The following is a 288358-nucleotide window of genomic DNA, read 5'->3' as shown; positions in this document are numbered from 1 at the left end:
CTTAAGCTGTAATGAAGTAGACACCATGATCCTCATGTGACGTCCAATGACGCAGGAGGTTGTAAAGCTAGACACTGGATTCGAGTCTTTTTGGCTCCAGTCCATGCTCTGAACTGCCAAACTGGCTCCTTAGTTTGAACTCAATGCAAATTGTTTTGAAGTCAAATAAAATTAAATTGTTTGGGTTTATTTTAAATTATACTAAATGAAAAGAAATACCACTTAAAAGGAGAGCTGAACGGTTTTGTTGTAATGTGAATTCGTCACTTGAATACATTGCTGTAAGTTGTATTAGCAAACTGCAAGATTTAGAAACTCCGCGGAACAATTGCTGCTACTCGACTGAGCCCAAGGTGCCCTCTCTGTGTTGTTGTTTCTTCTCTGGAGGCTGAAGTTCCTGAATTCAGTGCCAGATTCAATTTTTTACACATCTGGTTCTTTAAAAAAGCAGCCCAGAGACTTCTCTGGTCGTCCAGATTTTAAGACTCGGTGCTCCCGAAGCAAGGGGCCAGGGTTCAGTCCCTGGTCAGGGAGCTGGATCCTGCATGCCGCAGCTAAAGATCTCAGGTTCCATAACCAGGACCCAGTCAGCCAAATATATATATATATATAATTTTTTTTAAGTAGCCCAAATAAAAAGATTCTGAGCCATTTACAGTCCACCTCTTTTGCATATCCTGTGAAACCTTACCCCACATCTGTAGTCATTGGTAAAATAGAGCCTGTGGTTATAAGGCCCCAGGCCGCTACAGTTGGGTCTGTGAGACTACCACCATGCTGCTGAGCCATGTCACTGAGACACATCAGCCACCTGGCCTCTCTCTGCACTGGGAGTTCCCTGGCCCTCCTTCCCTTCTGGGTGGTGGCCCCTGACGCTGGAGCCTTTGCACAGACTCCTTCTGTGAAGGGCTTCCCCACACACATCCCTGTCCCAAGCACGATCCAGTAAAGGTATGCAGGGGTGTGCTCCTGCTTCTTGCAGTCACATTTCCCTTGATTTTCCCCAAATCCCTCAAATCCTGACAGATACAGAGTAAACGGGACAATGAGTTCAGGACTAGAAAGAAGAGATCGTGCATTCTACTCTTATTTCTCCTTTGTTATTTCAAGCTCCTTACTGTCACTAGTGTGTCCTCTGTTCCGGTTTCTTTAAGTCCGAGCACCTACATGTCCATTGATCTGCCAACGGCGGATCGCAACAGCATTACCTGCTGTTGTTCATTGTTCAGTCCCTAAGTTGTGACTAACTCTTCGCGACCCCTTTGTGGACGGTAGCCCCCCAGGCTCCTCCACCTACTAGCCTTGCCCTAAGTGTTACTTGCAAAAGCATGGATCTGATGTGTTGGTGCATGTTTCCAATGTTCATCATGAACTCAAAACTGTTTGTCTGTAAGCCCACATGTGAACTAAAATAATCTTCATACCACACTTTGGGAAGCACTGACCAAGTTCTAACTCTTTGGAGTGACTCACATGGCCCTTCAAGGCTTTCTCACTCTCACTATTCCCCTGACACATTTGAGCTCGAACTTGCCAGGCCATCTCTTGGCTCTGCCTGTGTCTGTGTTGTGTTCTGTGAAGTATCCTTCCCCTTTGTCTGTCTGGGATGAGACTGAGCTGGTCTGCGACCCCAAGGAAAAGCCTTCGCCACTTCCCACCTTCTCAGTGGATTCTCTTCCCACCAACCCTCCTCTGTCAGAGTCCTCTGTCCACCCCTAGGCCTCCGCCGTGAATTTTACCTTTAACCAACTGACCTATTGTTTGTTTGCCTATTTTTCTCTTTCTCATCCTGAAACTTCTAGGAAGTAAGGGACTTAGAGGTTCTTGTATTCCTGGTGTCTACACTGAGGAGACACTTATCAGTGAAAAAGAGAGCAAGCATGATGAAAATAACTGCCATTTCTGTTTTCCTTTTCCTTTTCCTTTGTTGACCTGCAGTTTGTCTGTGGACGTAGAGACAGCAAGAGAGGGAAGGTGTGGGGGAGGAAAAGGGTCCTCTTGGGGCTCTTTTCATGATGCTAAGTCCTTGAAACAGTATAGGCTTCCATTTTAAGACAGAGAAATGAGAGTTCCCATTTACTTCCCCAGTCTCCCAAGGTCCCACTGAAATAGCAGGAATCAATTTTTTTTAAGGAATGAAAACATAACGGAGAAAGCAACAAGGGAAGTCACCTTAGGAGAGGAAGTTTGAGGAAATCCTGAGTGAGGAGACAGCAGGATAGGAAGCTTAAAGAAAAGAGAGCAGAGAAAAACACAGCCCAAAGCAAACCTTCCCAAGACTACACCAGCCCATGACCCACCTCCCCCACAAATAAAAGAGTGGGAGGGAGCTGCAGCTAAGCCAGGGTGGCTAACTGAGGAACTGTGTTTATTTCAGGGCAGCTGAGACAGGGAGATGTTGCCCCTCGCCCTGCGCCTTCTCCTTCCAGAGCATCCTGCTTTGGCTAAAACAGGGGCCTCTAAAGATAGTTATTTGCCTGTTGGGGCTCCTGGAATGGGAGGGGCCTCAAAAAAGGCAAAGCAGTTTGAAATAACTCTGGACCCACAGGAGGGATAATAGGAGGGACAAAAGGGCAATGTGGCTTTGTCCTAAATAGACGTCCAGTCACGTCCCTCCCCGTGGCCAATTCACAGCTGTCTTTATTTTGGCATCTGGGGTTGAGATGAGGCAGCCTGCCTCCTTACCGATACAAACATACAAACCCAAGGAAAAACTGCCAGGAAACACAGCCTGTGCATGTCCCTAGGGCCCTGGTCAGGCCAGAAGCTGAGATGATGTGAACCTGAGGGGTGGGTAGTGTGTGAAGACCCTCCTTCACGAGGCTCTCTGTTCCTCTACAGCTTGCTGAGCACGCCAAGAATGCAAGTCCCTGACCACTCTTTTTATTTTTTTAATTTTTGATTGCACTGGGTCCTCGTTGCTGCTCTCAAACTTTCTCTAGTTGCAGTGAGTGGGGAGCTGCTCTTCACTGTGATGCCCAGGGCTTCTCTTGTTGCAAAGCACAGGCTCTAGGTACAGACCCAGTAGTTGTGGCATGTGGGCTTAGTTGCCCATGGCATGTGGGATCTTCCCAGACCAGGGATCAAACCCACGTCTCCTGCACTGGCAGGCAGATTCCTTACCACTGAGCCAACTAGGAAGTCCCCTGCCCACTCTTTAGGGTTGTATTTTCAGCAGGCAGTCTTGAGGGATGAGATCGTGTCTGTTGCAGGGATAAAAGAAGTCTTGCTTACTGGTTGCTATAAAACAGAAGGCTCCCCAAACTCAGTGTTCCTCTCCTGTGACACGACACTTTGTGGGTGCAGATGTTTGTTGAGGCCCCTCTGCATTGCTCTGTGCAAACTGGGGCCACAAACATACTACTCTGGACACTGCTTTTGTGGTGAGTTTTTAAAAGTCTTTCATTTTGACCCAAGGGTTTCATGTCTCCAATGGCATGCAAGCAATGGCAAGCTAACTTGTTACCTTGCAAGTGGAGTAAAATCTCTAACCCTTTACAGTTCTTTTTTTTTTTAATTAAAGTATAGTTGATTTACTATGTTGTATTAGTTGCAGGTGTACAACCTAGTGATTCAGTATTTTTATAGGTTAGACTCTGTTTAAAGTTATTATAAAATTTTGGTTACATTCTCTGTGCTGTACATATATATCCTTGTACCTCATTTATGGACGCATATTAGTTTCTACCTCTTGATGCTCTGCTCCTATGTTGCCCCTCCCCCAACCCTCTCCCCACTGGTAACCACTAGTTTCTTCTCTGCATCTATGAGTTGGTTGTGTTTTGTTAAATTTATTCATTTGTTTTATTTTTTAGATTCCAAATATAAGTGAAAACATATAGTATTTCCCTTTCTCTGACTCAATTCGCTAAGCTTAATACCCTCTAGGTTCATCCATGTTGTTACAAATGGCAAAATTTTCATTCTTTTTTCTGGCTATGTGTGTATGCATATATCAAGTGACCAAGTGTTAGTCGCTCAGTCATGACTCTTTGTGATCCCATGGACTATAGCCCACCAGGCATATATCACATCTTCTTTATCCATTTATCTCTTGATGGACACTTAGATTACTTCCCTATCTTGTCTATTGTAAATAATGCTGCTATGAACATTGTTTTTTGTGCGTTTTTTAAATTAGTGTTTTCATTTTCTTTTGATATATACCCAGCAGTGGAATTGCTAGATTGTATGGTAGTTCTATTTTCAATTTTTTGTGAATCCTCCATACAGTTTTCCATAGTGGCTGTACCAACTTGCATTTCCACCAACACTGAATTAGGGTTTCCTTCTCTTTACATACTCACCAACATTTATTATTTGTGGTCTTTTTGATGGTAGGCATTCTGACAGGCATGAGGCAGTATCTATATCTCACTGTGATTTTGTTTTGTATTTCCCTGATGATTAGCCTGAGGTAAGGGGCTGCGGCCGAGAGGAGCTACCCCACGTCCAAGGAGCAGTGGCTATGTGGGCGCAGGAGGGCCAAGAGGAGCTACTCCACGTTCAAGGTAAGGAGCAGCACTTGCACTTTGCTGGAGTAGCCGTGAACAGATACCCCACTTCTAAGGTAAGAGAAACCCAAGTAAGATGGTAGGTGTTGTGAGAGGGCATCAGAGGGCAGATACACTGAAACCATAATCACAGAAAACTAGCCAATCTGATCACACAGACCACAGCCTTGTCTAACTCAAGGAAACTAAGCCATGCTGTGTGGGGCCACCCAAGATGGACGGGTCATGGTGGAGAGGTCTGACAGAATGTGGTCACTGGAGAAGGGAATGGCAAACCACTTCAGTATTCTTGCCTTGAGAACCCCATGAACAGTATGAAAAGGCAAAATGATAGGATACTGAAAGAGGAACTCCTCAGGTCAGTAGGTGCCCAATATGCTACTGGAGATCAGTGGAGAAATAACTCCAGAAAGAATGAAGGGATGGAGCCAAAGCAAAAACAAGTTGTGGATGTGACTGGTGATAGAAGCAAGGTCTGATGCTGTAAAGAGCAATATTGCATAGGAACCTGGAATGTTAGGTCCATGAATCAAGGCAAATTGGAAGTGGTCAAACAAGAGATGGCAAGAGTGAACGTCAACATTCTAGGAATCAGCGGACTAAAATGGACTGGAATGGGTGAATTTAACTCAGGTGACCATTATATCTACTACTGTGGGCAGGAATCCCTTAGAAGAAATGGAGTAGCCATCATGGTCAACAAAAGAGTCCAAAATGCAGTACTTGGATGCAATCTCAAAAATGACAGAATGATCTCTGTTCGTTTCCAAGGCAAATCATTCAATATCATGGTGATCCAAGCCTATGCCCCAACCAGTAACACTGAAGAAGCTATGAAGACCTATAAGACCTTCTAGAACTAACACCCCAAAAAGATGTCCTTTTCATTATAGGGGACTGGAATGCAAAAGTAGGAAGCCAAGAAACACCTGGGGTAACAGGCAAATTTGGCCATGGAATGCAGAATGAAGCAGGGCAAAGGCTAATAGAATTTTGCCAAGAGCAAAATGGCTGTCTGAGGAGGCCTTACAAATAGCTGTGAAAAGAAGAGAAGCGAAAAGCAAAGGAGAAAAGGAAAGATATAAGCATCTGAATGCAGAGTTCCAAAGAACAGCAAGAAGAGATAAGAAAGCCTTCCTCAGTGATCAATGCAAAGAAATATAGGAAAACAACAGAAGGGGAAAGACTAGAGATCTCTTCAAGAAAATTAGAGATACCAAGGGAACATTTCATGCAAAGATGGGCTCGATAAAGGACAGAAATAGTATGGACCTAACAGAAGCAGAAGATGTTAAAAAGAGGTGGCAAGAATACACAGAAGAACTGTACAAAAAAGATCTTCATGACCCAGATAATCACAATGGTGTGATCACTCACCTAGAACCAGACATCCTGGAATGTGAAGTCAAGTGGGCCTTAGAAAGCATCATTATGAACAAAGCTAGTGGAGGTGATGGAATTCCAGTTGAGCTATTTCAAATCCTGAAAGATGACACTGAGAAAGTGCTGCACTCAATATGTCAGCAAATTTGGAAAACTCAGCAGTGGCCACAGGACTGGAAAGGGTCAGTTTTCATTCCAATCCCAAAGAAAGGCAATGCCAAAGAATGCTCAAACTACCGCACAATTGCACTCATCTCACACGCTAGTAAAATAATGCTCAAACTTCTCCAAGCCAGGCTTCACCAATACATGAACCATGAACTTCCTGATGTTCAAGCTGGTTTTAGAAAAGGCAGAGGAACCAGAGATCTAATTGCCAACATCTGATGGATCATAGAAAAAGCAAGAGAGTTCCAGAAAAACATCTATTTCTGCTTTATTGACTATGCCAAAGCCTTTGACTGTGTGGATCACAATCAACTGTGGAAAATTCTGAAAGAGATGGGAATACCAGACCACCTGACCTGCCTCTTGAGAAACCTGTATGCAGGTCAGGAAGCAACAGTTAGAACTGGACATGGACCAACAGACTGGTTCCAAATAGGAAAAGGAGTACGTCAAGGCTGTATATTGATACCCTGCTTATTTAACTCCTATACAGAATACATCATAAGAAATGCTGGGCTGGAAAAAGCACAAACTGGAATCAAGATTGCCAGGAGAAATATCAGTCACCTCAGATATGCAGATGACACCACCATTATGGCAGAAAGTGAAGAGGAACTAAAAAGCCTCTTGCTGAAAGTGAAAGAGGAGAGTGAAAAAGTTGGCTTAAAGCTCAACTTTCAGAAAACGAAGATCATGGCATCTGGTCCCATCACTTCATGGGAAACAGATGGGAAAACAGTGGAAATAGTGTCAGACTTTATTTTGGGGGGCTCCAAAATCACTGCAGATGGTGACTGCAGCCATGAAATTAAAAGATGCTTACTCCATGAAAGGAAAGTTATGACCAATCTGGACAGCATATTAAAAAGCAGAGACATTACTTCGCCAACAAAGGTCCATCTAGTCAAGGCTATTGTTTTTCCAGTGGTCATGTATGGATGTGAGAGTTGAACTATGAAGAAAGCTGAACACTGAAGAACTGATGCTTTTGAACTGTGGTATTGGAGAAGACTCTTGAGAGTCCCTTGGACTGCAAGGAGATCCAACCAGTCCATTCTAAAGGAGATCAGTCCTGGGTGTTGATTGGAAGGACTGATGCTGAAGCTGAAACTCCAATACTTTGGCCACCTCATGTGAAGAGTTGACTCATTGGTAAAGACCCTGACGCTGGGAGGGATTGGGGGCGGGAGGAGAAGGGGACGACAGAGAATGAGATGGCTGGATGGCATCACCAACTCAATGCACATGAGTTTGGGTGAACTCTGGGAGTTGGTGATAGACAGGGAGGCGTGGCATGCTGCGATTCATGGGGTCATAAAGAGTCGGACACGACTGAGGGACTGAACTGAACTGATGCTTAGTGATTTTTAGCACCTTTTCATGTGCTTGTTGGCTATCTGGTTACTATCTTTGGAAAAATGTATGTCAGGTGTTCTGCCCATTTTTTAATTGGGTTGTTTGTTTTTTCGATGCTGAGTTGTATGAGCTATTATATATATTTTGGATATTAACCCCTTGTTGGTGATATTATTTGCAACTATCTTCTCCCATTCAGTAGATTTTCTTTTCATTTCATTGATAGTTCTATTGCTGTTCAAAAGTTTTATATTTAATTAGGTTCCATATGTTTATTTTTGCTTTCGTTTCCTTCGCCTGAGGAGAAAGATCCAAACAGATATTCTAAGACTTGTGGCAAAGGGTATAATGACTATGTTTTCTTCTAGGAGTTTTATGGCTTCCAGGCTTACTTTTAGGTCTTTAATCCATTTTTAGTTATTTTTTGTATATGGTGTGAGAAAATGTTCTAATTTCATTCTTTTACATGTGGCTGTTCCCTTCACAGTTGTTGGCATGAAGCTATCATTTGTAGGTGACATGTACAGAAAAAGCCCCAAAAATCCCACAAACAAATGATTAGAATAAATAAGAGAATTGAATAAGGTTGCAGGATACATGATCAATTACAGAAAAATCTATTTTACTTCTATATACTAGAAAAAAAAGCCAGAACATAAAAATTTTAGAAATACCATATCAAATGAAATATAAAATAGCACAAAGCCCATTAAAAACCAAGGAACATAACTGACAAAATATGCTGAAAGTACAAAAACACTGCTGAGGGAGATTAAAGATAATGTTTTTAATGGAATGTTAATATTGTATCCACAGATTATCAAGATATCCATTCTACCTAAAATACCTATAAATTCAATTCAATTCCAAGCAAAATTCTAGCAAGTTATTTGTAAAAATTGACAAGGTGATTTTAAATTTTATATAGAAATGCAGAGAACCTATAATAGTCAGGGAACTCTTGAAAGGAAACAAAGAAGGAAGACTTTAATCACCAAATGTTGATACTTATAAATTTATAGTGATTAAGAATGTGGAAAGGATGAACAATTAATCAAATATAAACAAAGAATGCATTTGAGATCCAGACAGAGGTGATTTATTGACTATAACTCAGTTAAGGGAAAGGACAGATTTTTCAACAAATGATAATGCTGGGTTGAGATGATACCACTCAAATGGCAGAAAGTGAAGAGGAACTAAAGAGCCTCTTGATGAGAGTGAAAGAGGAAAGTGAAAAAGCTGGCTTAAAACTCAACATTTAGAAACTAAGATCATGGCATCCAGTCATATCACTTCATGGCAAATCAGTTCAGTTCAGTCACTCAGTCGTGTCTGACTCTTTGTAGCCCCTTGGTCTGCAGCACGCCAGGCTTTCCTGTTCATCACCAACTCCTGGAGCTTGCTCAAACTCTTGTCCATCGAGTTGATGATGCCATCCAACTATTTCATCCTCTGTCATCCCCTTCTCCTCCTGTCTTCAGTCTTTCCCAGCATCAGGGTCTTTTTCAATGAGTCAGTTCTTCACATCAGGTTGCCAAATACTATCAGCCCTTCTGATGAATATTCAGGACTGATTTCCTTTAGGATCGACTGGTTGGATCTTCTTGCAGTCCAAGGGACTCTCAAGAGTCTTCTCCAACACCACAGTTCAAAAGCATAAATTCTTTGGTGCTCAGCTTTCTTTATGGTTGAACTCTCATATCCATACATGACTACTGGAAAAACCATAGCTTTGACTATACAGACCTTTCTCAGCAAAGTACCATCTCTGCTTTTAATATGCTGTCTAGGTTGGTCATAGTTTTTCTTTCAAGGAGCAAGCGTCTTTTAATTTCATGGCTGCAATCACCATCTGCAGTGATTTTGGAGCCCCCAAAAATAAAGTCTCTCACTGTTTGCATTGTTTCCCTGTCTATTTCCCATAAAGTGATGGGACCAGATGCCATGATCTTTGGTTTTTGAATGCTGAGTTTTAAGCCAACTTTTTCACTCTCCTCTTTTACCTTCATCAAGAGGCTCTTTAGTTTCTCTTTGCTTTCTGCCTTAAGGGTCGTGTCATCTGCATATCTGAAGTTATTGATATTTCTCCCAGCAATCTTGATTCCAGCTTGTGCTTCATGCAGACCAGTGTTTCTCATGATGTACTCTGTATATAAGTTAAATAAGCACAGTGACAATATACAGCCTTGACATACTCCTTTCCCAATACTGAACCAGTACATTGTTCCACGCACAGTTCACACTGTTGCTTCTTGACCTGCATACAGATTTCTCCGAAGGCAGATCAGGTGGTCTGGTATTCCTATCTCTTTAAGAATTTTTCAGAGTTGTTGGGATACACACAGTCAAAGACTTTAGCATAGTCAATAAAACAGAAGTAGATGTTTTTCTGGAATTCTCTTGCTTTTTCTATGATCCAATAGATGTTGGCAATTTAATCTCTGGTTCCTCTCCCTTTTCTAAATTCACCCTGAACATCTGGAAGTTCTTGGTTCATGTACTGTTGAAGCCTAGCTTAGAGAATCTTGAGCATTACTTTGCTCACGTGTGAGATGAGTCCAATTGTGTGGTGTTTTGAACACTCTTTGGCATTGCCTTTCTTTGAGATTGGAATGAAACTGACCTTTTCCAGTCCTGTGACCACTGTTGAGTTTTCCAAATTTGCTGGCATATTGAGTGCAGCACTTTCAAAGCATCATCTCTCAGGATTTGAAATAGCTCAACTGGAATTCCATCCCCTCCACTAGCTTTGCTCATATTGAAACTTCCTAAAGCCCACTTGACTTCGCACTCTAGGATGTCTAGCTCTAGGTTAGTGATCACACCATCATGGTTATCTGGGTCACTAATAGTATAGTATTTGTATAGTTCTTTGTATTCTTATATTCTTGCCACCTCTTCTTATTATTTTCTGGTTCTGTTAGGTCCATACCATTTCTGTCCTTTATTGTGCCTATCTTTGCATGAAATATTCCCTTGGTATCTCTAATCTTCCTGAAGAGATCTCTAGTCTTTCCCATTCTATTGTTTTCCTCTATTTCTTTGCACTGATCACTGAGGATGGCATTATCTCTCCTTGCTGTTCTTTGGAACTCTGCATTCAAATGGGTATAGCTTTCCTTTACTCCTTTGCTTACTGACTGAGGGGGAAACTGGGTCTTGTTCTGATGGGCAGAGCCATGCTCAGTAAATCTTTAATCCAATTTTAATTATTGATATATATGTTCCTATTGCCATTTTCTTAATTGTTTGAGGTTGATTTTGTAGATCTTTTTTCTTCTCTTGTATTTCTTGACTATATAAGTCCATTTAACATTTGTTGTAAAGCTGGTTTGGTGGTACTGAGTTCTCTTTTGCTTGTCTGAAAAGCTTTTTGTTTCTCCATCAATTCTGAATGAGATCCTTGCTGGGTACAGTAATCTTGGTTGCATATTTTTCCCTTTCAGTACTTTAAATATACCCCACCATTCCCTTCTGGCCTGGAGAGTTTCTGCTGAAAGATCAGCTGTTAAGCATATGGGATTTCCCTTGTATGTTACTTGTTGCTTCTCTCTTGCTGCTTTTAATATTCTTTCTTTGTGTTTAGTCTTTGTCAGTTTGATTAGCATGTGTCTTGCCATGTTTCTGCTTGCTTTTATCCTAAATGGGACTCCTTGTGCCTCTTGGACTTGATTGGCTATTTCTTTTCCATGTTGGGGAAATTTTCAACTATAATCTCTTTAAAAATTTTCTCATACCCTTGCTTTTTCTCTTCTTCTTCTGGGACCCCTATAATTCAAATGTTGGTGCATTTGATATTGTCCCAGATGTCTCTGAAACTATCCTCAGTTATTTTCCTTTTTTATACTTTATACTGCTCTTTAGAAGTTATTTCTATCATTTTATCTTCCAGCTCACTAATTTGTTCTTCTGCTTCAGGTATTCTGCTATTGATTCCTTGTATTTTTAATTTCAGTAATTGTGTTGTTTGTATGTTTTTTCTTTAATTCTTCTAGGTCTTTGTTAATTGATTCTTGCTTTTTCTCCATTTTGTTTTCAAGGTTTTTGATCATCATTACTATCATCATTCTGAGTTCTTTTTCAGGTAGTTTGCCTATTTCCTCTTCATTTATTTGGACTTCTATGTTTCTAGTTTGTTCCTTCATTTGTGCAGTATTTCTCTGTTTTTTTGTTTTGTTTTGTTTTAACTTACTGTGTTTGAGGTTTCCTATTTCTGGGCTTCAGGGTTGAATTCTTTCTTCCTTTTGGTTTCTGCCCTCCTAACGTTGGTCCAGTGGTTTGTGTAAGCTTCATATAGGGAGAGATTTGTGCTGAGTTTTTGTTTGTCTTTCCTCTGATGGGCAAGGCTGAGTGAGATGGTAATCCTGTCAGCTGGTGATTGGGTTTGTATTCTTTTGTTTGTTGTTTAGATGAGGCATCCTGCACAGAGTGATACTGGTGATTAGGTGATGCCGGTCTTGTATTCAAGTGGTTTCCTTTGTGTGAGTTCTCGCTATTTGATACTCTGTAGGGTTAGTTCTCTCATAGTGTAGGGTCTTGGAGTCAGTGCTCCCACTCCAAAGGGTCAGGGCTGCTCAGGAGTGAAGATTCCACAAGTAGTTTGTTATGGCATTAAGTGAGATTAAAACAAATATCTTAAAATGAAAAACCGAAGATGAACTCCAGACAAATGGCAGTTACAAAATCAGGCAAATAATAATTAAAATAATGGAATATACACATATACATATAGACCCATGAGCAAAGTCAAACAGTCCAACAAAAATACAGTAGATTGACCCAACGAACAAAGGAAATTAAAAATTATATTGACCAGTTAAGAACAAAACTCACTTAAGCACAAACTGGAAAACAAAACTAAAGCAAGTGCCAGGTAGGGAATAAAGCAATGAAAACAAAAGTAACAAATATGTTGAGAGGAAAGGAAAGGAAAAAAAGAAAGAAAGAATAGATATGCAAAGTTAAATAGAGGTAGATGAAGGTTTATATATATTAAAGACTAACTGTAAGGGGAAAAGGACAGTAGGAAAGGGAAACAAAGAAATAAATATAGAAAACATGTAATAGGTTTAAAAAATTAAAGTTATAAAAAAGGGGAGAAGAATGAAAAAAGGAAAGGAAAAAAAAAAAAAAAGGGAAACTCCACAGAACTGCAAAAGCCTGACGTAGACGCAGAGGTTTATAACAACAGTAAAAAGTGTGACTGAATATACACATATACATATATACCCATAAGCAAAATCAAAAGAGTCCAACAAAAATAAGGTACAGTAGATTGATCTATAGAACAAAGGAAACCAAAATTTTATCTACCAGAACAAAGCTATCAACTTCTATGCAGAGTACATCATGAGAAATGCTGGACTGGAAGAAGCACAAGCTGGAATCAAGATTGCCGGGACAAATATCAATAACCTCAGATATGCAGATGACACCACCCTTACGGCAGAAAGTGAAGAGGAGCTAAAAAGCCTCTTGATGAAAGTGAAAGAGGAGAGTGAAAAATTTGGCTTAAAGCTCAACATTCAGAAAATGAAGATCATGGCATCTGGTCCCATCACTTCATGGGAAATAGATGGGGAAACAGTGGAAAAACTGTCAGACTTTATTTCGGGGGGCTCCAAAGTCACTGCAGATGGTGACTGCAGCCATGAAATTAAAAGACGCTTACTCCTTGGAAGGAAAGTTATGAGCAACCTAGATAGTATATTCAAAAGCAGAGACATTACTTTGCCGACTAAGGTCCACCTAGTCAAGGCTATGGTTTTTCCTGTGGTCATGTATGGATGTGAGAGTTGGACTGTGAAGAAGGCTGAGCACCAAAGAATTGATGCGTTTGAACTGTGGTGTTGGAGAAGACTCTTGAGAGTCCCTTGGACTGCAAGGAGATCCAACCAGTCCATTCTGAAGGAGATCAGCCCTGGGATTTCTTCGGAAGGAATGATGCTAAAGCTGAAACTGCAGTACTTTGGCCACCTCATGCGAAGAGTTGACTCATTGGAAAAGACTCTGATGCTGGGAGAGATTGAGGGCAGGAGGAGAAGGGGACGACCAAGGATGAGATGGCTGGATGGCATCACAGACTCGATGGATGTGAGTCTGAGTGAACTCCAGGAGATGGTGATGGACAGGGAGGCCTGGCGTGCTGTGACTCATGGGGTCACAAAGAGTCAGACATGACTGAGCGACTGAACGGAACTGAGAACAAAACTAAATACAACACAAACTGGAACACAAACTAGAGCAAGGTGCCAACTTGGGAATAAGGCAATGAAAACAAAACTAACAAATATGTTGAGAGGAAAGGAAAGAAAGAAAAGAAAGAAAGAATAGATATGCAAAGTTAAATAGAGATAGATAAGGAAGATTTATATGCATTAAAGATTAATTGGAAGGGGAAAAGAACCATAGGAAAAGCAAAGGAATCAATGTAGAAAAAAAATAATAGGTTTAAAAAACTAAACATTGAAATTTAAAAAATAGAAGAAAAAAAAAAAAAGAGAGAGAGAGAGAGAAAAGAAGGAGGAAAAAAGGAAAACTCCACAGAACTGGACAGGGAGGCCCGGCATGCTGTAGTCCACAGAGTCACAAACAGTTTGAGGTGACTGAGCGACTGAACTGAACTGAATTGAACTGACTGATGTGAATAATTACTTTAAATGTAAATGGATTAAATGCTCCAACCAAAGGACCCAGACTGGCTGAATGGATACAAAAACAAGACTGATATATATATGCTGTCTATAAGAAACCCAACCCACTTCAGACCTAAAGACACATATAGACTGAAAGTGAGAGGGTGGAAAAATATATTCCATGCAAATGGGAAGCAAAAGAAAGTAGGAGTAGCATCCTCATATCAGACAAAATAGAAGTTAAAGAATATTACAAGAGATAAGGAAGGACACTACATAATGATCAAGGGATCAATGCAAGAGGAAGAAATAACTATTGTAAATATTTATGCATGCAACATAGTTCAGTTCAGTTCAGTTCAGTTGTTCATTCGTGTCCAACTCTTTGCGACCCCATGGACTGCAGCAGGCCAGGTCTCTCTGTCCATAACCAACTCTTGGACTTTACTCAAAATCATGTTCATTGAGTTGGTGATGCCATCCAACCATCTCATTCTCTGTGTCCCCTTCTCCCACCTTCAATCTTTCGCAGAATCAGGGTCTTTTCCAATGAGTCAGTTCTTAGCATCAGGTGGCCAAAGTATTGGAGTTTCAGCTTCAGCATCAGCCCTTCCAAGGAATATTCAGGACTGATTTCCTTTAGGATGGACTGGCTGGATCTCCTTGCAGTCCAAGGGACTCTCAAGAGTCTTCTCCAACACCACAGTTCAAACGCATCAATTTTTCAGCGCTCAGCTTTCTTCACAGTCCAACTCTCACATCCATACATGACCACTGGAAAAACCATAGCCTTGACTAGATGGACCTTTGTTGGCAAAGTAATGTCTCTGCTTTTTAATATGCTGTCTAGGTTGGTCATAACTTTTCTTCCAAGGAATAAGCGTCTTTTAATTTCATGGCTGCAGTCACCATCTGCAGTGATTTTGGAACCCCTGAAAATAAAGTCTGCCACTGTTACCACTGTTTCTCCATCTATTTCCCATGAAGTGATGGGACTGGATGCCATGATCTTCGTTTTCTGAATGTTGAGTTTTAAGCCAACTTTTCACTTTCCTCTTTCACTTTCAGCAAGAGGCTCTTTAGTTCTTTTCATTTTCTGCCACAAGGGTGATGTCATCTGCATATCTGAGGTGATTGATATTTCTCCCGGCAATCTTGATTCCAGTTTGTGCTTCTTCCAGCCTAGTGTTTCTCATGATGTACTCTGCATAGAAGTTAAATAAGCAGGGTGACAATATACAGCCTTGACGTACTCCTTTTCCTTTTTGGAACCAATCTGTTGTTCCATGTCCAGTTCTAACTGTTGCTTCCTGACCTGCATACGGATTACTCAGGAGGCAGGTCAGGTGGTCTGGTATTCCCATCTCTTTAAGAATTGTCCACAGTTTATTGTGATCCACACAGTCAAAGGTTTTGGCGTAGTCAATAAAGCAGAAATAGATGTTTTTCTGGCACTCTCTTGCTTTTTTGATGATCCAGTGGATGTTGGCAATTAGATCTCTGGTTCCTCTGCCTTTTCTAAAACCAGCTTGAACATCTTGAATTTCATGGTTCATGTATTGCTGAAGCTTGGAGAATTTTGAGCATTACTTTACTAGCGTGTGAGATGAGTGCAATTGTGCGGTAGTTTGAGCATTCTTTGGCATTGCCTTTCTTTGGGACTGGAATGAAAACTGACCTTTTCCAGTCCTGTGGCCACTGCTGAGTTTTCCAAATTTGCTGACATAATGAGTGCAACACTTTCACAGCATCATCAGGTAGGATTTGAAATAGCTCAGCTGGAATTCTACCACCTCCACTAGCTTTGTTCAGATGCTTCTTCAGGCCCACTTGACTTCACATTCTAGGATGTCTGTCTCTAGGTGAGTGATGACACCATCGTGATTATCTGGGTCATGAAGATCTTTTTTGTACAGTTCTTCTGTGTATTCTTGCCACCTCTTCTTAATATCTTCTGTTTCTGTTAGGTCCATACCATTTCTGTCCTTTATTGAGCCCATCTTTGCATAAAATGTTCCCTAGGTATCTCTAAGTTTCAATTTCTATCTCTCCTATATTGGGTGCACCCAACACAGGAGCACCTCAATACGTAAGACAAACACTAACAGACATAAAAGGAAAAGTTGACACTAACACAACAATAGTAGGAGACTTTAACACCAACTCACACCAATGGACAGATCATCAAAACAGATCATTAATAAGGAAACACAAGTCTTAAATGATACATTAGATGAGATGGATCTCATTGATTTCGTGAGGACATTCCATCCAAAAGGAGAAGAATGCACCTTCTTCTCAAGTGCTTCTTCTTCTTCTCAATTCCTCAGGATAGACCACATCTTGGGTCACAAATCAAGCCTCAGTAAACTTAAGAAAATTGAAATCATATCAAACATCTTTTCTGACCACAACACCATGAGACAAGATATCAATTACAAGAAAAAAAACTGTAAGAAACACAAACACATGAAGATTAAACCATATGTTTCTAAATAACCAACAGGTTACTGATGTTAATAGCAATACAATTCTACCTCAGGAAATAAGAAAGCATCAAACAACCTAACTTTACACCAAAGCAACTGGAAAAATAAGAACAGAAAAACCCTAAAAGTAGTAGAAGGAAAGAAATCATAAAGATCCAAGCAGAAATAACTGAAAAAGAAATGAAACAAACAATAGTAAAAATTAATAAAACTAAAAGCTTGTTCAAAATTGACAAGCCTTTAGCCAGACTCATCAAGAAAAAAAGAGAGAAGAATCAAATCAACAAAATTAGAAATGAAAAAGGAGAGGTTACAAAAGGCAATGCAGAAATACAAACATTTATAGGAGACTATTATGAACAAGTATATGTCAATAAAATGGATAACCTGGAAGAAATGGACAGATTCTTAGAAAAGTTCAATCTTCCAAGACTGAACTAGGAAGAAATAGAAATTATGAACAACCCAATTACAAGCACTGAAATTGAAGCTGTGATCAAAAATCTCCCAAAAAAACAAAAGCCCAGGACCAGATGGCTTCACAGGAGAATTCTATAAAACATTTAGAGAAGAACTAATGCCTATCCTTCTAAAACTCTTTCAAAAAATTGCAGAGGAAGAAATACTCCAAACTCATTCTACAAGGCCACGATCACCCTGATAACAAAACCAAACAAAGACAACATGAAAAAAGAAAACTACAGGCCAATATCACTGATGAACATAGATGCAAAGATTCTCAAAAAAATTTTAGCAAACAGAATTCAGCAAGACCTCAAAAAGCTCATACACCCTGATCAAGTTGGGTTTATTCCAGGAATGCAAGGATTCTTCAATATATACAAATCAATCAATATGATACATCATATTAACAAAATGAAAGATAAAAACCATATGATAATCTCAATAGATGCAGGAAAAAACCTTTGACAAATTTCAGCACCCTTTTATGATTATAACTCTTCCAAAAATGCACATAGAAGGAACCTACCTCAACATAGTAAAGGCCATATATGATAAGTCTACAGCAAACATTATTCTCAATGATGAAAAACTGAACACATTCCCCCAAGATCAGGAAAAAGACAAGGGTGTCCACTTTCATAACTTGAAAGTGTCCGCTTTCCACTTGAATAACTGTTATCCAAAATAGTTCTGGAAGTTCTAGCTACATCGATCAGAGAAGAAAAATAAAAGGAATCCAGATTGGAAAAGAAGTAAAGCTCTCACTGTTTGCAGATGACATGATACTGCACATAGAAAACCCTAAAGATAGTATTAGAAAGTTACTAGAACTAGTCAGTGAATTTTGCAAAGTTGCAGGATACAAAATCAATACACAGAAATCACTTGCATTTCTATATACTAACGGTGAAAAATCTGAAAAAAAATTAAGGAATCAGTCCCATTCACCATTGCAACAAAAAGAATAAAATATCTAGGAATAAACTTACCAAAGGAGATGAAAAAACTGTACACAGAAAATTATAACACACTAATGAAAGAAATCAAAGATGACATATACGGATGGAGAGATATTCCATGTTACTGGGTAGTAAGAATTAATATTGTAAAAATAACTGTACTACCAAACACAATCTACAGATTCAATGTGATCCCTGTCAAATTACCAATGGCGTTTTTCACCGAACTAGAACAAGCAATCTCACAATTCATATGGAAACACAAATGACCCTGAATAGCTAAAGCAGTCTTGAGGAAGAAGAAGGAGCTGGAGGAATCAAGCTTCCTGACTTCAGATTATACTACGAAGCTACAGTCATGAAGACAGTATGATACTGGCACAAACGCAGAAATATAGACCAATGGAACATGATAGAAAGCCCAGAAATAAATCCATGCACCTATGGGTACCTTATTTTTGACAAAGAAGGCAAGAATATACAATGGGGCAAAGACAGCCTCTTTGATAAGTGGTGCTAGGAAAACTGGACAACTACATGTAAAAGAATGAAATTAGAACACTTCGTACCATACACAGTCTTCCCTCGTGGCTCAGACGGTAAAAGCATCTGTCTGCAATGCAGGAGACCCGGGTTCTATCCCTGGGTTGGGAAGATCCCCTGGAGAAGGCAATGGCAGCCCACTCCAGTATTCTCCCCTGGAAAATCCCATGGATTGCAGAGCCTGGAAGGGTACTGTCCATGGGGTCACAAAGAGTCGGACACAACTGAGTGACTTCACTACCATACACAAAGATAACTCAAAATGGATTAAAGACCTAAATGTAAGACCAGAAACTATAAAACTCTTAGAGGAATACATAGGCAGAATGCTCAATGACATAAATCAAAGCAAGATCCTCTATGACCCACCTCCTAGAGTAATGGAAATAAAAGCAAAAGTAAACAAGTGGGACCTGATTAAACTTAAAAGCTTTTGCACAGCAAAGAAAACTATAAGCAAGGTGGAAAGACAGCCCTCAGAATGGGAGAAAATAATAGCAAATGAAACAACTGACAAAGGATTAATTTCCAAAATATACAAGCAGCTCATACAACTCAATACCAGAAAAGCAAAAAACCCAAACAAAAAGTGGGAAAAAGACGTAAGTAAACATTTCTCTAAAGAAGACATACAGTTGGCTAACAAATACATGAAAAGATGCTCAACATCACTCATTATTAGTGAAATGCAAATTAAAACTTCAATGAGATATCACCTCACACCGGTCAGAATGGCCCTCATAAAAAAATCTACAAACAAATGCTGGAGAGGGTGTGAAGGAAAGGGAATGCTCTTGCATTGTTGGTGGGAATGTAAATTGATACAGCCAATATGAAAGACAGTATGGAGATTCCTTAAAAAACTAGCAATAAAACTACCATATGACCCAGCAATTATACTCCTAGGCATATACCCCGAGGAAACCAAAATTGAAAGAGACACATGTATCCCATTGTTCATTGCAGCACTATTGACAATAGCTAAAACATGGAAGCAACCTAGATGTCCATTTACAGATGAATGGATAAAGAGGTTGTGGTATATAATCAAAATGGAATATTACTCAGCCGTAGGAATGAATGCATTTGAGTCAGTTCTACTGAGGTGGGTGAACCTAGAACCTATTATACAGAGTGAAGTGAGTCAGAAAGAGAAAGATTAATATCATATTCTAATGCATGTATAAGGAATCTATATAAATGGTACTGAAGAATTTATGTACAGGGTAGCAATGGAGAAACAGACACAGGGAATAGACTTATGGACATGGGGAAAGGGGAGGAGAGAGTGAAATGTATGGAAAAAGTAACGTGGAGACTTACATTACCATATGTAAAATAGACAGCCAACAGGAATTTGCTATATGGGTCAGGAAACTCAAACAGGAGCTCTGTATCAACCTAGAGGGCTGGGATGGAAGGGAGATGGGAGGGAGGTTCAAAAGGGAGGACATATATGTATATATATGGCTGATTCATGTTGAGGTTTGACAGAAAACAACAAAATTCTGTAGAGCAATTATCCTTCATTTTAAAAATGAATTAAAAAAGAAGTATATATACACTTAAAAGGGGGAAAAAAAGAATTTTGGCCTCTACTTCAAGGTGAATCTTAAACCCAAGTGTGAAAGTTGACACAAGAGAATATTTTTATGACCTGAGGGATAATGATTTTTTATAAGGAGAAAAAAGATTGATAGATTGAACTCCTGTTATATACCCAAGAGATTTGAGTTCTTATGTCCACAAGAAGACACTCAAGAATGGTCATAGTAGAATTATTCATAGTAAAAACTGGAAACCACCCAAAAGTCCATCAACAATATAACAGATAAATTGTGGTGTAGTCATATAGTAGAATACTACACAGCAGTAAAAAGTAAACCGTGAATGAATCTCACATACTCTATGCTGAATGAAAGAAGTGTGAATGGAAAGAGTTTATACTATAGGATTCTATTTACTGAACATTCAAACACTTGCAGAGCTCATCTGTGCTGATGAAGGAGAAAAATGGTTATCTCAGAGGGAATACTAACTGAAAAGGAGTAAGAGGGAGCCTCATAGGAGCTGAAATGTTCTGTAGCTTGATTCAGGTAACAGCAGTGGTTGTGGACATACATAACAATTTCTTTAGAAATTGTGGACTTTGGATTTATATGCAAATTACTGAATACAAGTTATAAGTAAATTGAATGGAGAAAAAGAATTAATATATTAAGTATTTATCTAAAGATATAATGCTACTTTTTTTAAAGTTACTAAAAGAAAATGAAGAAAAAGAGCCACTCTCACGATTGACTTGGGAAAGGAGAATTTTACTTTTGATTTTATGCAGTTCTGTGAATCTTGAGAAATATCAATAACCTCAGATATGCAGATGACACCACCCTTATGGCAGAAAGTGAAGAGGAACTAAAAAGCCTCTTGATGAAAGTGAAAGAGGAGAGTGAAAAATTTGGCTTAAAGCTCAACATTCAGAAAACAAAGATCATGGCATCCGGTCCCATCACTTCATGGGAAATAGATGGGGAAACAGTAGAAACAGTGTCAGACTTTATTTTGGGGGCTCCAAAATCACTGCAGATGGTGACTGCAGCCATGAAATTAAAGGACGCTTACTTTTTGGAAGAAAAGTTATGAGCAACCTAGATAGCATATTGAAAAGCAGAGACATTACTTTGCCAACAAAGGTCCATCTAGTCAAGGCTGTGGTTTTTCCAGTGGTCATGTATGGATGTGAGAGTTGGACTGTGAAGGAGGCTGAGCGCCGAAGAATTGATGGTTTTGAACTGTGGTGTTGGAGAAGACTCTTGAGAGTCCCTTGGACTGCAAGGAGATCCAACCAGTCCATTCTAAAGGAGATCAGCCCTGGGTGTTCTTTGGAAGGAATGATGCTAAAGCTGAAACTCCAGTACTTTTGGCCACCTCATGCGAAGAGTTGACTCACTGGAAAAGACTCTGATGCTGGGAGCGATTGGGGGCAGGAGGAAGAGGGGACAACAGAGGATGAGATGGCTGGATGGCATCACTGACTCGATGGACCTGAGTTTGAGTGAATTCCAGGAGATGGTGATGGACAGGGAGGCCTGATGTGCTGCAATTCATGGGGTCACAAAGAGTCAGACATGACTGAGCAAATGAACTGAACTGAACTGAACTGATGAAACTTGAATTTTGCTTGTTTGTTCAATTGTGACTTTTTATGGTACAGAAATTTCTTTGATTTTATAAAGTAGACTTTTTATTTTATTATATAAGTATTTTATATTGTTATATTTATGTTACACTTTTATTACCTTGCATATTATGTTATACTTTAAAAGTATCTCTCTCTAGATGGGTGAAGTTAGGATAATGTTTTTCTTTTTCTCCTTTTCTATATTGTATGGCTTTATGTATAACTTTTAAAAATCAGAGGGAAAAAAAACTTCCTGAAAAGGAAAAAAGGGAAAAAACATTTGGAGAAATGTAGCCTAATTTTCCACATTAAAAACTTGATTATTGTTGTTATCCTTATTTATCTACTCTGTCAGGTTTCTGTAGGACTATTAGAATAGGAACTATTTTGATTTCATTTGATTGTTTTGTCACACAAGCACACAAAAACAATTTGGAAAATCTTCTCAGTGAGTTTCTTTAGTGTGGCTCAAGAGCAAATCCACATGATCACCTGAAATTCTCCTTAAAAATGCACAGTCCTGAGCCACACCTCCGGAGAAGGCAATGTCAAGCCATTCCAGTACTCTTGCCTAGAAAATCCCATGGATGGAGGAACCTGATAGGCTGCAGTCCATGGAGTCGCTACGAGTCGGACGCGACTGAGCGACTTCACTTTTACTTTTCACTTTCACGCAATGGAGAAGGAAATGGCAACCCACTCCAGTGTTCTTGCCTGGAGAATCCCAGGGATGGCAGAGCCTGGTGGGCTGCCCATCTATGGGGTCGCACAGAATCAGATACGACTGAAGTGACTTAGCAGCAGCAGCAGCAGAGCCATACCTCAGGACTCCCTGATGAACATTTGAGAAATATGGTTTTGCGGTCTTTCTGCATGAAAACTCTGACCAGGGACAGGCTTAGCTGACTCAGAGACCATTCAGGTGGGGTGCATGTGAGAGGGAGAGTTTAAGATTGTTTGGCCTGGGATCAACTAGAAATGCCTTCTGCTTAAATATCACTCATATTCAATCTTTAAAAAGAACACTGAGTTGGCCAAACCAAGTCCATTTACAGGCCACAGGCCAACTATCTGTGTTAGAGGGCCGGGCTGTAGTTCTAGATAGTGAACCCATTTATAATTCTAATTCTTGCTTATCCAAGCATATCAACTATTCTTGTCATACAGATTATCCTATTTCCTAGATTTGTCTTTACTAGGTATTAATTAAATGCCTCTTAATAATTTGATAAAAAATTGAAATGTGGTAAGGAAAAATGAAACAGATAAAGAGGTAATGGAAGGGGAAAGACAGTCGAGGAAAAAGATAATTTGCTTTAAAAAAGGAGAAGTGTCAGTACTGATGGAAACCAAATTGGCGGTGGATTCTGAGGATTTTCTTGTCTCTTCTAAGGAGAAGTGTGCAGTAGATTTTGTTTTTATACAGAAATCCAGAGACGACTGTTGTAAAAACTGAAAATAGTAAGCAGCTAGAAGGGCCCAGATGTTTGTTTAGGCTTCTCTGGTCTCCCCAGAGCCCAGTTCATATTTCAGCGTGAGAGCACGACGCGTCCTTGGCCTGTGGCCACTGTTTGCATCACACCGAGGCGAGCCTGGATCAGAGTTTGGCCTTACAAGCATTTTTGTTAACTTATAATTCATTTAGAGACATTTAATTGAACCAGGGTGATTCAAACGTTTTGAACCAGCAGCATTTAAGATGGATAACTCATCATCTCTGCAGTTTTCTGATGCATCTAAATGTCTATGGGAGTTCAAACATCTGTTCTAGTAGATTTCCACCCTCCATGTCAGCTTATTGATGGAATTAGCTAAATTTAAGTAAAAATCATTTGGCAATCAATACATGAGTTCTCTCATGTGGTAACTTTAAACTACAATCTCTAACTTGAATTGTAATCATACTTTCCAGTCCCTAATGGGACATTTAAGATATATGTGGTATAACATGGCAAAGTTCTTCATTGAAATGAAAAAAACATATTTTGGATTCAGTGTATTTAAAAACATAATTTGCTCTGATTATGATTCCAACTAATTATTTTTATTGTTCAGTTGCTAAGTTGTGTCTGACTCTTTGTGACCACATGGACTGTAGCCCACCAGGATCCTCTGTCCATGGGATTTCCCAGGCAAGAATCCTGCAGTGGGTTGACATTTCCTTCTCCAGGTGATCTTCCAGACCCAGGGATCAAACCCATGTCTTATTAATTACGTATGCTGCTGCTGCTCCTACTAAGTCACTTTAGTCGTGTCCGACTCTGTGTGACCCCATAGACAGCAGCCCACCAGGCTCCGCCGTCCCTGGGATTCTCCAGGCAAGAACACTGGAGTGGCTTCCCATTCCCTTCTCCAATGCATGAAAGTGAAAAGTGAAAGGGAAGCCGCTCAGTTGTGTCTGACTCTTCGTGACCCCATGGACCGCAGCCTACCAGGCTCCTCTGTCCATGGGATTTTCCTAACACTATACCAACAATCATGTGATGTATCTTTATATTATAACATAGTATATATATTTAATGTGCCAACATTTTGTTCTTGTGTTTTGAGGCAGTGATCTAAACCTTATAGACTTAGGACTTACCTGACAGTCCAGTGGTTAGGACTCTGTGTTTCCAGGGGAGAAGGTCCATGTTCCATCCCTGATTGGGGAGCTAAGATACCACATGCTGCGAGGTACAGCCAAATAAAAAGAAAAAAAAAATTAAACGTTATAGACTTAAAATCTAATCAAGAAAAATTAAAGGGGATTTTGATTTCAGATTCCCTTCCCTTTTGATTCCAAAGCCACTCAGACAACTCTCCACTCTTGCCAAAGCCTGGTAGAGCACCAAATACATCTGAGTTCTGGGGCAAAAGTTACAGGATCAGAACATCACTGTGTACATGGTTAGGGCTCAAAAGCTAGAAGAGGCTGTTTCTGTGATGGACGAGGAACAAAGACAACAGATTCCCATTGGGCTTGGGTTGAGGAGGTACCAGCTGCTTTGAGTAGATGCCTCTCTTCTAACATTGGCTGATAAAACTCAGTTCTTCACCCTCTGAGGGATTTTATATTTACCTAATGGTATGAATCAGCCAAAAAGACCACTAACCTTTTAAGAGGATACTATCACTTGAAGGCAGCACACCTACCAAATAATCAAAGCACTTGGTACCCAAGGAGGAAGACTTAATTGAAGGGTTTTAGATGCTTTACATGTTTTACATGAAGTGTTACAGAGGAGAGGGGCATTGGGATAGAAATGTCTGTGTGCTACCCCCTCCCTTAATAGCTACCCCGCAGGCCTTAAACAGATGATCATCATCCATTCAGAGTTAACTAGGACTTCTCTGGTGGCTCAGATGGTAAAGAATCTTTCTGCAATACAGGAGACTCGGGTTCGAGCCCTGGGTCAGGAAGATCCCCTGGAGAAGGGATTGTCTACACACTCCAATTTTCTTACTTGGAGAATTCCATAGAGAGAGAAGCCTGGCAGGCTACAGCCCATGGGGTCGCAGAGAGTTGGACACAACTGAGAGACTATCATTTTTTTTTACATTTTTCAGCGGTATCACACAATTCAACGCTTTTCCTATTCTTTGTACTTTTTTTATTTCTTCCTGTCAAGATTATCAAGTTAAAGCCCAGAGTAATGGCAAAAAAGAAAAAGAAATCAAAGATAACTCAAGATAAAGGCAAACTGGTAATAAATATCAAGCATTTATCCTGCCTTTCCTATACAGGCTTACCTCCATGTATTAGTTTGCTGTGACTGCCACAATAAAGTACGGGTGGCTTAAATACCAGAAACTTCTCTCAGTTCTGGAGGCCAAACGTGTGAAATTAACTTGTCCCATCTTGAGGCTTCTCTCCTGGTCTTGCAGATGGACACATCCTTCTGTGTCCTCACACGGCCTTTCTTCTCTGTGCACATCCCTAATGTGTCTCTGTGTGTCCACCAGTCAGATTGGATTAGAACCCACCTTAATGGTGTTCTTTTAACTTTTTTTTTAAGTTTTTTTTTTAATTGGAGTATAATTGCTTTACAATGTTGTGTTAGTTTCTGCTGTACAACAGTGTGAATCAACTGTGTTCAGTCAGTCGTGTCCAACTCTTTGTGACCCTTTGGACTGTAGCCCATCTGTCTCCTCTGTCCATGGGATTTTTTAGGAGTGGGTTGCCATTTCCTCCTCCAGGGATCTTCCCGACCAAGGGATCAAACCTGTGTCTGCTGTGTCTTCTGCCTTGCAGGCAGATTCTTTACCTGCTGAGCCATGTGTAGACACATGCCCCTCTCTTGAGCCTCCCTTCCACCCACCCCTTTGGGTCATCACCAGGCTCAGAGCTGAGCGCCCTGTGCTGTACAGCAGCTTCCCACTGGCTCTCTATTTTGCACATGGCAGTGTGTATATGTCCGTGGTACTCTCTCAGTTTGTCCCACCCTCTCCTTCCCCCATTGCATCCGCAAGTCCATGCTCTATGTCTGCACCTCTCTGCCTGCCCTGCAAACTAAGGACCCTATTTCCATACAGTCATATTCTGAGGTGCTGGGGGTTAGGACTTCAGCATATGGATTTTGGGGGAAACAATTCAGTCCACAACACTTAAGGCAGCCAAACAGTTGTTGATGGGAAGTATTTCTTTATAGGGAAATTTGAATTAATAAACAAAGAAGGAATGATATAATTAAATATAACCTTTTCATAGTCAGTGACTGATAATATCACATGATGGAAGAAGACCAGACATTATATATCTAACGATGGAATGTTTTTGTCAAAAAAAAATCGAACATGAGTGTGAAGCCTCTAACTACCATTTTACAGATACCAGATCATACAGCAATCTCACCTCTGGGTATATAAATACATGCAAAAGAATTGAAAACAGGATCTTGAAGACATAGTCACACAACCATGTTCATTATAGCATTACTTGCAATAGCCAAAAGATGGAGGCAATTTAAATGTCTATCAGGAGATGAATGGATAAAGGAAATGTGGAATATCCATATAATGGAATATTATACAACCTTAAAAAGGAAGGAAATTGCGGGAGCCAGCGTGAGGAACTCCGCCCATGGCAAAGGTCATGAGGAAGGAGGCTTGGCAAAGGCGTGATCTAGCCTCAGGAAATCCCCTGTTCCCAAGCATCTAACCCCAAAACCAGAGTCTGTTTTATGCTCTCCTCCATAACCGTTTTTCTTGGAGAAGGAGTAAATGTGCAGCTCCAAGGCAATAAAAATTCTTGGGTGTGACAAGAGTGTTTCAGCTTACAGACTCCTCTGAAGGTTATCTAGCCCACCTGTATAGGTTCGTCCAGCCACATGTGATTGTTTACAGCCTCCAAATCTGAGAGGCACGAGATGTTTTAGACTTACTAAAGGCAAATTCTTTTGGGGAGTTAGAAATTATTAGTATAGTGGGTTGGTTAGGAATTATATTGGTGAAGGGTTTTTCATTTGTTGTGTCAATAATTGCTGCTAATTCCCTGCTCTGGGTGGGACAAGGATATCTCAGGTCAAACTTCTCTGCTGACAGACTAGCTTGTGTGACAGGATTATCTATACTGCCACTACCACATGATTGTTTACTACCTCTTAACCATAAATAGCACAGAGAGTTTTGGAGTATTTTGAGAGTCTTAATTAGCATAGGGCTTTTTCTTCTTGTTGAGTCAATGATTGCCTCTAGGCCTCCATATCCTTAGGCACCTGGGAATATATTAATCAATGTATTTGGAATATAGTAAAGGAAATATAGTAGTTTTTGATGTTAGCAATACTAGACTTTTTGAGTTAATGGATTTTCTCTTTTGTAATAGATCACTGTACTTTGTTATAAATCACTGTGTCCTTGTTATGTAAAAATGTAACTTTATCACTATCTTAAGACTAAATAGATCTTAAGGGGAGCATTGGTGAAAGGATTTTCATTTGTTGGGCTGATGTTTGCTGCTAAATCTCCATGTTCCCTACCCTTATAATGAATATAACTAACATATAGGAGAAATAAGTATTAACCTTTAAGCATATAGGAGAAATAAGTATTAACCTTTAAGACTAATCATGTTAACCTTGGGTTAAATAAATTCCTTTCTTGATTGTAACTTACTACACCCTCACCCTATAGGAATGTAACTTTATTTGGAGGGTGGTGCCTGGTTTAAGAAAAAACACCCTTGAAAAAATAAGTTTTTGGTTATCAGAAAGAAAGGATCATAAAATGTCAGCAGGTCTCACTCATGGCCAGAAGATGATGTAATATCCCTAAGACCTTTTTTTTATACATTTATGTGAAGCACCTGATTTTGATAAAGGTCAGGACTGCTGACCCCTGCATGACTCTGTATTCATCCCTATGTGTAACAAAAGGTATATAAGCAAACCCAAAAATAAAGAAATCGGATCAGTTTCCAGAAAGACTGATTCCCCCATGTTGCTTCTTTCTTGCTCCCGTTTTTCTGGCTGAATTCCCATCTGGAGCATGGATGCTATTCCACGTAATCCAAGTTATTCAGCCTCTTTTTCTCCACTAATCTTCCTACTGCACTATCCATTTCTAATCTCTCTATATCTGTGATTAAATATGTATTTTTCCAAAGACGCCGACTCCGTCCCCCCACCTTCGAATCACCCTGGATCCACTGGGGCTGGACCCCGGCAGGAAATCCTGTCACAGGCTACAAAAGGGATGAATCTTGAGGACATTATGCTAAATGAAATAAACCGATCACAGAAGGACGAATTCTACATGTTCCTACTTACATGAGGAATCTAAAGTAGTCAAATTCTCCATAGGTGAGTGGATAAAGAAGTTGTGGTACATATATACAATGGAATATCTCTCAGCCATAAAAAGGAATGCATTTCAGTCAGTTTTAGTGAGTTGAAGAAACCTAGAGATATTATATAGAGTAAAGTAAATCAGAAAGAGAAAATCAAACATCATATATTAACACATATATATAGAATCTAGAAAAATGGTACTGAGGAAAATAATTCCAGGGCAGGAATAGGGACACAAATGTGGAGAATGGACCTGTGGACCCAGCAGGGGAAGGCGAGGGTGGAACGAATTGATAGAGTCACACAGACATATATGCAGTATCATGTGTGAAAGAGATAGCTAGTGGAAAGTTCCTGTGTAGCACAGAGAGCTCAGCTTGGTGCTTGGTGACAGCCTAGAGGGATGGGATCGGGGAGGGTGGAAGGGAGGCTCAAGAGGGAGGGGATATATGTAGAGCTGTGGCTTATTCATGTTGTACAGCAAAAACCAGCACAACATTATAATTCAGTTATCCTCCAATTGAAAATAAATTTTAAAAACTAGTCAAAGTCTTAGAAACAGAAAGTAGAATGTTGATTTCCAGGGCCTTTGGGGAGGAGGAAAGGGGAATTGTTCAATGGATATAGACTTTCAGTTTTGCAAGCTGAAAAAGTTCTAGAAGAGTATTGTGCAAGTGTATACATACGGTTAACATTTGGAGTGTACACTTGGAAGTGATTAAGATGTATTTTTGACCACAATTTTAAAAAATCACCTCAAAGTTACATAAAAATTGATTTTATTTACATGGAAAGTTATGTAAGAAATGATTTTATTTTACTTAACATCCTCAGTCGCCAAAGCTGTAGTAACAGAGAGAGGAAGTAGTTGCCAGAGGTTTGGGGGAGGAAGCTGGGCATGAAAAGCAGTGACCAGGAATGATGGAAGCCTCCTGTCACCTGAGTGTGGGGGTGGTTACATGAATCTCAACATGTGTTAAAATTCGTTTCCACTGTGCACCATACCTCGAAATCAGTCTTTCTAAATGTTAATATTTTAATAAAACTTGAGTACAAAACACACAATTTGGGTCGTATGATTTTATGACCGGCATATAAGCCTTAATAGCTCTGTTTCATGTTGGCATTTAGGTGAGCAAATTATAGTAAAGAGTCGTGTGTGCGTGTGTGAGTGGTCAGTTGTGTCCAACTCTTTTTCACCCCCATAAACTGTAGCCCTCCAGGCTCTTCTGACCATGGGATTCTCCAGGCAAAAAATACTAAAGTGGGTTGCCATTACCTCCTCCAACGGGTGTTCCCCACCCAGGAATCAAACCTGCATCTCCTGCATTGGCAGGCAGATTCTTTACCACTGACCCACCAGAAAGCAGAGTCATTTTATAAGAACTCTATATAATAATGACCATTTTAGCTTCTGTACCATATTATAGATTGCTTTCTGTGGCCTCTTTCAACATTGTTCTTCCTTTACTGTGTTTTTTTTTTCTTTTAATAACTTGACTTGAAATTGTTTCCCATACAAAACTATCATTTTATATTTTTCCTGTTTAATTGGAGGGTGGTACATTTATCATTCGATCCATCTACCTCTTCTGGTGTTTTTCCTCATATCATGTTTAACACCTCCCAGCTTGGAGTCCCTTAAACATGTGATTAAGGGTTCTTTTAAATCAATCTTCTAGATTATTTACGAAGATGTTAAACAAAGCTGAGTTTGACCTTAAACCCTACCAAGTCTGCTAATCTAAACCAAGATCGTTCACTCACTTGCTGCTTCATTTTAAAGTATTCCTTGTTTACAGTCTTATCTCAGATCCATTTCGTGGTATCAGTAACCAAGGGAATTCATTTCCATTTCTCTAATGCATATGCTACCAAATGCTTACCCAAAAGTCCAGATGTTTTACATCTCTTTGTCTATTCATTTGATAATTGTATGAAAAATGTGATCTCATAGTCCTCTTAGTGGCCACCTACAAGGAAGCAAGGAGCAATGTGAATCCCTTAGAATCAGTTTGCTCCTAAGAGTCGGATAATAACTCAGTAAGTAAACAGAAGAAATGAGTGCCTTCTACAGAAAAGCAGATCTTCCTCAGCCTGGAGTAACAACATAGAAAAAGAGAGAGAGAGAGCAGAAGGAAGGAAGAAAGGAAGGAAGGAAGGAAAGAGAACAGTGAAGCAGAGAAGCTTCTTATTATGAAAGATAACAATACTTGAGTCCACAGACACAGTTAGAATTAAGCAAAACCCGTGATGAAAAGAAATAGACAATACAATGTGATGTCTGGATGCAGACACAAAGAAACAACAGAAAAGTACAATCAAAGCTCCATTCTAATAAGAAATGCGGCTGTTTAAGACGCTGAGCAAGATTCATGATACGATGAAAGACAATAATTGAAAAGAAAAAGCGTCTGGACTCTTTCAATTGAGACAGAAATAATAGGTCCCTGATAAAATAAGGAGAGCTCAAAAAAGAAGAGCTAAACACGAAGATCCCTTGGACTAGGAAATGGCAACCCATTCCAGTATTCTTGCCTGGGAAATCCCATGGACAGAGGAGCCTGGAGGGCTACAGTTCATGGGGTTGCAAGAGTCGGACTCGACTGAGTGACTGAGCATGCATGCATGTATGAACAAGTGAGCAGATGCTTAAAAAGCAAAATTTAAATCTTAATATTTGTAGGGTGTCCTAGAAACAGGTCTGACACAAGGTGACTAGGCATAATATCATCAAAAATATCTTCCATCTGTAAAAAAAAAAAAACAAAAAACATGAAATAACATTAAGTCACATTTCTAGATGTGAGATTCTAGTGACTCAGTTTATGGGAGGAAAATGGTAAATTTGATCACTAATGGTGGTAAGAAACAGTATGTCTTGTTAAGGTAGTTATAAACTAAAAAAAAGCTTCACTGCTCTGATTAAGTCATTCCTCTACCTAAAGTCTTTACATAACATTGCCTGGGTGACCTTCAAGGCCCTTTGCAATGGGCTGGGCCCCTCTAGCACCTCCTCATCTATTCACATATCTAATAACTACCTTCTCTGTGTCTCATTACTACCTCACTACCATTCTTTCAGGAAAGATAATGATATGAAGTACCCAGTACCTGACACATAATAAGGGCTTCACAAGTGATGACTTCCTTATTTTCCAATTCTCGTTCCAAAGAGCCTTATATTCTCCACAACACCAGATTATGAGAACATGCTGTGCTCATAACAGCTCTATGTCTGTTTTCATTAACACTCTCTGAAATATCTTCAGAGATTGTTTTTAATTTAGCAAGATGCAATTAATCATAGAGGACCAGATTTAATGTCTGTCTTTTTATCCTGCCAGGCAGAAATGATCACTATCTCTTAGTACCCAACCTTTTTGGCATCAGGGACTGGTTTCATGGAAAACAATTTCTCCATGAATGAGGAGAATGGATGGTTTCAAAATGATTTAAGCACATTGCATTTATTGTGTACTTTATTTATATTATTACATAAGTTCCACCTTTGATCAGACATTAGATCCTGGAGGTTGGGAACCCCTGTCTTAGCTGAGCCCATAGAACTCTGTTACTATTGCCCGAATTTCATCTATTTCATTGTTTTCTCTCCCCCTGACTGCAAACTCCCTGTCCCAAAGAAGACAGCAACTGTATATCCAGAGTGTAACAAAAGTTGATCATTTATTCCATCACTAAACTCTGATTGAGCACCTATTATGCTACTAAGTGGATACAAATTTAAGAAGAATAGTCATTGCATTCAGAGAACTCCAGTCTATTTTGGAAGAGAGGTACCTAAAGAAATACTATTGATAATGACTTTCGAATGGGATTTCAGGGGATTTGTGATTTCTTCTTAATGCTTTTCTGGATTGCCTGCAGGTTTATAACAAACATTTTGTTTATAAAAAATCAATATGATATTTTTCACTTGGAAAAAAAATTGATGATAGAATTCTGTAAGGCATAATGGGGGCATCACAGAAAAAAACAAAGGAAAGCCAGCTCAGAAGATGCTTCCTAGGAGGTGTCAGCAGTGGGCTCCATCCATTAGAAGCACTAACGTGTGAGACAGTGGATCTTAAGCCCAACCCTATTGCCCCACGCAGTCGTGCACTAAGAAGGCTAACCTGTGCTCACAGAATTATCTTCTGGCTTGTCAGGACTTTGGTTTCTTAATTCATATCTCCTTTTTAAAAAAATTTTTATTGGAGTATAGTGGAGTTAAAAGACGCTTACTCCTTGGAAGAAAAGTTATGACCAACCTAGATAGTATATTCAAAAGCAGAGACATTACTTTGCCAACTAAGGTCCTTCTAGTCAAGGCTATGGTTTTTCCAGTGGTCATGTATGGATGTGAGAGTTGGACTGTGAAGAAGGCTGAGCGCCAAAGAATTGATGCTTTTGAACTGTGGTGTTGGAGAAGACTCTTGAGGGTCCCTTGGACTGCAAGGAGATCCAACCAGTCCATTCTGAAGGAGATCATCCCTGGGATGTCTTTGGAAGGAATGATGCTAAAGCTGAAGCTCCAATACTTTGGCCACCTCATGCGAAGAGTTGACTCATTGGAAAAGACTCTGATGCTGGGAGCAATTGAGGGCAGGAGGAGAAGGGGACGACAGAGGATGAGATGGCTGGATGGCATCACGGACTTGATGGACGTGAGTCTGAGTGAACTCCAGGAGTTGGTGATGGACAGGGAGGCCTGGCGTGCTGCAACTCATGGGGTCGCAAAGAGTCGGACACGACTGAGCGACTGAACTGAACTGAACTGAACTGATAATGGAGTTACAACATTGAATTAGTTTCTGCTATACAGTAAAGTGAATCAGTTACACATATACCCCCTCTTTTTTAGATTGTTTTCCCATATAGGTCATTACAGAGTATTGAGTAGAGTTCCCTATGCTATACAGCAGGTCCTTATTAGTTATCTATTTTATCTATAGTTGTGTGTATGTATCAGTCCCAATCTCCCAAATTATCCCCTTCTTTCCGTCTCGTAACCATAAGTTTGTGTTCTACATCTGTGACTCTATTTCTGTCTTGTAAATAAGTTCATTTGTATCATTTTTAGATTCCATATATAAGCAATATCATATGATATTTGTCTTTCTCTGTCTAACTTCACTTCCTATGATAAGCTCCAGGCCCATTTTCTGTCCATAATCGTCAAGCCCAAATTATGTGCTTTAAAACTCCACATCTTGGGGACTTCCCTGGTAGTCCAGTAGTTAAGAATCTTCCTTGAAATGCAGATAAATTGGGTTCAATCCCTTGTCAGGGGAACTAAGATCTCACATGCCTCAGAACAGCTAAGTCTATGCATTGCAACTACTGAAGCCCACACAGTCTGGAGCCTGCATGCCACAGCTAAGACCCAACACAGCCAAATAAATATTTTTAAAAAATAAAAATAACCCAGATCACATACCAAAAAAAAAAAAAAAAAAAAAAAGTACTTCCAGACTGACTTTATCACACATATCTGACTTTATCACACAATTCCAAGAGGACTTTCAGATTATCCTGTATCTAATATTCTCTCACTCATTAATTTAAAACTACTTAGCATAGGGACTTCCCTGGTGGTCCGGTGGCTAGGACTCCACACTTCAATGTAAGGGGCTCAGGTTCGTTCCTTGATCAGGGAACTAGATCCCACATGCCACAAGCAAAGATACCGTGTTCCACAACTAAAACCTGGCACAGCCAAAATAAAATAAAAATCCTGAGTATGCCACCTAGGAGGTGTACTGTTCTGTGATCAACAATGGCTCATTAATTTCAAATATTATCCATATTTGAATATAGATAACTTGTATTGGATAACTTGCATTTTTATATTTCAGACGCAGTTCCTCAATGTCTTTTTTCTATGATTTGCCCCAAGACTTTACCCCTACACATACTTGCCAGTCCTCTTAGGCCCTTGTCATTTCCTATCTGTGATGGGAAGATTTTCTGTTATTGATGACTTTGGTTCTAGGGATTAAAGGTGAATAAGGCAGAGTTCTTGTCTTTGGAGGACTTGCATTTGAGTCAACAGGGTCCTGAATAGAAGAATTGCTTCAGGTCTCCATATTACAGTATGATAGTTTCTTACAGTACATAATGGCAAAATTCTCTAGGCACCAAAATTAGAATCAGACATAATCACGTTTTAGACTTGCCTAGACAAACCATCATTGGAGAGAGCAATTTACTGTTTCTCAAGGAAAATACTTAGTAATGCCTTCTAAGTTCTCCTAACCATTGTGATGGCAGAGTCACTACAATGGGTTCAGATTGAAAGAACATTGATGGGAAGGGATTAGGTAAGTGGGTTCTGGTCCTTGCTGCTGAACACAAACTAATTGTAGGAATCTGGACAAGTTATTTAACATTGTGGGTGCCTTATTTATAAAATACCAGGGTTGCTCCTGCACTGTTTGTGGAAATATAAATTAGTACAGCCACTATGGAAAACTGTGTGGGTTCCTTAAAAAACAAAAGATAGAGCTACCATATGACCCAGAATCCCACTCCTGAGCATATATATCCAGAAAAGGTGAAAACTCTAATTCAAAAAGATGCATGCACCTCGATGTTCATAGCAGCACTATTTACAACAGCCAGGACACGAAAGCAGCCTAAATGTTCATCAACAGGTGAATGGATAAAGAAGATGTGGTATGTGTGTACAATGGAATTTTACTCAGTCATAAAAAAGAATGAAATTGGATCATTTGTAGAGACACGGATGAACCTAGAGAGAGTCATACAGAGTGAGGTGAGTCAGAAAGGGAAAAACAATATTGTATATTAATGTGTATACATGGAATCTAGAAAAGTGGTATAGATGATCTTGTTTGCAAAGCATAAATAGAGACACAAATGTAGAGGACAAATGTAAAGACACCACGGAGGGAAAAGGGAGGGAGTAGCAATTGGGAGATGGGGATTGACACATATACAGTATTGATACTATGCATAAAATAGATAACGAATGAGAACATAGTGTATAGCATAGGAAAGTCTTCTCAATGCACGGTGGTGACCTGAATGGGAAGGAAGTCCAAAAGGGAGGGGGATATATGTATATGTATGCCTGATTCATTTTGCTGTATGGGTAGAAACTAACACAACATTGTAAATCAGCTATACTCCAATAAAAATTAATTTAAAAAATAGTGTAAGCTCTTGCTTATGCCTATAACATCTGGAAAGGTGTGAAGGTACTATTCCTTATCAGAGAAAAACCATGTTTTTACATAATCAGTTCACAGATACACAAAGGCCAAATTAAATCACAAAACAGACAAGTTTGCTTTTTGTATCAAGTCCCCTCTCAGTACTTAGAGGCCACATCAAAGAGGTGTTTGGTAATCTCTTCTATCTTCGTTCCCTCAGTGTTTTTATCCCTTACTCGCACTCTTTCCTCCACCCCAATCCCAGTTAATTAACCACTTTGGTTTTCCTCTCAATAAAGCTGACTAGGCAGCATGAGTTTTGGGAGGGGACTGTAGGTCCTTCCGAGAAGAGAAATCCTCCACCAGACCAACTCCTTTTCCTTCTCTTGCTGATATTGATCACTTTAACTGTTTCTTTTTCCACTTAAAAAAAGATCCCTCCCAGGATGGAGGGTGGGGAATGAAAAGAGGGATGCTAGGAGGAGAAAAGCTTGTCTGCCACCCAATCTTAATGGAAATTAATGGAGACTAGTATCTTTAACAGAGAAGGCAATGGCACCCCACTCCAGTACTCTTGCCTGGAAAATCCCATGGATGGAGGAGCCTGGTGGGCTGCAGTCCATGGGGTCACTAAGAGTCAGACACGACTGAGCGACTTCACTTTCACTTTTCACTTTCATGCATTGGAGAAGGAAATGGCAACCCACTCCAGTATTCTTGCCTGGAGAATCCCAGGGAGGGGGGAGCCTGGCGGGCTGCCATCTATGGGTTCGCACAGAGTTGGACGTGACTGAAGCGACTTAGCAGCAGTAGCAGCGGTATCTTTAAAGGGTTTTCTTGGTGGCTCAGACAGTAAAGAATCAGCTTGCAATGCAGGAGACCCGGGTTTGATTCCTGGGTCGAGAAGGTCCCTTGGAGAAGGGAATGGCAACTCACTCTAGTATTCTTGCTTGGGAAATCCTATTGGCAGAGGAGCCTGGTGGACTATAGTCCATGGGGTCACAGAATTGGACATGACTAACCCACACATACAATTTCTAAAGGTCTTCCCAGGTGGTGCAGTGGTTAAGAATCCATCTGTCAATGCAGGAGATGCAGGAGACACAGGTTTGGTCCCTGGGGTGGGAAGAGCCCCTGGAGAAGGAAATGGCAACCCACTCCAGTATTCTTGCCTGCAAAACTCCATGAGCAAAGGAACCTAGTGGGCTGCAGTCCATAGGGTCGCAAAGAGATGGACACAACTGAGCACAAACCCAGAATCTGTAAAGCCTGGGATTGCTGTTGCTGGCACTCTTGATAAATTAGCCTGCTCTCTCTAGTGCATGTGTGATTTCCACTCAAACTGACTCAGTCTCAAACAGGAAAGAAAGAATAGATTACATCATGTTACATTTTGAAAGATACAAGCACAATTGCAAGTGAATTTGAAATCTTTTGAGTTTAAAGTCTATGGTTATTGTATTCTGGTATCAAGTTAAGTCAAAGTGAATACCTTTGTCTTCATTTGATGGGAGTTGTTTCAGTAGTGATTTTGGGTTTAGTAGAAGTTGATACTTAAACCAGGAGTTTATATTTTAAAATGTAAAAATTCACACAAAGCTAAATAGGAAAAGTATACTCCTAAGGTTCCTAATGTTTTCAAAATCTATCATGGATAAGAAACAAATGTCATGATATATGTTTTAGTTTAAAAAAAACATTTAGAGAAAAGGGACATAAGCCATCCATTGCGGTAAAGGTAAATTTTCTTTAATAAAAGAGCTGTGAACTCAAACTATACTGTGAGGCCAAAGTCATTTTTACTGAAATACATCTCATGTAGTTATAGATACTACAATAATACACCAAGCAATTCAGTTCAGTTCAGTTGCTCAGTTGTGTCCGACTCTTTGTGATCCCATGGACTGCAGCATGCCAGGCTTCCTTGTCCATCACCAACTCCTGGAGCCTACTCAAACTCATGTCCATTGCATCAGTGATGACATCCAGCCATCTCATCCTCTGTCATCCCCTTCTCCTCCTGCCTTCAAGCTTTCCCAGCATCAGGGTCTTTTCCAACGAGTCAGTTCTTCACATCAGGTGGCCAAAGTATTGGAGTTTCAGCTTCGACATCAGTCCTTCCAATGAATATTCAGGACTGATTTCCTTTAGGATGGACTGGTTGGATCTCCTTGCAGTCCAAGGGATTCTCAAGCGTCTTCTCCAACACCACAGTTCAAAAGCATCAATTCTTTGGTGCTCAGCTTTCTTTATAGTCCAACTCTCACAACCATACATGACTACTGGAAAAACCATAGCTTTGACCAGATGGACCTTTGTTGGCAAAGTAATGTCTCTGCTTTTTAATATGCTGGTTAGGTTGGTCATAGCTTTTCTTCCGGGAGCAAGCATCTTTTAATTTCACTGCAGTCACCATCTGCAGTGATTTTGGAGCCTCCCAAAATAAAGTCTCTCGTTGTTTTTCCATCTATTCACCATGAAATGATGGGACCAGATGCCATGATCTTAATTTTCTGAATGTTGAGTTTTAAGCCAACTTTTTCACTCTCCTTTTTCACTTTCATCAAGAGGCTCTTTAGTTCTTCTTGATTTTCTTCCATAAGGATGGTGTCACTGCATAATTGAGGTATTGATATTTCTCCTGGCAATCTTGATTCCAGCTTGTGATTCATCCAGCCTGGCATTTCACATGATATACTCTGCATATAAGTTAAATAAACAGGGTGACAATATACAGCCTTGATGTACTCCTTTCCCAATTTGGAACCAGTCTGTTGTTCCATGTTCAGTTCTAACTATTGCTTCTTGACCTGCACAAAGATTTCTCAGGAGACAGTTCAGGTGGTCTGGTATTCCCATCTCTTTCAGAATTTTCCACAGTTTGTTGTGATCGACACAGTCAAAGGCTTTGATGTAGTCAATAAAGCAAAGGTAGATGTTTTTTTGGAACTCTCTTGCTTTTTCAATGATCCAGCAGATGCTGGCAATTTGATCATGTGTACTAATTAGACTTAGTATGATTTCATAGTTTGCTATCATTATATAGTTCACTATATTTCATTAGTAACACTTTGGGCCACAAATCCAATCAAGATTTCTTACTATTAGTCCATAAAATTCCAAATCCAAAGTATCTTTATTTCTACCACTTATTCCACCCCATCATCCCTCACTCAAGACTATTGGCCTAGTCTCCTAATCGGTCTCCTCCTCCCTTCCATCCTGGTCCCTCTCCCATCTGTTCTCCACATTACAGACAGAAGGTGTATTTGCAGATGCACACAGGTGAAAAGAAAGACATACTCTTTATCGTGACCTACCAGACCCTTATGATCTGGCCCTTACCTGCTTCTGGGCTCTGGTCCTGCACAAGTGACTACTCATGCTGTGTCTTTCAGAACCTCATACTGGCCTCCCACCACGGAGACCTGCACATGTGTCCAGAACCATCTTTCCAGAATCCTCTCCCCTCCCCTCTTTACTTCATTAACTGCAAGCACCTTTCAGGTCTCAACTCAAGGGTCACCTCCTCTAAGAACCCTGCCCTGACCTCCTTCCCCAACTAAATCCCTCTGGCTCTTCTTTTTTTTTTTTTAATTTGGCTGCACTGGGTGTTAGTTGGGGCACATGGACCTTTGATGTTCATTGCTGCATATGGGGTCTTTTAGTTGTGACATGTGGGATCTAGTTCTCTGACCAGGGATTAAATCTGGGCCCACTGCCCTGGGAGCGTGGAGTCTTAGCTACTGGACCACCATTGAAGTCCCTGACTAGATCTCTCTTAACCTCCTTCTCTTAACCTCCTCTTAACTTTCCTTCTTAAGGCCTGTGATCAGCCCCATGTAACTCTCCTTCCTAGCTCTTATCACAGTCACACTGCTTTATTGGTTTAGAGATTAATTGATTAATGTCTCTCTCTTCTACTTTAAAAAAAAAAAAGTGAAAGTGTTAGTTGCTCAGTGGTGTCTGACTCTTTGTGCCCCCATGGACTGTAGTTCATCAGGCTCCTCTGTCCATGGGTTTCTCCACGTAAGAATACTAGAGTGGGTAACCATTCCCTTCTCCAGGGGATCTTCCCGACTCAGGGATCAAACCCAGGTCTCCTCCATTGTAGACAGATTCTTTATTGTCTGAGACACCAGAGAAGCCCCTCTTCTACTTGTCTGGCAGTTAAATGAGGAGAGAAATCAAGTCTTTTTGCTCACTCCAGGCCTAGAAGCATAGCTCACATGTATTAGCACTCAGTAAGTCTGTTGTACGAACAGCATGAAAATAGCCCCAAATATCAATAAATATAGGTATGTTTATATTATATGAATTGAAAAGTATAGATACAAAGTTACTATTATGCATGAATCCAACTATTTTGACAATGAGGAAAAAAATAGCAAAACTTAATTAGGCTTTTGTTTGTTTGTTTACTGGGAAGTCATAAATCATTTAAAGGGTTGTTTTAACTAAAATGGTTAGTTTTTCATGCCATCCATGAATATGAAATGGTCAGACTATGTATGTCAATCTCAAATGACTAATGACATTCTTTTTACCCTCCAAAGTTAAAAAATTTATTGGTTCATGATTTTGAAATATTAAAGTGATTTTCAATTCTGGCTTTGATGGAGTTTTACAGCTTTTTAAAAAATAAACTACTACCAAAAAGTTAAAATGGAAAGTGTTACTGATGGTTACCGTAGTAGGCAAGATAGCAACAATTTAAGAAAACTGGGAGTATTGTGCTCTATTTTCAGGTGGTTTCTCATAATTTATGTTTTACTTCAATAAATATTATAGTTTGGGAATTTTTCCTTGCCTGGACTTCATGCAGCTTTAAATGTGTTTAAAAATTTGGGTAGTTAACTTTTATGGTCAGAAACATTTGATTCTAAATTTATAATCCTTTGGTGCTTTTAGTGAAGTAGACATGTGTGAACAGTCTGGAAGAAAAAATTCCATTACCACGTTGAACAGAAACGGAATTAACTCCTTAATTTTCTGTGCAATCTTTTTTTTTTTTTTTTTTTCCCTGAGCAGTCTTTGTGGGGAATTTCCTCTAATAGCTTGACTTTTCAAATAGAAAAAATTTACCTGGATCAAATGTTAGCAGTTAGATACTTTGGTGATGTAGCAAAGTACTCTTGAAAAAAAAATCATGCTAGTGATTTAAGAGCACTTCCTGTTTTTTGTTCAGGGGGATCCATATCATCTGAAAATAGTGCCTGGCACAGCATGGGCATTTAATATTTGTTGAGTAATAAAACGTATATGTAAGTCTAATTTTAAAAGCTTGATTAATCTGTAACATAATAAATCTTTCACTTTGGGAAATTAGTTCTTAATTCAGCTAATCTTAATAGCTTTGCAATAAGTAGACCTTCAGGCTCTTATGCTTTGGAGAAAATGGAAGCATATTTCATTTGTAAAGAAGGGAAATTCTTTTCAGTGAGTTTTTAATGTCTAAAAGAGGCTGTGGGCCAGAATGAAATGTTCAGTTGCTTGTGGTTTAATTAATATTCAGTTTATTCAAACCTGTAGATTCAACTTATAGAAATTGTTGTTTTACTTATAAATCTAACACTTGTATGTTAAAATACAGAATGATAATTTTAACTTTTCCTTTAGATGATCTCATAAACTTAACACTTTAATTTCTCCTAGTCTTTTATTTATGTTTAAACATCAAAGGTGCGAAGAATGACAAGGTACAAACTGACGCCTGCCACTAGCTTAAGTAGTAAAATATCACAGATAACTTTTGAAGTTCCTAAACGTCTTCTGAAATGTATTTTCTATCCCCATACACCACCACTATCCTGAATTACAGACTATAAATGTTTACTATCTATAATACAGTATGTTGTTTGCATGCTTAAAGCTCTATGAACAGTATATCACAGGTTGGGCTCTCTAGAAGCAGACAGTGGAAGTGAGTGGCTTGTGGCTTGTCTGTGACTTGTCTTTTCATTCTTTTTTTAAAATGTAGACTTGTTTGCTAGATAGAAGGTTTTTTTTAACCCTTTTATATGGTCAAATTTGTCAGTCTTTTTCTTCACAGTTTGTATTTTTTGGATCTTATTTTCAAAATTTCTTTCTATCTCAAGGTTATAAATATATTCCTCTACATGTTGAAGCTTTCTTGCTACCCTTTATATCCTTAACTCCTGTGATGGTTAATTTTATGTGTTAACTTGGCAGGATCACAGGTACCCAGATAGTTGGTCAAACACTGTTTTGGATGTTTTTGTGAGGATATTTTTGATGAGATTAATATTTAAATTGGTGAACTTGAGTAAAGCAGATTGCCTTCTCTAATATGGGTGAGCCTCAACCAATCAGTTGAAGGCTTGGGTAGAACAAAAAAGCTGGCCCTTTCCTGAGTAAGAGAGAATTCTCCAGCTTACTGCCTTTATATCTCATCTGCAACAAAAGCTCTACCTGCCTTATGGCCTTTGAACTGGGACATCAGCTTTCCCTGGGGCTCCCATAACATTAGCCCACCCTGAAGATTTGGGGCTTACTAGTCTCTGTAATTGTTTGAGCCTATTCCTTATAATCTATTTATCTATCTATCTACCCATCTATCTGTCCATCCATCCATCCATCCAGCTATCTTACCATCCATCCATCCATACAGCTGTCTAGTCATCTAACCATCCATCCATCTATCTATCTAACCATCAGTCCATCCATCCAGCTATCCACTATCTAATCTGTTTGTCTTTTTACCTATCTACCCATCTATATCTTCTGTTGATTCTGTTTCTCTGGAGAATTATGAGAAACATAATCCCCCTTCAACCCAAGTAATTTTTGTGTGTGTATAGTAATTTTTGTGTATGTATAGTAATTGTTGTGTATGTATAGTAATTGTTATGTATGTGTAGGAGGTACAGATTCAATATTACACTTTATAAACAGAAAACCAAATGTTCCATCATCATTCATTTTTATTATAATTTCATTGCACTTTATTGATTTGGAGAGGATTAACATATTTATATGACTACATTTTTCTATTCTTAATTTTATTTAGGCTATAAAGTTCTTATACATCTGTTTTTAATATTTATTCATAAGGACTTTTATTTTCATTCCAAGGTTCCCTTTGTTGCTACTGTATAGAAATGGCATTGATTTTTTTTTAAATAATTGATTTGCTTTTTCTATATCTACTGAGATAAAATTTAAAATTTTCCTTTAGTGTGGTAGAATGCATTAATTGATTTTTCTAATGTCAAAGTGGTTTTGCATTTCTAAAATTATCCCATGTTGGTCATTGTATGTATTACTTATCTTTTGCTCTATAACAAGTCATCCCAAAATATAGCAGCTTATTTATTATCTCATAGTGTTTCTATGGGTTGGGAATCCAAGAATGGCTGAGCTGGATGATTCTAGCTCAGAATCTCTTCTAAGATATCAGTCAAGGTGTTGGCTGAGGTTACAGACATTTGGAGGCTTGACTGGACTGAAGGATCCACTTCCAAGCTCACTCACAATGCCCTGGGCAGGCTTAGCTCCTTCCCAAGAGAGATGCTCATGACACAGCTGCTGGCTTCACACAAAGTGAATGATCTGTGAGGGAGATCAATAGTTAGAAGCTGTCACACCTTTAATAGCCATATCTCAGGAGTGACACTCTATCACACTTAAACTGTACTCTGTTGGTAACATCCACCAACCTTGATATAGTGGGAACTACCTGGAGGTGGGGATCATAGGGGATCTGCAGGTTGGCAGTCATGGTGTTTTATCCTCTCTATGTATCCCTGGATTTCATTTTGCTAATATTTTACTTCTATATCTATATTCTTGAGTGAAATTGGACTATAATTTTTCTTTCTCACTACCAAGTTTATACTAGCCTTGTAAAGTGAGATTAGTAGTGTTCTGTCTTTTCCTATTCTCTGAAGGAGTTTGTTTATATTATCAGAATAAAATGTTCAGAATATCAGAATTATTTACTTCTTCACTGTTAGAATTCGATGGGGAGCCATTGAGTCCCCTTATTTTCCTTGATTCAGTTTCCTCAACTGCATTGAAGGATCATTTGGGTTTTAAAACCGCTCAATTTGTCTATTTCTTCTTGAGACAGTTTATGTAAATTGTACTTTAATAAAATTTGTTCATTTAATCAACATTTTCAAGTTCATCAGCATAACGTTTTTCATAATGGCTTTTTATTCTGTATTCAGTATTCCTAGCTTTTATACTAATGTCCTCATTTTCTGATATTGGTTATTAGTGCTGTCATTTTTTTTATTGGCCTCATCAGATGTTTGTTAAATTTATTAGGTGTTTTTTTTTTTAATCAGTCTTTGGCTTTGTTGAGCCTCTGTGTTGCATGTTTTTGTTTATTTTGTTGGCTCCTGTTCTTATTTCTATAATGTCCTTTCTTCTACTTTCTTTGGGTTTATTTTGCTTTTCTTTTTCTATTTTCTTGAATTTTATTCAAGCTTACTAATTTTTAGCTTTTTGCTAATATGACATCTTAGACCATAATTTTTCTAAGTATTGCTTTAGCTAAATCTCTTAAGTTTTGATATGTACTATTTTAATTATTTCTCAGTTCATACTATTTTTTTAATTCAACTATGATTTCTTCATTGATCCATGAGTAACTTGGATATGTATTTAATTAATTTCTAAACACAAAAAAATTTTCTTGATGTATCTTTTGGTGTTGTTGATTTCTAACTCATTGTATTATGTTAGGGAAAAAAGTACTTGTGTTATTATTTCAATCTAAAGCATTTGTTTAGGTCATATAAACACAACACAAGAGAACAACACAAGAGAAGACTACACCAGAACATCACCAGATGGTCAATACCGAAATCAGATTGATTATATTCTTTGCAGCCACAAATGGAGAAGCTCTATACAGTCAGCAAAAACAAGACCAGGAGCTGACTGTGGCTCAGATGATGAATTCCTTATTGCCAAATTCAGACTTGAATTGAACAAAGTAGGGAAGACCACTAGACCATTCAGGTATGACATAAATCAAATCCTTTACAATTATACAGTGGAAGTGACAAATAGATTCAGGGGATTAGATCTGATAGAGTGCCTGAAGACTGTGGATGGGGGTTCATGACAGTATACAGGAGGCAGTTATCAAGACCATCCCCAAGAAAAAGAAATGCAAAAAGGCAAAATGGTTGTCTGAGAAGGGCTTACAAGTAGCTGAGACAAGAAAAGAAGTGAAAGGGAAAGGAGAAAAGGAAAGATATACCCATTTGAATGCAGCATTTCAAAGAATGCAAGGAGAGATAAGAAAGCCTTCCTCAGTGATCAATGCAAAAAAATAGAGGACAACAATAAAATAGGAAAGACTAGAGATCTCTTCAAGAAAATCAGAGATACCAAGGAAACATTTTCTGCAAAGATGGGCACAATAAAGGACACAAATGGTATGGACCTAACAGAAGCAGAAGATATTAAGAAGAGGTGGCAAGAATACACAGAACTATACCAAAAAGATCTTCATGACCCAGATAACTGTGATGTTGTGATCACTCACCTAGAGCCAGACATCCTGGAATGCAAAGTCAAGTGGGCCTTAGAAATGCAAAGTCAAGTGGGTGGTGGAATTCCAGTTGAGCTATTTCAAGTCCTAAAAGCTGATGCTGTTAAAATGCTGCACTCAATATACCAGCAAATTTGGAAAACTCAGCAGTGGCCACAGGACTGGAAAAGGTCAGTTTTCATTCCAATCCCAAAGAAAGGTAATGCCAAAGATTGTTCAAACTACCACACAATTGCACTCATCTCACATGCTAGCAAAGTAATGCTCAAAATTCTCCAAGTCAGGCTTCAATAGTACATGAACGATGAACTTCCAGATGTTCAAGCTGGAGCTAGAAAAGGCAGAGGAACCAGAGATCTAATTGACAACATCTGCTGGATCATCAAAAAAGCAAGAGAGTGCCAGAAAAACATCTACTTCTGCTTTATTGACTACACCAAAGCCTTTAACTGTGTGGATTGGAACAAACTGTGGAAAATTCCTAAGGAGATAGGAATACCAGACCACCTGACCTGCCTCCTGAGAAATCTGTATGCAGGTCAAGAAGCAACAATTAGAACTGGACATGGAACAACAGATTGGTTCCAAAAAAGGAAAGGAGTATGTCAAGGTTGTATATTGTCACCCTGTTTATCTAATTTATATGCAGAGTACATCATGTGAAATCCCAGGCTGGATGAAGCACGAGCTGGAATCAAGATTGCCAGGAGAAATATCAATAACCCCAAATACAAAGATGACATCACCCTTATGGTAGAAAGCAAAGAGGAACTAAAGAGTCTCTTGATAAAAGTGAAAGAAGAGAGTGAAAAAGTTGGCTTAAAACTCAAATTCAGAAAACTAAGATCATGGCATCTGGTCCCATCACTTCATGGCGAGTAGATGGGGAAACAAAGGAAACAGTCAGAGACTTCATTTTGGGGGACTCCAAAATCACTGCAGATGGTGATTGCAGCCGTGAAATTAAAAGACACTTGCTCCTTGGAAGAAAATTTATGACCAACCTAAACAGCATATTAAAAAGTAGAGACATTGCTTTGCCAGCAAAGGTCCATCTACTTAAAGCTATGATTTTTCCAGTAGTCTTGTAGTGATGTGAGAGTTGGATTATAAAGAAAGCTGAGCACCAAAGAATTGATGCTTTTGAACTGTGGTGTTGGAGAAGACTCTTGAGAATCCCTTGGACTGCAAGGAGATCCAACCAGGCCATCCTAAAGGAAATCAGTCCTGAATATTCATTGGAAGGACTGATGCTGAAGCTGAAACTCCAATACTTTGGCCTCCTAATGCGAAGAACTGACTCATTGGAAAAGACGCAGATTCTGGGAAAGACTGAAGGCAGGGGGAGAAGGGGACTACAGAGGATGAGATGGTTGGATGGCATCACTGACTCGATGGACACGAGTTTGAGTAAACTTCAGGAGTTGGTGATAGACAGGGAAGCCTGGTGTGCTTCAGTCCACAGGGTCACAAAGAGTCAGACATGACGGGCAACTGAACTGAACTGACTGAGGTTGCTTTAATATTGAGTATATGGTCAATTTTTTATAAATATTTTCAATGTGCTCATTATATGCAGTGTTCAATACATGCTTATTAGGTCAAACTTAGTAATTATAATGTTTAAATCTTATATATTTTAAAGAATTATTTTTCTATTTCTCTATCAATTACTGAGTGGTTATATTAAAGTACCATATTATGAATGTGGATTTGTCTACTTCTCTTAATAATTGTATCAGTTTTTAAGGCTAAATGGTTAAGTACACAGAAACTTAACGCTGATGAATCCTACCAGTTGAAATGAACCTTTCATAATTATAAGTTACCTCTGTTTATCCTTAATAATGCACTTTGTCTTAAAGGCTACTTAGTTTAAAAGCAATGTGGCTTTTAATCTAGGCCTTCTAGTTTTCCATTTATAGTGTGGTGGATTCTCCTGGATTCTCTTCTTTCCTTATGTCTTCTTTCTATAGTAAGCTTCAACTTCAGCTTATTTCACTGTTCTTTAGTAAAAATTTGTTCATCTCTTTCTCCTTTTCTTCAAGTAAAATTGAATCCCATAGGCCTAGTTGCTGCTCTAAGTAACGAATAAAATTCCAGAGTTGGCTCTTAAAAATGCAAGTCTTCATAATTACCAAAATGAGCCCAGGAAACATTTAGAAGAGGTGCTTTCTCCCTTGCAGCTACAAAAAAGTGACCATCCTTGTGTCATAAAACATATTCAGACAATCTGATCTGATGTGGTGTTGGGACTTGTATGAATATTTATAAATATATCAACTTGTTCTCTTCTTTATTATTAATATTATAAATTTATCCTTGGAAGGATAATACAAACAAAGACTCTGGAAATCATTGCTGTGTTCTCAATCTCCAAAGTGCTCTATAATTCTGATAAATTGTCTTACTTAATAGCCTGATGCTCTCTAGATGTCATGTTGGACATTTCCATATTTCTATACAGTATATGGCACCCCACTCCAGTACTCTTGCCTGGAAAATCCCATGGACGGAGGAGCCTGGTAGGCTGCAGTCCATGGGGTCGCCAAGAGTCGGACACGACTGAGCGACTTCACTTTCACTTTTCACTTTCACGCATTGGAGAAGGAAATGGCAGCCCACTCCAGTGTTCTTGCTTGGAGAATCCCAGGGACAGGGGAGCCTGGGCTGCTGTCTGTGGGGTCGCACAGAGTCGGACAAAACTGAAGTGACTTAGCAGTAGCAGTAGCATACAGTATGAATACTTATAAGATTGTTCTGTCAAACCAGTAGAAGATTACTAGCATTTTTTTCCTTCTCTCACCTATGTGATAAAAAGAGTAAATGCCCATAACTCCACTAGATTTCTTATTTAACAAAGAGATCGATCATCTTGCTCATTTACATTAACCAGCCTAATAGCAGGGCTTCAGTGTTTTTGTATTCTGTGTACTGCCTTTTTCTTGCCTGGATTAGAAGTTCCCAGACCTGAGTTTGCTAGACTTTTGTCTTTGTATTTGCATCTATGGTTGTGTTTTAAGAACTGCACCAGAGTTTATTTCACCTAATCAGGTGTATTTCTATCTACTCTCATGGGGGCAGGGGCATTGAGGGAGGAAGGAAGCCTACATCCTAATTATGCCTCTAATTTGTACCAAGTCTTTAGACTGTCAGAAACTGTTAGCTCTGATGGAGCATTCTGTTGTCCTCTCTTTATCCACCAGCCACATCCTAAGCTTTCTTCTGACCAAAAGGAATGAGCAATGCAGGGTTTCTTCCAATTCAAGCTAAGACACTATTTGTGTATACAGCAGAAGAGAATGGTTTCACATGGGACTTTCAACCTACCATCTATATTTCCACTAGTTTTTAGTTTTTTCAATCAAAAAATGTTTATGGAAGTATAGATGATTTACTGTTGATTCAGGTATACATCAAAGTGATTCAGTTATACATATATTTATTCTTGTATATATACATATTCTTTTTCAGATTCTTTTTCATTACAGGTTATTACCTTCTTCTTGCTGTTTACTTTTCCTTTCTTACTCTTGCATCTGCAAAATCTGCCTAAGGGTTCCTACAACTTCTGTCTCAGAATAATGCTTCTCAAATAACATGGAGGAAATTTTTGCCTCCCTCTAGTTTTTTTTTAATATAAATTTATTTATTTTAATTGGAGGTTAATTACTTTACAATATTGTATTGGTTTTGCCATACATCAACGTGAATCCGCCACAGGTATACACGTGTTTGTGTGTATGTATGCCATTAGTCTGTCTTATAATTTGTTAAGATTTTAATGTGAGGGAGAGGGAGATTCTGTAGTCCTTCCATTTTTTCACTTGAAACGAATACATACGTGTATGTATTCATGTATGTATATGCATGTATATATGTGTGTATGTGTGTATTTATTCATATACATACATATTCGTGTATATGTATGTATATATTCATACACATATGAATATATATGTGTGTAATTTGATTTTAATAAACTCTATATAAGTCAGAGTTTTCCAAAGAAACAGACCAATTGGATATAAAAGGAGATTTATTATGAGAAATTGGCTTACACACTTATAGAGGCTGTGAAGTCCCCTCACCTGATATCCCCCAATCCAGTCAAACTGACACATGACATTTACTATCACAAATTCTAGAAAAAAATGCGGTCCAAAAAAAGAATACAGAACTTTTTCCAGATGGCAGTTTGCCAATTATTTACCAAAAGTTTTTGACTGAATAATTTTACAATAGGAATTTATTCAAAAGTTATATTTGCACAGGTTTACAATGGCATAGAAGTAGGGTACTTTGCTGCAGTATTGTTTCTAACTGCAAAGATTTTTAAAAATATAAGTATGCATGAAGGCCTTCCCTGGTGGCTCAGTAGTAAAGAATCTGCTTGCCAAGGCAGGAGACACAGGTTCGATCCCTGGGGCTGAAAGATCCCACATGCCACGATGCAACTAAGCCTTTGTGCCCCAACTCTTCAGCCTGTCCTCTAGAGCCCAGGAGCCACAACTACTGAAGCTTGAGCGCCCTAGAGCCTATGCTCTATAACAGGAAAAGCCATCACTCCCAAACAAAACAAAAACAAAAAAGCACAAGGGAATTGGGACGTTTATTACCTTGATTGTGGTGCTGGTATCACATGAGTTTGCATAGGTCCAGACTCTTCAAATTGTACACATTAAGTATGTGCAGTTTTTGATATATAAATTATACCTCAATAGAACTGTTTTTTTTTTTTAAAAAAAAACTAGAATATTAACTATATGATCTTTTCTTCCAGATAAGTAATCCAAAATTTTCTAACATTTTACTTTACTATTTCTAAAGGTCAGAGGCAGAATTATGTATATATTAAAGACAATTATGGGGCTTCCTTGGTGGCTCAGTGGCAAAGAATCCACCTGCTAGTGCAGGAGATACATGTTCAGTCCCTGGGTTGAGAAGATCCCACATGCCATGGAACAACTAAGCTGCGAGCCACAACAACTTCTGAGCCTGTGCTGTAGATCATGGAGCTGAAACTGACAACTCCACAACAGATTGGATCCAAATCAGGGAAGAATACATCAAGGCTGTATATTGTCACCTTGCTTATTTAATTTATACACAGAGTACATCATGAGAAATGCTGAGCTGGATGAAGCACAAGCTGGAGTCAAGATTGCCAGGAGAAATATCAATAAACTCAGATATGCAGATGATACCACCCTTATGACAGAAAGCAAAGAAGAACTAAAGAGCCTTTTTAAAAGAAATTATTTATTTTTTATTGAAGAATAATTGCTTTATAGAATTTTGCTATTTTCTGTCAAACCTCAACATGAATCACCCATAGGTATACATATATCCCCTCCCTTTTGAAACTAACTCCCCTCTCCCTCCCCATCCCACCCCTCTTAGTTGATACTGAGCCTCTGTTTGAGTTTCCTGAGCCATACAGCAAGTTCCTGTTGGTGATCTATTTTACATATGGTAATGTAAGTTTCCATGTTACTCTTTCCATGCATCTCACCCTCTCCTCTCCTCTCCCCATGTCCGTAAGTCTATTCTCTATGTCCGTTTCTCCATTGCTGCCCTGTAAATAAATTCTTCTAGATTCTGTATATGTGTGTTAGAATATGGTATTTATCTTCCTCTTTCTGACTCACTTCACTCTGTAATAGGTTCTAGGTTCATCCACTTCATTAGAATTGACTCAAATACATTCCTTTTCATGACTGAGCAATATTCCATTGTGTATATATACCACAACTTCTTTATCCATTCACCTCTTGATGGACATCTAGGTTACTTCCATGTTCTAGCTATTGTAAATAGTACTGCAATAAACAATGGGATACATGTGTCTCTTTCAATTTTGGGTATATGCCTAGAAGTGTGTTTGCTGGGTCATATGATGGTTTTATTCCTAGCTTTTTAAGGAATCTCCATACTGTCTTCCATAGTGGCTGTATCAATTTACATCATTTACCAACAGTACAAGAGCATTCCCTTTTCTCCACACCCTCTCCAGCATTTATTGTTTGTAGACTTTTTGGTGAGGGCCATTCTGACCTGTGTGAGGTGATATCTCATTGTAGTTTTGATATGCATTTCTCTAATAATGAGCGATGTTGAGCATCTTTTCATGTGTTTGTTAGCCATGTTAGCCATCTGTATGTCTTCTTTGGAGAAATTCTATTTAGGTCTTTTTTTCCACTTTTTCTTTGGGGTGTTTGTTTTTGTGGTATTGAGTTGTATGACTGCTTGTACATTTTGAAAATTAATCCTTTCTCAGTTGTTTCATTTGTTGTTTTCTCCCATTCTGAGTGTGGTCTTTTCACCTTGCTTATAGTTTCCTTTGCTGTGCAAAAGCTTTTAGGTTTAATCAGGTCCCACTTGTTTTCTTTTGCTTTTATTTCCATTACTCTAGGAGGTGGGTCATAGAGGATCTTGCTTTGATTTATGTCATCGAGTGTTCTGCCTATGTTTTCCTCTAAGAGTTTTATAGTTTCTGGTCTTACATTTAGGTCTTTAATCCATTTTGAGTTTACCTTTGTGTATGGTGTTAGAAAGTATTCTAATTTCATTCTTTTATATGTAGCTGTCCAGTATTCCCCCGCACCACTTATTGAAGAGGCTGCCTTGTCCCATTGTATATTCTTGCCTTCTTTGTAAAAAACAAGGTAACCGTAGGTGCATGGGTTTATTTCTGGGCTTTCTATCTTGTGCCATTGGTCTATATTTCTGCTTTTGTGCCAGTACCATACTGTCTTGATGACTGTAGCTTTGTGGTATAATCTGTAGTCAGGAAGCTTGATTCCTCCAGCTCCATTCTTCTTTCTCAAGACTGCTTTGACTATTCGGGGTCTTTTATGATTCCATATGAATTGTGAAATTTCTTGTTCTAGTTCTGTGAAAAAATGCCATTGGTAATTTGATAGGGATCACATTGAATCTGTAGATTGCGTTTGGTAGTATAGTCATTTTCACAATATTGATTCTTCCTTCTTAGGAACAAGGAATATCTCTCCATCTGTTTATGTCATCTTTGATTTCTTTCATTAGTGTCTTATAATCTTCTGTGTACAGTTCTTTCATCTCCTTTGGTAAGTTTATTCCTAGATATTTTATTCTTTTTGTTGCAATGGTGAATGGGACTGATTCCTTAATTTTTTTTCAGATTTTTCACTTTTAGTATATAGAAATGCAAGTGATTTCTGTGTATTGATTTTGGATCCTGCAACTTTGAAAAATTCATTGATTAGCTCTAGTAACTTTCTGATACTATCTTTAGGGTTTTCTATGTGCAGTATCATGTCATCTGCAAACAGTGAGAGCTTTACTTCTTTTCCAATCTGGATTCCTTTTATTTTTCTTCTCATATTTCTGTTACTAGGACTTCCAGAACTATGTTGAATAACAGTGGCAAAAGTGCACACCCTTGTCTTGTTCCTGATTTTAAGGGGAATGCGTTCAGTTTTTCACCCTTGAGAATAATGTTTGCTGTAAGCTTATCATATATGGGCTTTACTATGTTGAGGTAGGTTCCTTCTATGCCCATAGAAGAGTTTTAATGTTAAATAGGTGCTGAATTTTGTCAAAGGCCTTTTCTGCATCTATTGAGATTATCATATGGTTTTTATCTTTCAATTTGTTAATATGGTGTATCACATTGATGATTTGTGTATATTGAAGAATCCTTGCATCCCTGGAATAAATCCAATTTAATCATGGTGTATGAGCTTTTTGATGTGTTGCTGAATTCTGTTTGCTAAAATGTTGTTAAGGATCTTTGCATCTATGTTCATCAGTGATACTGGCTTATAGTTTTCTTTGTGTGTGTTGTCTTTTTCTGGTTTGGGTATCAGGGTGATGGTGGCCTTGTAGAATAAATTTGGAAGTGTTCCTTCCTCTGCAGTTTTTTGAAAGAGTTTTAGAAGGGTAGGCATCAGCTCTTCTCTAAATGTTTCATAGAATTCTCCTGTGAAGCTATCTGGTCCTGGGCTTTTGTTTTTTGGGGAGATTTTTGATCACAGCTTCAATTTCAGTGCTTGTAATTGGGTTGTTCATAATTTCTATTTCTTCCTAGTTCAGTCTTGGAAGATTGAACTTTTCTAAGAATATGTCCATTTTTTCCAGGTTATCTATTTTATTGCCATATAGTTGTTCATAATAGTCTTTTATAATCCTTTGTGTTTCTGCATTGCCTTTTGTAACCTCTCCTTTTTCATTTCTAATTTTGTTGATTTGATTCTTCTCTCTTTTTCTTATGAGTCTGGCTAAGGGTTTGTCAGTTTTATCTTCTCAAAGAACCAGCTTTTGGTTTTATTAATTATTACTACTGTTTCTTTATTTTCTTTTTCATTTATTTCTGCTTGGATCTTTGTGATTTCTTGCCTTCTACTAATTTTGGGATTCTTTATTGTTCTTCTTCTTTTTCCAGTTGCTTTAGGGGTAAAGTTGGGTTGTTTATTCGATGTTTTTCTTATTTCTTGAGGTAGGATTGTATTGCTGTAAACTTCCCTCTTAGAACAGTTTTTGCTGCATCCCATAGGTTTTGAGTTGTCGTGTTTTCATTGTCATTTGTGTATAGAAATTTTTTGATTTCTTGAGTTTGATTTCTTTAGTAACCTGTTGGTTATTTAGAAATGTGGTGTTTAATCTCCATGTGTTTGTGTTTCTTACAGTATTTTTCTTGTAATTGATATCTAGTCTCATAGCACTGTGGTCAGAGAAGATGCTTGATACAGTTTCAATTTTCTTAAATTTACCGAGGCTTGACTTGTGACCCCAAGATGTGGTCTATGCTGAAGAATGTTCCATGTGCACTTGAGAAGGTGTATTCTTCTCTTTTTGGATGGAATGTCCTGAAGATATCAATGAGATCCATTTCATCTAATATATCATTTAAGACTTGTGTTTCCTTATGAATTTTCTGTTTTGATGGTGTGTCCATTGGTGTGAGTGGGGTGTTAAAGTCTCCTACTATTATTGTGTTACTTTCAATTTCCCCCTTTATGTCTGTTAGTGTTTGTCTTATGCATTGAGGTGCTCCTATGTTGGGTGCATAGATATTTACAATTGTTATGTCTTCCTCTTGGATTGATCCCTTGATCATTGTGTAGTGTCCTTCCTTATCTCTTGTAATATTCTTTTTTTTAAAAAAATTATATATTTTATTGTTTAATGACAATGAAGATAGGATAAAAGAAAGCTGCCACAAATTTACAAGCGTGAATTCTGTGTGGAATTTGGGTTTAATGATGGTAGCACTGAAGTACAAGGGAAGTTTGGAATTTTCTGGTGGTGTCTAAAGGAAAAGGAAAATTAAATTCTCATCATCATAGGGCAGTGTTGTAAAAACTAATAAAATAAAATACAACAAAAAACATGAACAGGTTAACTTTTCCTCTCTTGCTCATATTTACTAAAGTCAGAATACATATTTGGTCACCATATACATACTAATTTTTTTAATATTTTCATTTTTATTGCGACCCTGAGTTTACTTCCCTGCCCCACAACCTCTTTTTTAAAAATTATTATTTTTTTAATTTTACTTTATTTCACTTTATAATATTGTATTGGTTTTGCCATACATCAACATGAATCTACCACAGGTGTACATGAGTTGCCAATCCTGAACCCCCCTCCCACCTCCCTCCCCATACCATCTCTCTGGGTCATCCCAGTGCACCAGCCCCAAGCATCCTGTATCCTGCATTGAACCTGACTGGCACTTCATTTCTTACATGATAGTATACATGTTTCAATGCCATTCTCCCAAATCATCCCACCCTCTCCCTCTCTCACAGAGTCCAAAAGTCTGTTCTATACATATGTGTCTCTTTTGCTGTCTTGCATACAGGGTTATCGTTACCATCCTTCTAAATTCCATATATATGTGTTAGTATGCTGTATTGGTGTTTTTCTTTCTGTCTTACTTCACTCTGTATAATCAGCTCCAGTTTCATCTACCTCATTAGAACAGATTCAAAGGTATTCTTTTTAATGGCTGAGTAATACTCCATTGTGTATATGTACCACAGCTTTCTTAGCCATTCATCTGCTGATGGACATCTAGGTTGCTTCCATGTCCTGGCTATTATAAACAGTGCTGCAATGAACACTGGGATACACGTGTCTCTTTCAATTCTAGTTTCCTCGGTGTGTATGCCCAGCAGTGGGATGGCTGGGTCATAAGGCAGTTCTATTTCCAGGTTTTTAAGGAATCTCCACACTGTTCTCCATAGTGGCTGTACTAGTTTGCATTCCACCAACAGTGTAAGAGGGTTCCCTTATCTCCACACCCTCTCCAGCACTTATTGCTTGTAGACTTTTGGATCGCAGCCATTCTGACTGGGGTGAAATGGTACCTCATCGTGGTCTTGATTTGCACTTTTCTGATAATGAGTGATGTTGAGCATCTTTTCATGTGTTTGTTAGCCATCTGTATTTCTTCTTTGGAGAAATGTCTATTTAGTTCTTTGGCGATTTTTTGATTGGGTCGTTTATTTTTCTGGAATTAAGCTGCAGGAGTTGCTTGTATATTTTTAAGAGTAGTTGTTTGTCAGTTGCTTCATTTGCTATTATTCTCTCCCATTCTGAAGGCTGTCTTTTCACCTTGCTTATAGTTTCCTTTGTTGTGCAGAAGCTTTTAATTTTAATTAGATCCCATTTGTTTATTTTTGCTTTTATTTCTAATATTCTGGGAGGTGGGTCATAGAGGATCCTGCTGTGATTTATGTTGGAGAGTGTTTGCCTATGTTCTCCTCTAGGAGTTTTATAGTTTCTGGTCTAACGTTTAGATCTTTAATCCACTTTGAGTTTATTTTTGTGTATGATGTTAGAAAGTGTTCTAGTTTCATTCTTTTACAAGTGGTTGACCAGTTTTCCCAGCACCACTTGTTAAAGAGATTGTCTTTAATCCATTGTATATTCTTGCTTCCTTTGTTGAAGTTAAGGTGTCCATAAGTGTGTGGATTTATCTCTGGGCTTTCTATTTTGTTCCATTGATCTATATTTCTGTCTTTGTGCCAGTACCATACTGTGTTGATGACTGTGGCTTTGTAGTATAGCCTGAAGTCAGGCAGGTTGATTCCTCCAGTTCCATTCTTCTTTCTCAAGATTGCTTTGGCTATTTGAGGTTTTTGTATTTCCATACAAACTGTGAAATTATTTGTTCTAGCTCTGTGAAAAATACTGCTGCTAGCTTGATAGGGATTGCATTGAATCTGTAGATTGCTTTGGGTAGTATACTCATTTTCACTATATTGATTCTTCCAATCCATGAACATGGTATATTTCTCCATCTGTTAGTGTCCTCTTTGATTTCTTTCACTAGTGTTTTATAATTTTCTATATATAGGTCTTTAGTTTTTTTAAGTAATATATTCCTAAGTATTTTATTCTTTTCGTTGCAATGGTGAATGTAATTGTTTCCTTAATTTCTTCTTCTACTTTCTCATTATTCGTGTATAGGAATGCAAGGGATTTCTGTGTGTTGATTTTATATCCTGCAACTTTACTATATTCATTGATTAGCTTTAGTAATTTTCTGGTGGAGTCTTTAGGGTTTTCTGTGTAGAGGATCATGTCATCTGCAAACAGTGAGAGTTTTACTTTTTCTTTTGAAATTTGGATTCCTTTTATTTCTTTTTCTGCTCTGATTGCTGTGGCCAAAACTTCCAGAACTATGTTGAATAGTAGCGGTGAAAGTGGGCACCCTTGTCTTGTTCCTGTCTTTAGGGGGAATGCTTTCAATTTTTCATCATTGAGGATAATGTTTGCTGTGGGTTTGTCATATATAGCTTTTATTATGTTGAGGTATGTTCCTTCTATTCCTGCTTTCTGGAGAGTTTTTATCATAAATGGATGTTGAATATTGTCAAAGGCTTTCTGTAATATTCTTTAATTTAAGGTCTATTTTGTCTGATATAAGGATTGCTACTCCAGATTTCTTTTGCTTCCCATTTGCATGGAATATATTTTTCCATCCTCTCACTTTCAGTCTATATGTGTCTTGAGGTCTGAAGTGTGTTTCTTGTAGACAGCATATATATGGGTCTTGTTTTGTATCCATTCAGCCAGTCTGTGTCTTTTGGTTGGAGCATTTAATCCATTTACATTTAAAGTAATTATTAATATCTATATTCCTATTGCTATTTTCTAATTGTTTGGAGTTGATTTTGTAGATCTTTTCTGACTATATAAGTCCATTGTAGGTGCCCAGTATATTACTGGAGATAAGTGGAGAAATAACTCCAGGAAGAATGAAGGGATGAAGCCAAAGCAAAAACAATACCCAGTTGTGGTTGTGACTGGTGATAGAAGCAAGGTCCAATGCTATAAAGAGCAATATTGCATAGGAATCTGGAATGTCAGGTCCATGAATCAAGGCAAATTGGAAGTGGTCAAACAGGAGATGGCAAGAGTGAACATCGACATTCTAGAAATCAGTGAACTAAAATGGACTGGAATGGGTGAATTTAACTCAGATGACCATTATATCTACTACTGTGGGCAGGAATCCCTTAGAAGAAATGGAGTAGCCATCATGGTCAACAAAAGAGTCCAAAATGCAGTACTTGGATGCAATCTCAAAAACGACAGAATGATCTCCATTCATTTCCAAGGCAAACCATTCAATATCATGGTAATCCAAGCCTATGCCTCAAGTAGTAACACCGAAGAAGCTGAAGTTGAATGGTTCTATGAAGACCTACAAGATCTTTTAGAAGTGACACCCAAAAAAGATGTCCTTTTCATTATAGAGGACTGGAATGCAAAAGTAGGAAGTCAAGAAACACCTGGAGTAACAGGGAAATTTGGCCTTGGGATATGAAATGAAGCACAGCAAAGACTAATAGAGTTTTGCCAAGAGAATGCACTGGTCATAGCAAACACTCTCTTCAAACAACACAAGAGAAGACTCTACACATGGACATCACCAAATGGTCAACACCAAAATTAGATTGATTGTATTCTTTGCAGCCAAAGATGGAGAAGCTCTATACAGTCAGCAAAAACAAGACCAGGAGCTGACTGTGGCTCAGATCATGAACTCCTTATTGCCAAATTCAGACTTAAATTGAAGAAAGTAGGGAAAACCACTAGACCATTCAGGTATGACCTAAATCAAATCCTTTATGATTATACAGTGGAAGTGAGAAATAGATTTAAGGGACTAGACCTGATAGACAGAGTGCCTGATAAACTATGGACAGAGGTTCATGACATTGTACAGGAGACAGGGATCAAGACCATCCCCATGGAAAAGAAATGCAAAAAAGAAAAATGGCTGTCTGAGGAGGCCTTACAAATAGCTGTGAAAAGAAGAGAAGCGAAAAGCAAAGGAGAAAGGCAAAGATATAAGCATCTGAATGCAGAGTTCCAAAGAATAGCAAGGAGAGATAAGAAAGCCTTCCTCAAAGAACAGAATGGGAAAGACTAGAGATCTCTTCAAGAAAATTAGAGATACCAAGGGAACATTTCATGCAAATATGGGCTTAGTAAAGGACAGAAATGGTATGGACCTAACAGAAGCAGAGATATTAAGAAGAGGTGGCAAGAATACACAGGAGAATTGTACAAAAAAGAGCTTCATGACCCAGATAATCACAATGGTGTGATCACTCCCCTAGACCCAGACATCCTGGAATGTGAAGTCAAGTGGGCCTTAGAAAGCATCACTACGGACAAAGCTAGTGGAGGTGATGGAATTCCAGTTGAGCTGTTTCAAATCCTGAGACATGATGCTGTGAAAGTGCTGCACTCAATATGCCAGCAAATTTGGAAAACTCAGCAGTGGCCACAGGACTGGAAAAGGTCAGTTTTCATCCAATCCCAAAGAAAGGCAATGCCAAAGAATGCTCAAACTACCGCACAACTGCACTCATCTCACATGCTGCTGCTGCTGCTGCTGCTAAGTCTCTTCAGTCGTGTCCGACTCTGTGCGACCCCATAGATGGTAGCCCACTAGGCTCCCCCATCCCTGAGATTCTCCAGGCAAGAATACTGGAGTGAGTTGTCATTTCCTTCTCCAATGTATGAAAGTGAAAAGTGAAAGTGAAGTTGCTCAGTAGTGCCGAACTCTTAGTGACCCCATGGACTGCAGCCTACCAGGTGCCTCCGTCCATGGGATTTTCCAGGCAAGAGTACTGGAGTGGGTTGCCATTGCCTTCTCCTCTAACATGCTAGTAATGTTCAAAATTCTCCAAGCCAGGCTTCAACAATACATGAACCGTGAACTTCCAGATGTTCAAGCTGGTTTTAGAAAAGGCAGAGGAACCAGAGATCTAATTGCCAACATCTGCTGGGTTATCAAAAAAGCAAGAGAGTTCCAGAAAAACTTCTAGTTCTGCTTTATTGACTATGCCAAAGCCTTTGACTGTGTGGATCACAATCAACTGTGAAGAATTCTGAAAGAGATGGGAATACCAGACCACCTGACCTGCCCCTTGAGAAACCTATATGCAGGTCAGGAAGCAACAGTTAGAACGGGACATGGAACAACAGACTGGTTCCAAATAGGAAAAGGAGTACGTCAAGGCTGTATATTGTCACCCTGCTTATTTAACTTATATGCAGAGTACATCATGAGAAACGCTGAGCTGGAAGAAACACAAGCTGGAATCAAGATTGCTGGGAAAAATATCAATCACCTCAGATATGCAGATGACACCACCCTTATGGCAGAAACCGAAGAGGAACTAAAAAGCCTCCTGATGAAAGTAAAAGAGGAGAGTGAAAATTTGGCTTAAAGCTCAACATTCAGAAAATGAAGATCATGGCATCTGATCCCATCACTCTATGGGAAATAGATGGGGAAACAGTGGAAACAGTGTCAGACTTTATTTTTGGGGGCTCCCAAACCACTGCAGATGGTGATTGCAGCCATGAAATTAAAAGACGCTTACTCCTTGGAAGGAAAGTTATGATCAACCTAGATAGCATATTCAAAAGCAGAGACATTATTTTGCCAACAAAGGTTTGTCTAGTCAAGGCTATGGTTTTTCCAGGGGTCATGTATGGATGTGAGAGTTGGACTGTGAAGAAAGCTGAGCACCAAAGAATTGATGCTTTTGAACTGTGGTGTTGAAGAAGATGCTTGCGATTCCCTTGGACTGCAAGGAGGTCCAACCAGTCCATCCTAAAGGAGATCAGTCCTGGGTGTTCATTGGAAAGACTGATGCTAAAGCTGAAACTCCAATACTTTGGCCACCTCAAGTGAAGAGTTGACTCATTGGTAAAAACCCCTGATGCTGGGAGGGATTAGGGGCAGGAGAAGGGGACGACAGAGGATGAGATGGCTGGATGGCATCACTGACTCGATGGACGTGAGTTTGAGTGAACTCTGGGATTTGGTGATGGACAGGAGGCCTAGTGTGCTGCAATTCATGGGGTCGCAAAGAGTCAGACACGACTGAGCGATGAACCTAAACTGAACATTTGTTGTAAAGCTGGTTTGGTTGTACTGAATTCTCTTAAGTTTTGCTTGTCTGAAAAGCCTTTTGTTTCTCCATCAATTCTGAATGAGATCCTTGCTGGATACAGTAATCTTGGTTACATATTTTTCGCTTTCAGTACTTTAAATATATCCTGCCATTCCCTTCTGGCCTGGAGAGTTTCTGCTGCAAGATCAGCTGTTAAGTGTATTGGGTTTCCCTTGTATGTTACTTGTTGCTTCTCCCTTGCTGCTTTTAATATTCTTTCTTTGTGTTTTGTCTTTGTTAGTTTGAATAGTTGTGTCTTGGCGTGTTTTTGCTTGGGTTTATCCTATATAGGACTCTTTGTGCCTCTTGGACTTGATTGGCTATTACTTTTTTATGTTTGGGAAATTTTCAACTATAATCTCTTCAAAAATTTTTCTCATACCCTTTCTTTTTCTCTTCTTCTTCTAGGACCTGTATGATTCGAATGTTGGTGCATTTGATATGGTCCCAGAGGACTCTGAGACTGTCCTCAGCTCTTTTCATTCTTTTTACTTTATTTTGCTTTTCAGAAGTTATTTCCACCATTGTATCTTCCAGCTCACTGATTCATTCTTCTGCTTCAGATATGCTACTATTGATTCCTTCTAGAGTATTTTTAATTTTAATAATTGTGTTGTCTCTCTATGCTTATTCTTTAATTCTTCAAGATCTTTGTTAATTGATTCTTGCATTTTCTCCATTTTGTTTTCAAGGTTTTTGATCATCTTTATTATCATTATTCTGAATTCTTTTTCAGGTAATTTGCCTATTTCCTCTTCATTTATTTGGACTTCTGTTTCTAGTTTGTTCTTTCATTTGTGCAGTATTTCTCTGCCTTTTTTTTCTTTTTTTTTTTTTTAAGTTATCGTGTTTGAGGTCTCCTTTTCCCAGGCTTCAAGGAAAGATGAATTCTTTTCTTTTTTTTTTTGAATTCTTTTCTTGAAGAAGGTTAAATTCTTTCTTCTTTTTGGTTTCTGCCCTCCTAAGGTTGTTCCAGTGATTTGTGTGAGGTTTGTATAGGGTGAGATTTGTGCTGAGTTTTGGTTTGTTTGTTTTTCCCCTGATGGGCAAGACTGAGTGAGGTGGTACTCCTGCCTGCTGATGATTGGATTTGTATTTTTATTTTGTTTGTTGTTTAGATAAGGCCTCCTGCACAGGGTGCTACTCGTGATTAGGTGATGCCGGTCTTGTATTCAAGTGGTTTCCTTTGTGCGAGTTCTCACTATTTGATACTCCGTAGGGTTAGATCTCTGATAGTCTTGGAGTCAGTGCTCCCACTCCAAAGGCTCAGGGTTTGATCTCTGGTCAGGAATGAAGATTGCACAAGTAGTTTGCTATGGCATTAAGGGAGAGTAAAATAAACATCCGATAATTAGAAACCAAAGATGAACCCCAGACAAATGGCAGTTACAAAACCAGGCAAATAACAATTAAAATAATGGAATATACACATATACATATAGATCCATGAGCAAAGTGAAAACAGTCCAACAAAAATAAAGTACAGTAGATTGATCTGGTGAACAAAGAAAATAAAAAATTATATTTACCAGTTAAGAACAAAAACTCACTTAAGCACAAACTAGAAAACAAAACTAAAATACAGTGCCAAGAGGGTAATAAAGCAATGAAAACAAAACTAACAAATATGTTGAGAGGAAAGGAAAGAAAGAATAGATATGCAAAGTTAAATAGAGGTAGATGAGGATTTATATACATTAAAGAGTAACTGCAAGGGGAAAAGAACAGTAAGAAATACAAATGAAGGAATAAATGTCGAAAAAATAATGATATGTTTAAAAAACTAAAATTAAAAAAAGAGAAAAGAAAAAAAAAAAAGAGGAAAACTTCACAGAACTGCAAAAGCCCAATGTTAGAGGCAGAGGTTTATGACAACAACAAAAAATGTGTCTGAGGAAAAAGAAAAAAAAAAGCTCAAAAGCTTGATTGGGTTTCTTAGTGCCAATAAAATTGACAACTACAACAGAGGGGGAAAGAAAGGGGGAAAAAAATCCAAAAGAATCTACAGAACAAGTCAAAAAATTAGATAATAAATGTTTTTCTTGAGTCACTGCTGTCAGAGTCCTTTCCCTCGTTGGGAATCACAGTCCACCTTCCCTCCCTAGGATGTCCTCCAACACTGTGCTGATCTCTGGATCTGCTGTGGAGGCTGCTCACATTCTAATCTGGTCCTACTCCTGTGTGTTCTTGCCTCCAATGTCTACAGCTATCAGAGCTAGTGCGTTTTCTTTTGTGTGAGCTCTCAGTGGCCTTTTATATATTCCATAGACACAGAGTCTGCTTAGTTGATCTTGTGTATTTAAATCTTCTGGATTTAATTGTATGACTTGTACAGCTGGTGGGGAGGTTTTGAGTCTTCTTCCTTAGCCACACTGCCCCTGGGTTTCAACTGTGGTTTTATTTCCACCTCTACATGTGGGTTGTCCACTGGGGTTTAAGCTCCTGAGGCTGCCCTAGAGGGCTTGGGTTTGCCCCTGTGAGGGCCAGGTGTGGAAGTGGTGCAACTGCTTGGGTCACAGGGGTTCTGGCAGCACCAGGTACTCAGGGGGGTTGGTGTCTAGGGTAGTAGGAAATATAGTGCTCTAGAAGGGTATGGCAACCAGTATTGGCCAATACGCTCCAGTATTCTTGCCTGGAAAATCCCCTTTTTGACAGAGAAGCCTGGCAGGCCACAGTCTACAGGTTCGCAAAGAGCTGGACAGGTCCAAAAGGACCCTGCATGCATAGATGCAAGATTTTTTTTTTTTTTTTTTTTGCCTGTAGCAGCTCTGCCCCAGTGAGAGTTGAGCATGAAGGTGGTGTAGCTACTTGGCTTGTGGGGACCCTGGCAGCGCCAAGTGTGCAAGGACACAGACTGCCTCCGCAGCAGGAATTGTGGCCCTTTTTTCAAGCATCTTGTAGCTGATGATCAGGCCTCTTTGGCGAGTCTTTCTCCGTAGCTCTACCTGTTCAAGCACTTAGAGGGATCCCTTGCCTGGGATCCTTCTCTGTTCTTCGGTGGGTCAGTCACTTAAAGGGGCACTCTGGGTTGGGCGGGGTGGGGGGGGGGGGGTCCTACTCTGTACTTCTACTCATCAGTCACTGAAAGGAGCACCCTGTGTGGGGTTCTACTCTGTAGTTCAGTGCGTCAGGTGTTTGGTGGGCCAGCCTCTCTGTTGTTCAGCTGCTGATGCTGGTGTATGGAGAGACAGAGGCGATGGTGATGGTTTCACCCCTTATGCATGACTCAGCAGTATTGCCTTGCTTCCATGGCTGCCTGGCTTTCCTCCACAGGCATTTCCCACCACGATCTCCTCCCTCCATCCCCTTGATCCGTCTCTTCTCAGTCAACAGCAGCCCTCACCCTGGGATTGCTCCACAATCCCTAAACTCCAGCTCCCAGCCGCTGCCCCTTCCAGGAGACTCGTGTTCCTGCCCTGCATTTGTATGACTGCGGCAAGGCCTGTCTGATTCTCATTCCGTTTAGGCTGCCACAGATCAGCTGTTTCACTCTCAGCCTTAAATGTTTCTCCTCTGACTCAGACAATTGCCCTGCTTTGGGGATCGGACCCCTGCTTCAGTTCCCCTACCCGTGGAGGGCAGGTCCAGTCCTACTCACACTCCTGATTTTCCCCCTAGTTCCTTCATCCTACTGAGTTTTGTGTGGTTCTATATATTCTTTTCCACTTATCAGATACTCCTGTCCACTCTCAGCTGGTATTCTGCATGCACCTCTTTGTCTGAAGGTGTATTCCTGATGTATCCGTGGAGAGAGATGTACTCCATGTCCACCTACTTCTCCGCCATCTTTTTCTCTCCTAAAGAGCCTCTTGATGAAAGTGAAAGAGGAGAGTGAAAAAGTTGGCTTAAAACTCAACATTCAGAAAACTAAGATCATGGCATCCGGTCCTATCACTTCATGCAAATAGACGGGGAAACAATGGAAGCAGTCAGAGACTTTACTTTTGGGGCTCTAAAATCACTGCAGATGGTGACTGCAGCCAAGAAATTAAAAAATGCTTGTTCCTTGGAAGAAAAGCTATGACCAATCTAGACAGCATATTAAAAAGCAGAGACATTACTTTGCCAGCAAAGGTCTGTCTAGTCAAAGCTATGGTTTTTCCAATAGTCATGCATGTATGGATGTGAGAGTTGGACCATAAAGCAAGCTGAGCACCAAAGAACTGAGCTTTTGAACTGTGGTGTTGGAGAAGACTCTTGAGAGATTCTTGGACTTCGAGGAGATCCAGCCAGTCCATCCTAATGGAAATCAGTCCTGAATATTCATTAGAAGGACTGATGCTGAACCTGAAACTCCAATACTTTGGCCACCTGACTTGAAGAGCAGACTCATTGGAAAAGAGCCTGGTGCTGGGAAAGATTGAAGACAGGAGGAGAAGGGGACAACAGAGGATGAGATGGTTGGATGGCATCACGGACTCAATGGACATGAGTTTGAGTAAGCTCCAGGAGTTGGTGATGGACAGGGAAGCCTGGCATGCTGCAATCCATGGGGTCGCAAAGAGCAGGACATGACTGAGCAATTGAACTAACTGACTGACATGCCACAACTACATAAGCCCGAGTGCCCTAGAGCCTGGGCTCCACGACAAGGGAAGCCTATGCAGCAAGGAAGACCCTGCACAGCCAAAAAATAAGCAAAATTATATCTATATGTAAAAGAATATCTTTTATTTCTTGTTTGTTATTGGGAGTAAAGCTCAATAAAACCTTCTGTGAACTATTGTTATCTATTGTCATTCTAGAACCAAACTCTGTGGTCTGGTCCAGCCCAGTTTGTCAGGTCTTAGTTAAGGCATGAGGGAATTTTAGCTGAGGCATGTGGGATCTAGTCCCCTGACCAGGGCCCGAACATGGGCCCCCTGCATTGGGAGCACAGAGTCTTATGCACTGGACCACCAGGGAAGTCCCTGATCAAGCCCATTCGTCCATTTAGAAATTAGAAACTACACACAGTATGAAGTTACATCATGACTTCAATCCTAAAAGCAGGCAGATCTGAGCTGAACTCTGACCTTACCACATGGGTCATGACCTTACCACATGACCTTACCCTGTTTGGGTAATCTATAAGAATGACTTAATTTTTCTGAAACTTTATAAAGTTCTTCTTTATAAAGTTGGGACAATAATGTTTACCTCATGATATGGTTGTAAAATTAATTATATTTGTGTAGACTGGTAGGCCCTTAAGTACTCAATATTTCATTAGTTACTTTCTCAACTTGTAATTAATTTGTAGAGCACAGTATAATCTTAGAATTTATATATATTATATAAATTGTATCTCTAGTTATGTGTGTGTATGTGTGTGTGTGTGTGTGTGTGTATAAATTGAAAGTATTTTCCATTCTTGAACCTGAATAGTGGTAAAGTTTAGATCACTGCTACCACTTCTTCTACTTTATTATTAATTCTGTCTCTTTTTTTTCACAAATTGTTATTTTAATGTTTATTGCTTTATTTTTAAAGGCTAATAAAAGAGAGAGAATATAAAGAACATTTATTTTTATTTTCTAGTAGAAGATTACCTTGGCCACAAATTTTAAAACTAAAGAGTTCTGAGTTTTATTTATTTTCACATTTTCCAAAAATACTTTTTCTATTGTGACGTGAAACAAACAAAATAATCCACCCAGAATTATCTCTTCCTGTAATCAGGTAAATAGAATGGTGCTCTGACTGACATACAAAAACAGACTAGAATATTAATAGGACTATTCTTCAAATCAGGGTCTTCAGAAGCTGACTGAGGTCAGTTTCCCTGGGAAACAGACTCTGAGATGAAGGTTTGTGTGTAGTAATTGTTGGTGAGTCTTACGGGGCTGAACACCTGTGGGGAAGGAGGAGGAAACAGGATTGACTGAGGGAGAAGCTGATGTGTGGAGGGGTCTCACAGACAGCTCTGGTGCTAGGAAGGCCCTTCATGAGGTAGTGGAGTGGGTCATGGTGGGTCAGGTGGCTCCATGTTGTCCAGTCCTCAGCTGTGAGCTGTCAGGAAGGAAGGTTGGGTGGTTCTTTTTGGCTGAGGGCGGTTCCCAGGGAGGATTTAGCTGAGAGCTGGGGAGTGAGGTGGTGTGAGGGGTTCCTGAGTTACTCTCTGCAGCCTTCACTACATGCTTAAGTGAAAATATATTCAGACTTTCTTCAAATCATATTTTAGATGTGTAATGCAAACTAATGTCTCCTGAGTCATAGCAACAACCAAGTTCAGGGCAGGGTACCTTTCAAAATCATCTAGGAGGGGAAAAAAAGGAAAATACTAGAATAAAATCCTCATTTGTTTGGAAACAGCCTTTTGTGAACAACATCATTGGTTTTGTTTTAAGATTTTTTTTTTTTTAATGTGGACCATTCTTAAAGTCTTTATTGAATTGGTTACAGTATTGCTTAGGTTTAATGTTTTGGTTTTCTGACCACAAGGCACATGGAATCTCAGCTTCCTGACCAGGGATCGAACCCACACTCCCTGTACTGGAAGGCGAAGTCTTAACCACTGGACCACCAGGGAAGTCCCAACATAATTGTTTAAGATACCAAATATCTTTAAAAACAACAACCACAAGCCAGAAGACTGTTTCTGAATATACAGGACCCTCTTAGTGGCCTGTTTTTCTTACTGCATCTCCTGAGTATTCAGTACTAGGGTTACATCACTCCCCACCTCTAATGCCCCAGAGGAGAAGCACAGATTTGATGTATGTGACTACAAGTCCTGGGGCTATTCATGCAGACTCTCTGACAGTAAGAAGGCATGAGACTTTCAGTGACAGCTGGGGTATTTCAGAGTCCATGAGAGATGACCTTGGGCTAAACTCTAGTGCAGGAATTGATCACTCTCTTGAATCCACACTGAAAAAGAAAAGCAGTAGATGAGGGTAGGAGACAATTGGGAAAGAAGAGAGGGAGAGCTCTTTACAACGAAAAAGTACAGAGAACTGTGACAAAGACTAATCCCTTCCTCCAATATTTGTTTGCCCCCTTTCCCCCTACAGAAGTAGGACTGCTGAATTTCAAGTCAGCAAATGACCACCCAGAAGAAAGATGTGATACTTCACCCCTTCTTGCCATTGGTTTTGCAGTAATGGGGTTAGTTTTTAATGAGAAGTGAGTGAAAATATTTTGTACAATTTATAGAATAGGGATCGAACCCAGGTCTCCCACATTGCAGGCAGATTCTTTACCAGCTGAGCCACAAGGGAAGCCCAAGAATACTGGAGTGGGTAGCCTATCCCTTCTCCAGGGGATCTCCCAGACCCAGGAATCAAACCAGGGTCTCCTGCATTATAGGCGGATTCTTTACCAACTGAGCTATCAGGGAAGCTCTTACAATTTATAGAAAGTGTCCTTAAATATGGGTTTCCCCAGTGGCTCAGTGGTAAATCTGCCCGCGATGCAGGAGACACAGGAGACGCAGGTTCTAACCCTGGGTGGGGAAGATCCCCCGGAGAAGGGCATGGCAACCTACTCCAGTATTCTTGCCTGGAAACTTCCAGGCACATAGGAGCCTGGAGGGCTACAGTCCATGAGGTCTCAAAGAGCTGGACATGACTGAGCACAACTAATACACACAAACATTTATTCTAAATTAATACAAGAAAAGTACTCAAGGGACTTCCCTGGTGGTCCAATAAGATTCCACATTCCCAGTGCAGGGGGCCCAGATTTGATCCCTGGTCAGAGAACTAGATCCCACATGCTGCAGCTGAGAGTTCACATGCCACAACTAAAGATCCTGCATGCCACAACTAAGACCCATCACAACCAGATAAATAAATTCTTTTTTAAAAAGTTCAGTTCAGTTGCTCAGTCATGTCCAACTCTTTGTAACCCCGTGAACCTCAGTATGCCAGGCCTCCCTGTCCATCACCAACTCCCGGAGTCCCCCGAAACCCATGTCCATTGTGTCGGTGATGCCATCCAACCATCTCATCCTCTGTCGTCCCCTTCTCCTCCTGCCCTCAATCTTTCCCAGCATCAGGGTCTTTTCCAATGAGTCAGCTCTCCACATCAGGTGGTCAAAGTATTGGAGTTTCAGCTTCAACATCAGTCCTTCCAATGAACACCCAGGACTGATCTCCCATAGAATGGACTGGTTGGATCTCCTTGCAGTCCAACGGACTCTCAAGAGTCTTCTCCAACACCACAGTTCAAAAGCATCAATTCTTCGGCATTCAGCTTTCTTTATAGTCCAACTCTCACATCCATACATGACTACTGGAAAAACGATAGCCTTGACTAGACGGACCTTTGCTGGCGAAGTAATGTCTCTGCTTTTTAATATGCTGTCTAGGTTGGTCATAACTTTTCTTCCAAGGAACAAGCGTCTTTTAATTTCATGGCTGCAGTCACCATCTGCAGTGATTTTGGAGCCCAGAAAAATAAAGTCAGCCACTGTTTCCACTGTTTCCCCATCTATTTGCCACGAAGTGATGGGACCAGATGCCATGATCTTAGTTTTCTGAATGTTAAGCTTTAAGCCAACTTTTTTACTCTCCTCTTTCACTTTCATCAAGAGGCCCTTTAGTTCTTCTTCACTTTCTGCAATAAGCGTGGTGTCATCTACATATCTGAGGTTATTGATATTTCTCCCGGCAATCTTGATTCCAGCTTTTTAAAAAGAAAAATACTCAAAAAAGTCCTCATTTTCAGAATCTTTTAGAGCAGCAAAAGTTTAGTAAATACACTTTTAATATTTAAACTCAAAGATTCATAGATAATAAAATAATTTGCTGAACAAATTTGAAACTACCCTGTGCCAAATGCTGTTCTAAACATTGCTGATACCACTGTGAACAGGACACACAAAGTCTGCTTTTGTGACCTTACATTGTAGTGATGAGAGGCATTCAGTCAACAAATAAACATGAAACATGGCAGGAGGTGGTAGTGTGACCCCCAAGTAGGATAAGAGAGTTAAGGAGTGGCAGGAAATGCTTTCCTAGCAAGATTATATATGAGCACAGACCTGAAAGAAGTAGTAAAATCAAAAACATTTGGTTATCTGGGAAAAGAACATTCCGGAAAGAAATACCAATGAATATTAAGTGGGAGCAAGGTTAACATGTTTGTCGAATAGTGAGGCTCTGTGATTGAAGCTGAGGAAGCAAGATGAATATAAGAGATCTAAGGGTTTCTATGGTAAGAACTGAGGGTTTTTTCTTGAGTGGAGTGATTAGAAACTTTTGAGGGACTTCTCTGGTAGTCCAGTGGTTAAGAATCCAGTCTTTGAATGCAGGGGACATAGGTTTGATCCCCGTTGGGGAAACTAAGATCCTACATGCCATGGGGCAACTAAGCCCGAGTGTCTTGCAGTGAAAGATCCTGCATGCCACAACTAAGACCTGACACAGCCAAATATATGAGCAGGAGAAATGAAGTGATCTGAGTTATATTTTCAAAGCATCCCTGTGGAAAACAGACAGGTCAGGTGGGAGCAGAAAGACCAGGTGAAAGTTGATGGTGGCATAGATCAGGGAGAAGTGGTCAGATTCTGGATATGTTTTGAGGGCAGAGAGGGCATGATTTCCTGCTGAACTGAATGTGTGGGGTGAGAGAATAAGGACTGAGGACTGACTCTAAAATTTAGCCTAATAGGTGCTGTCTTGATAAAAATCCTGCTTACAAATTCCAGTGTGGAGGCAGAGACTGGGGGAAAGGGAAGGCTTTATGGGAAAAAGGAAAGGCACTTTTCAAGACGTTCATTCTAGTGGTAACTAGATTCACTATGACCTTGCACGTGCTAAACTTACATCTTATTTTCTTTCACCTTCATCTTATTTTCACAGATACCCTGTGGAATGTCTATTACCATCTCCGTTTCACAGATGAGGTCATGGTTGTAAGTGGGCTGCATAACTTGTCCAAGGTCACACAACTAGTGAGTGGCACAGTCACTGTTTAAACCCTGACTCCAAACGTGGGTTCCAAACCACTCTGTTACACAGACTTCAGTGTCTCTACTCTTTCATCCTTTTAGAGTAGGACTAACAGATTAATCTCCACAGGCCAAATCTGGCCCTCTGCCTGTTTTTGTACAGCTCATAAGCTAAGACTTTTTTTTTAATCAAAAGAAAAATATTTCATGACTGTTGAAAATTATATGAAATTCGAAGTTCATTATCAATAGATAAAGTTTTATTGGAACAGAGTCATGTCCATTTGTTTACCTAATGCCTATGGCTATTTTTAGGCTCCACTATGGGGCAACCCAAGACGGGCGGGTCATGGTGGAGAGGCCTGACAGAATGTGGTCCACTGGAGAAGGGAATGGTAAGCCACTTCAGTATTCTTGCCTTGAGAACCCCATGAACAGTATGAAAAGGCAAAATGATAGGATACCAAAATCCGGGAGATGGTGATGGACAGGGAGGCCTGGCGTGCTGCGATTCATGGGGTCACAAACAGTCGGACACGACTGAGCGACTGAACTGAACTGAACTGAACTGACAAAGCTGAATAGTTGCAGTAGAGACCATTTGACTCACAAAGCCTAAAATATTTACAGTCTGGCCACATACAGAAGACGTTTGCCAACCTCTGGTTTAGAGAATGATTTCTGTCCTAACTTTTATGAAATGCCTTTCTTGTGAAACATTTCTATTAAGTTAATTTCTCTAGTGTCAAGAAGGTACCCCTCTGTGGAAGTTTGTTCAGTAAAAAATTAATTACTCATGTCATTTTAAATTGAAAATGCAATACACAGTGAGTGAACCCAGAGTCAAAATAATGGTAATAGCCTTGATGGTTCACTCTCTCTCTCCTTGCTCTCTCTCTCTCTTTCTCTTGCTGTCTCTTTCTCTCCTCTCTTCCTCAAATATGGGCTAAATACCACTCAAATAACCTGTACACTTTGGGCTTCTCAGATGGCACTAGTGGTAAAGAACCCACCTGCCAGTGCAGGAGATGTAAGAGAGAAAAGTTCGATCCCTGGGTTAGGATAATCCTCTGGAGGAGGGCTTGGCAACCCACTCTAGTATTCTTGCCTGAAGAATCTCCATGGACAGAGAAGCCTGGCAGGCTACAGTCCAAAGGGTCAGAAAGAGTCGGACACAACTGAAGTGATTTAGCACAGCACAGCACAACTTGTACATTTCAGGACATTGATAACTCCTGCTATTTTGAAATTATTAAAGAATTTATCTTTATGGTCTCTTTTTGAAAATTTTAAGTTTCCAAATTTCTAGCTTTGGAACTATATAACACACTGAGATATGGACCCAGTCAAGTTGCCTTCTACTGAATGCCAAGGGTGAATAATCCTGATAACATCGATTAAGGGACAGTAGTCTACAGATGAACAGTTACTTTATTTCCACCAGAAAAGAATTATGTGAGGTCTACAAATATGGTTCTCCCAGCAAAAAGCTTTGTAATGATCTAGTGTACAGGGAAATAATACAGAAAACAAGATAAGAGCTATATACAGAAGGAGAGTGTTCAATCTGTGCCAAGAACAGAAAGGCTCTCTTAGTCACAGTTTTTATCTGTGAATCTAGAAGCAGCTGGTGTTGTGAAGCCCAGTGTGTTTGTGTATTGCTACGATTTTTCTGGCTTTCTCTTTCAATAAAAATCTATTTTATCTGAATTGAGCTGAAACAGCTTTTCATCCGTGCCATTTTTGACCCAGAGAGAGGTGATAAATCCCACCCTTAGAGTAGACGTGAGAAGAGGCTCATCTGAATTGCACTCGAATGTGGATGGTAATGTTACAGACTCCTCAGAGAGCAAAAACACGGCCTTTTCGGTCGTGCCCCATTGCCTCTGGTCACGCTCAACTGTATGTTACATATAAGCCATAATGTAGACATTATGTGTATCTACTGCTTTTCCATAATGTTTTCTTTGGGACCAAACTTTTATTGAAAGATAATTGGACCAGTCTTGGTGTGAGGGAAAGGTGGGGGTTGCATACTGTATGATTCCATTTATAGGTGTTTAGTTGCTAAGTCATGTCCAGTTCTTTTGCAATCGCATGAACTGTAGCCCGCCAGGCTCCTCTGTCCATGGGATTTCCCAGGCAAGAGGACTGGAATGGGTTGCCATTTCCTTCTCCAGGGGAATCTTCCTGACCCAGGGATCGAAACCCACATCTCCTACATTGGCAGGCAGATTCCTTACCACTGAGCCAACAAGGAAGCTCCATTTATATGGCATTCTCTTTCTTGACAGCTTTTATTGATATATAATTCACATGCCATACAATTCACTCATGTAAAGCATACAATTCACTGGTTTCTAGTATACACAGAGTTGCACAGCCACTACCGCAGTCACACTTAGAACATTTTCATTAACTCCCCCCTAAAAACACTGCACCTTTCAGCCATCACCATCCTTTCCCTCCCAGCCCACCCAGCCCTAGACAATCACTTAATCTACTTTCTGTCTCCATAGATATGTCCATTCTGGACATTTCCTAAATGGAATCATCCAGAATATGATCCTTTGTGGTTGGCATGTTTTCAAGGTACATCCACGTTGTGATGTCAATACTCTGATTTCTTTTTATTGCTGAATAATATTTCATTGTATGATATAGCCTGTGATACTTTTTAAATGACAAAAATTATAGACCCAAAGAATAGATTAGTGGTTACCAGGTGTTAGGAGTGGTGATTGTGGGGGCAGGGGATGCTATGACTGGCTATAAGAGGATAGCATGAGGGACCCTTGTGGTAGAACTGTTAGTTATCTTGACTGTGGTGGTAGTTACACAAATCTACAGATAAAATTTTATAGAATTAAATACACACATGAGTACATAGAAATAGTAAAATCTGAATAAGATCAGTAAATTGTAGCAGTATCATTTTCCTCCATGGGATATTGTTTGCTAGTTATGCAAGATGTTATCTTGGGGAGAAACTGGATGAAAAGTATATAGGATCATTGCATTATTCTCTATGACTGCATGTGACTTCACAATGATCTCAAGATAAAAATTGAAAAATAATAAAAATAGAAATATGCCTTCCAAGAATGCAGAGTAAGGACCTCTGAAAATTCATTCCTCTATAAAAGGAAAAAGATCGCTAGCAAAATTGGTCAAAATCAACTTTTTCAGAGCTCTAGGAATTAACCAAATGCTTGTACCAATTTGAGGAGTGCTTATTCAAGAAAAACACTCAATCATGGTAAAAGACTTTGAGTTTTGTGGCGCTTTAACCTACTCTCTTCTCATCCTCCTCTCCCCAGCTCCAGGGTAGCCTTGAAAGCAAACAAACCTGCAGTCATGGTGAAACGCAATAGCAGCCACTGGAAGGGATAAAATGTTGGAGTTTCCCCAATGCTCCATTGCCAAACAGCTGTCATTATGTGACCTGTCGGGCAGTTCCCTGGAAATTCCCACTCACAAGCCTTCTTGTTTTGATGCAGCTGATATTAAGAGATGCTCATCTTTACTCCCTGCTCGTCTTTCCCTAAATTCTCCACCGCCCCCCGCCCCCAGCATAATCTGATGGAGAAACAGATCTATTAGGCATCCTGATAATGGCCACAACTCAGGCCGTTTTTATTTCAGTCTGATTCCAGCATCTTGTTCTTGTTCGGTGGGCAGGCAATTGATCCCCTTGAGCATTCTGTGGCTCCCCATGGCAGCCACATATCCTGACGCAAGAAGCTGAGACTGCCACAGACTCTAGAAGAGTGGTTGGGTTGTGGCACATGAATTCAATATAAACACTGGGTTCAATTAACTGCCCACCCATTTATTCAACATACCTTTGTTGTACACACTCCCCGTACACATTGCTTTGTACAAGGTGATGGAGATATGAAGGGGAACATGATGGATGGGGGATCCTGGCCCTTATAGATCTTTCCTCTGGAATGGAAAGTTCTCTGCCCCTGGGGTCACTACTTCACTTCTAGAGTGGAGCTGGTTGTCACTCTCAAACCTCATGTTCCTGAGACCAGAAGGATGGGAGAGTCCTCCTTGCCCCTCAGATGCCATCTCCAGGCTTTATCTCTTCCATCTTCCTCCAACGGTCATATCATCAAACGTCTTGCTGTCCAGATCATTGCGCCTTAGTCACCGATGACTTTAATACCTGCCTCATTCTCTGTTCTTTCATCTCTACTCCTGTTTTTACTTTTTGACAGCTTATTCTACAGGCTCATGGATAATGCATCCGAGACAGGATGAGCCTCTAATTTCCTGTGTGCTTTCCATAAATTTCTCCCCTCTCTTGCCCTCTCTAGAACTTGAAGGCTGTTTTTCTTTCTCGAAGCATACAGTGAAGAAGAAGCAGACTCCAAGGAGCATCTACTGCACATGTGAGACAGAAAGATCCAGACATGTTGTTGAGTATGCTAGGGCTCCAGGAAGAGGAAAGAGAAGCTATGCGGATGGTTCACAAGGAAGAGGAAAGTCTAGGAGGAGCAGAGTTCTTGAAATGGGGAGAGAAAGACCCTTAGTTGAAAGAAAAAGGAAGTGAAGTGGACAGGACTTGGTACTGAGCCATGCTTACATGGGAAGGAAGCTCCCACCCACCAGGGCATCCTGCTGTTCCCAGGCTTATATTGTATCCTGGAGCAGAAGGTGGGGAACTTGTTCATCTTGTATGGGAACAGAGCCACAGAGGGAAAACTCATACCTACTGACCAAGATGGAACCAAAGAGGATCAGATTAGACTTTCCTAAGCCCTGTGCAGGTTTGCCAGGTGGCACTAGTAGTAAAGAACCCGCCTGCCAATACAGGAGATGTAAGAGATGTGGGTTCGATCCCTGAGCCAGGAAGATCCCCTGGAGGTGGGCATGGCAGCCTACTCCAGTATTCCTGCCTCGAGAATCCCATTGAGCTGAGCCTGGAGGGCTACGGTCCATAGGGTCACACAGAGTTGCACATGACTGAAGTAACTTAGCATGCACACTCCAGTACTCTTGCCTGGAAAATCCCATGGACAGAGGAGCCTGGTGGGCTGCAGTCCATGGGGTCGTGAAGAGTTGGACACGACTGAGCGACTTCACTTTCACTTTTCACTTTCATGCATTGGAGCAGTAGATGGCAACCCACTCCAGTGTTCTTGCCTGGAGAATCCCAGGGACAGGGGAGCCTGGTGGGGTCTATGGGGTCGCACAGAGTCGGACACGACTGAAGCGACTTAGCAGCAGCAGCAGCAGCACACAAGCCCTGCACAGCCCTGACACACCCCTCTGCCACATGTTTGTATCATGGCCTTAGTTCCTTGACCTCTCACCACCAATGATCACTTCCTCAGCCTACTTCAGATGCCCACTATCATGATGACAGCCTCATCATCAGCCAAGACCAAACCTGATCCGCACCCTAACATTCTCTTCCTAGCCATCATCACACACACCTTGAAATCCCCATGAACTTCCTGGTCTCTTCCTCCCTCTGTTCTCTAGGAAAGCCCCAGCCTAATTGAAACCAACCCTCAGCCTGATCTGTGCCCATCCCTGAGCAGCGAAGGAGTGCTGTAGAGAAACATACAGCCTTGCTAAATGAAGAGTCTCACTGCAAATCATAAATCACAAAAGGATACCCTGCACTAACCAGGATGTTATATTACATCCCTGGTGTATCTGCTTTCCCAGCTCCAAAATGGCTGTTTTCTACCCTCTTTCCCATCAAATTCCCTGTGCATGCCCCTCCCCCACCTCACTTCCTCACGCAAGCATTCTCTCAGCCTTCCTTCACCGAAGTGACTGTCTTCTCGGCACACACCTCACCCCACCAAGCTCCCTGCTAACTCCTCTTGAGCCCCAGATGCCACCCCCTTTCTTGTTTTCAGCAGCCAGGCTCCCACCATTCCCCCAACTCTTCTAAACTTTTCCTGCCAGCATCCAAACATGCTGTAATCTGTCCTATGAAAAATAAAATCAAAACACCTCAAATGACCCCAGAATACTTTTCAAATTCCCCTCCTGTTTCCTCTGCTCCCCTTCAAAGCAAAATACTTTGAAGGCAGTGGTTATAATCACAGCATTTCCACAACCTCTCCTCAACACACTCCATGCAGTTCCCAACCACAGCATCCCACCAAGACCGCTCTTGTCATGACCCCGCATGGCCTCCACGTTGCCAACTCCAGCATCGTGTCTATGTCTTCATCTTACTTGCCCAGCATTGGATCCAGCGAACCACTGCAGCTTCCCTCCGCCCCTCGGAAGTCTAAAAAGATAATGTCGGAGCTTCTACTTCCATCATTTTCTCTTCTCCAAACAAAGTAAGGAAGAAATTAAGCTTTACTATTAGGTAGTACCCATTTTTGTATTGGAGCCCCCACATGGTTGCGATACCCGACAATTAAGTGCTGTATGTGTATGCTATATCAGACATACACATATGCTGCACAGGCAATGCTAGGGGATGCTCCATAACCAGAGAGGTTTCTGTAGGCTGTCATTTATTTGTGCACAGCTGATGAGTTTATAGATTACATTATCTTCTTTTAAACTGTGTTTTATTGTGGTAAAATATACATTGACCATTTCAACCATTTTATTTATTTATTTAAATGTTTATTGGAGTATAGTTGCTTTACAATGATCTGTTACTTTCTGCTGTACAGGAAAGTGAATCAGCTATACATGTACATATACCCTCTTTTCTGGATTTCTTTCTCTTTTGGGTCACCACAGAGCACTGAGTGCTTGAGTACATAGCACAGGAAACTTGACTGAGCTCCTGATACAGCAGGTGCTCATTAGTTCTCTATTTTACACATAGTGGTGCATATGTTGCTCTTAAAACCCACCATGTAGAGGCATTAAGTGCATTCATATTATCACCACCATCTATCTTCAGAACTTTTAAATCTTCCCCAACTATACCCAGTAATTGAACTTGTCCTTCTTTCCCCTCAGCCCCTGGAAACCATCATTCTAATTTCTATATCTCTCTTTATTTGACTACTCTAGATACCTCATAAGCAGAATCATACATTATATGTACTTTTGTGACTGACTTCACTTCACTTCATAATGGTTCACTGTAATCCATATAATCCAATGGATAAGCATAATGAATAAGATTTACCCATATTGTAGTATTTATCAGAATTTCTGTCCCTTTTCAGGCTGAATGATATTCCATTTAATTATATGTATATAGTACATTTTGGTTATCCCTTCATCTATCAATGAATATTTGCTTTTTTCTAGCTTTTGGCTATTATGAATAGTCCTGCAGTGGACATGGTGCACAATACCTGTTGAATCCCCAGTTTCCGTTCTTTTGGGTATGTACCCAGACCTGGAATTTCTGGATCATGTGGTTTTTCTATCTTGAATTTTTTGAAGATGTACCATACTGTTTTCCACAGGAGCTGCACCATTTTACTGTCCTATTAGCAATGCACAAGGATCCCAGTGTCTTCACATTCTCACGGTTATTTTGTTTTGTTGTTTTGGTAATAGCCATTGTAATTGGTATGAAGGGGTATCTCACTGAGCTTTTCATTTGCATTTTCTGAATTACTAACAATATTGAGCATCTTTTCATATACTCATTGGCCATTTTTGTATCTTTTTGGAGAAATGTCTATTCAAATCTTTTGCTCATTTTTGGAGGTCATTTGGGGTTTTGTTTTGTTGTTGTTAAGCTGTATGAGTTCTTTATATATTCAGGTTATTAATCCTTTATCAGATGTATGATTTGCAAATATTTTCTCCCAAAATGTGGATTGTCTTTTCATCCTGTTAATAGCATCTTTGATACACAAAAGTTTTAAAAATTTGATAAAGTCTAATTTAACTATTTCCCCCTTTTTGGCTGTATTTTTGGAGTCATAGCTAAAAAATCACTGTCAAATCCAATGTCATGAAGATTTTCCCCCAAGTTTTCTTCTAGAAGTTTTATGGTTTCAGGTAATACTTTTAGTTCTTTAATCCATTTTGAAATAATATTTTATGTGTTGTAAGGTAAGGGTCCAACTTCCTTCTTTTAAATTGGTGGTTGTTCAACTGTTGTGATTTGGCTGTACTCATGAGAGAAAGTGAGCTTAGGGTTCTTCTACCCTGCCATCTTGTCTCCTGAATTTTCCAACTTCTTTCTTTTGCACCTGGATATCCAATTTTTGTAGTCCTGTTTTTGAAAAGACTGTCTTTTGCTATTGACATTCTTGTCAAAAATCATTTGACCATATATGTAAAGGATCATCTGTGGTCTCGTCTAGTCTATTAACCTGTATGTCTGTCTTTATGCCAGTATCACACTGTTGAAATTACTGTAACTTTGTAGTAAGTTTGAAATCAGGAAATATGACACCTCCAGCTTTGTTCTTTTTCAAGATTGTTTTGGCTAGTCAGAGTCCCTTGAAATTCCATATAAATTTTAGAATAGATTTTTTTTCTCTGTCTATAAACAGCAAGGTCCTAATGTATGCTGGAGTGGGTAGCTGTTTCCTTCTTCAGGGGATCTTCCTAACCCAGGGATCAAACCCATGTCTCCCGCATTGCAGGCAAATTCTTTACCAGCTGAGCCACCAGGGAAGCCCAGGAATACTGGATTGGGTAGCCTATCCCTTCCCCAGTGGATCTTCTTGACCCAGGAATCAAACCAGGGTCTCCTGCATTGCAGGTGGATTCTTTACCAACTGAGCTATCAGGGAAGTCATTGGGATTTTGATAGGGATTGCATTGAATCTGTAGATCAATCCTATACTTTAGGTAGTATTGATATCTTAACAATATTGTCTTTCAATTCATGAAAACAGGATGTCTTTCCATTTATTAGTGCATTCTTTCATTTCTTTCAGCAATGTTTTGTTGTTTTCAGTGTACAAGTCTTTCACCTGTATGGTTAAGTTTAATAGTAAATATTTTATCTTTTTTGATGCTATTAAAAGTGCAATTGTTTTTTAAATTTCCTTTTCAGATTGTTCAGTGTATAGAAACACAATTGATTTTTGTGTGATGATTTAAAATCCCATGACTCTTCTGACTTCATCTCTTTGTTCTAACAGATTTTCATTGTTTTATTCTTTGTGGATTCTCAGGTTTTCACTTATTTTTGAGTCTTTCTCTTCTCTCTTGCTCTCTTAGTCTTCTACATACAAATACTCACCAATTCATTTCAGTTTGTTTTGATTTCAAAATGTTTCTAATATTTGACATTTTCTTTAGTATCATTAAAATCCAGTGTGCTTGAATGAATATTTGTATCCACAACATCTAGGGCCATGTGTGAAGAAATTATTTTCTAAAATAATCCTCTTATCTCTCTTTCCCACTCATACTTCTAGGAGTTCCATGTAACAGTAGAGGCTCTAGCCTTCTTTCCTATCATCTCAGAGGCAGCACTGAAGCTTTGGGTTCAGGATAACTTAAGGTGGAAGCAGATATGCTGCTCACTAACTGTGTGACCATAGGCATGTAATGTAGACCCTCCTTGGAAACTGATGTTGATAATAATAATAATCTCAGAGGGTTGCTGGGAGGTATCTTAACCCATTTGGGCTGGTGTAACTAAATACTGCAGGCTGAGCAGCTTCTAAGCAACAAGAATGTATTGCTCATAGTTCTGGAGGCTGGGAAATCCAAGATTAAGGTGCCAGCGTGGTCACATTTTGGTGAGAACACTCCTGGTTCATAGCTGTGTCTTTCTGTGTCTTCACGTGGTAGAAGGGACTAAAGACCTCTTTTATAAGAGTACTAACCCATTCATAAGAACTCCACCCTCCCAAAGGCCCCTCCTTCTAACACTGTCTCATTGGTCCCCAACCTTTTTGGCACAAGGGACTGGTTTGTCAAAGACAGTTTTTCCATGGACCAGGGTGGGAGGAATGGTTTCAGGATAACGCAAGCAAATTAAATTTATTGTGCACATTATTGTTACAACATTGTCATATATAATGAAATAATTATATTACCATAATGCAGAATCTGACAGGAGTCTGAGCTCAGGCTGTAATGTGAATGATGGGGAGTGGCTGTAAACACAGATGAAGCTTTGCTTGCTTGCCTACCACTCACCTTCTGCTGCGTGGCTCAGTTCCTAACAGGCTATGGACCTAGGTACCAGTCTGTGGCCCAGTGGTTGGGGACCCGTGCACTATCGCATTGGGCATTATTATTCCAGCAAGTGAATTTCTGGAGAGCAACACAAACATTCAGACCATAGCAGAAGGCTTAAAAAGGATGATGAACGTAAAGCGCTTAGTGAAACACTCCCCTTTCACCTTCTCTCGTTCTCTAAAGCCACAGATAGGATCGATCTCCTGAATCCTCTTGTCTTTATTACTCCTTTGGCTCTTACCATTTATTACCTTTTACTGTTTATTATCTTTTTATGTGTATCTGTGTTATCTTCCTCACAAAATTTATAAATTCTCTAGAGGCTGAGAGTTTGTCTTTTTTCTTTTTCCCTTCTCCTGTGTTTGTGCCATGTTGCAATACAATGCCTTATACATGGTAAACGCTTAGTCAATATTTGCCTTTTAATTGTTTGACATAATGGAATCCTTTATTGCTTGGTTTCCATTTTATTTCACGGAGTTCCTCCCTCCACACTTTGATTTGTAAAAAGCTGACAACATTTAAAAATAGCAAACAAAAAAGTAATGAAGACATCACTATATCCTGGAAGACTGCGTATGTATCAACCAATATCTCTATCAAAAGTGGGAAAAACAAAGGTAGACTAGGGTTACCAGATAATATACCCAGTTAAATTTGAGTGTGAGATAAAAAAGAAATAATTTTTGTTAGTATAAGTATGTCCCATGTAATATTAGTTGTTTATCTGATATTAAAATTTAATTAGATGTCTTACATTTTTGTTTACTAAATATGACGACCCTACCATGAAGGCTTTAAGTTCTTTTTAAAAAAATTGTGAATAAGCATTATTCTATGTTGAAATGAGAATATTCCCATGTGCTTAAAAGAAATGTTTGGTTTAAAAAAAAAAAGTGTTTTATTTCAAAAGAATACAGCTTGAGACATCATTATGAAACAAACTTTAACTACAGCTGTGACCTTATGTGGACAAGATACGTGATGAAAAACTTAATGAAGAGTAACATTAACTGAAATATCAACACCCATTGCTTTTGAATATAAATGAAAACAGTGATGTTTCCATAAAATGCAACCCTATACTAAATAATGAATAGGTTGGGCTTCAAAATCTTTTATAGTGAGTGTATAAAATGATCATATTTGCATATCTAAGCCTTCTTGGAAATACTATTGCTCTACACGTTAAGACTTAGAACTTACAGGACAAATCTGGAGGAAAATTAGAATTATCAGTGGCATGAACAATGGACTGGTTCCAAATTGGGAAAGGAGTGTGTCAAGGTTGTATATTGTCATCTGCTCATTTAACTTATATGCAGAGTACATAAATGTGAAATGCTGGGCTGGATGAAGCACAAGCTGGAATCAAGATTGCTGGGAGAAATATCAATAACCTCAGATATGCAGATGACACCACCCTTATGGCAGAAAGCAAAGAGGAACTGAAGAGCCTCTTGATGAAAATAGAAGAGTGAAAAAGCTGGCTTAAAGCTCAACATTCAAAAAATGAAGATCATGGCATCCAGTCCCATCACTTCATGGCAAATAGATGGGGAAACAATGGAAACAGTGACAGACTTTGTTTTCTTGGGCTCCAAAATCACTGCAGATGGTGACTGCAGCCGTGAAATTAAGACACTTGCTCCTTGGAAGAAAAGCTATGACCAACCTAGACAGCATATTAAAAAGCAGAGACATTGTTTTGCCAACAAACGGCCATCTAGTCAAAGCTATGGTTTTTCCAATAGTCACGTATGGATGTGAGAGTTGGACTGTAAAGAAAGCTGAGTGCCGAAGAATTGATGCTTTTGAACTGTGGTGTTGGAGAAGACTCTTGAGAGTCCCTTGGACTGCAAAGAGATCCAACCAGTCCATCCTAAAGGAAATCAGTTCTGAATATTCACTAAAAGGACTGATGCTGAAGCTGAAGGTCCTAATACTTTGTTCACCTGGTGCGAAGAGCCAACTCATTGGAAAACACCATGATGCTGGGAAAAATTGAGGCAAGAGGAGAAGGGGACAACAGAGGATGAGATGGTTGAATGGCATCACTGACTTGATGGACATGAGTTTGAACAAGCTCCAGGAGTTGGTAGTGGACAGGAAAGCCTGGAGTGCTGCAGTCCATGGAGTTGCAAAGGGTCAGACACAACTGAGTGACTGAACTGAACTGTCCTATCACTACTTAGGTGAACATAAATATAAATTGTACCTGTCAGCTGTATTTATTCAAGATGTCAGTGAGAATTTTTGTAACATCGAAGAACTTTTGGACCTAGTCTTCATTTTGGTGCCACAGTAGAGTTTAATTTGTTTTTAAAAGTCATTACTCGTTTATTATATACTGATCAAAATGACTAAGAATACCTACAGTGTCCCTGGTGAGTCAGTGTTGCTTTAGACTTGTGACCCAACCAAATAGTTGCAACCAGTGTAGGTCAGTTCATCACATCCTCCCGCATGAACTGCTAGGTTCTACAAGGGGAAACATAAAGCTTGTCATGCATGTCGTAGCTTGCCTCAAGAGCTGGCTATTCTCCTACCGTCTGAACTTAGGCATTTCCCCAGTTTACTTGATTGTTTTGTTTTAGGAATCTGATCCATAATACAGTAGGTTATTATCCTCAAAGAAGGAAAGGAGTTTTCTTTTTCAATTCAACCATATTTAATGAAAACTTAATATGGAATGAGCTAGACAGACAAAATCAGGCTCTCATAAAGCTTGCATTCTAGTGACTGAAGTCACACAAAAGAAACAAATAATGAATGAACAAGGAAGATAAATAACTAAGAGATTTCCCTGGAGGTCCAGTGGTTAAGACTTCACCTCCCAATGCATGGGGTGCAGGTTTGATCCCTGATTGGGGAAGTAAGATCTCACATGCCCTGGGGCCAAAAACCCAAAACATCAAACATAAGCAATACTGTAATAAATTCAATTGAGACTTTAAAAAATGGTCCACAAAAAAAGATCCTTAAAAAATGAAGATAACTGAGATTGGTAAATGCTAGGCAGAGGGTTGAATGCGGGGGCGGGGGGTGATGTAAAAGAGAGCAACAGGGTGCCCTTTTAGGTTAGGGGATCAAGATAAGCCTACCTGAGGCAGTAGCAGCCATACAAAGATCTAGAAGAGTTCTAGAGCAAAGGGAGGGTGAAGGTCCTAAAACAGGATGAGCCTGGTATGCTCTGAAGGAAGATCAGTGTGATGAGAGAGAGGATGGTATAAGGCGAGGCTGCAGTTAGACAGAGGCCAGATTATGGAGGACTTTAAAAAAATGAGAATTTATTCTAAGTGTGATGGGAAGTCATGGGATTTTCCAATCAAAAAATAAATAAACATACAATATCATCATTCAAATAAAGGTAGTGTTTTAACAATGAGGAAAAGTTAAATACCTTGAAAGAAAATTAAGCAATGGATAAAATACTTTTAAAAATTAGCCTTAAAACCAAAGCATTGATTAAACCAAGATTTTCTCTGAAAAAATGAAGAATATTATCACCATCTATCTTTATTGAGAGAAATACTGTTAAAAATGATGTGTAAGTTTCAAAATGTGGCTGAACATTATGTGATAAATTAAAGGGTAGATTTTAATTTCAATTTGTATGAATGCTTAGTCTGAATGGATGTCATAAGTGAGAAAGATTCTTCACAAAGTGTAAGTAAAATGTAAAGTGTTAGTCGCTCAGTCATGTCTGACTCTTTGTGACCCCATGGACTGTAGCCCACTAGGCTCCCCTGTCCATTGAATTCTCCAGGCAAGAATACTGGAGTGGGTTGCCATTCCCTTCTTTAGGATATCTTCCTGACCCAGGAATCTAACCCAGTCTCCTGCATTATAGGTAAATTCATTTACTGGCTGAGCCAAGAGAGAGAGATCCAGATGCAAGAAGTGTATGGTTGGGTCTGATATAAGTCATGGGCTCTTTTTGCATTCCCATTAAGCAATTGTGCAAAGGTTTTTGCTAAAAATTTAGCTTAGTAATTCTCAATCCTCCCCGATGTCAAATAATTGTTCTTGGAAATGAACTGAAAATGAAAGGGTTTTTATATTTTTAACAAGTGGATTTTAAAATCCACTGAAAATCTACATTTGGAAGATTTAAAACCAGTTCTCAAGCATCCAGATAGGAGTACTTTTATTAGTGACACATAGCATTTTGGGAAGAAGAAAAAATATCATATTTGTATAACAATGGGAGTATTTCCAAAAGCCCATTTCCCTACTTTCTCTGTAGTATGAGCTTCTTTCTCAGTCATTGTTCAAATACTGTCTTTACCTTACGTAAAGATTCTGTGTGGTTGAAAGGTTTTTAGAAAATTGCAGGCAGCGTGCTACTGACAATAGTTTGCCATTACAAAAGGAGATGAGAAAATTTGGCCCAAGTCAAGGTGCCTTCAGGGAGCACCTGTGGGAGGCTGGTTGAAGCTGCAAGGTTAGTTTACACACAAGGACTTGACAAGATGCACCAAGCTTCCTAACACAGGCTGTCATACATCAGAGTGAAAAATTGAGCCTTCAAGAGCGGTCAGTGGCTGGGCCACAGCTTGAAGACACACAAGAAAGAAGGAGTCCATCAATTTACATTAAAACAAATAAAAGCAAATTGACAACAGAAAATATATTGCTTTATCTCTACATTTCCCTTTATCACTAATATGAAAGGGGTGGTCATAGGATGTTCCTTTAGTGTGTGCCTCTAAATAAACCCTGAGTGCTGACCTTTTGCAATTTCTTTTTCTCCTCAAGTTTGTGGTCAGTATTTATTTTAATATGATTTTGTCTGGACAAAAATATTCTGTAGGTGACCAAATGGTGGTATCTGGTCTAATTCTGCATCCCCTGGAGACAGCCCTGGTGCCGGGATGCTGACAAGTGGAGATGGTGACCCGGCTCCGGGGAGCAGTGGAAGGAAAGAACAGTAGCAGATCTTACCAGATCACTGTGGCGTCCATTCTACCTCGGGCCTGATTTGAAATAATGGCATTGTTACCACCAATTGATTCAGGGAAATGTGGTCTCAGCAGGTACTTAGAAGCAGGAAGAGGAGATAGAAAATAAGCCAACTGGAATAAAATGTGGTGGTTTGCCCACACCACAGATACCTCGATTTAAAAACTCTCAGTTTCACTTCTGTTACCAGGACTTTTATCAACGTACAAGTGAGAAATAATCAAATACGCTGAAATTTCAGAATATAGGATTTGCACGTGTTAGACCAAAATTTTTATCTCGTACCAAAAGTTTACTATACCGATACTTCGGTTTATTGTCTATAGGTTATTTGTGAGTCTGGTACTCTCCCAGCAAATTTAGGGATATCAAGGTCTCAGATGAGATAACTGATGAATTGATGTGCTTATCAGTTATTTATATAATTTTAACATTATAAAATTAACAAATGGCAAAGCATTAATCAAGTCAACGAACCTGATTTTAGAAGGAGGTTAAGACCTGAGTTGATCAGTTAATCACATTGAGTTAACAAAAAAGTGGAGCCAAAATACATGCTTAGGAAACCATTTGTCAAAAAATACCATAAGCCAAAGCCATTGAAAGGCCAGCATGCTGTTGCCGCTGCTAAGTCGCTTCAGTTGTGTCCAACTCTTTGTGATCCCATGGAGTGTAGCCCACTAGGCTCCTTTATCCAGGGGATTCTCCAGGCAAGAACACTGGAATGGGTTGCCATGCCCTCCTTCAGGGGATCTTCCCCACCCAGGGATTGAACACTTATCTCCTGCAGCTCCTGTATTGTATGTGGATTCTTTACTTCTGAGCCACCAGGGAAATGTGTGTGTGCACTGTCATCAGAGGAACACAGACAAAGGCTAAATTAGTATTTCAAAAGTTCAAATTATTCTTTTCCTCCTCTTGTGCAAGGGCTTCCCAGGTGGTGCTAGTCTATGGCGCTGCAAAGAGACAGACATGACTGAAGCAACTTAGCATGAACACTTATGCAAACACATGAAAGAGAAAAGGGAGGTGGAAAAATTTTTAAGTGTCTAAAAATGATAGTAAATGAAAGGGCATTTGGTTAATGGTAATGTATAATTTTTTCTTTCATAAACATGATTCTTCCTTAACCTTAAATGTTTAGGTTAGTATGAATATCTCTAAATTTGCAGTTGTTGAAATTTTAACAACAAAAACTGTGTTCATGCAAGGTAACTCCTTTTGAATGTCAAAAATAATCTTTGCCTGTAAGCATGTTCTTTGCCCCCTGGTGGTGAAATTCTTAGTGTTTAAATTTTTTTTTTTTTTTTTTTTTTTTTTTAAGTTAAAAGACTCATTATGGAGCCTTGGCACTAAAAATCCTTCTATGGTTTACAAAAAATAAGAGATTATATATTGAGGTGGAGAAAGATGAAGCTAGGCCAAAGGTCTGGTTAAAAAAAAGTGTTTTTTAATTGCTCCTATCTTACCATTTGGAACTAAGCTTCTCTTAATCTGTCTCTTTTTGCTTCCTTGTTGATTGCTAATTCAGTATATTTTAAAACACCACCTCCTTTTAATAAATTTAATAGTAAGCATTTATAAGGCTTGGAATTTCTAAGTATACTTTAATGCCTTCACTGTGTGGCATGTTGACCGAGGTGATCAGCAACTTTGTACTGTTTCCACTGTGTTTCAGTTTGGCATCACAAACAATATTAGGGCTCAACGGCAGAGTGCCAAAGCCGGGCTGTTCAGCCTAGAAGAATAGATGATGAAGAGGCCTGTTAAAATTTTCTTTTGCAGACTAATTGGTGCTTTTGTATATGAGGAAAATACAACAATTGCTGTGCTGGGGCTGAATTGAGGTGTCAGTAAGAGAGAATATCCTTCTTGGTTGGTTAGAGGAAAAAGGAGATAAACTCATTTTCAAATTAGAAAGTGATTCATGTGAGTTGATGGACACCTTTGAAAAATGAACGATAATCTTGGAATTGTGTCAGATGTTAGAAGAAAGAAATTTTTACATACAGTCTACTGAGGCACGTTCAAGTCTATGTAAAGGAAAAAACATCATTATCTGAAAAGACAGAGCTGTTTCAGGGAAAGACAATCACCAGTGAATCTTTAGTGACTTCATCAGTGAATGTGAGTGTTTTCCCTTCCTTTTGCGCATTTGGGTCACATGCTTCTAATTAGGTATCTATTGTATGTCCGTAAGCCGAATTTAGTAGGAAAATCACAAATAATACATTTTATGGAGTTGAATCAGAAAAAGGAAACTGGCTTTGAGGACTAGTCATTATTTTGTAAAGGTGGTCTTGTTTCTCACCATCTGGGGCAGATAAGTGATTGCATACACTTCCGGTGAAGTGGGCCTTCGCAGCCTAAGTTTAATAACAAATGACTAAAGACAAAATTTTGGAGAAGGCAATGGCACCCCACTCCAGTACTCTTGCCTGGAAAATCCCATGGACCGAGGAGCCTGGTGGGCTGCAGTCCTTGTGGTCGCTAAGGGTTGGACACGACTGAGCAACTTCACTTTCACTTTTCACTTTCATGCATTGGAGAAGGAAATGGCAACCCACTCCAGTGTTCTTGCCTGGAGAATCCCAGGAATGGGGGAGCCTGGTGGGCTGCCGTCTATGGGGTCGCACAGAGTCGGACACGACTGACGTGACTTAGCAGCAGACAAAATTTAAACATTTAAGAATAGATAAGCTTTATTTATTGGAGAAGGCAATGGCACCCCACTCCAGTACTCTTGCCTGGAAAATCCCATGGACGGAGGAGCCTGGTAGGCTACAGTCCATGGGGTCGCTAAGTCGGACATGACTGAGCAACTTCATTTTCACTTTTCACTTTCATGCATTGGAGAAGGAAATGGCACCCCACTCCAGTGTTCTTGCCTGGAGAATCCCAGGGACAGGGGAGCCTGGTGGGCTGCCGTCTATGGGGTCGCACAGAGTCGGACACGACTGAAGCGACTTAGCAGACTTAGCAGAAGCTTTATTTATGGAGCCCTTAATACAAGGTAGGTGGAAGTGAAAGTGAAAATCACTCAGTCATGTCCCACTCTTTGCGACCCCATGGACAATACAGTCCATGGAATTCTCCAGGCCAGAATACTGGAGTGGGTAGCCTTTCCCTTCTCCAGGGAATCTTGCCAACCCAGGGATCAAACCCAGGTCTCCCGCATTGCAGGCAGATTCTTTACCAGCTGGGCCACAAGGGAAGCCCAGAGACTTTCCATAATCATAAAGGTAATTTTTAAATAGCAATTTTTAAATGCACGCATGCTCGGTTGTGTCCAGTTCTTTGGGACGCTATGGACTATAGCCCACCAGGCTTCTCTGTCCATGGGATTCTCCAGGCAAGAATACTGGAATGTGTTGTCATGTCCTTCTCCAAGGGATCTTCCTGACCCAGGGATCGAACCCGTGTCTCCTGCAGCTCCCGCGTTCCAAGTGGATTCTTTACCACTGAGTCACCAGGGAAACCCAGCAATTACTATATACCAGGCTCTAATTATCCCCCTTAACTCTTACAACAATTTTGGTAGTATTTTATGGTTTTGGTAGTATCCTTTGTTTTTTAGTTGATTTATTTATTTCTGACTGTGCTGGGTCTTCATTGCTGTGGGGGCTTTTCTCTAGCTGCAGTGCGCTGGCTTCTCATTGCAGCGACTTCTTTTGTTGCAGAACATGGGCCCTAGGGGCCCAGCAGTTGCGGCTCCCAGGCTCTAAAGTGCAGATTCAGTGGTTGTGACACACAGGCTTAGTTGCCCCAAGGCATGTGGGATCTTCCTGGATCAAGGATTGAATTTGTGTCACTGAGCCACCAGGGAACCCTGATGTTGGTAGTACTATTATTCTAATTTTTCAGAGGAGGAAACTGAAACACAGAGGTCACCCGGTTTGTAAGTAGTAGAGTCAGAATCCAAACTGAATCAATTTTGGCTCTGAAATCTGTATTCATATGCACAATGAGATTATTTGAGTAAACAGTACATTATCCAGAAAAGTAAAATCCATAGTGTCAATATAATAGAAATATGTTTATTATTTATAACATGAAGAAACATCTGTATTTATTTATGAGGACCTTCAAAAGATTAAAATTCAGTACTGGAATAAAAAGGGATTATTTTCAAGGAGGTTCTTCCCCAAAATACTATTTTTCTAACCTTTGTCAATTCAGTGTAAGACTGTGAATGCTGTTTGGGTAAATAAATTACTGAGTGAAAATAATGTTCCATTAGAGAACAATGATATCTTAAAACTTTAAGTGCATGTATTTGAGAAATAGCCAATAGGTGGGCAAAAGAGAAAATTTCAAAATTTAATGACAGCCAGGCATTTCAAAATCATAGGATTTAGAAATGGTTATTTTAAGTGAGATTTGGATTTTTGCTGTTATAAGTATTATATTCAAGTTTGTTTGATGTAGTTAAATTGGATCTTGCCCCAAAGTGAGGGATAGACCACCTCTTTAAGCCCCACTGGTCTATGAAATTACCAATGATGTTTCCTGTTGCCACCTGGTAAGGTGTGGTCATTTTGATGTTCAAGTTCATGTATCATAAGATCAAAACTTTTTTGATCACCCTCTGTGTGGATAACCATCCAACACTCTAGGTGCTTCCTGCTTCCCCATTCCCATGTGTGTGTTAGTCACTCAGTCATGTCTGACTCTGCCATCCCATGGACTGTAGCCTGCCAGGCTCCTCTGTCCATGGGATTCTGCAGGCAAGAATACTGGACTGGGTTGCCATTCATTACCAGTGGTATTGAATATATTCTTCGAAAGCTTCTTGGCCACACACTATCATGATCACACATTGAACCTTGAAAATACCAGAACCTACAAACTGATAAAATTAAAAAAAAAATCTTCATATAAGGGTTGATATAAGTCCAGCTGACTCGCAAAAGTGTCATGTTGAAAATAATTAGGTGTCCTTATTCAAACTTACTCTTTGGTTTACTTTTTGTTTACTCTTTGGTTATTTATGTAACCCGTAATGTTGAACATTTGGCTCACTAATTTTCTGCCTTCCTTCTTTAAGACATTTAAGGCTAAAAATGGTCTTTGAAGTTATTGCCTTCAGTACATCCCACAACTTTTCTATAGTTTCACTATGATATACTTAGGCATGATTTTTTGTTTGTTTGTTTATTTGCTTTGCATTTATCCTACTTGGGGTTTGCTAAGTTTATTGTATCTTTCTTTTTCTTTTTTAAACAGCCTTATTGAGATATAATTGGCAAACCACACAATTCATCCATTTAAAGTATACAAGTCAAAGTTTTTTAGTATATTCTCAAGGATATGCAACCACCACCACAATCTAATTTTAGGATATTAACATACCCCTAAAAAATTCCATATTCATCAGTAGACAATCCCCAAGCTTCTCCACTTCTAGTCGTCAGTAACCAATAACCTACATTCTGCCTTCGTGGTAGTAGTTTAGTGGCTAAGTTGTGTCTGACTCTTTGCCAATCCATGGACTGTAGCCTGCCAGGCTCCTCTGTCCATGGGATTTCCCAGGCAAGAATACTGGAGTGGGTTGCTATTCCCTTCTCCAAAGGATCTTCCCTGACCCAGGAATCGAACCTGGGTCTACTGCATTGCAGGCAGATTCTTTACCAACTGAGCTACAAGGGAAGCTTGAAAGTTTGCCTATTCTGAATATTTCATATAAATGGAATCTTACATGGTCTTCTATGTTTGGTGTCTTTCACTTGGCATAATATTTTCAAGGCTCGTCCATGTTGCAGCGTGTATCAGTATTTTCTTTGTTTAGTTGCCAAATAATATTCCATTGTATGGATGTACCCCATTTGTTTATTCATTCATCAGTTGAATGGACATTAAGTTTGTTTGCAACTTTTTGGTATGAATAATGCTGCTATGATCATTTGTATACAAGTTTTATGCTTTTATTTTTTCTGTGTGTATATACCTAGGAGTGGAATTGCTGGGTCATATAATAACTGTATATTTAGTTTTTGAGATACTGCCAAACTGTTTTCCCAAGGGGCTGCATCATTTTGCATTTTCACCAGCAATATATGAGGGTTCCAATTTGTATGTCTTCACTAACTTCTTTTTTGTCTCTCTTTTTAATTATTGCCATCATCATGGCTATAAAGTGGTATCTCTTTGTAGTTTTGATTTACGTTTTCCTGATGGCTAATGATGTTGCGCATCTTTTGTGTACTTACTCGCTTTTTGTATATCGTCTTTGGAGAAATCCATTGCCCATTTAAAAAAATATTGAGTAGAAAGAATTCTTTGCATTTTCTAGATGTAAGTCCCTTATCAGGTATATGATTTGCAAATATTTCTACCATTATCTTGGATGTCATTTCATTTTCTTGATGGTGTTGTTTGTGACACAAAAGTTTTAAATATCTATGTAGTTCAAATTATGTTTTCCTCCATCATGTGCTTTTGCTGTCATATCTAAGGGACCACTGGCTAACCCAAAGTCACTAAGATTTACCCTTATTTTTTAAAAAAAGAGTTTTATAATTTTAGCTTTTATCTTTGGGTCTATGATCTATTTTGAGTTAATTTCTTTTTTATGTTTGGTTTCATGTCTTTCATTGGTTTTGCAAAATTCTTGTCCATTGTTTGTATAATTATTTCTTCTGTTTCATTCTCTCTCTCCTCTTTTTCTAGGACCCTAGTTATATGTGTTTTGATTTCTTCACTATGTCCCACATGTCTTTTAAGCTCTGTTCTCTTTCTGTCCTTTTTTCTCTCTGTGCCTCAGTTTGGGTATTTTTTCTTGACCTGTCCTCAAATTCATTAATCCTCTGTTCTGCTGTGTCCAATACGCTATTAGACCCACCAAGTTTTTTTTATTTCAGATAGTATACTTTGAGATTTTCCTTTTTATGAATTCAGTTTATCTGTTAAAATTCTGCATCTTCAAATCCATTCTGTACACTTTTTCTTTTATTTTATAACCTATCTATCTATTTTATAATAGAAATTTTAAAGTCCTTATCTGGACTCCAGTAGCTGGCTTACTGTAGGTCTTCTATTATCTACTTTTTTCTCTTCATATTGGTCAAATTTCTCTATTTGTCTCAAATCTCATAATTTTTTAGTCATATACCAGACTTTTATATTTAAAAAATAGGCAATAAAGATGATGATATTTGCCCCTACAGATGAAAATAGACAAATGGAGGGAGGATCAGGGATTGAACTGGGTTGGGATTGGGTTAGAGTTTTGGTAAGACTCACTCAACTTCTGGTTTCTCTGTTTCTTAGGTGTGATTCCTCCGGGATTTTGATAAGACAGCCTGCAAGGTTTCTATCTCCTCAGCCCAGCAGTTTTAGTTCTGCTTTTCAGAAGTTTTAAACTTAGATCTTTATCCTCCTACTCATACAACTTCAGAACTTTTGCAGATGTCTTGAGGGGGAAGACTACTTGTGTATATGAAGCAGGCTCCCCTTTTTAGGCAGAGTTCATTTTGCATGCACTGGTAGAATGTGGGGAAATTTCACGCCTCCTACCCTTCAGTCCTTTGGGCTTCTGCACTACCCCAGGACTCAGCAAATGTTCTGTGGGAAAGCTGGCTGGAAGTCTGAGGCTCCTCTCTAAGTCTCCAATCCATTACACAACTCACATGACCGTTAAATATTTCACTGGCTTCTCTCTTCCTGTGTACACTGCCTCCACCTAGACGAAGCTTCATCAGTCAATGCCCAGGATCATTAAATGTCACCAGATAAGAAAGCAGCTGTCCATTGGGAGCTCACTTAGTTCTGGCATCAGCAAATGATTCATTCAGTTGCATTGTCCTTTAGGGCAGGGGTTCCCAAGCCACAGGAACAAGGCCGCACAACAGGAGGTAGGTGGGTGAAACTGAAACCATTGCCACCGCCCCCTCCCCCACTCCCGGCCCCTGTCTGGAAAAACTGTCTTCCACAAAACTGGTCCCTGGTGCCAAAAAGTTTGGGAATTGCTGCTCTAGAGGACAAGACAGAACATGTGAATGTGCCAAACTAGAAGTCTAAATGTGAATATCACTGTGGTCTCTGCAGAGACCTAGACCAGAACCACAGCATTTCAGAGTGGACCAGTGCTCTTGGAACTGAGTAGGAAGAAGCTGGAAGCTTCTGGAAGAGCAAAACGTCATGGCAGTGAGAAACAGTAACAGTGTTGTACTGAACAGACTTCAGTTCTACTTCAGCTTGGCCTTGGAAAGAGAACCATTCCTTTTAGCGGGAGGAAGTCCTTGGGGTTCTTGGACAACATAAGAATAGAGCTCAGGAGGGAAATATCAGATTGCTAAAATATCAGTGGCAATATGGCACCAGTTTCAAATGTTATATTGCACTTAGTTTAATGGTCAAATTAGGAGAAAAGATGAATGTCGGGATATTACGTAAAAGTAGTGCTAAGATTATTGCTCTCATTTTTTCATTTTACTCATTGAATAAACAGTAAGATAACTTTAGAGACTTGGTAAAGTTGCCTTTCACGTTAAGAAAACTGATCTATCAAAAATCAAACTAAAAAACTGTACGGGGAGAAATGAAGGTGGGGAGGCATTCACAGGATTCAGTTCAACTAATTGAATGCTGCTGCTGCTAAGTCACTTCAGTCGTGTCCGACTCTGTGCGACCCCAGAGACGGCAGCCCACCAGGCTCCCATCTCTGGGATTCTCCAGGCAAGAACACTGGAGTGGGATGCCATTTCCTTCTCCAAGGCCTGAAAGTGAAAAGTGAAAGTGAAGTTGCTTAGTCGTGTCTGACTCTTCGCGACCCCATTGACTGCAGGCTCCACCGTCCATGGGATTTTCCAGGCAAGAGTACTACTAGAGTGGGGTGCCATTGCCTTCTCCTAATTGAATGCTAGCATATGTTATGTATTGTGCTCAGTACTGGGGAGAAACAGAAAAGGTGATATCCCTTGCTATGGACTGAATGTTTGTGTCCTACCCGAATTCCTATGTTGATGTCCTAACTCCCTATGTGATGGTATTTGAGGTGCAATCTTTGGGAGGTAATTAGGTTTAGCTGAGGTCATGATGGTGGAGCCCAAGCTGTGGGGTTCAGTTCAGTTCAGTCACTCAGTCATGTCCGACTCTTTGTGACCCCATGGACTGCAGCACGTCAGACCTCCCTGACCATCACCAACTCCTGAAGCTTGCTCAAACTCATGTCCATCGAGTCAGTGATGCCATCCAACCATCTCATCCTCTGTCATCCCCTTCTCCTCCTGCCTTCAGTCTTTCCCAGAATCAGGGTCTTTTCTGATGAGTCGTTTCTTTGCATCAGGTGGCCAAAGTATTGGAATTTCAGCTTCAACATAAGTCCTTCTAATGAATATTCAGGACTGATTTCCTTTAGGATGGATTGGTTGGATCTCCTTGCAGTCCAAGGGACTCTCAAGAGTCTTCTCCAACACCACAGTCCAAAAGCATCAATTCTTCAGCGCTCAGGTTTCTTTATAGTCCAACTCTCACACATGACTACTGGAAAAACCATAGCTTTGACTAGACAGACCTTTGTTGGCAAAGTAATGTTTCTGCTTTCTAACAGGCTGTCTAGTTTGGTCATAGCTTTTCTTTCAACGAGCAAGCGACTTTTAATTTCATGGCTGCAGTCACCATCTGCAGTGATTCTGGAGCCCAAGAAAATAAATCTCTCACTGTTTCCATTGTTTCCCCATCTATTTGTCATGAAGTGATGGGACTGGATGCCATGATCTTCGTTTTTTGAATGTTGAGGTTTAAGCCAACTTTTTCACTCTCTTCTTTCACTTTCATCAAGAGGCTCTTTAGTTCTTTGCTTTCTGCATAAGAGGAAACACTAGATCTCTGTCCCCCTCCCCCACACTGCCACCATGTGAAGGTATAAGAAAGAAGTCCTCTGAAACCTGGAAGAGGGTTCTCACCAGAACTTGACCATGCTGACATCCAGTTTGTGGTATATTGAGCAGCCTTTGAAGAGGGTTTGAGCAGCCCTTGAGTACTAAGATACCCCTGTTCTTGTATCTTTGAAAGTTAAGCCTCACAATGAATTTAAAATAGGATTAATTCAAGCATTATATTGTATTATTTTTAAGCATTCATAACTATTTAAAAATATTTTTTAAACTCTACAGTAATAAAAGGATTTGAGTAAGATTTACCTCCTGGATACTGTTCTTCTAATCTCTGTCAAACACAACACTTTTTACTATGAAAGTTTTATTATTATCCTATTGAGCTTAATTCAACTGGTGGGATCCAAAATGAGAAAAAGGAGATCAAACTCTCAAAACTGCTAAAGCATCCTGAGTTATACAAGGATTTATTTGTTCCCTTCTACTTCCTCAGCAAGAGTAGGGAGTCAGGGAGGAGAAATGTGAGAAAGCTAAGAAGAAAATAAGCTTCACACAAAAGAAAGCAATAGTGGTGAGGGGATAAAAAGAATAGGAAATGAGACATTGGTGGGAAAGAGAGACGGTTTTTAGCTTAAATGTCTTTAATAATAGACGTCAACTGGGAAAAGAGCACCAATTGTAAATGGGCTAACGTCGATCAGCTTCACTTACCCTTAAGATTTTGAATGTCATGTTTATTACTTTCTACCTGCTTGTCTATTTTGTAGTAGTATGCCTGTAAATATTATTTCATTATTAGAAGTATACTTTTTGTCTTGGTTCAAATTTTATCTCTTCTTCACCTCTCTTAAAAGGAAACTTTAGACTCCTCACTAGATTTGCCCGTTTCAAGCCCTGGGTTCAATTCCTCCTGTATTTTGGGGGATGGAATAATGAAATGTATGAAACAGAGGCTGTAATCAAAAATTCAGTTTTCAAATATGCTTTTAGTTTTCAATATCTGGGGGAGGATAAGAAGGTAGCTGTTTCACGGATGCGTGGGACGTTCCAGATAGATGCGCGATGTCTGTAACTGTTCACGTCCCTTAATCTGTGCCAATAGCCGTATGGCTCCGCGGAGAGCAGCGGTTTGCTGAGGCCCAGGTCTGGGGCTCCGGCTACCCTACTTCCGGCCCCGCCTCCTCTCCCGCGGTTGCTAGGAGACGTGATGTCACCGGAAGCGAGGCCTGGGATAGGCTGAGGCGAGGGGAAGCCTCTCCCCCTTTCGCCGAGCTACCTAAACGCCCGGCGCTGGCTCGCCAGCTGTTTGTAGGCCTGGGTAAAGGGTGAGGGTCCGTGGAGGGTAGGGCCGCCCGCGGCTCCGTCCGCGCTCTCACTGGACGAAGCGTCCGCCGTCTTCCGCCGCCCCTGCCTTCTGTCCAGGACCGGGCGCTGGGCGGGAGACTCCGGGGCGGCTGCCCGTGCTTCTGACTGACAAGCAGTGTTCCCACTGTCTGCTCTGCCCGCCACGTCCCCGGGTCTCGGCCGACGGCTCTGCGCGGCGGCTGACCTCTCCGAGCCCGGCGCGATGACAGCGCCCTGCTCCCGGCTGGCCCGGCTTCCTCCGCGCCGCCGGCCGGGACTCGTGCCGTTCCCACCGCCGCGGCCGCCGCTGCCGCTGCTGCTGCTGCTGCTGCTGCTGGCGGCCGCGGGGCCGGCGCACGGCTGGGAGAGCGGAGACCTGGAGTTATTTGACTTGGTGGAGGAGGTGCAGCTCAACTTCTACCAGTTCCTCGGGGTGCAGCAGGTAAGTGGGGCCGCCCGCTCGCTCGAAGGCTGCATCTCTTGGGCAGAAACGTGCAGGTCGGGGCGGAAAGGAGGGGGTGGGGCGGGCTCTGACCAGGTTTTCTCCGAGGGAGCCGGGCTCGCGGGGCAAAACTTGGTCGTCCTGGGCTCGGCTGCCGTCCTCTGTCCGATTGACCACGGTCTTCTAACCTGCCTCAGAGGGAACGGCCTGCCTTCCCCAGTCCCTCACCGCCCGGGTTCCCTTCTCAAGTTCCGGTCTCCGTGACAGGCTGGACGGTGCCACCAGCCTGGGGTGAGGATCCCTTCTCTTTCCTCTGCCATTCTCGGGGAGATCCTTGCACCCTGCTGTGGTGCAGGAAGGAGGAGTGGTGGGGGTAGATCTTTGACTCTTAAACCCCTTCTCTTCCTGCCTCTCTGGTTGTGGAAAGGTAGTCGTGTCTCCCTGTAAATTTTCACCTTCCCAGTTACCCTTATCCTTTTAAGAGCCTCCTTTCCTGTCTTTCCGGAAAGGTAGGAATGCCTTTTAGTTGGCGTCTGGGTTGCAGAAGTTTTTCTCGCACTGTACTTTGTAATGTGTGTAGCCTGTTGGATTAGGCATTCGTAGCCCCGTTTAGAAATCTGCAGGAGCTTGAAGCCTCTACCGTGTTGTTCTGGAAGTCGGAGAAGGAGCCATCAAGTGCTGGGGCAGTAGAGACACTTGGGGTGCTCCAGGAAGAGGAGCTCAGCCAGTAGCACAGGATCGTTTTCTTTTTCTTTTCGTTTCCTTTCCTTCTTCAGCTCGACTTGAACTTGTCCTTTTTTTTTTTTTTTTCTGATTGCTTTCACTCTGGGAGTGCTGAATGACTCTTACTGAGAGGATGCCATTTCACTGGTTTAACGATTATGCAGTGAAAGAATTTGAGACCTTCTGATTGAGCCCTTCATAAAAATGCTTTGAATAGTAAGGGGGCAAAAAGGTTTTAATGTTTACCCACAACTGTTATTCAGGGCACGCTTGTCGTGACCAGAGGTGAAATGTACATTTCGCCCCAACAGGTTATCATAAATGTGTGTGAACTGTTGAGCTTAACACCAAATGGAAATTTACTTTTCAATTAAATATAAATGAATATAAAAATGCTGTTGCTGCGGCACCATGACTTTAACGAGTTTCAATTTTGTAAGAGTTATGAAGTAATTTAAACATTGCACACTTAAAATTCTTACATGCAAACAATTTCGTGTTGTCTGTATTCATTATTTTAATCTGGGCCACTTACTGCTAGTTAGAGACAAAGTGTACCTTATTTCAAAGTAAATAGTGATGCAATATGTGTAAGAATCATTAGTGAAATATAACTCTGAAGACTCTTAAGAACGCCTTTAATACTGAGAATATTTTTTATTAGAATTTACCTAAATTGATTAAATTCTGTAGGTAGAGTCTCACGCTTAACCTATCCAAAGATTTTGAAAGATATTTTCTAGTTACTCAAGGAAACCTTTTAAGAGCCCCTTTAAGAGGATATAGAAACTTAGTAGCAGTGGTTTGAATTTTAGATATGTGATCTAGCTTGCATGTGAAGTCTCTCATAGAATTTTCATTTATAAATTCATGCAGTTAAATTTGCAGTTAATTAGGTAATGTGGACAACCAGAGCATTTAACTATATGGGCGAAGATGGGAAAATAAGCATAGATAATTGAGAAGATTCCATGTGGAGGTAGAAGTTGAGTAGAAGGATCCAGAAAATTGTTTTCATCTGTGTTTCTCTACCCAGTTGTTTTGAAATTGAAAAGAATGCAGAAGAAACTTTATTTTAACTAAGCAAAGACCCTGATTGAAACAGGTTCTTTACGTTGACTCCTAATTTTCTTGGAAGACTTTCAGGAGACCAAATATTTGGTAGAGACAAATGCAGCCTGTCTTAGGTCTATAATGTGTAATTTTCAGGCCAGAGACAGCCAATCTCTTTTGCCTCGCCAGACATGAGGAACCAGAGCTAAGTAGGTAGGTTACTCAGAAGTGGTGACCAGGCTCTATCCATTTAATCAGTTTGGTCGTCATTCATTCAACAGAGAGTTAGTTCATGTCTACTAAATTTTAAGCACTGGGAATTGGCCAGTATATAAAATAAAACCCCTGAACTCAAACAAAACTCACATTTTGGTAAGGGGAAACAGTAAACAACCAAACAAGTAAATATAAATGTCAGATGCTCAGAAAAGGCCTCAGAAGGAAGTAAGGGAATGAGCCATGTGGATAAATGCATTCAAGGAAGGCAACCAATTAAATGCAGAGCTCTTGGAGCTTGCTTAGTATTTGAGGAATGACTTGTCAGCCAGTGTGGCTGGAGCAGGGTATATGGTGAGGACAGCAGTAGGTGAGATTAGAGTCATGGCTGGTCAGGGGACAAACTCCTAGGGCTTCGAACATCATTATAAGGACTTTGGCTATTATAAGTAACTTGGGGATGGAGTGGGGGATTGAACAGAAGAGGTACATGATTTAACTTAAATTTCAAGGTGATCACTTCATTGAGTTGGAGATTATATGTATGTTGTTAATTATTGGATAATTGTGTAAAATATAGACTGTACCTATGTGGTGCAAAGTGGTCAGATTCTGGATATAATTCAAACATAGAGTTGACAGGATTTTGCTGATTGTTTGCATGTAAAATGGGGGGGAGTACTGATAAGTTGAAGATAATTGGAAAGCTTTTTCTAAACCTCAGGAAGTCAATAAATATTTTGTCTAATTGCACTTGTCGCTTTTGGAGATGGAGAATCTGGGAATAGAAGTAGGTATGGTTTTGGGGAAAAATCAGTAATTGAGTTTTGGTCATGCTAAATTTGAGGCGTCTAATAAACTTTCAGGTTGAGGTGGTGTGTAGGCAGTTGGGTATCCAAGTCTGGAGTTGTAAGAAGGATTTGGCCTGTAGTTAATAAATTAAGGAGTCCCTGGCACTTTGTAGGTAAGTTAAAGTCACAAAACCAGGTAAGTTCACCAGGGATGTGTGTGCTAAGTTGCTTCAGTTTGTGTCCGACACTGTGCAACCCAATGGACTGTAGCCTGCCAGGTTCCTCTGTCCATGGGATTCTCCAGGCAAGAATATTGGTGCAGGTTGCCATTTCCTTCTCCAGGGGATCTTCCTGACCCAGGGATCGTCTCCTGCATTGCCAGGCAGGTTCTTTGCCACTAGTGTCACCAGGGGAGTGAAGGTAAAAAAAGAGAAAAGAGGGATCTGGGAGCTGGACCATGAGGGGAACCAGCAAAGGAAATGGAGACGGAACAGCCAGTGAAGTCGGAGGCAAACCAAGAAAAGATCGTCTTTTTTCATTCAGTTGGAGAAAGTATTTTAAAGAGAAGAAAGCGATCAGCTGGGTTAAATGCTGATGGTAGTTCAAATAAGATGACCTCTAGATGTTGAACTGAACAGCGTGGAGGTCATTAGCTACCTCTGCTAAAGCTGTTTCAGTGGTGTGATGAGATCAGTAGATTAGTTGATTGGGGTAAGGAGAGAAGAACAGGGCCGAGTTGGAGACAACTGATAGAAAAATCTTTTTGCAATCTCCATACCCTGAACTAAACGCCAGGGATGATTAGAGGCTGAATGTGGTGTTCATTTTATCCTCTTTTCCACCAGCTCTGAAGTAACTTGCTCAATCACTCCCTAAAATCTATAATTGGAATAATCAGTGCCTTTTAAGAACTTGAACCAAACCATTTACTCACTTATGACCTTGTGAAGTTAGTTGCCTCATTTTTAGGACAAACGGTATTTTCTTTATTTACTTCATAGCAGACACTTAAATATTTACTGAAAGAAAAATATAAACATGGTAACTAAAACTAAACAGTAATTCACTGAATAAGTAATTGCTTGACAGTTTTTATATAATGGGTTATATTTATTAATATATGACCTTTTATTGCTCTCATAAAGCAAAGGAATTCCTTTCAATGTATTCCTAGGTTTCAAGTTGGTTCTAAAAGATTTCACAGGGATTCCAGAAGTTTTTAGTGGAGGGATGTTTGCAGGTGACATGCCAGAGGCTCACTGTATTTTAGAATGACTTTAATTGTCCACAAGGCTTTTGTATTTGGATATTGCATCTTTTTAGAGGATACAGGGTAGAAGATTAGAGGAATGTAGAGGGGAAAAGTGTTTATATCTTTCATTAGTAACTAAAATTCTAGATCCCCAAACGATATTTATATCTCCTCTAATAGCTCCTACTCCTTGGACACCTGTATTTCTTGTGGGGTCAATGGGAATTCTGCATTTTTTTTTTCATTGTCTTTGGGACCATGACTTTCTTTATACTTTGTACAGGGTTCTAGCCAACAATAAGTACTCCATAGTCATTAAAAAAATCTTTGAATAGAAATTTCAACAGGCTATGTTATCTTAAATTTTGCAGTGTTTACTTTCTGATGAAATCAGAGTACTTGGTACCAATCATTACAGATTTCTATTCATAGAACTAGAAAATGTGTCTCTTTCTCTTATAAATTTTTAAGTAACTGCATCCTTACATTTAGATGAACACTGAAACCTGATTAAAAGAGGAAAACTATTAAGTGACATATGTTTACAGAATGTTGGACTTTAGGTTTTTAATCAGAATTAATCTTTTAAGCTCTTCCAGTCTGTATTTCAGATACACAGATGTGTAAATGCACAAAGTAGCAGCCTGTATTAGGGAGGGACAGTTACATTGTACTTATCCTATATATGTATCTTCAAGGGGAGCATCTTCCTTAAAGAAACACTGTTGATTTCTTGACCCATCTCTTACATCTTTCCATGGATGAGTGAGTTACCTTGTTGGAGGGTGATGGCCTTTCCTCAGATTGGGGTGTGTCAGTCACTCAGTTGTGTCCAGCTCTTTGTGACCCCAATGGACTGTACCCACCAGGCTCCTCTGTCTGTGGAATTCTCCAGGCAAGAATACTGGAGTGGCTAGCCATTCTCTTCTCCAGGGGATCTTCCTGACCCAGAGATTGAACCCGGGTCTCCTGCATTGCAGGCAGATTCTTTATGGTCTGAACCACTAGGGAAGCCCTTTGATTAGGGAGAGCTAACTAATTACAAAGCTGTTAAGTAATGAGGCTCATTCTCTTCTCTGCCCTAGACCAGTAAGAGAGTTATTATCTGGGCCAGACTTTCTCTTGAGTGTACTGTCTCAATGCCTAGGATGGAGATGGAAGGGCAAAAATTGCTAGCAAGCCTCTTTGGCTCTCATACACAATCTCAATTCACCAAAAGCTTTTCATCAGTAAAGGTGCTGTTTGATCTCTATTTGCCTGACCTGTGTGTTCAGTTTTTTGGGTGGGGGAAAAAGTGCAGAGTCATTAAAAGGGACTTCTCAAACCCCGGCACAGTGCTTTTTAGAAATAAAGAGGAAGATTTCTTTCATAAATGAGTGGTGAACCCATACTATATCAGTTCTCTCCAGTGATTCTTGTGTTAGATTCCACTGAGCTTGTGGTGTTAGTTGAATATAGTTCAGTCTGTTTCTAGTGAGTCTGTTCCCTTAGAAATCTGTCATGTAATAATCACTCCCTGATTTTCATTGTAGAGTCCAAAATTATTAATTTGGAGAAAGAGATAATACAAAATCTGGAATGGTAGATAAACTTCTAGTCATTTATATTTCTGATGTAAAGCATATCATGTATAGAGTTAGAGCTGAATAAATATTTGTTTAGTTGTATACATATTTGCCTCAGATTGGACTATTGTGAAATTGGTTTTTCTTATGTACACACTGTTTAGTGGAAATTGCCTGGACATACTTTATGGGGAAAAAGCAAGTTCGTTGGGAAACTCTTGCCACATAGTCTAGAGCTGATTGAACAGAAATCCTCTTTTAGTTGTTTCTTTTTTCTTTTTATGCTGTTCTTTTCTTTTAAAAAAAAAAGATGTATTATTTTTTAAATCATTTTTGACTGCACTCGGGCTTTGCTGCTGCTCATGGCTTTCTCTAGTTCCTGCAGGCGGGGGCTGCTCTGCGTTGTGCACAGGCTTCCTGTTGCGGAGCATGGGCTCTAGGCACATGGCTTCAGTAATTGTGGCTCATGGATTCTGGAGCACGGGCTCAGTAGCTGTGTTGCATGGGCTTAATTGCTCTGAGGCATGTGGGATCTTTTCATTCCAGTCCCCAAAAAGAGCAATGCCAAAGAATGTTTAAACTACTGTGCAGTTGCCCTCACTTCACATGCTAGGAAAGTAATGCTCAAAATCCTTCAAGCCAGGCTTCAACAGTATGTGGACCAAGAAATTCCAGATGTACAAGCTGGATTTAGAAAAGGCAGAGGAACCAGAGATCAAATTGCCAACATCTATCGGATCACACGGAGAAGGCAATGGCACCCCACTCCAGTACTCTTGCCTGGAAAATCCTATGAACGAAGAAGCCTGGTAGGCTGCAGTTCATGGGGTCGCTAAGAGTCGGATACAACTGAGCGACTTCCCTTTCACTTTTCACTTTCATGCATTGGAGAAGGAAATGGCAACCCACTCCAGTGTTCTTGCCTGGAGAATCCCAGGGACGGGGAAGCCTGGTGGGCTGCCGTCTATGGGGTCGCACAGAGTCGGACACAACTGAAGCGACTTAGCAGCAGCAGCAGTAGCTCAGATGGTAAAGAATCTGCCTGCAATGCAGAAGACCTAGGTTTGATCCCTGGGTAGGGGAGATCTCCTGGAAAAGGAAATGGCAACCCACTCCAGTGTTCTTGCCTGGAGAATCCCAGAGACGGGGGAGCCTGGTGGGCTGCCGTCTATGGGATCGCACTGACTCACTGGAAAAGACCCTGATGCTGGGAAATATTGAAGACAGGAAGAGAAGGGGCAGCAGAGGACGAGATGGTTGGATGGCATTACCAACTCAGTGGACTTAGTTTGAGCAAACTCTGGGAGATGGTGAAGGACAGGGAAGCTTGGCGTGGTGCAGTTCAGGGGGTTGCAAAGAGTCGGACATGACTGAGGGACTGAACAACCACCACATGTCGGATCTTCCCAGGCCAGGGATTGAACCGTGTCCCTTACGCTGGCAGGAGGATTATTAAGCACTAGACCACCAAGGAAGTTCTTTCACCTCACCTTTACACTAATTACGAGAACAATCCTAGAATAGTTTGTCTTTTATTTAGCCACATCACTCAGCATGTGGGATCTTAGTTCCCTGAGCAGGAGTGGAACCCAGGTCTCCTGCCCTAGGAAGCTCAAAATCTTAACCACTGGACTACCAGGGAAGTCCCAGTTTGTCTTTTATTATTCATAGACACACCCTAAGCTGAACGGGGAAATTGGAATTGTCCTTTATTGCAATTATTCATAGAGATAGATTCTAAAATCTTTTCATAAAAGTCACCACCTTACCCAGTGATTGGTGTGATGTGAATTGTAACATCGTATGTTTTATTAATTGTTGGGAATGATACACAGGGGGCTTCCCAGGGGGCTTCCCAGGGGGCTTCCCAGGGGCTTCCCTGGTAGCTCAGAGGATAAAGCATCTGCCTGCAATGCAGGAGACCCGGGTTCGATCCCTGGGTTGGGAGGATCCCCTGAAGAAGGAAATGGCAACCCACTCCAGTATTCTTGCCTGGAGAACCTCATGGACAGAGGAGCCTGGCGGGCTACAGTCCATGGGGTCGCAAAGAGTCGGACACGACTTAGTGACTTCACTTCTTTCTTTTCACTTTATTGCTATTATTCATAGAGATAGATTCTAAAATCTTTTCATAAAAGTCACCACCTTACCCAGTGATTGGTGTGATGTGAATTGCAACATCGTATGTTTTATTCATTGTTGGGAATGATACACAGGATGGGATAGAGGTGAGGGTAGATACTTGGCTTGACTGCGGAGAGGAGAACTTCTGTGGCAGTTGTAAGTAACACCAGGTGATAAAACGCCTAGTCTCAGCTCTATGTTTTCTATCAATGAACTACATGCTCTGCAGACTGCTACTATATGGTCTTGGGAATCTTTTTCTAAGTCAGGCCTTACTGGGTCTATTTGAACAATGATGACATTAATTAATTTCACCCAGAATTAAAAACAACTCCAAAGCTTTTCTTGTATAGAGGTGTGCAGAGATGGAAGTAAAGGAGTTGAAGTGGAAAGAGACTTCCAATTGGGTGAAGCGAGACCCCATACCCTTTTATAATGAATCCATAGTCCTTTCTTTATTTTCATCAAAACACCGCCTTCTGAAAGATGGGTCCTACACTAATGGATGTAAAATATGATTATGTTTTAAGTAACATCATAGTATGCCATTTTAAGAGCTAAATTTTTTTAAACTTATATTTACTGAAATTTTTGTGTAATCGTGTCTCTAGGGTTTAATTAGAAATTTAATCTAAAATTTGTGTCTCATTCTCCTTAATACTACATTAAATAAGGTTAGGACTCATTCACTTAACATTTCTGATTACCAGCATCCAGCAACTGGAATCTCATATGTAATCAGACATGTTGCAAAAGCAAGGGCATGCTGTAGTCAACATTTCTGTTTAGAGAGAATATATGCACAAAACAATGTGCTTCATTAACAGGCAGACTCCTGTTTTAGTGCCAGTGAGGCAGTGGGCATAAAGTTATGTGCAGCTACACAGTCAGCTAATAGAATTTCAGTTAAATAGTAAAAGAGTCTAAGATCAAGAATTAAATGAAGGACATGGCATGGTATAAGCAGCAGTATTAAAATGGAAAAGAACTAGTACTGAATAATGCCGCTGAGGGCAAACACTAGAATTCTAAAAGGGTGTAATTTTTAAATTTTAGTTAAAAAAATTCTGGAATACATGCAACTCCTGGTTATAGAAAGCACAAGAATTTTCTACCTGAGACCCCACTGTGACGTGTAGTGAGCAGCTGTCAAAAGGAGTTAAAACCAGAAAAATTTTTCTTGTCGTTTATTGGGACCATCTAAACAGACCATAGAAAAATCCTAGGGTTTATATACATGCCTGTTAAGGAGGGTAGATACTTTATATTTCTAGCCAATACTGAAGGACTTCATACCATTAAAATGGATCAGGTTAAGAACACTATCCCTTGACCAGTTACAAAGAAGCCTCTGACTTTTTGGGAATGAAAAAAGAAAAGCTTATTAGCAGTTATTTTCAGCTCCCAACTTTTAGTTAAGAGATACAAGATTAGTCTTTAGGTTCTTCTCTGACATGAAGTAGTGTTTTGTGTTAATACTGGTGATTAAATTTGATTTAAGGAAGTGACTATATGTATGTATAATGTAGGGTGACTGGAAATTGTTGCTCGTACTTAAGTATGTCATACTGTTCAGATGATTGTCACGCTGGGTAGTTCTACAGTAGTTCCACAGAGTTAGTGTGACTTTTTGTAGTTTTTGTGGAAAGCTTCACAGGCTTTCAACAGTGCTGCCACTTCCCAAAACATTGTTGAAACTTATTTTGAATTGCTTTCAAAGCCTGTAACATATTTGGCAGTGTCTTCATTAACAGTGCATCTTTAAGATGAATTTGATTTTTGCCTATGGCTAATAGTTATTTGGAGCCAAACTTGGTGACTAAGTTGGGTTAACAAGCTGGGGTAAGTACCCTTTGGATTGATAAAGAGATCTGAAAATAAATTTCCAGTAAGGCTCATAAACTGTTTTGAGGACTGTTGTCAAAGAAGAATTCCAGGGAAGTTTGGAGGGGTATCAACATGAAGTATTGGGTTGACTAAAAAGTTCTCTTGGGTTTTTCTATATGATCTTAAAACCCAAATGAACTTTTTGCCCAACCCAATAAATATGTAGCCTTACAAAGTAGCAGAATGTATTCCAGTAAATGGCTTTTGGAGTACTTATTACTTGGCAGGTAGCAAATTTTTAAAAGAATTTTTACCTATTGGAGAAAAATACATAAATAAAAATTAATTTAATTTTAGAGGTGGGAAAATATTGAGCTTAAACTATTCTAATTATCTGCCTGCTTTTAATATTTAAAATAAGGGTCATAAAAGTACTCATTATATTTATCTAATAATGCTAGTGAAGGCCAGAGTGGCAGAGGAACCAGTATAAATGTTAGGGATAGAGACAGTAAGTGAGAATATCACTGAAGGAGAAAGTAAGACATAGACAGAGAGAGGGAAATGTACATGGGGAGAAAAAACAACACATCAGTACAGATACTCTGATGGAGTAATATCTCCATCTTGTGGCCTTTTTTGTATATTGTTGTTAAAAATGTTGAGGGGTTGTATTTTCACAACTGTAGGCATAAGTAAGAATAAAACAGAAATCAGATGAAAACAAAGTATGGGTCAGAGATATTTTGCAGTGTTTAGCGAGGCCCTTTGAGCCCAGGCCTCCTGGTGATGTGCAGTAAGCCGATGTCTTGGGACATTGATGCCCTCCCTGGAGCAGCCTTAAGTTAACTGAGTGTCTTTCAAATGTAATTTCCTTTGAAATGCCATGGTATGGATAAGGCTGGAAGAGCACTGTGAAGGCAGGCAGTTACAGTGTTTTTCTTCTACGGAAAATTTATAAGCCTGTATATATATGTGTATAGATATAAATGTAAAATTGTCCTATGTAATTACTCTCATCAAGATCTTTGCTCTACTAAAGATCGTTGTTTAGCTCTATAGAACCAAAAGCATTACTTACCATATTGGTGAGAGAATCCAGATTTAAAAGACATCATTGAATTAGTGTCTTTCAGTTACTTGGTTACTTACTCTGGATGGTGGAATGACCATTAAGCATACCCAGTTTGTAGTAACTCAGAGCAATAGTTTAATGATTTGTAACAATCTTCTGTATGAAGAGGATACACATGTCTTTGGAATGTATAAATACACAAATTCTGAGTAGACTGAAGTAATATTTTGTGACACTAGAAGATAAGGAAGTATTTTACTTACAAATCCTGACTGACACATATTTCAGGTTTTAGACAGATGGCATTCATTTTAAAGTCATTGATCTCTTAGAGCACTGTTCAATAGATACATAATACACAAGCCACATATATAACTTAAAATTTTCTAAAAGCCACGTTTAAAAAGTAAAAAAGAAACAGGTAAAATTAATCTTAATATATTTTACTTAATCTCATGTATCAAAAATATGTGAACTTGTGTTCACATATTTTTTTAATTATTGAGACATTTTACACTTTGGCTTTTTACTAAGACATCAAAATTTGGTATATATTTTCACTTTATACGTCTTAGCACACTTCAATTTGGATATTTAATTTTGACTGAAAATACTTAATCTGTATTGAGATTTCATAGAATGTGCAGCTAACAAGTAGATTCATGTACTCAGGCTCTTCCAAACATACTTTAAAAAGCTTTACAGTAACTGAAGCAAATTATATTAAAAAAATTTAAATATAAGTGACTCAAAAAATTTGATTTCTGATTTACACTGACACATTTCAAGTGTTCAAATATGGCTAATGACTACCACATTGGATATCACAGCCTTAGAGAATGAACGTTTCTGTGTTGTATATATCTACATATTTTTGGATAATATCACTGATTGCTGTTTCCATTTTGTCAGGGACATCATTTGTAAGTTTTGTTTTTGTGTTTTAACTCATGGTAGTTGTTGTTTTGCTTTGTTTTTAGATTGTTCCAGTTGTGCTAGATATCATCGTCCTATTCTGTCTGATTTACCCATTCTTCTCTTTGGCCTGTAAAGGCTGTTAGTGTAGTCTGTGCTGCTCTTCTCGGGACAGTGGGTTCAGAAGGTCCATATGTAGAGGCCTGTTTGCTGAGGGTGTTTTCAAAAATCAGCTTCATCCAAATTGGTCATTTGCTTTTGCTGACTTGCCTGTTACTTTTTGTAATTTTTTAAAGTATTATTAAGTTAATATGTTAGGTCTTTAATGACACTCTGACCAGGAAATCACCAGTGTTCCTACTTTGTAATTTTAACTTTGAGGTTGCCTGGTCTCCCTAGTTACTCTGAAACTCACCCGTCAGATACATTATTAGCTATGAAATATTCAGTACATTCTCTACTGTCATCTATTTTGATTATTATAGTATCTTTCATTAAATAATTTTAAAAGGGATTTCCAGGTGCAGTTCTATTTGTGCCATTCTTTTTGCTCTTTATACTATCAATTTGGGATTCCAAAATCATTCATGTCCACTGGCCAGCCCCCTTTGCCACCACCACATAGCTCCTAAACATACTGCTTTATTTTGGACTGATAACTAATTGCTGATCTTTTCCCCTTTTCCTTGGTAATTTTGTAAACAAGTAAGGAAAGGAAGTAGATCATTATATTAGTGGTTCTTATACATGGCTATTATTGTTTTAAATATTCCTAGCATAGGAAAGACGGAGAAGGCAATGGCACCCCACTCCAGTACTCCTGCCTGGGAAATCCCATGGATGGAGGAGCCTGGCAGGCTACAGTCCATGGGGCCGCTAAGAGTCGGACATGACTGAGCGACTTCACTTTCACTTTTCACTCTCATGGTTTGGAGAAGGAAATGGCAACCCACTCCAGTGTTCTTGCCTGGAGAATCCCAGGGACAGAGGAGCCTGGTGGGCTTCCATCTATGGGGTCGCACAGAGTCGGACATGACTGACACGACTTAGCAGCAGCAGCGTAGGAAAGAAATTGCACTGGAGTCAGAGATACTAAAAACTATGCTAAGGGGAAAAACAAAAATTAAAAACCTATATAAAATCCTGAAGTTAAAAGAGACCTCAATAATATCTAACCTATTTCCTCATGTAGCAGTCTCTTTCTGTAGCTCTCCCAGAAGATGATCATCCATTCTACTTATGGCTAACAATGGTGGGAGGGATTATGAAACAACCTGTTAAGTTTTTGATGAAAGTACTCAACAGAAATTTTATTCTTATGTAAAGCCCAAAATCATAATTCTTACACCCACCTTCAACTTTATTTACTGTCTTCTTTTGGAGTACCCTTGAATACATATATATAGTTCCTCTAAGTTATTTTCTTTAATGCCTTAAAATAAAATGCACAAGAGAAATAATTACCTTTTGATTCTCTCCACAACAGTAGTTATTTTTTAAAAAATGAACAAACCACAGTTCTTTGTATAGCATTTATACCTCAATAAAGTTGGGTTTTTGTTTTGATTTTTAAATGCAGGCAAGCTGAGAAGCCTACTTGATGTCATAATCTTTAGGTATGTATTAAATCTACCCTGGAGAAGACCCGAGCCACTGTTGTTCCAGTTGTCTTGGAACTACACCAAGTGTGATTTGAGGTTACTATAAATAATTCTCTAAGCTCATCAAAGTTAGCAACAGGAAATTTCTGAACGTTGTAAACATAAGATGCTTTCGGGTATGCCCACTCTGATAATGTGCCCAGAAGTCTCAAAGCGAGACCCGTGCGTACAGTTGTGCAGGTTGTGTGTCTGTGTCAAACCTATCAAGATATAAAGATGTTTTAGACTCAGGTTTTTATGAAGAATGGCACATAGGTAATTAAACAGAAAAGGAAATAATTTCTCTTTCACAATTAAAATGTTATATTTAGGTAGAATTTTAGTTTTCAGGTCTGTCCTGAGTGGGTGTTTCTCTCTCCTTTCTATTCACCTATCCTCCCTAGAGGCTCTGTAGTGGCTTTTACTTCTTTGCCTGAGGTACCTAGACAGGCCTCAGGTCTTACATAGGCAGCTTAGGGCTCCCTCCTGAGGCCATTGCAGATCCAGATACCAAGCCTGCAGATTGCTTGGCCTGGTTTCAGCTGTTGTGCAGAAACTATGCTCTCTTAATATCTCAGATACATAATATTTTATGAGCTGTAGCTTCAGGCGGTGGCTTTCTCAACTTTTTACACCTTTTTCCACGAGTGGTGGAGTCCCACTGCACCCCTTGGTTTCCAGCATCATCCTGGCTCTGACCCCAGGCCTTTTGTAGAAGTACTTTCAGTCCTCATTGCTCTGTGGAACAGACTTTTCATTTCTTCTGCCTACGTCACAGGTGTGGAGTCCAGGCTGTTAGCTTAAGCTCTGTTTGTGGCTACAGGTTTCCATTAGTTTTTGTCTTCAGAGATACTTGCCTAGTTTTGATCATGGCTGTATGGTTAAGATTTTCTCTTCATTTCCTCTAGATACATATTCAGAGTAGGGTTTAGGAGGAGGTCCCTCAAGTATTTGCAGTGCTACTCTGACTCCTGAATATTTTTAAAGCTGCACTTCTTTTAAAATCATTACTATTTTTAATGCCATTTTCTTTTTATCTAAGAGCCTTTTACCACTTGTCATCCAGAAATATAGTTAGGCCTATTATTCACAGCAGTATAAGAGCTGTTAGTTAGGCATTAAAAGGAACAGTAAATCATTCAGTTGTGTCCCTCTTTGTTCACTATTCCTAGGCTTGATCCAAGTGTGGGTGCTAAAACAGGCAAGTAACATTTCTAAAATCATCAGATACGACAAGTTTTGAATATGGTAATAAGTAGGTCCATTTCTTCAGAGTGATGTATATGGCCCTGTTACTGGAAATGTTCGGAGGAGAGTCCTGAGCTCTGTTTTGAATCTAGTTAGATTCAACTGTGCCAGGTGGGGAAATAGTTATTGAAACTCAGGTACATGTCAGAAAAACCACTTCTGGAGCAAATGAATGGTTCTGAAGATATATACAGGTAATTTTATTTTTGATGATTTAAATATATTCCAATCGCATACCTCTTAAAAAGACTGTCTTTTTCTGGATGTGAATCCTATTATCTTCTCTTGTGGTCTTCAAAATGCACAAAACAAAAAATAGGATAGTGAGGGTTAATCTCACTGAAAACATTTTTGTAACCAACTTGGTGGACAGTACTAAAATCAAAGAGTGTCAATGGATGTTAGCTTCATGCAACATATCTCAAATACACTGTTCTTACCTGTATGAGGACTTGTTCTTTAAATAGGTTTTATTACTTTTTTTAATGTAAAAGTAAAGAAAAGGGAAATTTTAAAAATCCAAAGAAAACCACTTTTTGATGTTTTTAACTATATCATTTCAAAAGTTTTTCCTCATATATGTATATATTTGTTTACCTCAGTAACTTTGCTCATACTATTGACTGCCTAAAATTTCTTCCACCTCCAAAAGTACTCTATATGAGTACTTCTATATGAGTAGAGCATGCTAGCTGCTTTTTTAAAAAATTGTGGTAAAATATGCATAACCTAAAATTTACCATTTTAATCCTTTTTTAAGAATTGGCATTAAAAATATTCACAATGTTACACAACCATCCTCACTATCTATTCCTAGAACTTTTTAATCATCTCAAATAGAAACGGTATCTGTTTTCTAAAAATGACTTACCCATTCCCTCTTCTCTCAGGCCCTAGTAACCTCTAACATATTTTCTATCTCTAAGAACTTTCCTTTTCCAAATATCTCATATAAGTCAGTTCAGTTCAGTTCAGTCGCTCAGTCGTGTCTGACTCTTTGCGACCCCATGAATCGCAGCACGCCAGGCGTCCCTGTCCATCACCAACTCCCGGAGTTCACTCAGACTCATGTCCATCGAGTCAGTGATGCCATCCAGCCATCTCATCCTCTGTTGTCCCCTTCTCCTCCTGCCCCCAGTCCCTCCCAGCATCAGAGTCTTTCCCAATGAGTCAACTCTTCGCATGAGGTGGCCAAAGTACTGGAGTTTCAGCTTTAGCATCATTCCTTCCAAAGAAATCCCAGGGTTGATCTCCTTTAGAATGGACTGGTTGGATCTCCTTGCAGTCCAAGGGACTCTCAAGAGTCTTCTCCAACACCACAGTTCAAAAGCATCAATTCTTCGGCGCTCAGCCTTCTTCACAGTCCAACTCTCACATCCATACATGACCGCTGGAAAAACCATAGCCTTGACTAGACGGACCTTGGTCGCCAAAGTAATGTCTTGGCTTTTGAATATACTATCTAGGTTTGTCATAACTTCTCTTTCAAGGAGTAAGCGTCTTTTAATTTCATGGCTGCAGTCACCATCTGCAGTGATTTTGGAGCCCCAAAATATAAAGTCTGACACTGTTTCCACTGTTTCCCCATCTATTTGCCATGAAGTGATGGAACCAGATGCCATGATCTTTGTTTTCTGAATGTTGAGCTTTAGGCCAACTTTTTCACTCTCCACTTTCACTTTCATCAAGAGGCTTTTTAGTTCCTCTTCACTTTCTGCCATAAGGGTGGTGTCATCTGCATATCTGAGGTTATTGATATTTTTCCCGGCAATCTTGATTTCAGCTTGTGTTTCTTCCAGTCCAGCATTTCTCATGATGTACTCTGCATATAAGTTAAATAAGCACGGTGACAATATACAGCCTTGACGTACTCCTTTTCCTATTTGGAACCAGTCTGTTGTTCCATGTCCAGTTCTAACTGTTGCTTCCTGACCTGCATACAGGTTTCTCAAGAGGCAGGTCAGGTGGTCTGGTATTCCCGTCTTTTTCAGAATTGTCCACAGTTGATTGTGATCCACACAGTCAAAGGCTTTGGCATAGTCAATAAAGCAGAAATAGATGTTTTTCTGGCACTCTCTTGCTTTTTCTATGATCCAGCGGATGTTGGCCATTTGATCTCTGGTTCCTCTGCCTTTTCTAAAACCAGCTTGAACATCAGGAAGTTCACAGTTCACGTATTGCTGAAGCCTGGCTTGGATAATTTTAAGCATTACTTTACTAGCATGTGAGATGAGTGCAATTGTGTGGTAGTTTGAGCATTCTTTGGCATTGCCTTTCTTTGGGATTGGAATGAAAACTGACCTCTTCCAGTCCTGTGGCCACTGCTGAGTTTTCCAAATTTGCTGGCATATTGAGTGCAGCATTTTCACAGCATCATCTTTCAGGATTTGAAACAGCTCAACTGGAATTCCATCACCTCCACTAGCTTCATTTGTAGCGATGCTTTCCAAGGCCCACTTGACTTCACATTCCAAGATGTCTGGCTCTAGGTTAGTGATCACGCCATCATGATTATTTGTGTTGTGAAGATCATTTTTGTACAGTTCTTCTGTGTATTCTTTCCACCTCTTAATATCTTCTGCTTCTGTTTGGTCCAGACCATTTCTGTCCTTTACTGAGCCCATCTTTGCATGAAATGTTCCCTTGGTATCTCTAATTTTCTTGAAGAGATCTCTATTCTTTCCCATTCTGTTCTTTTCCTCTATTTCTTTTCATTGATCGCTGAAGAAGGCTTTCTTATCTTTTCTCGCTATTCTGTGGAATTCTGCATTCAGATGCTTATATCTTTCCTTTTCTCCTTTGCTTTCCGCCTCTCTTCTTTTCACGGCTATTTGTAAGGCCTCCCCAGACAGCTGTTTTGCTTTTTTGCATTTCTTTTCCATGGGGATGGTCTTGATCCCTGTCTCCTGTACAGTGTCACAAACCTCATTCCATAGTTCATCAGGCACTCTTATCTATCAGATCTAGGCCCTTACATCTATTTCTCACTTCCACTGTATAATCATAAGGGATTTGATTTAGGTCATACCTGAATGGTCTAGTGGTTTTCCCTACTTTCTTCAATTTGAGTCTGAATTTGGTAATAAGTGGAGTAATAAGTGGTAATAAGTGGAGTAATAAGTGGTAATAAGTGGAGTCACAGAATATTTATTCTTCTGTGTCTGGCTTGTTTCATTTAGTCTTCAAGGTTAATCCATGTTGTAGAATGTCCTGAATCATATTTCTTTTTATGACTGAATACTATTCCATTAAATGTATACATCACATTTTGTGGAATATATACATTGATTTGTTGATAAACTTGCTTCCACATTTGGCTATTGTAAATACAGTTGACCTTTGAACAACGTGGGTCTGAACTACTAAAGTTCATTTATGGATGCTTTTCATTAGTAAATAGTATAATATTACATAATCAAATAGTTGATTGAATCTGCCAATGTGGGGGCTGAGTATAAGTTGTATATAGATTTTTAACTGCTCAGAGCATCCATTCCCCTAAACACACACCTCCCCAACTCCACCAAACATTGTTGAAGGGTCAACTGTAATGCCACCTTCAACACTGGTGAATAAGTATTTGTCTGAGCCCTTGCTTTTAATTCTTTTGGGATATACCTAGAAGTAGAATTATAGGATCATATGATATTCTATATTTGACCTCTTGAGGAGTTGCCAAACTCTTCCACTATGGCTGCATCATTTTACATGCCCACAAGCAATGAAGAAAGGTTCTAATTTTCTCCAGAGTATCACCAGCATTTATTTATCTATTGATAATAGTCTTCATAATGGATAAGAAGTGGTATCCTTTTCTCTCAATGATTGATGATGTTGAATATCTTTTCATATGCTTGTGGACTGTATTTATATGTTCCTTGGAGAAAAGTCTATTCAAATAATTTGCCCATTTTGGGGGGACTGTATTTTTGTTGAGTTATGGGAGTTGTTGACATATCTTGGATATTAATCCTTTGTCAGATACATGATTTGTGAACAGGGATTTTTTTTTTACTCTCTTGATAGTGTCCTTTGATGCACAAAACTTTTAAATTTTGATGAAGTCCAAATTTATCTTTTTTTTTGTTTGTTTCCTGTGTTTTTGGTGTCATGTCCAAGAAGTAATTGCCAAATCCCACTTCAAAAAGTTTTGCAATTTTTAGCTCTTACCTTTAAACCTTTGATCCCAATTTGAGTTAATTTTTGTGTATCATGTAATATAAGGGCCCAGCTTCGTTCTTTTGCACCCATTTTTCTGCTTCCTGCTTAACTATATATATTATCTTATTTAATCTTTAAAACAATTCTGTCAAGTTAGATATTTAATCAGTGAGGAAATGGAATTTCAAAGACTTCCCCAAAACTAATAATTGATGGAGTTAGGATTTACACGCTTGTCTTTTAGGTTCAAAAATTATAACCATTATTCTGTATCATTTCTTACTATTGAAATGCTACCTCTTCTTTAAAATCTAGCCTAAATTTAATCCCTTTATTAAGATTTTCCCTACGCTTCCAATCAAATATGACCACTCCATGGCAGATTTTTGTATAGACTCTTAATTTGTAATAGTGCACTGTGAATGGTATGTATTTAGTACATGGTGAGTGAGTTTTAGAATTGTGCTTCAAAATAACCTAACTGGTACCCTTACACGTAAAATATGAGCAGAAACAAAAAGGGTGGAAATAATCACAGAAAAAGGTAATTCAGTATATTTTCCTTTTAAAAATCAATTCAGTCAGTCAGTCAGTTCAGTCGCTCAGTTGTGTCTGACTCTTTGCGACCCCATGATTTGCAGCACACCAGGCCTTCCTGTCCATCACCAACTTTTGCACAAGTATAAAATGGGAAGATCTAATTTGTCTTTAGTAAAGATAAATGCTGAAGTTTTAGTTGATCGCAAACAGGCCTCAGGCCAACAGTATTATGCATCTGCTTTTAAAAACCAGTTCTAGGCTGCATTAACATACATTCTTGATCATACAAAGTGAGAAATATAAAGCAATCTAAAACAGTATATTATGTACCTTCCTAGTAACAAATGGAGCTTTTTAAAAGTGGAGCTATAGTATAGTAGTAGTTCTGGGCATCTTGTCCAATGAAGAACATATTGAATGTGAAAAAGAAAGGCTAAGGGGGTGTATGATCTCTGACCTTGAATATTAAAATCAAGAGATACATAAACTGTTTACTTACGATCTTTCATTTTGGAATAATTTTACACTTAATGAAAAAGTGGCAAAAATAATGCATAGAGTTCCCTTATACCCTTCTGCTAGTTTTCCCAAATGCCTTACATAACTTAATAAAATGATCAAGATCAGGAAATTAATGTTGACACAGTATTGTTATAGAATCCGCCTGCAATGCAGGAGACCCCAGTTTGATTCCTGAGTCAGGAAGATCTGCTGGAGAAGGGATAGGCTACCTACTCCAGTGTTCTTGGGCTTCCCTTGTGGCTCAGCTGGTAAGGAATCCACCTGCAATGTGGGAGACCTGGGTTTGATCCCTGGGTTGGGAAGATCCCTGGAGAAGGGAAAGGCTACCCACTTCACCTATTCTGGTCTGGAGAATTCCATGGACTGTATAGGGGTCACAAAGAGTTGGACATGACTGAGTGACTTTCACTTTCACAGTATTATTAACTAATAATAGTAATAATCTTATTCGGATTTCATCAGTTGTGCTACCAGCATCTTTTTTTCTAGTCCTGAATCATAACATTTAGTTCTTATCTCATTGATATTCTCTACTCTGGGACGGTTCCTTAGTCTTTGTCGTTCTTGACTTTGATACTTCTCAAGAGAATTGGATTAGTTATATTTTAGAATGTCCCTCAACTTGTTGTTGGTTAGTTGCTATGTTGTGTCCAGCTCTTTATACCCCCCTGGATTGTAGCCTGCCAGACTCCTCTGTCCGTGGGATTTCCCAGGCAAGAATACTGGAGTGGTTTGCCATTTCCTTCTCCAGGGGATCTTTCCCACCCAGGGATCAAACCCACTTGGCAGGCAGTTTCTTTACCACTGAGTCATCAGAGAAACCCATCCCTCAATTTGGGTTTGTCTAATGTTTTTCCTTAACTAAATTCAGATTATGCAGGTTTTGCATGAATACTGTGGAAGTGACATTGTACCCTTTTCAGTGGAACATATCACCAGGCCCATGTTGTCACATTACAGATGAGGTTCACTTTGATTTCTTGGTTATGTGTGCCAAATTTTTTCATTGTAAGGCTATTAGATTGGTACAAAAGTAGTTGCAGTTTCAGACCATGAGTTTTATATCATTATAACTAGGCTTAAACACATCTTTATTAATCAAAATAGGAACCATTACAATCAACACATTTTTGCCAGTGAGAAATGTTTTCTCCTGTAGCGTAAAAATCCATGCTTCAGGATTTGACGAACTCTTGGAAGCATTTTCTTTGCAAAAAGTTGTTGAGACGCTTGAAGAAGTGGCTGGCGAGAAGTCAAGTGAATATGGCAGATGAGGCAAAACTTTGTAGCCCAGTTCATTTAACTTTTGAAGCATTGGTATGACATGTGGTCCAACGTCATGGAGAAAAATTGGGCCCTTTCTGTTGACCAATGCTGGCTGCAGGTATTGCAGTTTTCAGTGCATCTCATCAATTTGCTGAGCATACTTCTCAGAGGCAATGGTTTCAGTGGGATTCAGAAAGTTGTAGTGGATCAGGCAGGCAGCAGATTATCAAACAGTGACCAGGACCTTTTTCTGATGCATGTTTGGCTTTTGGAAGTGCTTTGGAGCTGCTTCTTAGTCCAGCCACCGAGCTGGTCATTACCGATTGTCATATAAAATCCACTTTTCACTGCATGTCACAATCTGATCAAGAAATGGTTCGTTGTTGTGTAGAATTAAGAGAAGATGACACTTCAAAACGACAATTTTTTTGATTTCCAGTCAGCTCATGAGGCACCCACTTACAAAGTTTTTTCACCTTTCCAATTTGCTTCAAATGCCGAATGACCGTAGTATGGTTGATGTTGAGTTCTTTGGCAACTTCTCGTGTAGTTCTAAGAGGATCAGCTACGATGATTGCTCTCAATGTCATTGTCTACTTCCAGTGGCCAGCCACTACTCCTCATCTTTGAGACTCTCATCTCCTTTGCAAAAATTCTTGTACCATCTGTGCAGTGAACCTTGGTTAGCGGTTCCTGGGCCAAGTGAGTTGCTGATGTTGCAAGTTGTCTCTACCGCTTTACGACCCATTTTGAACTCGAATAAAAAATTGCTCAAATTTGCTTTTTGTCAAACATCATTTCTGTAGTCTAAAATAAATATACACAGCAAGTAATAAGTAATTAACAAAAAACAAATCGAGAAATGTACATTAAAATGATGTTTAACACAGCCACATTTATTTAAGACTGTATTCCAATACTGACTGACAAAGTTCAACAGTGTAAAACAGCAATTACTTTTGCACCAGCTTAGTACTATTTCCCCTTTGTTATTTTTCTTGTGGGAAAATACTTAAAGATAATGCAGATATCTTATTTTTCATCATTCTTTTGCCCAGTAATTATAGCATCTGTTGATGATTCTTGCCTGTGGTCAACATTACCATGCTACTATGGTATTTACCAAATGGTGATTTTTTGTTTGTTTGTTTGTTTCCATTATTCATTATACTATACACAAGAGCTATCCCTTCTCACTGTTTGGTCAGTTACTTATGTCACTGTGGACTCATTAATATTTATTTTAATCTATGGGTTATGCTCCATTACTATCATTATTTTCTTACTCATACCACATTTAGCCATTAAGAACTTCTTCACATCAGATCCCTTGTCCTTTGTCTCACGTATCCATGTTGTTTTTCAGGGCGTTTATTTTCTGGCAACACAGGATATTCCAGATTTATCTTGCACTTTTGATACCCCAGCCCTGGCATCAGTCATTTCTCCGAGGAGCTCTGGTTCTTTTTATTAAAGACTAATATTTAGAAACCAAAATATGGGCACTAAGTGTGCTTGTTGCTTCTGCGATGTCCTTGTGTCTAGTATTGCTCATTGGACAGACTAGGAAATATATGTACACATATGGTTTGTTAGTATCTGGATTTTGTGTCTTTTTTGTTGTTTACAGCTTTAGCTTTTAGCACACTATTTATCACTGTGGTTAATAGATATTTGTAACACACAATATAGAAGGGATTCCTCACGTAGAGAAGTTTAGACTAGATAACTTAAGGACTTTCCAGTCCCATAAATCTGTTATGTTTTGATTCTGAGAAAGGTAAGCTGGGGAATTAGACAAAAAATCAATTCAGAATAATGAAAATCAAAAGCTATGGGAGAGGAAAGTTTTGATTATTATCAGAAACAGTCAAGGAATTGAAGGCCTAGAACAAACTCTGCTCAGAATAGTAGGTAAGCAAGAGAAGATTGATAGTCCTTTTATCCATTATGCGTTTTTGACTGACTTGAGTTACATCAGTGAGCCTTGAGACAAATCAAGCCTTGAGATCCTCAAAGCAAATGAGGATCTCCTCTTGACTAGAATTCTGTCTTTAATTTGCTTTCCATTATTTTCTACTTTGTCCAGGTGGACCAGAACTATTAACAGTTATTTCTGCTGCTGCTAAGTTGCTTCAGTTCTGTCTGACTCTGTGCGACCCCATAGATGGCAGCCCACTAGGCTCCTCTGTCTCTGGGATTCTCCAGGCAAGAATGCTGGAGTGGGTTGCCATTTCCTTCTCTAATGTATGAAAGTGAAAAGTGAAAATGAAGTCGCTCAGTTGTGCCCGACTCTCAGCGACCCCATGGACTGCAGCCTACCAGGCTCCTCTGTCCATGGGATTTTCCAGGCAAGAGTACTGGAGTGGGGTGCCATTGCCTTCTCCAGTTATTTTTGCTATAATATCATATTAGGCTTCTCCTTCTGCAAAATCACCCCCTTAAAAGTAACAGATTTTTAGGAGAAGTAGGATTGAGTAGATCCCTCAAAACTGATGGAACTTTATAATAAGCACTACTTAATTCCCACCAGCATTTGTATCCAGCATCATAGTCAGCCAGTTTTTAGAACTCTCTTAAACTCTTTTGTTCCTGCTCTGTTATTTAAAATGTACATTTTTTAGGTCATTTGAATAAAAATTCAAAATATGATTCAGAGAAGAATGCTTTTCACTGATTTATAGGTTGAAAAATGGAGGAAATGTGCTTCTTCAACAATATTCGTAGCTTCATCAGATAGCTTTACACAGTTGAAATCATAGGTGTTCTCAGAGCTACTAAACTAGGTACTGTTACATGTTAGTTGCTTAGTCATGTCCAGCTCTTTGCAACCCCATGGATTGTAGCCTGGCAGTCTTCTCTGTCCATGGAATTCTTCAGCAAGAATACTGGAGCAGGTAGGCATTCCCTTCTCCAGGGGATCTTCCCAACCCAGGAATTGAACCCAGGTCTCCTGCACTGCAGCCAGATTCTTTACCATCTGAGCCATGAGGTGTTCTTCTCTGATGGCTCAAACTAGGTACTACTTACATTAAAGGGAGGCATTTCTGTGAATTTTTAGCTTTTTTTTTTTAAAGTTCTTCATTAGTTGCTAAGGCTTTCTCTTTAATTGCAAGAAAGCTCATCTCCATTTAAAAAAATGAATGAGCTGGTTAGAGATCAAATTGGGCTAACACAACTTCTGCAGTATAAGGACACCATACCACTCTACTAATCACATAGAAGGTAGTTCAAGTTAAAGAAGCACATGCCATAAACTTAGCAATTGATTGCTAACAAAAGTGCACTTCAGTGACAGTGTTTAACCAGAGTTGATATTTGCATTTTCCTATAGCCGTAGATGTTTCTGATAGAGTCTTTGAATAGAAGATGGCCCTGTGATGTCTGTAGTACTTTAGCCTTCAGATTCTCATGTTTTAGAAAGGTGCTTTTGGTCTGGTTTTGTATATGTTTCCATAGTCTTTTATATTCCTTTCCCTTTTTCGTGTATCTTCTTCCATTCTCCCATCTATTCTATTAGTCCCTGGCACTGTGCTGGTTTTATGGAATCTTTGAAAGAAGTATGTAATGCCTGCCTTTAATAGAGAGGAGATAAATTTGGTTGCATTTCTAGACGAAATATAGTCAGCTGATGGACTGCTCTGTGATGCGTGTAAACAGTAGGCCTACCTGTGCTCTGGCATTGTGTAGTTCGGCTGAACATACTTCAACCTTAAGAAGTTGCTTAGCCCAGTCTGACCAGGTTCTGAGTCAATCCTTTCACTTGCTGATTGACTTTCCCACTTTACTGAGAGACTTTCTGAATTTCGTAAATTACTGTATCAGTATGTGAGTACAACAAAATCTTGCTTCACAACCTAATGGAAACTCCTGGAGAGTTTGCCTGTTTTATTTCTCTCCTTCACTCCCTATTAAAATTTCTCTCCCTTAATGGAGATGTGTTTCCAGGTGGCTACTGGCCTTTCATATTTTATATTTTTTAGTCTTCTTGAATATTGTATTACCTATTAAAAGTTAATAAAAATACTGAATTAATATTTGGTTGGTGAGGAAAGAGAAAGGTGGAAAGTCTTGAAGTAGAAGAGCTTTAGAAAGAAAACTTTTGATGCTTATCTAACTTACAAAATAATCCAAATACTCCTATACAGAAACTAGACATCATTTAAAAAGAAAGCTTTTGCAGTTTTGTATTATCTAAATGTTGACTTGATGTACAGAATGTAGAAAAATAACTTGGGCATGGATCTTTTCCCTTGTCACTTTGAAAAGTATTTTCTTCATTTATTTAGAGAAAAGACTGATTATCATTCCTTATTATTTCAGGTGGGGGATGTGGAGATCTATAATGATATAAGGACTGTTTGTAGGGTCAGTACTAGAACAAAAACTTGACTTAAATGTTATATTGGGTGTATTAATGTGTATTTGTTTCATTTAATGTGAAAAAATCATCATAACTGTCTGTTGTCTTCTGGGTATGTGTCATTTTGGTCCCGTGCACTGGGGATCACTTCTAAACTCAAGATCAAAATTGGCTCCAGAGAGGTTTCAGAAGAGAAACAGGAAGAGAGATCTGTACTTCTTTAAATCACACAAATACTTGCTGGATTAAATTAATAATTTGTACTTTTGAAAACCGTTTCTCATTCAGAATTTTATTTTAATCATGTTATAGTTTATGTGTTCATAGAACAGAGAAGTCAGTTCCTGAAGAAAACCTGATAATAGTTGCTTTAGAGAAACTGAGCTTTGTAAATTAGACTGTCTTATTTCCACTTAAAGCTAAATGGTATTTACATGGTATAGTCTATTTCATTTTTCTTTTACACTTGGTCATTTTCTTTTTTCAAAAAAAAATCACTTGAGATAAAATGTTGAATCTTGCCTGGCCTTGAAGTACTAAGCACTGTGATTCACACTTCTGAGTGTGAAAATATGTGGAGGGAGTAGGAGGCCTGCTGTGGGAGTGACCACCATATTCACTCCTTCCTACAAAGAAGCGTCCTGTGCCCTGGCTCGTTCCTGAGAGCAGATTTGGAGCTGCCACTGCTCCTTACCACTGGCCCCACGTTCCCCTCATTGATGATGCTGGTCTCCATGTGCTGCTTTGCAGTGGCTGTGCTGTTGCTTTTATGAAAGAAAAGAGAAGTAGGGAAACCTGGCCTAAATTCAGGAACAGACTTAGAGAAAAGCAAAGGCTGCTAGCCATCTCTTCCTCCACTGGTTTTATCACAATTCTTGGCTTCAGCAAACAGCCGCTGTGCTAGATGAGAGCCGAATTCTCCAGCCCTTGCCTTTTGTTACCCATTGAGAAGAAACGAGAAAAGCCAGAACTGGGAAGAGTCCCTTGCTCCCAAAAGCAAGTATAACCTTTCAGGCGGGTATTGATCTTTGTTAGGTTAGGAAATAAAGTATATATTCCTTTAAACCCCACTTCAAAACCATCTGTTGGCATTACCCAGTATTCAATTAGCATTTTTAAAGTTACTGCTATTAAGATTTGGTGATAAATAACATGGCCAGGAGAAGTTTTGGCATGGAATTTTAACTAATAGTGGGATCATATTGGTACCTTCAGGAGCTAGGGGTAGTAGGGAAAAGAGTGTTAGGATTAATGAATAAATACTTGTGTTAATTGCCTTAATTTACTATTCAACAGTACAGTTCTATACTTTTACCATTGGCCCTCTTTTCCTCATAGAAGCAAGACCTTTTACACATACTAAACATCTCACAATGTTAGTCATTACCAAATATTTGCATGCCTAGTATATGATACTTTTCATAGAGTTTTATAGAGTGTGTGGAAGATATTAATATGATCCTTGCTCTCAAATATAGTTTAAAGAGGATACCTGGCTGTATTTTGGAATCAGGAAGATGAATACAGTTTCCAGTGATAAAGGTATTACTGTTTTTAAAAAAGAAAATCCTATTCTATAGCCCTTTAAGATACAAAGTTTCCCTTACAATAGTAAATTATAATTACTGATACAACTGCTTATACAGCAGCCAGTTGATTTGCAAACCTCTTCAGTGTATTTCTCTTATCAGATTTTTACCCATTTAAATATGTTACTTTTTTCCTGATTTCCCCCTAATTTGTCCAGAAGAAATTTGAAGTGAACGTAACCTAAAAAAATCCTTTAGGCCAAAAACCCTGAGTAGTAATCAATTCATAGTTTAATAAAGGACATGTGTACTTTGAATTTCTGGATAACCTCTCTTCCTTTGAAAGTGTTCCTTAATTAAATCCAGATGAGAGTAGCCAGGAAGGTATTCAGAACACTAAATAAAATGGAGGTGCTTCATGGAATTTGCAGAATTCATGCATACATGTAACAATGATTTATAATTGCATTTGGCCCTAACGCGTAGCAGCGTAGATCCAGCAGAGGCGCAGTAGGTAAGATAGCGAGTGCAAAGCGCCAAGGTGGAAGGGCTAATTGGCCTTGCACAGCTCAATTTGCCACTCTAGTGGCACTTTCTGTTGTCTGTGTAGACACAGTTGCTAAGTACTTTCCCACTATGCTGCCACCCTTTTATTTATACAGTTGAACCACCAGTGAGGAGTGAACCAGTTTACCAGTTGTGAGGCCTTTTCTTTCTGCCTTTTCAGCCCACTTCACCCTTTCCCTCTACACACCCCACCGCTCCCAGCTGTCTCTACATACTTCTCTAATCTTTCCTCAGTCTTGATGATTTTTGTGGGTTTTTTTCCCCTGCTTTCTCTTATTCATTGATTCAAGTGTGTGGGTTTGAACACCTGGTTCTGCGCATCTGTACCTCATCCTTTCTCATCTCTACCCCCTTTCATTCATTCTATTCCAATTGCTCTCTTAAAACTTTTTTCAAGTAACATTAAAATATTCTTTAAAAATTTAAACATTATATATCTAGCTAAAGGCTTCTCTAGCTGGACTTTACCGTCTAACAAATCCCTACCCTGCTGTGAGTTAATGTATTAATATGCATATACTCCTAGACCATTTTAGTTACTTTACATATGTATGTATACCTATCCAAATCATAATATGGTATTATTGGTATCATTTATGGAATTTGCATATTTTGGAAATACTGTTCTGCTTGTTGCTTTTTTCTCTCTATATTTTAAAGATATATGCATATTATATAGATCTAATTTAAACAATTGCTTCATAATATTGCTGCTGCTGCTGCTGCTAAGTCGCCTCAGTCATGTCTGACTCTGTGCGACCCCATAGACGGCAGCCCACCAGGCTCCCCCGTCCCTGGGATTCTCCAGGCAAGAACACTGGAGTGGGTTGCCATTTCCTTCTCCAATGCAGGAAAGTGAAAAGTGAAAGGGAAGTTGCTCAGTCGTGTCCAACTCTTAGCGACCCCATGGACTGCAGCCTACCAAGCCCCTCTGTCCATGGGATTTTCCAGGCAAGAGTACTGGAGTGAGGTGCCATTGTCTTATTTTATATTTAAATTATCCGGTTGTGTGGATGGATATATAAGTTGTATCTAGTTTTCTCTCTATTTTAAACAATGCCATAGTGAACAGCTTTACAGATGTTGTCTTGAATAGCTACAATTTCTTAGGGCAGCTTTCTAAATAGCAGGTAGTGGAATCAGGTTAGTAAGTTGGGATTTACATTCTGAAAAAGAATAGAAAGAGTCAAAGTAAAAGGCACTTATTTTTTCACGAGCTATGTCACAACTCAGAACACAGTTATATAGAATGCATTTCCTACTATAGGTCTCAATCAAATATATATTCTGTACTGTGTATCTCAGTCTGTTTTGGGGTATATATGTACTCAGAAGTAAAGTATCATGGCCTGGACCATGGGCTACATAATATTTTGAATTTTGTTAGACACAGCCAAGTTGCTTTCCATACTGGCTACATTAATTTATACTTCTTAGACCCTAATTATTATTTTATATTTTAGTCAGAGTTTTACATTTTCTAGTCTTAAGAGTGAAAAATTCCATCTAATTTTAAGTAGTGAAGTTGAGCATAGCTTCCTTTATTACTAAAAAGAACAATATTAAGACTCATCTGGTTGGTAGATCGCTATTCTTGCAAATCATATTTCAGACTAGAGAGACATTCATCTGCACAAGCTTTGCTGACACTTTTTAAAGTAGTGAACATAAAACTATATGACCTCAGTAAGTAAGTAATTACTACTAAATATAATTTTCTTAACTGTGCCATATTGTGTTACATTCAGGTTGGTCTCAAATTTGTTTTGAAACACAGTTCTCTTACCCAATGGGAGTAACTTCGGATAAAACAGCATATTTGAGGAATCCTGATAAGGATTAGATTCATTTCAGCAAAATTCTATCTATCATGCCTATTCCTTCTGTTGTGGAAGAGTTCTAGCCAAGTGCTAGGACATAGGTCATCATTTTGTGAGTATTACTGTGGACTGATATGATCTTAATATTGAGCATAACATTAGAAAATAATGTTTAATTGTTATTACTTATTGTTTGATTTTCTCTGGTAATAGAGATTCTTTCTAGACAGTCTTTTTCATTGTTAGTGTTGGTTATTAACATTTAACCTGATGCCTGTTGGTTTTATTCACTGGTGCCTTCAAGAGTCACATAGGAAAGACTATATGCTTCTTTAATTATGACAATTCAGTGTTGGAAGCAAAAAGATTTCTTCTTTGTTGTGGGAATTTGATGTCTAGAGAGTTGAGAGACCAGAACGCACAACCAGTAACACAACTCAGTTTTTAGAGAATTGAGAAAATGGAACACACAGCCAATAATACAACCACCAATAACAGCACAAACTATCATTTCTGGGTTTATTACTTCCTAAGACTTACTCCATAAATTGCTGGTTTTAAATATTACTTCACTTCAGTTAAGTATGTGGTTTGTAAAGCTGTAAACAAAGTTGGAAGCTAATTTGAAAAATGCGGTTATATTTTGAAGAGCCTTTCAGCTTGCTTCCTTCCTTCCTCCCTCCCTCCCTCTATTTCTCTTTTCTTTAGTGAAGACTTTTTACTAGAATGTATTATGATATTTAGATGATCTGGTTCTGTTTTTAATGTGAAATTACCCCATTCTATTTTCTTGGTGTAGAGCATGAAATATACCAGCAACTATTCTCAGATAGTAGAGACAGAGCAGAAGTAGTTCTGAATTAAAACCAGCGGGTAATGATCCGGGGCTTCCCAGGTGGCTCAGTGCAATGCAGAAAAGTCAGGGCCGATCCCTGGCCGGGGGAAGATCCCCTGGAGGAGGGCACGGCAACCCACTCCAGTATTCTTGCCTGGAGAATCCCATGGACAGAGGAGCCTGGCGGGCTACAGTCCATGGGGTTGCCAAAGAGCTGGTCAGGACTAAAGTGACTGAGTGCACACACAGGTGACACGATCAGTCCATTTTATGCTATCCATGGCGATAGCCTCCTGGCCACTCATTTAGAGCAAATAATGTTTTAAACCGGGATAAGTAGGAATTGTGTATAAGACTGCTTGGACAGCCCAGTGTTACTCTTGAGGGAAACAGATTAGGTTAATTTAATTTATAATTTTGTTTATTTTCAAGACAATATTTTTCTCATTTAAATTAATTGAATGCTCAAAATCATTCACACTTGGCACTTGCCTTCAAATGTGATAGAACTGCTTCTTAATTTTAAGAAAGTTATAATCAATGCATTTATTTTAGATTTAAATGTGAACACTGAAAGAGCAAATTTATGGAAAACTTAGCACTTGAATAAAGCTTTAGTCACTAACTCCTAATTAATTTTTTGTTGTTACATTCTGAGATAGTGCTGCTCAAAGTGTGGTCTGTGGACTGATGCTGGTTTGTAAACTGTTACTTGTTTGCTGTGAGATAAACAGAACTGAGAGTAAGCATTTAGAAATTTTTATAGCACTTGACAGAAATTTTATGCCTGTTGAATAATAATAACAATTTGTGATTGTATTTTATATATATCTTTGTCTTAAAATTTATTCTTCCAGTGATCGATTTATATTATATTTTAAAAAATCTCCATGAAAGCAAAACAAAGATGAGGTCACATTCCAATAAGTAAATAACTACAGTAGAGTGGAGTTCTTAATTATCTCCAGATACATATTAAATAAGGAAGATAAAGGGAAGATGATGAGCTTAAATTATAGTTTCAACTCCTGATAACTTTTCTAAGAACAACATTTTATTTTGTGTGTGAAATCTGTTTATGTGATATATTTAGTCATGTTGCCGTATCTCAACATGTTCCAGTTACTGCATATAGCTTATAATACCATATAGCTTATAATACCAGGTTGTTCTAATATTCTAAAGTTCTGTAAATTATTGAGATTTTTTAAAAATGCTATATATTTGTGCCATTTGCTCTTTGGTTTTAATGACTACTTTCAACAAACATAATTTGAATAATGTCAAACTCTTAAGTTCAAAATATTTTCCAAATAAGTTTTAGAGGAGTTTCTAATGTGAACAGAAATCAGTTATGATAAGTTACTTAAAAAAAAAAAAGTACAACATACTTTATGTTTCTCAAAGGAAGAAGCTTAAAAAATGACTCTTGTGTTTCTCTTATATCAATTTTTCTAAGGTAATATTTCTTATTTAAAAGTTCACATTCTACTGCCAGATGTCCTTTTCTCTTGAATTCTCATAAACCTTAAAAATTCCTCTTTACTTAGTCCTTATGTATTAAAAAAGAGAAGGACAAGATATGACTCTTCAAAATGATTTTAACTTCTAAAGGTGAAATATATTGTTAAGATAAACAATTCATTGATGTAAATAATTTATTTGAATATCTTTCATTTAATTCCTAGTTACTATTTAGTTGTTGAGCCAAATCTAATGTTTGAAGGAAAACATTCATTAGTAGTCATTTTTTTCTAAATCTCTAAACAATTTATAAAATTAAAGGCATTACATCACATGTATGTTAAAACTATTATTATATATACTTCTATGGCCAGAGTCATATCAAGATATACTAAAGTACTTATTCTAATTAATATGGGATAAATGTCTAGAAGCTACATTTCAGAATATTATTGTGATATAAAATATATATGAGAGATCAGCACTATAAAAACAATCAGGATATGAGTAAAAAAAAAGAAAACAAACCTCAGAATATTTAGGATAAGATTCCAAACTCTTAGGTTGATAATTTTATCTTTTCTTCATAACATAGTCAGTGACCTTACTAATTATCATTGAGAAAATTATTTTAGGAATTTTTTTTGGTGGAGGTAGCACAGCAGAAATCAACTCCATATTCTGTTGTGGTCCATGTTTGAAATACATCTTTGATCTGTCAACTTTAGATACAGATGCTGACGTAGGAAGGAGTCTGTCAAGGTTTACAAACGAAAACATTCTTTATAGAAGGACAGGAGCAAATATTTGAATAGGGTAGCAAGTACTTTCTCCCTTCTTGATAAACTTCAAATCCTTTATTTAAAGGTGTTTATTAGTCTGTCTTATAACAGAATTTCCTGCTTCTGTTTGCTTTCTGGTTCTAGTGCTGTTTCTGCATTTTTCTATTAAAAAATGTATATTTTAATACTTATAGAGAAATATGCAATATTTTGTTTTTTCCTAGCCTCCTTTAAACAACTTAGGGTAAGAGGGAAAAGAGGCTATTAATTTATTAGGTAACTTTGCTTTCAAAATAAAAATTGAAGGGCCACAAAAAAGAGAATTTACCTAATTCATAATGTTCATTCCATTTTTATTTCATAGTACAAAAATCGTATTTTTTCAACAAAAATCACATTAATATAAATTTGAATTATGTCATTTTTTACTTTGTGTTTTGTAATAAATCTACCTGATTAAGAAAACTTAGAAATATCAAAATGCTGAGTAGCAAAAAAAAGAAAGCTGATTGAAATCAATGCGATTGTTAAAATCTTTCATGGTAACATGAATAATTTAAGAGAGTAACTAAATGCCTATTTTTAAGTTGTTTCCCCAGCCTTGCAAATTATATATAGGTTTTAAAAAAATTATATATAGGTTAACATAAAGCCAAGAATTGAATAAGTTTGAAACTCATCAGAAAACATTATACTTGATAAATTGGAAAAAAACTGGGAAAGTGCCAACGCATATCATTTGGGTTAAACATCAGATTTTTATCCTGCATAATGCATGAACTCCTGGTCAAAAGATGAGGTTGGGAGGAGGGGGCATGATTTTATTGATGTTATATGTGAACCTCAGTATTAAGATGTCCCATTGTGAATTATATAGTATGCTGCTTTTCTGTCATAGCATGTTGTACCATTATTTTATATACGAGTTACAAAGAGAACACACTGTCATTTTACTGTTTAGAATTTTCATGTTCATCAAAAGAACTCTTACCAGAATTGGACATAGATTTTATTTATAACTCTTACATATACCTGAAAATGGAAAATACACGTGAGATAAATTGGTTAAGTGATCGTTAAAGTTCTTTGTATTCAGACTCAAGCTCTTTTGAATCACTTTTTGACTCAGTCACTGATGTCCAGTTTTTCTACATGGAGTCTTGCACTGTGCTGTATTCCCAGGAAAAAATCAGGTACCATTGGTGCCGCGTTCTTCAGTCAGCTTTGCAATTATTTGGCATTAATCTACTTTTGATATCCACTTTGGAAATGCTGGGTTTTTTGGGTTGGGAAGATCCCCTGAAGAAGGGAAAGGCTACCAACTCCAGGATTCTGGCCTGGAGAATTCCATGGACCGTATAGACCAGGGCGTTGCAGAGAGTCAGACACAACTGAGTGACTTTGACTTCACTTGGAAATGCTGCTGAGAATGTCCAGTTTTCCTCACCCTGCCCTTTCCTCACAGTTGTTTACTTCTTAGGAATTAAAGAGAGTGATCCAAGATCATTTCTAGGATTTTCTTCCTACACAAATTCTGGAGTATTCTGGAGGTTCGCACGCACATGAGGAGTGACAGCTGCCTCATTACTGTCGCTTGGAATTGCTACCGCAGCAACTGTAATACACCAGCAAGTTTAAGATTCACCCTAAATTTACAGAGTTTCAAGTGTAGGGGAAATGTTTATTTTAAAACATAATGGCCAAGAGCTCAGAGTTGGGTTGTTCTAATATTTACTTGTTATATGATCTCAGATAAGTAGCATAAAGTCTCTGAATCTTAGTTTTCTCATCTATGAGATAAGCAGCCCTCACCTTATAAGATAATTGTGAGGTTTCATTATTATGATATATGTAGCATATACTAGTTAATAAATGTTGCTATTTATCTTAGTTTTTATGAGAATATAGTTTTATTGAGCTCCTCGTATATTCTTTTATTTATGTATGCTTTTACTTTGAAGGAAGTAGTGACTTGTGGAGAAGAGAAGATACAGATAAATTTAAATAGTGAAAATTCTGGAAAAAAATTACTGGAACTTTAAGTGGTGTAATATAAAACTATTCAAATATGCATTTAAAATTAAACAATGATATTGTATATAATGAGTCATTTTAGAAACCTGACACTAAGTTATTTCTGTTGTTTTAGAAGCTAATTAATGATTTTAAGGTTATAGACTTTGAAATGCTACATTTTGTAACCATTATAAGGATGAAAGCTTAAAGCTGTTTTGTAGACTTCATTTTGGTTTTTGATCTGTGATCATTCGATGCCATTCAGTTGCCACCTTGCACTATTTACGAGAGTAGGCAGTAAATATGGTTTGTAGTGTGGTGGAATGATCCTGAAGGATCCTCTCAATTGAAACAATTAACATACTGAATAAAATAGGAAAAAAAGTTAAATGCATTGCTCACCTAGCCTAAGTTAGCATTCCTCAAAGTTTCAAACCTTGCCATCTCAACCCAGTTGCTTAGGAGAGAGGCAGAAACATCTCCTCTGAGATTTTGTAACCAGGAGTGAGTCCTCATAAGTTGGTGGTCCTAAGTTATGTTACTATATAGGACAAAACCTCATGTGGGGAATTTAATTTGAAGTTGCTCTAATTGGCACAAGTCTCTTGTGCTAGTTATCCACCAAGAATTCCTAGGTTGTAGATGAATATACAGCTTATAGCTACCAAGCTGAAAACTATATTCACTAACTTCCCTTGAAGGTGGATGTGGCCTAAGATTTTGGCAATGGATTATGAACCAAAGTCATGTGGGCCCTTCTGTGTTCTGCCTTAGGAAGAAATGCCTGTGTATTTCCTCTGCCCTCCCTCCCCACCTATTTGTCTTGTGTACTACTAGTTGATGAAAACTCGAGGCAGCAGAATCTGGACACAGAGAATGTAGTGTGTGTTGCGCTGCCCTTTCAACTCTGCATGACTTATTTCTAGACTATCACCTGAGAAGGAAATAACGTTCTATCTTATTTAAGCCACTATATTTTAGGATCTCTTTGTTACAGGAGCTTAGCCTGTATCCTAATGAATGTCCTCTAAAGAATAGCTAAATAGATTTGAAAAATGACCAATTATTATTGGTGTAAATGAAGAAAAAAATTTGAAAGAAAAACTCAGTAAATTAAAAGAACCAGGAGAAATGGAGAAATGGTTGATTTCAGAGCTAGATCAGGAAAAATAGAAAATGAATCTAGAAGATTGTGCTGCAAGAGAATAAGAATGTACCTAAAATATGATAAAGTTGGAATAGTACTCAGTAATTTTTTTTAAAAAATGAATAACCGATACATGTAATGTCATGGATGAACCTCAAAAACATGCTGGATGAATAAAGCCAGATACATAAGACTACATATTGAATTATTCCATTTATGTGAAATTTCTAGAAAAGATAAAATTTTAAAAACTAATGAAGATGAAAAGAAAATTTGTGTTTGCCTTGGGTTGGAAGTTGGAGTTGGGGTTGACTGCAGATGGATTTGAAGGAATGTTTGGGATAGTAAATGTATTCTAAAACTAGATTGTGGTGAAAGTTGCATAACTGGATAAATGTGTTAAAAGTCATTGAGTTGTATACTTCGATGCTGCTAAAAACATTTGAGAGATACTGTGAACAAAATGATCAGGTTAGCAAAAGCTAAATTAATCATAGCAAAAGAAAAGTTAATAGTAAAGTAGTAGGCTTTAATTGTAGATCCGACTTCAGAGTACAATTCTAATTTCTAGGAAGGTTCTCCAATTTCTAGGAAGGTTTAAGAAGTGACACGTCATAGTAGTTGATCAATAGTCTTATATTGGTGATTAAAATAATTCAGTATTCATTCACTCAGCAGTGGTGATTTCTTGACTGTTTACAATGTGCCTGGCACTGTTTTAGGGTCACAGCATTGAATGAAATAGGCAAAATTCCTGCCCTTCTGGTGGTTACATTCTAGAGGAAGAAAACGACAATAAATTTGTGATTTTGCACACACACACACACGCACACACACACACGCACCAGATGAAGTGCTGGGGAGGAACATAAAGTGGAAAAGAGCTAGGACATGTGGGGGGAGGAGTAGTCAGGGGGCCCTTGTTGAAAGGGTGCTGTGTGAGCGGAGACCCGCAGGAGGGAGGATGTGAGCCGTGAGGGAAGGGGGGAGTCCCTTACAGGTAAGGGACTAGCAGCTGGAAAGGTCCTGAGCAGGACTCTAGCCTGTGTGTTCAAGGAACAGCAAGGAGGTGTGGGTGGGGGAAAAAGCCAGAGGGAAAGTGGTTGCTGATGAAATCAGAGATACTGGTTACTTTGTAGACCTTTTAAAGGATTTTGGACGTTTTAATGTGATTGTAAAACCTTTGGCTTAAAAAATGTGGTAAAACGTAGAACCAAAAGTTTGCTTTTTAAACCATTTTTAAGTGTACAATTTAGTAGCATTCACAGTATTGTACAGCCCTAACCACCATCTGTTTCTGAAGTTTTTTCATCACCCCAAACTGAAACTCCATACATACTAAGCAGTAACTTCCCACCCTCCCTCCCCAAGCCCCGGGTAAAATCTACTTTCTGTCTCTGTAAATTTACCTCTTCCAAGTACTCATATAAGTAGAATCATACAATATTTGCCCTTTCGTAGCTGGCTTGTTGCAGTTAGCCCAGTGTTTTCAAGGTTCATCCACGCTATAGCATATATCAGTACTTCATTGTTTTTATGGCTTGAATAATTTTCCATCATATATATATATAGACTGTACTATATAGTATATACATTCATCTCTTGATGACCTTGTGTTATTTCCACCATTGTAAATAATGCTGCTGTGGACATTGGTTTACAAAGTATCTGTTTGAGTCCCTGTTGTTAGTTTTTTTTAGGGTGTATCCTGAGGAATGGAATTGTTAATCACATTGTAATATGTATGATGTTTAACTTTTGGAGGAACATATTTGTTCCATAGTAACTATCATTTTACTTTCTCACCAGCCATGCATAAGGTTTCCAATTCCTCTATATCCTTGTCTACACTATTTTCCAGTTTTAAAAATTACAGCCACCTTAGTAGTTCTGCAGTGGTATCCTTTATGGTTTTGATTAGCAGTTCCCTAATTATTAGTGATACTGAGCATCTTTTCACGTACTTTTGGCCATTTGTATATCTTTGGAGAAATGTCTATCCAAGTTGTTTGCCCAATTTTTAACAACTTGAGTCTTTTTGTTGTTGAGTTGTAGAAGTTCTTTATGTATTCTGGATGTTCACCCCTTATCAAGTATATGATTGGCAAATATTTTCCCTCTTTTGTGGTTGTCTTTTCACTCTTTTGATGGTGTCCATCAACATTATTTGACTACAGCTTATGTTTTTTTGTTCCTTAATTTCTCCATCACTGCCTGGTGTTATATTTAGTTGACTTTTTGCAGTGCTCCATTTTATTCCTTTCCTTTAAAAAAAAAATTTTTTTTTAAGTTATTTCTTAGTGGATACATAGGTTGTTAAAAGTTAAACTAGATTGTTAGAAGTTTAAGACGTTAATTGCAATCACTAAGGACTTGGACTTTTGATCTGAGTAAAAGGGAAAGAAAGCTGTTGGAGGTTTTTTTATTTAGTTTTAGTCTAGTTGCTGTGCTGAAAACAGACTATTGAAGGAAGAGACCTGGCTAGGGCTGAAGTCAGGAGTTGTGTCAGAAGTGTTTGTCATGATCCAAGCAAAAAAGAATGGTGGCTTTGGACCTTTGTAATGGTGAAGGCATTAGTGTTCAGATCCTGAATATAATCTGATAATAGAGCCATCAGGAATTGCTAATGAATTGGATGTGGACTGTAAGAGAGAGTTCAGGGTGACATCAGAAGTTTTTGGAGGATGGATTTCTATTTGGAGGTAGAATTCCATTTGAGGATAGAATTCCAAATTTGAAAAGACCTGTATTAAATGGGTTTCTCAGCAGTTTTTAAAAGTGTATTCCATATTTAGGAGAAACTAAAACATCTCAAGGACGTAATATGTTTATATGCTGGACTTCTGTTTTGTTTTTCATTAAACTATCAGAATAGGTTTTGGAGCTGTACAGAAAAGCCCATTTCTTATACCTTCCATGTATGTTGTTGTTGTTCAGTGACTGAATTCTGCTCCAACTATTTGTGGCCCCGTGGACTGCAGCATGCCAGGCTCCTCTGTCCTCCACGGTCTCTCAGAGTTTGCTCAAATTCATGTTCATTGAGTCAGTGATGCTATCTACCCTTCTCATCCTCTGCCACCCCCTTCTCCTTTTGCCTTCCATCTTTCCGAGCATCAGGGGTCCTTTCCAGGGAGTCAGCACTTCCCATCAGGTGGCCAAAATATTGGAGCTTCAGCTTCAACATCAGTCCTTCCAATGAATATTCAGGACCGATTTCCTTTAGGATGGACTGGTTGGATCTTCTTGCTGTCCAAGCGACTCTCAAGGGTCTTCTCTAGAGCCACAGTTTGAAAGCATCTGTTCTTCGGTGTTCAGCCTTCTTCATGGTCCAACTCTCACATCCATACGTGACCATTACTGGAAAAACGATAGCTTTGACTGTATAGACCTTTGTCAGCAAAGTGATGTCTCTATTTTTTAGTATGCTGTCTAAGTTTGTGATAGCTTACCTTTCAGGGAGCAAGTGTCTTTTAATCTCACGACTGCTGTCACCATCCACAGTGATTTTGGAGTCCAAGAAAGTAAAATCTGTCACTGCTTCCACTTTCCCCCCTTCTATTGTTATGGGACCAGATGCCATGGTCTTAGGTTTTAGAATGTTGAGTTTCAAGCCAGTGTTTTCACTCTCCTCTTTCACCCTCATCAAAATGCTCCTTAGTACCTCTTTGCTTTCTATTAGAGTGGTATCATCTGCACATCTGAAGTTGATGGTATTTCTCCTGGCAGTCTTGATTCCAGCTTGAGATTCATCCAGCCTGATATTTCTCATGATGTACTTTGCATACAAATTAAATAAGCAAGATGACAGTGTACACAGCCTTGTCATACTCCGTTTCCAATTTTGAACCAGTCTGTTGTTCCATGATGATTCTAGTTGTTGCTTCTTGACTTGCATACAGGTTTCTCCAGAGACAGGTAAGGTGGTCTTAAATTCCTATCTCTTTAAGAATTTTCCACAGTTTGTTGTGATCCATACAGTCAAATGCTTTAGTGTAGTCAGTGAAGCAGATGTTTCTCTGAGGTTCCCTTGCTTTCTCTGTGATCCAGGGAATGTTGGCAATTTGATCTCTGATTCGTCTGCCTCTTCTAAACCTACCTTGTACATCTAGAGGTTCTCAGTTCACATACTGCTGAAGCCTAACTTGAAGGATTTTGAGCATAACCTTGCTAGCATGTAGTGAGAAACCATGGTCTATTAACAGTGGAATTATTAAATACTACAAGATTGAAAATTGGCAAAAGGAGGAGAGGAAGGAAATGAAGGAGGGAGAAGAAGAAGGAGTTCAGTTATATTTATAGCATCCTTACCAAATGAGCAAGGTGTATTAATAACTTCAGAAAAGACTTCAACAAGATCTTTATGCAAAATATTTTTGCTGCTAAATCTGACATGTAAATATATCAAAAAACTCATCCCTTCCCTATATATGAAATAGTCAGAAAAGGCAGATCTGTAGAGATGGGTATGAGAGGTCTTTTTTGGGGTATTGGAAATATTCTAAAACTGAATTGTGATAACCTTTACATTTACTAAAAATAATCACTATACTTAAAATGTGACTTTTATGGCTTATATCAATAAAGCTGTTTAAAAAATAAATATACCATAAAGAAAGTAAAACCCTAATTCCTGTATCATTCTGATTAATATTTTAATACTGACATGGAATATTTTTGTTAAAACTTTTAAATCCAATAATAGTTTTAGTTTATATACTTTATGTGTTAGGATAGTGTGTGTTTCACCCAATGGTATTTTCAATCAAATATTTCCAGTAGTAAGCCAAATCCTTGATAAAACTAGTGTTAAGTAGCATATCTTGTATGAAAATGGATATTAACATCAAAGCCCAGCAAAGCAATATGTGGATGGACAAAAGCAGACAATTATGAGGTCTTTTTTTTTAATACAAGGAAAATATTTTGCTTAATGGTGGTATAAAGTGGAAGATTTCTACATGTACACATATATGAAAGTGCATGCTCAGTTGAGTCATGTCCAACTCTTTGCTACCCAGTGGACGGTAGCCTGCCTGGCCCCTTTGTCCATGGAGTTTCCAGGCAAGAATACTGGAGTGGGTTGCCATTTTCTTTTCCAAGGGATCTTCCCAACCTCAGGATCAAACCCATGTCAACTGCATTGGTGGCACATTCTTTACCACTGAGCCACCGGGGAAGCCCATATATGAAAGTAAACTTACTTAAAGAAGAATATCTAGAAGTATTTATAATGTATATGCACCAAACTGATAACCATAATAACTTCTGTTGGAGAAGTTGCATTTGCCAGGGAGAATAGTTAAAGGGGATGTTTTACTCTGTATTATTTAAATTTTTATAAGAAGATATGTTTACTTATTCATGTAACCCACTCCAGTGTTCTTGCCTGGAGCACCCCATGGACAGAGGAGCCTGGTGGGCTACAGTCCATAGGGTCACAAAGAGTCAGACACGACTGAAGTGACTTAGCTAGCAGGCATGCACACTATTTCTATAGCTAACAGCAAAAGTATAGAGAGACTAAACAACTGAAAAGAATAAGGAAAAGAAAAATGAGAGCCTTAATAAGGGCAGTGAGGATAGAAAAGAAGGTAAAATGTGGAAAATATTGATTTGCTAAGTTGATAGAGTACAAAATCATTGCAGAGATCAACAGAGAATGGCTAAGTAGATAATACTGAATTAAGTGAAGCTATGAACATTACTTGAATATAAACATTATAAACATTACTTCATTAAATTTATAAAACAAAATGGGAAATTGATATATATGTACTGACTGAAAGAAAAGGATACAATGTATGTGCAATTTAGTTTACAGTAGTAAAAATAAGTAGAATGAAGGAAAAGAAATTAAAATGACAATTTGAGAATGTATAATTAAATGAATAGAAGAGCACTTATTACTGTTTTCTTTAAATGATTTCTGGATAGTCAAAAGTAATTGGAGCAAAAACTTGCTGTAATTGGGGGCTGGGAAAATGTACATGGTTAAAGTTATTGCAGAGAATTCTAGAAAAAAAATTGAAAGTTGTATGCCCACTTTTATTTACATCTTTAAACAGCACTCTTGAAAAGATATATCTCTAGTATCCTCTTAATTATTACTAGTTTACTAGCTTTCAGACCCATGGCTAACTAATTAATATTTTTGTCTAGTTAAGCATGATTATTTTATCATGAATTTTATCATAAATTTGTTATATTTCCTTTGTTAGCATAACAGGGATATATATGGGGAAACCAGTGAAAGCAGCCTATGGGAAAATATCAATGAAAACCTGGAAAAAGATTCCTCCAGGCCCAGTACAGAGCATTCAAATCACTGCCTGGGTTGGGCGTGGGGTTTCCCAGGCCAGATGTGACCACATGGGCTCTGCCAAAGCAGCCTGGCCTGAGCTGTGGACTGAAGCCCTCAGCGTGGGGGCGCTGATGAAGATGTATGTGTTCTTTAACAGCCTCAGCAGACCCCCAGCTGGATGGGTCCTTTCTCAGTCTCCCCTGTGTCCCATATCAGACCCTGCAGTTAATAAGTCATACCTGAAATGCTGATGTGAGAAAGAAAAAGGTTTCCCTAAAATTTGGTTTCTAAAAAGCTTTGCAGAAAACCAAAATGTTGTCTGAAAAAAAAAGTTAACACGACATCAAACTACGTAAAGTGAAAGGCAATAGTCCCACACTTTGTCCCTCAGTCTCATTTTCCAGAGGTAATTACTTTTATAAATTTGGATGGAATTTTTATATCTCCTTATTATTTTCATGTTTGCCTCCATAAACCTTGTATTATGAGATTTGCCCCCCATATTATGATTTTTAATTATGTGACATGTCATCCCCTAAATAGTAAGACTCAGAGTATTGCTATCCTAAACCACCTTTAGATCTAAAATTTTCTGTATTGTGGTAAATAATTTAAAACAGAGGAAAACTAATTACAGATTAATTGGTCATGATTTGTTTCTGCAGTGTTATAACGGATTAATAATCTTACATATCAGTGATTTTTAACTGGAGGCAATCCCCTACCCCATCCTTCCTCCGCCAAACTTTGGCAGTGTCTGGAGACATTTTTGGTATCATAACCGGGGCTATGGTTTTTCCAGTGGTCACATATGGATGTGAGAGTTGAACTGTGAGGAAAGCTGAGCACTGAAGAATTGATGCTTTTGAACTGTGGTGTTGGAGAAGACTCTTGAGGGTCCCTTGGACTGCAAGGAGATCCAACCAGTCCATTCTAAAAGAGATCCGCCCTGGGATTTCTTTGGAAGGAATGATGTTAAAGCTGAAACTCCAGTACTTTGGCCACCTCATGCGAAGAGTTGACTCATTGGGAAAGACTCTGATGCTGGGAGGGATTGGGGGCAGGAGGAAGAGGGGACAACAAAGGATGAGATGGCTGGATGGCATCATGGACTCGATGAACATGAGTCTGAGTGAACTCTGGGAGTTGGTGATGGGCAGGGAGGCCTGGTGTGCTGCAATTCATGGGGTTGCAAAGAGTCGGACACGACTGAGTGACTGAACTGAACTGAACTGGGGTGGGGGATGAGGTCATGTTAGTGGCATCTGGTGATAGATGCCAAGGATGCTGCCAAACATCCTCTAATACACCAAACAGCACCCTCTCCCCAGTTAAAGAATTATTTGATCCAAAATGTCAATAGTGCCAAGATTGAGAAAACTTGTCTTATATCCATACCACTTAGGTTCATATCTCATCCCTGCCCCTTACTGTGTGACTGTGAGTGGTTATTTCATCTCTCTGTGCCTGTTTCCTTATCTGTATAATATTAATAATACCTATCTTAAAGGGTTGTTGAAAAAGTACTTAATACATGTGAAACATCTTGAAAAGTGCCTGGCACATATTAGGAACTCACTGAATGTTGGCTGCCACTGTTAATTTAACATGGTAATTTATACCTACAATCAAAGCTACAAAATTTTCAGTTTCTTTATGATTTGTGAGCAAGTGTCTCAGTAAAAATTTAAAGAAAGAATAAAATCTCAGTATTCTATAATTTTCATGCTACAAATATATAAAACAAAGAGTGGTCCATTAATATCTATTTTAGCAATGTTGGAATGTTTCTAAACATGATTAAGAGACTTATTATGTTAACTACATTCCTACCCACTATTGCATACACAAATAATATTTTAAAGTTGGGTCATGAGTGATACATCTCACAGAGCAGCATTCCTTGACCTGAGACATTATTTCATTGGTCTTTCCCTTAGATTCTGTAGTTTGTAGTTTTGTTTCTTTGACAGTCTTAACTCCTGTAACATAGTTCAGGAAGTATGTGCTCATTAAAAAAAAAAAAGATATTAAAGTCAGAAATTGAATTCAAATATAATTTGTTTCCTTATGGTTAAATCTTTTTCTTTTCTTCACAGTGTTAAATCCTTATTCTGATCTTTCTCCGTTTGTAGGCTGTGGAAGACATTTTTGGGACATTTGGCTATCACCACATCCTGAGAGTACAATGAGAATGTTCAATTTATTAAAATCTAGATTAATTTCAGAGGTAATAGAAAATCCTTACTTTAGGTACATCATGGTTTTTTTTTCTTTTAGTAGCTGTTATAATGCACTATAAAATTCACTGATCTTAAGTACTTCTTTGTGTTTCTCACTGCTGTCCCTATCAGTGAAGTCGTTTATGAACTGTGCTTACATTAAATATATCACTAAACCACATAATATTTCATTCAAAGTGTTTTTGTGTACCCTGTAAATGGACAAATATCCAGAAAAGTTTCTAATTTACAGGTAACAACTATTTTCTAGGAATAGATGGCAAATCTGTTTTCTCCATAATTACTGAGAGAGTAAATGACACAGGAAAAAAACAACAACTCATTTCTTGAACCAAAAAAAAAGGGTATATAAGTGGTAAAGAGTACATAATTTTCTTTTCCCTGGGTGTTTCTCTCCCCACCTCCACCCGCTTCTTTTTTTCTTTCAAAGTTCAGTTTTAGTTTTTTACCACTTGATGGCAGTGATGGAGCTAGAGCTACCCTAAGAAGGTTAGGGCAAGAACTCATTATGAATAACAAAAGAGTAAACACAAAAGAAATCTGACATTTTAATATTATTCACATTTCTAGGTGATATTACTTATATTGCAAGTGACAGTAATAGGGGGGAAAGCCTCTAGATGGAGCTTCAGTACTTTCTAAGGGAGAACATTTGCTCTGTCTTTCCAAATACATGCTTTATATTGTTTTACATAATATATTGCATGCAGAGTAGATTTTAAAAAAATATTTAAAGATGAATATGTCAGTTTTAACTAGGGAAGCCGATTCACCAAGTGCAGCAGTCATTTGAAAAGGTGGCTAGTTAATATCTATTTCATTGTTAATATTTGTTAAAAAAAAAAGTATGTTAAAATTGTCAGTCAAACATTCCTAACTAGTATTAGAATAAGCTTTCATATCTAACAAATTAGTAAAAGACAATTTGTTAATGGAAAGTCAGGTGCTTAAAATCAGTATTGCTTCATAATTAAACATGACCATCTATATTGTTAATTGCTGTGCTTATTATCTATCATTCAGCATTTGAGCTCTTAACATATTTTTCCAATTCAATTCCCCAAGTTTTAAAAAAATTAAATCAATTTATATTAACCCAAATACCAAAACATTTTTTGCTAAAATATTCTTTTCAAGAACACACATGTTCTTTAAGTAGTAAATGTTCTCTCATCAGAAATGATTTTCTTTAAAAGTCAGAGTCCATTATCACTATATGTAGAAGTCTTTTTAATAGAGAAAAAATATAGATGTTATTGTTCTCTGTGCACTGTTGATTTGTATCTAATTCTTTTAGAATATAAAAAAACTGGAAATAAGAGTAGTAAGTTTTCTACCTTCCTACTCATATACCATTACCTGGATTAGTTTTGATGTCTTAAAAAGCATTTCAATAAGTATGTGCTGTTGGTTTGCAATAGGTATCTTTAGCCCTGAAAATATTAGCAAACCATGAGTAATATTTGGTTTGATATTTACATGAGATACTTGTTTTTTGTTGAAGGAGAATGTGTAACTGGAAAATCTTACGAGAAGCATGAAAAATGATTTACAGTGGCTTTGCTTTCTTTTAGTTTCTTAAATTCTTATTCTCTATTGAGACCAAAACACTCACTGAAACAGAGTCATTGCCAATAAGTCTTTAAAATTACATTTAATGATATTGTTAGCATTTCGGGGTGTGTATCCAGTCAGCTAAATTTGCAGCATAGTTTGCTTGTGAATCACCTTGGTGGTAACAATCTCCTAGAAAGCCGTGTGTTGCTTTGTGCCTTATCTTATTAAGTTTGTGGACTCTGTTAAGAAAGAAACACATTTCAAAAGCCTCTTGTAATTTTTCAAGCATTTCCTTTTGTTATTAATACCTCCTAAGCCAATATAATTACTTTAAATTAGCTTTCAGTTGTGTAATGACTTGGACTTGAAAAGATATGGTCTGTTTATCAGGGATAGGAACACTGCAAATCAAAACTTGTTATGCTAAACCACAAATATCTATAAATGGTTACCTTATAATAGTAGTTCCTAATGAAATAAATTCATTTAAAATAGTTATAGTTAAGTTTCAGCTTAAATTTTAGCTTGAGGAATCTCTCTTGACAAAGAGAAACTGAAACATTCTGCATCTCTCTGAAGCACTTGCCCTTGAAGAAATCAGTTATACGCATATCAAGTTAATTTTACTTGTCAAATGTTTTTTAAAAGGAAAAAGGGTAAAGGCAGTTGTTATTTGCTACAGACAAGTTTAAAACTTTTTAATTCTGTGGAGGAAAAATTCCTGTGTGTTACACTGATGTTGCCAAGTTGCCTTTTCTCCTTTATAATCAGTATGTTGGTGTTAGGTAGTATCATCTGTAGCATTTAAAGTTGACTTAGATTACTTATTTTATCTTGCTGGTAGTAGCAATTGGCAATGAAGCATTCCTGTCAACCAGCACTTAACTGATATATTTAGAGTGTTATACTCACTTTCAATATTGAAAGCACTGAAAATGTTTACACTTCAGTAGTATAAACATCATTAGCAGTAACTTTTGTCCACAAGACAAAAATAAAATATCAGTAGAAAAGGACAAACTTCTCATTTCTTTCTGTAATTTTTTTTTAATGTTTCTCTGAAATGTAGTCTACTTAACAGGTTTTTATTAAACTGTATGTTGAAAGTATAATAAGCGCAAGGAAATCTGTAGCAGTTATTATAGTGTCTAATAAAAATCTTTTGTCAAAGCATTCTGTTAATATACCAAAAAAAGCACTGACACAACCCCTGCTGTTAATACAGACTTCAAACAATGCAGGTTATGTTTGTCAGTTCTTAAAATGTGTCTGGACAGCTCTGTATTCCCATTAGCCATGTGTTCTATTACTGTTTGTCTTTTCACTCTGTGGTGAAGTTTCGATTTTACATTATTATTGGATAATTTTCAGTACTACCTAAAATATAGTCATACAGAAGCTTGAGAAACAATTTGGCTCTCTAGTTATTTTGTTTCAATAAAAAATTTATTCTTTTCATATATTCTGTCATTAAAGAATTCCTGCTTTATTTTACTTTTGAAAATTATATATAGTAAATTAAGTTTCAATAAGTTTCACTTTATCTTATACCATGTGGCTACCTAAAAATAGCTATTGAAATACTTCCCCAAAACTCAGTTTCTATTGTAAAAAGGATTTTTTTAAATGAAATTGTATGACACAAGTTACATCTTTGGGTTGTTCCCCCACCCTGGGTCTATCCCCTTTCCTTAAATTTTTCATTAGTAAGCAGAAATAAAAATGGTTATTTCTCTAACAACACCATGGCTTTTTAAACTAAAAAACAAAATATGTCAATGAGTCAACCCTCTGAATTTTGTCTTTTATTTTCTTTAAGTTCTTATGAAGGTAATGAAGGCCATAGTAATATAAATGTAATTTTTATAGTAAAGGCATTATTTTACTTTAAAGTATAAATTTTATGGTAAACCATACTCTTTTCAATGAAGTAGCCCTGATTTATGAAACAAATTTATATGCATCCAAATACAAGTTTGTTGTGCAAAAATTGTAGTTGTACATGTATCTCAAATTCATTGATATGTGAAAAAAAATTAGCTGAGACATATAAAGGAAATTCAGTTATGAATTTGTAGCTTATTAATACATGCGTGCTCAGTTGTGTCCTACCCTTTGTTAACTAAATAATAAAGTTACACTGTGTGAGGCGAAGTGTGTACGAAGTGTGTAGAGTGGATTATATACATATATGTAATTGTAGTATGTGAGTTATATATTTTGTGACACATGAGGGTAATGAAATAATTAGTTCTCAATAAGAAATAATAGTAGTGTAAACATCAGGAACTGTGTAGAAAATTACCAAGTTTCTGTTCATGTGTTCTATAAATGTCAGCTGGATAGTTTAATATTTTGGTAAGGCCTTAAATAAATCTGTTGACCTAATCCTTGTGCTAGCATATTCATTGAACTGTACCACAAAAGTAATAATAGCTAAGTAAATTTATGTAACTGAGGATGACCTGTGAGAAGAAAATTGAATGGGCATTTATTATGTATATGTAAAGAAACTAATGAAATAACTTTTAGGGTTCTTTCATAAAGTTTATTTCCTTATAGGCTAGCATAAATACTGCATTTAAAACTATTTTATCTTAATAGGTATGATGTTTTGATATGAAAATCTATAACTTAAACTCTTTTATACTAAAAAAAATCTTAAGATGTCCAAGTTTATCTATAAATTAACAATACTTAAGTAGTCAGTCAGTTCAGTCGCTCAGTCGTGTCCGAATTAATCATAGTGATTATTAAATACTTCATAGCAATACATCAAATATTGTGGTTCCAGAATAATAAGAATTTAAGCACAAGGTGAAACTTAAATTGACCAAGCTTGCTTGATGTGCTGTTTTGCATTTAGTCATGATTGTTAAAAGAATTGAGAGCAGAGGATTAAAGAAACTTTTTCTTGTCTGAATTCCTGACTTCTTGATCATGAGTACTTTTCTCTGTGTATACTAATTCCTCTTTCTGATTTATTATATACAAATAATCATTACAAAAGTATATGATTGCCAAGGTTTTTGAAGAATATTTTGTTACCAATATAAGTTCTAATTTGTCTTTTAAAAATTCATTTGGCTTGACTTAAAATTTTTTTAATCAAATTGACTTTAATAGAGTTCCCAGAAAAATCATTTAGCCTCACAGAACTGTTATTTGTTAGTTAACAAAGTAAGCCTGAATTATTCAGATAAGGACCTGTATGTATAGTTAATTATCATCATTCTTAGTCTTGTTAGCTTATCAATTAAATCATTTCACACATAATTGTGATTTTAATCAGTGATAACATCCAGAGGTTGGTTTTGTTTTAATTTTGAGTACAAATATTTTTCCAGAAATTGTTTTCCAAGTTATTCATTTTTTATTAATTTTTCATTGGAATATAGTTGATTTACAATGTTGTGTTAGTTTCTGCTGTACAGCAAAGTGAATCAGTATGCATATACATACATCTCCTCCTTTTTGGATTTCCTTCCCATTTAGGTCACCACAGAGCACTGAGTAGAGTTCCCTGTGCTGTTCAGTAGGTTCTCATTAATTATCTGTGCAGATATCAATCCCAGTCTCCCAGTTCATCCCACCTCCCTGTTTCCCTCTTGGTATTCATACATTTACTCTCTACATCTGTGTCTGTTTCCACTCTGCAAATAAGTTCATCCGTACCATTCTTCTATGTGGCTTAGATTCCACGTATAAGCAGTATTATTTGATATTTGTTTTTCTCTTTCTGACTGACTTCACTCTGTATGACAGTCTCTAGGTCCACCCACTTCTCAGCACAATCTGTTTCTTTTATATGGCTGAGTAATAGTCCATTGGGCTTCCCAGGTGGCTCAGTGGTGGAGAATCTACCTGCCAGTGCAGGAGACACAGGTTTGACCCCCGAGTTAGGAAGATCCTCTGGAGGAGGAAAGAGCCACCCACTATAGCATTCTTGTCTGGGAAAGCCTGTGAACAGATGGAGCCTGCCGGGCTATGGTCCATGGGGTTGCAAAAGAGTTGGACACAACTTAGCAACTAAACAACAACAAATATTCTGATATTGGGGTATTCCAAATATTGGGGTACCTGTATCTTTTGGAATTATGGTTTTCTCCAGGTATATGCCTAGGAGTGGGATTGTTGGGTCATATGGTAGTTCTATTTTTAGTGTTTTAAGGAACCTTCAGACTGTTCTCCATAGCAACTATATCAGTTTACTTTCCCACCAACAGTGTAGGTTGTTTCCCTTTTTTCCACACCCTCTCCAGCATTCATTATTTGTAGATTTTTTGATGATGGCCATTCTGACTAGGTGTGAGGTGATACCTCATTGTGGTTTTGATTTGCATTTCTCTAATAATTGGTGATGCTGAACATCTTTTCCTGTGTTTGTTGACCATCTCTGTGTCATCTTTGGAGAAATGTCTGTTTAAGTCTTCCATCTAGTTAAAAAAAAAATCATGTATTTAATTTTGGCTGTGCTGGGTCTGTTGCTATAGGGCTTTTCTCTGGTTGCAGCAAGTAGGAGCTATCCTCTAGTTGCCACGTGCCAGCTTCTCATTGCAGTGGCTTCTTCTGCACAGCACAAGCTATAGAGCACTCGGGCTTTAGCCGTTGTGGCACGTGGGCTCAGTAGTTTGGGCTCCCGAACTCTTAGAGCACACAGGCTTGGTGGTTGTGGCACACAGGCTTAGTTGCTCCAAGGCATGTGGAATCTTCCCACATCAGGGATTGAACTTGTGTTTCTTGCATTGGCAGGTGAATTCTTTATCACCAAGCCACCAGAGAAGCCCCTTCCACCTAATTTTTTATTGGGTTGTTTTTTTATATTGAGCTACATGAGCTGTTTGTACATTTTGGAGGTTAATCCCTTGTCAATTGCTTTGTTTGCCAATATAGTTTCCCATTCTGAGGGTTTTCTTTTTGTGTTTGTGGTTTCCTTTGCTGTGCAAAAGTTTTAAGTTTAATTAGCATTAGATTTGTTCTGGGTGGGGGTGGAAGTGTGTTTAACTGTTGAAGCTAGTTTGATTTCTCAGATATTTCTATGTCATGATCCAAAGAAATGGGATATAATAAAAGTATTAGTAGTAAACAGTCCTTATTTCCTTACCAACTTGTAATCTTTAAGTTTATAGTTATGACTACTTGAAATTCTGTATGTTTACTGCTTTTAAAGAATATCAGAAACCATTGTACAAAGTAATTTTGGGAACAAAATAAATGATGAAAGAATCACTTATGTAATATCACACTAGTCTCCAAATCAGTGCTGATGGGAACTTTCTAATTCCAGACAGACTGTGTTTGGTGACCTGTAGTGTACAGTAGGAATCAAAGGGTCAAATAAGCTAAGGTTAAGGACAGGTTAAGAACACCTCTTCTTTAAAATACTTGCCACCTATTTCAGCTTCATTCTCCACTTCCTCCCAATTGGGGATTTTCCTAGCAAAGTGGTGTTACTAAAAACACATTTAATTGCTTTAGAAGAGTAGCTCAAAGAAATTATATCTGTTTGGTGAGAGGTCAGACTCACTGTTTACACTGAAGGCAATGTAATTTTAAATCTTTCACTCACTGTCAGTAGTTGAAAGTTTTAAAATTTGGGTTTTCCTTCTCTTATCTTTTTCTGCTTTTTAGAAACAAAACAATAAAAAAACAAAAATAAGATTCCAGAAAGAGAAATGAAATAACCCTAGCCAGTTTAAGAATAAAGTTTCAAAAAATTTCCCTCATGTTACCCATATATGAGAACCAGGAATAAATTACTGAAATAATTTCTAGATTAATTTGAGTATAGGGTTTGTTTGTTTTTTTCCCTCTACCCTTAACTGATTTAATAAATAATTTAAAGTCATCTCCAGATTCACAAGGCTTATGTCCTATTCTCTTTTGAAGACATAACATATGTAGTGGGATCTCCTTAAGACTCTAGTTTGCTTTTCCCCAATGATTAATGAAGTTGGATACTTGTTCATTTGTTGGCCATTTGGATATAAAATGCACAGATCATAAAGTATTACCTATTTCTGTGTAATACTGTTACATAAAGAGAGAAGCTGGGAATTTGAATTTACTGATCACTCAGTGATCATCTAGTATAATTTTGATTTTTCACTCATCACTTCTCAGATTACTAAGTGAACAGTTATCTTGCATAAAACTGGAAATATGAAGAGACAGTAATGTAGAAGAAAGAGTTAAGTGTAAAAATAACCACTGTGTACTTCATATCTTCTGATGTAGAATGGCTTGGCAAAATTATACCGACTGAGTCTCCCCTCTGTCTACATGTCCACTTCGTTCCTTAGTATGACCTTCCTAGTACCTGTAATGAAGAGTTCAAGCCTAAAAGAACTCTCTTACCATCAGCTTGCATCTTTATTCCTATTAATTCAAGGAATGCCCTTCTCAACTTTTATGAGTCATGACATTTCTATATTGTCAGGATTTATAACATTCAGAGTCAGATGCTTCCATCTTCCCACAATCCACCCTACTGATTTTCTCCTCCATCTGTTGTCTTCTTCCTGAAGGCTAGTTTTTCTCTTATAATTTGGATTCTATCCCCACCTGCTCTGAAACATCATTCTCTCAGTAATCCTGTATGTCACCTATGTTTAAATTCTTCTATCAGCAGGCACCTTCTCATCAGTGTTAAAAAAGAAAAATAGCCCTTTCTCAATCCCACATCTTCTTCCAGTAGTCAGATTTCTTGAAAATATATCCTCATTTCCTAACTTGCCATCCATTCCTCATACCCCTCCAGTTTGGCTTCTGTACCCATTATGCTAGCAAAAAACCCTTCCTGAAGTCGGTGATCTTCAAAATAGCAAATTCAGTCAATACTGTTTCAGTGCTCATGGTGACCCACTCCAGTACTCTTGCCTGGAAAATCCCATGGGCGGAGGAGCCTGGTAGGCTGCAGTCCATGGGGTTGCTAAGAGTCAGACACGACTGAGTGACTTCACTTTCACTTTTCACTTTCATGCATTGGAGAAGGACATGGCAACCCACTCCAGTGTTCTTGCCTGGAAAATCCCGTGAGCGGAGGAGCCTGGTAGGCTGCAGTCCATGGGGTCGCTAAGAGTCGGACACGACTGAAGCGACTTAGCAGCAGCAGCAGTATCGATACTGCTGTCTATTCTTTTATTCTTGGAATGAAACTAAACTCTCTGATTTTCTACCTAGCTTTTGGTTTTCTGTCATTATTTACATTCTTCATAGGCCTTCGTATCTTATCACTCCATACTTTTTTCTTTAAGCAATCTTATTCGTGCCTGGGTTTGATTCTTCTTCATGTGCCAGAAGCTCCTAAATTTATATGTCTAGCAATAACTACTTCTTTGAACTTCAGATCTGTATATTCAGATGCTTAATTAACAGCTTTGCTTGATAAACTCAAGATCTTCTCTACCCTCTAATCCTACCCTTTCAGTGTTCGCTATTTCTACCAATGGTACGAGTATCCTTACTTGTGCAAGTCTACACTACAAGTCACCTATCATTTACATCTCGTTAGCCTAATTCTCAGCAGAAGTTCTCTTAGTAACATTTCTTGAAGACTTTTTTTTTCTTTCTCCAAAGATAAACTAAGGTAAACTCATTGCTACTCTTCCACACACTGAAGTTCTGTCTCTTTTGCGATTATCCTAGTCTTTTGCAATATCTCTTACTTGGACTGTACTGTGATTGCTACAGTTAGGAAGTCCTCATGATCAGGGAACTATGATGATCAGTTAGTTACTGCTGTAGACTTGCTCCACTCAAAAAAGTGCCCAATGGCCACTGAAGCTAGTGGCTGAAACAAGACTTTTAATACTGTCCCAAAAAACCTATGACCCTGTTTTCTAGCAGAAGTGGTTTTAGCCTCATTTTTGCATCCTAGATCCGAGTGCATCTAACTTCTTGAATATAGACAGAGCTGGATTAGAAAGAAGGTGGACTGAATATCACTTTATATGCTAGAGGAGCCATGGTGTTTGAAGCAACATATACCTTCAAAAGACTCTCATAGCAGGGCCAAAAATAGGGTGTTTGCCCAAGGATCAGGGGAGTGTTTGGACACATGGCAGATTATATAAGGAGGCTGAAGGAAGGAAAATACTCAAGGCTTACCCTTAGATTTTTGGCTTTGGCTACTAAGTAGATAGTAGTGTCATTTACTACACTAGTGTATATCTACCCAGAAGGAAAAACTGGGAAATGAGGAAATTTTCAGAAACTGTATTATTTATGCTTTTGTTGTTTAGTTGCTAAGTTGTGTCTGACTCTTTTTGTGACCCCATGGACTATAACTCACTAGACTCCTCTGTCCATGAAATTTCCCAGCCAAGTTTACTGGAACGATTGCCATTTCCTCCTCCAAGGGATCTTCCCAACCCAGGGATCAAAACTACGGCTCCTGAATTAGCAAGCGGATTCTTTATCACTGAACCACCCGGGAAGCCCAATTGTGCTTTCTGGCGCGAATTTAGAATTGATCTCTGTCTTCAGGGATTTACAGTCCATACTACAAATAACTTCTAAATATATCCTGACAGTCCTTGAAGAAAAGGATTACATGTCTATTTATTTGGAGATAGTTTCTAATCTTAAAAAAAAAAAGGAATTAATTTCAGAAAGCCAAATAAAAGCATTCATTATCATTCCATTGCATTTCCTGCTTTGCACTTATACTTTGCAAATTGAACCACTTTCTTAAATGCTGTAGGAGATGGTCAGTACCAAAATCAGATTAATTATATTCTTTGCAGCCAAAGATGGAGAAGCTTCATACAATTGTCAGCAAAAGTAAGATGAGAGCATGCTTGGGGCTGGTGCATGGGGATGACCCACAGAGATGTTATGGGGAGGGAGGTGGGAGGGGGGTTCATGTTTGGGAACACATGTAAGAATTAAAGATTTTAAAATTAAAAAAATAAAAAATAAAAAAGTAAGATGAGGAACTGACTGTGGCTCATATTATGAATTACTTATTGCCAAATTCAGACAAATTGAAGAAAGTAGGGAAAACAACTAGGCCATTCAGGCGTGGCCTAATTCATATCCCTTACGATTATACAGTAGAAGTGACATATAGATTCAAGGGATTAGATCTGGTAGAGTGCCTGAAGAACTATGGATGGAGGTTCATAACATTGTACAGGAGGCGGTGATCAAAACCATCCCCAAGAAAAAGAAATGCAAAAAATCAAAATGGTTGTCTAAAGAGGCCTTAGAAATAGCTGAGAAAAGAAGAGAAGTGAAAGGCAAAGGAGAAAGGGTAAGATATACCCATCTGAATGCAGAGTTCCAAAGAATAGCAAGGAGAAATAAAGCCTTCCTAAGTGATCAACTGAAAGACACAGAGGAAAACAATAGAATGGGAAAAGCTAGAGATCTCTTCTAGAAAATGAGAGATACCAAAGGAACATTTCATGCAAAGATGGGCACAATAAAGGACAGAAATGGTATGGACCAACAGAAGCAGAAGATACTAAGAAGAGGTGGCAAGAGTAAGAAAAACTATACAAAAAAAAACTTCATGACCCAGATAACCATGATGGTGTGATCACTCACCTAGAGCCAGACGTCCTGGAGTCCGAAGTCAAGTGGGCCTTAGGAAGCATCACTATGAACAAAGCTAGTGGAGGTGATGGAATTCCAGCTGAGCTATTTTGAATCCTAAAAGCTGATGCTGTGAAAGTACTGCACTCAGTATGCCAGCAAAGTTGGAAAACTCAGCAGTGGCCACAGGACTGGGAAAGGTCACTTTTCATTCCAGTCCTAAAGAAAGGCAATGTTAAAGAATGTTCAAACTACTGCACAATTACACTCATTTCACATGCTAGCAAGATAATACTCAAAATTCTGCAAGCAAGGCTTCAACAGTACTTGAACCAATAACCTCCAGATGTTCAAGCTGGATTTTGAAAAGGCAGAGGAACCAGAGATCAACTTGCCAACATCCATTAGATCATAGAGAAAGCAAGAGAATTCCAGAAAAATACCTTATCTGCTTCATTGACTATGCTAAAGCCTTTGTGTGGATCACAACAAACTGTGGAAAATTCTTAAGGAGATGGGAATACCAGATCACCTTACCTGCCTCCTATAAAACCAGACCACTTGACCTGCCTCCTATAAAACCAGACCACTTGACCTGCCTCTTGAGAAACCTATATGCAGGTCAAGAAGCAACAGTTAGAACTGGACATGGAACAACAGACTGGTTCCAAATCGGGAAAGGAGTACGTCAAGGCTCTATATTGTCACCCTGCTTATTGAACTTATTTGCAGAGTGTATCATGCAAAATGCCTGACTAGATGAAGCACAAGCTGAAATCAGGATTGTCGGGAGAAATATCAACAACGTTGGACATGCAGATGGCACCACGCTTAAGGCAGAAAATGAAGAGGAACTAAAGAGCCTCTTGATGAAGGTGAAAGAGGAGAGTGAAAAAGCTGGCTTAAAACTCAACATTCAAAAAACGAAGATCATGGCATCCGGTTCCATCCCTTCATGGCAAATAGGTATGGAAACAGTGATAGACTTTATTTTCTTGGGCACCAAAATCACTGTGGATGGTAACTGCAGCCATGAAATTAAAAGATGCTTGCTCGTTGGGAAAAAAGCTATGACAAACCTAGACAGTGGATTAAAAAGAAGAGACATTACTTTACCAACAAAGGTCTCTGTAGTCAAAGCTATGGTTTTTCCAGTAGTCATGTATGGATATGGGAATTGGACGATAAAGAAGTCTGAGAACCAAAGAATTGATGTGTTTGAACTGTGGTGTTGGAGAAGACTCTTGAGAGTCCCTTGGACTGCAAGGAAATCCAACCAGTCCATTCTGAAAGAAATCAATCCTTAATATTCATTGGAAGGACTGGTGCTGAAGCTGAAACTCCAATACTTTGTCTACCTGGTGTGAAGAGCTGACTCGTGAGAAAAGACCCTGATGCTGGGAAAGAATGAAGGTGGGAGGAGAAGGGGACCACAGAGGATGAGATGGTTGGATGGCATCACCAACTCAATGGACATGAGTTTGAGCAAGTTCTGAGAGATGGTGAAGGACAGGGAAGGCTGGTGTCCTGCAGTCCATGGGGTCGCAAAGAGTCGGACACAACTGGGTGACTAAACAACAGCAACAACATGAGAAAACAAACCTATGTGGTAAATGGGCTTCCCTGGTAGCTCCGTCATAAAGAATCCAATCCCCCTGCCAGTGCAGGAGATGCAGGTTTGATCCCTGGGTAGGGAATATCCCCTGGATTGGAAAATTCCATGGACAAAGAATCCTGGCAGGTACAGTCCATGGGGTCACAAAAAAGTTGGGCATGACTTAGCAACTAAACAACAACAAATACGGTAAATAGAGTGGATTGGTTTCAACATTTATTCCTTCCTTCTAGTGTGCTTTATTGCACAAAGTGTGTAAAGTTAATAACTTTCTCAGACTCACTTGCAGTAAGTATGCTGGATGTAATAGAGCTGTGGCCAATAAGATATACTTCGTAAATTTTGGATGGTGGAAATCCGATGGAGGCTCTGCTTCTGCTGCTTTTGCCCTTTCTGTTAGTAGGCCTGGGTGCCTATCTATTTTTTCCATTGGTGTGGCATGGATTTGAAATCAACACTTTCATTGATTGTAGCACCTCACTTCCCAAGTCAGGGTGGAAGCATGCCAAGGGGAAAAGGGACAGACCATTTAGCAATAACAGTCAGTTGACTCCCATCTAGATGTCTAGCCTTGGCCCTAGGGGACTATTTTCTGGGCCCGCATTGAGCAATTAGGGCTTCTGTCTTTGAAAAGAAGAGCAAGATACAGGCTAGCAAGAACCATAGTAGAGAAAAGCCCGGAAAGGGGAACTGGTGCTCTAGGATTAAGGGCCAGTCTGCCTCTAAAATGGAGCAAATGCACAGTTGCATTATGTGAAGGACAGATTTTGAAAGTTCTCTGGATTGTCTTGAGAACTTGTCTGGGCTGAGCTTTCAGATGAGATCATTTGGCCCTGCTGTTGGACAGCACAGGAGGGAGAGGCAGCAGAGAGGAAGGTAAAGCTGATACGTGACCATTTTCAAGGTACAGAAACCAAGATTTTAAGGGATTGTCAAGGCATTCCGGTCTGGTATGTTTTTTTCATCTTCCCAAAGAACCAGCTTTTTTTTTCCTTTTCGGTTCCATTACTTTCCATTTTTATGTTTATTTGTTCTTTCTTCCTATTTTCTTTTGTGTACTTTTGTTCTTTTTCTACTTTATTAGTCTGGGCACTTCATCCATTTTCAGATTGTCTTATTAAAAGAGTATTTTAAACTCTAAGCATTACCCTCTAAGTACAGCTTTAGCTCTTAAAGGTTTTGATGTCATATATTTTCCTTTTCATTAATTTCTAGGCAATATGTAATTTCAACTTTTATTTCTGCTTTGTTAAATTTTTAAAGCATAATTTGGTGGTTCTGTCTGTCAAATTTGTTTAATATAGAACTGTCCCTCCTGCTCTGTACCTCTGCCACTGAATTGGTAAGATGACCTCCTTTTGAAAATAAATTAGCTGCAAAAATACAGTATACGATAACTAATCTTGTTACCAGAAATGGTGATTTTGTTTTGTGAATAGTTGATCTGATGTTCCTGCCAACTGAGTCCCCCAGTAATTAGATATCAGAAGCAGCTGTCTCCTGGGCTGCAGTATTTTGTTTATCTACATTTGGAAAATGCTTGCATTTTTAATCTTATGGGGAGGGCAGAGGTGTGTTCAACTTAAATGAACAGGTTATTAATCCAGATTTATTTTGATGCAAATTAAAAATAAGAGGATGCAATGCATACCTCTTACTGCACTGGAGATTATCCGACTTGTCAACAAATTATTCTTACTTATCTTGACTCAAAAAAATAATAAGATATATGTTCTACATGAGCATCAAAAACCAGGATTTTGATATAGACTAACCTTTTATGTGTGCTTATACATGGTTTAAGGCTAAGAAAAGTCAACTAAAGCTATCATCTTACATAAATATTAGTAGTTTTCTCCAAAGGCAGTTGACTTTAACAGTCATCTCCAGTGGAAGAACCCCTGCTTCTTTTGTAACAGGTCAACCGTAGAAGCCCAGGATTAAAATTTATTCTGAAGTTAATTAATTATTTTGCCCTGAAAAATTATTTTTTAAAATATTTTCCTTTTTTGATTTTTTATTTTTTTCCAATTTGTTTTGAATTTTATGTCAACCTGGTATAAAATTGCATAGTTCTGAAGTTATGCTGAGCACAAGTTTCCTGCCTCATCCTTCTGTCCCTTACATGCTTCTGTTATTTAGGTCTTTTGCTGGTAAATGCACTTTTATCCACGTACATTGTTTTTTGTTTTTTTGTTGTTGTTGGCTTTTTTGGGAAGGTGAAGAGTGGGAGTGGACTATTTTGACTGATAAATTTAAATGCAAAGGCCAAAGTAAAGAGGACAAAGTCATTATTAAGAGTTCAGCTTGGGTTTTTTACTCAGTAACATCAGATAAGAAAATGACCCAAAGACTTAGTCAGAAAGATTACATGGGATTACTAACTTTGAGGCAGTTAACCTTGGATAATAACATTTCACAAATACCTAGATGTCGACCAGAGTTTGAAGTTCTTCAACTATGTGCCTAAATATATAGTTTGAATAACTGTAGTCTTGCCTCTTTACTGAATCTAGGTCTTCTCTTGGACTTAATGTTCTTGAGTTCTTTCAAAGCAATAGGGAGTTTTATTAAGAACACTGTACTTTGATAGGTCCTGAATAAGGTCTTCTGATGTCTTGTTAACCACCTAGCAGACATAAAATGTATATATATATATATATATATATATATGTGTGTGTGTGTGTGTGTGTGTGTATAGGTGGATCTCAAATTTGCAAAGACACTATAAATAGAATAAGTTTTAGATTATTGACAATCCACAGATATGAATCAGGGGTCAACAAACTACACTGCATGGGCCAAAACCAGATACCAGCTGTTTTTTTTTTTTTTACCAGCTGTTTTTTAAAATGAAGTTTCACTGGGACAGCATCACACCCATGTTTATGTGTTGTCCGTGGCTCCTTTCTCACTGCAGTGGCAAAGTTGAATAATTGTAGCAGAGCCTCTTTGGCCTGCAAAGCCTCAAATATTTACTCTAGCCCTTTACAGAAAATATGTGCCAATCCCTGATATAAAGTAAAATAAGGAACCCCTCTTGGGCCACTTAAAATTTTCAGTGCTCTTACCTTGCAGAGCTTTTATGAGGATAGAGATTGGGTTTATTTTGTTCACTACTGGTGTCCTCAGTGCTTAAAAGTATAGGGACTCAATTAGTTCAGTTCAGTCGCTCAGTCATGTCCGACTCTTTGCGACCCCATGAAATCGCAGCACGCCAAGCCTCCCTGTCCATCACCAACTCCCAGAGTTCACCCAAACTCATGTGCATTGAGTCAGTGATGCCATCCAGCCATCTCATCCTCTGTCGTCCCCTTCTCCTTCTGCCCCCAATCCCTCCCAGCATCAGGGTCTTTTCCAATGAGTCAACTCTTCGCATGAGGTGGCCAAAGTATTGGAGTTTCAGCCTCAGCTGAAAGGGGCTCAATAAATACTGTCAAATCAATAAATAAAAACCATCCATATTCATCTTACTCTTCTCAGTTCCTTACTTATGGTCTAAAGTACAAATCCAAATAAACTGCAAGTCAAATTTGCCAAGTGTTAAAATGAGGAAGAAATAGTGACTTTTTAGCCTACACTTTATAACAGTTTTCATTTATTCAGCACTACTATGTGCCAGATGCTATAATAAGCATATTATATATATGTATGTATGTATATGTTTTTTCATATATATGTGTGTATTCATTTGTTTCAGCATTATCATTCTTATTTTATAGATGAGAACTTGAGACTTAGATTTGTCCAAAATTACATAGCTAGTAAGTGGCTTGGTTATTTTCAAGCCCATTTTCATCCTAAACATCATAGTAAGTGGAAAAGGGGGCTACTCTTAATAAAATCTAGAATGTGAACAAAATTTCTCTGAGATTTGTCCCACATCAAACAGCCTTACCCGATCTGTTCATAAGTAAATTAGATAAGAAATTTTTCATTTAGATTACTATATCTACCTCTAGAAGAGTGTTCCCAGGAACAATCTATACATTTTTGAACGTCTCTGGGTTGAACTGTATCAGATTATTACTAATCCCACTTTTCAGACTCCTAGAGATAACTGGTTCCATTTTGGTGTATAACCTAACTTAGATTAGAAGATAGTTGAGGAGTGGCCATAAGATGCCACTTTAATTCTAGAAGAGGTAGCATGGGATGTAAAACTAAATTTCTGGCAGGAAATTTCTGCCACCTAGTACCTACACAACATTTTTGCAGATTACTTAACCTTAGTTTAAGTCCCAGTTTCCTCATTAAAATAGAATAATTATACCTATCACCAAGGGTTGTAAAATTCAAGGGAATTAACATGTATAGTGGCTAGAATAGTGCCTAGAACATAGCATGCAATAAAGATAATTCTGTATTGTTTCACATGAAACCAAGTTCACCATTTTAACCATTTAAGTGTACAATCCCATGATTTCTAGTATATTCACATGTTATTCAGCAATCATCCAATTACAGAACATTTTCATCACCCCAAAAGAAACTCCATATGTATTAAGCAGTCACTCCCCATCCCCGTCTCTTTGCAAGCTCTGGGAACTACTGAAATGCTTTCTGTATCAATAGATTTGTCCATAAAGGGCAAATGGACAATTGAAATGAAATCATATAATACATGGCTTTTTGTGTCTGGTTTTTCTTCCTTTGGTTTTCTTCATCTGCTTTTTCTTCATTCGGCTTCCTTGATGACTCAGATGGTAAAGCGTCTGCCTGCAATGCAGGACACCCAGGTTCGATCCCAGGGTTGGGAAGATCTCCTGGAGAAGGAAATGGCAACCCACTCCAGTATTCTTGCCTGGAAAATGTCATGGATGGAGGAGCCTCGTAGGCTACAGTCCATGGGGTCATAAAGAGTTGGACACGACTGAGGGACTTCACTTTCTTTCTTTTCTTCATTTAGCAGAGTGTTTTCAAGATTCATTCATATGTGGCATATAAAGTACTTCATTCCTTTTATGTTTGAGTAATATTAACTATTTTGATATACCTACACCACATTTTGTTTGTCCATTCATCAGTTGGTGGACATTGGGGTGTTTCTATTTTTTGGCCACTGGTGAATAATACTGCTGTCAGCATTAGCATACAAGCTTTTGTTTGAACAACAGTTTTCATTCTCCTCAATAAATACCTAGGAATATAATTACAAGGTTGAATAGTAATTCTTTGTGTGTGTGTGTTTGTGTGTTTTAAGGAACCACCGAACTTGCATGTGTGTGCATGCAAAGTCACTTCAGTTGTGTCCAACTCTTTGTGCCCCCATGGACTGCAGCCCACCAGGCTCCTCTGTCCATGGGATTCTTCAGGCAAGAATTCTGGAGTGGGTTGCCATGCCCTCCTCCAGGAGATCTTCCCAACCCAGGGACTGAACCTGTGTCTCTGTGTCTCCTGTGTTGGCATGTGGGTTCTTCACCACTAATGCCACAGGGGACTGCAAAGTTTTAAATTCTGATTAAGTACAGTTGGTAAATTTTTTCTCTTGTTGCCAATTATTCTTATGTCATAGCTAAGAATCTGTTGTATTCCAAGGTCATATAGATTTACCTCTCTGTTTTCTGCTAAGGGATTATAGTTTTAGCTGTTATATTTGGGGCTTTGACTCATTTCAAGTTAATTTTTTTATATAGTGTGAGGTAGGGGTCCAATTTTATTTTCTACATGTGGATATCCAATTATATCAACATCATTTATTGAAAAGACTCTTCTTTCTTTATTGAATGATCTTGGCACCCTTGTTGAAAATGAACTGACCAGAGATGACAAAGTTTTTTCTGGGTGCTGAATTCTTACATTGAGCTATTTGTCTGTCCTTACGTCATAACCACACTGTCTTGATGACTGTAGTTTTGAAGTCAGGACATGTTACTTCCAGTTATTGCAAGTTATTTTAGAATATTTGTTTTCAAGTTATTGTAGCTATTTGGGGTCCCTAACATTTCCCTATGAATTTGAGGATTAGTATGTAAATTTCTGCAGAAATGCCAGGCAGGATTTTGATAGGGATTGCATTGAATCTGTAGATCAACTTGGGAATTATTGCCACTTTAACAATATTGTCTTCCAGTCCATGAACATAGATGCCTCTCCATTTATTAAGATCTTCTTTCATTTCTTTCAGCGATGTTTTATAGTTCATAGTGTACAAACAGTATACTTTTGTTAGACTATTCCAGTTTTTAAAATGCATTTGGATGCTGTTGTCAAGGATTTGTTTTCTTAATTTCATCTTTGGATTTTTAAATTGCTAGTATATAGAAATAAAATTGATCTTTATTTATTGATCTTGTATCCTACAATTTAATAAATTTATTTATTAGCTGTAATATTTTTTCTGTGATATTTTAGGATTTTCCATGTATAGGACATATCATCTGTGAATAGAGGTAGTAATATTAGTTCTTCCATTCCAATCTGAATGCCTTTTGTTTCTTTTTCTCAACTGATTGCTCAGGCTAGAACAAATATCCCTCTTATTATTGATCTTGCAGAAAAGGTTTCAGACTTCACCATTTAAGTAAGAAGTTAGCTGTGGTTTTTTCATAGATACCTTTTATCAACTTCAGAAAGTTTTCTTTGAGTCCTAGTCTGTTGAATGGTTTGTTACTAAATGGTGTTGGGTATGCTTTTTCTTCATCAGTTGAGATGATTATGTGGTGCTTTGTTCTTTATTTCATTAATATGATGTATTATATTGACTGATTTTCATACCCTGAACCACCTTTGAATTGATTGCATAAATCTCACTTGGTCATGGTATGTAAGTCCTTTCTATATACTGCTGGATTTCATTTACCAGAAGTCTACTGAGGAATTTTGCATCAGCGTTCATAAGGGATATTAGTCTATAGGTTTTTTGTGGGGTTTTTTTTTTTGAGGTGTTTGTCTGGTCTTGGTATCTGTGATTTCTTCAAATATTTGACAGAATTCAGTTCATCTTGCTTTGAGGTTTCAGGCTTTTCTTTTTAAGCCATTGGGCTTTTTTTGGGTTTTGGTTTTTATTAACTAATCAATCTCTTTACCTATTATAGGTCTGTTCACTTTTTCTGTTTCTTCATGTGTCAGTTTGTGTGTTTCTAGGAATTTGTCTGTTTTATCTGCATTTCCTAATTGGCATAATTGTTCACAGTATTCTTAGTGTATTATTTGGTTTGCTTTTTCTTTTACAATAGATTTTAAATCTAGATTTTAAAATAGATTTATTGTCTTAGTATTTGCCATGGAGATTATATAAGTGACATTAATTTATAGCAGTCTAGTTTGAATTAATACCAAGTTTGAATCATATTAAAAAATTGGCTCCTAAATAGCTGTTTCCTTTCCTCATATAGTTATTGTCACAGATTACATCTTTATACATGTATGTTTATGGACACACATCTATATTATTGTTTTATTTAAGACATAGATTTATTATTGCTTAGTAGTCTTTAAAATCATGTAAAAATTGGAGTTATTAACCAGAAATACATGAATATTGACTTTTATATTTATCTATACAGTTATCTTTATCAGTGTTCTTTATTTCTTTGTATGAATTACTATCTAGTATGATTTCCTTTCAGCCTAAAGGCCTCTCTGCGGTACTTTTTGTAGATTAAGACTACTAGCAATGAACTCTTTAGTTTTTGTATCTTGATTTCTCTTTCCTTTTTGATGGATAGCTTTGCTGGATATAGAATTCTTGGTTGACAGATTTTTTTTTTTTCTTAAGCACTGTGAATATGTCATTCAGTTAATTTCTAGCCTCCATGGTTTCTGATGAGAAATAGATGTTAATTTATCGAGAATTCCTTGTATATAACGAGTCACTTCTCTCTGCTGTTTTCAGGATTCTCCCTGTCTTTGAACAGTTGGAGTATAATGTTCATAAGTGTGTATTACTTTGTGTACTTAGGATTTGTTGAAATTCTTGGATGTGTATATTCATGTCTTTTATGAAAGTTCAGTTTTCAGTCCCCCCCCACCCCTCACCTTTTTTTCCCCCTTTTCTCTAGTCCTCTCTTGGACTCTTTATTATGTGTATGTTGGTATACGTAGTGGTGTCCCACAGGTCTTCTAGGCTCTGTTCATTTTTCTTTATTTTTTTTCTTCTTCTTGCTTCTCATATTGGATAATCTCAATTGATGTATCTTCAAGTTCATAGGTTTTTTCCTCTGCTTTTAGAATTCTCTAGTGAATTTTTTAATTTCAGTTGTTGTGTTTTTCAAGTCCAGAATTTCTCTTTGGCTTAAATTTTCTCTGTTGGCATTCTCAATTTGGTGAGACATCATTCTTATTCTATTAGTTCTTTGTGCTCTTGAGCATGTTTAAAACAGTTGATCTAAAGTCCTTCTCTAGTAAATCCAATGTCTGATCTTCTTTAGGGACAATTTCTATTCCTTTTTTTCGATGTGTGTGGGCCATATTTTCTTGTTTCTTTGCCTCCTTCATAATTTTTAATGAATACTGGATATTTTGAATATATAATGTGGTAATTAGATTATTTTACCTCACCAGATTTGTTTTGTTTTTGTTTGTTTGGTTTTTGCCTTTTTGCTGCTTGTGGTTGGTGTTGTTTGTCTAGTGATTTTTCCGAATTAATTTTGTACAGTGTATATTCTTTGCCATAGGTGGCCACTAACATCTGTCTGATTAGCTTATGCATCAGACAATGATTCAGCAAAGATTTCCTCAAAGATTTGGCACATGAAAAAAATGAAAAGCAAAAAAGAAAAAAAAAAACCCTCAAAATCTTTGGTAGAGGATTCTGTGTATATGTTAGGACATGCCTTCAACATTCAGCTAGGCAGTTTACAACTCAGTCTTAGTCTTCACTTTCTGCTTGTGTACAGCCTAAAGCTCAGCCAGAAATGAGAATTTAGGGCCTTCTCAGGTCTTTTTGATTATGTGCTCCACTTTGGGCATACAGATGTTGGTCATCTAGTTTCCAAAGAATATGTGGAAGCATTTCAAATACCATATTCCCCAAAGCACCTCACTTCCCAGTCTCCTTAGGTTTTTGATGTGTATATTGTGTGCCTAACTGCCGTCCTTTGCCTCATTTGACACCAGCTAGTAAATTTGCTGTTAAATGTTTTTGACAAATGTTCTGAACAGTTGCCTGTCTTCCCTGGGATAGATCAGAGTTTGGTAAAAATAAAGGTAAGCCCTTTATGCAGTCTGTCAGGGAATCAAACGGTAAGCCTAAACAAGTAACCACAACTTCTTTTAGAACAAAGTCTACTTTACATACTCTTAACACTAGAAACCCACACCAATAACTCAGATTGATAACTTCAAGACCCTTACAGAGAATTAGCTACTTTTTCTTGACTGAGCACTTGACTGATTACTGGAATCCTTTGACTAGTTTTCAGATAAGGTTGATTCTGACAGTTTTTGCCAGGTTATTTGCTGTTTCTTTTCAGGGAGAGGAACAGGCCCTTGGAGTTCCGTACTCTGCCACTTTTGTTGACTGATCTCTCATCACATTTTTTTTTCCAATTTTGATGGACATATTTTTATAGTTTTTTTTTGTTTATTTTTTTTTTAAAAGAATGACCATATATCTGTTCTTTACAGAAGTCATCCAGGTTTAGAATAATTCATGTCCAGCTTGTCAAAAAAAAAAAAACAACCGTATCACATTTAGAAGGAAAAGAATTGAATCCTGTAGATCTGATCTGTGAACAGTGTTGAAGATGGCTAGTTCACCCATAGTCCTATCAAGAATCCCTGCAAGCCAGGGAGATAAAAGGTCTCATTCATTGTGTACGTGAGATAAATGTTCTAACATTTGGGTCTGTAGTAGAAATATGGTGTAAAATGTACTGTAAAAGCCAGCATGTATCAGGATATTAACCTTTAAAACTGCAGTGGACCATATTTGCATTGTAGTTGTGTGGATGTTTTCTATATAGTTTATCAGGTAAGTAGAAGTGTAGCAGTTATTCTCACTGCCTTCCCCAAAGCTGTAGCCCCCTATACAGTGAGTCAGCTGAAACCTACTAACTGAATCTTAAGAACTAACATGGAGAGCTATGATTCTGATGCAGTATTTTCTGGGTTTGAATTCTGTTTTCCTCTATTTGCCAGCAGTCTGGAATTGAGCAAAGTACTTAACTTCTCTTTGCCTCATTTACCTTGTCAGTAAAATGGGCCTGCTAACAGCTATAAGCTTTGCTATGCTGCTGCTGCTAAGTCGCTTCAGTCGTGTCAGACTCTGTGCGACCCCACAGATGGCAGCCCACCAGGCTCCCCCATCCCTGGGATTCTCCACGCAAGAATACTGGAGTGGGTTGCCATTATGAGGATAAGTTAAAATTCATTGGTTAATTAACTAAGCTAGTTTGAGATGCAGCTTCTCTAGAGCATATCTTTTAGATAGGGAAAACTCTGAGTTTTTCAGTTCTGTCCACTTAGGGTGAAGCTTATTGGTGAAATAAATTACTGGGCAGATTCTCATGAGAAAAATAGGCAGTCTTTCTGTGCAGCCTGAGAGGCCCATTCCTAAGTCAGGAGAAAAATGCTGTATCTACAGCTTGGATGCAAAACAAAAACATAAGGTTGGGGAAAAGGAGCCTATTGTGTGATGACTTGGGGGACCAGGAAGATTGTATTGTACAATACAAAGTTAAAAAGACTGGATAAGACAAATGATAAAGGTTCCTGGGAGTTGCTGAAGGGTTTGAAATAGGAGAGCCATCTGGTCACATTTACACTTAGTGTATATACTATAGCAGAAAACTGGAAGATGGGAGTCAGGTTGGCAAGACTGGGTCTTAGGTGAGTGTTAGTAAGTCATAGATGTTCCATAATGAGCATATATTAGTTTTGTAACATAAGCAAATACATTAAATCTTATTTTGTAAGAAATCTACTGTTGAAATTTCTCTACGATATAGTCCTAAGTAATAAAACCTAAAATTAAAGCCCCAGTTAGACAATGAGCATTCATTTGACACTTTGCTTGACAAAATCTGCATCACAGAGTTTCATAAAAAAAATAATCATTCTTTTCTACTACTTGTTGGCTAGCTATCATTCAAGTATAAAGAATACAACAATTCCATTGAATGTGAGAATGGAAATTATAATCATATTACCTGCAAAACTTACTCTGGTGATTTTTTAGCTCTTCAACCCTCCATGAGTCAGAAAAATATTCACACCTAAAGTTGAAACTTTAGAGTGGTAGCCTGGAGCAACAAGTCCCAGAAAATTGGTAATGAAAGTAATGGTTTATAAGAGAGAGCTTGATGGACTAATTACAGTCTCACTTTGCCTTGCTCCAGCTCTATTTATTTAACAGCTATTTAGTTTCAGGAACATGGACTTTTGTTATGTTTGTTTTTTTAAGTCATTTGAACTTTTTAATATATCAGTTTTATGAATTAATTGAACAAATATTCATTTGTAAAACAAGATAAAATTTAATAAGCAACTTTATCTCATTTTGCCTCTCTATGAATACATTAGTGTTTGGAATAGATTTTAAACTTAATTGAGATCAAGTTTTATACTTAACAGTGTGTTGTTATTTTCATGTATTTTTTTTTTAACTAGCTATGTACAATGATCTTCTCTGAGTTTATATATACAAACAGGACAGGATTACATTAAATACAATTTTAATATTCATTGAATCCAAAGTACTCTTCCTCAACTGTCCTTTTAAAATAGATTTAAACTATGTTAATAACATATAAATAGTGGGCAAATTTATTTCTGCAAACCAGACTATGGAAACTGGACACTATTGAAGATACCCTGTAACATACTTTAAAAAGTTGAGGATAATATACATAACTAATTATAATTATTTTGTGTAAATGCAAATTTAACTGCCTTCAAATAGGCATACTTTTTGACATGTTGAAATTGAGATTCCATAGGTGGCTGCTCCATGGTAAATTCAATATAAATAACAATGAAGGAACCACATATGGTAAGCCTGGGCTTCAGACATTGGCTTTAAGATTCTCAAATAAATAAAGACCTTCTTTGAAGGCACACGGATGTATTAATTTTTAATTTGTTTCTTTTTGATCTCTTAATTACTGAAAAAGATTTATTGGTTAATTTTAGGAAGGCAAGTGTTTGAAAAGTTTTGCCAAATACTGTCTTCTTTAAATGAATGTATGGTAATGAAAAGTTAAGAGGAGAGCCAAATTAGATTGAATAATTGTTCAGTCATGTGGGTCAGGCTAGTTGCATAGCCTGGTTGTTAGACTGATTGCTCAAATTACATTGCCTGGGGTCCTGCATTTGGTTGGCTGTCTTCTCAGATCTTAACAAGGTTCTGGGAATTTCTTTTTCTGACAAAGTTTGCTTTGTGTTTTTCCCCTCCCCCCTACTGCATCCAGGATGCTTCATCTGCAGACATTAGAAAAGCATATCGTAAGCTTTCACTAACTCTGCATCCAGACAAGAATAAAGATGAAAATGCAGAAACTCAATTTAGACAAGTAAGTGAAATATACTGTTGTTATATATTTTTGTGGTAATTTATAAATAAATGTTTATGGTAAAAACAGTAACCTATATGTAGAATGTTTCCATTTAAAATGAGATTGTAGTTTAGAAATATTATGCATACATATTTATTCAGTTTTTTTAAAAATAATGCTTTTATCAGCATTTTTTTATATTAGAATCTCAGTTCTTGGTGGGGAGGGTCATAATTGTCATAATTTTCTTCTCTAAATTACAGTTTTAAAAAGCACATGTTAAGATAATTATTACTTTTGCATCTTTCTCAAAGATATATTTTGGTATCAAGCCTTTTTTAACCTCTTAAGGTGCTACCAAAACCATAAAATGGTACTTATAATTAAGATTTTATCTGTTCACTGAGTGCATGGGCTTTTTTTATGTGCATTATAGTGTGTCTGCCTTCCTAAATGATTTCTTATAGGTGAAAGTATCTTTAACATGATGCTTCTGTTTTATCTAGTTGGTGGCCATTTATGAAGTTTTAAAGGATGATGAACGAAGGCAGAGGTGAGTGTTCATCTGCTTTTGAATTAAGATGTTATACTTTGATGTCTATTTATAAAGAAAAGAATTATCTTATTAAACATTTTATTGTGTTAGTATTTTTATTTTATTTTCGTTCCTTTTCAAGAAATGCATTCTTTTTAAAATGTATGTTTAGAGCGGAGTTAATTTCTACTGAAAATATTCACTAGGTTTATTCAGTACTTAGAGACTTCAGGATCATGCCTTCATTAGCTAATATTTTTAACATGAGTATCTATGCCCTGGAAAATTCAAATACCACTTGACTGCAAACAAATGCCTATTCATTTTTGATATATCAGTAATTGCTCCTGTCTGTGCTTGGGGTCTTTTCCCCCTCAATTTCTTAAATGTTTTTCAATTAGGTGACTAGAGATATTTAAGTTATTACGTTTTCTCGTTGTTTCCTCATATTCAAAATAATAAACCTAATTTGTGAGTGAGAGAACAGACTTGTGTAAATAGAAGATAGGAGTAGAAGAAAAATGTTTGCTTCTTTCTCCTGTTTCTTTTGCCTCCACCCCTTCCCTTACTCTCCTCCAGCAATTCTGTATTTAGGGCTGAACGTCAGACAGGAGGCAGCACCCTCTCTGAGATGTCTCTGGGTGCCTTTCAGAAGAGTAGTAATAGATTTTACAGTGGTTTATCTGCTCCTGACCTAGGAGCTTGCAGAGAAACCCTTTCTTCTGCTCTTCCAAGTGTGTGGGATGTAGATACTACTGTGACACGTTTCAGAGTTCTTTTAAGTCAGACTCATGGTAAAAAATACATTTTGCATCATGCTTCAGGACACACAGACACAACTGAAACAAAAATGTCACAGAACACTTCTTATTGTGTGTGAAAGACATATTTTTCATTCTAAGCTAGTCTAGACCATTCTTTTTTCTTTTTGAAAACAGTGCTGATTGTGGTCTGCTAAATTGGTTTCATGAGACACTAGTGAGCTGCAGTTTGAAAATATTACTCTATTAAAGCTAGTATATCTTAAAGAAAATCCAAAACATTATGCCATGTGACATTCTGAATCTTTTTTCAAATGTGTTACCTGGAATTATTCTGTATCCTACAGTGTGAGCTCCCACTCTTGGTTCTCATCTTTAATAGTTTAATTTGAACACCTCAGTTTGTCAGATTGCAAAGCAAGGTACTCAGGATATTCTCTTGAACTGTTCTTTGCTTTATAACAAGGGCTGGCATTGGTCCAGATACCATAGCAGACATTCCTCTGGTTTGAGATAATCCGTAGTGTTGAAAGCGTCCTAGAAGTGTGTTGAAAGAAGTGTTGGTCATTCTGTGCATGTTTTCTAGTTGGTTTCTCTCACTGAGCCCCTAGTTGTGTTTCACACATCAAGAATGTGTCTGTAAAGATAGCTTTATTTAGTCTCCTGCATCTCTGGCATCAGATTTTGTTTTTTTGTTTGTTGTTATTTTAAGTCAGTAAACTTTGTAACAATGTCTTCCAGTTACCAAAATTATTTATATCTTTTCAGAACAAATCACTTCTCATGTATAAATTGTTTCTTCATTAACACAGGCTCATCAAATATTTTCTTTTTAGGATTAGTTCCCTTTGCATTTATTGTAGAGTGTTAGTAGAAAAAAATGGATCTGACAGTTACACAAACAGCTGTAGTATTTATACCCCTTGAGGCACAAGTAACTCTTTGGTAACTGGTTTTCCTTGAGGCAAAAGTCGTAACTAATAAAGCTGAGAATCACTCTTCCAAAGCTTGCGCCTGAGGCCAGGTGACCTATGAGTATTTAAACTTATAGGAGAAATGCATCTCTACAAATACCTAATGTTTGTAATTCCTTTAGAAAAAAAAAAAAAAAAGCACAGTTTTATCTTTTGAAAGAAGATTGTATTATAGTAATATTAACAAATGCTCTTTGGTATCACAATCATTTATTATAAATATTTATTAATAAGTGCTTTTAAATGTGTAACTTTCCAGAAATTGTAATGGACTTATTTATTTATTTCCCTTATAAATAACTGTTGTTTCACTGAAAGCAGCCTTGTTTAAAAAATTTTAGTAGAAAAGGGAATAACAATGAAGCAGATAAAATAATAGATTACCTTTTTTTTAAGAAACAGGCAAACTTTATTTTTTAAACAGCCTTATTTAGGTATAATTTGCATACCATAACAGTTAACCTATTTTAAGTGTACAAATCCATGATTTCTAATAAATTTACAGAGTTGTGCAGACTACCACAACCAGTTTTAGAACATTACCTTCAGAACACTCCCTCAAGCCCATTTGCAGGTACTTACCATTCTGATCCCAGCTCCACTGATCTCCTTTATGTGACTATAAATGTGTTTTTTTCATATTAATTAAGTCATCTAATAGTATTTTGTATCTGGCTTCTTCCTATCATCAACACATTTTTGAGGTACGTCCATATTGTAGCGTATACCAGTAGCTCATCCTTCTTCATTGCTGACTAGTATTCCACATTTCCACTTTCATTTATCCATTCATCAACTGATAGTTATAGCCAAAAAGCGGAAATGGTCTCCATGTCTAACAGTGCTGCTTTGTATATTCACACAGAAGACTCTGAACAAATGTTTTTCATTTCTCTTGGGTAGATTGTTAAAGAGTGTTACTATGAGTAAACTTCTAAGCCATTTTTTCTTCTAAAGACATAGACTACCACATGAAAAAATAAGTTTTCCTGGTTAGTATAAGGGAGATTAGTAAAGAAGTCTTTTCTAAACTCCGTAAGTAACTTTCTTATTTTAGGAGAGAGCAGCTCAGTTATGTTCTGCCATGTTATAAACTGCTGCCAGTGTTAGCTGGAACAAGGCACCGAGACGATACCAAGCACTACATACATACACTAGACTGTGCTTTAGTAATATTAGGACATTTACTTTTATTTAAAATCTGTTTTAAAATTCCTTTGGTAACTCGCTTGTGCAACTTAGTTTTTTGGGTCTGTTTTATGGTATATATTTGTAAAAGTTGAATGTAAGTGCTGTGTACCACAACTTTTGGCACATATATACATTTTATAAAGGAAAGATCAATTAATTTAAGCTAGTAGTTTAAGCTATTCCTATTTATGATCTTTGTACAGTTTTTACTCAGGTTCAAAATGTGGCCTAAATAGATGATGTTATTCTTTTAAGCTAAAAATTCAAACTTTTTACAGTGAGAGATTCACAATTTATGCAAATGCTAGAATTATTTGAATATTTATTTGCATAATATACATGTTTTCTATTTTAATTTTAGTTACTATTTTATATTTCAAAGCATGCTAATAATTTACATAATTTTTCTTGGAATTTAAACATTTTTTGATTTGCTTTTTATGTTTATATTGGGCTAAATATATTTGAATTAAATATAGTCATTTGATGACTATAAAATGGAACTCACTAATGATTATATAACCATTATTATGTTCATCATATACATTTTAGAAAATCAAATGAAATAAACATGTATTAGGCTATATGTTGGATGTATGGATAGATCAATTAATATTTTTAATTTCTAAAATGATGCCTTTATAGTTTCATATTTTTTATACATTAGTGATATTTTCATCAAAGAAATTTACTTTTGTATTTTCTTATAATATCCATATGTATGTACATTCTTAATCTGATTTTAACAAATTGTTAATAGTTTGTATGAGCTTAATTATTTTAATAGTATGTGTTGGATATAGAAAAAGAATAACAGTGATGTTTTGTGTTATCAACATATTTTTTCTTAAATAGCTTATGAATATATTTTCTGTGTATTTTAAGGCTATCTTTATTTTTTCAGTGTTTCAGGAAAGCAGTGATTTATCTTTTAACAGCATATACTCTAAAAACTGAACTATAATAGAAGCTATCTTCCGTTAAAATGGCCAGTCGTGTGAGCCATAATGTTCATTGATAGTAAAATCAATAGAGCATTGATTCTAAGCTTAATCCTTGGAAACTGTTGTTTGGAGTGGCAGACATAGCCTAGTAAATATCTAGTTTTGTTTAATGTGTTCAGTGCATGAGATTCTGCTGTCTTGAATTTAGCTGTGCACTAAATACAATTTATATGTGGGGTAGAAAATAGTAGCTATTAACAGATACATAGCATTTCAATGGTGATAAAGTATATGATACAAGATTCATAGCTATGAGTTTAGCTGTGTTTTCTTCTAATACTATTTAGATCTAAAACAAGTTTAACAGTAATGCTCCTAGGGAACTGTCCCCACTTTCTTAGATGTTCTTTATTAATAGCCACACTTTTTACTTGAAGTTATTTCCTGGGAGAGATTAGCTGAAAATAATTATATTCGCCCCTTTTTCCTCAACAAATCTGAAGTAGAATGTAGTTTTAGAATAAATTCAGGCCTTTCTTTATTGGACTTCATTCAGATATTGTAATCTTACGTTATATCACTTGAAACCTTTTTTACCAATATGTTGGTAATTTAAAATGAGTCAGTTTTTAGCAATAGATTTAAATATAAATTTTGAAGGACAGGAATGATAACTTTTGATAAAGTCATGTTATATATTTATTTGTGTTCAAAAATAGCTATATAAATATTGAAAAAGAATATTTAACATCAAACTTTGGCTCAGCTATTATATAACCATATTTTAATTACCAGATCCTTGTATACTATAAAGTTTGCTGGCCTTTAAGAGTTTAGTACCACTAATGTCCTTTACTTTGAACATTGGTTATTCTGATCTGCCATTATTTTTAATAATCTAAGTTGACCCTAAAAGTCAGGTTTTCTAGATAGTCCAATAAAATATATTTTGAATTTGTAACCAATATTTTTCTACTGAAAAAAGAAGTTGCCTGTAATAAATGCTCTGCTTTATTTTTTTAAGCATATCTCTAAGGTATCAATTTAATAACTATCAAAGTAGCTACTGCAGTTGTTGCATTTAAATTGATTTACATGTCAAGACTGGCAGTTTAGCAGCTGCGCTATTATTCGTAGATCGGTCAATTTACTTGAGAAAAACCTACTACTGAGTTCTACTGACCTGCCTGACAATATAGGCCCTATTTCTATTCCTGTAATTAGGCCTGCGACTAACTCAGAATATTTTTAATTAAAATATTTTGGTCAATGTGTTGCACCAAATTAGGCCTTTCAGTGAAGATTTAATTCTGGAAATAGTGTGATTAGAATATTTAATGAGTTGTGTTCAACTAAGATTAACAGGTTGTGTGTTTTGAACATACAGTATTTGCATTAGACCATTTTGAGTTTTATAGTCATAAATGTTACTCCTTATTTTTAACGTTAAAAATATTTGCCTCCATAATGTCTGGTGGTTAAATTTAAATTCAGTTGAAATCTTATTCTAAAGAAAGTTGATTTAAAGTGAATTACCAGGAAATTTGTTGTTCTTCCCTTTCAGCAAAGACAAAAAAATGTGAGGAAACTGCTACCTAAATGTTTACAAATAAACAGTTTTATTGAGAAATTGGTTGTTTCCACATCTGCTAATTTGGTATTGTTTTTAATTCTTAAAAAAAAAGTGAGCAACATAAAATTAAAAGGTGCCCCTTTTTAATAGACTTTTATGTCTTTAAGAATCTTTGATAAAATAAATATTTCAACCTTGAACCCTCGTACTGAGATTCAAATAAAAGCACTAACTAGAAAATTTATCCTGAGTGTAATTCAGTTAATATATAATTCTTGGAAGCAAATAGAGCTCTTATCTTGATTTTCTCCCATTGAGATTCTTCCTTTTGTCACTGACTTTCATGGTGGGACCTCACTGCAGCCTGTGATGGAGAGGTGGACTGCAAGGCTCCTTGAGTTTGGATGTCATTCCAGGAGTCACGTCGTTGGAGTGTTTAAAAACACAAGATCCGAATATCAGATCCAGAGTATATCACTGAGTGCCTTTTCGAAGGTTGTGTATGGTTGAATGCAGTGTTTTGATTTACAGGCCATTGTAATGCTGGTAATCTGTATAAACGTTATATATTTTTGGAGGAATTCTTTTCTCTTTCCTCTTTTTAAGTGTAAGTATTGATACAAGTAAAGTTTTTTGCTTTTAGTTTTAAACTCCATATGAAAAACTGTTCTATTTGCTTCTGTAGGTATGATGATATTCTGATCAATGGACTTCCAGATTGGCGACAGCCTGTATTCTACTACAGGCGGGTGAGAAAAATGAGCAATGCTGAGCTGGCATTACTTTTGTTCATTATTCTCACAGTGGGTCATTATGCTGTGGTTTGGTCAATCTACCTGGAAAAACAACTGGTAAGTATTGGTAATAAATCAAGTGACCTAGTCTCCTTAATTTTATATGGAATTTTAGACATTCATTTTTTCAACTGATAAAAATTTCAGCTTTCTTTTATATATTCCTTATTCTAGTACTTTTGTACTCAACATTTAATATTTGATGCTTCTATTTCAAGAACCAATGACATAAGAAGAAAATGTTTCTTTTTAAAAATGTGTCATTTTGAGTTTGTTACAAAATTTTGTTAAGGTGTAAATATCGAGCTGAAAATTAGAAGGTAGAGCTATGTTTTCCTCATTGTCACCTGCTAGATATACATGTTTTTTATGCAAAATGATTTAGAATGATGATTTTAATAGCTTTTAACTCAGTAAAATTTGAAATGAGTATAATTTTATAATTTCAGAGATAAATTGGTTAAAAAATTATTACATTTTTGTTAGACTGATAGTTTATTCTGCCTGCTGTGGGCTTTTATTTATATGCTAAAGAGAAACATATTTATCAGTATTCATGAATTAGCATCTGTTTACTCATTCTTTTTGAAGTGACATTATTAAAGTTGGATGAATGAGAAAAAGTAAGTTGAATGCCTTCTCTTCTTAGAAAACTTTGATTGCTATGGAGATACACATGACTGACAGTGCTGAACTTCATGTGTGTTTAAGGACTGGATACCATGACAACAGTTATTGTTAAAGATTGATGATTTTACTTAATCATGTTGGACCCTACATACATTTGCATAAATGTTCTTCTATAATGTTTACCCTTCACAGAAGACTCTTGATAACATTTGAAGAGTACATGTTAATGATAACCTGTAACCATAATTTTTTCCACATTAAGGATGAACTGCTCAGTAGAAAAAAGAGAGAAAAGAAAAAAAAGACAGGCGGCAAGACTGTGGATGTATCAAAACTTGGTGCTTCAGAAAAAAATGAAAGGTGGGAACATATGAAAACATGTTTATAATTCAAGATTGTTTTAAAATACGTCTTTAATGTGATCCCACTTTATATGTATATCCATTTCAAATATACCAACATTTATATCTGTATTCAGTTTATAAAAGACTAATAATGTTCCATAGTTTTAAGAAACAAATTCTAGCTTTAAGCACAAGTTCTACAGGTTTTTCTCTTTGTAAAGTATTTGTATATATTTAAACAATTAAGCCCCTGAATTCTTGTTTAAATTTTTCTACTGAACTTTAGAAGCAAAATATTACTAAAAGAATCTATCACTGTAGTGTTTAACTCAGGAGTGACAATATGTAGAGAGACAGTAATGTGCAGTGCACTCAAAGAGATACCACCATTTCTCCTATTGATTCATAGGAAGAAATAAAGGGTTTAAATAGTTCACACAGCAGGGCAGGAACTGGATCAATGTGAGATGGAGATCAGAGACTATTCTGCCTGTCTTCTGTCCTGATGACATCAGTGAGTAATGCTTCAGTGAACTGCAAATGACATTAATTTTTATGTATTGGTTTGTTTATGCTACAGTCTTCATATCTGCTTGTCAGCACTTGGGGACACTGTGATGCTGTTTAGTCTTTTATAGCTGAAGTAATCATAAGGTCTTAAGAATTCATTTTGCCAAACTGATGAAAAGTCCAGGTTAGAAAGAGGGCTTTTGTGCCTTTATCTTTATAACTTGATTATTCAAGTCTCCTTCCCCAAAACCTTAGCCTAAATTATCTTACTTACTATACATAATTGCATTTGTTATACTAATATATTTCATGATAGAATATGTCAGATTAAATGATAACTGTCATAAATATTTCATTGAAAAACTTTTTTTGTTGAAATAACCATTCAAATCAGAGTTCATGATTATTGTAAAAATGTTTTGTTTTTCAACTTTCTGTACTTTGCTTTTAGATTACTGGTGAAACCGCAGTGGCATGATTTGCTCCCCTGCAAGCTGGGAATTTGGTTTTGCCTTACACTAAAAGCATTGCCTCATCTAATCCAGGTAAAAAAAAATCTACCTCTTTCGTATGATACTACTGCTTTGATTTTAATTATTCTTGAAATAATTTATGCCTGCTATCTGAAGGCTGAATATACAGTAGATGCTTCATAATGCTGATTGAATGAATAGTATTTTATAAGTATAAACCTGGTTTAGAATAGTTCTAAAATTTCTTTAGATATCTGTTCCTTTAACTATCTCTTAATGTTGCTTTTAGAACACCTTAGAATTCCAAGACACTAAAAAAGGAAAAAGCAATACTACCTTTAGGACACAAAAAAGCAATAACAATTTAATCATTTGAGGCATATCCAGTAAAAACAGAACTCAGATACCTTGTCACCATTATTTTAAAAGCATTTAAGTAAATAGTGTGGCAAAAAATACTTTGTGTAAGTATTTGTATAATTAAGCAAAAGTCTACATAGGTTACCATTTTGTTTGCAGCTTTAAGAGGAGTACAGATATTTAGTCTTATACTGTAATCGAAGTTTCTGTTGCTAGTCAGTCTTGCTCAAATGATAGAATGTACACACCATATTTATATGGCAATTTCTCTTTTTTTAATATTTAGCATAACACATTTCATTAGATTATTGTTTTGCTAATTTTAATTATTGCGTCTGGTTAGAAAATTTCCAACACATAAACAAAATATTTGAAAGAATATATAATGGTTTGGTGTACAAATTTTGAAATTCTTTGAAGTTGTAATTTTGGAGGAAATGTTTTCATTTCAGAAAACACAAAGAGCAAGAGCGAGAGATAATTTCTGTTTAACTCTACTTACTTTTTTTCATATAGTGGCTGTTTTTCCTTATTGTTTAAGGAAGTGAGTGACTCTACCGTCTATATTTTATTCTTTTCCTCTAATGATGGAAATTATATTTGAAGGGAAAATTAACTAAAAGTTATTAGTGTTTCTTCCTAACTTTTGAGAAATTCTTTACCAGTTCTTTGTCAAAATAGTTTATCTTAATAGTTATTGCATACAGAATCATTTGTTTACATTTAATAGAGACAATTGAAGTATTTTGGTAACTTAAAAGTTTTTTTTTAAGTTGTTTAGCGTATTGTTTATTTGGATAAAAATCCACAATCCTTGTATCCTGTATATGTAAGACTTAGTAAGAGAGGGAAAATGTGTTTATCTTACTGGTATACTTGTGAGAAGATGTGATGGAAAAATACTTCACCACATGATTTCTTACATTTTTAAGAGAATGGTTATTCTTTGCTAGCTTTAGAATCTGTGTAATAGGCAAATCAGAGTACAGATCAATTTAATCAAGAGACAGCATAAATATCACATAAAGTGTCAGTCTGAAACACTTTTTTTCTTTTTTTTTCATTCTTTAAAAAAAAACTTTTGTTGGAGTATAGTTGCTTTATGATGTTGTATTAGTTTCTACTGTACAGCAAAGTAAATCAGCTATATGTATACATATACTGCCCCCCACTCCACTTTTTTGGATTTTCTTCCCACTTAGGTCACCACAGAGCACTGAGAAGAGTTCTCTGTGCTACACAGTCGGTTCTCTTTAGTTATCTATTTTATACATAGTAGTGTATATATGTCAGTCTCCCAAGTCATCCCACTTACTTTGTAATTTTAATCTAAGTCATTTGAAACGAAGTTTATTTGGTAAAATTAACATATTTCTTGGTTAGCATGCAGAGTAATTTGCAAAAACAATCAATATATTAAAATGACTTAGATTTACAAGTTATTGTTTTGCCTCATTGCAAATCTGTAGAAAACTTGTAAAAATAAGGAATTTTGTAAAAACATTTTAGCCTCTTCAGAAACCTTCTAAAACTGTTGAATCAATTGGAAGTTTAATGTCTTTCTCATGTTCACTACCAAAACAATATAGTTGATTCTGATCCAAATTGTAATAGTGAAAGTATTTCAGATCCATAAACATACAGCTTATACTTTCACAAACATCAGCAAAGCAATACTGAATAGTTGCTATTAGGATTAGATTTTGTCTGCTTTTTTCTTTTCTTGTAATCTTCTTTGACCTTTGTATTAATTTATCATTCATAGAATTGTGTAAAATGAATACATATGCCTTATCAACAACACTGAAGTTTTCATGTGACACTTGTATGAGATCTTCTTAAATAAAGTACTTATGAAATTTATAGGAAGCCCTTTTTACCTGAAGCAGTCTGGATTGGTAACTAACACAGTGGTGGTAAGAGTCCTACTAGAGCCCTCACTATTTAAAAAAATGATACACATGACCTTCAGTGTTTTCTTCACTACTTTTTGTGGTACAGGGCCATTGTTTTATTTTTAAGTAGGAATCCTTTTTCTTGCATAAACCATCCCTATCATCTTGATTGAGAGGTTCAAAGACTTCCAGTGAATGGCTTTCATACTTGCAGAACCTGTACCCAAATTTTGTTGTCATATCAACAGCTCTTTGTTTTTAACCTTTTTCTTCCCATGCTTCCTCTAAATATCCATTCTTTATTACAGTTCACATGCATGTATGGTTGGTTATCCAGTAGGATTAGTTTAGCAGGTTCAGTAAAAGTTTATTAAACACAGTATCAGAACAAGGCACTTTAAAAGCCCTTACAGTCAGAGTTTATATCACATAAATTAAAATAATTGGGACACAATATGATATATAAGCTTCATATCTGTAGTATAAACAATGACTTCTATAGATGTTCTGAGAAGTAAGATTCTCTCTATTTAAAATAACCAAGGAAAATTTGAGCCAAGTCTTGAAAGATGAATAGACCATTTGACAGTGAAGTGTCCACTCTGTGTACTAGTTGTGTACAAAAATAATTTCATAGATACAGTAACTCCCGTATAAATACACATGTTGAGACTGAAAAAACCTGAGGAAAAATTGTACAACTGCTCTTTTTTAAAAAAAGAAAATACCACATAGCCCATTACTGTCATCCAAGACTATATCCCAAGTTAGCAGACTCTGAATATAGCCATTTAGGAGTTTAATAGAGAAATCTGACAAATCTATTAAAGGACATTGAGACAGAAAAGTGTTTCTGTCACACAGGTCTGTCAAAGAATTGTATACATTGTTAGGAACAGGAAAGTTAAAGTGCATAGTGGGCAGACAATACTCAAAATGGTTCTGTGATCAAGCAGGGTAGAGGTGAAAGTATTTCTTTGATAGTTCCCCTTGCATTTTGAGAAGGTTTAGTACCTTTAGTACTGGGTTTTATTCCTTTCCTTTGCTCTGAAGAAAATATTGGAAAAACTGTAAAATGTAGTGGATTAGAAGAATGAGACCAGTAACTGAAAACGATTATACGTGACACATATGAGATATCTGATGTTAAATTAGTATCAAACATTTCCTAGATTGGAAAATCTTGAAAGAAAAGACATATGGATATTACTATATTTAGCAAAATGCGTATCCCCATATCATTCATGTACCCATATAGGCAGAAGTAAAAATTCAAATGAGAAACCAAAGAAAAAGAATATGGAGAGTGTTTGTAAATTGACGTGTCCATAGAGATTGGAGAGAACATTACATTAAAGAGTAAAATGCATGACTGCAGAGAAACTTCGGAAACTTGAGAAGAATGTGTTTATACAGCGAAAAAGGCAGATGGAGTAATCAACAGAAGACATGCAATGTGAATTAGAATGTAACAAGGAACTTGGTGTGTATCAGGAGAGGCATAGTGTGCTTTCAGGCTAGAATTTAATTTTAACATTAAAAGTATAGCCCTAGTGACCCTCCGTATCTTCCCAGTCTGTGTTGTCACAGAACAGAAGGGACCACACAATCTCTTGGAATCTGACTAAACCAGTCTTCCGTGTGGACTGTATTCAGCCTGTAACCCCAAGAAAATTTTCTAACCTTCAAAATGCCCTTAGATGTTTTTTATTTGATCATAGATATTCTGAAACATATTCATAGCAATGTGAGTAGCAAAAACTGATGAAATATAACCAGTGCTGTGTGCATATTTTCAGTTCAACTGGCTGTTTGTGTTGGAGCTTCATTTATTTTAGGCCCATTAAAAATTTAGATTGCTAACACCACCGATTTCTCATACAAATCAGTTAAGTACCAAATATCCCAAGTAATTACAAATTACCAGTCTAAATCATAGTTCGTAGTTCTCTACCTTTTCTGAGGTGGAACGATCTTAAGTATTCAGAATTTATTTGCTCGCTTGTTTGTTTGATGTTTCTAGGAATTCACCATTTAAATTGCTCTCTACCTGCTATGTTACATTTCTCAGTAACATAATCTATAAAACATGCAACTCCTTTAGGAGTCATTGCCTAAAATTGTTCATTTTTCTCATCGTTAGGTCCTGGTCCCCCATCTTTTCTCACTACCAAGTTGATCTTATATGAACACAGACTAGAAGTTATTATAGAAAATTCCCAGCGTGCATATGTCCACCCCATCAGGATTTATGGGCTTCTGAGAAGCAGTGGCTGAGAAAACAGAAGAATCTTCTCTGTGGTGCTGTGACTTTTACCTTAAATTGAAAGTTGCCTGAGAGTAAAGGGAATACTGTACTTTATACAGCTGTTTATAAAGGGAGACCTCCTCCCTCCCAAGAAGCTTCTTCCATGGAAACAGCTCTGGACAAGCCCAGGGGTTGCCCTCTCTACAGTCATGGCCCTTCATTCTAACCCCTTTGCTTCTGCTTGCTGGGACAGAAACCAAATAAACAAAACATTCACAGCTAATTAGCAGGAGGAAAAGCTTCTAAAAGACTAGGAGGCATTTGCAGCAAGCTTAGTTGCCTGCCCTTCTGCTCAAAGTTAAATACAGATTTTCCAAGGGATAAGGAAGCTTACTTTTTTAGTATTCTTAGAACTTTTTGAAAAATTTTGCAGACAAGCACACTTTACATAGAGAATACATAAACCAGTGAAAAAGTTAGGGAAAACTCATCTGAATTTTTATAAGGCTGAAACTACTGCTACAGAAGGACAAAGGGATACAGGAGAATTGGAGAGACCTCACAACATAACAAAGATTCCATTCCTTCCACTCTCTGAAAAGAGGCCATAAGATGCAATTATTCAGAGGTCCAAAGACAGAATATAAAGTAGAGTTACGTAGAAAAGATTTTCAAACCACAAAATGTTAGGTAGGATGTTAGACACACACAGCCTCATCCATATTTTATAGCTGAAAAAATACTTAAGACTCCGATTGGTGAGACCGTTTGCCCAAAGTGACACAATTAGTACATGGTAGAAATGAATCTTAAAGCAGAGGAAAATAAATTTAAAATATAAGAAATAAAAAAGCAGAAGCTCTTAATTTTAATTAGATCCCATTTGTTTATTTTTGCTTTTATTTCCAGAATTCTGGGAGGTGAATCATAGAGGATCCTGCTGTGATTTATGTCGGAGAGTGTTTTGCCTATGTTCTCCTCTAGGAGTTTTATAGTTTCTGGTCTTACGTTTAGATGTTTAATCCACTTTGAGTTTATTTTTGTGTGTGGTGTTAGAAAGTGATCTACTTTCATTCTTTTACAAGTGGTTGACCAGTTTTCCCAGCACCACTTGTTAAAGAGATTGTCTTTACTCCATTGTATATTCTTGCCTCCTTTGTCAAAGATAAGGTGTCCATAAGTGTGTGGATTTATCTCTGGGCTTTCTATTTTGTTCCATTGATTTATATTTCTGTCTTTGTGCCAGTACCATAAAAAAAAAAAAAAAGAAAGAAATATAAAAGCTAAGAAAGGCTAAGTTTTTTCTGCTGCTGGATAGTTAGCTTGTAACTAGTCTCATGGTCTGCTAGTAAGCTATCTGATCTTACAGTCTCTGTACGGATATTGAGGCAGATTGTAATTTTTATAAAACTTCTAGAGGATTCTTACATTGAGTTGGGGCTGAATAGATGGCTTCTGTGGTCTCTTCTGTCTGTTAGCCCAAATGGAAAAGTCACTGTGGGCCTTCTGTCTCTTAGAATATACTGACTGAGGCACAGAAAAACAGAGCTTCTTGTTTTCTTTTTTATTTTTATTACTCTTGTGAATTTAGTATTATTATAGTTCTGGATAAAGAAAAACTGATTCTTATTCAAAGTGTGAAATTTAGAAGTTTTCTTATACTCTTCACTGTAATTTTATATATTGTATGTAATTACATATTACATGTAACTCTTGAGATTATGTGCATGCTAAGTCACTTCAGAGTTGGACATGACTCTCTGCGACCCCATGGACTCTAGCCCACCAGGCTCCTCTGTCCATGGGATTCTCCAGGCAAGAATACTGGAGTGGGTTGCCAGTCCCTTCTCAGGGGATCTTCCTGACCCAGGGATTGAACCTGGGTCTGCCACATTGCAGGCAAACTGTTTACTGTCTGAGCCACCAGGGAAGTAATTTTCTACATTGTACATAATTACACATTACATGTAATTCTGAGATTATAGTATCAGTCAGTTGGAGAACAAAATTTAGTAATAGAGTAGTTGAATTTGTGGGCAGATTTTCAAAACTGCACTTAAACGATATTCCGCTGTGTTGAAGGTTATATGTAAGCTTCAAACAAGAGATACGTGCTGTCACACAGTCAAAGAGCGATGGAGTGTCCTCCATCCTTCTTGCACCTACCTCTCTTCAGAGTTCTTCTGGAGGGGGAAATGGCACCCCACTCCAGTATCCTTGCCTGGAAAATCCCGTGGACAGAGGCGCCTGGTGGGCTGCAGTCCACGGGGTCGTGAAGAGCCACACACAACTGAGCGCCTGAGCAGGGCTCTTCCACGGGGGCACTGTTTTCCTGCTCTTTCCACTCTGATTTTAACCTGCTTCTTTCCTAAGATTTTTTTTTATTTGGATGGTTTAATATTTTAAAGTTTATGTGGAGAAGGAAAAGTAAACTGAAACATGACGAGCAATGCCAGTTCAGCATGGTATTTTTATCACTTAGATACATTTCAATAATGTTAAAAAGAAAGGTTTGTAATAAGGGATCTCTTCCATCTCATAGCTAGCTAACCTTGGGAATACTATATCTTCACAGTTTAGCTAAATTACCATCATTATGGAGCCTTTCCTGACCAGGCCAACTGAAAATTTCCCATTGTATATTCTCTGTACTAATTCTATAGCACTTGCTATTTATATCAACCAGGATAGACTATGGTAAGGTGCAAATTATCTTAAAATTCCAGTGACTTGAACTTTGTTTCCAGTGTCTTCCACTTACGTATCCGTAAGGAGACATGCTGCTCTAACTTGCCACTTAGAGACTCAGAATAATGATGTCTTCGCCATCTTTTGGCTGAATGCATCTAGGGCCTGTGGCCTCCTTGCTCTCTATGGCAGGAGTGAGAACTGGAGGTTTGCACAGCCTTTTTTGGTATTTGGTTTGAAGTGATACATATTTCTAACCATAGCCTGCCCAGAACTAGCCCCATAATCCCATGTAATCTCAAGAGAATAAGGAAATGTGGGGAAACAAATAGAACGTTGTGTGAGCACTACTCTCTCTTTACATATTGGGTTGGCCATAAAGGACTTTTGCTTTTTAAGTAAAAAGACACATTTTTCATTTTCACTAAGAACTAAGCAGTGTGTTCCACTACATTCTGCCATTTTTTCAGGCAACTTCATGATTCCATCTTCTCAAAACTTCTTATCTTTTTGAGCAAAAAGCTGTTCCAGGTGCCTTTTCGAGTCTTCCAGGGAATATAAATTTTTTCCCTTAAGTGAATTTTTAAAGATCAAAATAAATGGATATCTGAAGGTACAATGTCTGGTGAAGACAGCAGATGAATCAGAACTTCCTAGCTAAGCTGTAAAAGTTTTTTCCTGTTATTCAAAGAAACATGTAATCTTCTGGTATCCTGATGGAATATTATGCATTTTCTGTTGACTAATTCCAGACACTTTTTGTCCAGTGCTGCCTTCAGTTGGTCTAACTGAGTGCAGTACTTGTTGGGATTAATCATTTGGTTTTCTGGAAGGAGCTCATAATAGAGGACTCCCTTCCAGTCCCACCATATACACATTACTTTCTTTGGATGAAGACTGGAATTTGGTGTAGTTGGTGATGGTTCATCACTTATTACAGTCTCTTCTGTTCCAAGTGATTGAACGGTATCCGCTTTTAATTGCCTGTCACAAGTTGTTTTAAAAATGAAATGTCTTTGTTACGTTTCAGTACAGAATCACATGCAGAAATATAGTCAAGGTTTTCTTTGCTTAACTTGTGTGGCTCCCAAACATCAAATCCATTAACATAGCCAAGCTAGTACAAATGATTTTCAGCACTTGATTTGGATATTTTGAGTAGGTCGGCTGTGTCCTGCATGGTACAGTATTGATGATTGATGTTCTCAATTAATGTCTTGATGTGATCACTGTCAACTTCAACTGGTCCACCTGACTGTGGAGCATCATCCTGTAAGAAATCTCCGGCATGAAACTTCACAGACCATTTCTGACATATTCGATCAGTCACAGCACCTTCTCCATTCATTGTACGAATCTTTTTTTTTGCATTTCAGTTGCATTTTTACCTCTCTTGAAATAATAAACCCTAATATGCAAAAAATGTTGCTTTTCTCCTTCCATCTTCAATACTAAAATGACTACACAAAAATTCACCAATTTGATGTTTTTTTTAATTAATGCAGAGTGATATGACAGCTGTCACAATACAATCTAACGATTGTTTCGAATAAAGGCAACTAAGTGCTATTAGAGCTGTCTTATGGGAAAAAAAACTGAACAATCTTTCTGAGGGTACAGGGAATGTTAAAGGACTGTAAATTCTTAACCTGAACCTCTGTTGAAATTTAAAGTATATATGGGCATGGGAGGTTGAGTAAGTCAGGTGTATGACATCTGTGCCCTTCGAAGACCCCAGAAGAAAGCTTTAATTTGGATAGGCATGGCTGAAAAAAGAGAATCCCATTCTGTGGTTTAAGTGTTGATGCATTTCCATTTGAATTGTGGTAGACCAAGGATTGAGTTTATTCCTTCACTTCCTGCAGAAACAAAACCCTGTCAGAAGGGTCTATAATTTATCTGCTCTAGGAATCACAAAGTCTGGGAATGCTATCCTAGAGTTATCCTTGATATCTCTCCTTTTCTTATTCCATACCAGTCAGTCATCAAGCTCTTTCATTTCTTTCTTTACTAATTTCTCACATCTTTCAATCTAGTTCAGTTCAAAAACACTTATTTATTGAGTGCCTTCTGGATTCTAGATACTATGCTCTGAGCATGCAAGTTCCCTTGTCTCAAATTTCTCATTTTCTAGGAGAGAATACTGCAATACAAGCAACCATAGAGATAAGTTTAAATACAGAAGCAGTATACAGGAAAGGATTAGTGTTCCAGGGAAGATCAGAAAGATTTGCACAAGAGGAGTGATGCTTGAATAGGGTTTTCAAGGATGAATAGGAGTTCTTAAGAAAAAAGATAGGGGAGCAAAATACTCTAGTTAGAAGGCAAAGCATATAGAAAGACATAGACGCATAGCACAATGTAGCTTGGCAGCTTGAAGGACTGTTATAGAATAGGAGAAGTTTGAGTCAAGAGGTGTTGAAAAATGATCTGGTTTTGCTTTTTTCACTGTTAGGAGCTTCATATGCTGGGAACACCAACTTGTTTATTTCCATGTCTGTGATTATTGAAGGCATAGTCTTTTTTCTGGTACTCTGCCAAAGTCTCACCTATCGTAAATGCCCCTCCTAGAGACTTTAGCCGTTGTGTCTTGACACCTAAGTATTTGCAGACAGTATGTGTTCTCAATCCTCAGCTCTCAATAGAGTGACGTCTTTCACTTGTATCGACGTGGCCATAGATGTTTCATAATCAGACTTGCATATAGTGATTTTGAAAATCTTTTGGAGTTGGACTAATATGAAAATACTGTTTGTACTTTGTCACAATAATATAATTTACTGTACTATCAAATAATTCAGTTCAGCAAGTGTTTTTTTCTGATTTCTGTCCACACACAATATTGAGAAAATACGCAATAGAAAAATAACAGGAAGAGAATACCTCCCTTACGTTTCTGAGAGAAAAGGCCTTACTTAAACATATTTAATACACTCATATAATTTCTGGCTTTCATTAGTTCTCTGAGAGAGACAAATCATAGAGAACTGCTTATTCTATTTCTCCTCTTCATCATTAAATTTGAAAACATAAACACAGGAAAACTACTTATTAAATGAATATGCTGCTTTAAATTGAAGTTATGTGGAAAATACCGTCAAAGGAAACTGACTTTTATGTTAATTTATTTGTAACTTCTTTTTTCAGGATGCTGGGCAGTTTTATGCTAAATATAAAGAAACAAGATTGAAGGAAAAGGAAGATGAATTGACAAGAGCTGAACTTGAAACCCTTCAAAGTGAGTTTTAAACATTGTCTTACTATATTAGCTATATTATATAAAACTGATTATTTTAATTTGGATTTTTCCTTAAATTCAGTAATAATTAAATTTTCTGTGCTTTCTGCTACTCTCTAGACTTACTTGCACTTAATGTGCTACATGTGCAAAATACTATATTAGTAATTTCTGAACCACCCACAACTCAGTATCAGAAGGAGGAATAAAATTATCATGGAGTCATATAGTTCCTTTCATCTTTATGTTTATGTGCTTAGTTGCTCAGTTGTATCTGACTTTCTGTGACCCCATGGATCATAGCCCACCAGGTTCCTCGTTCATGGGATTCTCCAGGCAAGAATACTGGAATAGGTAGCCATTCCCTTCTCCAGGGGATCTTCCTGACCTGGAGACTGAACCTGGGTCTCCTGCATTGCAGGCATACTCTTCACCGTCTGAGCCACCAGGAAAGCCCCCTTTAATCTGGGAGGCATCTAAAACCTAGAAAGTCCTTAAACACTCCAGTGCTGCAGTCGTCATTAATATTTAGTGCGGATCACCAACTTGCTGTAAGCCTGAAAATGTCAATGATTTTTGTTTTGAAAGTCTTTGTTTCATTTGTATTATTGTTATATAACATGAAAAACCTTGACTAAAGGATCAGTATGTTGATGACTTCCACCAAACACTAGAGACAGTTCTTGCTGATTTTAGGAAGAGTTGAACATACTGTTAAAGAAGGCATTTTCCCAGCTCTGGTCATTCTAATTTTCTATATCTACATCCTTCCCACACATTCTTCCTTTTATAATGTTTTATTTTTTTAACATGGTTTTATTTTTATCCAGAGCATTTAATACTACTCAAGATTAATTTCGGAGAAGGCAATGGCACCCCACTCCAGTACTCTTGCCTGGAAAATCCCATGGACGGAGGAGCCTGGTAGGCTGCAGTCCATGGGGTCGCGAAGAGTCAGACACGACTGAGCGACTTCACTTTCACTTTTCACTTTCATGCATTGGAGAAGGAAATGGCAACCCACTCCAGTGTTCTTGCCTGGAGAATCCCAGGGACGGGGGAGCCTGGTGCGTTGCCGTCTATGGAGTCGCACAGAGTTGGACACGACTAAAGTGACTTAGCAGCAGCAACATTAATTTATAAATTAATTTTGTTTACCATCTGGTCCTCCCAGTGGAAAGTAAGCTTCATGAGAGTAAGGATTTTGTCTATTTTCTTCAATGTTATGACTATCTAAGGACCTTAAAGAATCTCTGGCACACAGTAGGTGCTTAATAGGTAACTGTTGATTGAATTCATGGAGGGGAAGTCTTCTTTTTTATTTTTAATTTCAATATGAGTGTTCTTGGTTCAAACTTCATTCCCCTCCACCTACCTAGATTCCTAGAGAAGTGATATGGACTAATGTGGGCACAGGAAACTGTACAAACACTCTTAATATTCAGTCACTTCACACCTACAAATGTATATAAATATGCAGCATGTGAGATTTACAGAATAACTTGCATGCCTTAGCTGTTCGTGCAGCCCGCAGAAGTCATTTAGCCAAATGAAGCTGGAAAAGAGCAACTGTGTTATTAGTATTCCCATGCAGTTCACACTTTCAATATATAGAAAAATAGCTATGGCAATTACCCTTCATAAAGTGAAAGTCTAGCTTTCTGCCTTTACCTAAACACCAACCATAGTTTGAGAATAAAGGGGAATTATGTTGTCTCCAAAACCAGCGTCCATTGCCACTACCTAAATGTGTGGCTTTGAGGATTTTATTTTCGTTTCCTTATCTGTCAAAAAACCATGTGGGAATAGATGATCCCAGTATTAGTTTTTATTGTTGCTGTAACAAATGGCCACAGATTTAGTGGCTTAAATACAACTGCATTATCACACAGTTATGTGGGTCAGAAGTCAGACATGAGTCTCACTGGGCTAAACTCAAGGTTATCACTCAAGGCTGATTCCTTTTCCAGCTTCTCGAGGCCCCCGTGTTCCTTGGATCATGCCCCCCCTTCCTCTTCCTTCAGAGCTAGTAATGTTGCATCTCTGATTATTCTTTAGTCACATTTCTGTCTGATCGTAACGGGGAAAAGTTCTCTGCTTTTAAGGACTTATGATTAGACTCGACCAACTTGGATAATTCAGGATAGTCTCTCCTGTCTTAAGGTGCTCAAGTTTAATCCCATCTGCAAAGTCTCTTTTGCCATGTAAGGTAAAATATTCTCAGGAGGGGAATAAAATAAAATAAAATATTTTATTACATTAAATAATCTGATGCCCAAAATATTGGGCATCAGAACACAGTCATGTTTAGGGGACCATTTTTACCCTCTATAACCTTCTGGTATCTGGGTAGCTTTAGAACAGGGACTTTCTTTATCATCTTTGTGTCTGCAGCATTTAATATAGCATCCTGGCACATAGTAAAAGTTTAATAAATGGATGAATGACTAAATAGATGAATTAATATAACCACAAATATTAATGAGTTAATATTAACGATGCAGAAAACAAACTTACGGTTACCAAGGGAGAGGGGGAGAGTTAATTAGGAGACTAGGATTGACATATACACAGTACTACATATAAAATATAGATAACTAATAAGGACCTACTGTATGTCACAGGGAACTCTTCTCAACACTCTGTAATAGGAAAAAAGTCTGTAAGAATGGGTATATGTATATATGTATAACTGATTCACCTTGCTATACAGCAGGAGCTAACACAACCTTTTAAATCAACTATACTCCAATAACGGAGAAGGCACTGGCACCCCACTCCAGTACTCTTGCCTGGAAAATCCCAGGAGGATTGGATGGAGGAGCTTGGTAGGCTGCAGTCCATGGGGTCGCGGAGAGTTGGACACGATTGAGCAACTTCACTTTCACTTTTCACTTTCATGCATTGGAGAAGGGAATGGCAACCCACTCCAGTGTTCTTGCCTGGAGAATCCCAGGGATGGGGGAGCCTGGTGGGGTGCAGTCTTTGGGGTCACACAGAGTCGGACATGACTGAAGCAACTTAGCAGCAGCAGCAGAGTACTCCAATAAAAATTTTTTTAAAAGTTTCAACAAATACAGTATAATATACAGGTAAACTGTATAACTGTTTAAAGCAGACTCTGTTTAAGAGGGAGAGATTTAGGATGCTAGAGGATTACATATTAAGATTGACTGATGCATGTTTTGAAGAGTAAGGGTGGACAAATGATTATTTCTGCTATATTAATATATCCAGAGATGCAAGCTGGATTTACAAAAGGTAGAGGAATCAGAGACCAAACTGCCAACATCCATTGGATCATAGAAAAAGCAAGAAAATTGTCCCCCAAAACTTACTTCTGCTTTATTTGATATGTCAAAGCCTTTGACTGTGTGGATCACAACAAACTGTGGAAAATTCTTAAAAGAAATGGAAATACCAGACCACCATATCTGTCTCTGAAGAAACCTGCATGCAGGATGAGGCAGCAGTTAAGAACTGGACATAGAACAATGGGCTGGTTCAAAATTGGGAAAGGAGTGCGTCAAGGCTGTATATTGTCACCCTGCTCATTTAACTTACATGCAGAGTACATCATGCAAAGTGCCGGGCTGAATGAAACACAAGCTGAAATTAAGATTGCCAGGAGAAATATCAGCAACCTCAGATATGTATATGATACCACTTTAATAGCAGAAAATGAAGAGGAACTAGAGAGCCTCTTAGTGAAAGAGGAGAATGAAAAAGCTGGCTTAAAACTCAACATTCAAAAAATTAAGATCATAGCTTCTGGTCCCATTACTTCATGGCAAATATATGGGGGAAAAGTGGAAATAGGGACAGTCTTTATTTTCTTGGGCTCCAAAATCACTGTGGATGGTGACTGCAACCACAAAATTAAAAGACGTTCCTCCTTGGAAGAAAAGCTATGACAAACCCAGAGAGCATATTAAGAGGCAGAGATATCACTTTACCAGTAAAGGTCCATATAGTGAAAGCTATGGTTCATATAGTAGTCATGTGCAGTTGTGGGAGTTGGACTATAAAGAAGACTGAGCGCTGAAGAATTGATGGTTTTGAACTGTGGTGCTGGAGAAGACTCTTGAGAGTCCCTTGGACAGAAAGGAGATCAAAACATTCAATCCTAAAGAAAATCAGTCATGAATATTCATTGGAAGGACTGATGCTGAGCTGAAGCTCCAGTACTTTGCCACCTGATGCAAAGAGCTGGCTCATTGGAAAAGACCCTGATGCTGGGAAACACTGAAGGCAAGAGGAGAAGGGGTGGCGGAGGATGAGATGGTTGGATGGCATCCCTGACCCAATGGACATGTGTCTGAGCAAACTCCAGGAGATCGTGAAGGACAGGGAAAACTGGTGTGCTGCAGTTCATGGGGTGGCAAAGAGCTGGACATGACTTAGTGACTGAATAATAAAACCAAAGATTGAAACAGAAACTGGTACTACAGCAATTGTTGAAACAGTGTTAATTAAGTAAATCCATGAATAAATGAAACTTTAAATGTAACTTTTATATAATTGTTATTTTTAAGTAAAATTGTTACATAAAATTTTTCTAAGCCTTTTCAGTTCAGTTCAGTCGCTCAGTCGTGTCCGACTCTTTGCGACCCCATGAATCACAGCACGCCAGGCCTCCCTGTCCATCACCAACTCCCGGAGTTCACTCGAACTCATGTCCATCGAGTCGGTGATGCCATCCAGCCATCTCATTCTCTCTCGTCCCCTTCTCCTCCTGCCCCCAATCTCTCCCAGCATCAGGGTCTTTTCCAATGAGTCAACTCTTTGCATGAGGTGGCCAAATTATTGGAGTTTCAGCCTCAGCATCAGTCCTTCCAATGAACACCCAGGACTGATCTCCTTTAGGATGAACTGGTTGGATCTCCTTGCAGTCCAAGGGACTCTCAAGAGTCTTCTCCAATACCACAGTTCAAAAGCATCAATTCTTCGGCACTCAGCTTTCTTCACAGTCCAACTCAAACATCCATACATGCCTTTTAAGACTAGTCAAAAAGTGGAGGTGAAGGGAAGCCACATTTACAGGAAGAGAAGAATGTCAGATTAAACCAAAAGTTAGCTGTGGAGGCAGTTTGAATACACTAATTTCCTTGCTTTCATAGTCATGTTTTCATGACTGTTTTTCTAGAATTGTTCAAAGACTTTTGTTCTCCCTAAGAATTTGCCAGCAGTTCTCATGCAGATTTAATAATGCTTTCCTTTTAAAATTTTTTAAATGAAATAAAGTTGATTTACAGTGTTTCAGGTATGCAGCAGAGTGATTCAGCTATATATATACTCTTTCAGATTCTTTTCCATTATAGGTTATTGGAAGGTATTTAATACAGTCCCTTGTGTCATATGGTAGGTTGTTGTTGGCTATCCACCTTCTAAGTAATGTTATATATAATATGTTCATCTCAAAGACCAAATTTATCCCTCCTCTTTTTTCCCCTGTGTAACCGTAAGTTTGTTCTCTGTGAGTCTATTTCTGTTTTGTAAAAAAGTTCATTTGTATCATTTTTTAGATACCACATATAGGTGGTATCATAAGGGATTTGATTTAGGTCATACCTGAATGGTCTAGTGGTTTTCCCTACTTTCTTCAATTAAGTCTGAATTTGGCAAAAAGGAGCTCATGATCTGAGCCACAGTCAGCTCCTGGTCTTGTTTTTGCTGACTGTATAGAGCTTCTCCATCTTTGGCTGCAAAGAATATAATCAGTCTGATTTCAGTGTTGATCATCTGGTGATGTCCATGTGTAGAGTCTTCTCTTGTGTTGTTGGAAGAGGGTGTTTGCTATGACCAGTGCATTCTCTTGGCAAAACTCTATTAGCCTTTGCCGTGCTTCATTCCGTATTCCAAGGCCAAATTTGCCTATTACTCTAGGTGTTTCTTGACTTCCTACTTTTACATTCCAGTCCACTATAATGAAAAGGACATCTTTTTTGGGTGTTACTTCTAAAAGGTCTTGTAGGTCTTCATAGAACCATTCAACTTCAGCTTCTTCAGCATTATTGGTTGGGGCATAGACTTGGATTACTGTTATATGGAATGGTTTGCCTTGGAAACGAACAGAGATCATCCTGTCATTTTTGAGATTGCATCCAAGTACTGCATTTCGGACTCTTTTGTTGACCATGAAGGCTACTCCAGTTTTTCTAAGGGATTCCTGCCTGCAATAGTAATGGTCGTCTGAGTTAAATTCACCCATTCCAGTCCATTTTAGTTCGCTGATTCCTAGAATGTTGATGTTCACTCTTGCCATCTCCTGTTTGACCACTTCCAATTTGCCTTGATTCATGGACCTGACATTCCAGGTTCCTATGCAATATTGCTCTTTACAGCATCAGACCTTGCTTCTATCACCAGTCACATCCACAACCGGGTATTGTTTTTGCTTTGGCTCCATCCCTTCATTTTTTTCTGGAGTTATTTCTCCACTGATCTCCAGTAGCATATTGAGCACCTACTGACCTGGGGAGTTCCTCTTTCAGTATCCTATCATTTTGCCTTTTCATACTGTTCATGGGGTTCTCAAGGCAAGAATACGGAAGTGGTTTGCCATTCCCTTCTCCAGTGGACCACATTCTGTCAGACCTCTCCACCAGGACCCGCCATTGAGTATGGTTTCAGTGTGTCTGCCCTCTGATGCCCTCTTGGAACACCTACCATCTGACTTGGGTTTCTCTTACCTTGGACATGGGATATCTCTTCACGGCTGCTCCAGCAAAGCGCAGCCTCTGCTCCCTACCTTGGACGAGGGGTATCTCCTCACCACCGCTCCTCCTGACCTTGAACGTGGAGTAGCTCCTCTAGGCCCTCCTGCGCCCACGCATCTGGGGAGGCCTTACAAATAGCTGTGAAAAGAAGAGAAGCGAAAAGCAAAGGAGAAAAGGAAAGATATAAGCATCTGAATGCAGAGTTCCAAAGAATAGCAAGAAGAGATAAGAATGCCTTCCTCAGTGATCAATGCCAAGAAATAGAGGAAAACAACAAAATGGGAAAGACTAGAGATCTCTTTGGGAAAATTAGAGATACCAAGGGAACATTTCATGCAAAGATGGGCTCGATAAAGGAAAGATATAGTATGGACCTAACAGAAGCAGAAGATATTAAGAGGTGGCAGGAATACACAGAAGAACTGTACAAAAAAGATCTTCACAAGCCACATAATCACAATGGTATGATCACTCACCTAGAGCTAGACGTCCTGCAATGTGAAGTCAAGTGGGCCTTAGAAAGCATCACTACGAACAAAGCTAGTGGAGGTGATGGAATTCCAGTTGAGCTGTTTCAAATCCTCAGAGATGATGCTGTGAAAGTGCTGCACTCAATATGCCAGCAAATTTGGAAAACTCAGCAGTGGCCACTGGACTGAACAAGATCAGTTTTTATTCCAATCCCAAAGAAAGGCAATGCTAAAGAATGCTCAAACTACCACACAATTGCACTCATCTCACATGCTAGTAAAGTAATGTTCAAAATTCTCCAAGCCAGGCTTCAGCAATACGTGAACCGTGAACTTCCTGATGTTCAAGCTGGTTTTAGAAAAGGCAGAGGAACCAGAGATCAAATGGCCAACATCTGCTTTATCATAGAAAAAGCAAGAGAGTTCCAGTAAAACATCTATTTCTGCTTTATTGACTATGCCAAAGCCTTTGTGTGGATCACATTAAACTGTGGACAATTCTGAAAGAGATGGGAATACCAGACCACCTGACCTGCCTCTTGAGAAACCTGTATGCAGATCAGGAAGCAACAGAACTGGACATGGAACAACAGACTGGTTCCAAATAGGACAAGGAGTACGTCAAGGCTGTATATTGTCACCGTGCTTATTTAACTTATATGCAGAGTACATCATGAGAAACGCTGGACTGGAAGAATCACAAGCTGGATTCAAGATTGCCGGGAGAAATATCAATAACCTCAGATATGCAGATGACACCACCCTTATGGCAGAAAGTGAAGAGGAGCTAAAAAGCCTCTTGATGAAAGTGAAAGAGGAGAGTGAAAAAGTTGGCTTAAAACTCAACATTCAGAAAACGAATCATGGCATCCGGTCCCATCACTTCATGGGAAATAGATGGGGCAACAGTGGAAACAGTGTCAGACTTTATTTTGGGGGGCTCCAAAATCACTGCAGATGGTGACTGCAGCCATGAAATTAAAAGACACTTACTCCTTGGAAGAAAAGTTATGACCAACCTAGATAGCATATTCAAAAGCAGAGACATTACTTTGCCAACAAAGGTCTGTTTAGTCAAGGCTATGGTTTTTCCTGTGGTCGTGTATGGATGTGAGAGTTGGACTGTGAGGAAAGCTGATCGCCAAAGAATTGATGCTTTTGAACTGTGGTGTTGGAGAAGACTCTTGAGAGTCCTTTGGACTGCAAGGAGATCCAACCAGTCCATTGTAAAGGAGATCAGCCCTGGGTGTTCTTTGGAAGGAATGATGCTAAAGCTGAAACTCCAGTACTCTGGCCACTTCATGTGAAGAGTTGACTCATTGGAAAATACTCTGATGGTGGGAGGGATTGGAGGCAGGAGGAAAGGGGACAACAGAGGATGAGATGGCTGGATGGCAATACTGACTCGATGGACGTGAGTTTGAGTGAACTCTGGGAGTTGGTGATGGACAGGGAGGCATGGCGTGCTGCAATTCATGGGGTCGCAAAGAGTTTGACATGACTGAGTGACTGAACTGAAGTGTGAGTGGTATCATATGACATTTGTTATAGTAATTTGTTATTGTTTAATTGAAATATAAGAAACATAATTTTAAAATAGGTGATTATCTGAAAATTCTCTTTATGCCAGCAAAAATGTGTGATGGTCTTCTGAAAAGTTTGAAAATTGCCCATGGCTGATTCATGTCAATGTATGGCAAAAACCACTACAATATTGTAAAGTAATTAGCCTCCAAATAAAATTAACTCATTTTTTTAAAAGTTTGAAAATTCATTACCAGGTTATGGTTTCTTCAAACTGAAAATGATGAAACTAAATGCCAGAAAGCTTATTAAAAACAATACTCATCCTAAACTCTGAGTAATAAGACTTTTGTTGCTCATGTTTTTGTATCAGTTCAGTAGTAAATTTATTAATAGAAAAGGTGAAGATATCAACATTAACAAAGTTAAAGAACAGTCACATTGCTGTTAATAATGTCAAAAACTGTCATGTATTTTTAAATGTCGTCTCTCATGGTTACATGGAAAGAATCTTTTAATTAATTTTGTTAACTTCATTACAGTGTTCTACACTGTATACTTTAGAACTAATGCATAAAGGCCCCAAATCCCCGAGTGTGCATTTCATTTGCCCCCATCCTTCTTAATTTTAAAGACCATCACTGGAATACTGAGTTCATAATAACATTTCCATCTGCCTAATTGAGTAAATGCATCTCATGCAGATTAGCAATAGCTGTTTTATGCTGCCTGTTTTTCATGACCTAATTGCTAATCTGCCCTCAAGTCTTCTGCTTTACTGCTGAGACTGTGTGTGCAGTGTCCTCTGAGGGCTACACCAGAGTTACATGGAGTGGGGTATGGTAGTCTTACTAAAATGGTGTTTTAGAGGGGGGAAGTCTGAAAAGGGTAATGAAAATAAATATGTATCTTTCTTTTAGGAAGTCTTTATGGGAAAAAATGTGATCTATTTGGAAATTTTTGAGCATTTTCTTTACTACAAGCTTGTAATCAACTTTATGTTTTTGCTGTAAATAAATTGAATATGTATTGATATAAGGTTTTTTTCAGTGTTAATATTTTATACATTCTGAGTTTTCATCGAAGTTAATAGATGTGAGTTCTGAGTACTATAATGAAAACCCATATTGTGAATGGAAAAAAAATGAGTAATTCTATAAAGAAATTGATTGAAAGGTTAAAATTTAGACAAAGAGGGGATCAACAGTAGAAGGAAAACTCAATATTTCCCTTTTTTTCCCTCTGTACTTATATGAGTTAAGAACAAAAGCAAAATCAAGTAATCAAAATCCTTCTTTTCTAAGAAGTATTTTTTTAATCTGAAGAAACAATGCTTCCAGACATTATGTTTTCCTTCTGGCTTTGTGGTCCCCACCCCATACCCCAGTGATGGGCCCAAGTAGAGTTGTCAAGGGGACAGTAAGAACATGGTAGAATTTGCCTCTTTAGGGTGGCAAGACAGGAAAGCATTCACCTTCCCTAAGGTAATGGAAGACAAATTTCTATAGAAAACTCAGGCTCATGAGGAAAGAAGATGCTAGTGCTGATTTTTAAGTTGATTCAGGGACTGGGGAGAAGAGGACAAAGGAGACAGGGCAGATGTAATCCCAATGGGTTAGAGCATTTTTCCTTTGATGATATAGGATGCTCATGGATGGGAGATTCCTCTCTGAGATAACTTATGAAAAGGTAACATAACAAATCACTAACTCCAGTACATTTGGAAACATGACCAAATAAAAACTCTATACCTTATGTAATATTCTGTTTTATGTATATACCACATTTTGTTTATCCATTCATTTGTCATTAAACACTTGGGTTGCTTCCAATTTTTAGCTATTGTGAATAATTCTGGTGTGAACTTGGGTGAACAAATATCTCTTTGAGCCCCTGGTTTCACTTCTTTTGGATATGTATCCAGAAGTGGAATTGCTGGATCATATGACAATTAAAAGACGCTTACTCCTTGGAAGAAAAGTTATGACCAACCTAGATAGCATATTCAAAAGCAGAGACATTTCTTTGCCGACTAAGGTCCATCTAGTCAAGGCTATGGTTTTTCCTGTGGTCATGTATGGATGTGAAAGTTGGACTGTGAAGAAGGCTGAGCGCCGAAGAATTGATGCTTTTGAACTGTGGTGTTGGAGAAGACTCTTGAGAGTCCCTTGGACTGCAAGGAGATTCAACCAGTCCATTCTGCAGGAGATCAACCCTGGGATTTCTTTGGAAGGAATGATGCTGAAGCTGAAACTCCAGTACTTTGGCCACCTCATGCGAAGAGCTGACTCATTGGAAAAGACTCTGATGCTGGGAGGGATTGGGGGCAGGAGGAGAAGGGGATGACAAAGGATGAGATGGCTGGATAGCATCACGGGCTCAATGGACGTGAATCTGAGTGAACTCCGGGAGTTGGTGATGGACAGGGAGGCATGGCGTGCTGCGATTCATGGGGTCACAAAGAGTCAAACACGACTGAGCAACTGAACTGAACTGGTGACAATTCTATCTTTACTTTTTTTAGGAGCTGCTGTACTATTTTCCATAGCACTGTACAATTTTACTTTCTTACCAACAGTGTACAAAGTTCCAGTTTCTCTGTATCCTTGCCAGTGGTTTTTATTTTCTGGTGTGTGTGTTTCTTGTAGCCAGTTACTTTCTGGTTGGGCTGTGTATGTTTGTTTCTTGTAGCCATCCTAATAAGTGTTTGGAGAAATGACTATTCAAGTCCTGTACCCAATTTTGAATCAGATTGTTTGTTGAGTTTTAGGAGTTTTCTGTATATTCAGTATATAATCCCTTATCAGATATATGATTTACAAATATTTTCTCTCATTATATGGGTTGCCTTTTTACTCTATTGATATCTTTTGATACACAAAATTTTAAAATTTTCATGAAGTCTAATTCTATTTTCTTTCATTGCTGTGCCTTTGGTGTCATATTAAAGAAATCAGAGTTTTAGATCTTACACTTAGGTCATTGATCCATTTTGAGTTATATTTTTATACCTTTAAATTAGCCTCATGTCATTTAAGTTACTAATTTGCTTCTACAGTATCAGGGTTTTTTTTAAGTCACCATTTGAAAAGTTTGGATATACACAGGTACTGATGCAGTATAGGATAAAATATGGTACTCAGTACCATGTAATTTCTAGATATGGTAACAACCTTTTAAAGTAGAACTGTTCCCATAATACTGTATTCTTAATACACTTTTTATTTTTTGGCCATTTTTTTCTAGTAGGCTGCTTATCCTGTCAGGTGAGATCTCTTTATGTATTCTATATATGCATATCTTCTGTTTGTACTCTGAATTGTAGATTATCTTTCCAAATCTGTTCTCTCTTGATTTGTTTATTCTGTCTTTTATCTTTGTAGCATCTGGGTTTTCGGCCTTCAGTTCAGTTCAGTTCAGTCGCTCAGTTGTGTCCGACTCTTTGCAACCCCATGAATCGCAGCACGCCAGGCCTCCCTGTCCATCACCATCACCCGGAGTTCACTCAGACTCACGTCCATCGAGTCTGTGATGCCATCTAGCCATCTCATCCTGGGTCATCCCCTTCTCCTCCTGCCCCCAATCCCTCCCAGCATCAGAGTCTTTTCCAATGAGTCAACTCTTCACATGAGGTGGCCAAAGTACTGGAGCTTCAGCTTCAGCATCATTCCTTCCAAAGAAATCCCAGGGTTGATCTCCTGCAGAATGGACTGGTTGGATCTCCTTGCAGTCCAAGGGACTCTCAAGAGTCTTCTCCAACACCACAGTTCAAAAGCATCAATTCTTTGGTGTTCAGCCTTCTTCACAGTCCAACTTTCACATCCATACATGACCACAGGAAAAACCATAGCCTTGACTAGATGGACCTTAGTCGGCAAAGTAATGTCTCTGCTTTTGAATATGCTATCTAGGTTGGTCATAACTTTTCTTCCAAGGAGTAAGCGTCTTTTAATTTCATGGCTGCAGTCACCATCTGCAGTGATTTTGGAGCCCCCCAAAATAAAGTCTGACACTGTTTCTACTGTTTCCCCATCTATTTGCCATGAAGTGATGGGACCAGATGCCATGATCTTCGTTTTCTGAATGTTGAGCTTTAAGCCAACTTTTTTACTCTCCTCTTTCACTTTCATCAAGAGGCTTTTTAGCTCCTCTTCACTTTCTGCCATAAGGGTGGTGTCATCTGCATATTCGGTCTTAGTTAAGATTTATGCTTCCTTTAAATAGTATAGTTAGTTTTTAGGTTTCTTTTTCAATATTTTCATTGTTTTGGTTTTTAAATTTAAGTCTCTTATGCAACTGTGATTTATTTTTGGTATACATGGTAAGATTGTGTCCACTTTTCTTTCAAATGGATATTCATTTGTGCCAGCAACATTTATTAAATCCTTCTTCCACTGAACTGAAATATTTATGAATTCTCTAATCTGTTCTAGGAATTTGTCTCTTCATATGCCAACATCATATTAATTTTATTATGTTGGTATTATAGTGTATGTAAACACATACACATACACCGGATGGGGAAGATGTGGTTCTCAGGATGGATGAGTTTGACAGTGACTAAGAGTAGACTTGCTTCTCAGTGTCAATGCTAATCAAAAAGGGATTTAATGAAGAGGCTAGTTGATAAACTGATAATCATCTATTGATAACTACCCTTGATGCTTCCAGATTATATTTTGCATTTGTAAAATATTGAAAAGACGGATGTATACCCTTATGAGCTAGTTTTCTGCCAAGTAATGTGTTGCTGCTGCTGCTAAGTCGCTTTAGTCGTGTCCGACTCTGTGCGACCCCATAGACGGCAGCCCACCAGGCTCCCTCGCCCCTAGGATTCTCCAGGCAAGAACACTGGAGTGGGTTGCCATTTCCTTCTCCAATGCAGGAAAGTGAAAAGTGAAAGTGAAGTTGCTCAGTCATGTCCGACTCTTAGTGACCCCATGGACTGCAGCCTACCAGGCTCCTCCATCCATGGGATTTTCCAGGCAAGAGTACTGGAGTGGTAGGGTATATAAAATTTTCCTCACATCAACTTTGAGGTTAGATTTAACTCCCTTTTACAGAATGAAAATGGACACTTGTTCTAAGGGTTAAGTTACTTGCCCTGTAGTATGCAGCTCTTAGGTAGTAAAGGTAGGATTAAAATACTAATGCCCAGGCCCTTTGCACTATGGCTAAATGAAATGTTTCGTGAACAATACTTTGAAAACTAAAGATACACACAAATTGATATGGGGATTATATAATAATCATCTGTCATCAACATCTATGAGTTTTATTTTAAAACAATGGCATGGATAATGCACAATAAAACTTAAAGCTGATATAAGTAAAGCAATTGTATTTTTATGAAAGAGCAATATATATATTCTTTCAAGATAAGGTCTATGAATAAAATTTCAGTTCTTTTTATTTTTATTTTTAATTGGTGCTTTTAACCTTTTTTTTTAGAACAGAAGAAAGTTAAAATAAAAAAACCAAAACCTGAATTTCCTGTATATACGCCTTTAGAAAGTACATATATTCAATCTTATGATCATGGAACTTCTATAGAAGAAATTGAGGAGCAAATGGATGACTGGTTAGAAAATAGGAACAGAACACAGAAAAAACAGGTAAATTTAAAATATATATATATTTGTTTGTCTGTGTCGGGTCTTAGTTGCGGCTTGTGGGATCTTTAGCCACGGCATGAGAACTCTTAGTTGTGGCATGTGGGATCTAGTTCCTTGACCGTGGATCCAATCCAGGCCACCTGCTTTGGGAGCATGAAGTCTGAGCCACTGGATCACCAGGGAATTCCACAAACAGGTAAGTTTTTTGAATTTTGCTTTGAGTAAAACACATACTGAAAAGTACATAAAATATATTAATAGATATAGAGCTCAGTCAACTGTCTCATGGCAAACCAAGTTAAAACCTTTGTACACTAGTGTATTAAGTCACAGGGTCAACAAGTAAATAATTCATATATATATATATTTTTTTTTCTTTTTTTAAACATCTGTATCAATTTCTAGCTCAGCAGCAGGATTGAAAACTTCAGTTACTTTACATTCTTGTCAACACTGGGTCAAGTCCACCACAGTAAGTGTAGTTAACATCAATCACTGTACATGTTTACAAAATTTTTTGGGTAACCTTTTAAGATTTACTCTCCTAGCAGCTTTAAGATATGCAGTTCACCATTATTAAGTATAATCAGTGTGCCACTGCGTCCCTATAACTGACTTCCCGTCCCTATGACTGACCCTTTCATCCAGTTCACCTGCTCCTCACTGCCACAGCCCTACCTCTTTTAAAAACCAGTCTGTTCTCATTTTCTTAAGCTTATTAGTTTTGGGGGGGGTTGTTTGTTTTTGTTCAGATTCTTCTAGAAAAGTGAGATCATGTGGTATTTGTCTTTCTCCATATGATTTATTTTACATAGTATAATGCTGTTAAGGTCCATCCATGTTGTCACAAATGGCAAGATTCCCTTATTTTTATGGCTGCATAATATTCCTGTGTGTGTCTGTGTGTGTGTGTGTCACATTTTCTATATCCATTCAACCATCAGTGGACACTTAAGTTCTTTCCATATCTTGGCTATTGTAAATAGTCTACAACAAACATTGAGGTGCATATATCTTTTCAGATTAGTGTTTTCATTTTCTTCAGATAAACACCCAGAAGTGGAACTTCTAGATCATTTGGTAGTTCTATTTTTAATTTTTAGAGGAAACTCTGTACTGTTTTCCACAGTGGGTTGGACCAATATACATTTCCACCAACAGTGCACAAGCTTTCCCTTTTCTTCATATCCCTGCCAACGCTTGTTATTTCTTGTATTTTTTATAATAGCCATTCTGACTAGTGAGAGATGATATCGTGGTTTTGATTTGTATTTCCTTATTGATTAGTGATGTTGAGCATCTTTTCATGTGTTGAGTATGATGTTAGCTTTGGGCTTGTCACATGTGGCCTTTATTGTGTTTTGGTGCATTCCCTCTATACACAACTTTGTTGAGAGTTTTTACCAAAAATGAAAGTTTTTGTCCAGTTCTATCATTTACATCTATTCAGATGATCTTATGCTTAATCATCATACATTTGTGATGTTTGTTTTCTTCTTGTAATTGATTTCTAATGTCACTACCAATGTAGTAGGAAAAGAATATGATTTGATTTCAGTCTTAAATAAATTTAAGAGTTGTTTTGTGGGCTAACATATGATCTGTTGTGGAGATCCATGTGTACGTGAGAAGAATGCGTATCTGCTGCTTTTTGATGGAATGTATTACATTCTTGTCTGTATTGCATTGCTGTCTGCTTATCCCTTTATTTTTTTTTAATATTTATAGATTTAGGTGCTCAGATTGACTTTTTTTTTAATTCATAATATGCCCTTAAAAATCCCTCCAAATTCATAATATGCTCTTAAAAATCCCTCCAAGTGTTTGAGTGTATCAGTAGATTTTCTTTTTATCACTGACTAATAATCATTTATATTGAATAATAATCCAGGACAGGGAAGACTGGCTTGCTGCAGTCCCTGGGGTTGCAAAGAGTTGGACACGACTGAGTGACTGGACTGAACTGAACTGAATAATCCATAGTGGGTTAGTTTGCATGATCTAACATGTTATTTCTATAGGAACATATAGTACACACTCTATTTGAGATTTATCCATGTTCATGTTTCTACAGTTTTCTCTTTTTAGTGCTGAGTAATAGTCTAGTGTACGGGCACACTACAGTTTTTAAAATTTATTTATTAGTTGATGGAAATTTTATTTGTTTCTGGCCATTATAAATAAGTCTTCTATGAAGATTTATTGTGTACATGTTTGTGTGGAGTTATGCCTTCATTTCCCTTGGATAAATGCCATGTAGTAAACTGAAGTTGCCAAACTGTGTTCCAGAGAGGTGGTAAATTTTACACTCCCACCACTGATGTGTAAGTGTTGCAGTGGCTCCACGTTTCGGCCACCTTTGGTGTTAGTGGTGTTTTTAATTTTAGCCATTCTAGTTGATGTGCAGGACTATCTCATTGTGATTCTCATTTTCAATTCTCTAATGGTTAATAATGCTGAACATCTTTTTATCTGTTTATTTGCCATTAGAATATCTTCTTTTATGAGGTGTCTCTTCAGATCTGCAGCCCATGATTGTCTTATGATTGAGTTTAAAGTTCTCTATCTATATATAAAACACTTTTGTCACCTATGTATTTTGCAGATATCTTCTTGTTTATAACTTGCTTTTTATTTTAGTAATAGTGTCTTTTGAAGAGCAAAAGTCTTAAATTCAGATGTTCAGTTTATTAAATGTTTTCCTTTGTACTAGTTTATTTTACTGTCCTAATTAAGAAATCTGTAGGGCTTCCGTGATGGCTCAGGCAGTGAAGAATCAGCCTGCAACGCAGGAGACCCGGGTTTCAGTCCCTGGGTCGTGAAGATCCCCTGGAGAAGGAAATTGCAGCCCGCTCAGTATTCTTGCCTGAGAAATCCCATGGACAGAAGAGAAGGGCCTGGCAGCCTACAATGCATGGAGTCACAAAAGACTTGGACACGACTTAGCAACTAAACAGCAACAACAACAGAATAAGAAATCTTTACCAAACCCAAAATTAGGGTTTCTTCCATGTTTCCATTTAGAAGTTTCACTACTTTAGCTCTTACTTTAGGTCTGTGAGATTTCAAGTTAATTTTTGTATATAGTGTGAGATGCGCATTCAGGTGTGTACACACACACAGACACACACATATTTATTTATATTTTGCTGTTTAGCTACCCATTCTTCTAGCCCTATTTGTTTAAAAGATTGTCCTTTTTGAATTCAGTTGCCATGAGACCTTTGTTGAAAATATTATAATTGACCATATATGTGTTAGTTTATTACTGGGCTCTCTCTTCTGTTAATCTGTATATCTATATTTATACCAGTACAATTTGTATTGATAATAAGCTATGTAATAAGCCTTGAAATCAGAAAGTAGAAATCCTCCAACTGTTTTCTTCTTTTCAAGATAGTATTGACTAGTTATTTGCATTTCTTTATAATAAATTTAGATTCAAGTTGTCAGTTTGTACAAAAGATTCTGTTGGAATTTATATTGCAGTTGAATTGATCTATAGATAAATTTGGGGAGAATCTGACATCATAAAAATATTGAGTCTTTTGCTCCACATGGTATATAACTCTTATCTGCATCTTCTTTAATTTCTCTTAAGAACATATTTGGTCAAATTTATCCCTAAATATTTCATATTTTATACTATTCCAAATTATATTTTTAATTTCAGTTTCTGATGTGAGTATATGGAAATACTATTATTTTTTGTATGTTAACCTTTTATCCTATAACTTTGCTACACTTAATTATTAGTCATAGTAGCTTTCATGTGGGATAGGTCTATAATTTTAGTATTTTTTTGTGCTTTTCATATCAGGTTGATAGTGGCTTCATAGAATGCATTGGGAACTGTTCCTTTTTTCTACAAGCGTTTGTGTGGAATTGCATCAGTTTTTTTGTTTAGGTAGCTTTGGCAGTTTGTGTCTTTGAACAGGTTTGATTATTTCACCTAAGTTGTTGAATATACTGGCATAAGTTTTTTATAATATTACTTTATTATCATTTTAATATCTGTAGTGATATCTTTAGTTTATCATATTGGCCATTTGTGTCCTCTGTTTTATTTTTGGCCAGGGTCTCTAGAAGTATATCCATTTTACTGATTTTTCTTCAGAAATCAGCTTTTGGTTTCATTGATTTTCTGCTATTAATTTTTTCTTCTACTTACTTGAGGTTTAATTTACTCTTTTTCTAGTTTCTTAAGGTGGATGCTAGGTCATCGATTGGAGAACTTCCTTCTTAGTATTAATAGTGTAAGTTTTTTTTGAACACTGGATTATTTAAATGTAGAGCTTTTTAGTTTGTAGTTTTAATATATTTATATATTTGTAGTTTAGCTGTATCCCACAAATTTTGATGGCATGTATTCATTTCATTCAATTCAAAACAGTCTAATTTTCCTTGTGAATTCCTCTTTGACTCATGTTTATTTTCCTCAAAGATAGGTGTTTTGCAGGTATCTTTCTGTTACTACCTTCAGTTTATATAAATTTTTTTATTATTTAAATTTACAGTTTTAGAAATTTGGAATGTTCATTTAATTCATTTATGTTTAGTATAATTATAATTACTAATACTTTGAGATTCAAATTTATCATCTTCAGGTTCACTTTCACCTTGTCCCTCTTTATCTGTTTCCTCTCTTGCTTTCTTTTGGATTAATTTTTAATTTTCATTTCTCTCTTGGTGTCATACCCTCTTTTGTTCTTCCTTTTGTGAATAATATACAGTATTCAGTATGCATCTTAGTACAGTCTTGCATGAGTCCCTATTGATACTTCTCAGACAATAAAATGATCTTTGACCCTTTACTTCATCTGTTTTATATCCTGTATTTTGTGTTTTGTGTTTTGTTCCCCAAAATTTGTATGTAAAGCCCTAACTCCTAATACCTGAGAAAGTGACATTTGTAAATAAGGTCACTGCATATGTAAGTAGTTAAAAAGAAGTCATACAGGAGCTTTTTGTGTATAGATCTGTGTGATAAAACATTTCATTTCCTGAAGTCCTTTGTTTCAAAGCTGTGTTATCTTTTCATTAGAATTTTTACCTATTGTTTCTTTGAACTGACCATAGAAATGGGCACACATTATACTTTCAGTAGATACTTGGTGAATTGATCAAGTGTCCAAAGTAATTTACCATGGTCACTTCTGCTGCGAGACCATAATAATAGGGAGAGTGGGAGACAAAATACTGGATTCTTAAATTTGAAGACCTAAGTTCTAGTTTTAGCATCACTGTTTATTACCTATATCATATGGATTTTCATTTTCTTATTACTTAACACCATACAAAAAGTGTGAAATTATCTTTCTACCTTAGAGATAAAAGTATATATGTTAAAACATTTTGTAAACCGAGAAACCCCAAAACAAAAAGTTTTCCTTTTATTCCATCCTTCTTTTGGATCTTCCTGTCATTTTCAAAGTTTTCATCTACATTAAAATTTTTCTTTTGTCCTTTTATTAGTGGAAAACAAATGAAGAGAAAGATATGTCCTAGTTGACCTCTATGTTGTTTGTATTAAGAAAGTTAACTTTGTTCAAGAGCTTCTCTGATTATCTCCGTAACTTGTTTTTGTTTTGTCTAGTATATATTCAGAGTAGTTTTAAGTACTGTGTCTGTAAGCTCTCAAAAAATATTGCTTTTAAATCATGTAATGGAGAGAGGATTTTATCATTATCATCATCTTCCTTTACACCTTATGTCAGATATTGTCCCGTGTTCTACTGTACATCAAGTTTCTCATTTAACTCTCAGAAGAACCCTAAGTTAGTAATATTTTTTCCATCTGGAAGGAATGTCTGATTATCAGGAAGACTGTACTATATTTAGTTCAGTCATAGGGAACTGCTGTTTTTTAAGGAAAAAACATTCATTATCAGGAATTTTAGATGGCTCAACCAGTGTAAGTAAATAGGCATTAATCCATCTATGGAATTTCTTAGCCTTTTTAAGCTCTTGAAAGGGTTAAACCCAGGTAATTTCTCCCAGAATTTGCCATAGCTTTCATTAGTGGCAGTGCCAATAGCACTCTGAAGCAATAAGTGAAAGATGACAAATATTCAGAGTAGGAATATTGGATGAAAAGTGAAATGTAAAAGTTATTTCTGATTATAATTGTCTGACATAACTTTGTCATAGTCATTTTTTAAAAATTTCTTTAACAATGTAGTTAAATATTTTTAAGTCCAATAGGAGATGTCCCAGGTGGCTCAGTGAATAAAGAATCTGCCTTCAATGCAGAAAATGTGGGTTCAATCCCTGGGTCAGGAAGATCCTCTGGAGGAGGAAATGGCAATCCACTCCAATATTCTTGCCTGGAGAATCCCATGGACAAAAGAGCCTGGCGGGCCAGCATCTGTGGGGTCATAAAGAGTCTGACACGATTGAAGATACTGAGCATGCATGATGGAATATTGGATGAAAAAACAAATGTAGTTAGTGCTGATGATAATTGCCTGACATAAGTTGGTGATAGTCATTTTTTAACATTTCTGAAACAGCATAGTTAAATATTTTTAAGTCCAATAGTAGATGTCAGACATTTTTTATGTGAAAACAATCATTCATGTATATGATTTTTAGAAGTGAGGTTTTAATGAGGCAAAATAATTTCCCACTGTAAATATTATAACAAATAAACTCTTCTAAAATAGTTTCTTCTTCATCTCCCTGGTGACCTAGTGGTAATGTTCTGCAGTGTTTTATGTAGGAGACCTGCGTTTCATTCCTGTTCTCGTTATCTCTCTCCCTGGGGCTGCAATGAATAAAATAAGAAATAAAATCACTATCCTCCATCCTTATTGCCATGGGCTGTACCTTGTCAGATTTCATAAGCTAAGCTAGATGGGGCCTGGTTAGTACTAGAATGGAAGACCTCAAAACAAAGTCTGTGGAACACCCATCTTCTATGTAGCCACTATTTCATCTTCCTTGAACCCTTGTCTTAAAGTCATTATTGTACTTTTGTCTTTACTATTTGATTGATTTATTTGCTCTAGGGGGGAAAAGAAAGGTCTTTAAAGTAAATGCATTTCTAGTCATTTAAGTCAATGCATTTATTTATTTACCCTTTTCAAACTTGAAAGACTAATTCAAAAGGTATTTGGCTGTATTCTTGGAAAAGACAGTATTCCAACTAGCGTTGTGTTTTATTGTCTAAAAGTTTGTTTGCTCAGGGACTTCTCATTTTATTTACCTCTGGCAAGTATTCTGTTTCTATTTGTCTTAAGAGATAGTGTTATCCTTGTTATATAAATAATATACAACACATGGTATTATTTTTAAAACACATATAATGTAACTTTGTGAAGATTTAAAACTTAGAATTGTTTCCTTAAAACCTAGATTACCTACATAGCCTAACTTTAAATTTTAATTTTAAAAAATTCAAATGCTAGTAGTTTAAATTAATTAGGTCTTTGTGTATGTGTATATATAAAATATGATGCCTGTAATTCAGTTAAAAATGCAGTGATGTTTTAACCATGAATAAACCCAATCTGCCTATTGCTATTGCATCCAAAACACACCCAAACACACCTTTCATGATTACAGATGGTACATGTGCATGCATGTACCCACACACAAACACATGTGCATACCTAAGTTCTCTAACACACTAGTTTTCTTTCTTTCTCTTCCTTCCTTCCATTTTTCCTTCCTTCCTTCCTCCATCCTTCCTTCCCTTCCCTCTTTCCTTCCTAATGACATTTTACACAGAACCCCAATATATGAAAGACAAATACAGAAGGATGAGAGCTTCTCTGGTTAATGTCAAAATGAGGGAGGCTAGATCCCCATCCACCTAGCCTCTTCCTCATGGCATAAGGCAAGACTCCTCGGATAAACCTGAACGTTGTAAGAAACATGGCTGCGCTGCCCTCCTCAGTTTCACATTCTTCCATTATACACAGAAATTTAATGTTTTGAAAGAGTTATGGGGAGTACAGAAAAATGAGTAAAAAACAGAAATAAAATCAGGTTATTTTGAGAAAAGAGACACTTGAATAGAGAGAATAGGTGTGTGAATGTAAAAAAGAGAAAGTCATTTAATTGATAAAGGACATATATATCTTTATCAAGGAAACAACTTCCAGAATGTTCCTATTTTAAAAGGTTGATGGCTGCTGAAGCATGGGCCTGAAAAGTATTCAGCAATGATTTGGTGTTTTCTTATTCTACCATTATGCCAAATCCTCTTCATTTCTGTTTAGAATGACTCCAAACCAAAACTAAACCCCCAGAGTCATAGCAGTCAGTACAAGAGGGATGGCATATTTTCTTTATGAAATACAATGCATTTTATGTTAAGGAAGTATTCCAGAGTTTATCTAATGTATATTTTAGTACCATTTAAGATAACAGTCCCTATATGTCATGAATGATATTTCAGAAAGTAATTTTAAAAATATTTTATACTGTTACTCATTTTAAAATAGCCATCTTCATAAAAATTTTTTAGAATACCCCACGGGAGTATTCTCTACGGGAGTGGTAGGTTGATAATTTTTTTTTTAATCGACTCTTTGGAGAGGAAAAAGAAGCCTCTATTTTAATATTTGCCAAATTAAGTGGTAATCTACTCCCATCATGGCTGATTTGTAATTGTCAATAAGAAGGCACTGAAAGTGGAGTTTGAAGAGATGTGCAGTAGTGATGTTACCATTTTGTAATACTCCCATCATGTAGATAAACTTGATGTGTATATCCTCAAGGGCATAGATGATAAAATATAGTAAAATAATTAGGAAGCAATGAATCTTGACTATTACCTTTTTAGTATAATTTAATTATTCATTTGCATTGATCACCAAGAAGGCTTTCTAATCCCTCCTTGCTATTCTTTGAAACTCTCCATTCAAATGGGTATATCTTTCCTTTTCTCCTTCGCCTTTCAGTTATTTGTAAGCCCTCGTCAGACAACCATTTTGTCTTTTTGCATTTCTTTTTCTTGGGGATAGTCTTGATCCCTACCTGCTGTACATTGTCACAAACATCTGTCCATAGCTCTTCAGGCCATCTGTCTATCCGATCTAATCCCTTGAATCTATTTGTCACCTCCACTGTATAATCGTAAGGGATTTGATTTAGATCATACCTGAATGGTCTAGTGGTTTTCCCTATTTTCTTTAAGTCTGAATTTGGCAATAAGGAAATCATGATCTGAGCCACAGTCAGCTCCCAGTCTTGTTTTTCCTGACTATATAGAGCGTCTCCATTTTTGGCTGTGAAGAATATAACCAATCTGATTTCAGTATTAACCATCTGGTGATGTCCATTTGTAGAGTCTTTTCTTGTGTTGTTGGAAGAGAAATGGTATGGACCTAACAGAAGCAGAAGATATTAAGAAGAGGTGGCAAGAATACACAGAACTATACAAAAAAGATCTTCATGACCCAGATAATCACAATGGTGTGATCACTCACCTAGAGCCAGAATTCCTGGAGTCCAAAGTCAAGTGGGCCTTAGGAAGCATCACTATGAACAAAGCTAGTGGAGGTGATGGAATTCCAGTTGAGCTGTTTCAAATCCTGAAAGATGATGCTGTGAAAGTGCTGTACTCAATATGCCAGCAAATTTAGAAAACTCAGCAGTGGCCACAGGACTGGAAAAGGTCAGTCTTCATTCCAATCCCAAAGAAAGGCAATGCCAAAGAATGCTCGAACTACTGCACAATTACACTCAACTCACGCTCTAGCAAAGTAATGCTCAAAATTCTCCAAGCCAGGCTTCAGCAATACGTGAACTATGAACTTCCAGATGTTCAAGCTGGATTTAGAAAAGGCAGAGGATCCGGAGATCAAATTGCCAACATCTGTTGGATCATCAAAAAAGTGAGAGTGTTCCAGAGAAACATCTATTTCTGCTTTATTGACTATGCCAAAGCCTTTGACTGTGTGGATCACAACAAACTGTGGAAAATTCTGAAAGAGATGGGAATACCGGACCACATGACCTGACCTATATTCAGGTCAGGAAGCAACAGTTAGAACTGGACATGGAACAACAGACTGGTTCCAAATAGGGAAAGGAGTACATCAAGGCTGTATATTGTCACCCTGCTTATTTAACTTCTATGCAGAGTACATCATGTGAAATGCAGGACTGGATGAAGCACATGCTCAAATCAAGATTGCAGGGAGAAATATCAATAACCTCAGATATGCAGATGACACCACCCTTATGGCAGAAAGTGAAGAACTAAAGAGCCTCTTGATAAAGATGAAAGAGGAGAGTGAAAAAGTTGGCTTAAAGCTCAACATTCAGTAAATGAAGATCATGGCATCTGGTCCCATCACTTATGGGAAATAGATGGGGCAACAGTGGAAACAGTGTCAGACTTTATTTTTCTGGGCTCCAAAATCACTGCAGATGGTGACTGCAGCCATGAAATTAAAAGACGCTTACTCTTTGAAAGGAAAGTTGTGACCAACCTAGACAGCATATTAAAAAGCAGAAACATTACTTTGCCAACAAAGGCCCATCTAGTCAAAGCTATGGTTTTTCCAGTAGTCATGTATGGATGTGAGAGTTGGACCATAAAGAAGGATGAGTGCTGAAGAATTGATGCTTTTGAACTGTGGTGTTGTAGAAGACTCTTGACAGTCCCTTGGACAGCGAGGAAATCAAACCAGTCCATCCTAAAGGAAATCAGTTCTGAATATTCATTGGAAGGACTGATGCTGAAGCTGAAACTCCAATATTTTGGTCACCTGATGTGAAGAACTGACTCATTTGAAAACACCCTGATGCTGGGAAAGACTGGAGGTGGGAGGAGAAGGGGATGACAGAGAATGAGATGGTTGGAGGGCATCACCAACTCAGTGGACATGAGTTTGAGTAAGCTCTGGGAGTTGGTGATGGACAGGGAAGCCTGACGTGCTACAGTGATGGAGTTGCAAAGAGTTGGACACGACTGAGTGACTGAACTTAAAAATTCGTTTATATAATTTAAATTTTTATGCTGGATGTGTTTAACAGCCAGCTCACACAGTTCCTAAAACTTTGGCAGCTGGCTCTCAGAAACTGGTGTAAGTGGGCTCCAGCATACCACTGACCTTGGGGGAACTCCATTTCTCTACCTTTTATTGTATGTCTGGTTTAGCCATCCTTCATGTCTCCAAGATTCAGGGTAGTTATGCAGAATATTTTGCTATGGGCATCTAAGGGATATTTAGAGACTATAAATATCATCCTGTTTTCTGCTTCCTTTTATCAGTTTGTCTATATTAAGGTATCATACTATTCTGCAGTCGTTTAATATCTTCCTGTTACTTGTCTAGCAAGATGACTTTAAACCTATCAAAATGATTATCTTCCCCATGTCTTAACAACAGAACCAAAAGAAATGACCCCTAAGTACCTTGGAGATAATGGTGAGATATTTTTGTTGTACATCTTCACCTACCTAAAACTGCCTAGATTGATCTGTTTTATTGGTAAGAACATGGTTTTCATTTTTAAAAGCTTTTTAATGTAATTAGCTTGATAATAGCTGGAGTCTCCATTGAGAATTCCCAATCTGTTACCCAGCAATTAACTATTTGTAGTCACCATTGATAATAGCAGCTTGCCACTGAATATTTTCATCATTCATTAGCTTACCCGTTAATAAAATTATCTTACATATGCTTTCCAAAGTGTAATATTTTCAAAATAATTTGGCCATGGCATTATTAGATCTAGACTTTCTGCCTTTTTCAAAAGATAAATTTTAACTTTACCTTTGATTAGAAAATCATATATTTTGCTGAGTTGGCCTTTTGTATTAAAGCTGTTTATCACTTAAGCTTCAAAAGAAAACTTCATAAACACTGTCCCTGACTATTGTAGACTGGCAGAAAAGAAACCCCAATAAATGAATTAGTACATGATGCTATTAAAAGTACATTTCAAAGTTCTCTTGATCATCATGATGGAAAATGGCCAGTAGATTTGAAACCACAAAAAACCTAAGGTATTTGTTCACTATTTATGTGTCTGGTATTGTTAATTTATTAAAATTTATTTTAAATCTATTAAAATCACTTTTACAAATATTAAGCACCTATATTTTGTGACATTCTTTTAGAGGTTTAACTTGTTTGATAACACTAGAGTACCAAAGATGTCAAACCCTCAGTATTTTTCAAAGACATTTCTGACTTTAAGCCCTTCCCCATCAGGGTCTGTGCGATGTCCACTGTTAGCCATTCTTTCGGACTCTCTTCCTTTCCCACTTGTCTCTCCAAAAAGAGGTTTTCAGTCTGAGATTACCGCTTTGTTGGTTATCTGAGTAACGCCCTCCAGTTCCTTCTGAAGTGAGTCCCACTCGCTTGTCCTGCTGGTTTGGCCAGTGTGGTGTCTGTAGTCTCTGATACAGCAAGAAACCCACTGGCAGCTGCTCGCCTCACAGACTCTGCTCCCCCTCTCTCAGGCTAAGCAGGGGCCTCCCTCCCTCTCTCACGCTTGCCTCCATACAAATATATCGTCACTCCCTTCCAAATCCTGTTACCCCAGGGTGCTGCACAGAATGTCAGAGAACCCACGTACCTATCCACCTTTCCCATTGTTAGATACCCCCCCAAATTATCTTATTCTTTTCTTCAGCTCCCTCATTCACACTCAGATTTTCTTTTCCATCCTCTTTTCACACAAATGGAGCCTAACGGCTTCAGTAAGCACTGAATAGTTCTGAACTAAGACGCATTTATTTAAGAAGTTAAAAAAAAAAAAAAGTATAGCAGATTTTTGTATCCTGCTGTATTAAATTTTTAGTAACTCATCCTGTTATGGAAGTTTTCTCTGAGTGGGAAGAGAGAATGAATATCACAATCTTCCATCTTATAGACTAAGATAAAATGAAGGCTCAAAATAAGAAGCTACTTTTGTTGTAGACTGAAATAGGTACACAAGACTTACGTATCAGTTTGTGTATATCACATTCATGCATATATTCAAGTACATACATGAGCATAGAACAAAGAACACTATGAGAATTACATGAAACAAATACATAAAGGTGGCAACCCATCATAACCCTTCAGTAAAATTAATCTCAATTAGATAATTTTCTAAAAGAATTCATGGTTTTATGGTTAAGGTGGGTGTTTATCAGCATGTTTTATTCTAGTAATACTCTAACACTCTAGTTTCATAGTGTCTTTCAAAGACTATTTCTTTGAGAAAATTTTGTTTGAGCACTCATTTCTTTTGTGATGGCTGTTTGACTTTAACTTATTTATGAAATGACTTTTTAAGAAACTCTCTACAATAGAAATTGTTCACAATCTTTTGTTAAGCCTGAGTACCTTATAATTAATGACTTCTACCACACCACCTGCTCCCTTCTGCTTGAATCTTACCACGTCAATGTTGCTTTGAAATCTGAGAATCCTTTCCTCTTGCTGCCAACTAATATGCTACTTGTTTTAGTCCAACATCAGATTACTGATTAGCTGAATGAACACTATTTCCTGGGTTTTTTCCCTGTATCTCTAAATAAACCACTTTCGTCTTAGTAGGATTATGATGTTATAGAAAACATACTTAAATAAATTAGACTTTTTCTGCAGAAAGGAGACCATAGAAAAGATGAATCATAATACAGTAAATGCTTTCTAAAAGTCAATCTTTTATAATATTTAAACATAACTAGGTATACCTGTGGAGGGAGAGTTTTTAAAAATCCAGATTTGTTTCTGATCTTCCTTTAATAATCAAAGAGTTTTTTAGCATTCCGTAGTCTAGGATTTAGTTTTCGTGCTTTGTACATTTCCCTTGCCTCTAGTCTTATTAATAATACAAGTATTTCAGGACCAAGATGAGATAATTACCTGGTCTTATAATTCTTATAATTACCTGGTCACTTATATTATTCCATTGTGTCACTGTAAACCACCTGATGGTTGAGCTTTTAACTTTATATCCCCTGAAGTGTCTGTCTATAGGGTAAATGTTAATTGAGTTGAATTCATTTGTTGGATTAAACTGATCCCACTAATTTACTTCACTCCATCACTCAATACCCATTACATGTTTTTACCCTTTGTGTGTTTATCTTGGAATAGATTATCTTACTTCTATGATTTTAAATTTCCTGGAAGTATCTCACTATATTTGCAGGAATCACAGGGATAGGGCCAGTTTCTTTTGATACTGGATTAGATTCAAGTTTCTGGACCAGAAAAGCAGTTTTCCAGTGTTGTTCTTTTAAGAAGAGATAGCCTGTTACAACAATACTGTTAGTATTGAGAAAATAATAACTTGCTCTATCTAAATAAAATGCCCACAAGGCCAAAGTATGTTCCCGATTGCTAATTTAGTCATCTGTCATGTGGAGCAGACTACTCCCACAAATGTGATCAGTTTATTCTCTCCCAGGCTTAATCTGTATGTTAAGCTAAGTTACATGTAGAAGACCCTTTATGAAATATACTGTGAAAATCACTTTCTCATGACTCAGGAGATATTCAAGGAGAGAGGAGAGTGAATTCTTAGAAGAAAGACATGTTGAGCAAAGACATAGGGGTAAGACATTTCAGAACATGTTCAAGGTAAGATGGTAGGCCATTGTGTCTAGCTTCCAGGACACAGTGGGAATATGCTGTGAGATAAGGCTGGAAAGACAGGTAACAAAATTCAGAAGTTTAAGTTTACATTTTGTATTTTATATAGTAGAGAATCTTTGGATTTTGAGCTGGAAGTAGTAAGGTTTGATGTGCTGTGTTTTTTAAAGATGACTAGCAGCAATAGTCTGAAACTGTGGACTGAGAGTAGAAAGCCATTCCAGAAATGACACAGAAAGTTCAGATTTACCTATAATCATAGCTGACTATGATTCTGAATAACCCAGAACATTCTTTGAAAGGACTGATGCGGATACTGAAGCTCTAATACTTTGGCCACCTGATGAGAAGAACTGACTCATTGGAAAAGACCCTGATGCTGGGAAGGATTGAAGGCAAAAGGGGAATGGGGCAGCAGAGGATGAGATGGTTAGATAGTGTCACCAACTTAATGGACATGAATCTGAGCAAACTCTGGGAGATAAAGAGGGACAGGGGAGACTGGTGTGCTGCAGCCCCCCAGGCTCCTCTGTCCATGGGATTCTCCAGGCCAGGATACTGGAGTGGGTAGCTGTTCCCTTCTCCAGGGCATCTTCCCAACCCAGGAAGTGAACCCAGGTCTCCCACATTGCAGGCAGGTTCTTTACCGTCTGAGCCACCAGGGAAGCCCAATAAATACTGGCACCAAGACTCAAATTATCTATCTAATTCTAAAAACCATACACCATCCTCCCCTTATAAATATAGTCATCCCTGAGTATTCATAGTAGATTGATTCCAGGACACCACTCCCAACCCCAGGAGACCAAAATCCACAGATGCTTAAGTCCCCTATATAAAATGGGATAGAATTTGCATGTAACCTATGCACATCCTCCCATATACTTTAATCTCTAGATAACTAATACAATGTAGGTGCTGTGTAAACAGTTGCTAGCATGTAGCATATGCAACTTTTGCCTTCTTGGAACTTTCCAGAATTTTTTTTTCTGATTATTTTCAATCCAGAGTTGGTTAATCTGGAGATGCAGAATCCGTAGATATAGAGAGTTATCTGTATATTGTATTTTAATTATGTAAATATCTGTTTATTAGGAGAGAATCATTTCTTTTCACTTTTATGCCCCAGGGTCTTAGTACAGTGCCTAATAAAATAATGGGAACTTCATTAGTTTAGTCAGTAAACACTTATTGAGCATCTACTAGGCATTGTGCTATGGTGTGCATATGATTCAGCTCTGTTAGATTATTGCCAGTTTCCTAAGTAACTATAACCCATGTAACACAGCAGTTTACGAGAGTTCCTATTGCTCCACATACCTGCCCACCCTTGGTATTTGTCATTTTTTCATTTTAGCTCTTCTAATGGATGTATCGGAGAAGGCAATGGCAGCCCACTCCACTACTGTTGCCTGGAAAATCCCATGGACAGAGGAGCCTGGTGGGCTGCAGTCCATGGGGTCGCTAAGAGTCGGGCATGACTGAGTGACTTCACTTTCACTTTTCACTTTCACGCATTGGAAAAGGAAATAGCACTCCACTCCAGTGTTCTTGCCTGGAGAATCCCAGGGATGGGGAGCCTGGTGGGCTGCCATCTATGGGTTCACACAGAGTCGGACACGACTGAAGCAACTTAGCAGCAGCAGCAGCAGTGATGTATCAATGTGGGTTTTTTAATTGAGGAGAAATTTACATAATATAAAATTAACCTTTTAAAAGTGAACTATTCAGTAGCATTCATTCACAATGTTGTACAGTTACCACCTTTGTCTAGCACAAAACACTTCATCATCTGAAAGGAAACTACCCATTAAACATGCACCCCCCCCATTCCCTACCCTTACCCCATCAGCCTATCGACCAGTAATCTTCATTTTGTCTCTATAGATTTACCTATTTTGAATATTTCTTGTAAGAATCTTGTTGGAATCATACAGTATGTGAACTTTGTTTCTGGCTTCTTTGACTTCACATGTTTTAATGTTCATCCACATTGTAGCATGTACCTGTCCTTTTTATGGCTGAATAATTCCATCTTATGGGTATACCACAGTTTATCTGTTCTTCAGCTGATGGACTTCTGGGCTGATTCTGTGTTTTGGATGCTGTTAGCAGTGCTATAATGAACATGTGTGTACATGTGTTTGTTAGAGTGAAAGTGAAAAGTGAAAGCCGCTCAGTCGTATTCGACTCTTCGTGACCCCATGAACTATACAGTCCATGGAATTCTCCAGGCAAGAATACTGGAATGGGTAGCTTTTCCCTTGTGCAGGGGCTCTTCCCATCCCAGGGGTCGAACCCATGTCTCCTGCATTGCAGATGGATTCTTTACCAGCTGAGCCACAGGGAAGCCCAAGAATAATGGAGTGGGTAGCCCATCCCTTCTCCAGAGGCTTTTCCTGACCCAGGAATCAAACCAGGGTCTCCTCCACTGCAGGCAGATTCTTTACCAGCTGAGCTATCAGGGAAGCCTGTTTGTTAGAGTACTTGTTTTCAAATCCTTTGAGTGCGTGCCCAAGTAAAATCACTGGAGTATATTGTAATTCTGTGCTTAGCTTTTGAGGAACCCATAATCTGCTTTCCATAGCTGTTGAACTATTTTACATTCTCACCAGCAGTGCACAGGATTTTTGTTTTCACATATCCTCATCAACACTTGTTATTTTCTGTTAAACCATCCTGTGGTATGCAATGGTGTCTCATTGGGGGTTTGACTTGCACCCCCCTAATATTGTTGAGCATCTTGTCATGTGCTTGTTAGCTGTGTGTATCTTCTTTAGAGAAATGCCCCTTTTCTGAGTTGGGTTGTCTTTTTGTTGTTAAATTCATTATGTTTTATATATTGGATACATGATTTGCTTATCAGATATGTTTATGATTCACAAATATTTTCTCCCATTCTGAGGTTTTCTTTTCACTTTCTTAAAGATGTCCTTTCACGAACAAACTTTTAAAGTTTTGATAAAGTCCAGTTTATCTAGTTTTTCATTTGTGGCTTTTGGTACTATAGCTATGAATCCACTGTCAAATTCAAAGTCATGAATTTGCTCTTTTGCTTTCCTCCATAAATTTTTTGTTTCTAGTTCTTAAATTGTTGATCCATTTGCATTAATATTTTTGTATACTGTTCAAGTTAGTCCAATTTCTTTTTCTTTTTGCATATTATATATAATATGATCTCAGAACAATTTGTTGAAAAGACTTCCTTTTCCTATTAAATAGTCCTGGTAACCTGTCAAAAATCATTTGACCATGTATGTTAGGTTTCATTTGGGGGCTCTCTGGTCTGTTCCATTGGTCTATACATCTGTCTTTATGCTAGTACCACTGTCTTGATTACTGTAACTTTGTAGTAAGTTTTGAAATCAGGCACTGTGAATCCTCCAGCTTTCTTCTTTTTCAGTTGTTTTGGCTTTTGGGTTCACTTGAGATTCCATGTGAATTATAGGATGGATTTTCCCAATTGCATAAAATATCATGGGTATTTTGATGGAGACTGCTTTGAATCTGTAGATTTCTTTGGGTAAAATTCATGTCTAACAACATTAAGTGTTTTAGTTCATGAATATGGGATGTTTTTCCATTTATATGCCTTTAATTTCTTTCAACAGTGTTTTATAGTTTTTATTGTATAAAAATTTTCTTTCACTTCATTGGTTAATTCCTAAGTATTTTATCCTTTTTGATGCTTTTGTAAAAGGATTTATTTCATAATTTCCTTTTCATATTGTTGATTATTAGTGTATAGAAATACACCCGAGTTTGTGTTGTTGTTTTGGTTTTGGTTTTGTTTTTTTTACTTCTTCCTGTTTTTATAAACCCATTTTTTCTGGCTTTTTTTCTTTCTGTTTCTCCTCCCTTTGAAATCCCTGAGTGCTAACTATCCTAGTCCAGGACCTCATTATCTCATGACTGCTAATAATTTCTTGACTATTATCCTATCAGTTCATCCTGTTTGCTTCTCTCCAATTAGATCTTTTAAAATACAATTTCATTGGAGAGTCAGTCTTTCCTAAAGTATTTTCTTATTCATATTACTTCCCTTATCTGAATTCTTACAGCACTATTTCTACACCACTTAATCTTATACTTGAGTATATAATGCGTTGAATTAACTAGTGTTTCACTATAATTTTTTCAGTTAAAAACTTACTGCTATGTGAGAAACAGTGTCACTGGGTGACACAATGATAAATTTTAATAAGACATACCCAATTTCGTCCTTAATATTAGCTAACATTTATTAAGTGGCTCTATGTGTCTGATACTGCTCTAGGCACTTTATGTACAACTCATTTAATCTAAGAGCAACCCCATATAGTTTACACTACTATTTTCCTCATTTTACAGAACAGAAAACTAAGGTAGAGAGAGGTAAAAAATAGCTTTTCCCAAATTAGTTATTAATAGCTAGTAAGTGACAAAACCATGATTCAAATGTAATTTGCTAACTTGGGAATCTGTGCTCTTAGCCACTACCACTATATTACCTAGTTGAAAACACATAAGACAGAAACCTAAATAAAAATGTTTTGAAGTTTACTATAACAGCTTTGTGACAGAGAACTTTTACAGTTCAAATGACAAGATTACTTCCATTAGGAACAAAAACAAAAGCCTTCTGAAGGATTTGGAAGTGGGGTGGGGAGAAACATTCCAGAAAGAAACTTGATAAAAGCACTCTTGAGACAAGACTGTTAAGAGCACATTACCAGGCACAGTGAGTTAATGCAGTTAATTGGAACAAAGGATGCTTGAAACGGTAAAGGCAATGCTTTATAAAAGTGGGTTGCAGCCAAGTCATAGTTCCTGAATGTAAGATTAAAACGTTTAAGTCATATTTTCTAAGAAGTGCAGAGATATTTTTAAGTTTGTATCATAGAAATGTTTGACTGTAATAATGTAAAAGGTCAAAGGGAGGAGAAGGACTAATTAGGAAGTTATTGCCATAGGCTAAGTAAGAGATGATGAAGCCCTGAATATGGTAACTAGTAGGGAAAGCAGAGACCAGACGAGAGATCTTGTGAATCTTCTTGAAACTTCACGATTTTTCACTGATTAGCTACACAGCAAAGGTGGGGCTGGGAGACTAAAAATGATAGTGGATGGTTGAAAGAGGTGGATACCATTAACAGAGATAAAAAAGAACATGATAGTTTAGGAAATGATAGTTTGGGAGAAAGATATATAATCAGTTTAAGACATGCCAAGTTTATGATGCTGGTGGAAGGAAACATTCAACGATCATGTACAATTTAAGAGATGAAAATTACAGAGATAACTATTAGAGCCCTTGATGTACACTAGAGACCTAAATCCAGGAAAGCAGGAGGAGGAAAAACATCTCGGGGACATAGGGAAAAACCAATACCTCCGAAGGCATATTCCCAGAGTATGAAGAACCAGAAGATTATGGTAGATAAAATAGTAAGTGAGAGAGGGGAATGTTCTAGAGGGTGAAACAAATGTGGCAGAACATCAGCGTTTACGAAACATAGAACGTGAGTGAGATTCGCTCAGTCGTGTCCGGCTCTCTGTGACCCCATGAACTGTAGTCTATGGGGAATTCTCCAGGCCAGAACACTGGCATGGATAGCCTTTCCCTTCTTCAGGGCATCTTCCCAACCCAGGGATCGAACTCAGGTCTCCCACATTGCAGGCTGATTCTTTACCATCTAAGCCACTAGGGAAGCCCAAGAATACTGGAGTGGATAGCCTATCCGTTCTCCAGAGGATCTTCCTGACCAGGGTCTCTTGCACTGCAGGTGGATTCTTTATCAACTGAGCTATCAGAGAAGCCCTAGAACATGAGTAGTTATACATACTATTTTATATTCTTTTTCTCTTTTATTTTTACTTTTCTTTGTTTCTTTAATTGGCTGTTCTACTTGAAGTCACTCTTTAGTTGTTATATCTTATAGTGAATTCTGGATCCCTTCATAGCACTCAGAAATCACAGACTGACTGTGGTATCTACACATTTATATAGATACGGATAAAGTGAACATTAGGTTACTAGACTTAAGAGTAAATGTAGATTAGCCCTTAATAAGGCCGTCTTGGGAGGTTTCTCGCACCACAAAAGACTGAGCTGATCTGAATGAGCCCTGCCCTCCACTACAAGATTTAGTAGTATGAAAAAAACAACAACAAAAACAACAATCATAGCCTTGGTTAAAAGAATAAAAGGGAAATTCAGTTTTGTTTTAATGCCAGTAACAGCTCAAAACCATAGTCATAAGCAGGAAATGACACCACAGAATCTAAGGCTTGGTGCCTGGGGTTTTAAATACCTACTTGAATCAAAATTTTGTCTTTGGGACTGCAGGCAGCTGGAATTGAGCCTCCTGCATAAAGCCTAGTCTCAAAAGGCTACCATTTTGTGAAAGAAGAATGAGAAAAATTCAATGGTCGAGAGATATTAAAACCCTTAGGCCCCTGACAGAAGCCAAGGCAAAAACTGCTCTCTACCACAAAACTTAGGGCTTTGGGAGCTCCTGTTAAGGAACTGTTTTTAAAACAATCAAAAACTTCAGTGAAGATGTGCTCACAATATACTTATGAACTGTGAGGAAAGTCAGGAGATGCTGCAAAGAAAACTGTCATTCTGAGAACAGCAGGTCAGAAACCTAATCTGAAAGATACCATAAAACTAATCATTTTAAAATAAATAAAAAGATAAAAGAAGGGATAAAACCTTAGTGAAGAACATGCAGGATAAGAGGGAAAAAAGTATAAATGAAATGTTCACTGATTTTCTTTTTAATGGTTGGATTAAACTGCTGAAATGAGAATTAGTGAACTAGATGATGTGGTCAAACCACCCAGAATACAAAATCAAGAGATCAGGAAGGAAAATACAAGAATGGTTAGGAGACATGGAAGATAGATATATGCTGTACTTTACCATTCTATCTAATGACAGTTTTAGGAGGAGTGAATGGGGAATGCAATATAAAATAATAAAATAATGGTTGAGATTTTCCAGAACTGACAAGAAAGATAAGTACACAGTATAAGAAGTACACAGTATCCTGAACAGGATAAATAAAAATTCACGCTTACACAAGCCATGGAGAAGCTGTTCAAGATTAAAGCAAATAGAAAACGTAAAACTAATTACAGAGCAAAAACTAAGAAAAACACCAGTTATAATTGCCTTCTCATCTGCAACAAAAGATGTCAGAAATAGAAAAATATTTCTATTTCTATATTTCTGATTGCTTAGAGAAAATAATTGTCAACTTAGCATTCTATACCTTGTTAAAGTATTAGTTGATAATAAAATAGATATTTTCAGGAAAATTAAGACATCAGTTTCCCATTCATAGACCCTTACATTGAAGGCAAATAAAGGATATACCTTGGCAAGAAGAAAGTTGAATACAGAATGGAGAGGGCAGCAGGAAAACATTCTAACTCAAACATGTTGGTAAATCTTAAGCACTAACTATAAAATAAATTATTGTAATGATGATGACAAATTTGGAGGGGATTAAAAACAATGTGACAGCACTACTCAGGAGAAGAAAATCGGAAACATTTTAGCATCCTTGTATGAGTGGGAGGAGGATAGAGATACTGATTAACTTTCGACTTTGTTGGTGATCACTTTTTAAATATAAGGGTATTCTTTAGTAAAACTAGTATGTACAACTTTTAAACCAATATGTGGAAGAAAACACAGTAAGAAAACTTTATCAATAGAATACAGGAAAAGAGAAGGAATGAAAGAAAATACATGGTAAACAAAAGCATACATTAAAGAGTAAATCCAGATATTTCGGTAATTACAGTACATGAAAGTAGTTGTGAAAAACTAATACAAAATATAGCCCCCTGTTATTTATAAGCGAGACCTCTAAAACACAGTGTTACTGAAAGATTGTAAGTAAAGGGGAAGAAAAAATAAGAATTCTGACCCAATAGTCTTTATGCATCTATCTACATAATCCAAATCTACATGACAAAATACACAAATACCACACCTTCAAGGACCAGATTATCTTTTATATTAATATTATAATATTTGTAGAGGAAAAACTCCCAAATTTCTTTTATATGAGGCTAACAAATCTTAATTTCAAAACTAAATATATATTATGAAAATTAGTGAACAGTGTTGGATATGCATATAGGTACAAAAGTTTCATAAAAAATGTTAGGTATTGAGTTTTAGAAAGTTGTTTTCTAATACCTGAGTTCTGCTTTAAAAGTTTCTGGTCCGGTAAGTGAGTGTTACAGTACCTACTAGAAACATGGAATATGGGCAGATCAGCTGAGGTAACCCAGCTTAGATCAGCCATCTCTGAATGTCCCACAGATGAATATGCTAGATAAATGTGTGTTGTTTTAGGTACTGACAAACTAACAAGGTACAAACAAACATTTTGTTCAGTTAAAATTTAAATGTTGGCAAGTATGTGGAGGAAAAATGGGAAATCTCCATTGCTTTTGAGGAGAATGTGAATTTAATACAGTTGTTGTTCAGTCATCAAGTTGTGTCTGACTCTCCACGTCCCCAGGAGCTGTACACCAGACTTCCTTGTTCTTCACTATCTCCCAGAGTTTGTTCAGACTCATGTCCATTGAGTCAGTGATGCCATTCAACCATCTTACCCTCTTTCACCCCCTTCTGCCCTCGATCTTTCCCAGCATCAGGGTCTTTTCCAGTGAATTGGCTCTTTCCATCAGGTGACCAAAGTACTGGAGCTTCAGCTTCAGCATTAGTCCTTGCAATGAATACTGAGGATTGATATCCTTTAGGGTTGACTGGTTTGATCTCCTTTCTATCCAAGGTACTATCAAGACTCTTCTCCAACATCACAGTTTGAAAGCATCAGTTCTTCAGAACTCAGCCTTCTTTTTGGTCCAACTCCCTCATCGTTACCTGTCTGCTGGAAAAACCACAGCTTTGACTATGGTTTTGATCGGTTAAAGGTACATAAGGACTTTTATCGGCAGAATGGTGTCTCTGCTTTTTAATATGCTGTCTAGGTTTGTCATAGCTTTTCTTCCAAGGAACAAATGTCTTTTAATGTCATGGCTGTAGTCACCATCCTCTGTGATTTTGGAGCCCAAGAAAATCAAATCTGTCAGTTTCCACTTTTTTCCTATCTATTTGCCAAAAGTGATGGGACCCAATGCCGTGATCTTAGTTTTTTGTGTTTTTTTTTTTGTTTTAGTTTAAATATTTGCTTGCAGTTTATTTTGGTTTTTCTAAATAGACATTCACATCTATAAACAATAGGATTTTGGTTTCAGCCCCAACCCGCAATTCCTTACAAATTTTTGCTCTCATACATTGGCTAGAACTGCCATTTGTTGTTTAGCCGCTAAGCCATGTCCAGCCCTGTTGTACTCCATGAACTGTTGCACACTAGACTCCCCATGGGATTTCCCAAGCAAGGATACCGGAGTGGGTTGCCATTTCCTTCTCCGGATCTTAGTTTTTTGAATGTTGAGTTTTAACCAAGCTTTTTCGCTCTCCTCTTTCACCCTCATCAAGAGGCTCTTTAGTTGCTCTTAGCTTTCTGCCTTAAGTGTGGTTTCATCTGCATATCTGAGGTTATTGATATTACTCCCTGCAATCTTGATTATAACTTGTGCTTCATCCAGCTGGCATTTCGCATGATGTACTCTGCATTAAAAAAGCAAAGTGACAGTATACAGCCTTGATATACTCCTTCCCCAATTCTGAACCAGTCCATTGTTCCATGTCTGGTTCTAACTGTTGCTTCTTGACTAGCATACAGATTTCTCAGGAGGGAGGTAAGGTGGTCTGGTATTCTTATCTCTTTAAGAATTTTCCACAGTTTGTTGAGATCCACACAGTCAAAGGTATTAGTGTAGTTAATGAAGCAGATGTTTCTCTAGAATTATCTTGCTTTTTCTATGATCCAGTGGATGTTGGCAGTTTGATCTCTGGTTCCTCAGCCTTTTTTAAATCCAGCTTGTACATCTGGAAGTTCTCAGTTCATGTACTGTTAAAGCCTAGCTTGAAGGATTTTGAGCATTACCTTGCTAGCATGTGAAATGAGCACAGTTGTGCAGTAGTTTGAACATTCTTTGGCATTGCTCTTCTTTGGGATTGGAATGAAAACTGACCTTTTCCAGTTGTATGGCCATTGCTAGGTTTTCCAGATTTACTGGCATATTGAGTACAGCACTTTAACAGCATCAGCTTTTAGAATTTGAAATAGAAAAATTAACTCAAAGTGGATTTAGACTTTTTGCATCCTCTTCCTTATCCTGGGAACCATGTTACAGATGTGCCACTTGTCATAAGGAAATCTGGATAAAACATGAAAATTTAAAGCCTTTACAAAGAAGCACAGCTTCAGTGTACACTTCACCTATGTTTTTATTTTTACCTAAAATGTTTCTAATAGATTTGTGGTTTTCTAAGATGTTCGTTCAAGTCTCCCTGAATTTGATGTGATTAGAGAAGACTTAACTAACATTTATTTTTTAAATTATTATGATTTTATAAGCCATTCCCCTAGTATTATAATTTTCCTAGCTGTATTCTTGTTTTTATCCCTTTTCTGTAAATTACATAGGTCTTCCCTTGGTGGTGGTTAATACTTGAGACTAACATATGGTATTCTTTCTGTCAATTGAACAACTGCTTTCTGAGTACCAAGAATGTGTCTAATGTCAACCCAAAAAATAATGCAGGAGGCTGCAAATAAGAAAAAGTGTTTATTTGGGGGTCTTAAGGATCACAATTCAGGAAAAACAGATTCAGGTAACCCTGGAAGAGTGTTCTGAGGAAGAGAAAGAGTTAGGGGCTTACTAAAACAAAAAACAGAGGTTGCTAAAAGTTGCCTGGTGAGAATTATAATTGACGTGAATAAGACAATATTTGTCTGTAAGGGATCACAAGTTGCTTTAGGGGTCTGTTAAGTAGATAGACTGTCACAAGTTTTTTAAGGGTAGGAGTCCTATAAGTAACTTGAGTTTCTGACAGGTGTTTGGGATGATTTCATCAGGTCCAAAGGTCAGTTTCCATCCAGCCGAGGCTTGTGAAAGTCATTCTTTCTTAATGGCCTCCCAGCTCCATTTAAGTGAGCTCTCTGAGCCATACTGACTCTATTCTTATTTTCCTTTCACAGTAGGACTTGGCTATCAGATGACATAACAAAACTGGAAAGGAAATTACAGTATTTATACTGATCTATAGAATTTGCAAGTATTGTCATGACTGATGCTGTCTAAAATTGTGATCCTGCTTTAATTTTGTAGAAACATTTAAAAGGTATCTCACTTTCAACAGTTTGGCTTAATATATGGAAGTTTTTATGACATTTCATTATACAATATATATACCCACTGTCAGTGACAACACTTTAATAATTTTAAAAACTGAAAATGGATTATTGGGCTAAAATTGGGAAACCCGAGGTCTTATTCTCACTCCAAAACTGATTGCCCAGTGAGCCTGAAGAGGCTGTGTCAGCTTTCATAGGCTTCAGTCTCTTCCATCTTGAAAAGAGCATGTTGAGCTAGGTTTTCTCTGTGATATCCTATAATTCTAGAATCTTATTAAATATTACAGCATGCAGATAAACCATTGGAATGCAGCTGTTGTAAGAGAATGTAACTACTAAAAGTGTTACCCTTTAGGAAAGCTAGTTAGATTCCAGTGTACATATTTGATTCCGGTTACTAAACCAGAACCAGGTGTCATTCTGTTGAATAATACGACCTTTCACAAATACTGGATGCATTATAGTTGAACAAAATGGAAAGAATGTTACAGATTTCCAATTTTCCCCATACTATATACTACTTAACCAATACATCCTTTTATCATATGCTCTGGTTTTTTAAAAACCTCTCCAGTTTCTTATGGTTTCAGTTTTTTTTTTTCTCAAACAGGATAATAGAGAAAATTTTCTGCCTGTAGACAGAATAGTTGGTCCTTGAGGTCACATTTAATGCTAACAGCTATGAATCTATAAATTAAAATATCCCATGTCTTTGGCAGAATTTAAACTTTACTAAGCAAGAGATCTACCTTTTAAGCATCACTAATCCTGGAGAAATATGTAACTGTGGTCACTGTCCACTCATGAGAAGTTATCCACATTTGATAATACATCTAGAATTTATTCCCTGCCTCCAAAGGGGCCTGGTATGCTTCCCATCTGTTTTTCCTTTGGGTTCTTCTACTTTTTCCAGAATCCTCATTCAGTAATTATTCACTGATTTTGTAATGTGCTCTTGGCACAGAGAATATATACCTGAAAGGCCTAGTCCCTAAACTTTAAGAGATTATAATTCATACAAAGAAATAGTTATTAAAGAGATTGTCTTAATTTTTATAAAAAGTCTATACAGTTATGGAGGGCGTATAACAGGAGTACTTCAGTATCTTGGGAGTTAGAAAGGCTTCACAGAGGAAACCTACTTGTTTTTCTGGCTGTTCCAGATCTTAGTTGTAGCACATGGGATCATCCTTGCTGCATGCAGGATCTTTTAGTTGTGGCGTGTGGGATCTCTAGTTGCGGCATGTGGGATCTAGTTCCCTGACCAGGGATCAAACCCAAACCTCCTGCATTGGGAGCACAGAGTCTTGTGTGCTCCCACAAGACTGGACCTCCAAGGAAGTCCCAAGGAAACTTACTCTTAATATAGGAGTAATTTAATAGGTAGGTAACAAATAATAGGCACAGGGAAAATACTTTAAAAGGCATAGAGATATGAAACACTCTTGATGTGCAGCTAGTATTTTCAGATATCTGAAGCATTAAAGTAGAGGCAGAGATTAAGATGAAGTAAAAGTAGAGAGGTAGGCAGGAGCCGGATAACCAGTCTTGTAGATACCTTACATAGGAATTTGGATTTCATCCTAAAGGAAATGAGAAAAATTGGTGGATTTTTAATAGTGGATCAATTTGTGATATCAAGGAGCATATACTGTCTTCTAGAAAGAAATAGAGGAAAACAACAGAATGGGAAAGACTAGAGATCTCTTTAAGAAAATTAGAGATACCAAGGGAACATTTCATGCAAAGTTGGGCTCGATAAAGGACAGATGGTATGGACCTAATAGTAGCAGAAGATATTAAGAAGAGGTGGCAAGAATACACACAAGAACTGTATAAAAAAGATGTTCACAACCAAGATAATCATGATGGTGTGATCACTTACCTAGAGCCAGACATCCTGGAATGTGAAGTCAAGTGGGCCTTAGAAAGTATCACTACGAACAATGCTAGTGGAGGTGATGGAATTCCAGTGGAGCTATTTCAAATCCTGGAAGATGATGCCGTGAAAGTGCTGCACTCAATATGCCAGCACATTTGGAAAACTCACCAGTGGCCACAGGACTGGAAAAGGTCAGTTTTCATTCCAGTCCCAAAGAAAGGCAATGCCAAAGAATGCTCAAACTACCGCACAATTACACTCATCTCACACGCTGGTAAAGTAATGCTCAAAATTCTCCAAGCTAGGCTTCAGCAATACGTGAACTGTGAACTTCCTGATGTTCAAGTTGGTTTTAGAAAAGGCAGAGGAACCAGAGATCAAATTGCCAGCATCCGCTGGATCATCAAAAAAGCAAGAGAGTTCCAGAAAAACTTCTAGTTCTGCTTTATTGACTGTGCCAAAGCCTTTGACTGTGTGGATCACAATAAACTGTGGAAAATTCTGAAAGAGATGGGAATACCAGACCACCTAACCTGCCTCTTGAGAAACCTATATGCAGGTCAGGAAGCAACAGTTAGAACTGGACATGGTACAACAGACTGGTTCCAAATAGGAAAAGGAGTACGTCAAGGCTGTATATTGTCACCCTGCTTATTTAACTTAAATGCAGAGTACATCATGAGAAACGCAGGGCTGGAAGAAGCACAAGCTGGAATCAAGATTGCTGGGAGAAATATCAATACCTCAGATATGCAGATGACACCACCCTTATGGCAGAAAGTGAAGAGGAACTAAAAAGCCTCTTGATGAAAGTGAAAGAGAAGAGTGAAAAAGTTGGCTTAAAGCTCAACATTCAGTAAACGAAGATCATGGCATCTGGTCCCATCACTTTATGGGAAATAGATGGGGAAACAGTGGAAACAGTGTCAGACTTTATTTTGGGGGCTCCAAAATCACTTCAGGTGGTGGTTGCAGCCATGAAATTAAAAGACGCTTACTCCTTGGAAGAAAAGTTATGACCAACCTAGATAGCATATTGATAAGCAGAGACATTACTTTGCCGACTAAGGTCCATCTAGTCAAGGCTATGGTTTTTCCAGTGGTCATGTATGGATGTGAGAGTTGGACTGTGAGGAAAGCTGAGTGCCGAAGAATTGATGCTTTTGAACTGTGGTGTTGGAGAAGACTCTTGAGAGTCCTTTGGACTGCAAGGAGATCCAACCAGTCCATTCTGAAGGAGATCAGCCCTGGGATTTCTTTGGAAGGAATGATGCTGAAGCTGAAACTCCAGTACTTTGGCCACCTCATGCGAAGAGTTGACTCATTGGAAAAGACTCTGATGCTGGGAGGGATTGGGGGCAGGAGGAAGAGGGGACGACAGAGGATGAGATGGCCGGATGTCATCACGGACTCGATGGATGTGAGTTTGAGTGAACTCCGGGAGTTGTTGATGGACAGGGAGGCCTGGAGTGCTGCAATTTATGGGGTTGCAAAGAGTCGGACACAACTGAGCAACTGAACTGAACTGAGGAGTTGTATAGTTTCAAGTCTTACATTCACGTCTTTTAATCTGTTTTAAGTTTTATATATGGTGTAAGATAGTGGTCCAGTTTCTTTTCTTTTGCATTTGGCTGTACAGTTTTCTCAGCACCATTTATTGAAGAGAGTGTTTTTTTCCCCATTGTATATTCTTGGCTCCTTTGTCATCAGTTATTTGACTATATAGAATAGGGTTGATGTATATATCTGATTTTATGCCAATACCATATTGTTTGGAGGAGGGGCTCCATATTTTAATGCAGGTTTTAAAGGTTTTTTTCCATTTACAGTGACCACCAAATACCAGCTATATTCCCTGTGTTGTACAATACATCCTTAAGCCTCTCTTATCCCCATAGTTTGTGTCTCCCACGACTCTGCCTCTTTATTGATGCTCCCCTCCCTACTGTGTGAGTCTGCTTCTTTTTTGTTTTATTCACTAATTTCTTGTGTTTTTTAGATACCACATATAAGTGATGTCATACAGTATTTGCCTTTCTCTGACTTAGTTCATTTAGCATAATATCCTTCCAAGTCCGTCCATGTCACTGCAAATGGCAGAATTTCATTCTTTTTTACGGCGGAGTAGTATTTCCTGGTATGTGTGTGTTTTTACCACATTTTCTTTAGTCATTCGTCTGTTGATAGGCACTTAGGCTGTTTCCATATCTTGGCAGTCATATGTTATGCTAGTGAACACTGAGGTGCATGTATCTTTTGAACTAGTGGTTTGGGTTTTTTTAGGGGTATGCCCAGAAGAGGAATTGCTGGGTCATATGACAACTCTATTTTTAGTTTCTTTGAAAACCCCCATACTGTTCTCCACAGTGACTGCAGCAATTCGCATTCTCACCAACAGTGTACAAGGCTCCCTTTTCTCCACGTTCACCAGCATTATTCGTTTGTGTTCTTTTTTGATGGTAGCCATTTTGACAGATGTTAAATGATATCTCATTGTGATTTTTGATTTGCCTTTCCCTGATGATTAGTGATACTGATCATCTTTTCATATGCCTGTTGGCCATCTGCACTTCCTCTGTGGGAAAATGTCTAGTCAGTTCTTCTGCCTCATTTTTTAAATAGGGTTGTTTGTTTTTTAGATGTTGAGTGTTATGAACTGTTTATATAGCTGGATATTAATTTCTTATCAATCATATTTGCAAATATTTTCTCCCATTCAGTAGATTGTCTCAACTCATACTGTTTTGATTACTATAGGTATGGAATATAATTTAAAATCAGGGAGTATGATGCCTCCAGTTTTGTACTTCTTCCTCAGAATTGCTTTGGCTATTTGGGGTTCTTTGTGGTTCCATTCAAATTTTAGGATTGTTTTTCTGTTTCTGTGAAAAATACCATTGGAATTTTGATAAGAACCACATTGAATCTGTAGATTGCTTTGGGTAGTATTTACATTTTAACTTATTTTTCCAGTCCATGAACAAAGACCATCTTTCCATTTATTTGTGTCTTCTTCAGTTTCTTTCATTAATGTCTTACAGCTTTCAATATACAGATCTTTTACCTCCTTCATTAAATTCTTTTCTAGGTATTTTATTTTTTGTAAATGGGATTATTTTCTTAATTTCTTTTCCTGAGAGTTCATTATTAGTGTATAAAAACACAACAGCTTGTTTCAGGTGGTTTTGTTTCGTGAAGCTTCACTGAATGTGTTAGTGCTAACAGTCTTCTGGTGGAGTCTTTATGTTAGTTTTCTATATATTATATCATATCATCTGCAAAAAGCATTGTGATAACGTTGGTATATGTCACATTGACTTGGGGACTTCCCTGACGGCTCATCAGGTAGAGAATCCACCTACAATGTAGGAGACACAAGAGACATGAGTTCAGTTCCTGAGTCTGGAAGATCCACTGGAGAAGGAAATGGCAAGCCACTCCAATATTCTTCCCTGGGAAATCCCATGGACAGATGAGCCTGACAGGCAGTCCAGTGGGTCACAGAGTCAGACACAGCTGAGCAACGGAGTACGCGTGCATCTCGTTGATTGATTTGCACATGTTGAACCATTGGTGCATCCCTAGAATAAATTCCGCTTGACCATGGTATATGATACTTTCAATGTATTAATGAATTCAGTTTGCTAATACTTTCTTAAGGATTTTAAAATGCATCTATGTTCATCTGGGATATTGGCCTGTAATTTTCCCTTTTTGTGGCTTCCTTGTCTGGTTTGGGTATAAATGAGTGTGAAAGCATTCTCTATTTTTTGGAGAGTTTGAGAGGATTGGTATTACAGTTGACCCCTGAACAACATGGGGATTCAGGGTACCAAACCTTCACATGATGAAAAATCTGCATGGAACTTTACAGTCAGCCCTCCGTATCCCCAGTTCCACATCTGTGGATTCAACCAACTATGTTTTATGTAGTATTGTAGTACACACTTACTGGAAAAAATCTGTATGTAAGTGAACCCATACCATTCAAACCCATGTTGTTCCTGGGTCAACTATAATTCTTTAAATGACCCATCAGTATGCTGACTACAGGGGACTGATTTTAGATGTAAGGACACACAGACTGAAAGTAAAGGGATGGGCAAAGTTACTTTATGCAAATACAAACCAAAAGAAAGCTAGGGTAACTACACTTATATCAGACAAAGTAGACTTTAAACAAAGACTATCATAACAGATGGAGAAGGGCATTAAATAATTATAAAGGGATCATTCTAACAAGAGGATATAATTTTGTATTATGTCGTTTGTTAATCAATATAATTTTAAAATTTGAATTTCAAAGCATGCCTGACAAGCAGGTAGACTAATGCATGTGCTCCAAAACAAACAAACAAACAAAAAACTAATTTGTACTGCCTTCTCATGAGGTCTTAAAGTCATTGACATGTTCTAAAATTTTTCTGTTAACATCATGTTAGTCTTAAATATGTATGGATGTGAGAGTTGGACTATAAAGAAAGCTGAGTGCCGAAGAATTGATCCTTTTGAACTGTAGTGTTGGAGAAGACTCTTAAGAGTCCCTGGGACTGCAAGGAGATCCAGCCAGCCCATCCTAAAGGAGATCAGTCCTGGGTGTTTGTTGGAAGGACTGATGTTGAAGCTGAAACTCTAATACTTTGGCCACCTGATGCGGAGAGCTGACTCATTTGAAAAGACCCTGATGCTGGGAAAGATTGAGGGCAGGAGGAGAAGGGGACGACAGAGGATGAGATGGTTGGATGGCATCACCCACTCAATGGACATGAGTTTGAGTAAACTCCAGGAGCTGGTGATGGACAGGGAGGCCTATTGTGCTGCAGTCCATGGGGTCGCAAAGCATTGGTACGACGGAGCAACTGAACTGACTGGACTGTAGCCTGCTAGGCTTCTCTTTCCATGGGATTTCCCAGGTAAGAATACTGGAGTAGGTTGCCATTTCCTACTCCAGGGAATCTTCCCGACCCAGGGATAGAACCCAAGTCTCCTGCTTTGTCAGGTGGATTCTTTACCATTGAGCCACACATACATATATCTTTTATATAATCTAGTAAATAATATACTAAATGTTGGGTCTTAGTCATTTATAATTTCATCCAAAATACTTTTTTTGTTTTTCTTTAAGAACTTTGAATCTTTGGCTTCTTGTACTGACTTTCTGGGTGGCCTTGAGAAAATTATTACATCTCTTTTTTTCAGTTCCTTAACCTTATAGGTGATGATAGTGTCATTGTTTCGGGAAGAGTAAGACAGGATATAAGACAGGATATGCTTTTGTAGAGTATAAGAAAAGTGTAGCTAAAAAGAGACCACAAAGGTCACAGGTCCTGATTTAGGTCCTTTTGCCCACTATACAGCATTACTTCACAAGTAGGGATAAAGATTGAACTAGATGGAATATTTATTTGTAAATTAAAATAGTTTTAAAACCAGAAAAAAACCCAAATGCTGTGATATGCTACATCTTTTAAAAAATAATAGCACAACACTATAATTTTCTTTTTCTGTATAATGGAAATTATATGTCATACAGTGGAGAAGGCAATGGCACCCCACTCCAGTACTCTTGCCTGGAAAATCCCATGGACGGAGGAGCCTGGTAGGCTGCAGTCCATGGGGTCGCTAAGAGTTGGACACGACTGAGCGACTTCACTTTCACTTTTCACTTTCCTGCATTGGAGAAGGAAATGGCAACCCACTCCAGTGTTCTTGCCTGGAGAATCCCAGGGACGGGGGAGCCTGGTGGGCTGCGGTCTATGGGGTCGCACAGAGTCAGACACGACTGAAGTGACGCAGCAGCAGCAGCAGCAGATCAATGTAATATTAAGAGTCCTAAAATAGACATACACATACAATTGATTTTTGACAGTGATATCAAGACTGTTAAAAATGGGAAAGAATATAGTCTTTTCAACAAATGGTACTAGAACAACTGTGAAATAGTAAATGAACCTTGACCCCTACCTTAACGTTAAGACTGGCAAAGCTTTTCGAGACAGAACACTCAAGTCACTAACTGTAAAAGAAAAAATTGATAAATTGGACTTCATGAAAATTAAAAACTTCTGTCATTGAAGAAGTGCCATTAAGAAAATGAAAAGGTACATACTGCCAGCTGTGAAGTGTCTGCAGCTTCACTCTATGTGTAGACTAACAGGTTAGCCTGCCATAGTTTCCTGAATGGCGATAGAAGACATAAGACTCCTGGTCAGAGATAAAGGACAGTTTATTACCCATAGCAACAGCAGTAGCCAGAATATCAGCAGTTTTTGTATCCAGCCTGTGGTATAGCAGGATGCTTTAGCAATGGCAGAGCTTCCACCTTGCTTCTATGGCAGTTGGGTCACCAGGCTGGCCACCTGGCCAGAGAGCTGAGGCTGATCTGAATGTCTTCCACCACCATGATAGATAGTTTAACTGGTTAGTTTGCATAATCAGAAACAAATTTCATACCACCTTTTTCAGTTAGATGGTTCCAGTTACAGGGATAACTTCCTCATGGAGGACATGAACTACAAGTCAGTTACCTCATTTTGGAGAGATTGTCTCAATATCCTGAGGGCTACATAACCTACCAGTGGTGTTTCCTTAAATACTTCAGTGTCTCTTAGGACCCTTCCCAGGGTGCAGGTTTCAGGAATTGTTGTTCTTCAGTTGCTAAGTTGTGTCCGACTCTACAACCCCATGAACTGCAGCACACCAGGCTTCCCTGTCCATCACTGTCTCCCTGAGTTTGCTCAAACTCATGTCCATTGAGTCAGTGATGCCATCCAACCATCTCATCCCTGTCGTCCCCTTCTCCTGCCCTCAATCTTTCCCAGCATCAGGGTCTTTTCCAGTGAGTCAGCTCTTTGCATCTGGTGGCCAAAGTATTGGAGCTTCAGCATCAGTCCTTCCAATGAATATTCAGGGTTGATTTCCTTTAGGATGGACTGGCTTGATCTCCTTGCATAATGGCTTGTTTCCACACAAAAAGAGTAGTCCTGAGGTGCATCCAAATGATGACCTTGTAAAGAGAATTTATTTACAATTGTTAGGGCAGTGGGAATATATTGTTGGATACATATGAGACTTTTATGAGTACAGGGAAGAACAAGTTGACGCTGCTTCCTATGTTGCCTCCTGGCCGGGCCAGTTCAGTTTTATATTTATTAATTTGGCTGTGCTAGGTCCTAGTTGTGGCATGCGGGATCTTTTCTTTGTTGTTGCTTGCAAACTCTTAGTTGGGGCATGTGGGATCTGGTTCCCTGACTAGGGATTGAACACAGGCCCCCTGCATTGGGAGCACAGTCTTAGCCACTGGGCCACCAGCGAAGTCCCTGGGCCAGTCCATTGTTAACAATGGGGTCTAGTCTTTGTTCTGTTGAGCAACTACCTAAAGGTAGTCAGCCCGGCCTGTTCTGTGGGTCTGCGCCACCAGCGGAGTCACATTTTCCTTCTGCACAGAATGAGTGATGGCCATGGGGATGAGGATGGAGGTGACACTCAGAGGTGCTGATGGATGTTTTAGCTTGGGAGGTATAGGATCTGGGCTATCTGCTGTTTTTAATAGCATCATCAGAAATATTTAAGGGAATAATGTGGTACGGCCAGCTAAATTTAAGGCACTTGCAACCATTTGAGAGGGTAGTACCAGGGCATTTCCTTCACGAGAGTGTTCAGGGCCTATTGTAAAAGACAGAATTATGAACACTCCTCCCTTTCCCCACATCTCTCAGGATCTAAGCTGTTTCCTTTCCATATTTTGAGATGGTTGTTCTCCTTCCAGTGCCATAAAATTGGGGTATCTCATTCTAGTAGCTTCAGCTTTCCCATTTTTTAATCCCTGACTGTGTACCAAGACCTTTTTCCTGGAAGGGTCAGGTATAAGAGGAAAAAGTAATTTTATACAACTTACAAAGTTCCATTAGATCCCCCACTTTGCATTGAATTGGTTACAAGTATAGATTTCCCTGTAGCTCAAATGGTAAAGAATCTGCCTGCAGTACAGGAGACCAGGGTTTGATCCCTGGGTCAGGAAGATCCTCTGGAGAAGGGAATGGCAACCCACTCCAGCATTAGTGCCTGGAGAATCCCATGGACAGTGGGGCCTGGCAGGCTATAGTCCATAGGGCCACAAACAGTTGGACACAACTAAGCAACTGACACTACTACTTATTCAGTGAAGTGATCATGACCTAAGACCATGTGACTCTAACAGGAGAATCTAGGTATCTGGACCAGAACTGAGGTTGAAACCCGTATACCCCCTTTTGGCTGGACTGCCACCCGTAAGGCACACCAGCCGGCCTGGTCTGAGATTGTCAAAAGGGAAGGAAGCATCATGCCAGAATCAGGGTGGGAATCCCAAATTTTCTAAATATTCTGCCTCTCCTTTCATCCTAATCATTACCCATTACCCAGGAAGAGGCTCAGATAGGATTCCTTTCTGGAGAAGGTGACAGTTAGTGACCAACTGCCTAACTAAGGTGTAAAGATCAGGAGGAGGTGAGAGAGAGAGAGTCAGACATCTTTTTAAATCAATTCTTGAGTTCCATCAGATACTTTAACTCTTGGCCCACTGTTGAGTGGCTTTTGCAATAAAAGGCATACTGTTGACAGACTGCAAACGGTCTAGAAAGCTGGAAACATGACAAACATTACCTTCAAGAGCCGTAATGATGTGGCTGATCACATGGGAATGGCAAAACAATAACTTGGAAAAGAGTCCGTGGTGAGGAGGCAGTTCTCAGTTCTACTCTCTGAGCACAGTGAGATCCTGTTTTTTCATAGCTGGTCTTGAGGTCGGATACTCTCAGGTTTATGATTGGCTGAGACATCAGTGAAAAAAGCCCAGGCAATGTAGAGAACTTTTGTGAATCAAAGGCCCCATTGAGCCAGCAGCTTTGCTTCAGGTGGTGGAATAGAGAGGATAGCTGCCACTTTGTCATGTCGAGATCAGGTGCCAGAGGTGCAAGGCCAGCTGAGTTCTTGAACATACCATTTCCACTCCAGTGTTCTTGCCTGGAGAATCTCAGGGATGGGGGATCCTGGTGGGCTGCCGCCTATGGGGTCGCACAGAGTGGGACACGACTGCAGCGACTTAGCAGCAGCAGCAAGGCTTGTTAAGCCCTGCTCAACTTATGAGTCCCTGAATCCATGTTGACTCACTCCAAAATGCGGTATCAGACTGGAGAGTCACAAAGCTTCCTTAAACCAGTCATTCTTTTTCAAAGTAGTTCAATAGCAAGCTAATGGATGCTTTTCAAAAAGAATGTGCTTACCTGATAGCTGTCAGGAGCCAACAAGTCCAAAACCCAAGAGATGCCTCCAGATTGAGGCTGTTTTCTTTTGTCTTGGGCTCCACTTGACAGAATCATTAGTCATAGACTTACAGCTCAAAACAGTCACGAAGATGTGGGACTTCAAAAGCAGACCTCGTGCCAGCAGCTTGCAAGTTGGGTGCAAATGCAGCCTTGTGGGTTTGAGTCCCTTCAAAGTACATTGAGAAGTAGTTTAGTCCATTTAAAGTACCAGATGGAATGCTGAAATGAGACACATACCATATTCAGTACTCAAAGATTTGAATGCAAGTTGCTCAGTCATGCCCAACTCATTGCAACCCCATGGACTATACCATCCATGGAATTCTCCAGGTCAGAATACTGGCGTGGGCAGCCTTTCCCTTCTCCAAGGCATCTTCCCAACCCAGGGATCAAACGCAGGTCTCCTGCATTGCAGGAGGATTCTTTACCAGCAGAGCCACCAGGGAAGCCCCTGATTTGAGTAGGGAGCTTTTAAGTTTTGATTTGGACAAGCCAAATGCAACTGTAGAGCTTTGGGTGACCCGTGATCTATATCAGCTGGTGAGGTCCTTGTCACTGACACCATCTATTTCATCTTTTTTTTATTTGGCTGCGCCAGGTCTTAGCTGTGGCATGTGGGCTCTTGGAGCTTCATTGCAGCATGTGGGGTCTAGTTCCTAACCAGGGATCGAACCTGGGCCGCTTGCATTGGGAGCATGGAATCTTAGCCACAGCACTGTTGCCACAGTGCTTTCTAGCTGAGGTCACGGGGTGTCCATTGGCTGGCTCATGCTTGCACAGTGCTGACCTTCTTTGTGGAGTTCACCTTAATCCAGAACGATTGCTCTCCTATCACTAACATCTCTTAATTCTTACTCAGTTTCTACATAAGGGCTGAGGACTTGTCCAGGGTGGTAGGCTGATCCCAGAAATTTACCTAGATTTCTTGAGGTTAATTTCTCATTCTTTAGTTGGTCACTTACATCAGCATTCTAAATCCAGTCTGAAGTAATAAGAACCTGAATACTAATCAAGGCCTCGTTCCTGGTTTCTTACAAGAGTTTATCTGTCTCGCGTAGATCTCCCTGAAAGGATAAAAGTACCCAAGGGTTGTGTTGTGTTGTTACTCACTCAGTCGTGTTCGACTCTTTGAGACCCCATGGACTGTAGCCCACCAGGCTCCTCTGTCTGTGGAAATTCTCCAGGCAAGAATACTGGAGTGGGTTGCCATTCCCTTCTCTAAGGTATCTTCCTAACCCAGGGATCGAACCAGGGTCTCCTGCCTTGCAGGCAGATTCTTTACCATCTGAGCCACCAGGGAAGCCCAAAGTAGCCATGACCCACTTCCAAAACCTCTAAGACCTTTTACTGTCATTTCCAAATAGACCTGAGGTCGACAAGATATAGGAAAGACAGCCCAGCTGATTCCATTTGTCCTTAAGAGCAGCCGTCCCGAACGGCTGGCCCCAGGGGCCCATTTTGTGGAAGACAGTTTCCACAAACAGGGCAGGGGGATGGGGAGGAGGTTCAGGCAGTGATGCCATGACGGTTCGGGCGGTAACACCAGGGATGTGAGCGGCAATAAAGCTTCGCTCACTCGCCCACTGCTCCTCCACTGCTCTGCAGTACCGGTCTGTAGCCGGGGGCTGGGGACCCCAACTTAAGAGCGTTACACACCCTGCCCCCTGAACTCCCAAGTAAACCAGACATCGTTGTAATGATTGGCCTGATTTACGCCCATGAATTTCTCTTCTTTCTTGGTCATTATAGATGTGTGTGTCTGTCATTATCTGAAAGAGAGCAGAACCTTTTGCCTGAACAGGAACAGCACTACAGTGAATTTTAGTACTTGCTGTTCCAGTGGTGTAGACCTGAAGCTGATTAACAGAGCGGTAAGGAAGTGCCCCAGTCCAGAAGAGAGTTAGGAACAGAGAGGCCCCCTGTCAGCTATCTTGAACCTGTTTCCTGGTGTTTAGCCTGCAGCCACCTCCACAATTCATCCTCACTAACAGGCAGTAATGGAAGGGCCATTTGCCTCCATAATTGACTGTATGATTTGACCAGCATACTCACTACAAGGTTCCCGTGGCCTTCCCTCAGGTCTGTGCAAGGCTCTCACCCTTCCTCTTTCAGAAAGTCAAGTCCGTCAGAGTCTTATCCTTGTTACCAAAACTAAAGAATTGGAGATTCTACCCCACTTGCAGGTAAGTAAGTTAGCTGCCAGTTTCACGGATGTGGTAGAAGACACGAGACTCTTCACCCGGAGATAAAGGACAGTTTTATCACTCACAGCAATAGCAGTAGCTAGAGCATTGCCATTTTCCTGCTGGTTCCCACAGAGCGAGGCAGAGGGGCAGATGACCCCTCATCGACCAATGGGTTGGGTTACAGAAGAGGAATCCTGAGCTTAGGGAACCCAGATTTTTTTATAACAGTAAGCACGACTGTCTTTTCCTACAGAGGGAGGCAGTTATCTCCCCTATACTAGACAGTAAGAATGTTTGCCCTTTGATCTTGAGGGCGAGGCTATCTCTTCCTGTCACTGCCTGTCTGTCTGGGCTACCTTAGTGTCCTCAGTGCTTTGGCAGCTGGCTTTCCCTAGAGCTGAGTGATCCGAAAGAGAGCGAGATAGAAACTGCACAGTGTCTTCTGTAACCTACCCTTGGAAGTCACTCACTGTCTTTCCTACAGTATCCTATGAGGTACACAAGTCAGCCCTAGGCGTTGTGGGAGGGGACTGAGCAAGGGCATTCATAGGTGGAGGGAAAAATCACTGAGGACCGTCTTGGAAGCTTGTGACCACAGTGGTTACATAAGCAGTTAACGTCATTATTAGCCAGATAAAGAATATATGGAAATTATGTAAGTCTAAAACTATTTCAAAATAAAAGTTGAAGAATTTTACATGAAAATACAAGTTACAGACTAGAAGAAAATATCCAAAACACATATATCTGACAAAAATCTTGTGTCCACAAAATACAATGAGTTCTTACAAGTGAATAACAAAAAGACAACGCAGTTAACAAATGAATGAAAGAAATGAACACATACTTCACAAAAGTAGATAATCAGTTGTCCATTAAACACATGTAAAGATACTCAAGATCATCTGGTATCTGGGAAATGCAAACTATTACAAGAAGATACATTTCATTCCCACCAGAATGGCCAAAGCTAAACCCACTGGTAGCATCAAGTGTGGGTGAGGGTCTGGAGTAATTTATTGCTGGGTAGAGTATAAAACAATACTTTGGGGAAATACTTATGTAGTTCCTGAAAAGGTGACATGTATACTTTCTGTAGGACCTAGCAATTCCACCAGTGGGTATTTAGAGAGAAATGAAAACATATGACCACTGAGAGTTACACACAAATACCAGAGCAGCTATTTTCATAATACATAATATCCAAGAGCTAGCAACTACTCTGGAGAAGGCAATGGCACCCCACTCCAGTACTCTTGCCCGGAGAATCCCGTGGATGGAGGAGCCTGGTAGGCTGCAGTCCATGGGGTTGCTGAGGGTCGGACACGACTGAGCGACTTCACTTTTACTTTTCACTTTCATGCATTGGAGAAGGAAATGGCAACCCACTCCAGTGTGATTGCCTTGAGAATCCCAGGGACGCGGGGGAGCCTGGCGGGCTGCCGTCTATGGGGTCGCACAGAGTCGGGCACGACTGAAGTGACTTAGGAGGAGGAGGAGGAGGAGCAACTACTCACATGTTTTTATCAGTAGGAGAATGGATATATAAATTGTGAATCATATCTTTTTTTGGGTATTATGAATATTTGCTCCCAGTTTGTGGCTTTTTCATTTTTTAAGCAGTTGCTAGAAAAGGCCAAAAGTTTAATTTTAGTAGTTCAGATATTTATGGTTTTACCATTTTAAAGCCAAATTACTTGTACATAACTAGGATTCTAACACAGGAAGAAGGTTGCCAAAACTTCTACAGTGAAGGAGTCTCTGGGGGACACTAACAGGAGTATCTGTTATTTTACAATTTGGACAGATTCTAGAACCTTTTGTTAGAGGGGGCCCCTTTCGAGGTGAGCTAATTTGCAAGTAAACAGCATAAAGTACAAGTTGTAAATGAGAAATGTTTCCTCTAGAATATAAAGCCTAAAGGAAGTTGTGGGTGCTAAGAGTCCATAAATATTTCTTGACAGTGTCAAATAGATGGAGCAGCCTTCAGTCTCCCAAATACTTCTGAGGAATTTAATCAAGGAGACAGGGCCCCACCCTATGTGTGAGGCAACAGCCCATCCCCCTTTTCATGAGCGCCTTGTATCTATATGTCCTAAACGAGTGTTCCAAAGAGAAGATCATAATGTCTCACCTGAGTTCCTGGAGAGGGCAGGCTGTAGTTGAGAGCTTGCCCTCAGAGACTGTGTACAGTGACAGGTGGTCCCATGTGCTCAGTCACTTTAGTCATGCCCGACTTTGTGACCCCATGGACTTCAGTTTGCCAAGCTCATCTGTCCATGGGATTCTCCAGGCAAGAACACTGGAGTGGGTTGCCATACCCTTCTCCAGGGGATCTTCCCAACCCAAGGATCAAACCCGTGTCTCATATCTCCTGCATTGGTGGGTGAGCTCTTTACCACTAGCACCACCTATGAAGCCCAGGTACCCTCATATGGGCTGGGTAAAGTGTGTCCTTTGGAGGCAAAGGCAAACTGCATTCAAGGGACTGGTGAAATAGGCACGGACAAATATTCAATAAATCTGCAAGAGCCAAATATTTACCAGATGCTGACTGGACAAATTTGGTTTCAGTGAGGCTGGCTATGGGGACCTTAACGAGGCCCACGGCATTAAGGTTGAGGTAATCCACTGTGAGGCACATTCGTTCTTACCAACACTAACAGCAGGCCAAATGCGGCTGTTAAATAGCAAAGCAGTGGGGATGATAACTGCTTCTCCAAATACATCTTGTCTAAGGGGCCTCCACCATTAAAGACTCTCTTAATTTACATTGGGCCATATTAACTATTTCACTGGGGGAGGAAGAGGTCCATGGGTTTCCATTTTATCAAGATAATTTGTAAGTGACAAAGATTTAATTTTATTACTTGCTGAGTCAGAGTCCATGACCACCGTGGCACATTTTAGGACAGTGGGTACTCATCATTAGGGATTTAGGCAAGACCTTAGTTCCTGTGGTTGAGGTAAGGGATACCTGTTTGTCCTCTTTATCATGTTTAGTAACTTCCCAACAATTATGGGAGCCACCTTATTTAAATTTAGTGGGATGCCCAGTGTAACTGTCATTTGAGCCCCATTATTGATGAAGGCCATGAAGGTTTGCCAGTTGTTATATTTCAGCAAATGTTAATTCAGAACCAGTGTTATAGATGTGCAGAAGCCAATCTGCCCTTTTTATCCTTCTGTAGAAATTCTTTTCAGTAAAATTTGTTACCAACTGTGCCAAATTGTGGACTCCATTTCAGTTTTTGTTCACTTCCTTCTTGTTAGTGATTGAACTGTGCTCCCACTTAATTCACTGAAGCTCTAATTCCCACGCAACTTATTTGGAGATGAGACCTTTAAGGAGGTACTTGGTGTGTGCTTAGTTGCTCAGTTGTGTCCAACTCTGTGACCCCATGGACTACAGCCTGCCAGGCTCCTGAGGTCACACCAGGGCCCTAATCTGATAGGGCTGATGTCCCTATAAGAGGAGGAAGAGAGACCAGGGCACGCTCTCCCTGCATGTACACGCAGAGGAAAGGCCAGTGAGGATGCAGCGAGGAGACCATGTGCAAGCTGGGAGGAGAGGCCTTATCAGGAACCAGCCCTGGTGACACCTTGATCTTGTAGATCGAGCCTCCAGAACTGTGAGGAGACAGACTTCTCCTGTTTAAGCAAATCCGTTCCAGCAACCCTGGTAGGCAAGTGAACTCCCCATGTGTCAGGGTGTTTTGTTTGTTCTGGTTTGGTTGTTTTAGGTTGTTTGTTTTGTGGTGGTGGTGGTGTTTACTGGATATTCTTGAGAGAGGTCTTCTCTGCACTGCTCACATTTATAAATTTCTTCCTCCAGAGCCACAAATCAGTGTGATCAGGAGTAGGGTCCTTGGCCATGACACTGGTTGTATTTTCAACTTGGCTGCACCACAGGGATGCCATGGGTGTTTCTCTAATCGTCTGATCCGAGGATCAAGACACATAGGCAGCAGATGCAGGAAAAGCATCTTACAGGGTCCTAGTGAGCTGTTTACTTTCAGGAGTGTGAATCTCAGTAATTTAGCTCTTCAAACGGGAACTGCTGGTCTCCCAAACAAGTGACCACCCTGTGGGTCTATGCAATCTGTCTTTTCCCCTGGGCCCTCTTTGTCTTTCAGTATTTATGTATTTGGCTTCTCTGGATCTTAGCTGCCGCATAAGGGATCTTTAGTTGTGGTGTGCCAAGTCTTAGTTGTGGCATATGGGATCTAGTTCCTTGACCAGGGATGGAACCTGTACCCCCTGCATTGGGGACCACCAGGGAAATCCCCAAAGTCCTCTTCAGGACCAATGCCTGGTGGAGACACACAACCAGTAGGTCACAAGGTCTTTCTGAGTCCATCAATCAAGACACACAATTCAGTCTAAGACACAAATGAATCTGGGCTAAGATGCAGGACCCAGAGCTGCTTCAGGGAGGGCCCTGATCCCATACCCTCTCTGTAAACACCAGTCATTGATGCTTCTAACTGTGGTGGGTTAAATCTATGACAGAGGCTTGGTAGAACTCAGCAAATGCAGCATCAGGCAGTACACCAAAGCAAGAGAAGCAAACCCCAGGTAGCGGTGACCCCTCGAATGTCCTGCTTCTAGTGCCACCTGCTGTGGCCACCTAGCGGGGACAGGATCACCACCTCCACACCCGAAATTTTGTTCCAGTGTCAGGACTGATGTCATGCACACCAAGATGATACAAAAGAGGCTTTCCCTGTTGGCCCCAAAATTACTTGAGAGAGCAAGAAAAGGAGGCTGCTTGGGGCTTTTTATTGTGGAGTGGGGCGGGGATAAGGGTTCTCATACACAGGGAGGGACTTGCAAGGTTTCCATCTCCCAGGCTTCCTGAAAAGCTTAGCCAGATGTGGCGCATAAGGGGAAGAGAGAGAAGTGAGACTTCAGCGCTCTCGGCAATCAGATAACATAAGATGGAGCCAGCTCTTTATTACAATATTAAATTACGAAGATGATTCTAGAACACACTGGGTTACAATTTGAATATTGTATATCATAGTTTCGAGTAAGACTTCACACATTTTTCCATGTAAAAACATTTCTGGACAAACATATCCCATCCCCTTGATTACATTTATTTATGATTACTCCTTTCTGAATGGCCACAGAAGCTGAGTGAAGGAATAAGAAAGGCAGAGATTAGTACTCTCATTAAAGACGTAGATTCTTCTCACACCCCCATCTTACTCCTCATTGCTCAACTGTTGGGGCTCTGCAGTAAGTTGTCACAAACCAAATTATCTGTGGTTCCAGATGTGGTTGTCATGGGCCACCTGTGTCCCTACACCTGGTTTCACTCTACCTTGGAAGGAAGATGACTCTGTGGGTGTCTTGCAGGACTGAGCTATCAGCACTGTCAGTGCACTCACTTATGTGGGTCCCCTCGGCCCACAGTCTTGTAAATCAGCCTTCCCCAATTAGGAAAATAAGCACTCAACCAACTGAAAGGGGTAAAAAAACAAGTTCTCCCATGACATCGCGTGTCAGGCAGGGTTAATGAATCCCAGCCCTTGCAGTGGGCTCTGGCCCTTCTGTGACTTTAGCTCCTACCCACCGGGCCTTGTCTCCTGCCCCTGCCACCTTTGCTTGCTTTGCTCGCTTTGCTCCAGCCACCCGGGTCCTCTCGTTCCTCAGACAGAACCAGACAGACGTGCCCCACTGACAGGCGCTCTGCACTTCGCTGTTCCCTCTGCCCAGTCCTTTACTAAGGCCATGCAGGTTTAAGTGAGGACAAGACTCCGCACAGATCACATCCAGACTTCGAGGCATTTTGTGTGTTGAGTGTATAGAAACTTTTAAATGGTTAGGACTGCATTCACTGACTCAGAAACTTAGATGTAAAGATCTTTACATCTCCACCTGTTTGCCACTCCCAACCCCTCCAAACTAGTTACTATAATCACCTGACATTTTTTAATGCACCTATGAACAAGTATGAGTATATATTACCTCATTTTTAAAAACACTAACTGTATAATTTATACATATACTAGATAGTGCATGTTTTTCTGTATCCTACAGAATCTGTTAACTCTTACTGCCTCCCTCACCACCATTCATGACCATCTTTGAACAGAACGGCTTCTTTATCTCTACATAGACCAACACTCTTTTTAGATGGTTTAAGTACATTCAAAAGTAGAATGTCACATAAGACGAAGCTTATGACAGCCTCCTCGGAGATGGCTTTTCCTCCTACAGTCCAGTGCATATACCATTATCTTATGATGGCTGAAAGTAAAGAGGAACTAAAAAGCCTCTTGATGAAAGTGAAAGAGGAGAGTGAAAAAGTTGGCTTAAATCTCAACATTCAGAAAACTAAGATCATGGCATCTGTTCCCATCAGTTCATGGGAAATAGATGGGGAAACAGTGGAAACAGTGTCAGACTTTATTTTTTGGGCTTCAAAATCACTGCAGATGGTGATTGCAGCCATGAAATTAAAAGATGCTTACTCCTTGGAAAGAAAGTTATGACCAACCTAGATAGCATATTCAAAAGCAGAGACATTACTTTGCCAGCAAAGGTCCATCTAGTCAAGGCTATGGTTTTTCCAGTGGTCATGAATGGATGTGAGAGTTGGACTGTGAAGAAGGCTGAGCGCCGAAGAATTGATGCTTTTGAACTGTGGTGTTGGAGAAGACTCTTGAGAGTCCCTTGGACTGCAAGGAGATCCAACCAGTCCATTCTGAAGGCGATCAGCCCTAGGATTTCTTTGGAGGGAATGATGCTGAAGCTGAAACTCCAGTACTTTGGCCACCTCATGTGAAGAGTTGACTCATTGGAAAAGACTCTGATGCTGGGAGGGATTGGGGGCAGGAGGAGAAGGGGACGACAGAGGATGAGATGGCTGGATGGCATCACCGACTCGATGGACATGAGTTTGGGTGGACTCCGGGAGTTGGTGATGGACAGGGAGGCCTAGCATGCTGCGATTCATGGGGTCGCAAAGAGTCGGACACGACTGAGCGACTGAACTGAACTGAACTGAATCTTTTTCTAGAAGCTGAATCCCCCCAACACTTAGTGGCATAAAATATTTTGAAAAGGAACAGATCAAACCTCTTTGAGTCCATTTCTCAAGGGCCCATTTACTACTGCTTTAAAAAAAATTTTTTTTTTTAACTATTTGCATTGTCTTGAGCAGTGTTCCTCAAATCATCTATAGTAAAGGACCAGGTTTTAAAAGTTGACCAAGCTGTCATCCTTTCATGCTGGATAGGACTGGAGCTCGCATTTGGTGTGACTCACCTTGCTAGTTTGACAGCTAACACAACTGGCTTATATTCTCTAAAGGAAGAGCCTGTACTTCGTGGTAGTGGCAGTGTTCGATTGCTGTAAGTTTCTGAACTGTGTCACAGGAGGCTAAAAAAACTGGTTCGCTGGTTGGCACTGGACCCCACTTTACGATCACTGATCCAGAGGGCATCTCTCTTTTGGCAAGATAGCTAAATCATAGACAAGGAGACCTTCCTGGTCACAGTGATGCTCCTCAAGGGTCACAACATTTTGGTAATACCTTAGGACAGGTTGCAAGCTTTTCTTCAAAGAAGAGTTTCTTTTCCTAAGAGTGAAAAGACATTTGTGAAGTGATTTGTTTTTAATTTTGTTGTTTGATTTTTTAATATACTATTTATCCACATATATAGTCAATTAACTGCTCAATTTTCAAATTTGGAAATGAAAATTTAATAGCTGAAAGCCAAATACATATTCTAAAACACAGTGTCAGTACCGATTATAGAATTAGAAGGTAGCTGGCTACTGGATCATTAGATACACCATCTACATTATTAGATATATATCTGATATTTTTAACTGGTTGCTGCTATGTAAGGATATTATTTCTTAGGTAAAATCTGAGCATTTATGAGTTTAGTTGAATCTAAAAATTGTTCATTCCAAAATTGTAAGGTCTGTAATTGCCTAAATAAGGATCATTAATAACTTATTTCAACAAATATTCATTAGTTTCACTACTATTTATTAAACAGAAATAGACTTTGTCATTAAAGTATGAAAAGGCAATAAGTACATTTAACATTTTTCTTTTAATTGGGTTATAAGTTTTTAGTACCAAATAAATTGCATGATAGCTTATAATTAACATTTTATAGTCTAACTCTGTGAGGGGAAAGGTGTGTGTCTATGTATCAGTCACTTAGTCACATCCAACTCTGCGATCCCATGGACTGTGACCTGCCAGGCTCTTCTGTCCATGGAATTCTCCAGGCAAGAATCCTGGAGTGGGTAGCCTTTCCCTTCTCCAGGGAATCTTCCTGACCCAGGGATCAAACCCAGGTTTCCTGCATTGCAGGCAGATTCTTTACCATCTGAGCTATAGGTAAGTCCCAAGGTGTATATAGGTTACTTTAAAAATATAGCATGCTTTCCCTACATCCAACTCCTATCCCCAAGAATATTACGGATTTTCACAGGCACTAAATCTTTGAACATAGCTCGTTTTATGGCAAAAATCTATCCCAAAGGGGTAGAAACAATACAATTGAAATATTATATCAGCTCTTACTTTAGTAGATCTATTTTGGAATCTATCACATAAAAATATTAAATATTTTGAAAACTTTTATTTTTATCCAGTATGCAGATTTATTCCCAGAGCACAGCTTTTCTGATGCAAAACTGGAATGCTGTGTAGTCACAACAGCTGTCCCCACACCATGTGGTATCTTCCATTGCTTTGCTGTAGAGGTGAATTTTTGGCCCAGTGTCTCAGTAATATTGCACATGCGTGGTTTTAAGTGGCAAAGCAGTATCCTTCTGCATTCGTTTGACTTTCACAGCTACAGCTGGCTCCAGGTTAGAACAAGGAGAAGACATTCACACCGTGGCCACCCGCACGGCTGCCGTGGTAGCTGGATCGCAGAAGGCTCTGTTGCTCCTAAAGACACAACCCACTGTTACTGAGAAATTAGTCAGCAAAGTGCTGTACGGCTGGAACAGAGAATAACGAACTGCTAAAAGGACTCTCTTCAAAGATTTCAGATTATGGTCTAGTCATTACTGATCTAGTTTTTTAAAAATAATAAAATCATGGCTGAGAAATAACAGTGAAATTAAAGGGAAAGATTTTCAAAGTAGTTGATGATTTTTAGGATAGCTAAATATTTAATTTAAATTTTTCCCTTTCCAGAAAAAGTGACACAGTCCTTTTAGACTCATTAACAAGGAATTAAAATTAGGTTAAGTCTTAATGCCCATTGTTCATACATGCAACATATTTGGAAGGCCAATCTATTAAAAATGTTATTTTAGTTTACTGTGTGAAACAATGGCATATATTTTTTAACATTTTAGACAATTTTGTTTGCTCCAAGAATGTTTGTTATAATTAATACAGAAATAAGATGATTTGATTTACTGTGAAATTGCACTGATGGATGGTTTGAATACTGTATCTCTGTGCAGCATCAACTAAATGCTTTTTATGGTACGACTCTAGACTATTAAGCATATATAAAGTCTCCGTAGTGCATGCGTTTCTGTTACCAATCAGTATAATTATTAAAGTTGCAGCTTTTTAGCAAAAATGATTTCCTAGAAAATCCAATTATGTCCCTCTAAATAACATCTGAATAATACTTTTCCCCTAAAGTAAAAACAAATAAGCAAAAAGTAAAAAAATAATTTTCAGTGTACATGCTTAAATGATCTGTTATGGAGAGTTAGATTTCTGATATTCATTAAATATCAAAGAAACTACGATACTCAGTGTAGGCCACCTTCTTTATAGAAGTGAATTTATGCATGTTTCATAAGGGTCGTACTGATGAATATGTTTGAGGCTTTCAGCTTTTAGTGGATACAAAATAGAATGATTGATAAAATCCTCCCTACTATTGGCTATTATTTACTGACTCTTAAGTGGCAGGTTGTATTTATGCCAATTTATCTGCTTCAGGGAACATTCTTGATAGCAGAACAAAGTGAATAAAAGTAGTTTGCTTTGCAAATGAATGCAAATAGGGGAGCCTTTCGGAAAGCCCTTTAACAGGGGCAGCGCACTTTGATTCTGAGTGAAGCTGCCATTTGGACATGGTGAAAAGAGCACGCTTGAACCATTGATTGGGGGAGACAGTAAGAAGTCAGGAAGGGCCCGTTAAGCTTGCAGTGAGGCGGGCGGATGTCAGTGTGGTTAGAGCGCAGTGGGAGAATGACAGGGAGGATTAGTGTCAGGGAGACGCTGTGCTGGGGCTGCAGAGATAGTCCCTGGGGTCACTCACCTCCGACTGTTGTTCTGTGCTGATGGTTCTGTAATGCAAACGGCCTGATGTATGCCTGTTCATTATCGGAAATGGTGATTAGAAAAGGTATTTGTCTCAAAGGTTTCCTTCCTTCCTTCTGTCTTTTTAATTAAAGGAAAATAAGGTGGCTTCCTCCATCTCGCTGCTGACTCCTAGAGTCTAGTATAACACCAGCATGGCTACTGCCTCTGGTAGGAACCAGTGCTGTAACGCAAAATAATTGTAGTGTCATTATTTGTTATTTGATGATGCTCTTTTGCTTTTCTCAGCTTTGGCTCTCACCAAGTGGTAATGCTCAATAAAATGCAGAGAATATGCCCACTTTTATAATTTTGGGTTTTGCAAATAAGATTTTTACAATCTTTGAGGTATTTCCATATTCATGTAACCATTTGACCAATTTTTAAGAAGCTGTTTACCTTCTCAAAAAGGAAGTGTTGCTTTCTTTGCATGGATCAGATGGTTTAAGTCTTGGTTGCAGGAGTTTCTATTTCTGTTCTCAAGTTTTATGAATGCTAGCACTTGCTAAATTTAACTTCTTGAAAACATGATTTTTAGATTTAGGTAGAATGAACAAAAAATTCTGTCTCAGTTCTGATTTGGAATTAGTACATTTACTTGTTCACATTTTCATTTACATTAAAAAAGCGAAAAACTTCTGAAAAACTTCGAGACCTTCTATAGGAACCTCACATGAGGTATCTGTGACACACAATGCACTTCCAAACGACTGTCTTACCTTTTTTTTTAAATGTCTTTAAAAGCTTGGGTTCCCAATACTGCTTCTTCATTGTTTAGTACATATGGGAACATTCTAACGATGTTCATTCTAACATACATTCATAACGGTAAAGATGCAACCCAGACCTTCATTCAGACTATCAGATACATTTTAACATTGTTATTTTTGCAGAAAGCATGATGCTAATACTTAATTTCACAGGCTTATTAAATGTTTTAGCAAACATTATTGTTCTTTAATGTTCTTCAGGCACCTGAATGGACAGAAGAGGACCTCAGCCAGCTGACAAGAAGTATGGTGAAGTTCCCAGGAGGGACCCCAGGTCGATGGGAAAAGATTGCCCACGAATTGGGTCGATCCGTGACAGATGTGAGTTCATTCAGATCTGCATTGCGTGGAGAGTGACAAACCAGAAAGAGCCACCTATGTAGAAGGCAGACATAGGCACAGCCAACATTATCTTTGGAGAAAGGCTCCAGTCCTTTTAGGACCTGGAAGTAAACCATTAACGAAATAGGCAAGAAGTAGATGTCAGCCGGTCCCCTGGCCTACAGTTAACAGCTGTGTGACGAATTCTAGTGTTTGAAGACTTAAGCTACTATAACCTAATCATAGAAAAACAACGCTAGCTTTTGTGTTTAGAGTGACCCCTTTAGCTATGGGAAAAAATATTGGGTTGGCCCAAAAGTTCGTAAGATGTTATGGAAAAATCCAAATGAATATTTGGCTAATCCACTAGTTCTCTGATCAGAATTAGTTATATTTCAGCTGGATCTTCTTAACATTGAAGTACACACTGCTATAGGTAGACTGGTGGTTTGCATTAGTTAAATGAGCAATTTTCCAACTATGTTTTTATTTAAAACATGATACCTACTATTCATTTTCACACATTGTTCAACAAAAAAAATTTATATGCATATAACTTTGTAATTATATATAAAATAATTGTTTATATATACTGTAAGTAAAAATAATATATAATCCTATATAATTTAATATAAACGATTAGTCATACCTACCATTTAAAAAACCAAATGTCTGTCTGGAAAGTTTTAGATTTAACACTGGAAATTTAGGGCAGAGAATCTTACAAAAGTACCCACTACATCACCAGGTATGTACTAAAATATTCAGTAAATGTTTAATTTGAAATGGAGACATCTTTATTTTCATCAATATGATCCTTATTTTCATAAATGACTAAATATTCTTTACTAAATTTACTTTAAAATAAATCCTATAGATCTAAAATATTGAAAGAGTTACTGAAATCAAAGATTCAGATTTCTCACATTCAATTCTATTACTATCCTTTTGGGTCTTTGATAATGAACAGTTTTAAAACCCTGCAAAATGATCAATAAGCACAACTACCAAAAAAAAAACAAAAACCCACCTGTTGCATAAATGTTATTTTTCACAGTCAACTTTTCCATTTTTTAATTCAGAAACAAAACATTCTTGTCATTTTTTATTTGGACAGGAGCTGCTTTGAGAATTTCAAATTGTATATTAATGTATTTACTACCATATAGTAGGTCTTTTTAAAATCACATTTAAAAGACTTAAAAATTTTCGTGAGATGTTTTAATTATGTTAAGAGTTAAAGTCTGATCATGTGGTAAGTCAGCCCTTGCTTTTATGTTTATAACTTTGGGGTTTTGTTTTTTCGCTTTTTCAAGATAAGACCAGTTATCTTAAGTGACTAGAAAAGGTAACCTGATGGCTTTTCTCTTCTGCTAAGAATGTTAGGGTATATGTATTTTATTATCGTGTTGTAAGGTTGTTTGTAAAGATAAGTTAATAATGCCTTTGCCTTATCAGTAATCTGACCAGATTAAAGATGTTCCATGGTTACTGATGTTTTAAGTACTATGGTCCTCTCTATAACTACTGTTATTAAAAACTGCTGAAATACTTTGAGAGTTATAAAACAGTCATTGGTTTAAAAGGGCCCCAAAACTTACAGTTCAATTGGCTGATAAGTGTCTCCTTTGAAGAGAGGACTGCCTTTAACTTTTAATAGTGCCCAATTGCAGATAAAAAGTAGAGCAGTATTTTAATGTATTGTCATTAAAATCTTAGCCTTTATTCTCAAGAGGAGAGAGATGAAAGTTTAAACACTAATATTGTTGTTGCTTAGTCACTATGTCATGTCCAACTTTTCTGAGACACCACAGACACTACGCCTGCCAGGCTTCTTTGTCCATGGAATTTTTTAGGCAAGAATACTGGAGTGGGTTGCCATTTCCTTCTTCCGGGAGATGCTAATATACACGTAACCAACAGAGCCTTGGGATTGCTGTTTAGTATCATAGATCTAGAAAATTGAGGTAATTGTAAAGAGCAGCCTTGGTGTAGATAAAGACATCTTTTCACACTTCTGCAAATTCATCCCATAATTTTTTTCTTCTCTTAGACTTACCCAAGGGAGAATGATTCCATGACTATAATATTAATAGGTATTTTTTACTTTTATCATGGAAGTAGCAAACATGACTGTGAGATTTTTTTCCCCCAAGTATTTAGTTATATTTTCATTAATACCAAAAGTATCTTGGAAATAAATACTTAGTTAAGCCTAAACTTTGGGGGCACTGAAAGTGCCACGGTAACTTTTCTCTTAGTATACACATATATAGACTCACATTGTATTTTCATTTTGTGAGCATCATCTCCATAGCTGGACTGAACGTTTCATTTCAGTAACATACACACAAACTGTAAGCTACTCTCTCTAAAAGAGAAGTGTCTGAAGACAGAACTTATTTAGTGGAATAGCGAGTTATACTGGAGCAGCTGAAATGGGTCTGGCTAATACAGTTCCTTTAGTAGAATGTTAAGTGAAAGCTAACCACCCTTTAGAAGATCACTTATTTTGCCTTATGGTGTTAATTAGATTTGTTGTCCTTAAGTATTCCACTGTTGAAAAGAAACCAAGTTCAGTTTGCTGTCACTGGAGCCTCTGTATACTGACCAGATCACCTGTACCAATTCTCTTCAGCTCTGCACATCTGTTCTTTGACCTGTTTTCTTGCTAAATGTGTAGCTTCAGGCAGAGCTCTCTTTCCTTCAAGAAACAATTGACCTTTTTTAGGGAGGGGTTAGAGTGTACCCATGGTGGAATGTATATGTTCCTTATTTGGGTTGACAGATTACAATGAAAAACTCATTTTGCTCCTCAAGGAGTTTTCTGTATTGTCATAATTATGAGTTAAATTGCTAGGTTCTAATCTGGATAAATACAAAGAATGTTACTAGCTTTATTTAAAAAAATACAAAAAATTTTAACTTAAATATACCTAAACTATAAGACTTAACCTTATTACAGATGAAATACTTTAAATATTACTATATGCCTTTCAGCAAATAATTTTGGTAACCAAAAGGACACTCAAATTGTAAAAACAACAGAGGAAACAAAAACTGTCTGGCATGTAAAACCAATTTTAATGTGATTATTAGCTGCAGGTTTTTTAAATTAAGGTCAGGGAGCCTCAGATTTCTTGCTTGTGAAGTAGTATCCTTTTTTCTTGCCTGAAAAGGATGTAAACTGATTCTGCTTCTCTCCAGAATCATAATCTCTTGCATTCTGGTTGTGATAACAGACCAATTGGAGATTTTCTGCCTGCTTGGAAAAGGCCCAGGTAGGCAGCAAAACAAAAGATAGGTAGATAGATTTAAACAGACTTTAGTAATTAGCTTAGTGCCAATATGAGAGGTGTGCAGTTAGATAACTCTCCCATATGCAGGTGAAAAAGAAAGAGTATAATAAAATTCCTGATTTTCTATAGCCACAACTAGAGAGGAGATATTTGTTGGGGGAACTTACATTTTTTGAAACAATTGTCATAATAACATATAAGTGACTTATTGAATAGAAAATAAGACTTTTATCAGTGAACTAAGTATATAGTGTGTGCATATATATATATATATAATGCTGAAAGACATATATTAACATTTAAAATATTTCAAAGTAGGTGTTTCAGTTTAAATATACTTTGCATTAATTTTTTAACAAATTACAAATTTAACAAATAACTTTCCACATATTTATCCAGAGAAGAAATTAGTAATTTAACTCATACTTTGGCAAACATGTTATTGCTGTGACTTTTAGAGGCAAACTACTACTCCACAGTTGTAAAGGTCCTCATCGTCTCAAACACAGAACATTTTTTGTCTCTCATCGTTGCTCATATAAAGTATGTGAAAAGTTCTCTTGACAACCAGCCTTGTCTATGTTCCTCTTCCTCCCTCTCTCACCCTTACAACCCTTAAAGGTATTAAATTTTAGAAAGGAATGGGTCCTTTATTCCTTTCTTCTTGCTAGATGAGTCACTAGCTAACCTAATAAATTTTAATCCGATAGTAATAGATAATAATGTGTTCCCAAATCTTGCCCTCACACACATCTGTTATGTGTCATTCCTGACTTCAGTCTTCTTATACAGGCACACAGTTACATAATTTTAACAGTATTAGTTTGTATTCTGCCCTTTTCTCTTTGCTGTGAAACACAGGCTTAGGCTTCTTCCATGGCAACAAAGATCTACATCATTGTTCCAAACACCTACACACTCCCATGTTGTCTCGCAATAATTAAGGGGCACCCAACTGATTGTCACTTAAGTGTTTCTTTTTTTGCAATTTTATTGGGATTTTTTTTTTTATAAAAAATTCATTCATCTTTTCATTTATGTATTTCCTTAGCTTGTAGGGCTAGGAATAGAGCTGCTTGATTCAAGAATATGGATGTTTTTAGAACCTTTGGTGACTCTAAAATTGGCCTCCAGAGAGGCTATAACAATATACAATGTCCCTGGTGGTGTGAGAGACGACACTTTCTCATAGTCTCTAAACAAGATTTTTTGTTTTTCATCATTGCTCATCAAATAAGTGAAAAGTGCTAGTGCACTGATTGCTGTAACTTACCTCCTTATTGGCCTCATTTTGAATAGTTTGTAATAATTCATTACCATTTAAGGATAATCTTACCTTCTGCAGATGCTTTGCTATTTTATCTTTCTTTTGTTATCTTTGAATGTATTAGCTAACAACTCCAAAGAAATATTATATTGCAAATAATAGTGATTAGACTTTTTGCTCAACATTTTAATAAGAAAACCCAATGTCTGATCAATTCTAGTATCAGTCTGATATGAGAAATACATTATTATGCTAGGGAAATTTTCTTCACTTTAATTCTTATAGTTCTGATTTTATTACAGTTGTGTTCAGGAATAGAAGTGAAATTTTAAAAATAGTTTTAACTTTTCTCATATGACCTAATAAGGATGAATATATTACCAAGGTCCCCCTTTGTATTTCCAAGATAAACTTTACTTGATCATATGTTATTTTAATAAACTGAATTTGATTTGTCATTTAGGATTCTTACATTTATGTATCACAGTAAAAGTATTACAGAATTCTTAGTGTTTTGTTAATTGGATATCTTTAAGTAGGATTATACCTGCCTTCTAACATCTAAAAAGTTGAGAGAAACAAAAGTGTGCTGTGAACAAAAGGAGAACAAAAATAAGTATCCAAATAAATGAAGTACAATGGTTGAAGCTGTACGGGAAAATCCCCGAGAGCAGAATAAAAGACAAATAATTTTAAAACACTATAGAAAAGAGAAGAAATACAGGGAATCAGTCCAAAAGCTAGTTCCAGTGAGAGAGACACAGAAAACAGACATGAGGGCATTATTCAATAAAAGAGACAAGTTCTCCAGGATGAAGGAAAGAACAAACACCTGAGGCCAACTTGTGAGAGCCTTCTTAAGTGAGGTAGAACACCTGGAAAAGATCCTGGGGAGCTTCATGAACACTGAGACCACCTAAGAAGCCCTTTAAAGCTTCTCAGGAGAAAAACTCTCCAAAGGCAGGCAGGTCAGAGTCACAGCTAAGCACTTAGCAGCACGGGATTCCGAGACAAGGGAACCGTGGCCTCAGCCCTCAAGGGAAAGCGGTCCTGAATCTGGAACAGAGCGATTCCGGTGGTAAACACATAGAGGGAGGACTCTGCCCATTCTAGAAGGTTTCCTGAGATGGCACTCCAGGAAATGAGGGATAAATCAATACAGAGGAAGACACGGAACACTCGAAAAAGTGGACCAAGCCCAGTGAATAGAAATCCCGAGTCCCTACTGTGATACGGCTGGTGAAGAGTGCAGGAAGTCCATGTTGGATCCAGAGAACAAGACTGAGAGAGAAGCTGCAGAAATTCATATGTGTGAACAAAAACCAACTATAAACTCCACAAACAGAAAACCACAGTCCAGATTTAAGGTCAGCCATATCTCGGACTCAATTTCAGGCCACCAGATTAAAGCAGATACCACAGTAAAGTGACCCATACAAATTTTCTGGTTTTCCAACGCATGTAAAAGTTATGTTTCCATTATATGTTGTCTGTTAACTGTGCAATAGTATATCCAAAAAACGCACATACCTTAACTAAAAATAATTTATTGCTAAAAAACGCAAACTATCATCTGAGCCTTCAATGAATCATAATCCTTTCTGCAGTAGTAACATCAAAGATCACCATTACCAAATATAATGAAATTGTTTGAAATATTGTGAAAATTAGCAAAGTGTGGCACAGAGACACAAAATGAGCAGATGCTACTGGGAAAAGGGTACCCATAAACTTTCTTGGGTGGAGTGAGTAGCCACAAGCCTTCAACTTAAAAAACCACAGTCTGCCTGTGTACTAACAAACGGAATGATAGAAACAGCAGAAGAACCTAATAGTGCTAATAGTCTCTAATAATTATCACTAATTATTTTAATTATTAATTATATTGTTACTAATAATTTTAGTGACAAGAAACATGATCACAGTGCAGTACTTGTCTTTATAGTGAGTATCGTTTACCAGATTGCAGTTATGTGAGATCTTACATGTTTTATGAATGGATTTTCAATTTTTTAAATCAACTGTGGAAGACATCACAAGTTGTCCATCAAATACGTCCTCTCCTTGTCTGGTAATAGAGAAGGCAGGCCCATACTTGTCCAGAAACACTGCCCTTCCCAGCGCTCTGAGCTCTGCAGTGGCTCAGTCACCAGCTTCTTCTCAGAGGACCGTGAGTGAAGTAACACACAGCTCCCTGTGTTGCTGGGAGCTCTTCCTCCCTTTCCCTTCCAGGGCTGGACCAGCAATAGCCGCAACCATGCAGATGGGGATAGTTGCCCTAAAGAATGGCAGAGAAGCATGACGGAAAGAAACTGAACATATGGAGTAAAAGAGAAACTGTAGATAGTGACAGGGTCCATGAAGAAAAAGCAGAGTAAGAGGTTCAAGTGAAATTCTGAGGAAAGTCCTCTCTCAGAGGTAATATCTGAGTAGACACACAGAGCAACTGAGGGAGTGAGGTTGTGTGAGAAAGAGTGCTCCAGGTGAAAAAAACAGTGCTTGCAAAGGCTCTGAGGCAGGAGCGTGCTTGGAGCATGCAGAGCGCAGCAAGGAGGGCAATGTGGCCGAGCAGGAGGGGATTAGAGAAGATGAGGCCAAAAGGCAGTGGAGGACCATGCAGGTAGGACCTCTCTGGTCAAGGTAAAGATTTTGAATTTTACTCTGAGTGAGACAGGAAAGGTTTGAGCAAAAGAGTACAAGATCTAAAACGTCATTCTGACTTCTTTGTGGAGAAGATGCTGTGGCGGGGCAACTGTGGGAGCAGGAAAGTAGGCCAAGCAAGAGGCTATTTCAGTTGTCCTCACAAGAGACAGTGGTAGTTTAGACCAGGGGTTATTGGTAGAGGTGGGAAATACAGGTTGAATAAGCATGTTAGTTGGGTGTGTGTACTTGTAACCAGTACTGTGAACATACTGATGGCCAATAGGCACATGAACAGATGCTCAGTCTCACTATTGGAGAAATGCAAATCAGAACTACAATGAGGTATCACCTCACACCAGTCAGAATAGCCATCATTAAAAAGCCTACAAATGATTATGGAGAGGATGTGAAGAAGAGGGACCCCTCTTGCACTGTTGGTGGGAATGTAAATTTATACAGCCACTATGGAGAACAGTATCTGTTCAGTTGCTCAGTCATGTCTGACTCTTTGCCACCCCATGGACTGAAGCACACCAGGCTTCCCTGTCCATCACCAGCTCCTGGAGCTTACTCAAACTCATGTCCATCAAGTCTGTGATACCATCCCACAATCTCATCCTTTGTCATCCCCTTCTCCTCCTGCCTTCAATCTTTCCCAGCATCAGGGTCTTTTCAGATGAGTCAGTTCTTTGCATTAGGTGGCCAAAATATTGGAGTTTCAGCTTCGACCTCAGTTCTTCCAGTGACTATTCAGGACTGAATTCCTTTAGGATGGACTGGTGTTTGATCTCCTTGTAATCCAAGGGACTCTCAAGAGTCTTCTCCAATACCACAGTTCAAAAGCATCAATTCTTCAGTGCTCAGCTTTCTTTACAGTCCAACTTTCACATCCATACATGACTACTGGAAAAACCACAGCTTTGACTAGACAGACCTTTGTTGGCAAAGTAATGTCTCTGCTTTTTAATATGCTGTCTAGGTTGGTCATAGCTTTTCTTCCAAGGAGCAAGCGTCTTTTAATTTCATGGCTGCAGTCACCATCTGCAGTGATTTTGGAGCCCAAGAAAATAAAGTCTGACACTGTTTCCACTGTTTCCCCATCTATTTGCCATGAAGTGATGGGACCAGATGCCATGATCTTTGTTTTCTGAATGTTGAGTTTTAAGCCAACTTTTTCACTCTCCTCTTTCACTTTCATCAAGAGGCTCTAGTTCTTCGCGAGACGAACAACTTCTTTGAGAACAGTATGGCAGTTCCTTAAAAAACTAAAAACAGAACTGCCATATGAGCCTGCAGTCCCACTCCTGGCCATATATCCAGAACAGACAAAAACTATAGTTCAAAAAGATTCATGCATCCAGTGTTCATAGCACTATTTACATGCACTCCAATGTTCATAGCAGCACTATTTTTTTTAGTTTTTTAAAATAATAATGTTTACTGTTTTAAGATAATTTCTAGGGTGATTTCTTATTCAGTGATAGGTAGCTGGTAAAAGAAATAAAGCACTGTAACTCACCTGAAGGTGATACTTTACCCACGCTGTCTCATGGTGAAAACTGCCACTGTATAGCAGCTCTGTTTATAATAGCCAAGACACAGAAGCAATCTAAGGGTCCGTTGATAGATGAATAGAGATGTGATATGTGTACACAAATGGACTATTACTAAGCCATAAAAGAGAATGACAAATAATGCCATTTGCAAAACCATAGGTGAACCTAGACATCAGCATATTAAGTGAAGTCAGACAAATATGATATCACTTAATATGTGGAATCTTAGAAAATTGTATAAATGAACTTATTTACAAAACAAATAGACTCATAGACATAGATAACAAACACATGGTTACCAAAGGGAATAGTGAGGGAGGGGGATAAATTAGGAGCTTCAGATTAACAAACACACTATGATCTATAAAATAAATGACCTACTGGATAGCACAGGGAACTATATTTAATATCTTGTAATAATCTATAATGGAAAGGAATCTGAAAAAAATATATATATGTATAACTGGGTCACTTTGCTGTACACCCAAAACCAACACAACATTGTAAACATACTATAATTCAATTTTTTTAATAGTTAAAAAAAACAGTCCTCAGAAAAAAAAATTTTTTAAAGGACTGGACAAAAATGCATGCCTCTTGAGTGTAGGGTACATGGTTTTTCATCAGAAGCCCTTGTTGTAAACTGCTTTTTTAAAAGTTAATGTATATGTATTACCTTCATTTTAAAAACACTTAGAAATTTAAAGACAAAACATGTTACTTTTAGTATCTTTCCATGTCAGTGTATATATATAGGTCTACCTCCTTCTTAATTTTTATTATAAAAGCTTTATTGATTTACAGAAATAGAAAAACAGTCCTAAAATTTGTATGGAACCACAATAGATCCCAAGTAGCCAAAACAATGTTGAGAGAGAACAAAGTTTGGAGACATCACATGTCCTGTTTTCAAAATGTTATAAAGCTACAGTAATCAAAACAGTAAGGTACTGGCAGCGGATCTCTAGGTCAGGAAGGCAGCAGGAACCTTCAGCCTCTATTGAAACACTTGCCAGACCATCCCCTCAACAAAGACAGCTTTACTAGAGGATTTCTAGAGCCATCTATTAGTATGTTTGCTGTCTATATTTTCCTGTCAAAGGGCCTTGAGGGCTGATTTGATTGTTCTAGCAAAGGAATAACTGCTTACAGACCCCTGTCCTCCTCTCATTTGGTCCTTCTTTCATCTGGGTCTTCCTCCACAGAGGACACAGCTTAAGGTGGGGCAAACAGAATAATGAAGAGAGATGAACAAGGTATTTACTCAGCCTGCATACACTTCAGCAGGGTGACAGGTATCACCCACAGATCCCTCTGACACACACTGGGGAAATCAAAGTACAAAGGGCTTGAATCTGCTAAATTCACCTAGTTGGTGAGTGGCAGTAACTCAGGTAAAGCAGTGCAGAACTGGCCTTCTTGAGAGGTGAGGCCAAACTCCCACATTGTCAATGTGTAAGCCTGTTTTTGATCGCGCTTTTCCTTTCTTTAGCCAACACTGATATTGAAGTAAAAAACTTTTAAAGCAATAAACAATGATTTTCTTTCTTATAGGCAATAGTCCTAGTTAATTTGAAATCTGTCGAACAAGTATGCAAGAAGTAACCACATTGGAAGCTTCTTGAGGTGGATAACACTAGACTTTTATATCAGGAATCCCCAATCTCCTGGACCTAAAGCCTGATAATCTGAGGGGAAGCTGATGTCATACTAACAGAAATAAAGTGTACAATAAATGTAATGCACTTAAACCATCCCCAAACCATCCCCCCAACCCATGCACAGAAATATTGTCTTCCACAAAACCTGTCCCTGGTATCAAAAAGCTTGGGGACCACTATTATATGTACACCACTGTTCTCAGTACAGTGATAGGCCAAGTCAATACTTAATAAATCTTTGGTGATTCAACTGAAATGAAAGCTATTTCATTAAGAATATCACACCTAGGGAATTCCCTGTTGGTCCAGTGGTTAGAACTCTGCACTCTCACTGCAGAGGGCCCAAGTTCAGTCCCTGGTTGGGGAACTAAGATTCCACAAGCCACATGGTGTGGCCAAAAAGTAAATAATGTCATATCTAGTAAATCACAAAATATTTGATCTAAAAATAAATCATTAGTGTACTCTTTTGTTTTATGGATAAAGAAGTGGGAAGAGAACAAAATTTAAAAGAAAACCTGGCTTTGGTGTCCTACCACCACCATTTATGGGCCGTGTGATTCTGTAGGTCCCCATATCACTCTGAGCTTCAGTTTCCTTGTCTATCATCTGAATTTCAGTGGGCAGCTGGGGGGTGACATATGAAAGCATTATGAAAATACTTTGTTATTATGAACCATTACACAATTGTAAATCTCTATAATAATTACATCACAGGCCACAAAGCTAGTTAACAGCAACCTGGGACTAGAACCCAGATTGTCTGACTCTTATTTAAGTTACACCATCATCTTGGTTTAGCAGAGACTTTATTTTTAACCCTGTATGTAGGCAGCACTATTTGTTTGTTGTGCCTAGATCAGATATTATCTTCAAAGTGAAATATTTTGGTTTTCTGAGGTTCTGGGTGACAGGGAGACAAATTTGAGAGCTAAGTATTTCATGTCTCAAGATACTGGCCAATCCATGGGGCTAATCATTTCACAGAGCTCTAGCAGTGGTTGCTTTCGTTTGACTACTTGAACCACAGAAATATTCAGCATCTCATTAAGCTTTCACTGAACACTATTCCTCTTCCTCAGTGATTCATTCAAGCCAAGCATACTTGCAGACTACATGAAACATTTTCTATATAGACTCCCGTTTACCATTCTTTTGTTTTTCCTGGATCTTATTTAGTGTCCACTATTACTAATGTACTGAGTTTGTAATTTCTACTCACTCATCAGAACCTTATATCTTACCTAAAGGACAGATCCACTTTCAAGTTACTAGTTACAATGACATCCACTCTGAATACCATGGATGTTTTATTCATGAAGGGAACTGGTTTTTCACAGTATAATCTATGGTCTGGTGATACTTTATGGTGGGGATTTATTTTATTATCATGAATTTTTTGCTTAACTCTGTCTTATATATAGCTCAGAGATACAGCAAGTCAATAGATGGTGAGTGACCCTTAGGCAGATGCTAGTAAGCGTTAATGCAATTTAAAACTGCTTCCTTGTGCTCAAAATTTCCTCATTTAAAAAAGAGGAAAGTGGATGAACATATGTTGGGTTTTTGTAGTATCTTGCTGGTAAGACTAAAAATATTTGCAAAACTATACTACTCTCTGTTGACATTAGTATATTCTCTCAGTAAATGGGCCATCTATATTACTTATAGAGGTAATCCGCAAGTTAATGGAAGGCCCTCTTTGTTAATGATTAAGATGAACACTATTATTGTTTCTTGTATTTTCTATCCAGACAGAGAATCCAGAGAAAATTTTAAAGACACTGGAGAAATAATAAGAATGAACAGCACTGCTTTCTACCAGTTGGAAACATTTTTCAGGTGGTTTATTTTATGTTCAGGTAACAGGGTGCCCTTTTTATTTGAAATTACAGTAGTTCCTGATTATAATGAGTGATAGATTCAGCAGAAAGTTGGCCAAAATTAAATGCAACCAAATGAAAATACAGTTCATCCTTGAACAGCATGACAGACATACATGCCCCACACAGTTGAAAATCCACACGTAACTTTACAGTCAGCCCTCTGTATCCACAGTTCTGCCTCAGATTCAACCAACTGTGAACTGTATAGTACTTTAGTACATTTTATTGGAAAAAGCCACTTATAAGTGGTTCAAACCTGTGCCGTTCAAGTCAGTGCTTACTTGAGGGCCAACTGGAATGACCCTCACAGTTACATAATTTTTATTGTTAGAATACTTGAACTGTCACTAAGTCAGCTAGAATTAGAAAAATATGACTTGAGGTTATCACTAATAACCAATATTTATTTTCTGAGTTATCTGAGGATGCCAGAAATATAAGTAATATACTTTATATAGCTCAGAAAATTGGAAAATTCTTCTATATATTGAACAGAAATGTGCCACTATGTAACTGTTCACTGACTCTTAACTGTACCCTATGGAATATAATTTTCCATTTTGTTAATTTAATTTTCTGTTACTTTCATCAGTATTTTCACTGGAAGGAATGAAACCTATTTTACGTTTTTTTCATTCACTCAGCCTAAACCCATATATCCCAGAATTGATTATAAAGCCCCTGTTTCATAAGAAATTTAAAGATAACTTTAGATGTAACTACATGAAGAAACAGGATTATAAAGTATTTTCTGCTTGGAATCAGAACATGGGGAAACACATTTACGTACAATTCTACAATCCAGGTAACTTAATACACATGTGGACAGTGTTATCCGAAAGCCCACCTAAGCCAGTAGCCCACAATATTATTTTTTCTCATACTGAGGAAGAAGAGAAGCCTGTCTATATGCACCTGTGTAGGAATATAGGTCTTCTCCCAAAAGGAAGCTAGAAAAAAGCCACAAATCTACATTAAGACAGACAGCGACCATATCTAATATCACTGTATATGATATAAAAGCAGAATGAGTAACTGGAAAATGCATTATAGAATATGTTCGTGAAGTAATACTAAACACTCATGACTAAACTGGCACTCATGTTATCAAAGTCATCTAGATCTATCCGAGAGAAATGGATTTAGTGAAAACCAAGTCACTTCCAATGTCATCTCTATTTTCAGATGACATGATATTACATATAGAAAACCCTAAAGATGCCACCTAAAAACTGTTAAGAATAAACTATTTCAGTAAAATCATAGGCAACAAAATCACTATACAAAAATCAGTTGTAACTCTGTACACCAACCAGCAAACTATCAAAAATAGCAATTAACAATTCCATATACAATAGCATCAAAAAGAATAAAGCGCTAGTTGTAAATTTAACCAAGAAAATGAAAGATCTATACACTGAAAACTAGAAGACACTGATGGAAGAAACTGAAGGAGACACAAATAAATGGAAAGATATTTTGTATTCATGATTGCATGCTAAGTTGCTTCAGTTGTATCTGACTCTTTGTGACCTATAGACTGTAGCCTGCCAGGTTCCTCTGTCCTTGAGATTCTCCAGGCAAGAACACTGGAGTGGACTGCTGTGCCCTCCTCCAGAGATCTTCCTAACCCAGGGATCAAACCCAAGTCTCTTACATCTCCTGACTTTACCACTAGCACTGCCTGGGAAGCCCATGTTCATGATTGGAAGAATTTAATACTGTTAGAATGTCCATACCACCTAAAGTGATCTACATATCCAATATAAAACCTTTCAAAATTCTGATGGCATTTTTCACTGAAATAGAAAAAACAGTCTGAAAATCCCAGATAGCCAAAGCAATCTTGGAAAAAGAGAGAAATAAACAAACAAAGCTGAAGGGATATTGCAAAGTGATAATAATCAGAACAGTATGGCACTGGCATGAAAAAAAAATAGAGAGGCCAGAAATAAACCCATTGGTTTGTTTACTAATTAGAACAAAAAGTTTTACCATTAATATGGAAACATGAAAGATCCTAATAACCAAAGCTATCTTGAGAAAGGAAAACAGAGCTGGAGGAATCAGGCTCCCTGACTTCAGACTATACTATAAGCTACAGGAATCAAGACTATGGGACTGGCACAAAGACAGAAATATACATCAGTGGTACAGGATAGACGGCACAGAGATAAACCCACACACCTACCCTAACCCTGTGCCTATGGTGACCTAATCTATGACAAAGGAGGCAAGAATACACAAAGGAGAAAAGATAATCTCTTCAATAAGTGGTGCTGGGGAAACTGGACAGCTACATTTAAAAGAATGAAATTAGAACACTCCCTAACACCATACACAAAAATAAACTCAAGATGGATCAAAGACCTAAACGTAAGACCAGACACTATATAAAACTCTTAGAGGAACACACAGGAAAAACACTCTGAGATAAATCACAGCAAGATCTTTTTGTGACCTATATCCTAGAGTAATGAAAATAAACAAATGGGACCTAATTAAACTAAAAAGCTTCTGCACAGCAAAGGAAACCATAAGATGAAAAGACAACCCTCAGAATGGGAGAAAATATTTACAAATGAAGCAACTAACAAAGGATTAATCTTCAAAATATACAAACAGCTCTTGAAGCTCAACATTAAAACAGTCTAATCAAAAAAATGGGCAAAAAACCTAAATAGACATTTGCTCAAAAAAAAAAAAAAAAAAAAATGGAGGCCCCTTTAAAAGACCTAATATAGAATTACCATATGACCCAGCCATCCCACTCCTGGGCATATACCCTGAGAAAACCATAATTCAAAAACACACATGTACTACAATGTTCACTGCAGCACTGTTTACAGTATCCAGGGGATGGAAGCAACCTAAATGTCCATCAACAGATAAAGGTATAAAGATGCGGTACATGTATGTAATGGAATATTACTCAGCCATAAAAAATGAACAAAATTGAGTCATTTATAGAGATGTAGATGGAGGAGCCTGGTGGGCTGCTGTCTATGGGGTCGCACAGAGTCGGACCCGACTGAAGCGACTTAGCAGCAGCAGCATAGAGGTGTGGACGGCTCCAGAGTGTGTCATACAGAGTGAAGTCAGTCAGAAAAACAAATATCGTATAATGACACATATTGTGGAATCCAGAAAGATGGTGCAGATGAACCTATTTGCAGGGCAGAAATAGAGACACAGACAAAGAGAACAAGCATGTGGACACAGTGGGGGAAAGGAAGGGTGGGACAGATTGGGAGATGAGGATTTCACACATATATACTGCCATATGGAAAACAGCCAGCCAGTGGGAAGCTGCTGTATATGTGTAGCACGGGGAGCTCAGGGCAGTGCTCTGTAATTACCTAGATGGCTGGGATGGTGGGCAGTGGGTGAGAGCGAGGTCCAGGGAGGAGGGATATATGTAATACAGCTGATTCACTTTGCTGTACAGCAGAAAGACAACAGTGTAAAGCACTTATACTCCAATAAAAACCCACTGGTTTGTTTTTATTAATATGGGTAACTAATTTTTGACAAAGCCAAGAATATACAATGAGAAAAGGATAGTCTGTTTAATAAATAGTGTTGGGAAACTGGACAGTCAACATGTAAAGGATGAAACCAAGCTTCTGTCTTATGCCATACCCAAAACTAACTCAAGACAGACAGACTTGAACATGAGACCCAAAACCATAAAACTAGAAGAAAATGTAGGGAATAAGCCCCTTGATATTAGTCTTCATGTTGATTTTTTGGATTTGACAACAAAAGCAAAGGTAACAAAACCAAAAATAAAAACAAGTGGGACTACATAAAACTAAAAAGCTTCTACACAGGAAACCGTCAACAAAATAAAAATGAAACCTATGGGAGAAAATACCTGCAAACCATATATCCAAAAAGGGAGTAACATCAAAATATACAAGGATCTCATAGAAATACAATACCAAAAAAACCCCCAAATAATTCATTTTTAAAATAGGCAAAAGTCCTCAATAGACACTTTTCCCAAAGAAGACCTATAAGTGGCTAACAAGAATATGAAAAGTGTGCAACATCATTAATCATCAAAGAGCTACAAATCAAAAATACAGTGAGGTATCACCTCAAAACCTGTTAGGGTATCTATTATGAAAAAAACAAGAGAGAGAACATGCTGGTGAGGATGTGGAGAAAAGAAAATTCTTGTAGACTTTTGGTGAGAATGTAAACTTGTACAGCCACTATGGAAAACTGTATGAAGGTTCCTCAAGAAATTAAAAACAGAACTACTATATGATCCAGCAATCTGTCTTCGGGGTATATATCCAAAGGAAACAAAATTGTTATCTCAAAGACATCTGCACTCCCATTTTCACAGCAACATTATTCACAATAGCTGGTGTATGGAAACAAAGTGTTCTTCAGCTGATGCAAGTGTGCACAAAATGTGTTTATACACACACACAGTGGAGGAGCATTCAGCCAAAAGGGAAGATTCACAGAAAAGTTGCAGAAAAGTAGCTGCCAGGACTAGGAGATGGGGGAGATATGGAGAGGTTGGTGAAAAGGTATAAACTTTCAACCACAAGTTGAATAAGGTTTGAGGATCTAATGTATAACATGGTGACTAAAGCTGATAACACTGTATTGTATAATTGAAATTTGCTAAGTGAGAACTTAAATGTTCTCAACAAAAACTAATGAAGAGAAATGCTCAGGAAAAAATAGGATCACCCATTTTGTGGCACCAGGAGATACGTTCTTGGCAAAGAGGATAGAATACTAAAATAATTGCTGAACCACATAAAATTGGAAAGTTGACCAGCTGTTTTCTTACATGTTTAAATTGCCTTTTTAAGGTAAAAGAAAAGTATGAAAAAAAAGAAAAGTATGGCCCAAAAATGATTATAGTGATATTTACCATTCATTTCATTATTTAAAACTGAGGATCTGAAAGACTCAGATTATATTAGCTATTTGTTTTGTGTGGTATGGATAGTCCAGATTGTGATATATGCAGATAGTCCCCAACTTACAATGGTTCAGCTGGACTATTTTTCAACTTTATGATAGTGCGAAAGCAATAGATCTTTAGTAGAAACTAGACTTTGAATTTGACTTTTGATCTTTTCCCAGGCTGGTGATATGCAGTACAATACTCCCATTATGTTGGCTAGTGGGAGTGAAGTGATTATGGGTAAACAACTGATACACTTACAACCACTTGCCATACAGTACATGAGATATAAAATACTTTATTATAAAATAGGCTTTGTGTTAGATGATTTTGTCCCGTTTTAGGCTAATGTAAGTGTTCAGAGTATATTTAAGTTAAGTGTTAGTCGCTCAGTCGTGTGTGACTTTGTGACCCCGTGGACTGTAGCCCACCAGGCTCCTCTGTCCACTGAGTTCTCCAGGCAAGAATACTGGAGTGGGTTGTCATGCCCCTTCTCCAGGGGATCTTTCCAACCCAGGGATCAAACCTGGGTCTCCTACATTGCAGGCAGTTTCTTTACTATCTGGTCAAAAGCTTTGGTATTCACGTTCAGTAGTTAGGTGTAATAAAAATATTTTCAATGTATCTTCACAGATCACTGCCTTGTTGTGGCGAAAGGGCTTGTGCAACTCAATGAAGCTGTGAGACATGCTGTGTAGGGCCACCCAAGACAGATGGGTGATAGTGGAGAGTTCTGACAAAACATGATCCACTAAAGCCTCTGACTGTGTGGATCATAACAAATTGTGGAAAAAAGCTCTTGAGAGATGAGAATACCAGACCATCTTACGTGTCCCCTGAGAAACCTGTATGTGGGTCAAGAAGCAACAGTTAGAACCTTGTATGGAACAACTGATTGGTTCAAGATTGAAAAAGGAGTACGACAGGGCTGTCTGCTGTCACCCTGTCTGTTTAACCTATATGCTGAGCACATCATCAGAAATGCTGGGCTGGATGTTACAAGTTGGAATCAAGATAGGCGGAAGAAACATCAACAACCTCAGATATGCAGATGATACCACTCTAATGGCAGAAAATGAAGAGGAACTAAAGATTCTCTTGATAAGGGTGGAAGGAGAGTGAAAGAGTCGACTTAAAACTAATATTAAAAAAAAATAAGATCATGGCATCCAGCCCCATTACTTCATAGCAAATAAAGGGGAAAAGGTGGAAGCAGTGAGGGAGTTCCTCTTCTTGGGCTCTAAAATCACTGTGGACAGTGACTGCAACCATGAAATCAGAAGGTGACTGCTTCTTGGCAGGAAAGCTATGACAAACCCAGACAGTGTATTGAAAAACAGACATTACTCTGCTGACAAAGATCTGTGTAGTCAAGGCTGTGGTTTTCCCAGTGGTCATGTACAGTTGTGAGCTGGACCATAAAGAAGGCAGAGCACCGAAGAATGGATGCCTTCAAACTGTGGTGCTGGAGAAGACTCGTGAAAGTCCATTGGACAGCACGGAGATCAAACCAGTCAATCTTAAGGGAAATCAACCCTGAATACTTGTCAGAAGGACTGATGCTGAAGATGAAGCTCCAGTATTTTGGACATCTGATGTGAACCGCCAACTCACTGGAAACGTTCCTGATGCTGGGAAAGATTGAGGGCAGAAGGAGAAGAGGGTATCAGAGAATGAGATGGCTGGATGGCATCACTGATGCAATGGACAAAAAACTGAGCAAACTTTGGGAGATGGTGAGGGAGGGGGAGGCCTAGTGTGCTGCAGTCCACGGGGTCACAGAGAGTCGGACATAACTGGGTGACTAAACAACAACAACTCCAATATAAGTCAAGAAGACCTACACTGTATTCAGAATTCTCTGTCAGTACAAGGAGTAACTGATCACATATTCTCAAAACCAACCCATGGATAATAACTTCTTCAGGAGGAGTCTTTCTGGAGTCATAACAAATACCAAATATTGACCTCAGAAACCATCCCTTCAAAGGAACCACAATTTGATTTGATTTCTTTGTGGAGTAATTTATGCCCTCATGCATTTTGTAGAAAACAGAGCTTCAGCCAGCAATTAGTGGAATTGATTGTGGTCAGGTAAAGAGAGGAAGAGAGTCCTACAAATAACACTAGACAAGCATCCCAAGATGACTGGGCATCATACCACACCTATCCAAGGATCAACATCAGAGCCTAATGCTATAGGGGCAGAGGGCAATAGGCCTCACTAAGACGGGCGGGTCACGGTGGAGAGGTCTGACAGAATGTGCTCCACTGGAGAAGGGAATGGCAAACCACTTCAGTATTCCTGCCTTGAGAACCCCATGAACAGTAGGAAAATGCAAAATGATAGGATACTGAAAGAGGCACTCCCCAGGTCAGTAGGTGCCCAGTATGCTACTGGAGATCAGTGGAGAAATAACTCCAGAAAGAATGAAGGGATGGAGCCAAAGCAAAAACAATACCCGGTTGTGGATGTGACTGGTGATAGAAGCAAGGTCCGATGCTGTAAAAAGCAATATTGCATAGGAACCTGGAATGTTTGGTCCATGAATCAAGGCAAATTGGAAGTAGTCAAACAGGAGATGGCAAGAGTGAATGTTGACATTCTAGGAATCAGCAAACTAAAATGGACTGGAATGGGTGAATTTAACTCAGATGACCATTATATCTACTACGGGCAGGAATCCCTTAGAAGAAATGGAGTAGCCATCATGGTCAACAAAAGAGTCCGAAATGCAGTACTTGGATGCAGTCTAAAAAACGACAGAATGATCTCTGTTCATTTCCAAGGCACACCATTCCATATCACAGTAATCCAAGTCTATGCCCCAACCAGTAATGCTGAAGAAGCTGAAGCTGAACGGTTCTATGAAGACCTCCAAGACCTTTTAGAACTAACACCCCAAAAAGATGTCCTTTTCATTATAGGGGACTGGAATGCAAAAGTAGGAAGTCAAGAAACACATGGGGTAATAGGCAAATTTGGCCTTGGAGTACGGAATGAAGCAGGGCAAAGGCTAATAGAGTTTTGCCAAGAGAATGCACTGGTCATAGCAAAGACCCTCTTCTAACAACACAAGAGAAGACTCTATACATGGACATCACCAGATGGTCAACACCGAAATCAGATTGATTATATTCTTTGCAGCCAAAGATGGAGAAGCTCTATACAGTCAGCAAAAACAAGACCAGGAGCTGACTGCGGCTCAGATCATGAGTTCCTTATAGCCAAATTCAGACTTAAACTGAAGAAAGTAGGGAAAACCACTAGACCATTCAGGTATGACCTAAATCAAATCCCTTATGATTATACAGTAGAAGTGAGAAATAGATTTAAGGGACTAGATCTGATAGACAGAGTGCCTGATGAACTATAAATGCAGGTTCATGACATTGTACAGGAGACAGGGATTAAGACCATCTCCATGGAAAAGAAATGCAAAAAAGCAAAATGGCTGTGTGGGGAGGCCTTACAAATAGTTGTGAAAAGAAGAGAAGCAAAAAGCAAAGGAGAAAAGGAAAGATAAGGAAATACAAGCATCTGAATGCAGAGTTCCAAAGAATAGCAAGGAGAGATAAGAAAGCCGCTTTCAGCGATCAATGCAAAGAAATAGAGGAAAACAACAGAATGGGAAAGACTAGAGATCTCTTCAGGAAAATTAGAGATACCAAGGGAACATCTCATGCAAAGATGGGCTCGATAAAGGACAGAAATGGTATGGACCTATCAGAAGCAGAAGATATTAAGAAGAGGTGGCAAGAATACACAGAAGAACTGTACAAAAAAGATCTTCACAACCTGGATAATCACGATGGTGTGATCACTCACGTAGAGCCGGACATCCTGGAATGTGAAGTCAAGTGGGCCTTAGAAAGTATCACTACGAACAAAGCTAGTGGAAGTGATGGAATTCCAGTTGAGCTATTTCAAATCCTGAGAGATGATGCTGTGAAAGTGCTGCACTCAATATGCCAGCAAATTTGGAAAACTCACCGGTGGCCACAGGACTGGAAAAGGTCAGTTTTCATTCCAATCCCAAAAAAAGGCAATGCCAAAGAATGCTCAACAGAATTGCACTCATCTCACAAGCTAGTAAAGTAATGTTCAAAATTCTCCAAGCCAGGCTTCAGCAATACGTGAACCGTGAACTTCCTGATGTTCAAGCTGGTTTTAGAAAAGGCAGAGGAACCAGAGATCAAATTGCCAGCATCTGCTGGATCATCGAAAAAGCAAGAGTTCCAGAAAAACATCTATTTCTGCTTTATTGACTATGCCAAAGCCTCAGAGATCAAATTGCCAACATCTGCTGGATCATCGAAAAAGCAAGAGAGTTCCAGAAAAACATCTATTTCTGCTTTATTGACTATGCCAAAGCCTTTGACTGTGTGGATCAGCACAAACTGGAAAATTCTGAAAGAGATGGGAATACCAGACCACCTGACCTGCCTCCTGAGAAACCTATATGCAGGTCAGGAAGCAACAGTTAGAACTGGACATGGAACAACAGACTGGTTCCAAATAGGAAAAGGAGTACGTCAAGGCTGTATATTGTCACCCTGCTTATTTAACTTATGTGCAGAGTACATCATGAGAAACACTGGGCTGGAAGAAGCACAAGCTGGAATCCAGATTGCTGGGAGAAATACCAATAACCTCAGATATGCAGATGATACCACCCTTATGGCAGAAAGTGAAAAGGAACTAAAAGCCTCTTGATGAAAGTGAAAGAGGAGAGTGAAAAAGTTGGCTTAAAGCTCAACATTCAGAAAACTAAGATCATGGCATCTGGTCCCGTCACTTCATGGGAAATAGATGGGGAAACAGTGGAAACAGTGTCAGACTTTATTTTGGGGGGCTCCAGAATCACTGCAGATGGTGACTGCAGCCATGAAATTAAAAGACACTTACTCCTTGGAAGGAAAGTTATGACCAACCTAGATAGCATATTCAAAAGCAGAGACTTGACTTTGCCAACCAAGGTCCATCTAGTCAAGGCTATGGTTTTTCCTGTGGTCATATATGGATGTGAGAGTTGGACTGAAGAAAGCTGAGCGCCGAAGAATTGATGCTTTTGAACTGTGGTGTTGGAGAAGACTCTTGAGAGTCCCTTGGACTGCAAGGAGATCCAACCAGTCCATTCTGAAGGAGATCAGCCCTGGGATTTCTTTGGAAGGAATGATGCTATAGCTGAAACTCCAATACTTTGGCCACCTCATGCAAAGAGTTGACTCATTGGAAAAGACTCTGATGCTGGGAGGGATTGGGGGCAGGAGGAGAAGGGGACAACAGAGGATGAGATGGCTGGATGGCATTACCGACTCGACAGATATGAGTTTGGGTGAACTCTGGGAGCGGTGATGGATAGGGAGGCCTGGTGTGCTGCTATTCATGGGGTCGCAAAGAGTCAGACATGACTGAGCGACTGAACTGAACTGAAATGAAGATAATCTAGCCATCCACTAAAATAACATGCAAATAAAACAAATCTTAATTGTGGGAAGGGTGTGGTGAGGGGAAATCACTAACCAGAATTGCTGCAATATATTATCTGAATTTCAGTTTTGAACAAAAATAATGAGTCATGAAAAGACAGGAAAATATGACCCACCTATTAGAACAGAAGGCAACAGAAACTGCCCTGGAAGAGTAACCAAAGGGGACTTCCCTGATGGTCCAGTGGCTAAGACTCTGAGCCCCCAAGGCAGGGGGTCAGGGTTCAATCCTTGGTCAGGGAACTAGATCCTTTATGTTGCAACTAAGAGTTCACATGTCACAACTAAAAGACTAATGATCTTGTATGCTGCAACCGAGATTTGACACAGCCAAATAAATAAACACTTAAAAAAAAAGTGACCAAATATATCATTTCACAGAAAAAGATCTCAAAATAACACTTGTAAATGTGTGAGATAGAAATTATTTTGTAAAATAATAAAAGAACCAGCAGAAATTCAAGTATAATGATTACAATTCTAAAAATTCACTAGAGATGCTCCACAGTAGATTTAAACTGACAGAGGAAAGAATTCTGGAACTTGAAGATAGGTCAGTAGAGAAATTCAAGCTGAGGGACAGAGGGAAAAACAAAAGAAGAGTCAACAGAGCCTCAGAGAAAACATCAACACATGTATAATGGGAGTTAGGAGAGAAAGGAGGGGAAAAACTCCAAGGAGTGTGTGGGTGAAAACTTTCCAAGTTTATTGAAAAATGCTAACCTAAATACATCAGGAAACTCAGTAATTCTGAGTAGGATAAGTTCAAGAATGTCAACAAAAGATGTACCATAATAAAAATGCAGAAAGTCAAAACAAGGAGAAAATCTTGAAGGCAGTTAGAAAGAAATAACTTGTGACTTAGAAGGGAAACCCCTCCCCATTAGATTAACAGCTTTCTTCTCAACATAAACTGTGAAGGCCAGGATGCAGTGGAATAACATATTCAGAGTACTCAAGAAAAACTTGCCGACCAGAAATCCAACATCCAGCAAAGCTATTTATCAAAAAAAAAAAAAAGCAAAAAAAACTTTTCAATGTAAACAGAAACTGAAGTTCTTCAATCTAAAAGCAAGTGACCCCAGATGGTAATTTGAATCCACATGAAAAAGAGCACCAGGAAAGGTAATTAGGTAATTATAAAAAACAGTATAAATACATGTTTTCTCCTTAACTGATTTAGAAAGCAGTTGTAAATAATAGATGCATGTTATTCTCAGGCCTGTAACATATAGAAAAGTAATATTTGTATCATATATTTACCAATGACAGCACAAAGGATGTGAGTGGGAGCAAAGTTGTATGGGCTGAGTAAACTACTACAGAAGGTAAAGTAGTAATTTTGAAAGTATTACTGGATTTGTAACATGAATAGATACAGTATATATAATGGACATACTACAGTACAGGGGTAAAGAGAACAGAGCTTATAGCAGTAATGTTTCTATGTATCCCTGAATTAAGGCAGTATAAATCTGAAGCTGACTGTCATAAGTTATGATGTATATGGTAAACTCTCGAGCAACCTCCAAAAAAAAAAAACCTCAATAAAGTACAGTTAAAAAAAAAAAAGCTACATTAGAAAATATTCACTTATGCAAAAGAAAGCAATAATAGAGGAACAAAAAAAAGACATTAAAAGTTAAATTCAACTATATCAATAATAACATTAAGTGTAAATGGATTAAATAATCCAGTTAAAAGAGAGTTTTTCAGAGAGGATTTTAAAAAAGTCATGATTCATCCCTGTGTGGTCTACAGGAGACATACTTTAGATTCACAAAGAGAAATAAAAGGAAGGAAAAAATATCATGCCAATAGCAACCTTAATAAAGCTGGAGTGGCTATACTAATATTAAATATACTTCAAAATAATAAGTAATTGTACAGATAAAGAAGAACATTTTATAATAATTAAAAGGCCAATTCAAGAAAATATAAGTTACAAGCATGTGGATCTAATAGCAGAGCACCAAAATACATTTAGCAAAAACTGAGATAAATGAAAACAGAAACAGGTGATTCAGCAATAATAGTTGGAAGCTTCAGTACCCCCTTCTTTCAATAATGGAGAAAACAAGCTAGACAGAAGGTCAACAAGGAAGCTTTGAATGACACGATGAGTCAGGTAGACCTAACAGGCAGCCGTGTAACACTTTATCCAACAACAACAGAAAATGCGTCCTTCCAGTAAATGTGAAACATATTCTAAGACAGACAGTGTGCTCCATGATCAAGTAACTTCAGTAAGTTTAAAAGGACAGAAGTAATATAGAGTATACTCTCTGATCCCAAAGGAATGAGACTGGAAATCAGTAGCAGGGAAAAGCAATAAATATGTCTAAATTAAACCACAGACTATTAAATAGCAAATTAATCAAAGATGAAATCCCAGGAATTCCCCAGCAGTCCAGTGGTTAGGACCCTGAGCTTTCACTTCTGTCATAAGTTAAGATGTATATGGTAAACTCTCGAGCAACCTCCAAAAAAAAGGAAACCTCAATAAAGTACAGTAAAAAAAAAAAAAGCTACATTAGAAAATGTTCACTTATGCAAAAGAAAGCAATAATAGAGGAACAAAAAAAGACATTAAAAGTTAAATTCAACTATATCAATAATAATATTAAGTGTAAATGGATTAAATAATCCAGTCACTGGGTTCAATCTGGGTTCAATCCCTGGTCAGGGAGGGTCCTGCAAGCCACGTGGTACAGCCAAAAGTAAAAGAAGAAAAGACATCGCAAGGGGAATCAAAATTCTTAAAGATAAATGAAAATGAAGACACAGTACACCTAGTTTTAAGGAATGCATCTAATGAAGTTAATAGAAATTTATAAATGTCTTTATTAAGAAAGAAAGATCTCAAACCAGTGATTTAAACCACCACCTTTAAACACTGGGGAAACAACAACCTATACTTAAAGCAAGTGGAAGGAAAGGAAAAAGAAAAAATAGGCCAGAAATTAATGAAATAGACTAGAGACTGGAAAAGTAGAGAAACGTCAATGAATCCAAAAGCGGATTCTTGGAAAATATGAATAAGATTGACAATCATTTAACTAGATTGACAAAAAAGAAAAAACATTAACAGAATCAAAATGAAAAGAGATAGCACTACTAAACTTACAGACATAAAAAGGACTGTAAAGGAATACTGTGAAATGTAGGCCTAGAGACTGGATACCTATTTCTCTAATAGCTATCAATGAAATGGACAAATTCCTAGAAAGACATAAACTACTAGAACTGAATCAAGAAGAAACAGAAAAGCAAAAGAGACCTATAACAATTGAAGAGGCTGAATCAGTAACTTAATTTAAAAAAAAAACAAAAACTATTCACAAAGAAAAGCCCAGACCCGTATGGCTTCACTGCTGAATTCTACCAAACATTTGAAGAAGAATTAATACCAAAACTTCACAAACCTTCCCAAAATAGAAGCGAGGGAATACTTCCCAAAGCATTTTATAAGCCAGTATTACCCTAATAGCAAACCAAAGACATGAGAAGAAAACTACAGACTAGTTTTTCATGTGAAGATGGATATAAAAATTCTCAACAGGATATAGCACACTGGATCCAGAAACTAATAAAAATAATTATGTACCCTAATCAAGTGGGATTTCTAAGAATGCAGAGTTGATTCAATGTCTGAAAATCAATTAATGTAAACTCATCATCACTTCATAGATCTTCCCTGTAGCTCAGATGGTAAAGAATCTGCCTGCAAGGCAGGAGACCTGGGTTTGATCCCTGGGTCAGAAAGATCCTCTGGAGAAGGGAACAGCAATCCACTCCAGTATTCTTGCCTGGAGAATCCCATGGATAGAGGAGCCTGACTGGCTACAGTTCGTGGGGTTACAAAGAGTCAGACACGACTGAGCGACTAACACACACACACATCATCAGTTCAGGTCAGTTGCTCAGTCGTGTCTGACTCTACGACCCCATGGACTGCAGCCCACCAGGCTTCCCTGTCCTTCACCAACTCCTGAAGCTTGCCTAAGCTCATGTCCATCGAATCAGTGATGCCATCCAACCATCTCATCCTCTGCTGTCCCCTTCTCCTCCTGCCTTCAATCCTTCCCAGCATCAGGGTCTTTTCCAATGAGTCAGTTCTTCGTATTAGGTGGCCAAAATATTGGAGTTTCAGTTTCAGCATCAGTCCTTCCAATGAATATTCAGGACTGATTTCTTTTAGGATTGACTGGTTTGATCTGCTTGCTGCCCAAGGGACTCTCAAGCGTCTTCTCCAACACCACAGTTCAAAAGCATCAGTTCTTTGACACTCAGCTTTCTTTATAGTCCAACTCTCACATCCATACATGACTACTGGAAAAACCATAGCTTTGACTAGATGGGCCTTTGTCAGCAAAGTAACGTCTCGGCTTTTTAATATGCTGTCTAGGTTTGTCATAGCTTTTCTTTCAAGATCTTTTAATTTCATGGCTGTAGTCAAAATCACCATCTACAGTGATTTTGGAGCCCAAGAAAATAAAGTCTCTCACTGTTTGCCATAAAGTCTCCCTGTCTATTTGCCATGAAATGATGGGACTGGATGTCATGATCATATTTATTTGAATGCTGAATTTTAACCCAGCTTTTTCACTCTCCTCTTTTACTTTCATTAAGAGGCTCTTCAGTTCCTCTTCACTTTCTGCCATAACAATGGTGTCATTTGCATATCTGAGATTATTGATATTTCTCCCAGCAATCTTGATTCCAGCTTGTGCTTCATCCAGCCCAGCATTTCACATAATATACTCTGCATATAAGTTAAATAAGCTGGGTGACAATATACAGCCTTGTCGCATACTCCTTTCCCAATTTGGAACCAGTCTGTTGTTCCATGTTCAGTTCTAACTACTGCTTCTTGACTTGCATACAGATTTCTCAGGAGGCAGGTAAGGTGGTCTGGTATTCCCATCTGCTTATGAACTTTCCAGTTTGTTGTGATCCACATAGTCAAAGGCTAACTCATCATAAAATCATATCATCCCTGGTGGCTCAGATGGTAAAGAATCTGCCTGCAATTCAGGAGACCCTGATTCAGTCTCTAGGTTGGGAAGATACCCTGGAGAAGGGAATAGCAACCCACTCCAGTATTCTTGCCTGGAAAATTCCATGGACAGAAGAGCCTGGCAGGCTACAGTCCATGGGGTTGCAAAAGAGTTGGATACGACTGAGCAACTAACACTTTCACTTCACTTTCATCATATTAATAGAATAAAAAATAAGATTATCTTAGTAGAAGCATCTTACAAAATCCAACACTCCTGCATGATAAAACAACAAATTAGGAATAAGAGGGAAGTGCCTCAACCCAGTAAAGAAAATCTACTAAAAACTTCAGTGAAAAGCATGCTTACTGGTGAAAGAGAGGATGTTTTCTTACTAAGATCAAGAATAAGACAAGGATGTCTGCCCTCACCACTTCTATTCAACATTTATGAGGTTCTAGCCAGAACAGTTAGGTGAGAAAAGTAAGACTAAAAAGGAAGAAGTAAACTGCCCTTGTTTGCTGATAACATGATTTTATATGTACAAAATGCTAAGTAATTAACTAAAAAACCACTGGAACTAATAAAATTCATTAAGATTGCAGGAAACATAAATGTACAAAAATACTTTATGAACAATCTGAAAATGAAATTAAAATAATTTCATTCATAATAGCATCAAACAGAATAAAATAGGAATAAATTTAACAAAAAGAAGTACACACTTCAAAAACTAGAAAACAATGAAAGAAATTGAAGGTCAAAACAAATGGAAAAATATCTCCTTTTCGTGGATCAGAAAATTTAACATTGTTATTGAAGGCTGCTATTTCCCTAAATGTCAGAGCTAAAACTATAAAATTATTGTGTTGGCAAAAAAGTTCATTTGTTTTTTTTTCCCATGACATCTTACAGAAGAAATCAAATGAACATTTTGGCCAACCCAATCTTAGAAGAAAATAGGAGGCTAAGTCATGACCTTGGATTCAGCAAAAGTATTCTCGGATAGGACAACAAAAGTCCAAGCAGTGTGCATATCATCAAAATTAAAAACTTTTATGCTTCACAGGACACCACTAAGAACCTAAAAAGACAACCTACACAATGGGAGAAAATCCTTGCAGATCCTTTATTTGATGAAGGGCTTGTATCCAGAATATAGAAAGAACCAACCCATACAACTCAATAATAAAGACAAATCTGGGGCTTCCCTGGCGGTTCAGAGGTTAAAACTCCTGAGTTCCCACTGCAGGTGTGTGGGTTCAGTCCCTAGGTGGGGAACTAGGAAAGTACATGCCACATAGCACATTAGAAAAAAAAAAAAAAAAACCCTCACCCAAATAAAAAAGGAAAAAAGGATCTGAACAGACCTTTCTCCAAAGAAAATATACAAATGGCCAATAAACATGAAAAAAAGTGTTCAGTATCTCTTATCATTTGGGAGATGCAAATCAAAATCACAAGATAGCACCTTACACTGACTAAGATGTGGAATAATACAACAAAATTGGATTATGAGTTTTAGGAGGGATGTAGAGAAATCAGAAGCCCCTATTGGAAAACAGTAGGGCAGTTCCTCAAAAAGTTAAACATAGAATTATCACATGACACAGCAGTTCCACTCCTAGGTACATACTATCCACCCACAAAAAGAAAAAAGATAAATGAAAACATATGCCCACATAAAAATTTATACACAAATGTTTATAGCAGCATTATTTATAATAGCCAGAAGATAGAAATAAATGTTTATCAACTGATAAATGCATAAACAAAATGTGGTGTATCCACAATGGAATGCTGTTCTCCAATAAAAAGAAATGAAGTCATGACATATGCTACAACTTGGATGAACCTGGAAAACATGACCTTAAGTGAGAGAAGCCAGCCACACAAATGCACACGTGATTCCACTCATACGGAAGTCCAGAATACAGAAATCTCTAGATCCTCTGTTAGATCTATAGACTCTCCACAGGGATTCATAGTTGCTTACTGCTTGGTGAGGAATGGGGTGGGATGAGAAGGACGGAGAACGATAGCTAATGGGTATGGGGGTTCTTTTTGAAGTGATAAAAATGTTCTAAAATCGGTCATGATGATGGCTGCACATCTGAATATACTAAAAACCACTGAATTACATACTTTAAGTGGATGAATTGTATAGTCTGTGAATTATATCTCAGTTAAGCTGTTAAAAAGTCTTCATGTACTGTTGTAGAATAATCTCCAAAATATTTTGTTAAATAAGATGCAGGAGTTTTAAAAAAAGTTATTCCATATCCTATATGTAGGTTGTGTATCCTATAGTTACATGAATCTATAAATGTATTAAAATTCACAGAACTATACAACAAAAGAAGAAAAGATAATCTTATTGTATGACGATGTAAAAACATAAAATCTTTAAAAATACAGTAGAAGTGAGAGAGGAGGGATATTGTCACCAGAGTTGGTAGTTCTGGTGGTGGACACTGGGAGAAGCTTCAAGAAGAAGGTTACACTTCCAAGTACCTTGAAGGGTGGTTTGGCTCTGGACAGATATTTAAGGAGAGGTTTGATAAAGAAAAGAAAATCATTTCATACAAATGTTAACAATGGCTAACAGTACAGGGTAGGGAATTTCTTTTTTTTTTTTAATTGCAATATAATTCCTTTACAGTGTTGTTAGCAGGGTGGGGAATTTGTGACCATCTGGGGAGCATTAAGATAGCTCGGTGGTTAAAAAAAAAAAAAAAATCCTCCTGCCAATGCAGGAGATACAGGTTCAGTTCCTTGGTTGGGAAGATCCCCTGGATCTTTCCACTGTGGGATCTTCCCACTCCAGATTTCTTGTCTGGGAAATCCTTTGAACAGAGAGAAGCCTGGCGGGCTACTGTCCACAGGGTTGCAAATAGTCAGACATGACTTAGCAACTAAACAACAAAAGGGAGCATTCATTGTTCAACAGGATGCATATACAGGAAAGAAAACAGATTGTGGATTTCCCTGTGTGTCAGGTTAAGAATTGAACACTTTGTTGTATGGTCACTGGTGAGCCATCAAAAGTACTTGATGAGAACTCTGCCTTAGGGATATTATTCCATAGAACTGCTAACAAGTAAGTTTAGACCAGTTAGAAGGCTATTATATTAATTTAGTTAGAGAGTGAAGGACTAATACAGGTGGTGGAGATCTGAGATGGGAACAGATGGAATCAATATCGTGAAGAATGTGGAGCTGGCTGGAGAGGAAGAAAAAAGTCCCCCAAATTGGCCCTTCGGTTTTGAGCCTATGTGACTGGGATGATAACACTGTTAGGAAAAGGAAGGAAAAGCAGAGAAGTTGATGAGTTTAGGTTGGGATTTGTTTAGTTTGAGGAGCTAAGAGATCTCTAAGTAAGGGACTTAATGGCAGTTAGGGAAGTGCATGGTATGGTCAGCACCACACCCACAGATTAAACCAACCTTGCATGGAAAATATTTGGGGGTAAAAATCTAGAAAGTTCCAAAAGGCAAAACATGAATCTGCATCACACTGGCAACTCTTTACACAGCATTTAGATTGTATTAGGTACTGTAAGTGATCTAGAGATGATTCAAAACAAGAGGATATCGTAGGTTATATAAAATGTGAGAAAGATATATGGTGATACAATCAGAGTTCTGAGTTGGGAAAGCTGGAAGTCAGGGAAGCTTACATTGGATAACCTCAAGTTTTTTCCCATAAAATAAGCAAGGTCATTCATTGAGTGGAAAGTAGGGGATAGAATTAAAGAGTGTTTCTAAGCAGCTTTAAATATTTTCTCTAATTCTGCCCTTTGTATGAATGAAAAACAAATGATCCACATCAATTATAATAGGTAATATTTACTGAGCCTTTAACATCTGCTAGGTATCATGCTAAGAGCTTATTTCAAACTTAAAACATCCCTAACAGACAAAAGGTATTAGCAGTTTTATCCACATATTACCGAGGGTAATACATGAGACAGACAAAGGATTGGAAATAGCTCAAGGTTACCCAGAGGTGGAACCAAGACCGAATACAGAATCTAACTATGAGCTGGTCACAGGATATTTTCTGAGGTTTTACTTTCAAATTTCTTTAAAGCAGTGAAATATTGGTTCAAGAATTTACATGGATTAAGGGGAATAGAATACAAAGTATGTATTCCATGTATACAATGGAATGTAACCTCAATAAAGTTAATAAGTAGAGAGAGAATGGCTTGTTTAATAAACGCACTGAGGCAGATAACTATCCATTTTTAAATTTATTTAATTTTGATCTCCTGTTTAAAGTATATATATATATAGCAGCAATCAGAGCAGTGGTAGGGCTGAAATGGACGCAGGGGCACAGGGAAAACATTCTAGGGTAACAGGAGTGTTCTATAATTTGATTAGAATGTTGGCTACATGTTTTGGTCAAAATTCATTGAAATGTACATTTAAAGTCTGTACCTTCCACTCTATGTAAATTTTATAGCAGTTTTAAAAAGGGAAATCTATCTATAGACCTCTAAGACATCATTAAATTAAAAAAAAATTCTGGGAAAAAGCAAACTGTAAGGTGAGACATACAATATAATAACATTTATTTATAAGAAAGGGAATAATTCTTTCTGTGGATCACTTGCATATATATGTAAATGTCTCATGGTTCTTGGGTCAAACTGCCCTACTCCACCAAGATGTCCTTCCCCCAGGATCAGTCTTAGTGCTTTCAGGGTTTCTTTATGGGATGCAAAGACAGACCTCTGTATTAGCTTAAGAGTAAATCTCTCCACTGTTCATAATACTCATGGGTATAATAGTCTTCAGTGAAGAAAGATAATCTTTCAGGAAACTGTACCTAAAAAACATGATGTGTTCGTATAATGATTTTGAAAACTAGTACATCTTCAGAAGCAGCCTTGTGTAAGGGGGCTGAATGGGCTGAGTTTTTGTCCTGACTCTGCCACTTGATTAAACTGACATTTTGGAACAACTCCTTTAATCTCTCTGGGCTTCAGTTTTCTGTTAGTTAGAAAGAATGGACTGAGCTGATCACTGAGGGTCCATCCAGGTCTAAGATTCAATAAGCTCTGTTCCTTCACACGGACCTTGTATGAAATAGGTCACTACACCTACAGTAAACATGTGGAAAGTCAGTTTTTCTCTTTTATATTTTGAAACAGGTGACAACCAAAGCCAAGCAGCTGAAGGATTCAGTTACCTGCCCCCCAGGTGAGTCAGCACCCACTCCATCCCAGTAACCTCAAGCCATGTCTTCAAAATAACCCCCCTTTCATAACTGCTTTAAAAATGATGGTGTTTAATAGTTGTGCCCAATGAACTCTACTGGTCATCTCTCTAAAAAGGGTCCATTTACAATCACCCACCAGCCAATCCAGCCCTGCACACACAGTAGTGCTAAGATGTACTTAAATAAGTTTGAGGAGCTGTAGAAACCTTGTTCTTCTTTAGTATGGGGGGAGCTAGGGGGAGGGGACTCATGGGAAAGCCAGTCTATACCGTTTTTCCACACTGACCACAGTTGGCACCGCACACAGAGAGCATCCTTAAGAAAAGATCAAGCAGCTTCCCCAAGAATCTATGTTTTTCAGAATCCATTTTCTCAAAGACTAAATGGAATTTTGTAAGAGCCCCATACTATTTGCTTGAAACCAGGAAGAAGTGCGCCTTCAAGCTTCCAACTCTACTTAAATACAGGTCCCTGTACTAGATGTAACCAGCCAGCAACCAGCAAACCCTGAGATCTGGAAACGTCTCCCTGGGGAGGACAGGGCGTGGCTGCTAAGGGCTCAGGGGGGAGGGCATTCTCGATTGCTTTCCCACCAGGACAGCTGTTGGTCTGGCGTGAAGGCAGGGACCGGCAAACAGCGTTCCGTGAAAGATGCTCCCCTCCAAGACGGTCTCCAGAAACATGCTCTTGAAAAGGCAGCGGGGAGTTGGGTGGGCCGTGGACCGGTCTTTCTAGAGAGTAGGAGGGGTCAGGAGTATGTGAGGAGGGCAGGAAAGGCGTGGTTGAACATCTGGGGGGTCTCCGAGGTGACGCCTGTGGGTGGCGGTGGCGCAGGGCCCCAGGCAGTCAGCGAGCCCAGTGAAGGGTCTGACATTGAGTCTGCTGACACTCGTGGAGTTAGCAGCAGCCCTGGGTCCTGAAGAACAGCCTTCCTAACCTAGAAAGTAGGCGGTTAGTCCCTGCACTTCCTCTGATCACAGCCGACTCTGGAGGCCCCTGTTCCTCAGAGTGGTGGAGGGACCATGGCCCGGAATCAGACAGAAGCGAGTTCGGATCCCAGCTCTGCGGCTGCCGAGGGTGACGTCCCTCCCCTGTACAACTGGGGTAGCGATGGCTGTCTTTCTAGAATACTGGGAACGTTCAGTAAGATACACGCAAAATGCCCCACCACTGTCTGCTGCGGCGGCCACACCACCGCGGCTCTTACTCCCTGAACCGACTTTCCTCTCCCCGTGTGTCCCTCCACACAGGGATGGTCAGGCTCTCGGAACTCAGATCCACAGCTCAGAGCCCCAGGCCCACCAGGCCCACCGCAGCCTTGCCGGACAGCATCATCACCCAGCGGGAAGAGGCCCAGTCGGCCACGGAGGAGGAGGAGGCGGCGGCCGAGCCGGGGGCAGAGGCCGCGGAGGAGAGCCGGCCGCGGAGGCGGAGGCCCGCCCGGCCCCCCGAGCCGGAGGAGCGCGTCCGGGGGAAGAGGCAGAAGGACTTCGACCTGTCAGAGCAGCAGTCCAGTGACGAGGAGAGCCAGCAGAGAGCGCGCGCGCGCGCCGCAGAGGAGCCCTGGACTCAGAACCAACAGAAGCTTCTGGAACTAGCGCTGCAGCAGTACCCGAGGGGATCCTCTGACCGCTGGGACAAGATAGCCAAGTGTGTCCCGGCCAAGAGCAAGGTGGGTGACGCCCGGAAGGGCCTCTGGGGGCTCCAGACACAGGGAAGTGGCTTGTGGCCCCACCCGCCCGTCCCTCATCTCGCGCCGCCTCCTATCCTTCCTATCCAGCCCGTCCTTCCCCTGCCAGCTGCCTTCCAGTAGGCTGCCTCTGACAGTGTGTGAATCTGTGCGCCTGACTGAGCATACATGAGGTCGAGAGTCTAAGTGTCATCATTACAGCGACCAGTTATTTTTTTCTCATCGAAAACCTCATGCACAGAACATAAAGTTCCCCGTGACAGTACTGCTGACCTTCTGGAGCCTTCGTTCTGCCAGTGGGGGCTGGGCCAGGGGAGGGACTGACAGGTGGACACCAGGACCAGGATCCAGCTTGTCCCTGCAGCGCTGTCCGCCCCGTTTACAGCTCCTTAAACACGTCCGCAGAGGGTTCCCCGACACCAGCTCAGAGCGGGCGGCGGCCCCTGTGGAGACGCAGGCCCCACCCGACCCCGGCTTCCGCGCTGACAGTGCGGAGCCTCCCATATGATCTTCTCAACTCTGGCCCTACCTCACAACACAGTTTCCTGGGCTTCTTTCCTCGTACCCACACCCTTTGTCTGAGACACCAGAACACTGAGAAATCAAAAGAGCCAATCTCTGCTGCCTCCTGTGCCCACCACTCAGTAGCCTGTGGGCACACTGATGTTCATTTACATTTAATTGAAATTCAGTGTTGGAAAATCTAGCTTGTGGCCATAGATGCCCCCATGTGTATAGGTCTAGTTTATCTCCTTTAAAATAATGAAGTTGAGAATTCCTGAGGAGAAAAATAAACCATTAGCAGTTGACCTGTTTAAGAAACACAGCTCCTTCCTAGCCCCTCCAACTGATTTGCCAGAAGAAATGATTTTCCCTGAATTCCTCTAGCATTTGTGGGTACACAGGCATCTACAGGTACGATGAGTCAACAATGGCTTAAAATGAAGGAGCTGCAACCATGGGTTCCTGGGGGTGGAATGCTCAAGCTCACTGCCTTGGGGGTTTGGAAACCTTTCTGTTTCAGGGAGGAATGTCCTGCAAGGGTTCCTTCCCTTTAAGCCTGACATCAGAACCAGGTCCAGGGGAGGTTCAGCCACCCCTGCTGGCTCACTGCCCCTGGGTGACTCCCCGGAAGTGGCCCGCAAGCCACTGGGTGACTGGGGCCTGAGAGAGGAGCCAGGCCCCCCGGCGCTGCCCCGGCAGGCCTGCTGCTCAGAGCCGCTGGGCCGCTGAGCACTACATTTCACACTTGGCTCTGCCAGGGGCAGAATAGTTAGGAAAAGGCTGATATTTTAGGCAGGTGGTCCTTGGGGATGCAGAAGAGGCACTTGTTAGATGTTTTTCTCAGAACACTGCTAAAGCCAAAACCCCAGGAGGAGAGTGAACACTCGTTCTTTGTCCCAGACAGCTGATAAAGTCATCTGCAGCAGACCACAAACCAGTTACCTGGTTTCCCACATGACCTTAAGTTAGTGAAGGGTTACGGTGCCTCTGGGGTGTTTCTGAACAGAAACAGAGATGGTTCTGGAAAGTACCCTGTGATACACAAAGAAGCAGTGAGGCCGCTCCGTGCTTCATCAAGGTCCTCACCCCAAGGAGTGGCAGCTACAGGCAGCTGGGTCTTAAGCTGTCAGTTCTGCAGCCTGAGGGGCTGGAAGACCCTCTGGTGCTGGGGTGCGCCTGAGGAGAGCAGGGCACGCTCCGGGAGGTCCAGGCCAACAGGACAGCCCTTGGTCAGGACTGGGCAGGGCGGGCTAACCCCGCAAGGGGCACACCGATTGTAACTGTCACCCCACCCCCTCTTTCTCTCTCTCCAGGAAGACTGTATCGCCAGATACAAGCTGCTGGTTGAACTGGTTCAAAAGAAAAAACAAGCTAGAAGCTGAATCCTCTGGAAGATGTTTACCTCCATTTTCCAAAAGGATTATTTTTAAAATCTTATGCAGAAATTTACATTTTGTACCTCAGTATTTCTATACGTCATGTGCCTTAGTGAAAAAAAAAATTAAAATTTTAAAATAAACGTTGTGCTATATTGTTTAAACATATTACGTTAACAGAAAAACAGATTTGGGTATTTTATAGATTATTTTCTCTCTCATCACTGCAAAGCTTAACTTCCTGGGGACAAACAGAATAGTGCTTTTCTAACAGTCAGGCAAATGTATGAAGGAACATGAGTGAACTAATGTGTAAGAATTAAAACATAATGTTTCTTTGACCAAAGATCACACCAGTTGATGTGTAGCAGGATGCTGGTGTTTTTATTGAGCTAGCTAGCAGTAATGTGGGGTTATCTTAACTCTATGTATTAATATGTAGATTAATATATGTAATTATAATATATGGATACATTATATGTATCTAAAAAAAAAAACGGACATAGGTAATAAACTGTGATTTGCAGAAATACATCCCCAACTATAGAATTCCAGAGAACACATAGGCAATGTTTTTAGGATATGATGACTTTGGGCCCCACTTTTCAATATCCAAGTTAAAAGTCACTGTTTTGTGCTGTTAATTTTGAATGAACCATCACCATCAACTGTGCACTCCTTTTTAAATATGTCATTTGCTCAGGACTTGGAAATAGTTTGCTAAAGTACAAACTGCCTAAACTTAAAAACCATTAAGATCACCAGGACACATTTCAGGGAGGTGATCTGATAAAATATCCATACAGACGTGGTTTTTCTCCAATGACTGAAATGAGGTTTCCAGAGCAGGCTTGGGCGGCACTGGCCCTGTAACCTAGCACCTAGGACACATGCGGCCCCAGGTCAGCCCGCCTCTGGTGCTGTGAGGGACCGGACCACTTGAGACATCAAGAAGAGCAGTGGAGAAACAGCTCCAGGTCCTCGTTTCCACGAAGTGAATCCTCGGGCAACAGCCCTTGAGTCTCATCTGGGGGTGGAGACGGGGTGGGGGGGGGTGCCTTGCCTGCAGGTCAGGAGCCTGTCACGGTGGCACCAGGGCCAACAGTTTCTGCCCAAGGACTTTCTCCTGGAGCCAGTGGGGCTGTGAGGTTGTGACTGCATTCACTGAGGGACAAGCCCTGCTCCCCGTGCATATGGGGTGTCAGTGAAAAAAGTTGATTCACAGAGGGAATCATGAGGGAGCGTTCTAGTGGCTTGCCAGGCCCTGGGTCCATTCTGGCTCTGGTCCAGCATCAGCCCGTCTTTCACACAGCTTGTCTGTCCAGCTGTGACATTCTGTATCAAGATCACCCTTTTCACTTATGGTGC

General features: G+C 38.4%; 1 protein-coding gene across 1 annotated transcript; it reads left to right on the top strand.

The window, feature by feature from the left end:
- The first annotated feature begins 96718 nt into the window (after nt 1-96718).
- Nucleotides 96719-287099, top strand: DNAJC1 (DnaJ heat shock protein family (Hsp40) member C1). The gene is made up of 12 exons (XM_052651016.1): nt 96719-97223; nt 166274-166375; nt 166864-166910; nt 173021-173186; nt 174022-174119; nt 175065-175158; nt 185425-185515; nt 199680-199843; nt 250331-250450; nt 283353-283401; nt 284671-285092; nt 286928-287099. Exons 1-12 carry the CDS (start codon nt 97005-97007, stop codon nt 286994-286996), a joined length of 1641 nt encoding a protein of 546 aa, XP_052506976.1. The 5' UTR covers nt 96719-97004; the 3' UTR covers nt 286997-287099.
- Nucleotides 287100-288358: the final 1259 nt, after the last annotated feature.

Source organism: Budorcas taxicolor, chromosome 13, assembly GCF_023091745.1.
Source record: "Budorcas taxicolor isolate Tak-1 chromosome 13, Takin1.1, whole genome shotgun sequence".
Lineage (NCBI taxonomy): Eukaryota > Metazoa > Chordata > Mammalia > Artiodactyla > Bovidae > Budorcas > Budorcas taxicolor.
This window is presented reverse-complemented; position numbering and strand designations above follow the sequence as displayed.

Bases quoted from the DNA above. Each gene is read 5' to 3' on its own strand.
- DNAJC1 (XM_052651016.1), top strand. From the start codon at position 97,005: ATGACAGCGCCCTGCTCCCGGCTGGCCCGGCTTCCTCCGCGCCGCCGG. The intron at 166,376-166,863 runs GTAAGTGAAATA...TGTTTTATCTAG, and splicing joins CAGAAACTCAATTTAGACAA to TTGGTGGCCATTTATGAAGT. The intron at 166,911-173,020 runs GTGAGTGTTCAT...TTGCTTCTGTAG, and splicing joins GATGATGAACGAAGGCAGAG to GTATGATGATATTCTGATCA.